The sequence below is a fragment of the Hemitrygon akajei genome, chromosome 5 (assembly GCF_048418815.1).
Source record: "Hemitrygon akajei chromosome 5, sHemAka1.3, whole genome shotgun sequence".
NCBI lineage: Eukaryota > Metazoa > Chordata > Chondrichthyes > Myliobatiformes > Dasyatidae > Hemitrygon > Hemitrygon akajei.
Genome location: NC_133128.1, coordinates 4,448,540 through 4,688,653, shown reverse-complemented (window position 1 = coordinate 4,688,653; position 240,114 = coordinate 4,448,540). Strand labels below are relative to the sequence as shown.

Sequence of the window (240,114 nt, the reverse complement as noted above, 5' to 3'; positions counted from 1 at the left end):
GACAGAGGTGCACAGGATGATAAAAGGCATAGATGGAGTGGACAGGCAGTAACTTCCCCAGGGCAGAAATGGCTAATACAAGGTGATTTGGAGGTAAGTATATGTCAGAGGTAGGTATTGTTCACACAGAGTGTAGTGAAGATGTTTGGCACTTCATCAGTCAGAACACTGGGAGTTGGGACGTTATACTGCTATTGTATAAGATGTTGGTGAGGCCACACTTGGAGACATGTCTACAGTTTTGATCACCCTGTTTATAGGAAAGTCATGGTGAAACTGGAAAGAGTGAAGAAAAGATTTATGAGGATGTTTCCCTGCAGAGAGGGCCCGAGTTATAGGGAGAGATTGGCCATGCTGGGTCTTCATTCCTTGGAACGTTGGAGAATGAGGGGTAAAGTTACAGAAGTGTTTAAAATTGAGTAGTGTAAATATGATGGATGGCAATGGTTTTTCCCCAGGATAGCAGAGTCCAAAACTAGGGTCAGAGGGGAGAGATTTAAAAGGGGCAGCATTTTCACCCAGATGCTGGTGAGTGTACGGAATAAACTGCTAGAGCAAGTGGTTGAGGCTGGTGCATTTAAAAGCACTTGAACGGTACATTGGGGGGGTGGCGGTCATGAAGGGCCTAGCTGGTTGGGTCAAAATTAGAGTTGGTTTATTATTGGCACACATTGAAATCCAGTGAAAAGCTTGTCTTGCATATGGTGCATACAGGTCAGTTCATTACACAGAAGTGGGGAACCACAGTAGCATAGTGATTAGTATAACACCATTACCATAAGATACAGGAGCAGAATTAGGCCATTTGGCCCATCGAATCTGCTCCACCAGTGTTCCAATTTTACTCTCAACCCCAATCTGCAGCTTTCTCCCTGTATCCCTTCATGCCCTGACCAATCATGAATCTCTCATCCTCTGCCTTAATCATACATAAAGACTTGGCCTAGAGCTGCAAGTGGCAAAGAATTCCATAGATTCACCACTGTCAGACTAAACAAATTCCTCCTCATCACTTCTAAAAGGACACCACTCTATTCTGAGGCTGTGTCTTCTGGTCTTAGACTCCTCCTCCATAGGACACATCCACTCCAATGCCTTTCACCATTTGACAGGTTTCAGTTAGGTCACCCATCATTCTCCTGATTTCTAACGAATACAACCCCTGAGCCATCCAATACTCTTCATATGCCAAGCCATTCAATACTAGAATCATTTCCATGAACCTCCTTTGAAGCTTCTCCAGTTTCTGCACATCCTTTCTAAAATAAGGGGCCCATATCTGCTCTCAATACTCCAAGTAAGACTTTGCCAGTGCTTTATAAAGTCTCAACATTACAACCTTGCTTTTATATTCTAGTCCTCTTGAAATGAAGGAACAACACAAAATGCTGGAGGAACTCAGCAAGCTGTTTCAGCCTGAAACATTGACTGTACTCTTTTCCTCGATACTGACTGGCCTCTGAGTTCCTTCAGCATTTTGTGTCTGTTGCTCGGATTTCCAGCATCTGCAGATTTTCTCTTTTTTGCCTCTTGAAATAAATGCTACCATTACATTTGCCTTCCACACTACAGACTCCACTCGCAAATTAGAAATGAGCAAATCTTGTACGATGACTCCCAAATCCCTTTGTACCTCTTTTTTTGTATTTTCACTCCATTTAGAAAATAGTCAACCCTTTAATTTCTTTTACCAAATCACATGACCGTACACATACTGACACTATATTCCATTTGCCATTTCTTTGCCCATTCTCTTAATTTGTTTATGTCCTTCTGTAGCCTCTACATCCTCAAAATTACTTGCCTCTCCAGCAATCTTCTTATGAACTACACCAGAGCCCTCAATTCCATCATCCAAGTCATTGACATATAATGTAAAAAGAATTGGTCCCAACACAGACCCCTGTGGAACCAGCAGCCAACTAGCCTTTATTCCCACTCTTTGCCTCCTACCAATCAGCCACTGGTTTATCCATGCTAGAATCTTTCCTGTAATATCATGGTCTTGTAGCATGGTCTTGCAGCCTCGTGTGCAGCCCCTTGTCAAAGGCCTTCAGAAATTCTAAGTACACACCATCAAGCAGTTCTCCTTTGTCTATCCTGCCTGTTATTTCTTCAAAGAATTCCAACAGAAATGTCAAGGCAGGATTTTCCTTTGAGGAAACTATGCTGACTAAGATCTATTTTATTATGTGCCTCCAAATACCCCAAGACCTCATTTTTAATAATTGACTCCAACATATTCCCTACCACTGAGGTCAGACTAACTGGCCTATAGTTTCCTTTCTTCTGCCTCTCTCCCTTCTTGAAGAGGGGAGTGATATTTGCACTTTTCCAGTTTTCTGGAACTGTTCCAGATTCTAATGATTCTTGAAATATTATTAATTCCTGCACAATTTCTTCAGCCACCTCTGTCAGAATATTAGAGTATACAGCACCTGGTTCAGGTGACATATCTACCTTCAGACTGTTCAGTTTCTCAAGAGCCTTCTCTCTAGTAGTGGTAACTTCACACTCTTCATGACCCCTGACACCTGAAACTTCCACCATGAATGTTAGTGTCTTCCATGGTAAAGACTGATGCAAAATACCTATTCAGTTTGTCCTCCATTTCCTTGTTTCTCATTGCTACCTCTCCAGCATTATTCTCCAGCGGTCCGATGTCCACTCTCATCTCACTTTTACACTTTATGTATCTGTAGACACTTTAGGTATTCTCATCAATATTACTGGTGAGCTTACTTTCACATTCCATCTTTACGTTCTTAAGACTTTGGTAGCTGCCTTCTTTTGGTTTTTAAAAGCTTTCCCTTCCTCTAACTTCCTACTAATTTTTGCTCTATTATATGCCCTCTCGGTATTGGAATTCCGAGTTCAGTTCTGACGTACCCTGTAAGAAGTTTGTACGTTCTTTCCTATGTGCACAAGTTTACTCCGGGTGCTCCGGTTTCCTCCCACAGTCCGAAGATGTACCTGCTTGTAGGTTATTTGGTCATTGTAAATTGTCCTGTGATTAGGCCTAGGAATAGGTGGGTTTGCTGGGTGGCCGTTGGTCTGGAAAGGCCTATTCCTGTGCTGTTATCTCCAAATAAATATAAACTGTAGGAGAGTCTGTATCTGTGTGATATTTCTGACAAAAATAGACTCCTAACAGGGTTATTTGTAACTATAATCACAGTGATTACATATGAATATAGAAGTAATAATCACTTACTGTAATCACTGTGGGTAATGACAAGGAATTAATCCCCAGTCCTCTTCCCTCAAAGGGTGTGGCCTTCCATTTCTCCAGGACGGGAACTGGCTCTTTGACTCACCGTCTCTGTGCAGACTACAATGAACATCAGAAACAGGAGCCGGAGTCGGCCATCCGGCCCATCGAGCCTGCTGCACCATTCAATAAAATCATGGCTGATCTGGCCATGGGCTCATCTCCACCTACATGCCTTTTCCCCATAACCCTTAATTCCCCTACCAGGCAAAAACCTATCCAACCTTGTCTTAAATATATTTACTGAGGTAGCCTCCGCTGCTTCATTGGGCAGAGAATTCCAGATTCAACATTCTCTGGGAAAAGTAGTTCCTCCTCATCTCTGTCCTAAATCTACTCCCCCAAATCTTTGAGGCTATGTCCCCTGGTTCTAGTCTCACTTACCAGTGGAAACAACTTTCCTGTCTCTATCTTATCTATTCGTTTCGTAATTTTATGTTTCTATAAAATCTGTCATTCTTAATTCCAGTGAGTATAGTCCCAGGCGACTCAATCTCTCCGCATAGTCTAACCCCCTCGTCTCTGAAATCAACCTGGTGAACCGCCTCCAGAGCCAGGATATCCTTCCTCAGGTAAGGAGACAGTACTCCAGGTGCGACCTCACCAGTACCCTGTACAGCTGCAGCATAACCTCCCTCCTCTTAAATTCAATCCCTCTAGCAGTGAAGGCCAACATTCCATTTGGCTTCGTGACAGCCTGCTGCACCTGCAAACCAACCTTTTGTGATTCATGCACAACCACTCCCAAGTCCTATGCTGCAATTTTCTGCCATTTAAATAATAATCTGATCTTCTGTTTTGCCTTCCAAAGTGGATGACCTCGCATTTACCAACATTGTACTCCATCTGCCAGACCCTTGCCCACTCACTTAACCAATCTATCTCACTGCAGACTCTCCATAACTTCTGCACAATTTGCTTTTCCACTCAATTCAGTATCATCAGGAAACTTAGACACATTACAGTCGGTCTCCTCTTCCAGATTGTTAATGTATATTGTGAACAATTGCGGGCCCAGCACACTGCTCACCACTGATTGCCAACCCTAGTAACACCCATGTATCCCAACTTTCTGTTTTCTATTAGTTAACCAATCCTCTGTCCATGCTATACATCACCCCTAATACTCTGCATCCTTATCTTATGGATGAGACTTTTATGCAGCACCTTATTGAACACCTTCTGGAAATCCAAACAAGTATCATCCATCTGTTCCCCTCTATCCACTGCACTTGTTAAATCCTCAAAAACTCCAGTACTTGCCATTGCTGAATCCATGTTGTGTCTGCTGGATGGATCCTTTCCAGATGCTTTGCCATTTCTTCTTTAACGATAGCTTCAAGCATTTTCCCAATTATAGATGTTAAACTTAAACTAGCTGGTCTATAGTTACCTGTCTTTTGCCTACATTTTTTTACCACCTTCCAATCCGTCAGGATCTGTCCAGAGTGCAGAGAATTTTGGTAAATAATCACCAAAGCCTCTACTAAACTTCTGTCATTTCTTCCAGTACCCTGGGATGCATTCCATCAGGACCAGGGGGCTTATCTATCTGCAGGCCCACAAGTTTGCTCAGCAGTACCTCTCTAGTGATAGCTATTGAATTAAGGTTCTCACCTCCCATCACATACGTAACATCTCTCTTTGGCATGTTAGATATGTTTTCCACCTTGAAGACTACCACAAAATAGTCATTCAAAGCCTTGGCCATTTCCTCATTACCCAATATCAATTCCCCCATCTCGTCCTCCAAGGGACCTACATTCACTTTAGCCACCCTTTTCTGCTTTATATACTTGTAAAATCTTTTACTATCCATTTCTATATTTTGTGTTAGTTTATTTTCATAATCCAGTTTCCCTTTCTTTATTGCTCACTCAGTGGTTCTTTGTTGCTTTTTAAAGTTTTCCCAATCTTCCAGTTTCCACTACTCTTGGCGACTTTGTATGCACAAGCTTTTATTTTGATGCCTTCTTTAATTTCCTTAGTTATCCAAGGCTGGCTCTCCCCATCCTTACTGTCCTTGCTTTTAACTGGAATATATATTTTTGTTGAGCACTGTGAAAAATCTCGAAGTTTTCCACTGTTCCTCAACTGTCCCACCATATAGCCTGTGTTCCCAGTCTACACGAGTCGAATCCTCCCTCATCCCATTGTAGTCTCCATTGTTTAGGCATAATACACTGGTTTTCGATTGAACCGTTTCACCCTTCATCAATCATACAATGATCACTCTTTCCAAGAAGATCCCTGACTACAAGATCGTTAATCTTACCTGTCTCATTGCTCAGGACTAGATCTAAGATAGCAGATTCCCTTGTCGGTTCAGTAACATGCTGTTCATGAATGCATTCTATGAAGTCCTCCTCAAGACTGCCTCCGCCAACTTGATTCATCCAATCTACGTGCAAGTTAAAGTCCCCTGAGATAACTGCTGTTCCGTTCCTACTTGCCTCAGATATTTCTGTTTATTGCCTGTGCCATTGTAACGTTATTATCCAGTGGCTGATAGATAACTCTCACCAGTGAATTTTTTTCCCCTTTACTATTCCTAATCTCTACTCGGATGGATTCACCATTCTGCTCCTTCGATCTTGTATCGTCTCTCACCATCACTCTGATCTCATCTTTAATTAAGAGCGCTATCCCACCTCCCTCACCTTCCTGCCTATCCTTCCATATTACCTGATAAATGTCAAATTAAACTCATCCTTCTGCCTGTAGGCAACTTTTCCCTCCAGTCCCTGCATATTTATGAATTTATCTAAAAGCCTCTTGAATGTCACTACCATATCTGCTTCAACCATCATCCCTGGCTATGTGTTTGACATACGTGCCAGTCTGGCATATATTCAAGATGCTGGAGGAACTCAGCAAGTCAGGCAGCATCTATGGAGGGAAATAAACAGTCACTTTTTCAGGCTGAGTCCTTTCTTCAGGACTGGGGAAGAAGGGGGAAGATACCAAAATGTGACCCTGTGGTTCACCATAAGATATAGGAGCAGAATTAGGCCATTTGGCCCATCACATCTGCTCCACCATTTCATCATGACTGATTCATTTCCCTCTCAGCCCCAATCTCCTGTCTTCCCCCTGTATCTCTTCATGCCCTGACTAATCACGAATCTATCACCTCTGCCTTAAACATACATGATACCTTAGCCCCCACAGCCTGTGGTAGTGAATTCAACAGATTCACCACTCTCTGGCTAAAGAAATTCCTCCTCATCTCTGTTCAAAAGGGATGTCCCTCTACTCTGAGGCTGTATCCACTGGTCCTAGACTCCCACACGATAGGAAACATCCTCTCCATGTCCACTCTATCAAAGCCGTTCACCATTCGATAGGTTTCAATGAGGTCACCCCTTGTTCTACTGAATACAGGCCCAGAGCCATCAAATGACTGGAAGAATTGGATCAGCCCATGATTGAATAGTGGAGCGGACTCGGGCTGAATGGCCTACTTCTGCTCTTCTATCTTATGGTCTAAATGCTCCTCTTATGATAAGCCTCCCAGGATCATTTTCGTGAGCCTCTTTTGAACCCACTACAGTGTCAGCACATGCTTTTGTAGATAAGGGGCCCAAAACTGCTCACAATGAGGCCTCACCAGTGCATTTCAAAGCCCTAAAATTGCATCCTTTTATATTCTAGTCCTATCAAAATGAATATTAACATTACATTTGCATTCTTCACCACTGACTCAGTCTGCAAATTAATCTTTAGGGAAAACTGCACAAAGGACTCACAAGTCCCTTTGGCCTCAGATTTTTGAATTTTTTCACCATTTAGAAAGTGGACAACCTTTTAATTTCTTCTACCAAAGTGCAAAACTACACCCTTCCAGACCCTGAATTCTATCATTCTCCAATGAAAACCCAGCATGGCAGATCTCTCCCTATAACTCAGGCCCTCTCTGCCTGGAAACATCCTCATAATCTGTTAAGTCTTTCTGTAGCCTCTCTCCTTCCTCAGAACTACCTGTCCCTGCATCTATCATAATATCATCCACAAATTTGGCCACAAAGCCATGAATTCTGCCATCCTAGTCATTGACGTACAATGTAAAAAGAAGTGGTCCCAACACACTCCTGTAGGACACCACTACTCACCGGCAGCCAACCGGAAAAGGATCCCTTTATTTCCACTCTCTGCCTCCTGCCAATCAGCCAGTGCTCCATCCATGCTAGAATCTTTCCTGTAATACCATGGGCACTTGTCAGGCTGTCTCGTGTGGCACCTTGTCAAAGGCTTTCTGAAAACCCAAGTAAGCAACATCCACTGACTCTCCTTTGTCTGTCCTTCCTGTTACTACTTCAAGGGATTCCAGCAGATTAGTCAGGCAAAGGCAGGCAGGTGATTGGACATACTTGCAGCCAGCAGTGTGAGCATCAGTACAGTAGGGATGCAGAATCAGAAAGCATGGCAAATAAATACTCTGTGCATTAAGATACAACTCTTAGACTGCTAAGAAATAAGGTGGATGACTTGTACTTTTACAGATCGTTGGGTATGATGGCTGAAGGATGGTTGCATTTGGGAACTGAATGTCCAAGGTTACACATAGTATCAGAATGAGAGGAAGGTAGGCAGTGCTGTGGAAGTCACCAGCAGTGTGCCAGATGTAGTGTGTGAGGGAAGAGAAGTGAGTGCAGTAACTATTACAAGGGAGAAGCTGCTCAAAAAGCTGAAAGACCTAAGGGTACACAAGTCACCCGAACCAGATGAACTGCACCCTAGGGTTCTGAAAGAAGTAGCGGAAGAGATCGTGGAGGCATTAGAAATTATCTTTCAAAAATCATTGGACTCTGGCATGGTGTCAGAGGACAGGAAAATTACAGATGTCACTCCACTCTTTAAGAAAGGAGGAAGGCAGCAGAAAGGAAATCATAGACCAGTTAGCCTGACCTCAGTGGCTGGGAAGATGTTAGAGTCAGTTGTTAAGGATGAGGTGATGAGTACTTGGTGACACAGGACAAGATAGTACAAAGTCAGCATGGTTTCCTTCAGGGAAAATACTGCCTGACAAACCTGTTGGAATTCTTTGAGGAGATTACAAGTAGGATAGATAAAGGGGATGTTGTGGATGTTGTATATTTGGATTTTCAGAAGGCCTTTGACAAGGTGCCATACATGAGGCTGCTTACCAAGTCAAGAGCCATGGTGTTACAGGAAAGTTACTGGCGTGGTTAGAGCACTGGCTGATTGGTAGGAGGCAATGAGTGGGAATAAAAGGATCCTTTTCTGGTTGGCTGCCAGTGACTAGTGGTGTTCTGCACGGGTTAGTGTTGGGACCACTTTTTATGCTGCATATCAATGATTTAGGTGATGGAATAGATGGCTTTGTTGCAAAGTTTGCAGATAATTTGAAGATCAGTAGAGGGGCAGGTAGACAGATTAGGAGGATAGATAAGAAAGTGGCAAATGAAATACAATGTTGGAAAATGCATGGTCAAGCATGTTGGTAGGAGAAATAAATGTGCAGACATTTTCTAAACAGGGAGAAAATCCAAAAATCTGAGATGCAGAGGGACTTGGGAGTCCTTGTGCAGAACAGCATAAAGGTTAACTTGCAGGTGGAGTTGGTGGTGAAGAAGGCAAATGCAATGTTGGCATTCATTTCCAGAGGTCTAGAGTACCAGAGCAAGGATGTGATGCTGAGGCTTTATAAGGCATTGGTGAGGCCTCACCTTGAGTATTGTGAACACTTTTGGGTTTGTCATCTTAGAAAAGATGTGCTGGCCTTGGAGAGGGTCCAGAGGAGGTTCACAAGGATGATTCCAGGAATGAAAGGGTTATCATATGAGAAAAGTTTGACAGCTCTGCATCTGTACTCACTGGAATTTAGAAGAATGAAGGTGGGGGGGGGGGGGCGCGAGTATCTCATTGAAACCTTTTCAATTTGAAAGGCCTAGGCAGTGTAGATGTCTAGGAGTGGGTAGGTTGTTTCCCATGGTGGGAGAGTCTAGGACAAGAGGGCACAGCCTCAGGCTAGAGGGGTGTCCATTTAAAACAGAGATGCAGAGAAATTTCTTCACCCAGAGAGTGGTGAATTTGTGGAATTTATTACAACAGCTAGTTGTGGAGGCTAGGTCATTGGGTGTATTGATGGCAGAGATGGGTAGGTTCTTGATTGGACATGGCATCCAAGGTTATGGGGAGAAGGCCAGGGAGTGGGGCTGAGGAGGGTAAAAAAGGATCAGCCATAATTGAACAGTGGAGCAAACTTGATGGGCCAGTTGGCCTAATTCTGCCCCTATGTCTTACGGTTTTATTTCCAGCATCTTGAGAATCTCTTGCTTCAGCCGAGACAAATCCTTTCTAATGACAGTGGAGGACAACTGTGTCCATTAAACACTGGGCCAGTGTCTTTAAGAATAATCTTAGAAGAATTGGACCAATAGTTATGAGTCACCAGTTGTCCACCGGTTTCAATTCCTCACTGTCAGCAGATTACAGTACAAGAACCATTCTACTCTTTTTCATTAAAGTGCGTATTCTACTCACTTTAGCCCAAGGTGCAAAGAGAACTGGGAGCTCATTGGAGTCCATTTTCCAAACCTCAGCCGGACCAGGTGAGACAGGATTTCCTATGAGATATCCATATGGATTATCCCTAATCAGCCCTGTTCAGATAAAGCTAAATCCTGTGCTTTTTTCCTCAGTAATTTCTCTACCACAGACCCGAGGCTCATCAACTGGTATTTGCCTGGATTAATCCTGCTTCCCTTCTGAATAAAGAAATATAATCTCTCCTTCGTCAACACAATCTATGGGGGGGGGGAGCTCAACGTGCTGAGCAGCATCTGTAGGGGGAGAGGAATTGCTATAATCTTGGATTGAAACCCGCTCCATTAGGAGACAAACCTTTGTTACCACACTCTAGCTCTTCCTCCGTTAGACTGATGACTGCATTGATGCTGGATTCCTACTGACTCCCCCCACCCTCAAATTCCTTTGGACCATTTCTCCCCTCTTCCCCCCCCCCCCCACCACTGCAGACACTGCTCAACCTGCTGAGTTCCTCTGGATTCCAGTGTCTTGTGCCTCCAGTAGCTTCCTCTGAGGATTAACAGCATGAGGATGCAGAAATCTTTGTCAGGACCCAGCCATCTCCCTCATTTCCATTAAATCCCAGATAATCCCAAAAACGTTCCTGGACAACATCCCAAGCACCATCAGTCTTCAGACCATGTCACTAAGGGACTTGGGCTAATTTTATTGTTTTGTGACTGTATGTGCTATCATAACTCTGTGCTGTGTGTGACTGTACGTACTATGTTTTGTACCTTGGCCCAGGAGGAATGCTGTTTTGTTTAGCTAGGTACATGTGTATGGTTGAATGACAATTGAACTTGAGCAGTTTGAGAACACAGGACAAAATAGGGGCTCTCGGCACTTCAAGCCCACCCCACTGAATATGATCTACACCAGCCTCAGCTCCTCCTCTGTGCCCTTTCCCCATCACCCTCCGTCCCCTGAACTTTCAAATATTTCTTTGTAAAGTTCAAAGTAAATTTATTATAAAGTACATGTATGCCAGCATATACAACCCTGAGATTTGTTTACAGGGATAAATTACGGGCTGTAGATCACCGTGAGTTTAATTCAGAAGACGTGTGGTTAGACGTTTTGTACTAGCCTGTAACACATCACTGTGGATCACCAGCACCATCTTGGCAATAAATATTTATCTACAACCATAAACATAGAACAGTACAACCTTATAACCCACTCCGAGATCAATCTAACCCCTCCCACGTGACCCTCCATTTTTCTGTCATCTTTGTGCTTATCTAAGAGTGTCTTAAATGTCCCTAATGTAACTGCTTTTACCACACCCCTGGCAGCGTGTTCCACACACCCACCACTCTCTGTTGTAATGAACCTACTTGTGACATCCCCCGCCCCCCCAATACTTTTCTCCAGGCACCTTAAAGGGACGTCCTCTGGTATTGGGTCACTAAATCCCAGCACAGCCTTCCTCTTCAGGATGGAAGGTTTAGGAGAATCTTTGGATTAACGCTGGCTCTGAAAAGGTGACATTGAACGCAGATGTGTTGGTGATGGAGATTAAGGTTTGATCTCATTGAAGTGCCTAAAAGAGGATTAAAGGTAAAAATAGGGCAGGGGCAGAGAGAATGTTTCTTGAAGAATCCCAAGCAGGAGAGAGTCAGAGTTAGGCTTATTATCATTGACATATATTGTGAAATTTGTTTTATGACAACACTACAGTGCAACACATAAAAAATTACTGAAAGTCACAATAATGTAAAGAGTAAATAAGTTATGTAAAGAGCAAATTCACAAGGTGAGTGGACCAGCACAAAGGGGTAAAAAGAACACAAAATGCTGGCAGAACTCAGCAGGCCAGACAGCATCTATGGGAGGAGGTAGTGACGACGTTTCGGGCCGAAACCCTTCATCAGCACAAAGCACAAAGTCTTTAGATGATCGGAGAAAGGTGTCAGAGAGGTGAGGTGGCATAGTTTTTAGATGATTGGAGGAAGCAGGCCAGCACGAGGGGGCATGGTTTTTTAGATTACTAGAGGAAGGTGACAGAGGTAGGTTTTTACGCAGAGTCGAGGGTGCATGAAATGTCCTGCAAGGGGTAGAGGCAGATACATTAGGAGCATTTAAGAGGCTCTTAGATAGGCACATGGATGATAGAAAAATGGAGGGTTATGGAGGAAGGAAGGGTTAGATTGAAATTTAAGTAGAATAAAGGGTTGGTACAACATGGTGGGCCAAAGGGCCTGTACTGTGCTGAAACGTTCTGTGGTGAGAGTGTCATGGATTCAGGGTGAGGTCGGATAACACAGGATTAAGAGAAGTAGATCACCCCCGTGTGCACACACCCTTTGTTCCCCCCTGCCCCCAGACTGTTTTCAGTTACGGGAAAAGCCCACGGACTGAACCAGAGCCGTTTGTGATTCGGGACATGAAGGGCTAATGAGTGAAGGAGAGGAGATGGAGTTAAGATTTCAAATAGCTGAGGAGTGGATGGCTCCTGTCCTGACACCTGCCAACACAGATGCCTTGTGCAGGAAGGCACAGAGTTGACTGTACTTCCTAAGAAGGTTGGCGTCATTCAATGTCTGTAGTGAGATGCTGAAGATGTTCTATAGGTCAGTTGTGGAGAGCGCCCTCTTCTTTGTGGTGGCGTGTTGGGGAGGAAGCATTAAGAAGAGGGACGCCTCACATCTTAATAAGCTGGTAAGGAAGGCGGGCTCTGTCGTGGGCAAAGTACTGGAGAGTTTAACATCGGTAGCTGAGCGAAGGGCGCTGAGTAGGCTACGGTCAATTATGGATAACTCTGAACATCCTCTACATAGCACCATCCAGAGACAGAGAAGCAGTTTCAGCGACAGGTTACTATCGATGCAATGCTCCTCAGACAGGATGAAGAGGTCAATACTCCCCAATGCCATTAGGCTTTACAATTCTACCGCCAGGACTTAAGAACTTTTTTAAAGCTATTATTAATGCTTTTTGAGATAGTGATTTAGATGCATATCATATTTTTTACTGAGTTAAGTATTGTATGTAATTAGTTTTGCTACAACAAGTGTATGGGACATTGGAAAAAAAGTTGAATTTCCCCATGGGGATGAATAAAGTATCTATCTATCTATCTGTGTGGAAAGGCAGTGAGAAGATAAATTAGGTTTGTGTCTTGTGGCAAAGATTCGGCATGACATCTAAAACTTTGACAAGTTTCTATAGGTGTGTGTGAAGAGTATACTGACTGGTTGTATCACAGCCTGGTAAGGAAACACCAATCCCCTTGAATGGAAAATCCTCCAGAAAGTAGTGGATACAGCCCAGTCCCCACCATTGAGCATATCGACATGAAATGCTGTCATGGGAAAGCAACATCTATTATCAGGGTATTCCACCACCCAGTACCTGCTGTTTTCTTGATACTGCCATTGAGAAGAAGCTACAGGAGCCTCCAGACTCTCACCACCAGGTTCAGGAACAGTTATTATCCCTCAAACATCAGGCTCCTGGACCAGAAGGGATAACTTCACTAGGCCTATTATTGAAAGGTTCCCACAATCTATGGATTCACTTTCAAGAACTCTTCATCTCATGTTCTTGAAATGTAGTCAAAGTTCAAAATAAAATTTATTATCAGAGTACATACCTGTCACCACGTGCAAACCTGAGATTCTTTTTCTGTGGGCATACTTAGCAAATCTATAGAACGGTAACTGTAAATAGGATCAATAGACAACAAGCTGCAAATGCAGATATAAATAAATAGCAATAAATAACAAACATGAAATAACCACATAACAGAGTCCTTAAATGAGTGTAGTTATCCCCTTTTGCTCAAGTGTCTGATGGTTAAGGGGTAGTAACTGCACTTGAATGTGTTTGAACCTGGTGGTGCGAGTCCTGAGGCACCTGTACCTTCTACCTGATGGCAGCAGTGAGAAAAGAGCATAGCCTGAGGGTCTCTGATGATCGATGCAGCTTTCACGTAGATGTCCTCAATGGTTGGGATGGTTTTACCTGTGTTGTACTGGGTTGAATCCATTACCTTTTTCCATTCAAAGGCGTTGGTGTTCACATACCAAACCATAATGTAGTCAGCACACTTTCCACCACACACCTGGAGAAGTTTGCCAAGGTTTTTGATGACATGCTGAAACTCCGCACACTCCTGAGGAAGTAGAGGTGCTGCTGTGCTTTCTTTGCAATTATATTTATATGATGTGTCTAGGACAAGTCCTCTGAGATAGTGACACCACGGACTTTAAAATTACTGACTCTCTCCACCTCTGATCCTCCAAAGATTACTGGCTCATGGACTTCTGGTTTCCTTCTTGCGAAGTCTACAATCAGTTCCTTGGTCTTATTGACATTGAGTGAGAGGTTGTTGTTTTTGCACCACTCAGCCAAGTTTACAATCTCCCTCCTGCATGCTAATTCATCATCTGTAACAATTATACCAGTGCCTAAGAAGAATAATGTCAGCTGCCTTAACGACTATCACCCAGTAGCACTCACATCGACAGTGATGAAATGCTTTGAGAGTTTGGTCATGACTCCTGCCTCAGCAAGGACATGGACCCATTGCAATTTGCCTCTCACCACAGTAAGTTGATGGCACACGCAATCTCCATGGCTCTTCACACAGCTTTAGACCACCTGGACAATACAAACTCCTATGACAGGATGCTGTTCATCAACTATAGCTCAGCATTTAATACCAACATTCCCACAATCCTGATTGAGAAGTTACAGAACCTGGGCCTCTGTACCTCCCTCTAATTGGATCCTCAACTTCCTAACTGGAAGACCACAATCTGTGTGTATTGGTAATAACATATCCTCCTCGCTGACGATCAACACTGGTGCACCTCAGGGGTGTGTGTTTAGCCCACTGCTCTACTCTCTATATACACATTACTGTGGCTAGGCATAGCTCAAATATCATCTACAAATTTGCTGACTATACAACCATTGTTGGTAAAATCTCAGGTGGTGATGAGAGGGCGTATAGGAGCAAGATATGCCAATTAGTGGAGTGGTATCACAGCAACAACCTGGCACTCAACGTCAGTAAGACGAAAGAGCTGATTGTGGAGTTCAGGAAGGGTAGGATGAAGGAACACACACCAATCCTCAAAGAGAGATCAGAAGTGGAGAGAGTGAGCAGTTTCAAGTTCCTGGGTGTCAAGATCTCTGAGGATCTAACCTGGTCCCAACATATCAATGTAGCCATAAAGAAGGCAAGACAGCGGCTATACTTTATTAGGAGTTTGAAGTGATATAGTTGTACCACGGAGAGCATTCTGATGGGCTGCATCGCTGTCTGGTATGGAGGGGCTACGGCACAGGACTGAAAGAAGCTGCAGAGGGTTGTAAATCTAGTCAGCTCCATCTTGGGCACTAGCCTACAAAGTACCCAGGACATCTTTAGGGAACGGTGTCTCAGAAAGACAGTTTCCATTATTAACGACTTCCAGCACCCAGGGCATGCACTTTTCTCACTGTTACCATCAGGTAGGAGATACAGAAGCCTGAAGGCACACACTCTGATTCAAGAACAGCTTCTTCCCCTCTGCCCTCCGATTCCTAAATGGACTTTGAAGTTTTGGACACTACCTCACTTTTTTAAATATACAGTATTTCTGTTTTTGCACATTTTTAATTATCTATTCAATATATGTAATTGATTTACTTGTTTATTATTGTTTTATTTATTACTTTTTCTCTCTCTCTCTGCTAGATTATGTATTGCATTGAACTGCTGCTGCTAAATTAACAAATTTCACGTTACATGCCAGTGATAATGAACCTGATTCTGATTCTGATCTCCTTTGATACAGCCCACAATATTAATGCTGCCAGCAAACTTGTATGTGGTGTTGGAGCTGTACTCAGCCACACAGTCATAGGTGTAAAATGAGTAGAGCAGGGGGTAAATGCACATCCCTGAGGTGCTCCCTTGTTGATGAAGCTAGTAGAGGAGATGTTGTTGCCAATCCAAACTTACACGGTCTACAAGTGATGAAGTCCAGGATCCATTTTGCATAAGGGTATATTGAGGCCCTGGTCTTGGAGTTTACTGATTATTTTTGAGGGGATGATGGTGTTAAATGTCAAGCTGTAATCGATAAAGAGCATCCTGATGTATGCATCTTTGCTGTCCAAATGTTCCAGGGTTGTGTGAAGAGCCAAAAAGCTGGTATCTGCTGTAGACCTGTTGCTTTGGTAGGCGAACTGGAGCAGATCCAAGTCACGACTCAGACAGTAGTGTCTTTATTGCTTATTTATTTATTATTATTATTTCTTATTTTTCTCTTTTTGTATTTGCAATTAGTTCTCTTTTGCACACTGTCCCATTGGTGTGATTTTTCACTGATTCTGTTATAGTTATTGGATTTATTGAGAATGCCCACAAGAAAATGAATCTCGGGGTATATGGTGACATACAGTATATGTACTTTGATAATAAATTTACTTTAACATCGAATGTACATCAAAAACAGAGTGATATCTGTTCTTTGTGTCAACGACCAACACAGTCTGAAGTTGTGCAAGAGGTGACACTTCCAGTCCCACGAATTACCAATCCCAACCGGTATGTGTTTGGAATGTCAGAGGAAATGGAGGCCCAGAGGATGATCGTCACGTGGTCACAGTGAGAATGATGGGAATTGCTGGCACTGTAAAGTGTTGTGTTACCCTAACCACCACGTCACCGTGCTGTCCATGTCCCTGGACAGGGAGGTGTAGATGTGGACCAGGCTGGGTCCGTGCTCTGTGGGTGAATGGTGATGGCTGCAATGAGATGTGGGCCAACTGAGGCAGTGAAATGCAGCTGAAGAATCTGTTTGTTGCAAGATGTAGAACTTCGAATGGTACTGCATAGGAACAAGCCCTTCGGCCCATCATGTTTGCTAAACCATTTAAGGTAATGCAGCCTAGTTCCTTCTGGATACACATATCCATCTCTCTCCAATCTCTACACATTCACATGCCTCTCCAAGACCCTTGGGGGTGGCATGGTAGCGTAAAGATATTATAGCATGGGTGACCTGGGTTCTGCCTGTAAGGAGTTTGAATGTTCACCCCACGACCGCGTGGGTTTCCTCCAGGTGCTCCAGTTTCCTCCCACAGTCCAAAGAGTATGGGTTAATAATCTATGGTGTAATTGGGCAGCAAGGTCTCATTGCACCAGCATGCCTGTTACTATGCTGTAACACCTCTTAAACATCTGTCATACACACCTCCACCGCCACCACTGGCAGCTTGTTGGAGATACCCACTCGTTCGATTTACACTCTCTCATCTGCTTTGAGATGACCCCCTCTCAATTTAAATGCGTGTCCTCTGGTATTAGACATATCAACCCTGGGAAACAGATTCTGTCTGTCCACTCTATCAATGCCTCTCACAATCTCTATCAGATCTCCCCTCAAGTTCCACCACTCCAAGAAAACAACCAAAATTTGTCCAGCTTCTCATAGCATCCTGGTAAACTCTTCTACACCCTTCCAAAGACTCAACAAGCTTCCGGTTGGGGGTGACCAGAGTTGTGTGCAAGTCTCCAGAGCAGCCTATCCAGAGTTCTATAAAACTGCAACATAACTTCCTGACTTTTCAACTCAGTGCTTCGACTACTAAAAGCCATTATATGATTCACTTTCTTTACCACCTTTTCAAACTGTGCACCCACTTTCAGGCAGCATGGACTCGGATCCGAGATTGCTCTGTACATCAACACCATGAATATTCCTGCCATAACTGTGACCTGTCCCTCACATTTCACCTCCACTAACTACACACCATGGTCAACATGGGGAAGTTTATTACATCAGGGAGAGTCAGTACACTAGGGACCGGGCCCCGGGGATAGTCGGTACACCAGGGACCGCGCCCCGGGGAGAGTTGATATGCTGGGGACCGGGCCCCGGGGAGAGTCGGTACACCAGGGACCGCGTCCCAAGGAGAGTTGGTACATGGGGGACCGGGCCCCGGGGAGAGTCGGTACACTGGTGACCGCGCCCCGGGGAGAGTCGGTACACAGGGGACCGTGCCCTGGGGAGAGTCGGTACACCAGGGACTGGGCCCCGGGGAGAGTCGATACACGGGGGACCGGGCCCCGGGGAGAGTCGGTACACGGGGGACCGGGCCCCGGGGAGAGTCGGTACACTGGTGACCGCGTCCCGGGGAGAGTCGGTACACTGGGGACCGGGCCCCGGGGAGAGTCGGTACACGGGGGACCGGGCCCCGGGGAGAGTCGGTACACGGGGGACCGGGCCCCGGGGAGAGTCGGTACACGGGGGACCGGGCCCCGGGGAGAGTCGGTACACGGGGGACCGGGCCCCGGGGAGAGTCGGTACACGGGGGACCGGGCCCCGGGGAGAGTCAGTACACTGGTGACCGCGCCCCCGGGAGAATCGGTACACTGGGGACCGGGCCCCGGGGAGAGTCGGTACACGGGGGACCGGGCCCCGGGGAGAGTCGGTACACGGGGGACCGGGCCCCGGGGAGAGTCGGTACACGGGGGACCAGGCCCCGGGGAGAGTCGGTACACTGGTGACCGCGTCCCGGGGAGAGTCAGTACACTGGGGACCGGACCCCGGGGAGAGTCGGTACACGGGGGACCGGACCCCGGGGAGAATCGGTACACTGGGGACCGGGCCCCCGGGAGAATCGGTACACTGGGGACCGGACCCCGGGGAGAGTCGGTACACGGGGGACCGGGCCCCGGGGAGAGTCGGTACACTGGTGACCGGGCCCTGGGGAGAATCGGTACACTGGTGACCGGGCCCCGGGGAGAGTCGGTACACTGGGGACCGGGCCCCGGGGAGAGTCGGTACACTGGGGACCGGACCCCGGGGAGAGTCGGTACACTGGGGACCGGACCCCGGGGAGAGTCGGTACACGGGGGACCGGGCCCCGGGGAGAGTCGGTACACGGGGGACCGGACCCCGGGGAGAGTCGGTACACTGGGGACCGGACCCCGGGGAGAGTCGGTACACGGGGGACCAGGCCCCGGGGAGAGTCGGTACACGGGGGACCGGGCCCCGGGGAGAGTCGGTACACGGGGGACCGGGCCCCCGGGAGAATCGGTACACTGGTGACCGCGCCCCCGGGAGAATCGGTACACTGGTGACCGGGCCCCGGGGAGAGTCGGTACACTGGGGACCGGGCCCCGGGGAGAGTCGGTACACTGGGGACCGGACCCCAGGGAGAGTCGGTACACTGGGGACCGGACCCCAGGGAGAGTCGGTACACTGGTGACCGGGCCCCAGGGAGAATCGGTACACTGGGGACTGGGCCCCGGGGAGAGTCGGTACACGGGGGACCGTGCCCCGGGGAGAGTCGGTAAATGGGGGACCGGGCCCCGGGGAGAGTCGATACACGGGGGACCGGGCCCCGGGGAGAATCGGTACACTGGTGACCGGGCCCCAGGGAGAATCGGTACACTGGGGACCGGACCCCGGGGAGAGTCGGTACACTGGGGACCGGGCCCCGGGGAGAGTCGGTACACTGGGGACCGGGCCCCGGGGAGAGTCGGTACACGGGGGACCGGGCCCCGGGGAGAGTCAGTACACGGGGGACCGGGCCCCGGGGAGAGTCGGTACACTGGTGACCGGGCCCCGGGGAGAGTTGGTACACGGGGGACCGGGCCCCGGGGAGAGTCGGTACACTGGTGACCGGGCCCCGGGGAGAGTCGGTACACTGGTGACCGGGCCCCGGGGAGAGTCGGTACACTGGTGACCGGGCCCCGGGGAGAGTCGGTACACTGGTGACCGGGCCCCGGGGAGAATCGGTACACTGGTGACCGGGCCCCGGGGAGAGTCGGTACACTGGTGACCGGGCCCCGGGGAGAATCGGTACACTGGGGACCGGACCCCGGGGAGAGTCGGTACACTGGGGACCGGGCCTCGGGGAGAGTCGGTACACGGGGGACCGGGCCCCGGGGAGAGTCGGTACACGGGGGACCGAGCCCCGGGGAGAATCGGTACACTGGGGACCGGGCCCCGGGGAGAGTCGGTACACGGGGGACTGGACCCCGGGGAGAGTCGGTACACTGGTGACCGCGCCCCGGGGAGAATCGGTACACTGGGGACCGGGCCCCGGGGAGAGTCGGTACACGGGGGACTGGGCCTCGGGGAGAGTCGGTACACGGGGGACCGGGCCCCGGGGAGAGTCGGTACACTGGTGACCGCGTCCCGGGGAGAGTCGGTACACTGGTGACCGGACCCCGGGGAGAGTCGGTACACGGGGGACCGGGCCCCGGGGAGAGTCGGTACACTGGGGACCGGACCCCGGGGAGAATCGGTACACTGGTGACCGGGCCCCGGGGAGAATCGGTACACGGGGGACCGTGCCCTGGGGAGAGTCGGTAAATGGGGGACCGGGCCCCTGGGGAGAGTCGGTACATGGGAGACTGGGCCCCGGGGAGAGTTGGTACACTGGGGACCGCACCCCAGGGAGAGTTGGTAAATGGGGGACCGGGCCCCGGGGAGAGTTGGTACATGGGAGACTGGGCCCCGGGGAGAGTCAATCAATATCAGATATTTTCATCCTTATGGATGTTTAATACTGTGTCTGTTGAGTTAGTGACCCTGAAGCCTTTGGTTGGTGTTCTGGGGATTAACCAGATTTATTCTGTTCATCCCACAATCCATCTGCATGTGAGTCTGATTCACCTGTGGGTCTGTCAGTGGGGACCCTCTCTCGCCATCAGGACGAGCTGGGAGCACGGTGTCCCAGGAGGATGTCCATCACACCCGCAGCTAGCAGAGTGGCCATTCCTTCCTTGCAACGTCTATCGCAAGATTCCAGAATCCTGGGGGACAGGGTTAGGGTTAGTCACCCTTATGCATGACTCACCAGGTGTCCCTAGCAATGTTCCCAACCACAGTGTCTCTGAATCAGTCTTGGATGAACACCAACACTAGCTGTAACCCCTTGTATCTCCCCTCCTGCTCCCTCATCTCTAACCTTTCTCCCTTCCATCACTGCCCCCTCTCTCCCTGTTCTGTTCCCTCTATCTCTCCCCTATCTCTCTCTTCCCCTACATCACTGCCTTCTTTTTCTCTCCCTGTCTCTCTCTCTCTCCCCATCTCTCTCGCTCTCTCACTGGCAATCTCTCTCTCTCTCACTCACTCTTTCTGTCTCTCACACCCCCTCTCTCTCTCCTTGTCTCTCCCTCACTCCCCGTCTCTCTCTCTCTCATTCCATGTCTCTCTCTCTCTCCCCATCTCCCTCTCTCTCTCCATCTCTCTCTCACACTCCTCATCTCTGTCTCTCTCTCTCTCTCTCCTCTCTCTCTCTCTGTTTTGTCCCCTTCAACCCTGCCCTTTCTGCTCTCCGCTCTGATTCTACCCTCTCTCTGCATGTGAGAGGGGAGGGGAGTGGGGAGCAGGTGCTCTCAGATCGATGGTGAGGGGAGGGCCGGAAAGTGTGTACACACCATTTGTAATCTGTTCTTGGCCTGTTTGGAGGGGCAAGGTAGGGTTTGCGAGGGGGTGAGAGGGGAGGGGAAAGTTTGAACCAAATGGGGGTGAGAGGGGAGGGGGTTAGCTGTTGTGGAGAGTGTGTATACAACCACCAGTGATCACCGCTCGGCCTGTTCAGGGTCTCTGCTCATTTCGCTCAGTGTCTTCCTGAAAGCCGGGTCACTGATGAAGGCTCGTATGTCCGGGTGATCCGCAATGGTGTTCAGCCTCTCCTTGTCCTCGGGGGTGAGTCCCAGACATCCCAGGAAACTCTCTGTCAAGCCCTGGCTGCTGTTCCTCTGCACGAGTTCCCCTGTGGGGAGGGAAGGGACCAGAGGGTCAGACAGGTGAGGTGAGGTGTCCCTGGGCCGTTACGAGGGTCGCCTGGCTCTGACGGGAGCAGGAGTGTGCTATCCGAGAAATGGAACGGTTCATTATTGTCAGGCAGACCTGGGAAATCTTTTCTGTCTGTCACATGGAGACGACTCTTTGAGTACATCGCTACTTGGAGGAGTAAAATGAGAAACTGATGATGAATACTGTGTTAGAGCCACAGAGAGAGTGTCGTACAGGGAGACATTAAAGTCCAAGATCATAACGAGGTGGAATCTGAGGTCACGAATCGACTTTATCATACCAGGGGCTGTTCACTACGGTGGGGTGGAGCTGACCTTGGGCGGTCCAGGGAGGGGTAGCACCGCTGGTGTAGGGTCTTGTCTGGGGCAGCTCACTCTTGTTTGGTCTTAACCAGACACCCAGCTGCTAAGTGTGGCTCCAAGTAGCTGTCTGCATGCGACAGCGGCCACATCCACGGGCAGGCTAAACCAGGGGAGGGTAACTAGTGGTCTCACTCCCCGATGAGATAGGGACAGGACTGTGGGATGAGACCCAACACCCAGGAAGGCTATACTGCAACACTCCATGGAGAGCGAAGAACATGACAAGATCATTCACTGCAACTGAGGAAGACCCCAGTTTGTCAGGCTTGTTTGTACCACTGGGCCCGGATTTCTGAGATCGACAGAGTAGAACTGCCCCAATGCAACGTCTTTTCCACTTTAAAACTCTCCCGCACAGGTCTCCTGTTGTCGTTGGACATGGTGGACAACCACCATTTTTGCCCGGTGGGAGAGGGGAGAAGAGAGAGTGTCCGGGGTGGGTGGGGGCTTTGATTATTCCGGCTGCTTTACTGAGGCAATGAGAAGCGTGGACAGAGTCCATGGAGGGGAGGCTGGCTTAAAGATGAGAGGAAGGAAATTTAAAGGGTGTCAAAGAAAAACATTGCGGTATAAAAACAGAGAGTTGGTAATATCTGCTCATACCGCAGACGAGCTGGTGGATCGGTTATAATTACCAAACAAAGATGGAGTTAAACTTGTCTCAGTGTCAGGGACCTTGGGCCACGAATTGGTTCAGCGACTTTCTCCTTTCACTCTCAGAGAGGGCTGTTCATCCGTCATCAGTTTGGGCAATTAGGCAAGGGCAGACCAATGGGAGGGGCAGTTATTGGGGGTATCTAATCAGGGTATTTATGGAAGAGGCATCTAATGGTAGAAGACAATTGGAGGAATGAATATTAGGAGGGGCAATTAATGGGGATAACTAGGGCTACTTATGGGAGGGGAATTTAATTGGAAGAACAAATAAAGGGAGTGGTAATTAATGAGGGGTAAATAATGGGGCCAGTTGTGGGAGAGCCATCTAACGGGAAGGGTAAATAATGGGAGGGATGACAAATCGGGGGTTAGAGGAGTTAGGCAATAAATAGGGACAATATTTGGGGTAGTTAATGTGAGGGGTAATTGGGAAAGGACCTGGGAAAGTAGGGGCACCATCACCAATGTTCTGTTCCCATTGGCAAATGAAGTCAGGATGTGTTGTGTGTACAGAGTCCCTGGGGTCAATGCTGGACGATGATGTATCAGTGATGTCTCCCACACCAGAGCAGAGGAGAGGTGCGCACATGGGCCCCTCCAGAGGAGATACCTCCAAGGCTGCAGGAAAAGGGCAGGGCAACAGGGCAGAATAGTTTACCCTTCCAGGAGCTGCGGGATGAATGACCTCAAGCGCACCATGTGTCAGAGTGCGTCCACTGAGGGGTGACGACCGGTGAAGGGGTCAGAGTGAGTATACTGAGGGGTGACGACCGGTGAAGGGTCAGAGTGCGTCCACTGAGGGGTGACGTCTGGTGAAGGGTCAGAGTGCGTCCGCTGAGGGGTGACGACCGGTGAAGGGTCAGAGTGCCTCCGCTGAGGGGTGACGACCGGTGAAGGGTCAGAGTGCGTCCACTGAGGGGTGACGACCGGTGAAGGGTCAGAGTGCCTCCGCTGAGGGGTGACGACCGGTGAAGGGTCAGAGTGCGTCCGCTGAGGGGTGATGACCGGTGAAGGGGTCAGAGTGCGTCTGCTGAGGGGTGACGACCGGTGAAGGGGTCAGAGTGCCTCCGCTGAGGGATGATGACCGGTGAAGGGGTCAGAGTGAGTATACTGAGGGGTGACGACCGGTGAAGGGGTCAGAGTGCGTCCGCTGAGGGGTGACGACCGGTAAAGGGTCAGAGTGCGTCCGCTGAGGGGTGACGACCGGTGAAGGGTCAGAGTGCCTCCACTGAGGGGTGACGACCAGTGAAGGGTCAGAGTGAGTATACTGAGGGGTGACGACCGGTGAAGGGGTCAGAGTGCGTCCGCTGAGGGGTGACGACCAGTGAAGGGTCAGAGTGCGTCAACTGAGGGGTGACGACCGGTGAAGGGGTCAGAGTGCGTCCACTGAGGGGTGACGACCGGTGAAGGGGTCAGAGTGCGTCCACTGAGGGGTGACGACCGGTGAAGGGGTCAGAGTGCGTCCACTGAGGGGTGACGACCGGTGAAGGGGTCAGAGTGCGTCCACTGAGGGGTGACGACCAGTGAAGGGTCAGAGTGCGTCCACTGAGGGGTGACGACCGGTGAAGGGGTCAGAGTGCGTCCACTGAGGGGTGACGACCGGTGAAGGGGTCAGAGTGCGTCCACTGAGGGGTGACGACTGGTGAAGGGGTCAGAGTGCGTCCACTGAGGGGTGACGACCGGTGAAGGGTCAGAGTGAGTATACTGAGGGGTAACGACCGGTGAAGGGTCAGAGTGCCTCCGCTGAGGGATGATGACCGGTGAAGGGGTCAGAGTGAGTATACTGAGGGGTGACAACCGGTGAAGGGGTCAGAGTGCGTCCGCTGAGGGGTGACGACCGGTGAAGGGTCAGAGTGAGTATACTGAGGGGTGACAACCGGTGAAGGGGTCAGAGTGCGTCCGCTGAGGGGTGACGACCGGTGAAGGGTCAGAGTGAGTATACTGAGGGATGATGACCGGTGAAGGGGTCAGAGTGAGTATACTGAGGGGTGACGACCGGTGAAGGGTCAGAGTGCGTCCACTGAGGGGTGACGACTGGTGAAGGGGTCAGAGTGCGTCCGCTGAGGGGTGACGACCGGTGAAGGGTCAGAGTGCATCCGCTGAGGGATGACGACCGGTGAAGGGGTCAGAGTGCGTCCGCTGAGGGGTGACGACCGGTGAAGGGGTCAGAGTGTGTCCACTGAGGGGTGATGACCGGTGAAGGGGTCAGAGTGCGTCTGCTGAGGGGTGACGACTGGTGAAGGGGTCAGAGTGCGTCTGCTGAGGGGTGACGACCGGTGAAGGGGTCAGAGTGCGTCCGCTGAGGGGTGACGACCGGTGAAGGGGTCAGAGTGCGTCCGCTGAGGGATGACGACCGATGAAGGGTCAGAGAGCGTCCGCTGAGGGGTGACGACCGGTGAAGGGTCAGAGTGCGTCCACTGAGGGGTGACGACCGGTGAAGGGTCAGAGTGAGTATACTGAGGGGTGACGACCGGTGAAGGGTCAGAGTGCGTCCGCTGAGGGGTGACGACCGGTGAAGGGTCAGAGTGAGTATACTGAGGGGTGACGACCGGTGAAGGGTCAGAGTGCGTCCGCTGAGGGATGACGACCGATGAAGGGTCAGAGTGCGTCCGCTGAGGGGTGACGACCGGTGAAGGGGTCAGAGTGCGTCCGCTGAGGGATGACGACCGATGAAGGGTCAGAGAGCGTCCGCTGAGGGGTGATGACCGATGAAGGGTCAGAGAGCGTCCGCTGAGGGGTGACGACCGGTGAAGGGGTCAGAGTGCGTCCGCTGAGGGGTGACGACCGATGAAGGGTCAGAGAGCGTCTGCTGAGGGGTGACGACCGGTGAAGGATCAGAGAGCGTCCGCTGAGGGGTGACGACCGGTGAAGGGTCAGAGTGAGTATACTGAGGGGTGACGACCTGTGAAGGGTCAGAGTGAGTATACTGAGTGGTGACGACCGGTGAAGGGTCAGAGAGCGTCCGCTGAGGGGTGACGACCGGTGAAGGGGTCAGAGTGCGTCCGCTGAGGGGTGACGACCGATGAAGGGTCAGAGAGCGTCTGCTGAGGGGTGACGACCGGTGAAGGGTCAGAGAGCGTCCGCTGAGGGGTGACGACCGGTGAAGGGTCAGAGTGAGTATACTGAGGGGTGACGACCGGTGAAGGGGTCAGAGTGCGTCTGCTGAGGGATGACGTCTGGTGAAGGGTCAGAGTGAGTATACTGAGGGGTGACGTCTGGTGAAGGGTCAGAGTGAGTATACTGAGGGGTGACGTCTGGTGAAGGGTCAGAGTGAGTATACTGAGGGATGACGTCTGGTGAAGGGTCAGAGTGCGTCTGCTGAGGGGTGACGACTGGTGAAGGGTCAGAGTGAGTATACTGAGGGGTGACGACCGGTGAAGGGTCAGAGTGCGTCCACTGAGGGGTGACGACCGGTGAAGGGTCAGAGTGCCTCCGCTGAGGGGTGACGACCGGTGAAGGGTCAGAGTGCGTCCACTGAGGGGTGACGACCGGTGAAGGGTCAGAGTGCCTCCGCTGAGGGGTGACGACCGGTGAAGGGTCAGAGTGCGTCCGCTGAGGGGTGACGACCGATGAAGGGTCAGAGAGCGTCTGCTGAGGGGTGACGACCGGTGAAGGGTCAGAGAGCGTCCGCTGAGGGGTGACGACCGGTGAAGGGTCAGAGTGAGTATACTGAGGGGTGACGACCGGTGAAGGGGTCAGAGTGCGTCCGCTGAGGGGTGACGACCGGTGAAGGGTCAGAGTGCCTCCGCTGAGGGGTGACGACCGGTGAAGGGTCAGAGTGCGTCCACTGAGGGGTGACGACCGGTGAAGGGTCAGAGTGCCTCCGCTGAGGGGTGACGACCGATGAAGGGTCAGAGTGCGTCCGCTGAGGGGTGATGACCGGTGAAGGGGTCAGAGTGCGTCTGCTGAGGGGTGACGACCGGTGAAGGGGTCAGAGTGCCTCCGCTGAGGGATGATGACCGGTGAAGGGGTCAGAGTGAGTATACTGAGGGGTGACGACCGGTGAAGGGGTCAGAGTGCGTCCGCTGAGGGGTGACGACCGGTGAAGGGTCAGAGTGCGTCCGCTGAGGGGTGACGACCGGTGAAGGGTCAGAGTGCGTCCGCTGAGGGGTGACGACCGGTGAAGGGTCAGAGTGCCTCCACTGAGGGGTGACGACCAGTGAAGGGTCAGAGTGAGTATACTGAGGGGTGACGACCGGTGAAGGGGTCAGAGTGCGTCCGCTGAGGGGTGACGACCAGTGAAGGGTCAGAGTGCGTCCACTGAGGGGTGACGACCGGTGAAGGGGTCAGAGTGCGTCCACTGAGGGGTGACGACCGATGAAGGGTCAGAGAGCGTCTGCTGAGGGGTGACGACCGGTGAAGGATCAGAGAGCGTCCGCTGAGGGGTGACGACCGGTGAAGGGTCAGAGTGAGTATACTGAGGGGTGACGACCTGTGAAGGGTCAGAGTGAGTATACTGAGTGGTGACGACCGGTGAAGGGTCAGAGAGCGTCTGCTGAGGGGTGACGACCGGTGAAGGGGTCAGAGTGCGTCCGCTGAGGGGTGACGACCGATGAAGGGTCAGAGAGCGTCTGCTGAGGGGTGACGACCGGTGAAGGGTCAGAGAGCGTCCGCTGAGGGGTGACGACCGGTGAAGGGTCAGAGTGAGTATACTGAGGGGTGACGACCGGTGAAGGGGTCAGAGTGCGTCTGCTGAGGGATGACGTCTGGTGAAGGGTCAGAGTGAGTATACTGAGGGGTGACGTCTGGTGAAGGGTCAGAGTGAGTATACTGAGGGGTGACGTCTGGTGAAGGGTCAGAGTGAGTATACTGAGGGATGACGTCTGGTGAAGGGTCAGAGTGCGTCTGCTGAGGGGTGACGACCGGTGAAGGGTCAGAGTGAGTATACTGAGGGGTGACGTCTGGTGAAGGGTCAGAGTGCGTCTGCTGAGGGGTGACGACCGTTGAAGGGTCAGAGTGCGTCTGCTGAGGGGTGACGACCGGTGAAGGGTCAGAGTGAGTATACTGAGGGGTGACGTCTGGTGAAGGGTCAGAGTGCGTCTGCTGAGGGATGACGTCTGGTGAAGGGTCAGAGTGAGTATACTGAGGGGTGACGTCTGGTGAAGGGTCAGAGTGCGTCTGCTGAGGGATGACGACCGGTGAAGGGTCAGAGTGCGTCCACTGAGGGGTGACGACCGGTGAAGGGTCAGAGTGAGTATACTGAGGGGTGACGTCTGGTGAAGGGTCAGAGTGAGTATACTGAGGGGTGACGTCTGGTGAAGGGTCAGAGTGAGTATACTGAGGGTTGACGACCGGTGAAGGGTCAGAGTGAGTATACTGAGGGGTGACGACCGGTGAAGGGGTCAGAGTGCGTCTGCTGAGGGATGACGTCTGGTGAAGGGTCAGAGTGCGTCTGCTGAGGGGTGACGACCGGTGAAGGGTCAGAGTGAGTATACTGAGGGGTGACGTCTGGTGAAGGGTCAGAGTGCGTCTGCTGAGGGGTGACGACCGGTGAAGGGTCAGAGTGCGTCTGCTGAGGGGTGACGACCGGTGAAGGGTCAGAGTGAGTATACTGAGGGGTGACGTCTGGTGAAGGGTCAGAGTGCGTCTGCTGAGGGATGACGTCTGGTGAAGGGTCAGAGTGAGTATACTGAGGGGTGACGTCTGGTGAAGGGTCAGAGTGCGTCTGCTGAGGGATGACGTCTGGTGAAGGGTCAGAGTGAGTATACTGAGGGGTGACGTCTGGTGAAGGGTCAGAGTGCGTCTGCTGAGGGATGACGTCTGGTGAAGGGTCAGAGTGCGTCCACTGAGGGGTGACGACCGGTGAAGGGTCAGAGTGAGTATACTGAGGGCTGACGTCTGGTGAAGGGGTCAGAGTGCGTCCGCTGAGGGGGTGACATCAGGAAGGATTTGCTCACAATCTACACTGTGGAGCCAATTCTACCCCATCAAAACCCATGTCCATTCTGGGGAGTGTGGGGGGAGGGTTGAGCTGGCTCTGGAGGGCCAGCATTTCTGGGCTTTGGGGCGAGGGACTGGGCAACTGAATTCTGTCCAATGGCAGAATGTCTAAGGCCTTGGTCTCACTGACCGATAATCTCCAGTAGATCCCTGACGAACGTCATCTCCTCGTCGCTGTCCTCAAAGTGCTGCAGGAACCCCTCGGGGTCATCCCGTAGCCATGTCAGGACACGAGCAAAGCGGGGGTCCTGCATCTGGCGAGGGAGCCGGGGATGTCTGCTGATCGCAGCCTCCACATCTGGATGGTCCCAGTCTGCAAGTGAGGACAGAGGCCATAAACATCTGGAGAAGACCCAACAAACAGAGCCCAGATCATCCCTAAAGATGTACGGGTTAGTAGGTTAGAATATGCATTGCAGTATATGTTGATTGTTTACGTCGCCGGTGACCCGGGTTCGATTCCCACCACTGTCTGTAGGAAGTTTGTACATTTTCCCTGTGAATGCATGGGTTTCCTGCCCGGGCTCTGGTTTCCTCCCACAGTCCAAAGACATACCAGTTAGTAGGTGAATTGGTCATGTGAGTGCAATGGGCTGCGCAGTCTCATTGGGTCAGAAATACCAGTTACTGTGCTACATGTATCTATAACCATATAACAATCACAGCACGGAAACAGGCCATTCCGGCCCTCCTAGTCTGAATGAAAGTAAAAAAGAACAGGACAGTACATGAACAGGCCTTTTGGCCCACAATGTCTGTGCTAACCATGGTGCCAAATTAAACAAAGTCCCACCTCTCTTCACAGAATTCAGCTCCCTGGATCCCTGTCTGTCTCGACTCTAATGTATCTGCTTTCAACAGTACCCCAGGCACCCACAACTCTCTAATAAATTTACCCCTCACATCTCTTTTAAACTCCGCCCCCTTTCATCTTAAAACTATGGCCTCTGGTATTTGACATTTACACACTGAGATGTGGTTGAAGATGGTTGCCTCTCTGACTGGAGGCCTGTGACTAGTGGTGTGCCACAGTCTTCACCAGAAGACTGAGTACAGGATTAATGGTCAGTTACTTAAGAGTGTGGATGAACAAAGGGACCTTGGGGTTCAAATCCATACATCCCTCAAGGTCGCTGCACAGGTTGATAGGGTAGTTAAGAAGGCCTATGGGATGCTAGGCTTCATTAACAGGGGGATTGAGTTCAAGAGTAGAGAGGTCATGTTGCAACTCTACAAATCTCTGGCGAGACCGCACTTAGAGTGTCAATTCCACCGAGATGTAACACTGAGTGTCATAGGAAGTCATTCCTGCCTGTGGCCATCAAACTTTACAACTCCTCCCTCGGAGTGTCAGACACCCTGAGCCAATAGGCTGGTCCTGGACTTATTTCCACTTGGCATGATTAACTTATTATTATTTAATTATTTATGGTTTTATATTGCTATATTTCTACACTATTCTTGGTTGGTGCAGCTGTATCGAAACCCAATTTCACTTGGGATCAATAAAGTATGTCTGTCTGTCTGTATTGTGTTCAATTCTGGTCACCTCATTATAGGAAGGATGTGGAAGCTATGGAGAGGGTGCAGAGGAGATTTACCAGGATGTTGCCTGGTTTGGAGAACAAGTCATATGAAGCAAGGTTAGCAGAGCTGGGACTTTTCTCTTTGGAGCGTAGAAGAATGAGAGGGTACTTGATAGAGGTCTACAAGATTATGAGAGGCATAGATAGGGTGGATAGTCAGTACCTGTTTCCAAGGGCACCAATTGCAAACACCAGAGAGCATATGTACAAAATTAAGGGAGGGAAGTTTAGGGGAGACATCAGGGGTAAGTTTTTTACACAGAGGGTTGTGAGTGCCTGGAATGACTTACCAGGGATGGTGGTGGAGGCTAAAACATTAGGGGTATTTAAGAGCCTCTTGGACAGACAAATGGATGAAAGAAAAATGGAGGGTTATGGGGTAGTGTGGGTTTAGTACTTTTTTTTTAAGGTTTATATGGGTCAATACAACATGGAGGGCTGAAGGGCCTGTACTGTGCTGTAGTGTTCTATGGTTCTATGGATCAGTGCTGGGCACTCGCATGGGTCCCAGATATGCATTGCTTGTTTGTTGGCTACGTGGAACAGTCCATGTCCCAAGCCAATGCTGGTGACCATCCCACACTTTTCCTATGCTACATTGATGACTGCATTGGTGCTGCTTCCTGTATCCATGTGGAATTCGTCAACTTCATCCACTTTGTCTTCAATTTCCACCCCGTTCTCAAATTTACCTGGTCCATTTCCAACACCTCCCTCCCCTTCCTCAATTTCACTGTCTCTAAATCCAGAGATGGTTTGTCTACTGATGTCTATTACAAACCCATTGACTCTCTCAGCTACCTGGACTATACCTCTTCCCACCCGTTACCTATAAAAACACCATCCCCTTCTCACAGTTCCTCCATCTCAACCGCATCTACTCTCAGGATGAGGCTTTTCATTCCAGAATGAAGGAGATGTCCTCTTTTTTTCAAAGAAAGGGGCTTCCCTTCCTTCACCATCAACGCTGCCCTCAACCGCATCTCTTCCATTCACACACGTCTGCTCTCACCCCATCCTCCTGCCACCCTACCAGGGATAGGGATCCTCTTATTCTCACCTACCACTCCACCAGCCTCCATGTCCAGCACATGATTCTCCGAAACTTCCATCATCTCCAATGGGATCCCACCACCAAGCACATCGTTCCTCTGCCCCCCTCAACATTCTGCTTCCCACAGGGATCACTCCTCATGCGATTCCCTTGTCCATTCGTCCCTCCCCACTGATCTTCCTCCTGGCACTTACCTTTGCAAGCAGAATAAGTGCTACACCTGTCCCTACACCTCCTCCCTCACTACCAGTCATGGCCTAAACAGTCCTTCCAGATGAGGCAACACTTCACCTGTGAGTAGGTCGGGATCATTTACTGTATCCAGTGCTCCCTGTGTAGCCTCCTGTATGTCGGTGAGATTGGGAGACCACTTCACCACACACCTAAGCTCCATCCACCAGAAAAAGCAGGATCTCCCAGTGGCCACCCATCTTAATTCCACTCCCCATTCTCATTCCAATATGTCCATCCATGGCCTCCACTGTCGTAATAAGGCCACACTTAGGTTGGAGGAATAACAGGCTTGGATAGCCTCCAACCTGATGGCATGACCATTGATTTCTCAGTAATGCCCCCCACCCCCCCTCACCATTTCCCATCCCATTTTCCCTCTCTCATCTTATCTCCTTGCCCGCCCATCGACTTCCTCTGGTGTTCCTCCCCCCTTTTCTTTCTTCCATGGCCTTCTGCCCTCTCACCAATTTACTTCCCAGCTCTTTACTTCATCCCTCCCCCTCCAGGTTTCACCTTGTGTTTCTCTCTTCGCTCCCTCTACCTTTTAAATCTGCTTCTCAGCATTTTGTCTCTAGTCCTGCCGAAATGTTTTGGCCAGAAACGTTGACTGTACTCTTTTTTTTCATAGATGCTGCCTGACCTGCAGTTCCACCAGCATTTTGTGTGTGTTGCTGGGATTTCCAGCATCTGCAGATTTTCTCTTGTTGGTGTTGGATCTGTTGTTTATCATCTATATCAATGATCGAGATGATAATGCGGTTAACTGGATCAGCAAGTTTGTGGATGACACCAAGATTAAGGGTGTAGTGTACAGTGAGGAAGGCTATCATGACTTGCAAAGCAATCTGAATCAGCTGGAAAAATGGGCTGAAAAACAGCAGATGGAATTTAATGCGGTCAAGTGGGAGGTTCGGTAGAACCAACCAGGGCAAATATTACACAGTGAACGGTGTGGCACCGAAGAGTGTGGTAGAACAAAGGGATCTTAGAATACAGGTCCATAGTTCATTGGAAATTGCGTCACAGGTAGATAGGGTTGTAAAGAAAGCTTCTGGCACATTGACCTTCATAAATCAATGTACTGAGTACAGGAGATGAGATGTTATGTTGAAATTGTATAAGATATTGGTGTACTTAGGAGTATTGTGTGCAGTTTTTGTCACCTACCGACAGGAAAGATGTAAATAAGGTTGAAAGAGTGTGGAGAAAATTTACAACAATGTTGCCAGGTCTGGAGGACCTGAGTTATAAGGAAAGGTTGAATAGGTTCGGACTTTACTCCCTAGAGCATAGGAGAATGAGGGGAGATTTGATAGAGGTATACAAAATTATGAGGGGTTTAAATAAGGTAAATGCAAGTGAGCTTTTTCCACACAGGTTAGGTGGACTAGAAATAGAGGTCGTGGGTTAAGGGTGAAAGGTGAACATGAGAGGGAAATTGTTCACTCAGAAGGTGGTGAGAGGGTGGAACGAGCTGCTAGTGAAAGTGGTGGATGCAGGTTCGATTTCAACATTTAAGAGGAGGGGTCCCAGAACAGATCCCTGCGGAACACCACAGGTCGCTGACCTCCATGCAGTATACGAACCATCCTCTGCTTTATGTGGGCAAGCCATTTCTGGATCCACAAAGCAAGGTCTCCTTGCCTTCCTTACTTTCTGAATGAGCCTTGCATGGGGAACCTATTGAGGTGAGTGCAGTTATCCACACTGGTTCAGGAGCCTGATGGTTCAGAGACTGGGTGAGTGAAGTTATCCACACTCGTTCAGGAGCCTGATGGTTCAGAGACTGGGTGAGTGAAGTTATCCACACTGGTTCAGGAGCCTGATGGTTCAGAGACTGGGTGAGTGAAGATATCCACACTGGTTCAGGAGCCTGATGGTTCAGAGACTGGGTGAATGAAGTTATCCACACTGGTTCAGGAGCCTGATGGTTCAGAGACTGGGTGAGTGAAGATATCCACACTGGTTCAGGAGCCTGATGGTTCAGAGACTGGGTGAGTGAAGTTGTCCACACTGGTTCAGGGGCCTGATGGTTCAGAGACTGGGTGAGTGAAGATATCCACACTGGTTCAGGAGCCTGATGGTTCAGAGACTCGGTGAGTGAAGATATCCACACTGGTTCAGGAGCCTGATGGTTCAGAGACTGGGTGAGTGAAGTTATCCACACTGGTTCAGGAGCCTGATGGTTCAGAGACAAGGTGAGTGAAGTTATCCACACTGGTTCAGGAGCCTGATGGTTCAGAGACTGGGTGAGTGAAGTTATCCACACTGGTTCAGGAGCCTGATGGTTCAGAGACTGGCTGAGTGAAGTTATCCACACTGGTTCAGGAGCCTGATGGTTCAGAGACTGGGTGAGTGAAGTTATCCACACTGGTTCAGAGACTGGGTGAGTGAAGTTATCCACACTGGTTCAGAGACTGGCTGAGTGAAGTTATCCACACTGGTTCAGGAGTCTGATGGTTCAGAGACTGGGTGAGTGAAGTTATCCACACTGGTTCAGAGACTGGCTGAGTGAAGTTATCCACACTGGTTCAGGAGCCTGATGGTTCAGAGACTGGGTGAGTGAAGTTACCCACACTGGTTCAGAGACTGGGTGAGTGAAGTTATCCACACTGGTTCAGAGACTGGGTGAGTGAAGTTATCCACACTGGTTCAGGAGCCTGATGGTTCAGAGACTGGGTGAGTGAAGTTACCCACACTGGTTCCGGAGCCTGATGGTTCAGAGACTGGCTGAGTGAAGTTACCCACACTGGTTTAGAGACTGGGTGAGTGAAGTTATCCACACTGGTTCAGGAGCCTGATGGTTCAGAGACTGGGTGAGTGAAGTTATCCACACTGGTTCAGGAGCCTGATGGTTCAGAGACTGGGTGAGTGAAGTTATCCACACTGGTTCAGGAACCTGATGGTTCAGAGACTGGCTGAGTGAAGTTACCCACACTGGTTCCGGAGCCTGATGGTTCAGAGACTGGCTGAGTGAAGTTATCCACACTGGTACAGGAGCCTGATGGTTCAGAGACTGGGTGAGTGAAGTTACCCACACTGGTTCAGGAGCCTGATGGTTCAGAGACTGGGTGAGTGAAGTTACCCACACTGGTTCAGGAGCCTGATGGTTCAGAGACTGGGTGAGTGAAGTTACCCACACTGGTTCAGGAGCCTGATGGTTCAGAGACTGGGTGAGTGAAGTTATCCACACTGGTTCAGAGACTGGGTGAGAGAAGTTATCCACACTGGTTCAGAGACTGGGTGAGTGAAGTTATCCACACTGGTTCAGGAGCCTGATGGTTCAGAGACTGGGTGAGAGAAGTTATCCACACTGGTTCAGAGACTGGGTGAGTGAAGTTATCCACACTGGTTCAGGAGCCTGATGGTTCAGAGACTGGCTGAGTGAAGTTATCCACACTGGTTCAGGAGCCTGATGGTTCAGAGACTGGGTGAGTGAAGTTATCCACACTGGTTCAGAGACTGGGTGAGTGAAGTTATCCACACTGGTTCAGGAGCCTGATGGTTCAGAGACTGGGTGAGTGAAGTTATCCACACTGGTTCAGGAGCCTGATGGTTCAGAGACAAGGTGAGTGAAGTTATCCACACTGGTTCAGGAGCCTGATGGTTCAGAGACTGGGTGAGTGAAGTTATCCACACTGGTTCAGAGACTGGGTGAGTGAAGTTATCCACACTGGTTCAGAGACTGGCTGAGTGAAGTTATCCACACTGGTTCAGGAGCCTGATGGTTCAGAGACTGGGTGAGTGAAGTTATCCACACTGGTTCAGAGACTGGCTGAGTGAAGTTATCCACACTGGTTCAGGAGCCTGATGGTTTAGAGACTGGGTGAGTGAAGTTATCCACACTGGTTCAGGAGCCTGATGGTTCAGAGACTGGCTGAGTGAAGTTATCCACACTGGTACAGGAGCCTGATGGTTCAGAGACTGGGTGAGTGAAGTTACCCACACTGGTTCAGGAGCCTGATGGTTCAGAGACTGGGTGAGTGAAGTTACCCACACTGGTTCAGGAGCCTGATGGTTCAGAGACTGGGTGAGTGAAGTTATCCACACTGGTTCAGGAGCCTGATGGTTCAGAGACAAGGTGAGTGAAGTTATCCACACTGGTTCAGGAGCCTGATGGTTCAGAGACTGGGTGAGTGAAGTTATCCACACTGGTTCAGAGACTGGCTGAGTGAAGTTATCCACACTGGTTCAGGAGCCTGATGGTTCAGAGACTGGGTGAGTGAAGTTATCCACACTGGTTCAGGAGCCTGATGGTTCAGAGACTGGGTGAGTGAAGTTATCCACACTGGTTCAGAGACTGGGTGAGTGAAGTTACCCACACTGGTTTAGAGACTGGCTGAGTGAAGTTATCCACACTGGTTCAGGAGCCTGATGGTTTAGAGACTGGGTGAGTGAAGTTATCCACACTGGTTCAGGAGCCTGATGGTTCAGAGACTGGCTGAGTGAAGTTATCCACACTGGTTCAGGAGCCTGATGGTTCAGAGTTGGGTGAGGGAAGTTATCCACACTGGTTCAGAGACTGGGTGAGTGAAGTTATCCACACCAGTTCAGGAGCCTGATGGTTCAGAGACTGGCTGAGTGAAGTTATCCACACTGGTTCAGGAGCCTGATGGTTCAGAGACTGGGTGAGTGAAGTTATCCACACTGGTTCAGGAGCCTGATGGTTCAGAGACTGGGTGAGTGAAGTTATCCACACAGGTTCAGGAGCCTGATGGTTCAGAGACTGGGTGAGTGAAGTTACCCACACTGGTTCAGGAGTCTGATGGTTCAGAGACTGGGTGAGTGAAGTTACCCACACTGGTTCAGGAGCCTGATGGTTTAGAGACTGGGTGAGTGAAGTTATCCACACTGGTACAGGAGCCTGATGGTTCAGAGACTGGGTGAGTGAAGTTATCCACACAGGTTCAGGAGTCTGATGGTTCAGAGACTGGGTGAGTGAAGTTATCCACACTGGTTCAGGGGCCTGATGGTTCAGAGACTGGGTGAGTGAAGCTACCCACACTGGTTCCGGAGCCTGATGGTTCAGAGACTGGGTGAGTGAAGTTATCCACACTGGTTCAGGAGCCTGATGGTTCAGAGACTGGCTGAGTGAAGTTATCCACACTGGTTCAGGAGCCTGATGGTTCAGAGACTGGGTGAGTGAAGTTATCCACACTGGTTCAGAGACTGGGTGAGTGAAGTTATCCACACTGGTTCCGGAGCCTGATGGTTCAGAGACTGGGTGAGTGAAGTTATCCACACTGGTTCAGGAGCCTGATGGTTCAGAGACTGGGTGAGTGAAGTTACCCACACTGGTTCAGGAGCCTGATGGTTCAGAGACTGGGTGAGTGAAGTTATCCACACTGGTTCAGGAGCCTGATGGTTCAGAGACTGGGTGAGTGAAGTTATCCACACTGGTTCAGGAGCCTGATGGTTCAGAGACTGGGTGAGTGAAGTTACCCACACTGGTTCAGAGACTGGGTGAGTGAAGTTATCCACACTGGTTCAGGAGCCTGATGGTTCAGAGACTGGGTGAGTGAAGTTACCCACACTGGTTCCGGAGCCTGATGGTTCAGAGACTGGGTGAGTGAAGTTACCCACACTGGTTCAGAGACTGGGTGAGTGAAGTTATCCACACTGGTTCAGGAGCCTGATGGTTCAGAGACTGGGTGAGTGAAGTTACCCACACTGGTTCCGGAGCCTGATGGTTCAGAGACTGGGTGAGTGAAGTTATCCACACTGGTTCAGGAGCCTGATGGTTCAGAGTTGGGTGAGTTAAGTTATCCACACTGGTTCAGAGACTGGGTGAGTGAAGTTATCCACACTGGTTCAGGAGCCTGATGGTTCAGAGACTGGCTGAGTGAAGTTACCCACACTGGTTCAGGAGCCTGATGGTTCAGAGACTGGGTGAGAGAAGTTATCCACACTGGTTCAGAGACTGGGTGAGTGAAGTTATCCACACTGGTTCAGGAGCCTGATGGTTCAGAGACTGGCTGAGTGAAGTTATCCACACTGGTTCAGGAGCCTGATGGTTCAGAGACTGGGTGAGTGAAGTTATCCACACTGGTTCAGAGACTGGGTGAGTGAAGTTATCCACACTGGTTCAGGAGCCTGATGGTTCAGAGACTGGGTGAGTGAAGTTATCCACACTGGTTCAGGAGCCTGATGGTTCAGAGACAAGGTGAGTGAAGTTATCCACACTGGTTCAGGAGCCTGATGGTTCAGAGACTGGGTGAGTGAAGTTATCCACACTGGTTCAGAGACTGGGTGAGTGAAGTTATCCACACTGGTTCAGAGACTGGCTGAGTGAAGTTATCCACACTGGTTCAGGAGCCTGATGGTTCAGAGACTGGGTGAGTGAAGTTATCCACACTGGTTCAGAGACTGGCTGAGTGAAGTTATCCACACTGGTTCAGGAGCCTGATGGTTTAGAGACTGGGTGAGTGAAGTTATCCACACTGGTTCAGGAGCCTGATGGTTCAGAGACTGGCTGAGTGAAGTTATCCACACTGGTACAGGAGCCTGATGGTTCAGAGACTGGGTGAGTGAAGTTACCCACACTGGTTCAGGAGCCTGATGGTTCAGAGACTGGGTGAGTGAAGTTACCCACACTGGTTCAGGAGCCTGATGGTTCAGAGACTGGGTGAGTGAAGTTATCCACACTGGTTCAGGAGCCTGATGGTTCAGAGACAAGGTGAGTGAAGTTATCCACACTGGTTCAGGAGCCTGATGGTTCAGAGACTGGGTGAGTGAAGTTATCCACACTGGTTCAGAGACTGGCTGAGTGAAGTTATCCACACTGGTTCAGGAGCCTGATGGTTCAGAGACTGGGTGAGTGAAGTTATCCACACTGGTTCAGGAGCCTGATGGTTCAGAGACTGGGTGAGTGAAGTTATCCACACTGGTTCAGAGACTGGGTGAGTGAAGTTACCCACACTGGTTTAGAGACTGGCTGAGTGAAGTTATCCACACTGGTTCAGGAGCCTGATGGTTTAGAGACTGGGTGAGTGAAGTTATCCACACTGGTTCAGGAGCCTGATGGTTCAGAGACTGGCTGAGTGAAGTTATCCACACTGGTTCAGGAGCCTGATGGTTCAGAGTTGGGTGAGGGAAGTTATCCACACTGGTTCAGAGACTGGGTGAGTGAAGTTATCCACACCAGTTCAGGAGCCTGATGGTTCAGAGACTGGCTGAGTGAAGTTATCCACACTGGTTCAGGAGCCTGATGGTTCAGAGACTGGGTGAGTGAAGTTATCCACACTGGTTCAGGAGCCTGATGGTTCAGAGACTGGGTGAGTGAAGTTATCCACACAGGTTCAGGAGCCTGATGGTTCAGAGACTGGGTGAGTGAAGTTACCCACACTGGTTCAGGAGTCTGATGGTTCAGAGACTGGGTGAGTGAAGTTACCCACACTGGTTCAGGAGCCTGATGGTTTAGAGACTGGGTGAGTGAAGTTATCCACACTGGTACAGGAGCCTGATGGTTCAGAGACTGGGTGAGTGAAGTTATCCACACAGGTTCAGGAGTCTGATGGTTCAGAGACTGGGTGAGTGAAGTTATCCACACTGGTTCAGGGGCCTGATGGTTCAGAGACTGGGTGAGTGAAGCTACCCACACTGGTTCCGGAGCCTGATGGTTCAGAGACTGGGTGAGTGAAGTTATCCACACTGGTTCAGGAGCCTGATGGTTCAGAGACTGGCTGAGTGAAGTTATCCACACTGGTTCAGGAGCCTGATGGTTCAGAGACTGGGTGAGTGAAGTTATCCACACTGGTTCAGAGACTGGGTGAGTGAAGTTATCCACACTGGTTCCGGAGCCTGATGGTTCAGAGACTGGGTGAGTGAAGTTACCCACACTGGTTCAGGAGCCTGATGGTTCAGAGACTGGGTGAGTGAAGTTATCCACACTGGTTCAGGAGCCTGATGGTTCAGAGACTGGGTGAGTGAAGTTATCCACACTGGTTCAGGAGCCTGATGGTTCAGAGACTGGGTGAGTGAAGTTACCCACACTGGTTCAGAGACTGGGTGAGTGAAGTTATCCACACTGGTTCAGGAGCCTGATGGTTCAGAGACTGGGTGAGTGAAGTTACCCACACTGGTTCCGGAGCCTGATGGTTCAGAGACTGGGTGAGTGAAGTTACCCACACTGGTTCAGAGACTGGGTGAGTGAAGTTATCCACACTGGTTCAGGAGCCTGATGGTTCAGAGACTGGGTGAGTGAAGTTACCCACACTGGTTCCGGAGCCTGATATTTCAGAGACTGGGTGAGTGAAGTTATCCACACTGGTTCAGGAGCCTGATGGTTCAGAGTTGGGTGAGTTAAGTTATCCACACTGGTTCAGAGACTGGGTGAGTGAAGTTATCCACACTGGTTCAGGAGCCTGATGGTTCAGAGACTGGCTGAGTGAAGTTACCCACACTGGTTCAGGAGCCTGATGGTTCAGAGACTGGGTGAGTGAAGTTATCCACACTCGTTCAGGAGCCTGATGGTTCAGAGACTGGGTGAGTGAAGTTATCCACACTGGTTCAGGAGCCTGATGGTTCAGAGACTGGCTGAGTGAAGTTACCCACACTAGTTCAGGAGCCTGATGGTTCAGAGACTGGGTGAGTGAAGTTATCCACACTGGTTCAGAGACTGGGTGAGTGAAGTTATTCACACTGGTTCAGGAGCCTGATGGCTCAGAGACTGGGTGAGTGAAGTTACCCACATTCGTTCAGGAACTGGATGTGTGTCACACATCACCATATCTATACAGCAGGGGATCAGGCCGATCATCCCAATTAGTCCACACTGACCAGGCTGTTCTGCAGACCATCACCTTCTTAGGGCTGGACTGGGAGGATCATGTGGTCATACAGCCTGGAGACAGGTCCCTTTGGCCCAACTACTCCATGCCAGTCATGGTGCGCGTCAAGTGTTCCCATTTAGAGTCACACAGCAAGGGAACAGACCCATCGGGCCAACTGGTCCGTGCTGACTGGGATGCCCCATCCAAGCTTGTCCATTATCTAGAGTTTGGCCCCTACCCCTCTACACCAACCTGGCCACGGACCCTTGGTTAATGTTAGGGGTCCATGCCATATGAAAGGTTGGGAATTGCTGCTCTAAACCTTTCCAATCCACTTACCTATGCAAGTCTTTTAAAAGCTGTTTATGTACCTGTTTTAACCACTTCCTCTGGCACCTCATTCCACATAGATATCTCCATAGTGTAAACCTGATGCCCCAAGGTTCCTTTTACTTCTCCCCCCCCCCCCCACCTTAAATCTATACCCTCAAGTTCTTGCTCCCTAATCTGTGGGAACAAGACTGATTTGATACATCTCTAGGAGATCAACCCTCAGCCTCTTGAGATCCATTACTCAGTCCCTTGAGTCCTGGCAACATCTTTGTAAATCTTCTCTGTACGCTTTCCAGATTTATGGCATCTTTCCTAAGGCAAAAGCTGATCAAAACTGAAGAAAGTCACCTCCCAGTCTCCTACACAGTGAGAAATAGGCACCTAGCCTGTAGGACATCTGCCTGTAACGGAGACCAGACAGTCCAGACAGCATCCTCATCAATCTCCTCCGCACTCTTTACAGATTAGTAACACCTGTACTATAGCAGGGCGACTAAACCAAATCTGAACACAGTACTCTGTGTGTGGCCTCACCAGCATCCTGTGCAACTGCACCATCACTTCCCAGAATCGGGACTGATGGAAGCAAGCATGGCCCTTCCTGAGGCCAGAACTTCTCCCTGGAAGCAGAGGATGATCTGGGTGGAGAGGAAGAGAGAGTTGGTGTGGAAACATGGAGGAGGGACCCACCCATCAATGTCAGTTGATCCAGACACTTGTGCAGGTCGCTTTGCCGCCGAAGGGCTTCCTGACACTTCAGCTTCACCTTGCTCCTTTGCTCCCCCTGAGCTGGACTCTGCTGGGCAGCCACAGGCCTCTCTCTCTGTTGCCGTGGCAATTCCCTGTCTTGCTGGGACTGGCACCTTCCCGGATCCTTGGGGACCCTCAGGGTGCAGGCCGAGTGCAGCTGGAGGTTCTTCCCTGTGAGCTGTCCCTTGTTGGGGCTTTGTCCTGGGATCTTTGGGGAAGCTCTTAGCTCAGGGTTCTTGAGAAGGAAGCCCTTGTGAAGGCCTCCAAAAGGGCGAGGGGTCCCCCTTCCTCGGCCATTCGGTTCCTGAGGAAAATACAACGATTGATAAGTGAGCATCACACACAATGGGCGAGGGGTTCCCCTTCCTTGGCCATTCGGTTCCTGAGGAAAATACAACGATTGATAAGTGAGCATCACACACAATGGGCAAGGGGTCCCCCTTCCTCGGCCATTCGGTTCCTGAGGAAAATACTACGATTGATAAGTGAGCATCACACACAATGGGCGAGGGGTCCCCCTTCCTCGGCCATTCGGTTCGTGAGAAAAATACAACGATTGATAAGTGAGCATCACACACAATGGGCGAGGGGTCCCCCTTCCTTGGCCATTCGGTTCCTGAGGAAAATACAACGATTGATAAGTGAGCATCACACACAATGGGCGAGCAATTCAGCAGGTCGGGCAGCATCTAAGGAAATGAATAAACAGTCAGTGTTTCAGGCTGGAACGGAAGGGAGAAGATGGCAGAATAAGAAGGTGGAGGAGGAGAAACCAGAAGCGACGGGTAATGCATATCGAAGATGGCCGATGAACTTGTGTACTAAATGCCTGTTGTGTGTTCTTCATGTCGAATGTTGGAGTCCAGACTCTCCCAGGGAACTACATCTGCGTGAAGTGCATCCGGTTGCAGCTCCTTGAAGACCGTGTCAGGGATCTGAAGCAACAACTGGACGACCTTCGGCTTGTACAGGAGAGTGAGGAGATCATCGATCAGAGTTACAGGGAAGTAGTCACCCCAAAGTTGCAGGAGGTGAGTAGCTGGGTGACTGTCAGGAGAAATGGAAATGTTAATAGGCAGTTATAACAGAGCTGCCCTGTGGCCATTCCCCTCAAAAATAAGTATACCCTTTGGATACTATTGTGGGGGATGTGCTCCCAGGGAAATGACATGGAGACCAGGTTACTGGCACTGAGCATGGGTCTGTGATGCAGAAGGGAAAGATGGAGAAGAGGGAATTGGGACTCGATAGAGGAACAGATAGGAGATTCCGTGGACTCGAATGGGACACCCAGATGACCTGTTGCCTCCCAGGTGCCAGGGTCAGGGATGTCTCGGATTGCATTTTAAAGAGGGAGGGAGAGCAGCCAGATGTCTTGGTACATATCAGGATATATACGTATCCAAAAGATACACACTCAGGCTAGGACTGATGGTAAAAAAAACAAACGTAGTATGTAGTCAGACTGTCAGGAAGGGCAGGGAGATGATAGGACAAAATTGCAGCCTGCAGGGTGAGTATCAATGCATTAAGGATGCAGAATCAAAAAGGGCAAGTGTTATATCTCAGTTCATGGAGTATAAGAAATAAGGTGGATGATCTTGTTGCAATATTACAGATCGTCAGGTATGATGTTGTGGCTGTCACTGAATCGTGGCTGAAGGATGGTTGTAGTTGGGAGATGAATATCCAAGGTTACACGTTATATCGGAGGAATAGGAAGGTTGGCAGAGGGGGTGGTGTGGCTCTACTGGTAAAGAATGGCATCAAATCAGGAGAACAATGCGACATAGGATTGGAAGATGTTGAATCTTGTGAGCTGAGTTAAGAAACTGCAAGGGTAAAATGACCCTGATGGCAGTAATATACAGATCTCCCAGCAGTAGCTGAGATGTGGACCACAGATTACAACAGGAAATAGAAACGGCGTGTCAAAAGGGCAATGTTATGATAGTCATGGGAGATTTCAACATGCAGGTCGACCAGGAAAATCAGGTTGGTAATAGATCTCAAGAAAGTGACTTTGTTGAATGCCTACGAGATGGCTTTTTAGAGCAGTTTGTCGTTGAACCTACTAGGGGATCAGCTATACTGGATTGGGTGTTACGTATCGAACCAGAGGTGATTAGGGAGCTTAAGGTAAAGGAACCCTGAGGAGCAGTGATCACAATATGATTGAGTTCAACTTGAAATTTGATTGGGAGAAAGTAAAGTCTGATGTAGCAGTATTTCAATGGAGTAAAAGAAATTAGCCAAAGTAACTTGGAAGGAGATGCTGGCAGGGATGACAGTAGAAAAGCAATGGTGTGAGTTTCTGGGGAAGATGAGGAAGGTGCAGGATAGATGTATTCCAAAAATACCCAAATGTCTGAATGTTGTATATTGACTACAGCTCAGCATTTAACACAATCATTGCTACAGTTCTGATCAAAAATCTCCAGGACTTCAGCCTCTGAACCTTCCTCTGAAACTGGATCATCGGCTTCCTAACCGGAAGACCACAATCTGCACAGATCGGAAATAACATCTCCACCTTGCTGACAATTAACACTGGTGCACTTCAGAGATGTACGCTTAGCCCACTGCTCTACTCTGTCTACACTCATGACTGTGTGGCTAGACACAGCTCAAATGGCATCTATAAATCGGCTGACGACACAACTATTGTTAGCAGAACTACAGATGGTGGCAAGAGGGCATACAGAGGCAAAATTTATCAGTTACTTGAGTGGTGCCACAGCAACAACCTTGCACTCCATGTCAGTAAGACCAAAGAACTGATTGTGGACTTCAGAAAGGTTAAGGTGAAGGAACCAATCCTCACAGAGAGGTCAGAGGTGGAGAGAGTGAGCAATTTCAAGTTCCTGGGTATCAATATCTCTGAGGATCTAACATGGCCCCAATATATCAATGTGGTACAAAGAAGGCATAACAGCAGCTATCTCTCATTAGGATTTTGAGGAGATTTGGTATGTCTCCTCAAACACTTGAAAATTTCTACAGAAGTACAGTGGAGATCATTCTAACTGGCTGCATTCTGTCTGGCGTGGGGTGGGGTGCAGTGCACAGGATCGAAGTAAGTTGCAGATAGTTGCAAACTCAATCAGCTCCACTCCACTCAAGACAAACACTCAATGATTCAGGAACAGCTCCTTCCGCTCTGACATCCAATTTCTGAATGGACATGAAACTCATAAACTCTACCAGACAAACTTTATTTTATTATGTTTCTAATAGAACTATTATACATTGATATACTACTGTAATTCACAGGTTCCCCCGTTATTCTGAATTGCAAAGTACTGAAGCCATAACAAATGCCGGTGCTATTACAGCTGATTCTGAAAAGAAGTGACGCCTTTAATATCGCAGTTTGGCCGACGGAAAACTGCAGAGGTGCCTTTAAGGGGACAGTTTGCCGACGGGAAAACAGAATGGATGGATCGGGTTGGCAGAGGTAAATGGACATAGCTTTTAAAGGGGAAGTGTAGAGAACGGGGAAGAGGGGATGAGCCTTTAACAAAGGAGGGGAGACCAGGCATGACCCTAGGAAAAAGCGAGGGCGACAGGAAGGGGAGGGGAGGGACGACAAGTAAAGAAACAAAACCTCAACGAGGGTACGAGGTCCTGCTGGAAAATGGCAATGCCTTTAAGAGGGGGGACCGGAAGCGGAAGCCGGCTGAGGAGCGGATGGAGGCGGCGGAGGAGAAGCTGCTGCTGTTCACGATGGAAAACCGGCCGCTCGCCACCTGTGAGTGGGGCCGGGGGGGGAAGGCCGGGGAAACCGGGGAGGCAACGGCGGAGCAGCGGAGCCAAACACATCCCCACAGACACCGGCGTCACGCACCCAGAAACTTCCAGAGCCGGGGCATGGGGATGGGTCTGTCACTGATAAACACTAGGATGCAGTACCGGAGGGGACGGGTCTGTCAGTGTGTAACATAGGGGTACGGTACCGGTGGGGACGGGTCTGTCACTGATAAACACTAGGATACAGTACCGGAGGGGACGGGTCTGTCACTGTGTAACACCGGGGTACGGTACCGGTGGGGACGGGTCTGTCACTGATAAACACTAGGATGCAGTACCGGAGGGGACGGGTCTGTCACTGTATAACACCGGGGTACGGTACCGGTGGGGGTGGGTCTGTCACTGATAAACACTAGGATGCAGTACCGGAGGGGACGGGTCTGTCAGTGTGTAACATAGGGGTACGGTACCGGTGGGGACGGGTCTGTCACTCTATAACACCGGGGTACGGTACCAGTGGGGACGGGTCTGTCACTGATAAACACTAGGATACAGTACCGGAGGGGACGGGTCTGTCACTGATAAACACTAGGATACAGTACCAGTGGGGACGGGTCTGTCACTGTATAACACCGGGGTACGGTACCGGTGGGGACGGGTCTGTCACTGTATAACACCGGGGTACGGTACCGGAGGGGACGGGTCTGTCACTGTGTAACACCGGGGTACGGTACCGGTGGGGACGGGTCTGTCACTGTGTAAACACTAGGATACAGTACCGGAGGGGACGGGTCTGTCACTGATAAACACTAGGATACAGTACCGGTGGGGACGGGTCTGTCACTGTATAACACCGGGGTACGGTACCGGTGGGGACGGGTCTGTCACTGTGTAACCCCGGGGTACGGTACCGGTGGGGACGGGTCTGTCACTGATAAACACTAGGATACAGTACCGGAGGGGACGGGTCTGTTACTGTATAACACAGGGGTACAGTACCAGTGGGGACGGGTCTGTCACTTTATAACACCGGGGTACGGTACCGGAGGGGATGGGTCTGTCACTGATAAACACTAGGATACAGTACCGGAGGGGACGGGTCTGTCACTGATAAACACTAGGATACAGTACCGGTGGGGACGGGTCTGTCACTGTATAACACCGGGGTACGGTACCGGTGGGGACGGGTCTGTCACTGTGTAACCCCGGGGTACGGTACCGGTGGGGATGGGTCTGTCACTGTGTAACACCGGGGTACGGTACCGGTGGGGACGGGTCTGTCACTGTGTAACACCGGGGTACGGTACCGGTGGGGACGGGTCTGTCACTGATAAACACTAGGATACAGTACCGGAGGGGACGGGTCTGTTACTGTATAACACAGGGGTACAGTACCAGTGGGGACGGGTCTGTCACTTTATAACACCGGGGTACGGTACCGGAGGGGATGGGTCTGTCACTGATAAACACTAGGATACAGTACCGGAGGGGACGGGTCTGTCACTGATAAACACTAGGATACAGTACCGGAGGGGACGGGTCTGTCACTGTGTAACACCGGGGTACGGTACCGGTGGGGGTGGGTCTGTCACTGTGTAAACACTAGGATACAGTACCGGAGGGGACGAGTCTGTCACTGTGTAACACCGGGGTACGGTACCGGTGGGGGTGGGTCTGTCACTGTGTAAACACTAGGATACAGTACCGGAGGGGACGAGTCTGTCACTGTGTAACACCGGGGTACGGTACCGGTGGGGGTGGGTCTGTCACTGTGTAAACACTAGGATACAGTACCGGAGGGGACGGGTCTGTCACTGATAAACACTAGGATACAGTACCGGAGGGGACGAGTCTGTCACTGTGTAACACCGGGGTACGGTACCGGTGGGGGTGGGTCTGTCACTGTGTAAACACTAGGATACAGTACCGGAGGGGACGGGTCTGTCACTGTGTAACACCGGGGTACGGTACCGGTGGGGACGGGTCTGTCACTGATAAACACGGGTACGGTACCGGAGGGGACGGGTCTGTCAGTGTGTAACACCGGGGTACGGTACCGGTGGGGACGGGTCTGTCACTGATAAACACAGGGGTACGATACCGGAGGGGACGGGTCTGTCAGTGTATAACACCGGGGTACGGTACCGGTTGGGTCGGGTCTGTCACTGTGTAACACCGGGGTACGGTACCGGTGGGGACGGGTCTGTCACTGATAAACACAGGGGTACGGTACCGGTGGGGTCGGGTCTCTCACTGTGTAACACCGGGGTACAGTACCGGTGGGGTCGGGTCTCTCACTGTGTAACACCGGGGTACAGTACCAGTGGGGACGGGTCTGTCACTGTATAACGCCGGGGTACGGTACCGGTGGGGACGGGTCTGTCGCTGTGTAACACCGGGGTACGGTACCGGTGGGGTCGGGTCTCTCACTGTGTAACACCGGGGTACGGTACCGGTGGGGTCGGGTCTGTCACTGTGTAACACCGGGGTACGGTACCGGTGGGGACGGGTCTGTCACTGTGTAACACCGGGGTACGGTACCGGTGGGGACGGGTCTGTCACTGATAAACACAGGGGTACGGTACCAGAGGGGACGGGTCTGTCAGTGTATAACACCGGGGTATGGTACCGGAGGGGACGTGTCTGTCACTGTATAACGCCGGGGTACGGTACCGGTGAGGACGGGTCTGTCACTGTATAACGCCGGGGTACGGTACCGGTGGGGACGGGTCTGTCGCTGTGTAACACCGGGGTACGGTACCGGTGGGGTCGGGTCTCTCACTGTGTAACACCGGGGTACGGTACCGGTGGGGTCGGGTCTGTCACTGTGTAACACCGGGGTACGGTACCGGTGGGGACGGGTCTGTCACTGTGTAACACCGGGGTACGGTACCGGTGGGGACGGGTCTGTCACTGATAAACACAGGGGTACGGTACCAGAGGGGACGGGTCTGTCAGTGTATAACACCGGGGTACGGTACCGGAGGGGACGTGTCTGTCACTGTATAACGCCGGGGTACGGTACCGGTGAGGACGGGTCTGTCACTGTATAACACCGGGGTACGGTACCGGTGGGGACGGGTCTGTCACTGTATAACACCGGGGTACGGTACCGGTGGGGACGGGTCTGTCACTGTGGTAACACCGGGGTACGGTACCGGAGGGGACGGGTCTGTCACTGTATAACACCGGGGTACCGTACCGGTGGGGACGGGTCTGTCACTGTGTAACACCGGGGTACGGTACCGGAGGGGACGGGTCTGTCACTGATAAACACTAGGATACAGTACCGGAGGGGACGGGTCTGTCACTGTGTAACACCGGGGTACGGTACCGGTGGGGGTGGGTCTGTCACTGTGTAAACACTAGGATACAGTACCGGAGGGGACGGGTCTGTCACTGTGTAACACCGGGGTACGGTACCGGTGGGGGTGGGTCTGTCACTGTGTAAACACTAGGATACAGTACCGGAGGGGACGAGTCTGTCACTGTGTAACACCGGGGTACGGTACCGGTGGGGGTGGGTCTGTCACTGTGTAAACACTAGGATACAGTACCGGAGGGGACGGGTCTGTCACTGATAAACACTAGGATACAGTACCGGAGGGGACGAGTCTGTCACTGTGTAACACCGGGGTACGGTACCGGTGGGGGTGGGTCTGTCACTGTGTAAACACTAGGATACAGTACCGGAGGGGACGGGTCTGTCACTGTGTAACACCGGGGTACGGTACCGGTGGGGACGGGTCTGTCACTGATAAACACAGGGGTACGGTACCGGAGGGGACGGGTCTGTCAGTGTGTAACACCGGGGTACGGTACCGGTGGGGACGGGTCTGTCACTGATAAACACAGGGGTACGATACCGGAGGGGACGGGTCTGTCAGTGTATAACACCGGGGTACGGTACCGGTTGGGTCGGGTCTGTCACTGTGTAACACCGGGGTACGGTACCGGTGGGGACGGGTCTGTCACTGATAAACACAGGGGTACGGTACCGGTGGGGTCGGGTCTCTCACTGTGTAACACCGGGGTACAGTACCGGTGGGGTCGGGTCTCTCACTGTGTAACACCGGGGTACAGTACCAGTGGGGACGGGTCTGTCACTGTATAACGCCGGGGTACGGTACCGGTGGGGACGGGTCTGTCGCTGTGTAACACCGGGGTACGGTACCGGTGGGGTCGGGTCTCTCACTGTGTAACACCGGGGTACGGTACCGGTGGGGTCGGGTCTGTCACTGTGTAACACCGGGGTACGGTACCGGTGGGGACGGGTCTGTCACTGTGTAACACCGGGGTACGGTACCGGTGGGGACGGGTCTGTCACTGATAAACACAGGGGTACGGTACCAGAGGGGACGGGTCTGTCAGTGTATAACACCGGGGTATGGTACCGGAGGGGACGTGTCTGTCACTGTATAACGCCGGGGTACGGTACCGGTGAGGACGGGTCTGTCACTGTATAACGCCGGGGTACGGTACCGGTGGGGACGGGTCTGTCGCTGTGTAACACCGGGGTACGGTACCGGTGGGGTCGGGTCTCTCACTGTGTAACACCGGGGTACGGTACCGGTGGGGTCGGGTCTGTCACTGTGTAACACCGGGGTACGGTACCGGTGGGGACGGGTCTGTCACTGTGTAACACCGGGGTACGGTACCGGTGGGGACGGGTCTGTCACTGATAAACACAGGGGTACGGTACCAGAGGGGACGGGTCTGTCAGTGTATAACACCGGGGTACGGTACCGGAGGGGACGTGTCTGTCACTGTATAACGCCGGGGTACGGTACCGGTGAGGACGGGTCTGTCACTGTATAACACCGGGGTACGGTACCGGTGGGGTCGGGTCTGTCACTGTATAACACCGGGGTACGGTACCGGTGGGGTCGGATCTGTCACTGTATAACACCGGGGTACGGTACCGGAGGGGACGGGTCTGTCAGTGTATAACATAGGGGTACGGTACCGGTGGGGATGGGTCTGTCGCTGTATAACACAGGGGTACGGTACCGGAGGGGACGGGTCTGTCACTGTATAACACGGGTACGGTACCGGTGGGGTCGGATCTGTCACTGTATGACACCGGGGTACGGTACCGGAGGGGATGGGTCTGTCAGTGTATAACACAGGGGTACGGTACCGGTGGGGATGGGTCTGTCACTGTATAACACAGGGGTACGGTACCGGTGGGGACGGGTCTGTCACTGTATGACACCGGGGTACGGTACCGGTGGGGACAGGTCTGTCACTCTATAACACCGGGGTACGGTACCGGTGGGGATGGGTCTGTCACTGATAAACACTAGGATACAGTACCGGAGGGGACGGGTCTGTCAGTGTATAACACCGGGGTACGGTACCGGTGGGGACGGGTCTGTCACTGTAAAACACCGGGGTACGGTACCGGTGGGGACGGGTCTGTCACTGTATAACACCGGGGTACGGTACCGGTGGGGACGGGTCTGTCACTGTATAACACCGGGGTACGGTACCGGTGGGGACGGGTCTGTCACTGTGGTAACACCGGGGTACGGTACCGGAGGGGACGGGTCTGTCACTGTATAACACCGGGGTACCGTACCGGTGGGGACGGGTCTGTCACTGTGTAACACCGGGGTACGGTACCGGAGGGGACGGGTCTGTCACTGTATAACTCCGGGGTACCGTACCGGTGGGGACGGGTCTGTCACTGTGTAACACCGGGGTACTGTACCGGTGGGGACGGGTCTGTCACTGTAAAACACCGGGGTACGGTACCGGAGGGGACGGGTCTGTCACTGTATAACATCGGGGTACGGTACCGGTGGGGACGAGTCTGTCACTGTAAAACACCGGGGTACGGTACCGGTGGGGACGGGTCTGTCACTGTAAAACACCGGGGTACGGTACCGGTGGGGACGTGTCTGTCACTGTATAACATCGGGGTACGGTACCGATGGGGACGGGTCTGTCACTGTAAAACACCGGGGTACGGTACCGGTGTGGACGGGTCTGTCACTGATAAACACTAGGATACAGTACCGGAGGGGACGGGTCTGTCACTGTATAACACCGGGGTACGGTACCGGTGGGGACGGGTCTGTCACTGTATAACGCCGGGGTACGGTACCGGTGGGGACGGGTCTGTCACTGTATAACACAGGGGTACGGTACCGGTGGGGACGGGTCTGTCACTGTATAACACAGGGGTACGGTACCGGTGGGAACGGGTCTGTCACTGTATAACAGCGGGGTACGGTACCGATGGGGAAGGGTCTGTCACTGTATAACACCGGGGTACGGTACCAGTGGGGACGGGTCTGTCACTGTATAACACCGGGGTATTGTACCGGTGGGGACAGGTCTGTCACTGTATAACACCGGGGTATGGTACCGGTGGGGACGGGTCTGTCACTGTATAACTCCGGGGTACGGTACCGGTGGGGATGGGTCTGTCACTGTATAACACAGGGGTAAGGTACCGGTGGGGACGGGTCTGTAGCTGTGTAACACCGGGGTACGGTACCGGTGGGGAGGGGTCTGACGCTGTATAACACCAGGGTACGGTACCGGTGGGGACGGGTCTGTCACTGTATAACACCGGGGTACCGTACCGGTGGGGACGGGTCTGTCACTGTGTAACGCCGGGGTACGGTACCGGTGGGGATGTGTCTGTCACTGTATAACACAGGGGTACAGTACCGGTGGGGACGTGTCTGTCACCGTGTGACACCGGGGTACGGTACCGTTGGGGACGGGTCTGTCACTGTATAACGCCGTGGTACGGTACCGGTGGGGACGTGTCTGTCACTGTATGACACTGGGGTACGGTACTGGTGGGGACGGGTCCGTCACCGTGTGACACCGGGGTACGGTACCGGTGGGGATGAGTCCGTCACTGTATAGCACCGGGGTACAGTACCGGTGGAGAATGGTCTGTCACTGTATAACCCCGGGGTACGGTACCGGTGGGGATGGGTCCGTCACTGTGTAACACCGGGGTACGGTACCGGAGGGGACGGGTCTGTCACTGTATAACACCGGGGTACGGTACCGGTGGGGACGGGTCTATCATTGATAAACACTAGGATACAGTACCGGTGGGGACGGGTCTGTCACTGTATAACACCGGGGTACGGTACCGGTGGGGACGGGTCCGTCACTGTATAACACCGGGGTACGGTACCGGTGGGGACGGGTCCGTCACTGTATAACACCGGGGTACGGTACCGGTGGGGACGGGTCCGTCACTGTATAACACAGGGGTACGGTACCGGTGGGGACGGGTCCGTCACTGTATAACACCGGGGTACGGTACCGGTGGGGACGGGTCCGTCACTGTATAACACCAGGGTACGGTACCGGTGGGGACGGGTCTGTCACTGTATAACACCGGGGTACAGTACCGGTGGGGACGGGTCTGTCGCTGTGTAACACCGGGGTACGGTACCGGTGGGGACGGGTCTGTCGCTGTATAACACCGGGGTACGGTACCGGTGGGGACGGGTCTGTCACTGTATAACACCGGGGTACGGTACCGGTGGGGACGGGTCTGTCACTGATAAACACTAGGATACAGTACCGGTGGGGACGGGTCTGTCACTGTATAACACCGGGGTACGGTACCGGTGGGGACGGGTCCGTCACTGTATAACACCGGGGTACGGTACCGGTGGGGACGGGTCCGTCACTGTATAACACCAGGGTACGGTACCGGTGGGGACGGGTCTGTCACTGAAAAACACTAGGATACAGTACCGGTGGGGACGGGTCTGTCACTGTATAACACCGGGGTACTGTACCGGTGGGGATGGGTCTGTCACTGTGTAACGCCGGGGTACGGTACCGGTGGGGATGTGTCTGTCACTGTATAACACGGGTACGGTACTGGTGGGGACGGGTCTATCTCTGTATAACGCCGGGGTACGGTACCGGTGGGGACGGGTCCGTCACCGTGTGACACCGGGGTACGGTACCGGTGGGGACGGGTCCGTCACCGTGTGACACCGGGGTACGTTACCGGTGGGGACGGGTCCGTCACCGTGTGACACCGGGGTACGGAACCGGTGGGGATGGGTCCGTCACTGTGTAACACCGGGGTATGGTACCGGAGGGGACGGGTCCGTCACCGTGTGACACCGGGGTACGGTACCGGAGGGGACGGGTCCGTCACCGTGTGACACCGGGGTACGGTACCGGTGGGGACGGGTCCGTCACCGTGTGACACCGGGGTACGGTACCGGTGGGGACGGGTCCGTCACCGTGTGACACCGGGGTACGGTACCGGTGGGGACGGGTCCGTCACCGTGTGACACCGGGGTACGGAACCGGTGGGGACGGGTCCGTCACCGTGTGACACCGGGGTACGGTACCGGTGGGGACGGGTCTGTCACTGTGTAACGCCGGGGTACGGTACCGGTGGGGACGTGTCTTTCACTGTATAACGCCGGGGTACGGTACCGGTGGGGACGGGTCTGTCACTGTATAACATAGGGGTACGGTACCGGTGGGGACGGGTCTGTCACTGTATAACACCGGGGTACGGTACCGGTGGGGACGTGTCTGTCACTGTATAACACCGGGGTATGGTACCGGTGGGGACGGGTCTGTCACTGTGTAACACCGGGGTACGGTACCGGTGGGGACGGGTCTGTCACTGTATAACAGCGGGGTACGGTACCGGTAGGGTCGGGTCCGTCACTGTGTAACACCGGGGTACGGTACCGGTGGGGACGGGTCTGTCTCTGTGTAACACCGGGGTACGGTACCGGTGGGGACGTGTCTGCCACTGTAGAACGCCGGGGTACGGTACCGGTGGGGACGTGTTTAGCTCTGTATAACACCGGGGTACTGTACCAGTGGGGACGGGTCTGTCACACTTTCACACCGAGGTACGGTACTGGTGGGGACGGGTTTGGCACACTCAACTTGAGTTCAAGACGGAGGCTGGTGTCTAACGGGTGCTGTCAGAGAAGGATTGTGTCTTGGCTTTGAGTAACTCTGAAAGTGATGAACCAAGTTGGGTCTGGAGTCGGAACAGGTGCCATTATTGGTGTGTGTGTGGCTTTTGTGTAACTATGGGTGAAGAGTTTATTTTTAATGTACAGCTGGATTGTTAATCAGTAGAGCAGTGAAACTGCCAACGCTCCTCTAAGACGAGACTGATGACTATGTGTACTGAAAGGCCAGGGTTATGATGACCTTCCCACTCTGTTCATAAATGGAGAAGAGTGCTGTTTCCTTCCTCTGCAGTCCATTTTGTGTCCACTCAGCAAGTTCTCGATTAATTCCTTACGTTTATTTTGCTAAGACTTTAGCTTTCAGAATCAGGTTTATTATCACCAGCATGTGTCATGAAATCTGTTAACTTAGCAGCGGCAGTTCAATACAATACATAATATAGTAGTAAAAATATATTATAATAATAATAAATAAATAAATAAATTATGTATATTGAATGGATTAATAAAAATGTGCAGAAACAGAAATACTGTATATTTATAAAAAAGTGAGGTAGTGTCCAAAGCTTCAAAGTCCATTTAGGAATGGGATGGCAGAGGGGAAGAAGCTGTTCCTGAATCGCTGAGTGTGTGCCTTCAGGCTTCTGTACCTCCTACCTGATGGTAACAGTGAGAAAAGGGAATGCCCTGGGTGCTGGAGGTCGTTAATAATGGATGCTGTCTTTCTGAGATACCGCTCCCTAAAGATGTCCTGAGTACTACATGTTCTGTAGCTGACTAAATTTACAACACTTTGCAGCTTCTTTTGGTCCTGTGCAGTAGCCCCTCCATAGAAGACAGTGATGCAGCCTGTCAGAATACTCTCCACGGTACACCTATAGATGTTTTTGAGTGTATTTGTTGACATACCAAATCTCTTCAAACTCCTAATGAAGTACAGCCGCTGTCTTGCCTTCTTTATAACTACATCGATATGTTGGGAGCATGCTAGGTCCTCAGAGATCTTAACACCCAGGAACTAGAAACTGCTCACTCTCTCCACTTCTGATCCCTCTATGACAATTGGTATGTGTTTCTTTGTCTTACCCTTCCTGAAGTCCACAGTCAGCTCCTTTGTTGTGTGCCAGATTGTTGCTGCGACACCACTCCACTAGTTGGCATATCTCACTCCTGTATGCCCTCTCGTTACCACCTGAGATTCTACCAACAATGGTTGTATCGTCAGCAAATTTATAGATGGTATTTGAGCTATGCCTAGCCACACAGTCATGTGTATCCCGAGAGTAGAGCAGTGAGCTAAGCACACTAGTGTCGATCGTCAGCAAGGAGGAGATATTATCACCAATCCGCACAGATTATGATCTTCAGCTTAGGAAGTTGAGGATCCAACTGCAGAGGGAGGTACAGAGGCCCAGGTTCTGCAACTTCTCAGTGAGGATTGTGGGAATGATGGTATTAAGTGCTGAGCTATAGTCGATGAACAGTATCCTGACGTAGGTGTTTGTGTTGTCCATGTGAAGGTCCATTAAGATTGCATCTGCCATTGACCTATTGTGGAAATAGGCAAATTGCAGTGGTCCAGGTCCTTATGTTAATTTATTGTGTTCATTCTAAAGCCTTTTGGAAGTTCATATTTTATTTTAATTTTGGTTTGAGATTTAGCATGGTTACGGGCCCTCCCGGCCCAATATACCCTCACTGCCCAATTACACCCATGTGACCAGTTAACTAAACAGCCCATTTGCCTTTGGACTGTAGGAGAAAATAGGAACATCTGGAGGAAGCCCGCATGTTCACAGGCAGAATGTACAAACTCCTTTGCAACGTGGTGGGATTTGAACCCAGGTCACAGATGCTGTAATGGTGTAAAGTTAACTGCTGCACTACTGTGCTGACCCCTCTATTTCAGTCATTTAATTTGTCCTCACTAATCCTCTGCTACTTCAAAGGTGATAAAGTAAATTTATTGTCAAAGTACATAGATTCATTTTCTTGTGGGCATTCATATTAAATATAAAAACAAGAAAAATAAATAAACAATACATAATTGAGAACATGAGATGAAGAATCCTTGAAGTCAGTCCATTGGTTGTGGGAACAGTTCACTGATGGGCAAAGTGGAGTTGAGTGTAGTTACCCCACTGGTTCAAGAGCTTGAGGGTTAATAACTGTCCCTGAACCTGGTGGTGTGAGACCTATACCACCTTCATCAAAGAACTCAGTCAAATTACCAGGTGTGATTCCAGTTGTCATTTTGGGAGGGGGGAAAGATCACATTGTGATAGATCTTAGAAATCTACAGCATATTACAGACCCTTCGGCCCACAATGTTGTGCTGACAATGTGACGTACTCTAGACACTAGCTTGACAATAACATGATAATTGTGCTTTGATTGGTACCACCTTCTCCCCCCACCCCGAATCTGTACCGACCAGCTACTGTGGTGGTGCTTCCAGAGCCTGCAGACCCAAGAACTCATCCCCTAAAACTTGCCCTTACCCTCCTCTGTTCCTCTCTTACCATTAGCTCTGACCTCTGGGAATTTAGTAAAGATCCTCCTCGGTATTGTTGCTCTGTTGGAGAATAGATCCTTAATTAGAATGTGGTAATAGTATTGGCTCCTCAACATTTGCACGTTTTTGGTGAGTTTTGTACTCAATACATGCCTAAGACAATTTAACAGACTCTTGGACATAACATTGCTTCTTGCTGCATTTGAACACTCTCTTCAGCTGTCTTAACAGCTTCTTATCGGTCAGGAGGTTGTGTGTTCAGGAGGACTGTTCCTCTGGGAGCCTCTGACTGTACTTGCTGGAGTTTAAAAGGGGACTCTCATTGAGTCTGTCGAGTATTGAAAAGCCTAGATGAAGTGGTTGTGGAGAGTTTCCTGGAGTGCGAAAGTCTTGGATCAGAGGGCACAGCCTCAGAATAGAGGGGCGTCCATTCAGAACAGAGATGAGAGGAGTTTCTTTGGCCACAGGGTGGTGAATCTGTGGAATTCTTTGCCACAGATGGCTGTGGAGGCCAAGTTATTGGGTGTATTTCAAGTGGAGGTTGATTGGTTCTTGATTAATCAAAGTTTATGGGAAGAAAGCAGGAGAATGGGGTTCAGAGGGAAAATAGTTCCGATATGATTGAATGGTGGAGCAGTCTCACTGGGCTGAATGGCCTAATTCTACTCGTATCTTATGGTCACATTGACAAAGTTTAATACACTTCTCCAGAAAACAGAAGGGATTCTGCAGGTGATGGAAATCTAGAGTAATATACACACTTGGCAGATGGCGTTCAACCCAGCTAAGTGTGAAGTGGTTCATTTCAAAAGGTCCAATTTGAAGACAGAATATAATATTAATGGCAGACTGTTGGCAGTGTGGAGGATCAGCAAGATCTTGGGGTCCGTGTCCATAGGACACTCAAAGCTGCTGCACAGGTTGACAGTGTTGTAGAGAAGGCGTATGGTGTATTGGCATTTATCAACCACGGTACTGAGTTCAAGAACCGTGAGGTAATGTTACAACTACATAAAACCCTGATCAGACCCCACTTGGAGTACTGTGTTCAGTTCTGTTCACCTCATTACAGGAAGGATGTGGATGCAATAGAGAAAGTGCAGAGATTTACAAGGATGTTGCCTGGATTGGAGAGCGTGCCTTATGAGAATGGGTTGAGTGAATTAGGCCTTTTCTCTTTAGAGGTGTAAAAGATGATGAGGGGCTTTGATCATGTGGATAGTCAGAGGCTTTTTGCCGGGGCTGAAATGGCTAGTTGAGAGGGCATAGTTTTAAGGTGCTTGGAAATAGGTTCAGAGGGGATGTCAGAAGTAAATTTCTCACACAGAGAGTGGTTTGTGCGTGGAATGCATTGCCAAGCAAAGGTGGTGAAGCCAGATACGATAGGGTCTTTTAAGAGACTCTGAGATAGATACATGGAGCTTAGAAAAATAGAGGGCTATGTGATAGGGAAATTCTAGGCAGTTTCTAGAGTAGGTTACATGGTCAGCACAACATTGTGGACCGAAGGGCCGGTAATGTGCTGTAGATTTCTATGTTCTATGTTCACAATGCTGGAGAAACTCAACAGGTCAGACAACATCTATGGACTCATAATGTCCTGATCCTGATGAAGGGTCTCTGTCTGAAACATTGACTCTTTGTTCCTCTCCATAGATGCTGCTGAGTTTCTCCAGCATTTTGTGTGTGTTGCTCTACAGTGCTCCAATGTTGTACAGACAAGGCTTTCTGTCTCATTGGGCAGAAGATGTGCAAGTCTCAAAGCATGTCCCACCAGGCACAAGGCCAACTATCAGTCTGCTCCCTGGTATAGGACGAACGCTTGACTTTACAGTCTATCTCGTTACGACTGCACCTCATTGCTTACCTGCATTTTACTATTGAGTACCTCTGCACAGAGTGTTGTCACAGGAAAGCAGCATCCATCATCAGAGACACCCACCATCCAGTGAATGCTCTCTTTTTGGTGCTGCCATCAGGAAGAAGCTGCAGGAGCCTCAGGACTCACACCACCAGGTTCAGGAACAGTTATTACCCCTCAGCCATCGGGCTCTTGAACCAGAGGGGATAACTTCACTCAACTTCACTTGCCCATCACTGAACTGTTCACAACCTATGGACTCACTTTCAAGAACTCTTCATCTCATGTTCTTGATATTTTTTTGCTTATTTATTATTATTTCTTTTAACATTTTGTATTCGCATAGTTTGTCTTTTGCACATTGGTTGTTGGGTGCAGTCTTTCATTGATTCTATTGTGGATGTATTCTGTATGCCCGCAAGAAAATGAATCTCAGGGTTGTATATGGTGACATATATGTACTTTGATAATAAATTTACTTTGAACTTTGCACTGCACTTTCTATGTAGCTGTTACACTTTATTCTGCATTGTCATTATTTTCCTTTGTTCTGCCTCAATGCATTGTGTAATGAACTGATCTATATGAACAGTACACAAGTTTTTCACAGTACCTCACTACGTGTGACAACAGTTCAACATTCAAAATAAATTTATTGTCAAAGTGCATATATGTCACCAAATGCTACCTTGAGATTCATTTTCTTGGGGCATACTCAGTAAATACAAGCAAGCAAGCAATAAATATCGACAACATGAGATGGAATCCTTGAAAGTGAGTCTAGAGGTTGTTGGAACATTTCAGTGATGGGTTGAGTGAAGTTATCCCCTCTGCTTCAGAAGCTTGATGGTTGAGGGGTAATAATTGTTCCTGAACTTGGTGTGGGACCTGAGGTTCCTGTACCTCCTTCCTGATGGCAGCAATGAGAAGAGAGCATGACCTTGAAAACAGATGCTGCTTTTTGTGACAGCTCTTGAAGTAGATGTAGTCAGTGGTGGGGAGGGCTTTACCCACGATGGGCTGGGTTATATCTACTATCTTTTGTCGGTTTTCAGTAATAAACCAGTTTACTAATTTGCCCCGAGTGACTGGGTAGAGATATGTCTAAGGTGTAAGATGCTCCCTCCCTCTGCTAGCCTGCAGGTCACCCTTGTCACCCTGATCATGGGAGCAGGTGGTGGATGTTCATGTCACAAGCCCTGGTTATGTGACCACTGATGTCAGGCAGACAATCTCTGAAGAGTATTGATAATGGCTGGGGTCATCCGTCTTGTAAAGACGCTGTCCAGAAGGCAATGGCAAACCACTTCTGTAGAAATTTGACAAAAACAGTCCTGGTCATGAGACCTTAATCACCCACATCATATGGCACAGCACATACTGATGATGATGATAAAGCAGAAAGAACACGATAAATATGATATAAAAGTGAGCCCAATATGCAAAACTATTGATTGTCGCTCTATATGCATAAGATTAGTTTCATCTCTGGCTGCCTACTCGATGACTCTGATAACCTTGTAAACCTCTATCAGATGTCCCCTCAACCCTCCGCCACTCCAGAGAGAACAACCCAAGTTTGTCCAACCTCTCATTATAGTACATGAACTCTAATTTAGGCAGCACCCTAGTAAACTTATGCACCCTCTCCAAAGCCCCAACACCCTTCCTGTCATGGGGCGACCAGAACTAAATGCAATACTCCAAGTGTGGTCTAACCAGAGTTTGATAACATAACTTCCTGATTCTTGAACTTGGTGCCTCAAATAATCAAGGCAAGCATCTCGTATGCCTTCATTACCACCCTCTCACTCTATCACAACAGGATGTTTCCTATAGTGGAGGAATCTAAGACCAGAGAGCGCAGCCTCAGAACAGATGGACATCCATTTAGAACAGAGCTGAGGAGGAATTTCTTTCACCAGAGGGCAGTGAATCTGTGGAATTCATTGCTGTGGAGGCCAAGACATTTGGTGTATTTGAAGTGGAAGTTGATAGGTTCTTGATTAGTCAGCGTGTCAAAGATTACGGGGAGAAGACTCCCCTCAACCCCCCCCCTCCATCCCCCCAATCCCGTTTACCCACCCCCTCCCGCTTCCCCTTCCCCTCCCCGTCTCCCCCTTCCCCCTCCCTCCCTCCCATGGTTCTGCTGTGGTTGTGTTTCCAGAGTGCTATGGAGCTGGTGTAGTGAGTGCACTCACTGGCTTCTGTCCGCCGTTTGCTGTCTGTGCTGTGATCCCTTGAACTTCTGGGTTGTGGACGGCCGGGAGCTGTGGGTCACTCACACTGTTTCAGGTTCGTGGTGGGTTTCTGATGCTGATATAGATCTGTGATGTCACAGGGCCAGGTCCTGCTCATCCGACATGCTGAGCTGACACTGCAGGTTTGCCAGTTGGATGTGTTACTCCTCCCGATATCTGTCATCTGGAGGCAAGCAACACAGTCTCTATTCTTGAAGTACTGGAGCTGTGCCCCACTTTTCAGAAGGAGTTGATCCCTGACCTAGACCCGTGTACTCATCTTTGCCCCTGACCCCTCAAACCTTTGACTTTAATCTGAAACTTGAGATCAACAGCTGATGTTGCAATTTTTGCCATTTGAAGAACCTTCTAAACTTCTATTGCATGTAGAAATGGTTCTGAGATACATTCTGAAATTTTGGCACTATTTTAGATGGTGGCCCGATTGTTGCATCAGGAAAAAAATGATAACAGATAGGAGCTAAATTAGGCCATTTGGCCCATCAAATCTACTCTGCCATTCCATTATGGCTAATTTATTAACTCTCTCAACCCCATTCTCCTGCCTTCTCCTAGTAATCTTTGATGTCCTGACTAATCAAGAGTCTAGCAACCTCTGCTTTTAATATATCCAATGATCTGGCCTTCACAGCCATCTGTGGAAATTAATTCTACAGACTCACCACCCACTGGCTAAAGAAATTCTCTGTTCTAAATGGATGTCACGCCGTTCTGAGCGTATGGAGGAGTTTAGGACCACACTATAGGAAACCTCCTCTCCACATTCATTCTATCTTCACCCTCTGGTCCTAGACTCCCCCACTATAGGAAACATCCTCTCCACGTCCACTCTATCTGTGCCCTCTGGTCCTAGATCTCCCACTATAGGAAACATCCTCTCCACGTCCACTCTATCTGTGTCCTCTGGTCCTAGACTCCCCCACTATAGGAAACATCCTCTCCACATCGACTCTATCTGTGTCCTCTGGTCCTAGACTCCCCCACCACAGGAAACATCCTCTCCACATCCACTCTATCTGTGTTCTCTGGTCCTAGACTACCCTTTCATAGGAAACATCTTCTCCACCATCACTCTAGTCTAGGCCTTTCAATACTTGGTAGGTTTCAATGAGATCCCCCACTCATTCTAAGATCCAGTGAGTACAGGCCAGAGCCATCAAATACTCCTCGTAGGTTAATCCTTTCATTCCCAGAAGAATTGTTGGAACCTCCTCGGGACCCTCTCCAATACCAGTACATTCTTTTCTCAGATAAAGGGCCCAAAGCTGATTAGAATACTCCAGGAAAACCTTCTCTCTCCCACCCCCACCCCCACTATGCCATTTCCCCTTTCTATCTTGGAAAAGCAGTGTATATTACTCCTTAAGCCTGTATGTATGCTTCAGTATGTCTCATCTATACTGAGAGGGTCCATGTGTCATCTTGATGAATTTGCACTGGAAAGCCCCAGCTCACTCAACCTATCCTCATGAGACATGCTCTCTAATACAGACAGGATCCTGGTAAATCTCTGCACCCTCTCCCTCTAAAGCTTCCTCATCTTTCCTATAATGAGGAGAGCAGAACTGAACACAATATCCCAAGTGTGTGGAACCGGTGTTGTAGAGCACTGCAACGTTATCTCAGAATGGGGACTGAGGTCTTGATTTTTCTCTCTCTCCAGGTGCAGGAGATCAAGCTCTCTTCTCTTCTGTGTACTCGATACTTGTGCAGCAACTTCCTCGGGAACCCATGGAATGGAGAAGGTACTGTCCCCACAACTGCTTAGCTGATGTCTGAGATACTGGAATACAACACTTGCTCGTTGTTGCCATTGACTGTGTGAGACGTTTGCTTGCTCTTCACATTCAGAGTTATTTATCACATGTACATCCACACATAGAGTGACATGTGTCATTGGTGTCACTGACCAACACACCCTAGATATTCTTCCTCATCTCTGCTCTAAAGGGATGGCCTTCCATCTGAGGCTGTGTCTTCTGGTCCTAGACTCCCCCACGAAAGGTAACATCCTCTCTACATCCACTCTATCAAGGCTTTCAACATTCAGTAGTTTTCAATGAAATCCCTCCTTATTCTTCTAAACTCCTGTGAGTACAGACATAGAGCCATCAAACGCTCCTTATAGAACTTTTTATTCCCAGGGTCATTCTTGTGAACTTTGCTGGATCCTCTCCAATGTCAGCACATCTTTTCTTAGATAAGGAGCCCGAAACTGCTCACAATACTCCAAGTGCAGTCTGACCAGTGCCTTATAAATTCAGCACTACATCCTTACTTTTATATTCTAGTCCTCTCAGAATTAATGCCAACATTGCATTTGCCTTCCTTGATTTAATCTGCTATAACCTTTAGGGAATCTTCATGAGGCCTCCTAATTCCCTTGAAATCTCAGATTTCTGAATTTGCACCCTGATTAGAGAATAGTCTACTCCTTTATTCGTTCTACCAAAGTGCTTTTCTAAGTGGTCAGCTCATCAGTCTTTGATGTGTTCCTGGTGCTTTGCTCAATGGCCAGCTGAGGTAGGGCTGCTGGCTGGAGAGAAACATTTATCCCCGGTATTGAGCACATCGACAAGGAGTGCTGCCACAAGAAAGCAGCATTCATCTCCAAGAACCCCCACCATCCAGTCCTTGTCCTCTTCGCAGTACCTCAATCGGGCGAGAGGTACAGGAGCCTCAGGACCCACAACACCAGGTTTAGGAACAGTTATTACCCCTCAACCATCAGGCTCCTGAAAAGGTGTTGATAATTTTAATCACCACAATGAGCCTCAGGACCCATACCACCAGGTTTAGGAACAATTATTACCTCTCAACCATCAGGCTCCTGAACCAGTGTGGATAACTTTAATCACCACTGCTCTGAACAGAGAAGACAACAGCAGAGTTCCACAATGCCATGACGTGTTGACATTTTAACCTACTCTAGCCCTTCCCTCTAACAGGGACCTCTATTTTTCTATTACTTTTATGTCTGTTTAAGAGCATTTAAAATGTTGCTAACGTACCTGTCTCTACCGCCACCCCTGTCAGGACGTTCTATGCACACACCACTTACTCTCTTTGTAAAATAAAATCCTGCCACTCACATCCACTTATACTTTTCTGCAATTTTGATCACCTTGTTCTATGACCCACTGAGTCACTTTCAAGGACTCGTTACAACTCAGATTCTCCGTGTTGTTTTTTATTAGAATAACTTGTTTTCTTTCGAACGTTGGTTGTTTGTCAGTCTTTGTTTATGTATAGTTTTCATTAATTCTGTTGTATTTCTTTATATTCCTGTGAGAAAATGAATCTCAAGGTGGTACGTGGTGGCAGACTTTGTTGATGAGTTGTTCTTTGAACTTTGAGCTTTGGAAAGGTGGTGGAGGTGGAGGTTTTAATGTTGTTTCTCCATGTTCCAGGTCATATGGACGACCACCCAAGATGATCCATTTGGAGGCTAATTTTGTTCAGTTTAAGGAAGAGCTGATTCCCAAGGAGGGTAACCGAGCACTGTTAACCTTCCCGTTCCTGCACATATTTTGGACGGACTGCTGTGTGAGTATGGCAGCTGGAGTGTACGGTGTACTATTTTCCTCATTCCCGGGCTCCCCCTCTGCCTCTGGAACAGGTGCCTCCTCTTGGCCATCAACTTCCGTATGAGCTACAGACTAGAGGTCATGGGTGAAAGGTAAAAAAGAGCAACCTGAGGGGGGGAGCTTATTTGCTGAGAGGGTGGTGAGAATGTGGAATGAGCTCCTGTGGGAGTGATGCATGTGGACTCGATTTCAACATTTAGGAAAGGTTTAGATAGGTACCTGGATGAGAGGGGCATGGGGGCGGGTGGTGATGGTCCAGGGGCATGTCGATGGAATTAGTCAGATTAATGGTTCGGGAAGCACTAGACAGCCGAGGAGCCTGCTTCTGTTCTGTACTGTTCTTTCACTCTCAGATTCTGTGACTCTTTGTGCCGTGAGCCTTGACCCTCCAGGTGAGGGTTAATCTGTTCATTGGAATGCTAAAAGACCGCGGGACCTGAGTTATAGAGAACATTTTCGACTTCATTCCCTTGAATATAGAAGATTGAGGGGAAGTTTGCTAGAGATGTTCATAATTACCAGGGGTTTACATCAGGCTTTTCCCACTGAGGTTGGGTGGCACTACAAATGGAGGTCATGGGTTAAAAGTGAAAAGTGAAGTATTTAAGGAGAAGACGAGGGAGATCTGCCTGGTAGCAGTTCATACATTCTCCCTGTGATCATGTGGGATTCCTCCAGATGCTCTGGTTTTCTCCCACAGTCCAAAGACGTACCGGTTGCTAGGTTAATTGGTCATTGTAAATTGTCCTGTGTTTTAGGCTAGGATTAAATTGGGGGATTGCTGGGAGCTGTGGCTCAAAGGGCCAGAAGGGCCTGTCCACACGGTATCTTTAAAAATAAATAAATGTCTTCAGTCAGAGGCTGGTAAGAGTGTGGAACGAGCTGCCGGTGCAAGTGGGGGATGTGAGTTTGATTGTGAGATCTGAGAAAAGTTTGGGTAAGTACATGGATGGGAGGGCTATTGTCTGGGTGCAGATTGATGGGATTGGGTAGATTAATAGTTCTGCATGGAGCTGAGATGAGGTGGCGCTGTAGAAGGTTACAAGAAGCAATGTAATTTTCCAGTGTGTTTCCACACCAAACCCCTTTCCCCCTTACAAACGAGAAAATCTGTAGATGCTGGAAATCTGAGCAACACACACAAGATGCTGGAGGAACTCAGCAGGCCAGGCAACATCTATGGAAAAAGTACAGTCACATTTCGAGCCGCGACCCTGTATCAAGACCTGCCGAAGGGTCTCGGCCTGAAACGTTGTCTGTACTTTTACCAGAGATGTTCCCTGGTCCGCTGAGTTCCTCCAGCATTTTGTGTGTGTTGCCTCATCCCCCCGTTATATCCTATCCAGGATGCCAACTCCTGTTCCCATGCCAGTTATCAGAAGAGCAGTTTGCTCCTCTGCTTTATGTGGGGAATTAGTGTAAAGTGTTACGTTGTCTCTCCACATAAAAACTACAACAGCATAAAAGTTCATGGTACCAGTGATCAGGGCTTAATCCCCACCACTGTCTGTGAGGAGTTTGTATGTTCTCCCTGTGACAGCGTGGGTCACCTCCCACAGACCAGAGACGTACAGGTTAGGGTTAGTAAGTTGTCAGCAGGTCATGTTGGCACCAGAGGCCTGGCAACATTTGCGGGCTGCCCCCAGCACATCCTCACAGAGTGTTGGTCAGAGGCACAAGAGTGTGCATACATGTGACAAGTAAAGATATGTACTTTTAGTGCACCGTGGTAGTGTAACACCTAGCACAACACTATTACAGCTCAGGGCATCGGAGCTTGAAGTTCAATTCTGACACTCTGTATGTCCTTCCCCATGACTGCATGGGTTTCCACCCACAGTCCAAAGACGTACTGGTCCCTAGGTTAATTATTATAAATAATCCTGTGATTAGTGTTAAGCAGGTGGGCTGGAAGAGCCTGTTTCATGCTGTATCTTGAAATGAATAAATAGATACATAAATAAATAAACAGATGTATATTTTTATCTGTTCACTTAGCAGCTTGCACCGGAGGCCTGCGCGGTGTAAGGGTCTGAGCTGTGGGAAAGCAGAGCGCCCTGTGGGTTGTTGAAATATGGTCTCACTTTGAATTTTCTAGGACACTGAGGTTTACAAGGCAACAGCGAAGGATGAGATCACAAAATGGCAAAACATCTTAAAGGCCTACAGCAGTTCTGACTGGCTGATTGTTGTTGTGGAGAGTGACGCCAAGAAAAAGAACAAAACCAACATTCTCCCCAGAACTTCTATCGTTGATAAGATCAGAAACGACTTCTGCAACAAACAGAGTGACAGGTATAGTGAATGTATCTGCTCTGACAAGTTCATTGTCATTCAGCCATGCATGAAACAGCGTAACTCCAGGGCCAAGGTACAAAACACAACACCAACTGTCACACACAGCGTAAGGCACACATAGCACTTATAAAATATCAGTAAAATACAATCACACAAAAAAAGATATTCCAAGACTCCGAGACCATGAATGCTCAGAAGTTTGCAGTTAAACACCATGCAGCTTGTCTTCTGCCAAGTGAACACTGACCCCAAATTGGACACTGTGCCTCGCCAACTCCACCTCCTGGGGGGCTGGAAACAGGTAACTTGTCTTGTCCTGTCTACAACTGAGGCCCACCAGTAAATCAGTGAATCGGCCTTGCAGAGTTCCACGTTAATAACGTCCAGCAGGGTGACTGAGGATGATCACTCGTCGCTGGGTTGTACACCGCCTTTGCGCACAGACTCCTCGGACGCCTCCCTGATGCAGGCAGCAGCACCATCCACACCAAGCCCACTCCTTCAGTTTCTCCGCCAACAAACAACTCGCTGATGGGGTAGACCTGCAGTATTTTGAGCTCTTAATGTCCAGCAAGGTCTCAAGATCGTAAAAAATATGCTTATAAAGAACAATAATACGTTTGGTTGGCCCAGTAGAAGCTGCTGCAATCAAACACACCACCCACCGGCTAAAAAGTGGAAGTGTGTTTGCACTGACTGTGAAGTTTGGAGCTACAGTCAGTCTGCTGGAGGAACGCAGTGGGGTGAGCACTGTCGATGTTTCAGGTCAGGGCTAATGCAACTGCTGATGCAGGGTTTCGATCTGAAACGTTGACAGTTCTTTTCCCCACAGACGCTGCTTGACCCAGTGAGTCCTCCAGAAGGTTGTGCATTGCTCCAGATTCCAGCATCTGCTGTCTCTGGTGTCGCTTCATGAAGGAGTCTGTTGCTGTACCAACTATTTCAGAGTTTTTTTCCAGTTCTGTTTGGCTGGTGGAGTGTAGATACATCTCTACCAAAGCTGCTGCTCCTGTCTGCTAGCCTGCAGGTCACCCTTGGACAAGGTGTAGCACCTGCATTGGCCCCCCCCACCCCCGACCAGGGACACGTGAAGCCGTGGGAGCCGGTAGTGGATGGTCGTACGAGTAGCGGGTGTATGCGACCACCAACACCACGAAGACAATCTCTGAAGAGTATTGATAATGGCTGGGGTCAGCCGTCCAGAAGGCAGCAATGGCAAAACAAATTGCCGAGAACAATGGTGGTCATGGATTAAGAAAGGAGTAAGAACAGTGGGTTTTCCCCACAGGCAGATTAAAGACCATGATCACCCACATCATACGACACGGCACATAACAGGTGGATTGAGGTGGGGATGTTCTGTGAGGATACAGTGACCTGGTTGGGTCTGAACGTTCAGTGGAGTTTTATTCATTTAGAGATACAGCGTAGAACAGGCCTGGGCCCTGACAACCCTGATACATCTATAACCTAAGCACAAGACAATTTACAATGACCAGTTAGCCTGTTAACTGGTACATCTTTGTACTGTGGGAGGAAACCCACATGGTGATGGGGAGAACATACAGACAGTGCCAGGATCTGGTGTCCCGAGCTGTAATGGCGTCAGAGTGACTGCTACACTACTGTGGAACTGATTGAAGAGGGATGAGAGGTTAACTCATTGTCGCAATGATCTGAGAGGCAGTTGCTGCAGGCTAAATAGACCAGAACAAGGGGACTTTATTCTTGGGTTCAGAATAGGCACAAGGACTGCAGATGCTGGGATTTTCAGCAACACAATGTGCCGGAGGAATTCAGCAGATTAGGTGGTGTCTGGGGGGAGGGGGGATAGACAGATGATGTTTCAGATCCAGACACTTCCTCCAAACTGGAAAGATGGAGAGGAGATCGTCAGTACAGAGAAGTGGAACAAGAGCTAGCAGGTGATAGGTGGATCCAGGACTGGAGAGTTTTGATCAGCAAGGGAGGGGGTGAAAGTGTGAATGTCTGGAAGGTGATAGGTGGATCCAGGTGTGGGGAGTGTTGATTGGCAGGTGAGGGAGGGGGAGAGTGTGAATGTCTGGTAGGTGATAGGTGGATCCAGGTGTGGGGAGTGTTGATTGGCAGGTGAGGGAGGGGGAGAGTGTGAATGTCTGGTAGGTGATAGGTGGATCCAGGTGTGGGGAGTGTTGATTGGCAGGTGAGGGAGGGGGAGAGTGTGAATGTCTGGTAGGTGATAGGTGGATCCAGGTGTGGGGAGTGTTGATTGGCAGGTGAGGGAGGGGGAGAGTGTGAATATCTGGTAGGTGATAGGTGGATCCAGGTATGGGGAGTGTTGATTGGCAGGTGAGGGAGGGGGAGAGTGTGAATGTCTGGTAGGTGATAGGTGGATCCAGGTGTGGGGAGTGTTGATTGGCAGGTGAGGGAGGGGGTGAAAGTGTGAATGTCTGGAAGGTGATAGGTGGATCCAGGTGTGGGGAGTGTTGATTGGCAGGTGAGGGAGGGGGAGAGTGTGAATGTCTGGTAGGTGATAGGTGGATCCAGGTGTGGGGAGTGTTGATTGGCAGGTGAGGGAGGGGGAGAGTGTGAATGTCTGGTAGGTGATAGGTGGATCCAGGTGTGGTGAGTGTTGATAAACAGGTGAGGGAGGGGGAGAGTGTGAATATCTGGAAGGTGATAGGTGGATCCAGGTATGGGGAGTGTTGATTGGCAGATGAGGGAGGGGGAGAGTGTGAATGTCTGGGAGGTGATAGGTGGATCCAGGTGTGGTGAGTGTTGATAAACAGGTGAGGGAGGGGGAGAGTGTGAATATCTGGAAGGTGATAGGTGGATCCAGGTGTGGGGAGTGTTGATTGGCAGGTGAGGGAGGGGGTGAAAGTGTGAATGTCTGGGAGGTGATAGGTGAAAAGACAAGAGGCTGAAGATGATGGGAATCTGATAGGAGAGCAAGATGGAACATGGAACAAAGGGAGGGAGGTGTGGAGAGGAACCAGAGGAGAGGCTATGGTTAGGGGAATCTGTACTCACTAAAGTTTAGAAGAATGAGAGGGGACCTCAGTGAAACCAATCAAATATGATAGGCCAAGATTGAGTGGGTGTGGAGAGGATGTTTCCTGTGGTGGGGGACTCTAGGACCAGAGGCTGGTTCATTGCACAACACCAAATCCAGAGCAGCTGATCCCCTAATGTGCTCAAACACGAGCTGCTCTAAAAAGCAATCTTATAAGTATTCCAGAAATTCCCCCTTGGAATCCCCAATCTACTGGCATATTGAAGTACCCCATGGCTATTGTAACATTGCCCTTTTGGCATGTATTTTCTATCTAGTTGTAACTTGTGGACAACTCCTTTCTACTGTTTGGGGGTCAGTATTTTTTTAAGCCCCATGTACCTATCCAGGAGTCTCTTAAAAGACCTTATTGTATCCTTCTCCACCACCGTCACCAGCAGCCCATTTCACACACTCACCACTCTCTGCATAAAACAACTTACCCCTGACATCTCCTCTGTACCTACTTCCAAGCACATTAAAATTGTGTCCTCTCTTGTTAACCATTTTAGCCCTGGGAAAAAGCCTTTGGCTATCCGCACGATCAATACCTCTCATCATCTTATACACCTCTGTCAGGTCACCTCTCATCCTCCATCGCTCCAAGGAGAAAAGGCCAAATTTACTCAACCTATTCTCATAAGGCATGCTCCACAATCCAGGCAACATCCTTGTAAATCTCCTCTGCACCCTTTCTATGACTTCCACATCCTTCCTGTAGTGAGGTAACCAGAACTGAGCACAGTAGTCCAAGTGGGGTCTGACCAGGCTCCTCTCGGGAGCTGCAGCTTGGTGAATCTGATGCAAATGTCTTATCTGGGGGGACAGAGGTCGCCCAGACTTCCCACATCCCACACAGAGTACAAAACACCGCCCCTGGAGCCATTCTCACTAATCCCTAACAGACAAATGGACAGATAAGAACAGAAAAAGAAAAACATACCGGATACTTTACCTAGCCCAAGTCTGATGAGACAGAGCCACTTTAAACACTGGCACACTTCAAAGAATGGTTGCTCAAAGAATAGACGGACATCTATTTAAAGCAGAGGTGAGAAGCAGGGTGGTGAATCTGTGTAATTCATTGCCACAGACAGCTGTGGAGACCAAGTCTTTGGGTATATTTAAAGTGGAAGTTGATGGGTTAATGATTGATCAAGGCGTCAAAAGTTACGGGGAGAAGGTGGGAGAATGGGCTTGAGAGGGAAAATAAATCAGATGATGGAAAGGCAGAGCAGACTCGATGGGCTCTGCTCTATGTATCTTCTGGTCTACAATAGGTTTTTCACTAAGCTTGGATCAATGGGTCGGCCATTTTGGGCTAAAGTCAGGATGAATTTTGGTTAAAATCTCTTCAGTATTCTCTACCTGTGCGATCCTTGTGTGAGTTCCAGAGCTTATTAGATATTCAGGAAATCGAAGGGATTGGGGATGTGCTGTGTGAACTTAGTTGCTGATCAAAGTAAATTTATTATCAGCTCATGTACTACATATCAACTTTGAAATTCATTTTCTTGTGGTACATGCGAAGAAACACTATAGAATCAATGAAAGACTGCACGTAACAAGATGTGCAAAGCGCAACAAACTGCAAATACAAGAAGAAATAAATAATAAATAAATAAGCAATAAATATCAAGACAATGAGATGAAGAGTCCTTGAATGTTAGTCCATAGTTAGTGTGAACAGTTCAGTGATGTGGTGAGTGAACTTTTTCCCTCTAGATCAAGAACCTAATGGTTGAAGGGTAATAACCAATGAGAGAATTCTGATGGAGAGAACCAACTCTTCCTGCTCCCAGTCCATTTCTAATTGGGTTAACTTCTCTTGTCTGTTGTCTTTGTGGGCTGTGGTTTTTCCATCTTACTTGGGGTCCTGGGGAGGGGTTGGGGTGGGAGTTAAACCTGACTGGAGAGGCCGTGGCTGTGGTTCTGGACCAGGTGAAGAGGTGATGTAAGCTGTCTTCTCCTGTTGCAGGTGTGTGGTGCTTTCCGATCCCCTGAAAGATTCTGCTCGGACACAGGAGTCCTGGAATGCGTTCTTCACCAAGCTCAGGACCCTTCTGCTCATGTCATTTACCAAGAACCTGGGCAAGTTCGAGGATGACATGAGGACCATGAGGGAGAAGAGGACAGAGGCTGGCTGGAGTTTCTCTGAATATTTCATGGTTCAGGTAAGGCTGCTGTATGTGTGGTAGTTCAGAATCAGGTTTAATATCACTGACATAGCTCCTCAAAAGTGTTGTGGTGTGGCATTAGTCCAGTACAATACATAATAAACACACTCAGTGGCCACTTTATTAGGTACACCTGCAAATATCTGATGAGCCAATCACGTGACAGCAACTCAATGCACAAAAGCATGCAGCCAGGGTCAAAAGGTTTGGTTGTTGTTCAGAGCGAATATCAGAATAGGGAAGGAATGTGATCTAAGTGACTTTGACATGGAATGATTGACAGTGTCAGACGGGGTGGTTTGAGTATCTCACAAACCGCTAATCTCCTGGGATTTTCACACACGAGCCTCAAGAGAAACAAAAAAAAATCCAGTCAGTGGCAGTCCTGTGGGCGGAAATGCCTTGTTAATGAGAGAGGTTAGAGAGGAGTGGCCAGACTGGTTCAAGCTGACAGGAAGGTGAAAGGAATCTGGACCAGATGGACTATGACCCAGGGTTCTGAAAGAGGTGGCTGAATCATGAGATACTAGAATGGTTCCAGAGGACTGGAAAATTGCAAATGTCACTCCGCTCTTTAAGAAGGTAGGAAGGCAGAAGAAAGAAAACTACAAGAAGTTAGCCTGACTTTAGTGGTTGGGAAGATGTTGGAGTCTATTATTAAGGATGAGGTTTTGGGGTACTTGGAGGCACATGGTAAAATAGGCTGTAGTCAGCATGGTTTCCTCAAGGGGAAATCTTCCCTAACAGATCTGTTGGAATTCTTTGAGGAAATAACAGGCAGGATAGACAGAGGAGATTCATAGAACATAAAGTAGTACAGCACATTACAGGCCCTTCAGCCCACAATGTTGTGCTGACCCTCAAACCCTGCCTCCCATATAACCCCCCACCTTAAATTCCTCCATATACCTGTCTAGTAGTCTCTTAAATTTCACTAGTGTATCTGCCTCCACCACTGACTCAGGCAGTGCATTCTACGCACCAACCACTCTCTGAGTGAAAAATCTTCCTCTAATATCCCCCTTGAACTTCCCTCCCCTTAACTTAAAGCCATGTCCTCTTGTACTGAGCAGTGGCGCCCTGGGGAAGAGGCACTGGCTGTCCACTCTGTCAATTCCTCTTAATATCTTGTACACCTCTATCATGTCTCCTCTCATCCTCCTTCTCTCCAAAGAGTAAAGCCCTAGCTCCCTTCATCTCTGATCATAATCCATACTCTCTAAACCAGGCAGAATCCTGGTAAATCTCCTCTGTACCCTTTCCAATGCTTCCACATCCTTCCTATAGTGAGGTGACCAGAACTGGACACAGTACTCGCAAGTGTGGCCTAACTAGAGTTTTATAGAGCTGCATCATTACATCGCGTCTCTTAAACTCTATCCCTCGACTTATGAAAGCTAACACCCCATAAGCTTTCTTATCTACCCTATCTACCTGTGAGGCAACTTTCAGGGATCTGTGGACATGTACCCCCAGATCCCTCTGCTCCTCCACACTACCAAGTATCCTGCCATTTACTTTGTACTCTGCCATGGAGTTTGTCCTTCCAAAGTGTACCACCTCACACTTCTCCGGGTTGAACTCCATTTGCCACTTCTCAGCCCACTTCCGCATCCTATCAATGTCGCTTGCAATCTTCGACAATCCTCTACACTATCTACAACACCACCAACCTTTGTGTCGTCTGCAAACTTGCCAACCCACCCTTCTACCCCCACATCCAGGTCGTTAATAAAAATCACAAAAAGTAGGGGTCCCAGAACAGATCCTTGTGGGACACCACTAGTCACAACCCTCCAATCTGAATGTACTCCCTCCACCACGACCCTCTGCCTTCTGCAGGCAAGCCAATTCTGAATCCACCTGGCCAAACTTCCCTTGATTCCATGCCTTCTGACTTTCTGAATAAGCCTACCATGTGGAACCTTGTCAAATGCCTTACTAAAATCCATGTAGATCACATCCACTGCACTACCGTCATCTATATGCCTGGTCACCTCCTCAGAGAACTCTATCAGGCTTGTTAGATACGATCTGCCTTTCACAAAGCCATGCTGACTGTCCCTGATCAGACCATGATTCTCTAAATGCCCATAGATCTTATCTCTAAGAATCTTTTCCAACAGTTTTCCCACCACAGACGTAAGGCTCACTGGTCTATAATTACCTGGACTATCCCTACTACCTTTTTTGAACAAGGGGACAACATTCACCTTCCTCCAATCCTCCGCTACCATTTCCGTGGACAACGAGGACATAAAGATCCTAGCCAGAGGTTCAGCAATCTCTTCCCTTGCCTCGTGGAGCACCCTGGGGAATATTCCATCAGGCCCCGGGGACTTATCCGTCCTAATGTATTTTTAACAACTCCAACACCTCCTCTCCCTTAATATCAACATGCTCCAGAACATCAACCTCAATCATATTGTCCTCACCGTCATCAAGTTCCCTCTCAGTGATGAATACTGAAGAGAAGTATTCAGTGAGGACCTCGCTCACTTCCACAGCCTCCAGGCACATCTTCCCACTTTTATCTCTAATCGGTCCTACCTTCACTCCTGTCATCTTTTTGTTCTTCACAAAATGAAGAATGCCTTGGGGTTTTCCTTTACCCTACTCGCCAAGGCCTTCTCATGCCCCCTTCTTGCTTTTCTCAGCTGCTTGTTAAACTCCTTTCTTGCTACCCTATATTCCTCAATAGACCCATCTGATCTTTGCTTCCTAAACCTCGTGTATGCTGCCTTCTTCCACCTGACTAGATTTTCCACTTTACTTGTGTCCCATGGTTCCTTCATCCTACCATTCTTTATCTTCCTCACCGGGACAAATTTATCCCTAACATCCTGCAAGAGATCCTTAAACATCGACCACATGTCCATAGTACATTTCCCTGCAAAAACATCATCCCAATTCACACCCGCAAGTTCTAGCCGTATAGCCTCATAATTTGAGGCTTTTCTGGTTGGCTGCCTGTGACGTACAGCGCAGAAGCAGGCCATTCAGCCCATCTAGTCCATGCTGAACCATTTAAATTGCCTATTCCAAATTACCTGCACCGGGACCATAGCTCTCCATACTCCTGCTATCCAGGTGCCTAACCAAGCTTCTCTCAAATATTGAAATTGAACTGGCATGCACTACTTGTGCTGGCAGTTCATTCCACACTCTCACCACTCATGTTCCCCTTAAGCTATGACCTCTAGTTATGGTCCCACTCAACCTCAGTGGAAAAAGTCTACTTGCATTTGCCCTATTCTAAACCCCACAGAAGTCCTAAAGAAGTGTCTCAGTCTGAAATGCTGACTGTCTGTTCATTCCACGGATGCTGTCTGACCTGCTGAGTTTCTCCAACATTTTGTGTGTTTTGTTTTGGAAATCCAGCATCTGCAGACTTTTTCGCGTTTGTGATTTGATACCCCTCATAATTTTATATATCTCTATCAAATCTTCCCTCAATCTTCCAAGTTCCAGGTAACAGAGTCCTAACCTATTCAATCTTTCCTTATAACTTGGGTCCTCCAGACCTGGCAACATCCTTGTACATTTTCTCAGTACTGTTTCAACCTTATTTACATCTTTCCTGTATATAGGTGACCAAAACTGCACACATTTTGGTAGGTCAAGTATGATGACAGAATATAGTATTAATGATAAGACTCTTGGCAGTGTGGAGGATCAGAGGGATCTTGGGGTCCGAGTCCATAGGACACTCAAAGCTGCTGCGCAGGTTGACTCTGTGGTTAAGAAGGTGTATGGTGTATTGGCCTTCATCAACCGTGGAATTGAATTTAGGAGCCGAGAGGTAATGTTGCAGCTATGTAGAACCCTGGTCAGACTCCACTTGGAGTACTGTGCTCAGTTCTGGTCGCCTCACTACAGGAAGGATGTGGAAGCCATAGAAAGGGTGCAGAGGGGATTTACAAGGATGTTGCCTGGATTGGGGAGCAGGCCTTATGAGAATAGGTTGAGTGAACTCTGCCTTTTCTCCTTGGAGTGACGGAGGATGAGAGGTGACCTGATAGAGGTGTACAAGATGATGAGAGGCATTGATCGTGTGGATAGTCAGAGGCTTTTACCCAGGGCTGAAATGGTTGCCACAAGAGGACACAGGTTTAAGGTGCTGGGAAGTAGATACAGAGGAGATGTCAGGGGTAAATTTTTTTACTCAGAGAGTGGTGAGTGTGTGGAATGGGCTGCCGGCAATGGTGGTGGAGGCGGATACGATAGGGTCTTTTAAGAGACTTTTGGATAGGTACATGGAGCTTAGAAAAATAAAGGGCTATAGGTAAGCCAAGTAATTTCTAAGGTAGGGACATGTTCGGAACAACTTTGTGGGCTGAAGGGCCTGTATTGTGCTGCAGGTTTTCTATGTTTCTATGTTCAATACTCCAGATTAGGCCTCACCAACATCTTGTACAACTTCAACATAACATCTCATCTCCTGTACTCAGCACATTGATTTATGAAGGCCAATGTGCCAAAAGCTTTCCTTACTACCCTATCTACCTGTGACACCACTTACGAGGAATTATGGAGCTGTATTTCTGTTCTACAGCATGCCTCAGTGCCCTACCGTTCACCGTGTAAGACCTACTAAAGTGCAACACCTCACACTTGTCTGTATTAAATTCCACCTGCCATTTTTCAGCCCATTTCTCCAGCTGATGTAGATCCCTCAGCAAGCCATGATAGCCTTCCTTACTGTCCATTGCACCCCGAACCTTGGTGTCATCTGCAAATTTTCTGATCCAGTTAACCACATCATCATCCAGAACATTGATATAGATGACAAACAACGTTGGACCCAGCACCGATCCCTGTGGCACTCTACTAGTCACAGGCCTCCAGTCAGAGAGGCAACCCTCTACTACCACTCTCTGGCTGCGCCAATGTCTAATCCAATTCACTACCTCATCTTGAATGCTGAATGACTGAACCACCTGGACTAACCTCCCATATGGGATCTTGTCAAATGCCTTGCTAAAGTCCATGTAGAAAACATCCACTGCCTTGTCTTAATCCACTTTCCGGGTAACTGCCTCAAAAAACTCTTAAGATTGGTTAGACAAGACCTACCATGAACAAAGCCATGTTGACTATCCCTAATCAGTACCTGAGAATACCTCTCAATAACTTTCCCTCAACTGATATCAGGCTCACCTGCCTATAATTTCCTGGTTTACTTTTAGAGCCTTTCTTAAACAACAGAACAACATTAGTTATCCTCCAATCCTTTGGTAGCTTACCTGCTGCTAAGGATGATTTAAGTATCTCTGCTAGGGCCCATCAGTTTCTGCACTTGCCTCCCACAGGGTCCGAGGGAACACCTTGCCAGGCCCTGAGGATTTATCCACCCTAATTTGCCTCAGGACAGCGAACAACTACTCCTCTATAATCTGTATAGGGTCCATGACCTCGCTGTTGCTTTGCCTCACTTCCATAGACTCTGTCCATCTCCTGAGTAAATACGGTTGCAAAAAGTCCATTCTTGTGGTGTTCTGCGGGGGTTGGTGTTATCATGTTGTATATCAATGGTTTAGATAAAGGAATTGGTGGCTTTTTTGGCCAGGTTTGCGGATGATACAAAGACAGATAGAGGGACAGACAGTTCTGAGGAAGCAGGGTGTCTGCAATAGGAATTAGATTAGGAGAATGGGCAAAGTGGCTGCTGGAATATAGTGCAGGGAAGTGTATGATTGCGCACTTTAGTAGAAGGAAGAAAGACGTAGACAATTTTCTAACTGGGGAGAAAATACAAAAATCTGAGTTGCAAAGGGACTTGGGTTGTACAAGATTCTTGAGTTGTACAAGATTCCCTAAAGGTTAATTTTCAGGTTGAGTCTGTGGTGTTAACATTCATTTCAAGAGGACTGAAATATAAAAGCAAGGATATAATGCTGAGGCTTTATTGTGGACAGTTTTGGACCCCTTAGCTAAGAAAGGATGTGTTGACATTGGAGAGGGTTCAGAGGAGGTTCACAAGATTGATCCCACCTATGAGGAGGGTTTGATGGCTCTGGGTCTGTACTCACTGCAGTTTAGAAGAATGAGGGAGGGTCTCATTGTAACTTATCAAATATTGAAAGGCCCAGTGGATACAAAGAGGATATCTCCTATATTGGGCAAGTCTAGGACTAGAGGGCACAACCTTAGAATAGAAGGAGATCCATTTAGAACAGAGATGAGGGGGAATTTCTTTAGCCAGGGGATGGTGATCTATGGAATTCTTTGCCACAGATACCTGTGGAAGCCAAGTCTTTGGTATAGTTAAGGTGGAGGTTGATAGGTTCTTGATTAATCAGGGCATCAAAGGTTACAGGCAGAAGGCAGGAAAATGGATCAGCCATGATGATATGATGGAGCAGACTCAATGGGCCAAATGGCCTAATACTGCTCCTATAAGACTGTGCAAAAGTCTCCGGCACCCTATGGTTTCAGATGGTGTGCCCCCACAGAGCCTGATCTCAACATCGTCTAGGCTCTCTGGGATTACCTAGAGAGACAGAAGCAAGTGAGACAGCCAGAGTCTGCTGAAGAACTGTGGCAAGTTCTCCAAGATGCTTGGAACAGCCTACCAGCTGATTTTCTTATAAAACAGCATGACTGGGTACCTAAGAGGATTGATGCAGTTTCAATATTTGGTGGTCACACTAAATATTGATTTGATGTAGTTTTTTACCGTTTAGTTCTTTATAGTATTTTAGGGTGTTTAGAAACTTTTCACTTAATTATTTTTGCAAGCATCTTTGCTTTACAGAATTGTTTTACATGTACCTTAGACTTTTGCATAGTACTGCGTATCGTATGGTCTTATAGAATAAGAATGTGGGGAGAGGGGAAAGAGTAAAAGCTGGCAGATGATAGATGAGACTGGGGATGGAGGAGGGGGTGAATTAAGAAGCTGGGAGGTGAAGGGTGGAAGAGTGTAAATTTCCTGCTGAAGAAGGAATCTGATAGGAGAGGACCTACTCATCCTAGCTTTTGCCCACTTCCTTTCCATCCATAGATGCAGCCTGGCTTGTTGAGTCCTCCTGCACTCTCTGTGTGTTACTTGATACCCACCCTAATTGCTGCTAGAGGTAATGGAGAGATACTGTGGTCCTTTGGTGAGGCGTCTCTCACAGTCCTGATTGGAGGGGGTAGGAGGGCAGGAATTCCAGGATTTCCTCTTCCAAAAAAGCTCTTGCTTTTGAGGTTGAAGTGTTAATTTGATGCAGATGTTATGTATGGTGTTCATGCTGGATTGGAAGCAGGCCTCTCCCATCAGTACTGCCCTCCAGTGTTCACTCAGAGGAATACAAGCTGGATTGTGTTTGTCTGCAGCTCCCGTCAGTGCTGCTCTCCAGTGTTCACTCAGAGGAAGACCAGCTGGATTGTGTTCATCTGCAGCTCCTGTCAGTGCTGCTCTCCAGTGTTCAGTCAGAGGAAGACCAGCTAGATTGTGTTCGTCTGCAGCTCCTGTCAGTGCTGCTCTCCAGTGTTCAGTCAGAGGAAGACCAGCTAGATTGTGTTCGTCTGCAGCTCCTGTCAGTGCTGCTCTCCAGTGTTCAGTCAGTGGAAGACCAGCTGGATTGTGTTCATCTGCAGCTCCTGTCAGTGCTGCTCTCCAGTGTTCACTCAGAGGAAGACCAGCTAGATTGTGTTCGTCTGCAGCTCCTGTCAGTGCTGCCCTCCAGTGTTCACTCAGAGGAATACAAGCTGGATTGTGTTCATCTGCAGCTCCTGTCAGTGCTGCTCTCCAGTGTTCAGTCAGTGGAAGACCAGCTGGATTGTGTTCGTCTGCAGCTCCTGTCAGTGCTGCCCTCCAGTGTTCACTCAGAGGAATACAAGCTGGATTGTGTTCGTCTGCAGCTCCTGTCAGTGCTGCCCTCCAGTGTTCACTCAGAGGAAGACCAGCTAGATTGTGTTCGTCTGCAGCTCCTGTCAGTGCTGCCCTCCAGTGTTCACTCAGAGGAATACAAGCTGGATTGTGTTCGTCTGCAGCTCCCGTCAGTGCTGCCCTCCAGTGTTCACTCAGAGGAAGACCAGCTAGATTGTGACTGTCTGCAGCTCCTGTCAGTGCTGCCCTCCAGTGTTCACTCAGAGGAATACAAGCTGGATTGTGTTCGTCTGCAGCTCCTGTCAGTGCTGCCCTCCAGTGTTCACTCAGAGGAATACAAGCTGGATTGTGTTCGTCTGCAGCTCCCGTCAGTGCTGCCCTCCAGTGTTCACTCAGCAGCTGCACTTTCTTTTACTGTGAGCTAAAATCAGACTGTTGTGAGCTTGTTTTTGCTGACAACTTCCCATGCGCCATCAGTTGACAGGACATGACAGGAAATTCAGCGACCGGCTACATCTTTTCTTTGCATGACTATACAGTGTGTTTACTGCTACCTGATGTCCTATATGTGCCTTGTGCTGTGACTGTGTTTTTCACCCTGGCCCCGGTTTAAGACAGTTTTGTTTGGCGGTATTGGTGGATAGTGGAATGACAATTAAAGTTGGACTTGAACTTTCCTTTGTGTTTGAAGGAGGAGCTGGCTTTCGTTTTTGAGATGCTGCAGCAGTACGAGGACGCACTGGTCCAGTACGATGAGCTCGATGCTCTCTTCACTCAGTATGTTGTCAACTACGGTGCTGGGGGTAAGTGTTGCTCTAGCTGCAAATCATTAACACACAAGATTCTACCGGTCCTAGAAATCCAGAGTAACATCCACAAAATGCCGGAGGAACTCACCAGGTCAGGGGGGAATAAACATTTGATGTCTTGGGCCAAGACCCTTCATCAGGGCAGGAAAGGAAGGGGGAGGCCTGAATAAGGAGGTCTGGGGGTGGGAAGGAGTACAAGCTGGTGAGACCAGGTGAGCATTAAAGTGGGTGGTTGTGGGAGGTGGGGATGAGGTGCAAAGCATGGAGGTGATAGGTGGAAGAGATAAAGGGCTGAAGGAGAAGAAATCTGACAGGAGAGGAGAGTTGGACCATGGGAGAAAGGGAAGGAGGTGAGGAGAAGGTCAACCCTTGGTCTTGGGTTAACATAGAACATAGAAATTTACAGCACAATACAGGCCCTCTGGGCCACAATGTTGTGCTGACCACATAACCTACTCTAGACAACACACACAAAATGCTGGTGGAACACAGCAGGCCAGGCAGCATCTATAGGGAGAAGCACTGTCGACGTTTCGGGCCGAGACCCTTCATCAGGACTAACTGAAAGGAGAGATACTAAGAGATTTGAAAGTAGTGGGGGGAGGGGGAAATGCAAAATGACAGGAGAAGGGAAAGGATCATGGGACGGGAGGCCTCGGGAGAAAGAAAGGGGGAGGGGGGAGCACCAGAGGGAGATGGAGAACAGGCACAGTGATGGGCAGAGAGAGAGAGAAAAAAACCAAACAACTAAATATATCAGGGATGGGGTAAGAAGGGGAGGAGGGGCATTAACAGAAGTTAGAGAAGTCAATGTTCATGCCATCAGGTTGGAGGCTACCCAGCCGGTATATAAGGTGTTGTTCCTCCAACCTGTGTTTGGCTTCATCTTGACAGTAGAGGAGGCCATGGATAGACATATCAGAATGGGAATGGGACATGGAATTAAAATGTTTGGCCACTGTGAGATCCTGCTTTTTCTGGCGGACCGAGCGTAGGTGTTCAGCGAAACGGTCTCCCAGTCTGCGTCGGGTCTCACCAATATATAAAAGGCCACACCAGGAGCACTGGATGCAGTATACCACACCAGCCGACTCACAGGTGACGTGTCGCCTGCTCTAGAGACTGCCTAGAATTTACCTTGCGCATATCCTTCTATCTTACTAATAGAGAGCTAGGTTAAGGGTGAAAGGTGAAAAGTTTAAGCAGAACATGAGGGGAAACTTCATCACTCAGAGGGTCGTGAGAGTGTGGGATGAGTTGTCAGTGCAAGTGGTGTATGCGAGCTCAATTTCAATGTTTAAGAGAAATTTGGATGGGTACATGGATAGTGGGGATATGGAAGGCTATGGTCCCAGTGCAGGTTGTTTGGAGTAGGCAGTTTAAATCGTTCAGCATGAACTAGATGGTCCTTTCCTGTGGTGAGAGGGTGACCAGAATGGGGAATGGAACAAGAGAGAAGGGATGGGAAGAGAAGTTACCGGAAGTTCATACGGTTGGAGGCTCCACGGCAGGATATGGGGAGTTACTCTTCCGCCCTGAAAGTGGCCTCGGCACGGCAGTACAGGAGGCCGTGGACCGTCATGTCGGAATGGGAATGGCCGTGGGGTGGAGATAGGTCACTACCAAAGGGGGTGTAAGGCCCTCTCCCCTCTGCTAGCCATCGGGTCACCCTTGGACAAGGCGTAGCACCAGCTGTGACCCCCGGTTAGTGAAGCCATGGGAGCAGGTGGTGGATGGTCGTATGAGAAGCTGACACATATCACAAGTCCCGGTTATGTGACCACTGACGCCAGGCAGACAATCTCTGAAGAGTATTGATAATGGCTGGGGTCAACATCTTGTAAAGACACAGTCCAGAAGATGGCAATGGCAAACCACTTCTGTAGAAAAATTTGCCAGGTCACTCACAGTCATGGGAAGACCATGATCACCCAAGTCATACGACATGGCGCAGAATGAAGAAATGAATGCTGATCGAGTGCTCAGAGGAATGTGTGTGTGTTCTTGCTGGATCTGCATGGGCGTGTGTACAACTCTGCTCGCTCTCCCCCAGGGCTTTGATCCCATCCTGTCAATCTCAGGATAACAACCCCTGCCCACTTGTTGCAGATGGCGCCAATTGGCTGGCCTCGTTCTGCCAGCCTGTGCGGAGCTGGAACGGGTTGGTCCTCCGCAAGCCCATTGACATGGAGAAGCGGGAGTTAATCCAGAGGAACCAGGCCACCCTGCTGGACCTTCGCAGCTATCTCTTCTCGCGGCAGTGCACGCTGCTGGTATTGCTGCAGCGGCCGTGGGAGGTGGCAGATCGCGCTCTCCAGCTGCTCCACAACTGCGTCCAGGAGCTGAAGCTACTCGAGGTAAAAACTGTCGTGTTCCTAATTTGATTTGTTTTTAAACACCCACCACTCAGGTCATGCTCTCTTCTTGCTGTTGCCATCAGGGAGGTGGTGCAGGACCCTCAGGTCTTCCCACCATCGGGATCAGGAACAGTTATTACCCCTCAACCATCAGGCTCCTGAACCAGTGGGGATAACTTCACTCACCCAGTCTCTGAACCATCAGGTTCCTGAACCAGTGGGGATAACTTCACTCACCTCAACTCTGAACTGATTCCACAACCTGCGGACTCACTTTCCATGACTCTACAATCCAATTCTCGGTGTTACTTATTAGTTATTCTTATTTTTTTGTATTTGCCCAGATTGATGTCTTTTGCACATTGGTTGTTTGTCTTTGTGTGTGGCTTTTCACTGATTCAGTTGTAATTCCTTGTATCGAATGGATGCCTGCAAGAAAATAAATACCAGGACATAAGCATTTCGATTAAATAACTTTAAACATGTACCTGTAGACTGAAGAAGAGCTATTATCAGACAATTCAATAGTCCCCGAGATGGACTCTCCATCTACTTCATTATCGTGTACCAGCACTGCACATCCTCTGTACTGTAACCATTGTGCACTGCCTCAGTAACACTGCCAGCATAAAGACCTCACCCACCCAGTCCGGATATTCTCTCCATCAGGCAAGAGATACAGAAGCCTGAGGGAGAAAGGTACCACCAGGTTCAGGGCATCTTCTACCCTGCTGTTATAAGACTTTTCAATGGTTCCTTACTACAATAAGATGGACTCTTTGACCTCACAATCTACCTCATTATGATCTTGCATCTTATTGTCTACCTGCACTGAAGTTTCTCTACAACTATAACACTTCTTACTGCCTCAGAAAAGCAGTCATTGTAATAAAAGACTCCACCCACCCCAGACGTTCTCACTCTCTCCCTGTTCCATCAGGCACAGATACAAAAGCCAAGAAAGATGCACCACCAGACTTTAGGGCAGCCTCTGTCCCACTGTTATAAGACTATTGAACAGTTCCCTAATACAATTAGATGGACTTTTGACCTCACAATCTTCCTTATTGTGACCTTGCAAGTTCTTGTCTGCCTGCACTGTTCTTTAACTGTACCTGTAACACTTTATTCTGCATTCTGTTAGTGTTTTACCTTCTCCTTCTTTCTACCATCTTACCTTCTCCTACCTCAATGAATTGTGAATGGTAAGACAAAATTTTTAACTAGTTTACTAACTAAATTATTCAAGGTGTATGAGCTTCTTAGGCTGAGCCAGTATTTAATTGCCTGTTTCTAATTGCCCTTGGGGTGGTGATGGTGAACTGTCCTCTTGTCCCTGTTGAGGGAGTTCCAGTATTCTGACCCAGCGAGGGTGAAGGAACGGTGATACACTCAGTTGGCACTTTGTGGGATACCTCCTGCACCTTATAAAGTGGCCACTGAGTCTATGTTCATGGTCTGCTGCTGCTGGAGCCCTTCACTTCAAGGTTCGACGTGTTGTACATTCGAAGATGCCCTTCTCCACACCACTGTTGTAACATGGGGTTATTTGATTTACTATCACCTTCCTGTCAGCTTGAACCAGTCTGGCCATTCTCCTCTGACCTCTCTCATTAACAAGACATTTTCACCCTCTCACTGAATGTTTTTTCCTGTGTTTTGCACCTTTCTATGCAAACTCTAGAGACTTATGTGTGAAAATCCCGGGAGATCAGCATTTCTGAAAGCATCCCGTCTGGCATCAACAACCATTCCACGGCCAAAGTCACCTAGGTCACCTTTCTTCCCATTCAGATGTTTGGTCTGGATAACAATTGAACCTCTTGACCATATCTGCATGTTTTTTATTCATCGAGTTGCTGCCACATGATTGGCTGAGTAGATAATTGCATTAACGAGCAGGTGTGCAGGTGTATCTAATAAAGTGGCCCCTGAGTGTAATTGGAATCGGGTTTAAAATATCACTCACATATGTGATGAAATACAGTTGCTTTGCAGTAGCAGTTCATTGCAATACGTAAAAGCATGCCGCAGTAAGGGATGTGTGTGTGGGTGTATGTGAGAAGAATCAGGATCAGGTTTAATATTGTGCTAGCAATATGTAATATGTTGTGAAATTTGCTTTGTGGCAGCAGTACATTGCCACACATAATTATAAACTGTAAATTACTATAGGAAATAAATTTTAAAATATCCTTTAGATAAGTAGTGCAAAAAGAGAAAAATATTGAGGTTGTGTTCATGGGTTCATTGTCCATTGAGAAACCTGTTGCTGGAGTTGAAGAAGCTGTTCCTGAAATGCTGAGTGTGTTTCTTCAGGCTCCTGTACCTCCTCCCTGATAGTAAGTAGAGTGAACCCTGAGGGAGTGTTCATTGTCCATTTGGGAATCCGAAAGCAGACGGGAAGAAGCTGTCCTAAAGTTAAGTGTGCAGCGGATATATATGGTATATATACGTGGTCCTTCCCAACTCTGTCCATTTGCTTGTGTTCCTGTTTCTCCTCCCACTCATCCCCAGGGAAATGTGAGGCAGAATTTCTTACCATAATTAGCTGGTACCAGGCTGTGTCTTAACCTCAGAAACACAACGTGTTGTTTACTGGCAGCAGCCCAGTGCAATGCATAAAAGAGTCTCCATCAGTTAGAATAACAATATATCGCAGGGGCAGATGGAGGGGTCAGGTCCTCGGTCGTAGCGACAATTAGCCCTGCACCACGCCCAGAGTGAGGGACGAAGCTGGGCCGGTGTGGCATGGTGTCCAGACGGGGTTGGAGCTGCCCTCTCAGGGCTTTGCTCGGCAGAAGACAAGCTGCTGTGGCCGACTGCAGGTTTTTTAGCAGCACTCAATGGACTCGAGCCTCAGGCTGAGGAGCCGTTTACTTTTCAGCTGCTGGAGGAGAGGTGTCCCAGCCATCACACTCTACTGGGGAGGCGTAGCACACTTGTGGCGACTGAAGATTTGAAATGGACCAAGGCCATTTCAAGGATCAAGGCTCTCAGACCATGTACATCACCCCCCCCCCCCCCCCCCCCGCCGGAAGTTTTGAAGTTTTATTATTTTACAACATTGAACTGCATTCGATTTAATTTGGCTTTTTTTTTACTCTGATCAACAGAAGAATACTCCTTTGTGTCAAAGTGAAAACAAGTCTTCACAAAGTCATCTAAATTAATTACAAATATAAACCACAAAATAATTAATTGCATAAGTATTCACCCCTTTAATATAGCATGCCAAGTCATCACTGGTGCAGCCAACTGGTTTTGGAAGTCACATAGTTAATAAAATGGAGACCCATATGCAGTCAAGGTGTTTCAATCATTGTCGTAAAAATACACCTGTATCTGGAAGGTCCAGCTGCTGGTGAATTAGTATCCAGCCAAAAAACTACACCAAAAAGATAAAAGAACACTCCAAGCAACTCCACAAAAAGGTTATTGAAAAGCACAAGTCAGAAGATGGATACAAGAAAATTTCCAAGTCACTGAATATCCCTTGGAGTCAATCATTAAGAAATGGAAAGAATTTACACAGCTGTAAATCTGCCTAGAACAGGCCTTCCTCAAAAACTGAGTGACCGTGCAAGAAGGGGACTAGTGAGGGAGGCCAACAAGAGACCCATGACAACTCTGGAGGAGTTTGTGGCTGAGATGGGAGAGACTGCACATATTGAGCTTTTTAGCAATCAGTCTAAACACTACGTTTGGCATAAGCCAAACACAGCACATAATCAAAAACACACCATCCCTACTGTGGTGACAGAATACCTTTTGAAGATATTCTTGAGGCTGGGGAAGCTCGTGCCCATGATGGCTCATTGGCGACCTTAGTGACGGATGCTGCTGGACTGGTTGGGGCCAAAGGTACTGTTTCTGTGTAATGTGACTCTATTAGCAACACCGCACACACGTTACTCGTACTAGTCTCCAACCCCCACCATCACACCGTCTCACCACACCCTCTGGTCAATGGAGGTCATGCAAGGGGCTTCTGGCTTGCTTTTCTCGGGACAACAAATAGGAATAATGAGGTGGCATTCATGAGTTTATGGGCTGTTCAGAAATCTGATGGCAGAGGGGTAGAGGTTACATTCATCACGTTGGGGTCAGGAGGGGTCAAATGTCCTTCTCAGGAAATCTCCCTTTAGCGAGCATATCCATTTTCACTCCCTTACTTTCAGGAACAGTTTCTTCCCCTCCACCATCAGATTTCTGAATGGACATTGAACCCATGAACATTTCCTCACTTTTTATTTCCCTCTCTTTTTGCACTACTTATTGAATTTATTTTTACATGTACTTTTTATTGTAATTTAGAATTTCTGTTACTATGTATTGTAATGTTTGGGTGGGCAGGGGAAGATGCTACTTACCAAATGGGATGTAAGGCACTCCTTCTCTCCACTAGGCTGCGGGACACCCTCGGGCGAGGTGAGGCACCGGCTTAGCCCCAGATCAGGGTCAGGTGAAGCCATGTGAGCAGGTATTGAAAGGTTATATAAACCCTGGTTATGCAACCACAGACACTAGGCGACATCTCTGAAGAGTATTGACAATGGCTGGGGTCACCTGTCTTGTAAAGAAACTGCCCAGAAGGAGGCAATGGCAAACCACTCATGTCGAAACATTTCCAAGAGCAATCATGGAAAGAGCACAATTGCCCACACGATACAACACGACACATAATGATACCTCAAACCAGATTTCATATCATACGCTGGTGGTATTAAACCTGATTCTGATTTGGGTAACAGAGTCATTTTTGACCAGTGTCTGCCACCACCTCATGCTCTCAGCTGAGTCTGAGCTGTCCATGCCTCTTCTCCCCATGTCTTGTTTGTAGCCGGTAAACCTGAAGATAGCATCAGTCCAACATCTTCATTCTCTGCTATTTGCTGGTCAAAGTTCAAAGAATATGTATGTCACCAGAACTCTTGAGATTCATTTTCTTGCGGGCATGCTCAGTAAATCCGTAATATTTTCAGTATGACCGCACCAAAAGGGCGGACAAACACCAGTGTGCAAAAGACAATAAGCTGCAAATACAAAAAGAGAGAAAGAATAAACAGATAAGCAAGCAATAAATATCGAGAACAGGAGTGAGTCCATTGTCTGTTGGGAACAGTTGAGCATTGAGGAGAGTGAAACTACACTGGTTCGGGAGCCCACTGGTTGAGGGGCAATGCCTGTTCCTGAACCTGTTGGTTGGGCCTTGAGGCTCCCGTACCTCCTTCCTGATGGCAGCAACGAGAAGAGAGCAAGGCCTGGGTGGTGAGGGTTCCCGATGATGTCCATTGTTCAGCCTCAGCTAAACATCCCTTTTCATATTTACCTGGAAGTTCATAGTTTGTGCTATAGATGTTACAAAATTGCAAAATACTGAATAAATATAGCAGAATAGTTTCAGTTGTCAGTTGGTTTGAATAAAAGTGTCTAACTTGCTGCGATATTCACTGGGGGCAGGGACAGCGTAGCTCCCTCTACACTGTCCCATCACACACTCCCAGGGCAGGGACAGTCAGATACAGAGTGAAGCTCCCTCTACACTGTCCCATCACACACTCCCAGGGCAGGGACAGTTAGATACAGAGTGAAGCTCCCTCTACACTGTCCCATCACACACTCCCAGGGCAGGGACAGTCAGATACAGAGTGAAGCTCCCTCTACACTGTCCCATCACACACTCCCAGGGCAGAGACAGTTAGATACAGAGTGAAGCTCTCTCTACACTGTCCCATCACACACTCCCAGGGCAGGGACAGTCAGATAGATAGATAGATACTTTATTCATCCCCATGGGGAAATTCAACTTTTTTTCCAATGTCCCATACACTTGTTGTAGCAAAACTAATTACATACAATACTTAACTCAGTAAAAAAATATGATATACATCTAAATCACTATCTCAAAAAGCATTAATAAAAGCTTTTAAAAAAGTTCTTAAGTCCTGGCGGTAGAATTGCAAAGCCTAATGGCATTGGGGAGTATTGACCTCTTCATCCTGTCTGAGGAGCATTGCATCGATAGTAACCTGTCGCTGAAACTGCTTCTCTGTCTCTGGATGGTGCTATGTAGAGGATGTTCAGAGTTATCCATAATTGACCGTAGCCTACTCAGCGCCCTTCGCTCAGCTACCGATGTTAAACTCTCCAGTACTTTGCCCACGACAGAGCCCGCCTTCCTTACCAGCTTATTAAGACGTGAGGCGTCCCTCTTCTTAATGCTTCCTCCCCAACACGCCACCACAAAGAAGAGGGCGCTCTCCACAACTGACCTATAGAACATCTTCAGCATCTCACTACAGACATTGAATGACGCCAACCTTCTTAGGAAGTACAGTCGACTCTGTGCCTTCCTGCACAAGGCATCTGTGTTGGCAGTCCAGTCTAGCTTCTCGTCTAACTGTACTCCCAGATACTTGTAGGTCTTAACCTGCTCCACACATTCTCCATTAATGATCACATGAGGCCTAGATCTCCTAAAGTCCACCACCATCTCCTTGGTCTTGGTGATATTGAGACGCAGGTAGTTTGAGTTGCACCATATCACAAAGTCCTGTATCAGTTTCCTATACTCCTCCTCCTGTCCATTCCTGACACACCCCACTATGGCCGTGTCATCAGCGAACTTCTGCACATGGCAGGACTCCGAGTTATATTGGAAGTCTGATGTGTACAGGGTGAACAGGACCGGAGAGAGTACGGTTCCCTGCGGCGCCCCTGTGCTGCTGACCACCGTGTCAGACCTACAGTCTCCCAACCAGTTAGATACAGAGTGAAGCTCCCTGTACACTGTCCCATCACACACTCCCAGGGCAGGGACAGTTAGATACAGAGTGAAGCTCCCTCTACACTGTCCCATCACACACTCCCAGGGCAGAGACAGTTAGATACAGGGTGAAGCTCCCTCTACACTGTCCCATCACACACTCCCAAGGCAAGGACAGTTAGATACAGAGTGAAGCTCCCTCTACACTGTCCCATCACACACTCCCAGGACAGGGACAGTCAGATACAGAGTGAAGCTCCCTCTACACTGTCCCATCACACACTCCCAGGGCAGGGACAGTCAGATACAGAGTGAAGCTCCCTCTGCACTGTCCATCACACACTCCCGGGGCAGGGACAGTCAGATACAGAGTGAAGCTCCCTCTACACTGTCCCATCACACCCACCCAGGCAGGGACAGTCAGATACAGAGTGAAGCTCTCTACACTCTCCCAGGGGAGGGACCCCCTGCTCCACACTGTCCTGTGCAGTTATCTCCTGCATTCTGATGGACAACTTGCTACATGTTTTTTCCTCTCTGCAGGTTTCAGTCCCTGTTGGAGCACTGGATTGTTGGGTTTTTCTGAGCTGCCTGGAGGTCCTGCAGAGAATTGAAGGTTGTTGTGACCGGGCGCAGCTGGAGAACAACTGCAACCACACCGTTGGACTTTGGTCATATGCCACAGAAAAGGTACTCGAGCAACTCTGGAGCTGGTGTAGATTGAACATAGAACAGTACAGCACTTTGTAGGCCCTTTGGCCCACGGTATTGTGCCGACCTTATAACCTGCTCCAAGGTCAATCTAAATCTTTCCCTCTGTATTACCCTCAATTTTTCTTACATCTATGTATCTATGTAAGAGTATCTAATTGCCCCAAATGTACCCGCCTCTACCACCAACGCTGGCAGTATATTCCACAGATTCACGACTCTTCGCGTAAAGAACTGATGTCTGACATCTCCATCACTCCCTTACTTTCATCCAGTCACCTTACAACTATGCCCCTCATAGTAGGCTTTTATCTATTACAGCCACCAATCTCTATGTAAAGTGAAAAAGGCAGGCTGGAATTTGTGTCTATTATTGGGGGTAATTGATCCTGTTCACCCATTTCCCCCGGTCTAATCTAACCTCTCACCCCTAAATGAAGGTAGAAGTTATCAGTATTGGTAATGAAAGTATTGAGGAAAAAGTACAGGCAACCAAAGGCCAATCACTCCCTTGGTTTCACCTTCTCAGGTTGTGAGAACACACACACAAAATGCTGGAAAAACTCAGCAGGTCAGGCAACATCAATGGACTGGAATAGACAGGTGGTGATTTGCACTGAGACCCTTCATTGGGACTGGAAAGGAAGCCGGAACAAGAAGGTGGGAGGTGTGAAGGAGGACAGTGATGGTGAGACCAGGTGAGGGGAAGATGGATGAAGTGAGGTAATAGGTGGAAGAGTAAAGGGCAGAAAGAGGAGGAACCTTCATGGGTGAATAGCTGCTGTCTGTTGCTCTGAGTTTCCAGCATCTGCAGAGTCTCTTGTTCCTCAGGCTCAAGCAAGTGGCTGCAGAGACAGAGTGAATTGGAAATGGTGTTAGATTCTGAAGGTCTCAACAGATTAAAGGTAGCAAAGGTCCTAGAAAGGTGGGGCATGAACTTGGAGGAGGCACAGTACCGCAGTGATGAGTGTAACAGTATTCCAGTGCCAGCAACCTGGGTTCAGTTCCTGTCGCTGTCTGCACATTCTCCCCGTGCTCCAGTTTCCTCTTACCTTCCAAAGCCATACGAGTTAGTAGTTTATTATTCACATGGATGTGATTGTTGGGCCGCAAGGCTCTGTTACCATCCTGCATAGAGTCATACAGGCATAGAAAAGTACTGAACAAAAAAGGGTCTTTGGTTCATCAAGTCTGTGCCAAACCATTTAAACTGCCTTTTCCCTTCAACCTGCACCTGGACCATAATCCTCCCAGTCATGTACAGTATGTACCCAAACTTCTCTCAAGCTTCAAAATCAAGCCCACATCCCTCTCTCGAGCTGGCATCTCTTTTCACACTCTCACCACCCTCTGAGTGAAGGAGTTCCTCCTCATGCTCTGTTTAAACATTTCACTTTTCACCCTTAAACCATGACCTCTAGTTGTCGTCTGACCCAATATAGCCCTATAAAAAAATTAAAAACAAATGAAGAAACAACAGAGAAGTTTTCCTGATGTCTGTTGTTGGGTGCTGTAATCTGTTTTTGTGGAATGTGGATTTTACTGATACCCCCCTACGTTAATTCTCTCTCTCAATTCAGCTGAAGTCGCTCGGTTACCTGTGTGGACTCATCAGTGAGGAAGGACCGAACTCTGAAGACCTGAACAGAACGGTGGATGTGTTGGCAGGACTGGGAGCAGAGAGAGCTGAAACAGGTAACTGGGATCTTGATCTTCTCAGCACTGCTATCCCTGGACTCTCAATTCTCCCCTCCCTCGATCTATTTCCTTCTCTCTGCTCTCCCTCTGGTCTCACCCCTGTCTCCCCTGCTCCCACCCCAAATGTGTGCAGTCAATCAGCCTGTGGTGTCCAGGGGAAGCGGCCTGTGGTGTCCAGGGGAAACGGCCTGTGGTGTCCAGGGGAAACGGCCTGTGGTGTCCAGAGGAAAACAGTCAAACGGCCTGTGGTGTCCAGGGGAAGCGGCCTGTGGTGTCCAGGGGAAACGGCCTGTGGCGTCCAGGGGAAACGGCCTGTGGTGTCCAGGGGAAATGGCCTGTGGCGTCCAGGGGAAACGGCCTGTGGCGTCCAGGGGACACGGCCTGTGGTGTCCAGAGGAAAACAGTCAAACGGCCTGTGGTGTCCAGGGGAAACGGCCTGTGGCGTCCAGGGGACACGGCCTGTGGTGTCCAAGGGAAGCGGCCTGTGGTGTCCAGGGGAAGCGGCCTGTGGTGTCCAGGGGAAATGGCCTGTGGTGTCCAGGGGAAGCGGCCTGTGACGTCCAGAGGAAAACAGTCAAACGGCCTGTGGTGTCCAGGGGAAGCGGCCTGTGGTGTCCAGGGGAAGTGGCCTGTGATGTCCAGAGGAAAACAGTCAAACGGCCTGTGGTGTCCAGGGGAAACGGCCTGTGGCGTCCAGGGGACACGGCCTGTGGTGTCCAGGGGAAGCGGCCTGTGGTGTCCAGGGGAAACGGCCTGTGGTGTCCAGGGGAAAACAGTCAAACGGCCTGTGGCGTCCAGAGGAAAACAGTCAAACGGCCTGTGGTGTCCAGGGGAAACGGCCTGTGGTGTCCAGGGGTAACGGCCTGTGGTGTCCAGGGGAAGCGGCCTGTGACGTCCAGAGGAAAACAGTCAAACGGCCTGTGGTGTCCAGGGGAAACGGCCTGTGGTGTCCAGGGGAAAACAGTCAAACGGCCTGTGGCGTCCAGAGGAAAACAGTCAAACGGCCTGTGACGTCCAGGGGAAACGGCCTGTGGTGTCCAGGGGTAACGGCCTGTGGTGTCCAGGGGAAACGGCCTGTGGTGTCCAGGGGAAACGGCCTGTGGTGTCCAGGGGAAACGGCGTGTGGCGTCCAGGGGAAACGGCCTGTGGCGTCCAGGGGACACGGCCTGTGGTGTCCAGAGGAAAACAGTCAAACGGCCTGTGGTGTCCAGGGGAAATGGCCTGTGGCGTCCAGGGGACACGGCCTGTGGTGTCCAAGGGAAGCGGCCTGTGGTGTCCAGGGGAAGCGGCCTGTGGTGTCCAGGGGAAATGGCCTGTGGTGTCCAGGGGAAACGGCCTGTGACGTCCAGGGGAAACGGCCTGTGGTGTCCAGGGGAAACGGCCTGTGGTGTCCAGGGGAAACGGCCTGTGACGTCCAGGGGAAACGGCCTGTGACGTCCAGGGGAAAACAGTGCTCTGGTACCTGAGCAGCACAAAGAGGCAGAACTTGACTAAAAGTTCAACAACGTCCTGATACCATGACAAATCATAAACACGAGAGATTCTGCAGATACTGGAAATCCAAGCAACACAGAAAATGCTGGAGGAACTCAGCAGGTCAGGCAGCATCTGTGGAGGAGAATAAACAGTCAATGTTACAGACTGGAAAGAGAAAAGGGACAGAAGCTGGAAGCTGGAATACAAAGGTGGGGAAGGAGAACAAGCTGACAGGTGGTGGGTGAGACCAGGTGAGAGGGAAAGTGGGTGTGTGGGGCAGGGGGAGGAAGTAAGAATCTGGGGGGGGGGGGGGGTGATAGGGAAAGGTAGAGGGCTGAAGAAGGAAGAATCTGATAGGAGAGGGGAGTGGACCATGGGAGAAAGGGAAGGAGGTCAAAGTGAATTTATTGTCTTTGTTGAGAATGGCCACAAGAAAATGAATCTCAGGCTTGTGCACGTACCCACACCCAGCACTGAGATTCATTTTCTCGCGGCCATACTCAATAAATCCGTAATAGAATAATGACCATAATAGGCATTCAACCAGCATGCAAAAGACAAAAATCTTCAAGTACCAAAAAGAAAGAACTAATAATAGTAAATAAATATCAAGAACAGGAGATGGTGAGTCCATCGGTTGTGTGAACAGCTCAGTGATGGGGCAAGTGACGTTACCCCCTCTGGTTCAGAAGCTGCTGGTTGAGGGGTAATGACTGTTCGTCAACCTGCTGGTGAGAGTCCTGAGGCTCCTGTACCTCCTTCCTGATGCCGGGTGTAGGTGAGGAGAGGAAAAGAGAGAAGGGGGAGGGGGAGAAATTACCAGAAGTTGGAGAAATCGATGTTCATGCCGTTCAGTCGGAGTAAGAGGTTCTTGTTCTCCAGTCTGAATATGGCTTTATCATGGCAGCAGAGGAGGCCGTGAACCGACATGTCAGAATGGGAAGTGGAATTAAAATGGGTGGCCAGCATTTTGTGTGTGTTGCTCTAAGTTTCCAGCACCTCCAGAGTGTTACCTCTTCTCGCCTGCCATCACCAGCCCCCCCCCACCCCCCTGAGTTCCCCCCTCCTTTCCTTTTCTCTGCAGTCCATTCTTCTGTCTCCAGCCCTTTACCTTTCCCACCCACCTGGCTTCACCTATCACCTTCCAGCCATCCTCCTTCCCCTCTCCCCACCTTTATATTCTGGCATCTTCCCACTTCCATTCCAGCACCGGAGTAGTGTCTCAGCCCGAAACGTTGACTGTTTATTAACTTCTACAGATGCTGCCTGACCTGCTGAGTTCCTCCAACATTTTGTGTGTTGCTCGGAATTCCTGTGTCTGCAGAATTTCTCATGTTTATGATTTGTCATGGTATCAGAATGTTTTTGATCCTTTATTCAAGTTGTACCTCTGGGTATCCGGCTGAACGTAGCCAAGCTATATCCCGTACTGAAACACCTTCCCTCGGAGCCACAGGGTAGTGTAACCCCCTTCAACCTTGCCTGCTTTGTACATCCCACAATCAGACATAGTGTGTTTTCACACATCAGTCTCCTGCTGGACAAACTATTGTCTAGACCAAAGACCCAAAGAAATTTGAATTAGAGCCACCATCACAGCATCTGGGGTAAATGACCAAATCTGGGATATCAGTAATGCTGTCCTGGATATGAGGCATGTTGGACAGGCTTGGCTTCTACCTGCTGATGTTTAGCTCATGAGAAGCAAACACAAAATGCTGGAGGAACTAGTGGGTCAAGCAATATCTATGGAGGGAAATGAACAGTTCGCACTGAGTACTGATGAAGTCCTCTCCTGTCAAAATATGCAGATGGACGATATAAAAATGGAGGGCCATGTGAGAGGGAAGGGTTAGATTGATCTTAGAGTAGGTTCAAAGGTTGTTAATCCACAGTGGGCCAAAGTGCCTGTACTGTTCTGTGTCAGAATCAGGCACAAGAGACTGCAGATGCAGGACACAGCAGCATCTGTGGCAAGGTGGGGAAGGAATTGTCGATGGTTTGGGTCGAAACTTTGTGGCCAATGGTGGCGGAGTCTAGCACCAGAGGGTACAGCCTCGGAATAGAGAGATATCCCTTCAGAACAGAGATGAGGAAGAATCTCTTTAGCCAGGGGTTGGTGAATCTGTGGAATTCATTGCCACAGACACCGGTAGAGGACAGATCATTGGGTATGTTTAGAGTGGAGGTTGCTAGGTTTTTGACTAAATAGGGTGTCAAAGGTTACGAGGAGAAGGCAGGAGAATGGGATTGAGAGGGATAATCCATCAGCCATTCTGGAATGGCAGAGCAGACCCAATGGGCTGAATAGCCTAATTCTGGTCTAATGTCTCATGTTGGATTTTCACAATCACGTTAGCCGTGATTTTCAAGGCGAGCAGCATTGACGGGTGATTTCAGCATACAACTAGACAGCTGTCCTTCACCACTCTAACCAGCCCTAAACACAAATCTCTGTCCTCTTTCAGCCAACAGCCCCCAGAGTCCCTACAAGACCCTCAACGAGGCACTGTCATCTGTGGAGGCCTTTGAGAAACATTACTTGGTAAATCTGGACTTGCACTGGGTGTATTGGGCTGGTGGGGGAGGGTCTCTCAGACCCTGGGACACAGGGAGGGGGTCCACAGGTGACGGGGAGAGTGGACGTGTGTTTAGGGGAGATGATCCTGGACCACCAGATTGGGGAGGGAGTGGGCTTCTTTGGGTGGTGGGGTCGGAACTGGGTGGTGATTATCCTTGTGCCACCAGATTGGGGAGGGAGAGGATCTTTGAGTTGTGGTTCTTGCAGATGGAAGGGTGAGACTCCTGAGCCTTGAGTTGGGGGGAGGGCCTTCATGTTTGGGAGAGATGGGCTACCCCGATGGTGGGTGGGCTTCCTGGGCGGGTCAGTCCCTGCTTGTGATCTCAATGAGGTGCATGTTAGCAGCTTAGGCTCCCATTGAGTAAATACCGAAAATATCCTGCTGTTCCCAGTATATCACTGTTTTCAATGACAGACCAAAGATAAAAGAACAAACTGTCTGTAAGACATAGAAGCTGAACTAGGCCATTTGGCCCATCGAGTCTGTTCCCTTCATGGCTGTTATTATCTCTCCCAACCCCATTCTCTTGCCTTTTGAAGACGTCCTTTGAGCTCGAGCCCACGATGGGGCTGGCTGAGTTTATAACTGTCTGCAGCTTTTTCTGATCCTGTGCAGTGGCCCCTCCACACCAGATGCTGATGAATCAGATAGTAGAAATTTGTGTGTGTCTTTCATGACATACCAATTCTCATGAAATTCCTAATGAAATATAGTTGCTGTAATACCGTTTTTGTATTTGCATCAACATGTTGGGCCCAGAATAGATCCTCAGAGATGTTGACACCCAGGAACTTGAAATTTCTCTCCCTTTCCACCGCTGACTCTTTGATGAGGACTGGTGTGTGTTCCCTCGAATTTCCCTTTGTGAAGTCCACAATCAGTTCCTTGGTCTTACTGATGTTGAATGCAAGGTTGTTGCACTCCTGCTGGCTAAAGAAATTCCCCCTCATTTCTGTTCAAAGTGGCCGTACTTCTATTCTGAGGCTGTGCCCTCTGGTCCTAGACTCCCCCACTATTGGAAACATCCTCTCCACATCCACTCTATCTGTGCCCTCTGGTCCTAGACTCCCCACTATAGGAAACATCCTCTCCACATCCACTCTATCTGTGCCCTCTGGTCCTAGACTCCCCACTATAGGAAACATCCTCTCCACATCCACTCTATCTGTGCCCTCTGGTCCTAGACTCCCCACTATAGGAAACATCCTCTCCACATCCACTCTAGCTAGACCTTTTAATGTTTGGTAGGCTTCAAATGAGATCCCACCCCTTTACCCCAACTCAATCTTCTAAGCTCCAGCAAGTTCAGGAGATACAGGATATTCAAAGTCCAAAGTACATTTATTATCAAAGTATGTGTACATTATACAACCTTGAGATTTGTCTCCCTACAGGCAGCCACAAAACAAGAAACCCAAAAGAACCCATATGTAAAAAAGACCTACAAACCCCCAATGTGCAGAGAGAGAGGGAAAAAAACAAATTGTGTGTGCAATAAAAATAAGCAAATAGCATTTGGAAGGAAAGTGAGTCCTCGGACTCGGAGCCCAGAGCCGACCCACAGCGTCAGTGGAGTGAAGAGAGGAGTAATCGTCGGAGAAGTACATTTCCCCTTGCTAAGTCTTCCTTAGCAGTGAAGTAGGTGAACTGTAGTGGTTGTTGGAAGGAAGTGAGGGTCAGATCAATTTGTACACAGCAAAGTCAGCAATGAAGTAAGTGGATGGATAATCTGATTTAGTATTGTGGTTTGAGGCACCATGGTAGCGTAGTGATCAGTGCAACTCTACTACAGCTTGGGGCATTGGCATTCATTTCCAACGTCATCAGTAAGGAGTTTAGGCACCAGTTTCCTCCCACAGTCCAAAGACGCACTGGTTAGTAGGTTACGCACACAGAATGCTGGAGGAACTCACCAGTTTCCTCCCACAGTCCAAAGACGCACTGGTTAGTAGGTTACGCACACAGAATGCTGGAGGAACTCACCAGTTTCCTCCCACAGTCCAAAGACGCACTGGTTAGTAGGTTACGCACACAGAATGCTGGAGGAACTCACCAGTTTCCTCCCACAGTCCAAAGATGCACTGGTTAGTAGGTTACGCACACAGAATGCTGGAGGAACTCAGCAGTTTCCTCCCACAGTCCAAAGACGCACTGGTTAGTAGGTTACGCACACAGAATGCTGGAGGAACTCAGCAGTTTCCTCCCACAGTCCAAAGACACACTGGTTAGTAGGTTACGCACACAGAATGCTGGAGGAACTCACCAGTTTCCTCCCACAGTCCAAAGACGCACTGGTTAGTAGCTTACGCACACAGAATGCTGGAGGAACTCACAAGTAGTCTCTGGGCCTGATCTACAGTGGTGTTGGGCTGGTGGCCCAGTCAGCTGTGGGGCACGGTTCAGTTCCTGCCAGGACTTTTCCTCGCCCTGTCCCTGATGTTCTCAGCTGCTACTGGCCTTTGGAAGGTCATTCTGGTTGGCTGCCAGTTACCAGTGGTGTTCCACAGGGGTCTGTGTTGGGGCCACTTCTTTTAACATTGTATATCAACGATTTGGATTATGGAATTGATGGCTTTGTGGCTAAGTTTGCTGATGAATCAAAGATAGGTGGAGGGGCCGGTAGTGCTGAGGAAACAGAGAGTCTGCAGAGAGACTTGCATAGATTGGGGGAATGGGCAAAGAAGTGGCAAATGAATTACAATGTCAGAAAGTGTACGGTCATGCACTTTGGTAGAAGAAATAAACGGGCAGACTATTATTTAAATGGGGAGAGAATTCGAAGTTCTGAGATGCAATGGGACGTGGGAGTCCTCGTGCAGGATACCCTTATGTTTAACCTCCAGATTGAGTCAGTGGTGAAGAAGGCGAATACAATGTTGACATTCATTTTTAAAGGAATAGAGTATAGGAGCAGGGATGTGATGTTGAGGCTCTATAAGGCACTGGTAACACCTCACTTGGGAATACTGTGTGCAGTTTTGGGCTCCTTATTTAAGAAAGAATGTGCTGACATTGGAGAGGGTTCAGAGAAGATTCACTAGAATGATTCTGGGAATGAGAGGGTTAACATATGAGGAACGTTTGACCGCTCTTGGACTGTACTCCTTGGAATTTAGAAGAATGAGGGGGGACCTCATAGAAACATTTCGAATGTTGAAAGGCATGGACAGAGTGGATGTGGCAAAGTTGTTTCCCATGGTGGGGGAGTCTAGTACGAGAGGACATGACTTGAGGATTGCAGGGCGCCCATTCAGAACAGAGATGCAAAAAAAAAATTTTTAGCCAGAGGGTGGTAAATCTATGAAATTTGTTGCCACGAGCGGCAGTGGAGGCCAAGTCATTGGGTGTATTTAAGGCATGGATTGATAGGTATCTGAGTAATCAGAGCACCAAAGGTTATGGTGAGAAGGTGGGGGAATGGGACTAAATCAGAGAATGAATCAGCTCATGATGAAATGGTGGAGCAGACTTGATGGGCCAAATGGCCGACTTCTGCTCCTTTGTCTTATGGTCTTTATGTGGCCTGTGGGGCACGGTTCAGTTCCTGCCAAGTTTTTTCCTCCCCGTCTCTGTTCTCAGTTGCTACTGGCCTTTACGTGGCCTGTGCATATAGAACCTCCTCTGAGGGAGGTGAATCTGTGGAATTCTCAGCCCCCAAAGGTGTTGGAGGCTAGATCATTTAATATTAATGAAGGATCCCACCCACCCTGCTCATGGACTGTTTGTCCCACTCTCATCTGGGAGGAGGCTACGTAGCATCCATGTCAGGCTGCAGGGGAAGTGCCGGAGGACTGGAGAATGGCAAATGTAGTTCCCTTGTTTAAAAAAAGGTGATAGGGAGACACCTGGGAACTATAGACCGGTGAGTCTTACGTCAGTGGTCTGAAAACTACTGGAAAGAATTCTTAAGGATGGGATCTACAAGCATTTGGAGAAGTACAGTCTACTCATGGATAGCCAACATGGCTTTGTGAAGGGACGATCGTGCCTCACGAGCCTGATTGAGTTTTTTGAAGAGGTAACAAAAGAAATTGATGAGGGTAGGGCAGTGGATGTGGTCTACATGGACTTTAGCAAAGCATTTGACAAGGTCCCTCATGAGAGACTCATCCAGAAAGTCATGAGGCATGGGATAAGTGGAACCTTGGCTGTTGGGATAAAAAATTGGCTTAAAGGAAGAATGCAGAGGGTAGTTGTGGAAGGAAAGTATTCTGCCTGGAGGTCGGTGACTAGTGGAGTGCTGCAAGGATCTGTCCTGGGACCCCTCCTATTTGTGATTTTTATAAATGACCTGGATGTAGAGGCGGAAGGATGGGTGAGTAAGTTTGTGGATGACACGAAGATTGGAGGAGTTGTGGATGGAGCTGTAGATGCTTGAAGGTTACAAGAGGATATAGACAGGCTGCAGAGTTGGGCAGAAAAATGGCAGATGGAATTCAATCCAGACAAGTGTGAGGTGATGCATTTTGGAAGGACAAACCAGAAGATTGAGTACAGGATTAATGGTCAGTTACTTAAGAGTGTGGATGAACAAAGGGACCTTGGGGTTCAAATCCATACATCCCTCAAGGTCACTGCACAGGTTGATAGGGTAGTTAAGAAGGCCTATGGGTTGCTAGGGTTCATTAACAGGGGGATTGAGTTCAAGAGTAGAGAGGTCATGTTGCAACTCTACAAATCTCAGGTGAGACCGCACTTAGAGTATTGTGTTCAATTCTGGTCACCTCATTATAGGAAGGATGTGGAAGCTATGGAGAGAATGCAGAGGAGATTTACCAGGATGTTGCCTGGTCTGGAGAACAAGTCATATGAAGCAAGGTTAGCAGAGCTGGGACTTTTCTCTTTGGAGTGCAGAAGGATGAGAGGGGACTTGATAGAGGTCTACAAGATTATGAGAGGCATTGATAGGGTGGATAGTCAGTACCTGTTTCCCAGGGCACCAATAGCAAACATCAGAGGGCATATGAACAAAATTAAGGGAGGGAAGTTTAGGGGAGACATCAGGGGTAAGTTTTTTACACAGAGGGTTGTGAGTGCCTGGAATGACTTGCCAGGGATGGTGGTGAAGGGTAAAACATTAGGGGTATTTAAGAGCCTCTTGGACAGGCACATGGTTGGAAGAAAAATGGAGGGTTATGGGGTAGTGTGGGTTTAGTACTTTTTTTTAAGGATTATATGGGTCGGCACAACATGGAGGGCTGAAGGGCCTGTAGTGTGCTGTAGTGTTCTATGGTTCTATGACCACCAGACTCAAAAACAATTATTTCCTTGAGCAGTAAGGCTGATCAACACCTCCACCTACTAACCCACTCCTCCACACCCCAACCATCACGACATCCTGCCAGTCCCCTTACGTACAGACACTCCTGTGTCCTGTGTCACTTTATAGATAGACCGTCAATCTAAGCTATCTTGTGCACTTATATTTATTGTGTTTTTTTGCTATTATTGCTGTCTTTATCTTAACATGTTTGTTGTGCCTCATTGGATCCATTCTGTTCTCCTTTACACCTGTGTACTGGAAATAACATTAAACAAACTTGAATCTTGAATAAACATTTACAACTCATTGAGTTCACGGGGAACTGGCACAGGATCCTATTGAATGGCAGGGCAGGGCAGGGCACTTGAGAGGCTGACTGGCCGACTCCTGTTCCTATATCTTTATGTCAGCCATTTGCAAGCCGGTGTCACAGATAACTTTCTCCTATTTCGTTGTGTTTGCATGACCCTAATCATCGGTACTGTGGGTGCAGAGGTTGCATTCGGTGTGGGCAGAGTTCAAGGCTTCTCATGGTCCTCATTCCACCTTCCTCTCTATTGTGCTTCCAGGACCTTTCGTACGCTGCCATGGAGATGTATAAAACCATTGGACGTGTCCGCTCCGCTCAGCTGCTGGGGAAGGATTTGGCAGATTTTTACATGTATGTATGTGATGCATAATGGAACAATCGACACGTGTGATCAGGCTTCTGGGGAACCAGATGATGGAGCAGAATTAGGCCATTTGCCCCATTGAGTCTGCTCCGCCATTTCGTCAGGGCTGATCCATTTTTCCTCTCAGCCCCGGTCTCCTGCTTTCATGCCCTGAACAATCAGGAATCCATCAACCTCTGCCTTAATAAGAACCACCATGCCCCTTGTGCATGGATGGCAACGTAGCTTCAATTGGAGTTCAACAGCAAGCGCAGGAGAGGGTTGAAAGGAAAGTGTGTGAGAAAAGACAGGCAGCCAGCAACGCACAGAATCCACAAGTACTTTGTTCAAAACCTTCCTGTTAACATGAGTAGAGCACAGGCCCTTCAGCCCATGATGTTGTGCCAACCTTTTAATCTACTCTCACCCTTCTCTCTTACACACCCCTCCATTATTTTATCATCCGTGTGCCTATCTTATATGTTGCTAATGTATCTGCCTCTCCCACCACCACAGTAGGGCATTCCACACACCCACCACTCCCCGTCTAAAGAGCGGCCTCTGGCGTCTCTCAAATACTTTAGACATGCCCCCTCGTTATAACTATTTACCCATAGGGAGAGACAGAGAGCCTACTAACCTGGTGAGCAATGCTGATGTGAGGCTATTGAATGGATCCCTAGTACAATAAACTGGACTCGGGACTTCCCTATCTACCTCATTATGCCCTTCCACATTACTGTCCACCTGCTCTGAACGTTCTCTGTAACTGTTGCATTTTATTCCGCATGGGTTGCATGGTAGCAGTTATCACGTTGCTTTACAGTGCCGGCTGTAAGACCTAGATTCAAAGCGATGGCAGATGGAACTTAATTGTGATACTTCTGAGCTGACCATTTTGGGAGGTCTGGTAAGGATAGGACATACATTGTGAATAGTAGGGCCCCAGGGAGGTGTTGAAGGACAGATCCAACAAGCCCAAAAGATGGCAGCACAGATCAAGTTCAAGTTTATTGTAATCCGACTGTACATGTATACAATGAACAAAACAATGTTCCTCTAGACCACGGTACACCCACAAAATGTATTTCACACACGGCACAAAAAACAAAATATTGCCATGAATAAATTAATAAAATGCAATTCAAAATGTATGTAGTAAGGTGCAGCACAATTAAACAATTATACAGCTCGCTGTCCCAGTGACGAGACCTCAGTGGTGGCAGAGTATTCATCAGTCTCACAGCCTGAGGGAAGAAGCTGTTACCCAGTCTGACAGTCCTCTTCCCGATGCTCCTCCACCTCCTTCCTGACAGTAGAGGGTCAGAGAGAGTGTGGGATGGGTGGTAGGGATCCTCAACAGTGCCTCAGGCCCTTCTCCTGCAGTGTTTCTGGTAAATGTCATGAATGGTGAAGGGGAAGGGCGACCCTGGTGATCCTCTTGGAGGGCTGAAAGGGCCTATTCCGAGCTCTGTCTCAATATACAAATGAATAGTTGTCACTTTAGGGCAGGGAGTTCTAATATAACTTTATTAAACATTGGTTAGACGAGGCTGGAGCACTGTGTGCTGTTCTGTTTGCCACACTGTAGGAAGGATGTGATATATCCTTCTGAAGAAAAGTAAAGTTGTTCACAATTCTGTAGGGGTGGTGACAACATCTGTTTCCTCTTGTACGTGAACATTTTCCCCAGAGCATAGGAGAATGAGGGGAGGTTTGACGGAGGGGCACAGACAGGGTAAATGTAAGCAGTCTTTTCCCGCTGAGTTTGAGTGAAACTACAGTTAGAGGTCATGGGTTAAGGGTAAAAGGTGAAATGTTTAAGGGAACATGACGGGGAGTTTCTTCACCCAGAGGATGGCAAGTGGTGGATATGGTTTGATTTTGACGTTTAAGAGAAATTTGGATGAGTACATGGTTGGGAGGGGTATGGATGGTTATGGTCCAGGAACAGGTCGATGGGACTAGGCAGAATAACAGTTCAGCATGGACAGATGGGTTGAAGGGGCTAGGGGCTCTTCCTTTGCTGTAGTGTTGGACGACAGTAAACGACGGCTTGCGGGGGATGCTTTTATCATTCAAAGTGCCTTTATCATTCAGGGTAGGTTCACCAGGATGTCTTATGCATTGCAGTATTAAAGTTTTAAGGAGAAACTGGGAATGCCACCTGACCTGCTGAATTCCTCCAGTATTTTGTGTGTGTTGCCCAGCATAGCTGGGTTTGTGAAGGAGGCTGAGTGGGGTTCTAACAGAAGCACACAAAATTGTGAGGAGCAGAAATGAGGTAAATGGTGGGAAATCTTTCCCCATGGTAGAGGTACCTAATGATAGAAGGCATAGGTTTAGAGGGGATCTGAGGAAGTACATTTTCACATTGAAGGTGGTTGGAATCTGGGAGTTGACAAGGGGTACCCCATTTCCTCTCTCTCCACTACATCCACCTCCACTTCTTGCCCCCAAGCCACAACAATTGGGGAACCATGTCAAGCAGAGCATATGTGGGAGCACAAGGCTCCTGGGGACAACTAGTGGTCGCTCTTGCCGCGCCTGCTCACTCTTCCCCCCCCACTTCCCCCCCTCCTTCCTCCCCCCTCTCTCCCCTCCCCCCTCTCTCCCCTCCCCCCTCTCCCCTCCCCCCCTCCCCTCCCCCCTCTCTCCCCTCCCCCCTCTCTCCCCTCCCCCCTCTCTCCCCTCCCCCCTCTCCCCTCCCCCCCTCTCCCTCCCCCCTCTCCCCTCCCCCCCCTCTCCTCCCCACCCCTTCTCTCCCCTCTCCTCTTTCTCTCCTGATGTTTGGACAACAGTTTAAGTGCTGGACCAAATCAGAAAGTTTGGGTACAGGCTGAATCGAGGTGGTGGGGTTCAGGCCCCAGAGCGTATCAAAGCGACTAAATCCAATGTTAGGACAATGATTTAGGCGCTGGGCCAGATTGCAAAGGTCAGGATGTCGGGGTCGAAGGCGAGGGGTGGGCCAGTTCAGCTCGCTGCTCAGCTCTGCACTGAACTAAGGATCTGGTGACCAACTCTCTGTGGATGTCACTTCAGAATGATATTTGCTTACATTGATGTATTGCGTGATTTGGTTTTTTTCTGCACATGATGTGTTTGATGTGTTTTTATGGGTTCTTTTCGGTTTCTTTGTTTCATGGCTGCCTGTTCGACGAATCTCAAGGTTGTATAACGTATGCATACTTCGATAATAAATGTCCCTTGAAGTTTGAACTTTAATTACTAAAATAATATAATGATCTTGAGAATCTGCTGTGTAGCATCTCCTTCTCTGTGTTTTTTTTCTCCCATTATTATTCTGTTCTTTATCTTACTGTGTATTTTTGTGCTGTATCAGATTCAGAGTAACAATTATTTTGTTCCCTTTTACACTTGTGAATTGGAAATGACATTTGTTCCTGTGGGGCCAAGCTGTCATTTGGTGTTTTGTTGTTTCAGGCGGAAGGGGGAGCCAGAGAAGGCGGAAAGCTACCTGCAGGAGGCGCTGAAGACGTACCTGTCAGAAGGCTGGTCTTTACTCATTGCCCACACCAGGAAACAACTGGCTGATTGTCAGAAGCGCCTTCAGCAGACGGAGAAGTATCCTTCACCACCGTCGCTGGGGAGACCATGCCTGGAGTATTGTGCTCTGTTCTGGTCGCCCAGTTGTCACTAAGCTGGAGAAAGGGTGTAGAGAGGATTCACAAGGATGTTACCGAGACTGGAAGGCTTGAGGGATGTGGTTCATCCTTATGTGCCATGTGTATGGTGTGGGCGATTGTGGGTCATGATTTATCACCACCTTGTTCTTGGCAAATATCTCTGCAGAAGTGGTTTGCCATTGCCTCCTTCTGGGCAGTGTCTTTCCAAGCTGATCAACCACAGCCATTACCAATACTCCTCAGAGATTGTCCGCCTGGTGTGTGTGGTCACGTAACCAGGATTTGAGATATGCATCATCTGCTCACGCAACCAGCCACCACCTGCCCCGTGGCTTCATGTGGGAGATAAGCAGGTGCTACACCTTGTGCAAGGGTGACCTGCAGGCTAGCGGAGGGAGGGAGCGCCTTACACCATCTTAAGTAGAGACGTATACCCACCCCACCACCTGCAGAGACCTGATCAAGTTTTATAAAGTCATGGTGTGCATAGATAGGTTAGATGGTCTTATTTTTCCCCAGGGTCGGAGTATTTAGCACAAGGGGGCAGAGCTTGAAGATGAGAAGGGAAAAATTTAAAAGAAACCTGGGTATGTGGGACGATCTGCCAGTGGAAGTGGGAGAGGGTGGATACAGTTACAATGTGTAAACCTCAACCATCAGGCTCCTGAACCAGTGTGGATAACTTCACTCACCTAGTCCGTGAACCATCAGGCTCCTGAACCAGTGTGGGTAACTTCACTCAGCCAGTCTCTGAACCATCAGGTTCCTGAACCAGTGTGGATAACTTCACTCACCCAGTCTCTGAACCATCAGGCTCCTGAACCAGTGTGGATAACTTCACTCACCCAGTCCCTGAACCATCAGGCTCCTGAACCAGTGTGGATAACTTCACTCACCCAGTCTCTGAACCATCAGGCTCCTGAACCAGTGTGGATAACTTCACTCAGCCAGTCTCTGAACCATCAGGCCCCTGAACCAGTGTGGATAACTTCACTCAGCCAGTCTCTGAACCATCAGGCTCCTGAACCAGTGTGGATAACTTCACTCACCCAGTCTCTGAACCATCAGGCCCCTGAACCAGTGTGGATAACTTCACTCACCCAGTCTCTGAACCATCAGGCTCCTGAACCAGTGTGGATAACTTCACTCACCCAGTCTCTGAACCATCAGACTCCTGTACCAGTGTGGATAACTTCACTCACCCAGTCTCTGAACCAGTGTGGATAACTTCACTCACCCAACTCTGAACCATCAGGCTCCTGAACCAGTGTGGATAACGTCACTCACCCAGTCTCTGAACCATCAGGCTCCTGAACCAGTGTGGATAACTTCACTCACCCAGTCTCTGAACCATCAGGCTCCTGAACCAGTGTGGATAACTTCACTCACCCAGTCTCTGAACCATCAGGCTCCTGAACCAGTGTGGATAACTTCACTCAGCCAGTCTCTGAACCATCAGGCTCCTGAACCAGTGTGGGTAACTTCACTCACCCAGTCTCTGAACCAGTGTGGATAACTTCACTCACCCAGTCTCTGAACCATCAGGCTCCTGAACCAGTGTGGATAACTTCACTCACCCAGTCTCTGAACCATCAGGCTCCTGAACCAGTGTGGATAACTTCACTCAGCCAGTCTCTGAACCATCAGGCTCCTGAACCAGTGTGGATAACTTCACTCACCCAGTCTCTGAACCATCAGGCTCCTGAACCAGTGTGGATAACTTCACTCAGCCAGTCTCTGAACCATCAGGCTCCTGAACCAGTGTGGGTAACTTCACTCACCCAGTCTCTGAACCAGTGTGGATAACTTCACTCAGCCAGTCTCTGAACCATCAGGCTCCTGAACCAGTGTGGGTAACTTCACTCACCCAGTCTCTGAACCAGTGTGGATAACTTCACTCACCCAGTCTCTGAACCATCAGGCCCCTGAACCAGTGTGGATAACTTCACTCAGCCAGTCTCTGAACCATCAGGCTCCTGAACCAGTGTGGGTAACTTCACTCACCCAGTCTCTGAACCAGTGTGGATAACTTCACTCACCCAGTCTCTGAACCAGTGTGGATAACTTCACTCACCCAGGCTCTGAACCATCAGGCCCCTGAACCAGTGCGGATAACTTCACTCAGCCAGTCTCTGAACCATCAGGCTCCTGAACCAGTGTGGGTAACTTCACTCACCCAGTCTCTGAACCATCAGGCTCCTGAACCAGTGTGGATAACTTCACTCACCCAGTCTCTGAACCAGTGTGGATAACTTCACTCACCCAGGCTCTGAACCATCAGGCCCCTGAACCAGTGTGGATAACTTCACTCAGCCAGTCTCTGAACCATCAGGCTCCTGAACTGGTGTGGATAACTTCACTCACCCAGTCTCTGAACCATCAGGCTCCTGAACCGGTGTGGATAACTTCACTCAGCCAGTCTCTGAACCATCAGGCCCCTGAACCAGTGTGGATAACTTCACTCACCCAGTCTCTGAACCATCAGGCTTCTGAACCAGTGTGGATAACTTCACTCACCCAGTCTCTGAACCATCAGGCTCCTGAACCAGTGTGGATATCTTCACTCACCCAGTCTCTGAACCATCAGGCTCCTGAACCAGTGTGGATAACTTCACTCACCCAGTCTCTGAACCATCAGGCTCCTGAACCAGTGTGGATAACTTCACTCAGCCAGTCTCTGAACCATCAGGCTCCTGAACCAGTGTGGATAACTTCACTCAGCCAGTCTCTGAACCATCAGGCTCCTGAACCAGTGTGGATAACTTCACTCACCCAGTCTCTGAACCATCAGGCTCCTGAACCAGTGTGGATAACTTCACTCAGCCAGTCTCTGAACCATCAGGCTCCTGAACCAGTGTGGATAACTTCACTCACCCAGTCTCTGAACCATCAGGCTCCTGAACCAGTGTGGATAACTTCACTCACCCAGTCTCTGAACCATCAGGCTCCTGAACCAGTGTGGATAACTTCACTCAGCCAGTCTCTGAACCATCAGGCTCCTGAACCAGTGTGGATAACTTCACTCAGCCAGTCTCTGAACCATCAGACACCTGAACCAGTGTGGATAACTTCACTCACCCAGTCTCTGAACCAGTGTGGATAACTTCACTCAGCCCAATACTATACTGATTCCACAACCTATATGGCTCACTTTCAAGGACTCCACAACTTGTGTTCACGATATTATTTATTCATTTACTTTCTTAACGTTTTGTGGGTTTCTTTGTATTTGCACAATTTGTTGTCTTTTGCACATTAGTTGTTTGCCTATCTTTGTTTTGTGCAGTTTTTCATTGATTCTGTTGTGTTTCTTTGTATTTACTGTGAATGCTGTCAGGAAAATGAATCTTGGGTAGTATATGGTGACATACAGTGTATACTTTGAGAAGACATTTACTTTGATTTCAAAGACATTTGGGCAGATACATGGAGAGGAAAGATGTGGGCCAACTGTTGCAGCTTTATAAAACCCGGTCAGACCACACGTGGAGTATTGTGTTCCGTTCTGGTCGCCTCATTATAGGAATGATGTGGAAGCTTTAGAGAGGGTGCAGAGACTTACCAGGCTGTTGTCTAGATTAGAGAGCATGTCTAATGAGGATAGATGGGTTGAGCAAGCTAAGGCTTTTCTTGTTGGAGTGAACGAGGATGAGAGATGACCTAATAGAGGTGTACAAGATGATACGAGATATAGATAGTGTGGACAGCCAGAGACATTTTCCCAGGGTGGAAATTGCTAATCCCAGGAATCATAATTTTAAGGTGATTGGAGGGAAGTGTCAAGGGGGATGTCAGGTTTTTTTCACAGAGAGTGGTGGGTTCATGGAACATTCTGCTAGAGGCGGTGGTAGAGGCAGATACATTAGGGGCATTTAAGAGATTCTGGATTGGCCCATGGATGTTAGTAAAATGGAGGCCTATGTGGGAGGGAAGGGTTAGATTGATCCTAGAGCACGTTAAAAGGTTGTCATAACACCGTGGGCTGCAAGGGCCTTACTGTGCTGGAGTGTTCTATATTCTGTTACAGACATGACAAAAATAACAAATTTAAATTTTACATAACATTCAATGAGATAAACATAATGACAGCAGTTCAAGTTGTGAGAGAGGAAACTGAATATAGTCTATGGTAATGTTAAATGTGTTCTGGAACCTGACTGCAGTGTTGATGAAGCTTGGGTCTTCAGGCTGCTGTACCTCCTGCTTGATGAGAGCATCGAAGAGAGGGCACGGTCTGGGTGGACATCGTCTTCCTGAGACTTTGACTCTTGTAGATATCTGGAGAGAGCTGTGCCTCCGATGAAACTCTGTAGACTCTTGTGTTAGAAACATAGAAAACCTACAGCACAATACAGGCCCTTCGGCCCACAATGCTGTGCCGAACATGTCCGCACCTTAGAATTGCCAAGGGTTACCTATAACCCTCTATTTTTCTAAACTCCATGTACCTGTCTAGGCATCTCTAAAAAGACCCTATTGTATCTGCCTCCACCACCGCTGCCAGCAGCCCATTCCACACACTCACCACTCTCTGCATAAAAAACATACCCCTGATATCTCCTCTGTACCTACTTAAAAGCACCTTAAACCTGTGCCCTCTCATGCTAGCCATTTCAGTCCTGGGAAAAAGCCTCTGACTATCCACACGATCAATGCCTCTCATCATCTTCCACACCCCTATCAGGTCACCTCTCATCCTCCATCGCTCCAAGGAAAAAAAGGCCAAATTCACTCAACCTATTCTCATAAGGCATGCTCCCCAATCCAGGCAATGTCCTTGTAAATCTCCTCTACACCCTTTCTATAGTTTCCACATCCTTCCTGTAGTGAGGCGACCAGAACTGAGCACAGTACTCCAAGTGGGGTCTGACCAGGGTCCTATATAGCTGCAACATTACCTCTCGGCTCATAAACTCAATCCCACGATTGATGAAGGCCAATGCACCGTATGCTTTCTTAACCATAGAGTCAAACTGCACAGCAGTTCTTAGTGTCCCATGGACTTGAACCCCAAGATCCCTCTGATCCTCCACACTGCCAAGAGTCTTACCATCAATACTATATTCTGCCATCACATTTGACCTACCAAACTGAACTACCTCACACTTACCTGGTTTGAACTCCATCTGCCACTTCTCAGTCCAGTTTTGCATCCTATCATTGTCCCACTGTAACCTCTGACAGCCCTCCACACTATCCACAACACCCCCAACCTTTGTGTCATCAGCAAATTTATTAACCCATCCCTCCACTTCCTCATCCAGGTCATTTATAAAAATCACAAAGAGTAAAGGTCCCAGAACAGATCCCTGAGGCACTCCACTGGTGACCGACCTCCATGCAGAATATGACCCGTCTACAACCACTCTTTGCCTTCTGAGCAAGCCAATTCTGGATTCACAAAGCAATGTCCCCTTGGATCTCATGCCTCCTTACTTTCTCAATGAGCCTTGTATGGAGTAACTTATCAAATGCCTTGCTGAAATCCATATACACTACATCTACTGGTCTACCTTCATCAATGTGTCACTTCCTCAAAAAATTCAATCAGGCTCGTAAGGCACGACCTGCTTTTGACAAAGCCATGCTGACTATTCCTAATCATATTATGCCTCTCCAAATGATCATAAATCCTGCCTCTCAGGATCTTTTCCATCAACCAATCACTGAAGTAAGACTCACTGGTCTATTATTTCCTGGGCTATCTCTACTCTCTTTCTTGAATAAAGGAACAACATCTGGAACCTCTCCCATCCCCACTGATGATGCAAAAATCATCACCAGAGGCACAGCAATCTCTTCCCTCGCCTCCCACAGTAGCCCGGGATACAGCTCATCCAGTCCCAGAGACTTATCCAACTTGATGCTTTCCAAAAGCTCCAGCACATTCTCTTTCTTAATGTCTACATGCTCAAGCTTTTCTGTCCATTTTAAGTCATCTGTACAATCGTCAAGATCCTTTTCCGTAGTGAATACTGAAGCAAAGTATTTTTTAAGTACCTCTGCTATCTCTTCCAGTTCCATACACACTTTTCCACTGTCACACTTAATAGGTCCTATTCTCTCATGTCTTATCCTCTTGCTCTTCACATACTTATAGAATGTCTTGGGGTTTTCCTTAAACCTGTCCACCCATGCCTTCTCATGGCCCCTTCTGGCTCTCCTAATTTCTTTCTTAAGCTTCTTCCTGCTAGCCTTATAATCTTTTAGATCTCTATCATTACCTAGTTTTTTGAACCTTTTGTAAGCTCTTCTTGTCTTCTTGACTAGATTTACAACAGCCTTTGTACACCATGGTTCCTGTACTTAATAACTTCCATAACTTTCCTGTCTCATTGGAACGTACCTATGCAGAACTCCACACAAATATCCCCTGAACATTTGCCACATTTCTTCTGTACTTTTCCCTGGGAACATCTGTCCCAATTTATGCTTCCAAGTTCCTGTCTGATAGCCTCTTATTTCCCCTTGCTCCAATTAAACGCTTTCCTAACTTGTCTGTTCCTGTCCCTCTCCAATGCTATAGTAAAGGAGATAGAATTGTGATCACTATCTCCAATATGCTCTCCCACTGAGAGACCTGACACCTGACCAGGTTCATTTCCCAATACCAGATCAAGTACTGCCTCTCCTCTTATAAGCTTATCTGCATCTTGTGTCAAGAAACCTTGTTGAACACACCTCATCGCCCTCATACTAGCCGTTTCCTGCTTGGGAGGCTCTCTCTGGCTATCCACTTAATCCCTGTCTCATCATTCTGTACACCTCACCCTCCTTCACTCAACCTATCCACATAAGACATGCTCTCTAATCCAGGCAGCATCCTGGTAAATCTCTGCACCCTCTCTAAAGCTTCCATATCCTTCCTACGGTGAGGTGACCAGAACTGAACACAGTATTGCAAGTGTGATCTAACCAGGATTTTATAGAGCTTTATCATTCAGTAAGTGCAGATGGAATTTAATGCAGACAGACGTGGTGTTGCAGTTTAGGGCTACACAGTGAACGGTAGGGCCTTGAGGAGTGTGGTAGAACAAAGGGATTTGGGAATCATACTTCATTAAAAGTGGTGTCACAGGTAGATACAGTCGTAAAGAGAGCTTTTGGCACATTGGACCAGAGATCAATGTATTGAGTACAAGAAATGGGATGTTGTGTTGAAATTGTGTAAGATGTTGGTGAGGTCTAATTTGGAGTATTGTGTGCAGTTCTGGTCACCACTGGCAGGAAAGATGTAAAAAAGATTGAAGAGTACAGAGAAAATTTACCAGGATAAAAGGACCTGAGTTAGAGGGAAAGTTTGAATAGGTTAGTGCGTAGAAGATTAAGGGGAAATTTGAGAGAGGTATACAAAATAATACGGGGTTAGATAGTGTAAATGCAAGCAGGCTTCTTCCACTGAGGTTGGAAGGATGGCAACCAGAGGTCATGGGTTAAGGGTGAAAGGTGAAATATTTAAGAGGAGCCTGAGGGTGCTCAGAGGGTGGTGAGCATGCGGAACGAGCTGCCTGTGGAAGCCGTGGATTTGGGTTCAATTTAATCAATTAACTACGTGGATGGGAGGGGTGTGGAAGTCTATGGTCCAGGTGCAGGTTGAAGGGTCTGGGCAGAAAAGTTGTTTGGCAAGGGCCTGTTTCCGTGCTGTGGTGCTCTATGATATGACATGATAGTATACAGCAGCTCGGGGCACTGAGGTTCACAGTTTATTTCCAGTGTCCTCTGCAAGAAGTTTGTGTGTCCTTCCCATAATTCATTGTGAATTGTTCAGTGATTAGCCGGTGTTAAATAGGTGGGTGGTTGTGCGGTCTGAGCTCACTGGGCCGGAAGGGCCTGTTCGGCACGGTATCGCTAAATAACCTCCGTGGCTCTACGTGTTTGTCCCTCTATCTTTTTTGAAGGGTGTAACGGGTGCCGGTGTGTGTAAGAGGCCTGTCAGTGACTCAGTACCTCGTACACTGCATGAATACCGTCTCTCCAGACTCGTTCTGTCCCTTAACCCAGTCCGGCAGCTACCTGCAGACGAGCAGCCTGCTGGCCGCTGACCACCATCTTCCGGAGGCGGAGCGCACCCCCTTTTGCCAGGAGATCCTTCGGCTATCCAGGGTACCGGCTGGTGAGAAGGGTGAGCTGTGGCGGAAGGCAGGGGGGAGTTAGCTGGTTGAGCGGTGTGGTAGGTTATATAGGTAGCAGCTAACAACTGCAGCTGGGTTGTGTTACAGATGGGGATCCGGTGGTGGCAGAGTTGTATGCTGCAGTCTCTAAACCTGCGTTTGGGATGGGGTGAGGGGGGAGTTGATCTGAGACAGTTTGGAAGGGAGAATGCTGAGGACGATTTGGGATGAGGACTGAGGACAGGATGGGGCAGGTTTGGGTCATAGGGAGGAATATAAATTGAGATTGTTCTTTGTCCGGTGCCCTCCTGCCCCACTCATAACTGAACCCCTCTCATACCCCCCCCCCCCCCGCCCTCCTCTCCCTTTCTGTCCCGACTTGAGATGGCCATTTGGCAAGATTTCATGGTGCCAGGGCTGAGGCTTCTGTTCTATTTCCAGACGACCGCTTGCTACTTGGGATGGACGGCTTTGCCCAGCTGAGAAGCCTGCGCTTCGAGCCCGCAGTCACGGTGGTGCACGTGGGGGGGTCGCTGGACATGGAGCTGACCATCCACAGCCTCATGCCCATCCCAGTGCCCCTGGACCACCTCTCCATCCACTTGCACCTCACCGTCAACAGAGACCCATCCAAGAGGAGCAGCGAGTTGGCTGGGCGGGGTCAGAATGCGGCCGGGATCTTCCTCTTCTCGAACGAGCCCCCTGGCCAGCGAGGCCCCCGGGGCAGCCAGCCGTCCGTTGAGCTGTATGAGTTGCACGATCGCAGCCCCTCAGACAATGCACTCAACTGCAGCGGCATCGTCTGCAAGAACATGCACCTGCTCCTGCGCAGGCAGGAGAGCAGCTCGTCGATGGAGCGGCCCTCGGGGCTGACCGTGGAGGACAGTGCACACGTCCTACGGTCTGGCGCCGTGCTGCTGCAGCCAGGGGACAACAGCATCCACTTCAGGACCCAGGCCAGTGCTTCCACGTCCTCTCCGGCCTGAGTGTGTGACTGTGTCTGTGATCATACATGTAACGTATCTCTAGGCACCGGTCATCGATACGGGAGACAGTCTCCCAGTGAGAGAGAGAGAGAGAGAGAGTGTGTGTGTGTGTGTGTGTGTGTGTAAGACCATCCACCAGTGTGTGTGTGTGTGAGAGACCAAGCCCCAATGAGGGTCAATATGTGTGCGTGGAATTTATTAGAGATTGGTTGGTGTGACATTGTGGGCATGGCTGAGCCATGGCTGAGGAAAGAAGGCTGTAGTTGAGAGTTTAACATCAAAGGATATACTTGTATTGAAAGGACAGGCAGGAAGGCATAGGCGAATGTGTGACTGTTGGTAAAAGATAGAATTACATCTTTAGAAAGAGGTGACATAGGGTCAGAGAATGTTGAATCTTTGTGGGTAGAGTTTTTTAAAAAACTGCAAGGGTTAAAAAACCATTATGGGAATCATATGTAGGCCTCTAGATAATAGCCAAGATGTGGGACTGAGATTGCAAAGGGAGCTGGAAAAGGCATGTAATAGGGGTAATTACACAATTGCAAATTGCAAGGGGATTGGGAAAATCAGGCTGGTGTCAGATTATAAGAGAGGTAATTTCGAGATGGTTTTTGGGAGCAGCTTGTGCTTGAGCCTACTCAGGGAAAGGCTGTCTTAGATCGGGTGTTGTGTAATAACCCAGATCTGATCAGGGAGCATAACGTAAAGGAACCTTTAGGAGGTAGTGATCATAATATGATTTAGTTCATACTGCAGTTTGAGAATGAGAAGCGCTAGTGACATCTATCAGTATCACGATGGAATAAAGGGAATTACAGAGGCATGAGAGAGGAGCTTGCCCAGGTGGATTTGAGGAGGATACTGGTGGGGATGACAACAGAGCAGAGACGGCTGAAGTTTCTGGGAATAGTTCACAAGGCGCAAGATAGATATGACCCACGGAAGAAGTTGTTCTCAAATGGCAGAGATAGGCAACTGTGGCTGATAAGGGAAGTTAAGGACTGCGTAAAAGCCAAGCAAAGGGCATATAACGTAGCAAAACTGAATGGGAAGGTGGATGATTGGGAAGTTGTTTAAATCCAACAAAAGGCAACTAATAAAGCTATAAGAAAGGAAAAGATGATATGAGAGCAATTAGCCAATAATATAAAGCAGGATACCAAAAGTTTTTTCAGTTATATACAGAGTAAAAGGGAGGTGAGAGTTGACATTGGACCACTGGAAAATTATGCTGGTGAGGTAGTAATGGGGGCAAAGAAATGGTAGATGAACTTACTGGGTACTTTGCATCTGTTTTCACTGTGGAAAACACTAGCAGTGTATCAGAGGTTCGTGAGTGCCATTGCTATTACAAAGGAAAAAGTGCTGGGCGAACTCAAAGTTCTTACGGTGGATAAGTCACCTGGACCAGATGGACTACATCCCAGAGTCCTGAGAGAGGTTGTTGCTGAAGAGATAACGGATGCATTGGTCATGATCTTTCCAGAATAACTTGATTCAGGCATGGTCCTGGAGGAAGGGAAGATTGCAAATTTCACTCCACCCTAGGGAGGAAGTCAAAAGAAAGGAAATTATCCTAATGTCAGTGGTTGGGAAAGTGTTGGAGTCCATTATTAAGGGTGAGGTTTCGGGGTACTTGGAGACTAATGATAAAATAAGTCAATGTCAGCAAGGAAAAACTTGCCTGACAAATCTGTTAGAGTTCCTCGAGGAAGTAACAAGCAGGGTGGACAAAGGAGAGGCAGTGGATGTCATTTTCTTGGATCTTCAGAAGGCATTTGATAAGGTGTCACACATGAGGCTGCTTCACAAGGTGAAATCCTATGGTGTTACAGGAAAGATACTGGCATGGATAGAGGAATGGCTGACAGGCAGGAGGCAGCGAGTGGGAATAAAAGGGGCCTTTTCTGGTTGGCTGCCAGTGACTAGTGGTGTTCCTCAGGGGTCAGTTTTGGGACTGCTACTTTTCACATTGTCAATGATTTAGATAATGGAATTGATGGCTTTATGGAAAAGTTTGCAGATGATACAGAGATAGGTGGAGGGGTAGGTAGTGCTGAGGAAGCAATACAATTGCAGCAGGACTTGACAAATTGGAAGAATGGGCAAAAAAGTGGCAGATGGAATAGAGTGTTGGGAAATGTATGATAATGCATTTTGGTAGAATGAACAATAATGTGGACTATTATCTAAATGGGGAGAAGGTTCAAACGTCAGAGGTGCAGAGAGTCTTAGGAGTCCTTGTGCAAGACTCCTGGAAAATTAATTAACAGGTTAAATCTGTGGTAAAGAAAGCAAATGCAATGTTTCATTTATTTTAAGGGGAATAGAATATAAAAGCAAGGAGATATATTGAGCCTTTATAAGACTCAAGTCAGACCACGCTTGGAGCATTGTTAACAGCTTTGAGCCTGCACTCTGGAATTTAGAGGAATGCAGGTGGAATCTCATTGAAACCTACCAAATGGTGAAAGGACTAGATAGGGTGGATTTGGAGAGGATATTTCCTATGGTGGGGGTATACATAACTAGAGGGCACAGCCTCAAAATTGAGGGGCAATCCTTTAAACCAGAAGTAAGAGAAATTTTTTTTAGCCAGAGAATAGTGAATCTGTGGAATGCTCTGCTGCAGTCTGTGGGTATATTTAAAGCAGAAGTTAATCGTTTCCTGATCAGGGCATCAATGGATATGGTGAAAGGCAGGTATATGGGGTTGATTGGGATCCAGGATCAGCCATGATGGAATGGCAGAGCAGACTTGATGGGCTGAATGGCCTAATTCTGCTCCTCTTCGTTATGGTCTTATTCAAGCAGGTGGGGTTCATCAGCTTCAGACGACAGTCTGCCTAGGAGAAAGAAAACTCTGATTTTAAACCTCCGCTGCCTTGTGGTCTACCCACCCATGGGAAAGGCTTCGAGAGTAAACCCTGAGGAAGAAATCCGGAGCTGTGGTCCCTCAGGCAGTTTGATGTTGTTTACAATTTCACTCTGGCAACCTCAATGATGACGCTGGTGCCAAGCTGTATCAGCACTTGCCCTTCCCTTGGACAACATCAGTGACGAGGAGAGGGAGGGGCGAGCCCGCTGCATGGGCAACAGCCGGTTCTTCAAATCTTCTCACCCAGGCTTCATCCTGGAGAGGACACAGTCCACAAGAGGTGCAAATCCATGATCCCCTGGGATCAACGGCTACCTACTACTATGGTCTTATCCCCCAGTGAGGGTCAATGTGTGTAACCCCACCACAGAGAGAGTCGGTGTGTGTAACCATCCCCCAGTGAGGGTCAGTGTGTGTAACCCCACCACAGTGAGGGTCTGTGTGTGTGACCATACCCCAGTGAGGGTCAGTGTGTGTAACCCCACCACAGTGAGAGTCGGTGTGTGTGACCATCCCCCAGTGAGGGTCAGTGTGTGTAACCCCACCACAGTGAGAGTCAGTGTGTGTGACCATCCCCCAGTGAGGGTCAGTGTGTGTAACCCCACCACAGTGAGAGTCAGTGTGTGTGACCATCCCCCAGTGAGGGTCAGTGTGTGTAACCCCACCACAGTGAGAGTCGGTGTGTGTGACCATCCCCCAGTGAGGGTCAGTGTGTGTAACCCCACCACAGTGAGAGTCGGTGTGTGTGACCATCCCCCAGTGAGGGTCAGTGTGTGTAACCCCACCACAGTGAGAGTCAGTGTGTGTGACCATCCCCCAGTGAGGGTCAATGTGTGTAACCCCACCACAGTGAGAGTCAGTGTGTGTGACCATCCCCCAGTGAGGGTCAGTGTGTGTAACCCCACCACAGTGAGAGTCAGTGTGTGTGACCATCCCCCAGTGAGGGTCAGTGTGTGTAACCCCACCACAGTGAGAGTCTGTGTGTGTGACCATCCCCCAGTGAGGGTCAGTGTGTGTAACCCCACCACAGTGAGAGTCAGTGTGTGTGACCATCCCCCAGTGAGGGTCAATGTGTGTAACCCCACCACAGTGAGGGTCTGTGTGTGTGACCATCCCCCAGTGAGGGTCAGTGTGTGTAACCCCACCACAGTGAGAGTCAGTGTGTGTGACCATCCCCCAGTGAGGGTCAGTGTGTGTAACCCCACCACAGTGAGAGTCAGTGTGTGTGACCATCCCCCAGTGAGGGTCAGTGTGTGTAACCCCACCACAGTGAGAGTCAGTGTGTGTGACCATCCCCCAGTGAGGGTCAGTGTGTGTGACCATCCCCCAGTGAGGGTCAGTGTGTGTAACCCCACCACAGTGAGAGTCAGTGTGTGTGACCATCCCCCAGTGAGGGTCAGTGTGTGTAACCCCACCACAGTGAGGGTCAATGTGTGTAACCCCACCACAGTGAGGGTCGGTGTGTGTAACCCCACCACAGTGAGGGTCAATGTGTGTGACCATCCCCCAGTGAGGGTCAATGTGTGTAACCCCACCACAGTGAGGGTCGGTGTGTGTGACCATCCCCCAGTGAGGGTCAGTGTGTGTAACCCCACCACAGTGAGAGTCAGTGTGTGTGACCATCCCCCAGTGAGGGTCAGTGTGTGTAACCCCACCACAGTGAGGGTCAATGTGTGTAACCCCACCACAGTGAGGGTCGGTGTGTGTGACCATCCCCCAGTGAGGGTCAATGTGTGTAACCCCACCACAGTGAGAGTCAGTGTGTGTGACCATCCCCCAGTGAGGGTCAGTGTGTGTAACCCCACCACAGTGAGAGTCAGTGTGTGTGACCATCCCCCAGTGAGGGTCAGTGTGTGTAACCCCACCACAGTGAGAGTCGGTGTGTGTGACCATCCCCCAGTGAGGGTCAATGTGTGTAACCCCACCACAGTGAGAGTCAGTGTGTGTGACCATCCCCCAGTGAGGGTCAGTGTGTGTAACCCCACCACAGTGAGGGTCAGTGTGTGTGACCATCCCCCAGTGAGAGTCAGTGTGTGTAACCATCCCCCAGTGAGGGTCAGTGTGTGTGACCATCCCCCAGTGAGGGTCAGTGTGTGTAACCCCACCACAGTGAGAGTCTGTGTGTGTGACCATCCCCCAGTGAGGGTCAGTGTGTGTAACCCCACCACAGTGAGAGTCTGTGTGTGTGACCATCCCCCAGTGAGGGTCAGTGTGTGTAACCCCACCACAGTGAGAGTCGGTGTGTGTGACCATCCCCCAGTGAGGGTCAATGTGTGTAACCCCACCACAGTGAGAGTCTGTGTGTGTGACCATCCCCCAGTGAGGGTCAGTGTGTGTAACCCCACCACAGTGAGAGTCGGTGTGTGTGACCATCCCCCAGTGAGGGTCAGTGTGTGTAACCCCACCACAGTGAGAGTCGGTGTGTGTGACCATCCCCCAGTGAGGGTCAGTGTGTGTAACCCCACCACAGTGAGAGTCGGTGTGTGTGACCATCCCCCAGTGAGGGTCAGTGTGTGTGACCATCCCCCAGTGAGGGTCAATGTGTGTAACCCCACCACAGTGAGAGTCGGTGTGTGTGACCATCCCCCAGTGAGGGTCAATGTGTGTAACCCCACCACAGTGAGAGTCAGTGTGTGTGACCATCCCCCAGTGAGGGTCAGTGTGTGTAACCCCACCACAGTGAGAGTCAGTGTGTGTGACCATCCCCCAGTGAGGGTCAGTGTGTGTAACCCCACCACAGTGAGAGTCGGTGTGTGTGACCATCCCCCAGTGAGGGTCAGTGTGTGTAACCCCACCACAGTGAGAGTCGGTGTGTGTAACCCCACCACAGTGAGAGTCAGTGTGTGTGACCATCCCCCAGTGAGGGTCAGTGTGTGTAACCCCACCACAGTGAGAGTCAGTGTGTGTGACCATCCCCCAGTGAGGGTCAGTGTGTGTGACCATCCCCCAGTGAGGGTCAGTGTGTGTAACCCCACCACAGTGAGAGTCGGTGTGTGTGACCATCCCCCAGTGAGAGTCAGTGTGTGTAACCCCACCACAGTGAGAGTCAGTGTGTGTGACCATCCCCCAGTGAGGGTCAGTGTGTGTAACCCCACCACAGTGAGAGTCAGTGTGTGTGACCATCCCCCAGTGAGGGTCAGTGTGTGTAACCCCACCACAGTGAGAGTCAGTGTGTGTGACCATCCCCCAGTGAGAGTCAGTGTGTGTGACCATCCCCCAGTGAGGGTCAGTGTGTGTAACCCCACCACAGTGAGAGTCGGTGTGTGTGACCATCCCCCAGTGAGAGTCAGTGTGTGTAACCCCACCACAGTGAGAGTCAGTGTGTGTGACCATCCCCCAGTGAGGGTCAGTGTGTGTAACCCCACCACAGTGAGAGTCAGTGTGTGTGACCATCCCCCAGTGAGGGTCAATGTGTGTAACCCCACCACAGTGAGGGTCAATGTGTGTAACCCCACCACAGTGAGGGTCGGTGTGTGTGACCATCCCCCAGTGAGGGTCAGTGTGTGTAACCCCACCACAGTGAGAGTCGGTGTGTGTGACCATCCCCCAGTGAGGGTCAGTGTGTGTAACCCCACCACAGTGAGAGTCAGTGTGTGTGACCATCCCCCAGTGAGGGTCAGTGTGTGTAACCCCACCACAGTGAGGGTCTGTGTGTGTGACCATCCCCCAGTGAGGGTCAGTGTGTGTGACCATCCCCCAGTGAGGGTCAGTGTGTGTAACCCCACCACAGTGAGAGTCGGTGTGTGTGACCATCCCCCAGTGAGGGTCAATGTGTGTAACCCCACCACAGTGAGGGTCTGTGTGTGTGACCATCCCCCAGTGAGGGTCAGTGTGTGTAACCCCACCACAGTGAGAGTCAGTGTGTGTGACCATCCCCCAGTGAGGGTCAGTGTGTGTAACCCCACCACAGTGAGAGTCAGTGTGTGTGACCATCCCCCAGTGAGGGTCAATGTGTGTAACCCCACCACAGTGAGAGTCGGTGTGTGTGACCATCCCCCAGTGAGGGTCAGTGTGTGTAACCCCACCACAGTGAGAGTCAGTGTGTGTGACCATCCCCCAGTGAGGGTCAATGTGTGTAACCCCACCACAGTGAGAGTCGGTGTGTGTGACCATCCCCCAGTGAGGGTCAATGTGTGTAACCCCACCACAGTGAGGGTCTGTGTGTGTGACCATCCCCCAGTGAGGGTCAATGTGTGTAACCCCACCACAGTGAGAGTCTGTGTGTGTGACCATCCCCCAGTGAGAGTCAGTGTGTGTGACCATCCCCCAGTGAGGGTCAGTGTGTGTAACCCCACCACAGTGAGAGTCAGTGTGTGTGACCATCCCCCAGTGAGGGTCAGTGTGCATGTGAGAAAGAGAGGACTGTATCCCAGTGAGGGTCAGTGTGTGTGGGTCCTGTTCTGCCTGGTGAGGGTCAGTGTGTGTAACTCCACCACAGTGAGGGTCAGTGTGTGTGTGTGTGTGAGAGAGAGGGAGACTGTCCCCCAGTGAGGGTCAGTGTGTGTGTGTGAGAGAGAGAGGGAGACTGTCCCCCAGTGAGGGTTAGTGTGTGTGTGTGTGAGAGAGAGGGAGACTGTCCCCCAGTGAGGGTTAGTGTGTGTGTGTGAGAGAGAGAGGGAGACTGTCTCCCAGTGAGGGTCAGTGTGTGTGTGAGAGAGAGAGAGGGAGACTGTCTCCCAGTGAGGGTCTGTGTGTGTGGGACCTGTTCTGCCTGGTGAGGGTCAGTGCCTTTGGCCATTGTGACCAGGACTGTCTTGCATCATTGGAGTTGCTGGTGTTACTGCTGCAATTTGAATTGTTCCTTCTTGTTCAGGCCAGCGAAGCGGGCACATACACACTACGGCAGCTGTGTGCCTCCCTGGGCCGGGTCCAGTTCACCTTCCCCCACATCTATCCCATCGTTCAGTATGAGGTTTACTCCCAGGAACCTCAGCTCAAGGTGGAGCCTTTAACTGGTGAGTCGGAACTCACTGGAGATCAGTGAGTTGGAGAATTCGCTCGGTCGAGGGGAGGTTCATGAGAGTGATCCCAGGACTGAAAGGGTTAATGTATGAGAGCATTTGGTGGCTCCGGGCCTGTATTTGCTGGAGTTTAGAAGAATAAGGGGATCTCATTGAAATCGATTGAATATTTAGCAAGTAGCCCTGCAAGAAAATGAATCTCAGTTTTGTATATGGTGACATATTGAAAGGCCCAGATAGAGTGGATGTGGAGAGGATGTTTCCTATAGTGGGGAGTCTAGGACCAGAGGACACAGATAGAGTGGATGTGAAGAGGATGTTTCCTATAGTGGGGAGTCTAGGACCAGAGGACACAGATAGAGTGGATGTGGAGAGGATGTTTCCTATAGTGGGGGAGTCTAGGACCAGAGGACACAGATAGAGTGGATGCGGAGAGGATGTTTCCTATAGTGGGGGAGTCTAGGACCAGAGGACACAGATAGAGTGGATGTGGAGAGGATGTTTCCTATAGTGGGGAGTCTAGGACCAGAGGGCACAGATAGAGTGGATGTGGAGAAGATGTTTCCTATAGTGGGGGAGACTAGGACCAGAGGGCACAGATAGAGTGGATGTGGAGAGGATGTTTCCTATAGTGGGGGAGTCTAGAAGCAGAGGGCACAGATAGAGTGGATGTGGAGAAGGTGTTCCCTATAGTGGGGGAGTCTAGGACCAGAGGACACAGGTAGAGTGGATGTGGAGAGGATGTTTCCTATAGTGGAGTAGTCTAGGACCAGAGGACATGGATAGAGTGGATGTGGAGAGGATGTTCCCTATAGTGGGGGAGTCTAGGACCAGAGGACACAGAGTGGATGTGGAGAGGATGTTTCCTATTGTGGTGGAGTCTAGGACCAGAGGACACAGATAGAGTGGATGTGGAGAGGATGTTTCCTATAGTGGGGGAGTCTAGGAACAGAGGGCACAGATAGAGTGGATGTGGAGAGGATGTTTCCTATAGTGGGGGAGTCTAGGACCAGAGGGCACAGATAGAGTGGATGTGGAGAGGATGTTTCCTATAATGGGGGAGTCTAGGACCAGAGGACACAGATAGAGTGGATGTGGAGAGGATGTTTCCTATAGTGGGGGAGTCTAGGACCAGAGGGCACAGATAAAGTGGATGTGGAGAGGATGTTTCCTATAGTGGGGGAGTCTAGGATCAGAGGACACAGATAGAGTGGATGTGGAGAGGATGTTTCCTGTAGTGAGGGAGTCTAGGATCAGAGGACACAGATAGAGTGGATGTGGAGAGGATGTTTCCTGTAGTGAGGGAGTCTAGGATCAGAGGACACAGATAGAGTGGATGTGGAGAGGATGTTTCCTATAGTGGGGGAGTCTAGGATCAGAGGGCACAGATAGAGTGGATGTGAAGAGGATGTTTCCTATAGTGACGGAGTCTAGGACCAGAGGACACAGATAGAGTGGATGTGGAGAGGATGTTTCCTATAGTGGGGAGTCTAGGACCAGAGGACACAGATAGAGTGGATGTGGAGAGGATGTTTCCTATAATGGGGGAGTCTAGGACCAGAGGACACAGATAGAGTGGATGTGGAGAGGATGTTTCCTACAGTGGGGGAGTCTAGGACCAGAGGGCACAGATAGAGTGGATGTGGAGAGGATGTTTCCTGTAGTGAGGGAGTCTAGGATCAGAGGACACAGATAGAGTGGATGTGGAGAGGATGTTTCCTATAGTGAGGGAGTCTAGGATCACAGATAGAGTGGATGTGGAGAAGATGTTTCCTATAGTGAGGGAGTCTAGGACCAGAGGACACAGATAGAGTGGATGTGGAGAGGATGTTTCCTATAGTGGGGAGTCTAGGACCAGAGGACACAGATAGAGTGGATGTGGAGAGGATGTTTCCTATAGTGGGGGAGTCTAGGACTAGAGGACACAGATAGAGTGGATGTGGAGAAGATGTTTCCTATAGTGGGGAGTCTAGGACCAGAGGACACAGATAGAGTGGATGTGGAGAAGATGTTTCCTATAGTGGGGGAGTCTAGGACCAGAGGACACAGATAGAGTGGATGTGGAGAAGATGTTTCCTATAGTGGGGAGTCTAGGACCAGAGGATACAGATAGAGTGTATGTGGAGAGGATGTTTCCTATAGTGGGGGAGTCTAGGACCAGAGGACACATTCAGAGTGGATGTGGAGAGGATGTTTCCTATAGTGGGGGAGTCTCGGACCAGAGGACACAGATAGAGTGGATGTGGAGAGGATGTTTCCTGTGATGGGGGAGTCTAGGACCAGAGGACACAGATAGAGTGGATGTGGAGAAGATGTTTCCTATAGTGGGGAGTCTAGGACCAGAGGACACAGATAGAGTGAATGTGGAGAGTATGTTTCCTATAGTGGAGAGTCTAGGACCAGAGGACACAGATAGAGTGGATGTGGAGAGGATATTCCCTATAGTGGGGAGTCTAGGACCACAGGGCACAGCCACAGAGTAGAGAGGCATCCATTTAGAACAGAGATGAGGAGGAATTTCTTTATCCATTTGATGGTGAATCTGTGAAACCTGTGAAGGCCAAGTCATTGGGTATATTTATAGTGGCAGTTGATATTTGGGGCATCAAAGGTTGCTGGGAAAAGGTAGGAGAATGGGGTTAAGAGGTAAAATAAATCAGGTGTAATTGGATGGACTGAATGGTCCTCTGTCTCTTTTCCTAGAGAGTCTCCTGGCTGGCATCTCTCAGAGGGTGAGGTTTACGATACAGACAGGGCATTACGCGGTGAGGAGTGGAGATGCACTACAGCTGAGCATTGCTGACACTCTACCCATCCTGCACTCAGCAAGCAGCACTGCGTCCGTATCCACCGACACCGGAGGTGAGTGGCAGCACCTAGAGACCCAGACCAGCTCAGGTCAGTCCTGCCCATCCCGCCAGACAGAGTCTAAACCAACTCCCATGATATCTGATACAGGGATTAAAAATATATTGTGTCCCTGCCCTGGGAGTGTGTGATGGGACAGTGTAGAGGGAGATTCACTCTGTATCTAACTGTCCCTGCCCTGGGAGTGTGTGATGGGACAGTGTAGAGGGAGCTTCACTCTGTATCTGACTGTCCCTGCCCTGGGAGTGTGTGATGGGACAGTGTAGAAGGAGCTTCACTCTGTATCTGACTGTCCCTGCCCTGGGAGTGTGTGATGGGACAGTGTAGAGGGAGCTTCACTCTGTATCTAACTGTCCCTGCCCTGGGAGTGTGTGATGGGACAGTGTAGAAGGAGCTTCACTCTGTATCTGACTGTCCCTGCCCTGGGAGTGTGTGATGGGACAGTGTAGAGGGAGCTTCACTCTGTATCTAACTGTCCCTGCCCTGGGAGTGTGTGATGGGACAGTGTAGAGGGAAGCTTCACTCTGTATCTGACTGTCCCTGCCCTGGGAGTGTGTGATGGGACAGTGTAGAGGGAGCTTCACTCTGTATCTAACTGTCCCTGCCCTGGGAGTGTGTGATGGGACAGTGTAGAGGGAGCTTCACTCTGTATCTGACTGTCCCTGCCCTGGGAGTGTGTGATGGGACAGTGTAGAGGGAGCTTCACTCTGTATCTAACTGTCCCTACCCTGGGAGTGTGTGATGGGACAGTGTAGAAAGAGCTTAACCACAGACTGGGTGGGTAGAGTGTGATTATCTCCACCAGCACCCTCTCCAGACCAATCTTTGGAAGGTGTTCCAGCAAGGATCTGCCAACATCCTCGCCAGATGGGCCCCAGTTTTTGGGAGGTGAACGTGGGTGGGGAATGCTGCAGAAGGCCAATGATGCTGGCTCCGTTGCTGATGCTGAAGCAGACAGTGTGGGTAGGGTGTGGGTCTTTGGCTGGGGAAGTCTCGTCACCCTGGTCAGTGAACAGCTTCCTGTTGCTTGCTAAAGTCCAGGCCTTTGTGCCTTTGCTCTGTCAGCCTGCTGCGACTGCCTCGGGTCAGACAGATTGTGCGGGGAAGGAACTGTTCACGTGGATTAAGGTTGATAGCTGTTGTACTTGCCTCCCTGTGGAAGAGACTCCCGCACCCTGGATGGTGTAATCAGAAGTCAGCTACTGTGTGTCCACCAGCCTCATTAAAAAAAAAGGTCACTCTTCTACACTGGAATACATTCTACTTGCAATGCTGCCCTGCCCCTGCCCAAGGAGATAAAGATCAGTGTATAAAGTGATGAGAGACATTGATGGTGTGGATAGTCAGAGGCTTTTTCCCAGGGCTGAAATAGCTAGCACGAGAGAGCATAGTTTTAAGGTGCTTGGAAGTAGGTACAGAGGAGATGTCAGGGGTAAGTTTTTTACGCAGAGAGTGGTGAGTACATGGAATGGGCTGCCGGCGACGGTGGTGGAGGAAGATACGATAGGGTCTTTTAAGAGGCTCCTGGATAGGTACACGGAGCTTAGAAAAATAGAGGGCTGTGGGGTAATCCTAGGTAATTTCTAAAGTAAGGACATGTTCGACACAGCTTTGTGGGCCAAAGGGCCTGTATTGTGCTGTAGGTTTTCTGTTTCTATGTTTCAAAATGAGCTTTATATGTCACAGTGCTGCCCCTGCCCTAGGAGATAAAGATCAAAATGAGCTTTATATAATCAGCATTAGTGTCTACAACCAGCACGGTCTGAGGGTGAACTGGGGGAAGCACACAAGTGTCGCTAACGTAGCCTGTCCACGACTCACTAACCCTAACTTGTACGTAGGTCTGGGGAGGAAAGCGAAACACCCAGAGAAATCTGACAGTCACAGGGAGAATGTACAAACTCCCTCCCGACAGAGGCTGGAATTGAAGCCTGATATTACAGCTGGTGCTATAACACCATGCACTAACCACAGGAGCTCTATTTTGTATTTAACTGCAAGCTCTTCTCTTTACAAAATGTACTTACAACACTTTTTTTTGAAACAGATAAGCTCTCTGAGGCTCCGTTGTCTGTCCAGTCGTCTGGGAAGATCAGCAGCATTCCTCTGCCCTTGGCTCCTGCCTATCACATCATCGAGTTCGACCTCCATGTTATCTGCCACATGCCACCCACGCTGCCTACACCCCCGGATGCAGAGAGACCCAGCGCTGACTTGAAGGCCACCCACAAAGGCCCCGAGAAAAGCAAGCCAGAAGCTCCTTGCATGACCTCCATTGACCAGAAGGTGTGGTGAGACGGTGTGGTGGTGGGGGTTGGAGACTAGTACAAGTAACACTTGTGCAGCGTTGCTAATAGAGTCACATTACACAGAAACAGTACCTTTGGCCCCAACCAGTCCAGCAGCATCCGTCACTAAGGTCGCCATGGGCACGAGCTTCCCCAGCCTCATGGACATCTTCCAAAGGTGATGCCTCAACAAAGTGACATCCATTATTAAGGATCCTCACCACCCAGGACATGCGGTCTTTTCATTACTACCATCCAGCAGGAGGTACAGGAGCCTGAAGGCACAAACTCAACATTTCAGGAAGAGCTTTTGCCCCTCCACCATCAGATTTCCAAATGAACGGTGAACCCATGAACACTACCTCACTATTTCTTCTCCTTTTGCATTACTTATTTAATTTATATATATCTTATAATTTGTGTTTTTATTATTATGAATTGCACTGTACTGCTATTGCATAACAATAAATTCCAGGACCTATGCCAGTGATATTAAGCCTAATTCTAAAGATTCCCATCTCAGCTGCTCCCATTTGCCTTCCAGTTTGGCCCATGCCACTCTAAACCAGGGGTTCTCAACCTGGGGTCCACGGATCTCTTGCTTAATGGTTTTGGTCCATGGCAAAAGAAAAGTTGTGAATACCTGCTCTAAACCTTTCCTTTCCATGCACCTGTCTAAAAGTCTTTTAATGGACACACAAGAGACTGCAGGTGCTGGAAATTTGGAACAACATGCACAAAAATGCTCAGTTACAATAAGAAATATTCTTGAAATGTTGAGTGTGTGTCTTCAGACTCCTGTGCCTCCTCCCTGATGGTAGCAATGAGAAGAGGGCGTGTCCTGGGTGATGGCATTTCCTGCCTCTCCATCTATCCCTTTCATAATTTTATATCTTTCTATAAGATCTCCTCTCATCCTTCTGAATTCCAGCAAGTACAGTCACAGGTGACTCAGTCTCTCCTCGTAGTCTAACCCGATCATCTCTGGAATCAACTTGGTGAACCTCCTCTGCACTGCTTCCAAGGCCAATATATCCTTCCTCAAGTAAGGAGACCAGAACTACATGCAATACTCCAGGTGTGGCCTCACCAGTACCCTGTACAGTTGCAGCATAACCTCCCTGTTCTTAAATTCAATCCATCTAGCAATGAAGGCCAACATTCCATTTGCCTTCTTGATAGCTTTCTTGAACCTTTTGTGATTCATGCACAACCACTCACAAGTCCCTCTGCACAGCAGCATGCTGCAATTTTCTGCCGTTTAAATAATAATCTGATCTTCTGTTTTGCTTTCCAAAGTGGATGACCTCACATTTACCAACTTTTGACTCCATCTGCCAGACCCTTGCCCACTCACTTAACCTATCTATATATCTCTCTGCAGACTCTCCATATCTTCTACACAATTTGCTTTTCCACTCAGTTTAGCATCATCAGCAAATTTAGATACAGTACACTCAGTCCCTCTTTCAGATCGTTAATGTATATCATGAACAGTTGTAGGCCCAGCACCGACCCCTGTGGCAAACGGCTCACCACTGATTGCCAATCAAAGTAACACCCATCTCTCTGCTTTCTATTAGTTAACCAATCCTCTATTCATGCTAATACATCATCCCCAACTCTATGCATCCTTATCTTATAGATAAGTCTTTTATGTGACACCTTATCAAACACCTTCTGGAAATCCAAGTAAATCTGTTCATCTGTTCCCCTCTGTCCGCTGCACTCATTATATCCTCAAAGACCTCCAGTAAGTTTGTGAAACAGGACCTGCCTTTGCTGAATCCATGCTGCGTCTGCTCGATGGATTCATTTCTTTCCAGATACTTCGCTAATTCTTTTTTAATGATAGCTTCAAGCTTTTCCCCCAGCTACAGATATTAAACTAACTGGCCTAGAGTTACCTGCCTTTTGCCTACATCCTTTTTTGAACAGTGGCGTGACATTCACCATCTTCCAATCCGCCAGGACCTGTCCAGAGTCCAGAGAATTCTAAATGATAAAGTAGTGGTGGTGGGGGGTGTTGATCAGCCTCACTGCCTTGGAAAGAAATGGTTTCTGAGTCTGTTAGTCCGGGTGTCCATGCTGCGTCAGAATCAGGTTTAATGTCACCGGCATGCATCATGAAATGTGTTTTTTGCAGCAGCAATACGTAGTAACATACTATAGGTTGCAATCAGAAGTATATATAGAATAAGTAAGTAGTGGAAAAAGAGAGGGAAATAAAAATAGTGAGGTAGTGATTATGTGTTCAGTGTCCATTCAGAAATCAGATAGCAGAGGGGTAGAAGCTGTTCCTGAATCACTGAGTGTGTGTCTTCAGGCTCCTGTACCTCCTACCTGATGTTATCAGTGAGAAGAGGACATGTCCTGGGTAATGAGGGTCCTTAATGATGGATGCTGCCTTTCTGAGGCATCGCCTTTGGAAGATGTTCTCGATACTGGGAGGCTAGTGCCCAGTGAGCTGGCTGAGTTGACAATTTTCTGCAGCTTTTTCCAATCCCCCCCCCCCCACCCCATCCCGGTGGTGACGCAACCAGTTAGAACGCTCTCTGTGGCACTTCTAGAAATTTGTGAGAGTCTGGTGACATTCAAAATCTCCTCAAAATCCTTAGGAAAAAATACTACAATTTACAATAGGAAATATAAAAAATAAATAGATATGGTAAAAAGAGAGCAAAACAGTGAGATAGTGTTCTTTAAAAATGAGTTAATTCCTGTCTTACTCCCCACACTGAAATGGGCTCTAAAAAAGGCACAAATGCCACCCAGCTGGAAGGAAGCGATAATCTCAGCTATACCGAAAGAAGGCAAGGATAAAATGGAATGTGTGTCAGTTAGACCAATATCCGTTCTTAGAGTATAGATTATTTACCTCCATCATGGCCAAATGATTAGAAGAGGTGCTACCCATACTGATACATAACGATCAGACAGGTTTTATACAACACTAAACACAAGAAGGACACTTCACATTATGGATCATATACAAAAAAAAAAATAAAATCGAAGCAATAGTGATATGCATGGACGCTGAAAAAGCATTTGATTCGGTTAATTGGAATTTTCTTTACAAGAGTTTTACGTAGATTTGGTTTCCATGACATGATCATTAAAACTACAGCCACTATATGACAACCTGACTGCTAGGATTAAAATCAATGGATATTTATCAAATAGTCTTACCCTACTAGAAAGGGGCATGAGACAGGGTTGTGCATGGTCACCGCTACTATTCATATTATATTTGGAACCATTAGCTCAATCCATCAGACAAAATGAAGATATCAGAGGAATTACTATTAAAGGGATAGAGCATAAACTGGCTTGTTACACGGATGACATTTTGATCTATCTAGGGCAACCAACATACTCTTTACCTACATTGATGCAATCCTTTGAACAATATGGTCAATTATCAGGATACAAGATCAACATAGATAAAACCCAATTACTCTCATATTACTATAGTCCACCAAAAGAAATTGAAAGTAGATATTCCCAGGCATGGCACACAGAGTTTTTCAAATATTTGGGCATCATTATGCAAAAAGATTTGGCAAAATTATCAGGATGCAATTATCAGCCTACATATAAAAAATTAAGTAAGATATAACAAGATGGAACCTAATTCCTTTTTTCAGTCTCAGTTCAAGGATTGAACCTATTAAAATGAATATACTGCCCAGACTATTATATCTCTTTCAGACCCTACCAATAGAGATTAACCAAAATCAGTTCAACGAATGAAACAAAATGTTATCAAGATATATTTGGCAAAGTAAAAGGCCTAGAGTTCATCTCAAAACTTTGCAGTTAGCCAAGGAAAAGGGGGGGGGGGGATGGGGCATACCTTCTCTTAGAGATTATTATTTTGCAGCACAGTTGAGAGCTGAGATATGTTGGTGCAACCCATCATATGACGCACAATGGAAAAACATTGAGGAGTGGGTACTTCCCATCCCCATACAGGCAGTTTTGGCTGATAACAACTACAAAGGTACACACCAGGTTGTGTTCAGCACATTTGGTGAGGAGGAGTGTTCCACTGGTGTTGACCTTGCCAACTCCTTCCCTGCTTATTATTCCAGTCCAGAGCCTGTGATCTTTCCCGACTCTGGCATTCAAGTCTCCCAAGACATTGATCTTGTCGTTGTTGGGAACAGAGGAAAGGATGTGGTCAAGTTGGGCGTAGAAGTTCATCTTTACTTCATCTTCAGTGTCCAGAGTTGGAGCATAGGCGCTGATGATAGTGGAGAGGGTCCTTTCTTTAGGCGAATAAAGGATCTCATTGAAACCTATCAAACATTGAAAGACCTCGACAGAGTGAATGTGGAGGGTGTTTCCTTTAGTGAGGGTGTCTAAGACCAGAAGGAACAGCTTCAGAATAGAAGGACATCCCTTTAGAACAGAGATGAGGAAGAGTTTCCTTAGCCAGTGTGCTGAATCTGTGGAATTTATTGCAACAGATGGCTGTGGAGGCCAAATCATTTGGCATATTTAAAGCAGAGGTTGATATTGTCGTGATGAGTAAGGATGACAAAGGTTACAGGGAGAAGGCTGGAGAATGGGGTAGAGAGTGATGATAAGTCAGCCATGATGGAATGGCAGAGCAGACATGATGGGCTGAATGGCCTAATTCTATCCCTATCTATTTTGATCTTATGGTAATCACGCATTGACGTACCCTTGATCACAGGTTATCACCACCTTATTCCCTTACCTCATCCCATAAGAGAGAGAGAGAGAGACACACACACAGATGATAGTACTCCACCCTGGGACTCTGAGTGCAGTCCGCAGGCACTGTCTCTTTGAGAGAGGTGGGTGCCTCATCTTCCTTCACTGGACTTAGTTGGAGGCAGTGGACGGTGAGTACATGGATAACCTCTTTTGTTCTTTGTGTGTTTTGATTCCAGATTTCAATAGACTGCCCCTGGTCCATTTACTCGACGCTGATCGCTCTGACCTTCAACATACCTTTCAGTGCTAGCCACTCGCTTCTGTCGACGGGACGAAGGTAACATTGCTTCTCTCTCTTTTCTCTGCTTCTCATTGGAATACTGAGACCCAAGATCACAACATTCCACATTGAGTGTTTGTCTTTTTCAAATGTGCAAAGGTTCATTTTATTGTCAAAGTATGCATGAACAATACAACTCTGATATCTGTCTTCTCCAGGTGGCCGTGAAATACAGAAAAAACATGGGTATTGATGAAAGAAAAGATAGATAGATAGATAGATACTTTATTCATCCCCATGGGGAAATTCAACATTTTTTCCAATGTCCCATACACTTGTTGTAGCAAAACTAATTACATACAATACTTAACTCAGTAAAAATATGATATGCATCTAAAATCACCCTCTCAAAAAGCATTAATAATAGCTTTTAAAAAGTTCTTAAGTAATTTACTTAAATACATTGAGTCCTAACCCCGGCACTTTAACATATCTTACTCCTGGCGGTTGAATTGTAAAGCCGAATGGCATTGGGGAGTATTGATCTCTTCATCCTGTCTGAGGAGCATTGCATCAATAGCAACCTGTCGCTGAAACTGCTTCTCTGTCTCTGGATGGTGCTATGTAGAGGACATCAACTTCCTACCCCTACCCCCCCACAGCACAAAGAAACAAAACTCGCATACCACAGATGCCCCCATGCCCCAATTGCAGAGAAAGAAACAGTGGCAATAACCAACTCCTCACCTCCTCACTCACAGAAAACAGCGACAATAACATCAAATCCTCAACCTCCTCACTCACAGAAAACAGAGACAATAACATCAAATCAACCTCCTCACTCACAGAAAACAGGGACAATAACATCAAATCCTCAACCTCCTCACTCACAGAAAACAGCGACAATAACATCAAATCCTCAACCTCCTCACTCACAGAAAACAGGGACAATAACATCAAATCCTCAACCTCCTCACTCACAGAAAACAGTGACAATAACATCAAATCCTCAACCTCCTCACTCACAGAAAACAGTGACAATAACATCAAATCCTCAACCTCCTCACTCACAGAAAACAGTGACAATAACATCAAATTCTCAACCTCCTCACTCACAGAAAACAGAGACAATAGCATCAAATCCTCAACCTCCTCACTCACAGAAAACAGGGACAATAGCATCAAATCCTCAACCTCCTCACTCACAGAAAACAGCGACAATAACATCAAATCCTCAACCTCCTCACTCACAGAAAACAGAGACAATAACATCAAATCCTCAACCTCCTCACTCACAGAAAACAGGGACAATAACATCAAATCCTCAACCTCCTCACTCACAGAAAACAGCGACAATAACATCAAATCCTCAACCTCCTCACTCACAGAAAACAGGGACAATAGCATCAAATCCTCAACCTCCTCACTCACAGAAAACAGTGACAATAACATCAAATCAACCTCCTCACTCACAGAAAACAGGGACAATAGCATCAAATCCTCAACCTCCTCACTCACAGAAAACAGTGACAATAACATCAAATCAACCTCCTCACTCACAGAAAACAGCGACAATAACATCAAATCCTCAACCTCCTCACTCACAGAAAACAGGGACAATAACATCAAATCCTCAACCTCCTCACTCACAGAAAACAGGGACAATAACATCAAATCCTCAACCTCCTCACTCACAGAAAACAGGGACAATAGCATCAAATCCTCAACCTCCTCACTCACAGAAAACAGGGACAATAACATCAAATCCTCCTCCTCACTCACAGAAAACAGGGACAATAACATCAAATCCTCAACCTCCTCACTCACAGAAAACAGAGACAATAACATCAAATCCTCAACCTCCTCACTCACAGAAAACAGAGACAATAACATCAAATCCTCAACCTCCTCACTCACAGAAAACAGCGACAATAACATCAAATCCTCAACCTCCTCACTCACAGAAAACAGAGACAATAGCATCAAATCCTCAACCTCCTCACTCACAGAAAACAGAGACAATAACATCAAATCAACCTCCTCACTCACAGAAAACAGAGACAATAACATCAAATCAACCTCCTCACTCACAGAAAACAGGGACAATAACATCAAATCCTCAACCTCCTCACTCACAGAAAACAGAGACAATAACATCAAATCCTCAACCACTTAACTCACAGAAAACAGAGACAATAGCATCAAATCCTCAACCTCCTCACTCACAGAAAACAGAGACAATAACATCAAATCAACCTCCTCACTCACAGAAAACAGAGACAATAACATCAAATCAACCTCCTCACTCACAGAAAACAGGGACAATAACATCAAATCCTCAACCTCCTCACTCACAGAAAACAGAGACAATAACATCAAATCCTCAACCTCCTCACTCACAGAAAACAGGGACAATAACATCAAATCCTCAACCTCCTCACTCACAGAAAACAGGGACAATAGCATCAAATCCTCAACCTCCTCACTCACAGAAAACAGGGACAATAGCATCAAATCCTCAACCTCCTCACTCACAGAAAACAGAGACAATAACATCAAATCCTCAACCTCCTCACTCACAGAAAACAGGGACAATAACATCAAATCCTCAACCTCCTCACTCACAGAAAACAGGGACAATAACATCAAATCCTCAACCTCCTCACTCACAGAAAACAGAGACAATAGCATCAAATCCTCAACCTCCTCACTCACAGAAAACAGAGACAATAACATCAAATCCTCAACCTCCTCACTCACAGAAAACAGGGACAATAACATCAAATCCTCAACCTCCTCACTCACAGAAAACAGGGACAATAGCATCAAATCCTCAACCTCCTCACTCACAGAAAACAGAGACAATAACATCAAATCCTCAACCTCCTCACTCACAGAAAACAGGGACAATAACATCAAATCCTCAACCTCCTCACTCACAGAAAACAGGGACAATAGCATCAAATCCTCAACCTCCTCACTCACAGAAAACAGTGACAATAACATCAAATCAACCTCCTCACTCACAGAAAACAGGGACAATAGCATCAAATCCTCAACCTCCTCACTCACAGAAAACAGTGACAATAACATCAAATCAACCTCCTCACTCACAGAAAACAGCGACAATAACATCAAATCCTCAACCTCCTCACTCACAGAAAACAGGGACAATAACATCAAATCCTCAACCTCCTCACTCACAGAAAACAGGGACAATAACATCAAATCCTCAACCTCCTCACTCACAGAAAACAGGGACAATAGCATCAAATCCTCAACCTCCTCACTCACAGAAAACAGGGACAATAACATCAAATCCTCCTCCTCACTCACAGAAAACAGGGACAATAACATCAAATCCTCAACCTCCTCACTCACAGAAAACAGAGACAATAACATCAAATCCTCAACCTCCTCACTCACAGAAAACAGAGACAATAACATCAAATCCTCAACCTCCTCACTCACAGAAAACAGCGACAATAACATCAAATCCTCAACCTCCTCACTCACAGAAAACAGAGACAATAGCATCAAATCCTCAACCTCCTCACTCACAGAAAACAGAGACAATAACATCAAATCAACCTCCTCACTCACAGAAAACAGAGACAATAACATCAAATCAACCTCCTCACTCACAGAAAACAGGGACAATAACATCAAATCCTCAACCTCCTCACTCACAGAAAACAGAGACAATAACATCAAATCCTCAACCACTTAACTCACAGAAAACAGAGACAATAGCATCAAATCCTCAACCTCCTCACTCACAGAAAACAGAGACAATAACATCAAATCAACCTCCTCACTCACAGAAAACAGAGACAATAACATCAAATCAACCTCCTCACTCACAGAAAACAGGGACAATAACATCAAATCCTCAACCTCCTCACTCACAGAAAACAGAGACAATAACATCAAATCCTCAACCTCCTCACTCACAGAAAACAGGGACAATAACATCAAATCCTCAACCTCCTCACTCACAGAAAACAGGGACAATAGCATCAAATCCTCAACCTCCTCACTCACAGAAAACAGGGACAATAGCATCAAATCCTCAACCTCCTCACTCACAGAAAACAGAGACAATAACATCAAATCCTCAACCTCCTCACTCACAGAAAACAGGGACAATAACATCAAATCCTCAACCTCCTCACTCACAGAAAACAGGGACAATAACATCAAATCCTCAACCTCCTCACTCACAGAAAACAGAGACAATAGCATCAAATCCTCAACCTCCTCACTCACAGAAAACAGAGACAATAACATCAAATCCTCAACCTCCTCACTCACAGAAAACAGGGACAATAACATCAAATCCTCAACCTCCTCACTCACAGAAAACAGGGACAATAGCATCAAATCCTCAACCTCCTCACTCACAGAAAACAGAGACAATAACATCAAATCCTCAACCTCCTCACTCACAGAAAACAGGGACAATAACATCAAATCCTCAACCTCCTCACTCACAGAAAACAGGGACAATAGCATCAAATCCTCAACCTCCTCACTCACAGAAAACAGAGACAATAACATCAAATCCTCAACCTCCTCACTCACAGAAAACAGTGACAATAACATCAAATCCTCAACCTCCTCACTCACAGAAAACAGGGACAATAACATCAAATCCTCAACCTCGTCACTCACAGAAAACAGGGACAATAACATCAAATCCTCAACCTCCTCACTCACAGAAAACAGTGACAATAACATCAAATCCTCAACCTCCTCACTCACAGAAAACAGGGACAATAACATCAAATCCTCAACCTCCTCACTCACAGAAAACAGTGACAATAACATCAAATCCTCAACCTCCTCACTCACAGAAAACAGTGAGAATAACATCAAATCCTCAACCTCCTCACTCACAGAAAACAGAGACAATAACATCAAATCCTCAACCTCGTCACTCACAGAAAACAGAGACAATAACATCAAATCCTCAACCTCCTCACTCACAGAAAACAGAGACAATAACATCAAATCCTCAACCTCGTCACTCACAGAAAACAGGGACAATAACATCAAATCCTCAACCTCCTCACTCACAGAAAACAGTGACAATAACATCAAATCCTCAACCTCCTCACTCACAGAAAACAGGGACAATAACATCAAATCCTCAACCTCCTCACTCACAGAAAACAGTGACAATAACATCAAATCCTCAACCTCCTCACTCACAGAAAACAGTGACAATAACATCAAATCCTCAACCTCCTCACTCACAGAAAACAGGGACAATAACATCAAATCCTCAACCTCGTCACTCACAGAAAACAGGGACAATAACATCAAATCCTCAACCTCCTCACTCACAGAAAACAGCGACAATAACATCAAATCCTCAACCTCCTCACTCACAGAAAACAGGGACAATAACATCAAATCCTCAACCTCCTCACTCACAGAAAACAGGGACAATAACATCAAATCAACCTCCTCACTCACAGAAAACAGAGACAATAACATCAAATCAACCTCCTCACTCACAGAAAACAGAGACAATAACATCAAATCCTCAACCTCCTCACTCACAGAAAACAGGGACAATAACATCAAATCAACCTCCTCACTCACAGAAAACAGAGACAATAGCATCAAATCAACCTCCTCACTCACAGAAAACAGGGACAATAGCATCAAATCCTCAACCTCCTCACTCACAGAAAACAGAGACAATAGCATCAAATCCTCAACCTCCTCACTCACAGAAAACAGTGACAATAACATCAAATCCTCAACCTCCTCACTCACAGAAAACAGTGACAATAACAACAAATCCTCAACCTCCTCACTCACAGAAAACAGAGACAATAACATCAAATCCTCAACCTCCTCACTCACAGAAAACAGGGACAATAACATCAAATCCTCAACCTCCTCACTCACAGAAAACAGGGACAATAACATCAAATCCTCAACCTCCTCACTCACAGAAAACAGAGACAATAACATCAAATCCTCAACCTCCTCACTCACAGAAAACAGGGACAATAACATTAAATCCTCAACCTCCTCACTCACAGAAAACAGTGACAATAACATCAAATCCTCAACCTCCTCACTCACAGAAAACAGAGACAATAGCATCAAATCCTCAACCTCCTCACTCACAGAAAACAGTGACAATAACATCAAATCCTCAACCTCCTCACTCACAGAAAACAGTGACAATAACATCAAATCCTCAACCTCCTCACTCACAGAAAACAGTGACAATAACATCAAATCCTCAACCTCCTCACTCACAGAAAACAGCGACAATAACATCAAATCAACCTCCTCACTCACAGAAAACAGGGACAATAACATCAAATCCTCAACCTCCTCACTCACTGAAAACAGCGACAATAACATCAAATCCTCAACCTCCTCACTCACAGAAAACAGCGACAATAACATCAAATCAACCTCCTCACTCACAGAAAACAGGGACAATAACATCAAATCCTCAACCTCCTCACTCACAGAAAACAGCGACAATAACATCAAATCCTCAACCTCCTCACTCACAGAAAACAGCGACAATAACATCAAATCAACCTCCTCACTCACAGAAAACAGGGACAATAACATCAAATCAACCTCCTCACTCACAGAAAACAGGGACAATAACATCAAATCCTCCTCCTCACTCACAGAAAACAGGGACAATAACATCAAATCCTCAACCTCCTCACTCACAGAAAACAGAGACAATAACATCAAATCCTCAACCTCCTCACTCACAGAAAACAGAGACAATAACATCAAATCCTCAACCTCCTCACTCACAGAAAACAGCGACAATAACATCAAATCCTCAACCTCCTCACTCACAGAAAACAGAGACAATAGCATCAAATCCTCAACCTCCTCACTCACAGAAAACAGAGACAATAACATCAAATCAACCTCCTCACTCACAGAAAACAGAGACAATAACATCAAATCAACCTCCTCACTCACAGAAAACAGGGACAATAACATCAAATCCTCAACCTCCTCACTCACAGAAAACAGAGACAATAACATCAAATCCTCAACCACTTAACTCACAGAAAACAGAGACAATAGCATCAAATCCTCAACCTCCTCACTCACAGAAAACAGAGACAATAACATCAAATCAACCTCCTCACTCACAGAAAACAGAGACAATAACATCAAATCAACCTCCTCACTCACAGAAAACAGGGACAATAACATCAAATCCTCAACCTCCTCACTCACAGAAAACAGAGACAATAACATCAAATCCTCAACCTCCTCACTCACAGAAAACAGGGACAATAACATCAAATCCTCAACCTCCTCACTCACAGAAAACAGGGACAATAGCATCAAATCCTCAACCTCCTCACTCACAGAAAACAGGGACAATAGCATCAAATCCTCAACCTCCTCACTCACAGAAAACAGAGACAATAACATCAAATCCTCAACCTCCTCACTCACAGAAAACAGGGACAATAACATCAAATCCTCAACCTCCTCACTCACAGAAAACAGGGACAATAACATCAAATCCTCAACCTCCTCACTCACAGAAAACAGAGACAATAGCATCAAATCCTCAACCTCCTCACTCACAGAAAACAGAGACAATAACATCAAATCCTCAACCTCCTCACTCACAGAAAACAGGGACAATAACATCAAATCCTCAACCTCCTCACTCACAGAAAACAGGGACAATAGCATCAAATCCTCAACCTCCTCACTCACAGAAAACAGAGACAATAACATCAAATCCTCAACCTCCTCACTCACAGAAAACAGGGACAATAACATCAAATCCTCAACCTCCTCACTCACAGAAAACAGGGACAATAGCATCAAATCCTCAACCTCCTCACTCACAGAAAACAGTGACAATAACATCAAATCAACCTCCTCACTCACAGAAAACAGGGACAATAGCATCAAATCCTCAACCTCCTCACTCACAGAAAACAGTGACAATAACATCAAATCAACCTCCTCACTCACAGAAAACAGCGACAATAACATCAAATCCTCAACCTCCTCACTCACAGAAAACAGGGACAATAACATCAAATCCTCAACCTCCTCACTCACAGAAAACAGGGACAATAACATCAAATCCTCAACCTCCTCACTCACAGAAAACAGGGACAATAGCATCAAATCCTCAACCTCCTCACTCACAGAAAACAGGGACAATAACATCAAATCCTCCTCCTCACTCACAGAAAACAGGGACAATAACATCAAATCCTCAACCTCCTCACTCACAGAAAACAGAGACAATAACATCAAATCCTCAACCTCCTCACTCACAGAAAACAGAGACAATAACATCAAATCCTCAACCTCCTCACTCACAGAAAACAGCGACAATAACATCAAATCCTCAACCTCCTCACTCACAGAAAACAGAGACAATAGCATCAAATCCTCAACCTCCTCACTCACAGAAAACAGAGACAATAACATCAAATCAACCTCCTCACTCACAGAAAACAGAGACAATAACATCAAATCAACCTCCTCACTCACAGAAAACAGGGACAATAACATCAAATCCTCAACCTCCTCACTCACAGAAAACAGAGACAATAACATCAAATCCTCAACCACTTAACTCACAGAAAACAGAGACAATAGCATCAAATCCTCAACCTCCTCACTCACAGAAAACAGAGACAATAACATCAAATCAACCTCCTCACTCACAGAAAACAGAGACAATAACATCAAATCAACCTCCTCACTCACAGAAAACAGGGACAATAACATCAAATCCTCAACCTCCTCACTCACAGAAAACAGAGACAATAACATCAAATCCTCAACCTCCTCACTCACAGAAAACAGGGACAATAACATCAAATCCTCAACCTCCTCACTCACAGAAAACAGGGACAATAGCATCAAATCCTCAACCTCCTCACTCACAGAAAACAGGGACAATAGCATCAAATCCTCAACCTCCTCACTCACAGAAAACAGAGACAATAACATCAAATCCTCAACCTCCTCACTCACAGAAAACAGGGACAATAACATCAAATCCTCAACCTCCTCACTCACAGAAAACAGGGACAATAACATCAAATCCTCAACCTCCTCACTCACAGAAAACAGAGACAATAGCATCAAATCCTCAACCTCCTCACTCACAGAAAACAGAGACAATAACATCAAATCCTCAACCTCCTCACTCACAGAAAACAGGGACAATAACATCAAATCCTCAACCTCCTCACTCACAGAAAACAGGGACAATAGCATCAAATCCTCAACCTCCTCACTCACAGAAAACAGAGACAATAACATCAAATCCTCAACCTCCTCACTCACAGAAAACAGGGACAATAACATCAAATCCTCAACCTCCTCACTCACAGAAAACAGGGACAATAGCATCAAATCCTCAACCTCCTCACTCACAGAAAACAGAGACAATAACATCAAATCCTCAACCTCCTCACTCACAGAAAACAGTGACAATAACATCAAATCCTCAACCTCCTCACTCACAGAAAACAGGGACAATAACATCAAATCCTCAACCTCGTCACTCACAGAAAACAGGGACAATAACATCAAATCCTCAACCTCCTCACTCACAGAAAACAGTGACAATAACATCAAATCCTCAACCTCCTCACTCACAGAAAACAGGGACAATAACATCAAATCCTCAACCTCCTCACTCACAGAAAACAGTGACAATAACATCAAATCCTCAACCTCCTCACTCACAGAAAACAGTGAGAATAACATCAAATCCTCAACCTCCTCACTCACAGAAAACAGAGACAATAACATCAAATCCTCAACCTCGTCACTCACAGAAAACAGAGACAATAACATCAAATCCTCAACCTCCTCACTCACAGAAAACAGAGACAATAACATCAAATCCTCAACCTCGTCACTCACAGAAAACAGGGACAATAACATCAAATCCTCAACCTCCTCACTCACAGAAAACAGTGACAATAACATCAAATCCTCAACCTCCTCACTCACAGAAAACAGGGACAATAACATCAAATCCTCAACCTCCTCACTCACAGAAAACAGTGACAATAACATCAAATCCTCAACCTCCTCACTCACAGAAAACAGTGACAATAACATCAAATCCTCAACCTCCTCACTCACAGAAAACAGGGACAATAACATCAAATCCTCAACCTCGTCACTCACAGAAAACAGGGACAATAACATCAAATCCTCAACCTCCTCACTCACAGAAAACAGCGACAATAACATCAAATCCTCAACCTCCTCACTCACAGAAAACAGGGACAATAACATCAAATCCTCAACCTCCTCACTCACAGAAAACAGGGACAATAACATCAAATCAACCTCCTCACTCACAGAAAACAGAGACAATAACATCAAATCAACCTCCTCACTCACAGAAAACAGAGACAATAACATCAAATCCTCAACCTCCTCACTCACAGAAAACAGGGACAATAACATCAAATCAACCTCCTCACTCACAGAAAACAGAGACAATAGCATCAAATCAACCTCCTCACTCACAGAAAACAGGGACAATAGCATCAAATCCTCAACCTCCTCACTCACAGAAAACAGAGACAATAGCATCAAATCCTCAACCTCCTCACTCACAGAAAACAGTGACAATAACATCAAATCCTCAACCTCCTCACTCACAGAAAACAGTGACAATAACAACAAATCCTCAACCTCCTCACTCACAGAAAACAGAGACAATAACATCAAATCCTCAACCTCCTCACTCACAGAAAACAGGGACAATAACATCAAATCCTCAACCTCCTCACTCACAGAAAACAGGGACAATAACATCAAATCCTCAACCTCCTCACTCACAGAAAACAGAGACAATAACATCAAATCCTCAACCTCCTCACTCACAGAAAACAGGGACAATAACATTAAATCCTCAACCTCCTCACTCACAGAAAACAGTGACAATAACATCAAATCCTCAACCTCCTCACTCACAGAAAACAGAGACAATAGCATCAAATCCTCAACCTCCTCACTCACAGAAAACAGTGACAATAACATCAAATCCTCAACCTCCTCACTCACAGAAAACAGTGACAATAACATCAAATCCTCAACCTCCTCACTCACAGAAAACAGTGACAATAACATCAAATCCTCAACCTCCTCACTCACAGAAAACAGCGACAATAACATCAAATCAACCTCCTCACTCACAGAAAACAGGGACAATAACATCAAATCCTCAACCTCCTCACTCACTGAAAACAGCGACAATAACATCAAATCCTCAACCTCCTCACTCACAGAAAACAGCGACAATAACATCAAATCAACCTCCTCACTCACAGAAAACAGGGACAATAACATCAAATCCTCAACCTCCTCACTCACAGAAAACAGCGACAATAACATCAAATCCTCAACCTCCTCACTCACAGAAAACAGCGACAATAACATCAAATCAACCTCCTCACTCACCAGAAAACAGGGACAATAACATCAAATCAACCTCCTCACTCACAGAAAACAGGGACAATAACATCAAATCATCCTCCTCACTCACAGAAAACAGAGACAATAACATCAAATCATCCTCCTCACTCACAGAAAACAGAGACAATAACATCAAATCCTCAACCTCCTCACTCACAGAAAACAGGGACAATAACATCAAATCAACCTCCTCACTCACAGAAAACAGAGACAATAACATCAAATCAACCTCCTCACTCACAAGAAACAGGGACAATAGCATCAAATCCTCAACCTCCTCACTCACAGAAAACAGAGACAATAGCATCAAATCCTCAACCTCCTCACTCACAGAAAACAGTGACAATAACATCAAATCCTCAACCTCCTCACTCACAGAAAACAGGGACAATAACATCAAATCCTCAACCTCCTCACTCACAGAAAACAGGGACAATAACATCAAATCCTCAACCTCCTCACTCACAGAAAACAGAGACAATAGCATCAAATCCTCAACCTCCTCACTCACAGAAAACAGAGACAATAACATCAAATCCTCAACCTCCTCACTCACAGAAAACAGGGACAATAACATCAAATCCTCAACCTCCTCACTCACAGAAAACAGTGACAATAACATCAAATCCTCAACCTCCTCACTCACAGAAAACAGAGACAATAGCATCAAATCCTCAACCTCCTCACTCACAGAAAACAGTGACAATAACATCAAATCCTCAACCTCCTCACTCACAGAAAACAGTGACAATAACATCAAATCCTCAACCTCCTCACTCACAGAAAACAGTGACAATAACATCAAATCCTCAACCTCCTCACTCACAGAAAACAGCGACAATAACATCAAATCAACCTCCTCACTCACAGAAAACAGGGACAATAACATCAAATCCTCAACCTCCTCACTCACAGAAAACAGCGACAATAACATCAAATCCTCAAACTCCTCACTCACAGAAAACAGCGACAATAACATCAAATCAACCTCCTCACTCACAGAAAACAGGGACAATAACATCAAATCAACCTCCTCACTCACAGAAAACAGGGACAATAACATCAAATCATCCTCCTCACTCACAGAAAACAGGGACAATAGCATCAAATCCTCAACCTCCTCACTCACAGAAAACAGGGACAATAACATCAAATCCTCAACCTCCTCACTCACAGAAAACAGGGACAATAACATCAAATCCTCAACCTCCTCACTCACAGAAAACAGGGACAATAACATCAAATCCTCAACCTCCTCACTCACAGAAAACAGCGACAATAACATCAAATCCTCAACCTCCTCACTCACAGAAAACAGCGACAATAACATCAAATCCTCAACCTCCTCACTCACAGAAAACAGGGACAATAACATCAAATCCTCAACCTCCTCACTCACAGAAAACAGGGACAATAACATCAAATCCTCAACCTCACTCACAGGAAACAGGGACAATAACATCAAATCAACCTCCTCACTCACAGAAAACAGGGACAATAACATCAAATCAACCTCCTCACTCACAGAAAACAGGGACAATAACATCAAATCCAACCTCCTCACTCACAGAAAACAGGGACAATAACATCAAATCCTCAACCTCCTCACTCACAGAAAACAGGGACAATAACATCAAATCCTCAACCTCCTCACTCACAGAAAACAGTGACAATAACATCAAATCCTCCTCCTCACTCACAGAAAACAGAGACAATAACATCAAATCAACCTCCTCACTCACAGAAAACAGAGACAATAACATCAAATCCTCAACCTCCTCACTCACAGAAAACAGAGACAATAACATCAAATCCTCAACCTCCTCACTCACAGAAAACAGCGACAATAACATCAAATCCTCAACCTCCTCACTCACAGAAAACAGAGACAATAACATCAAATCCTCAACCTCCTCACTCACAGAAAACAGGGACAATAACATCAAATCCTCCTCCTCACTCACAGAAAACAGAGACAATAACATCAAATCAACCTCCTCACTCACAGAAAACAGAGACAATAACATCAAATCAACCTCCTCACTCACAGAAAACAGAGACAATAACATCAAATCAACCTCCTCACTCACAGAAAACAGTGACAATAACATCAAATCCTCCTCCTCACTCACAGAAAACAGAGACAATAACATCAAATCAACCTCCTCACTCACAGAAAACAGAGACAATAACATCAAATCCTCAACCTCCTCACTCACAGAAAACAGGGACAATAACATCAAATCCTCAACCTCCTCACTCACAGAAAACAGAGACAATAACATCAAATCCTCAACCTCCTCACTCACAGAAAACAGTGACAATAACATCAAATCCTCCTCCTCACTCACAGAAAACAGAGACAATAACATCAAATCAACCTCCTCACTCACAGAAAACAGAGACAATAACATCAAATCCTCAACCTCCTCACTCACAGAAAACAGAGACAATAACATCAAATCCTCAACCTCCTCACTCACAGAAAACAGTGACAATAACATCAAATCCTCCTCCTCACTCACAGAAAACAGAGACAATAACATCAAATCAACCTCCTCACTCACAGAAAACAGAGACAATAACATCAAATCCTCAACCTCCTCACTCACAGAAAACAGAGACAATAACATCAAATCCTCAACCTCCTCACTCACAGAAAACAGAGACAATAACATCAAATCCTCAACCTCCTCACTCACAGAAAACAGGGACAATAACATCAAATCCTCAACCTCCTCACTCACAGAAAACAGTGACAATAACATCAAATCCTATACCTCCTCACTCACAGAAAACAGTGACAATAACATCAAATCCTCAACCTCCTCACTCACAGAAAACAGTGACAATAACATCAAATCCTCAACCTCCTCACTCACAGAAAACAGCGACAATAACATCAAATCCTCAACCTCCTCACTCACAGAAAACAGGGACAATAACATCAAATCCTCAACCTCCTCACTCACAGAAAACAGTGACAATAACATCAAATCAACCTCCTCACTCACAGAAAACAGGGACAATAACATCAAATCCTCAACCTCCTCACTCACAGAAAACAGGGACAATAGCATCAAATCCTCAACCTCCTCACTCACAGAAAACAGTGACAATAACATCAAATCAACCTCCTCACTCACAGAAAACAGCGACAATAACATCAAATCCTCAACCTCCTCACTCACAGAAAACAGGGACAATAACATCAAATCCTCAACCTCCTCACTCACAGAAAACAGGGACAATAGCATCAAATCCTCAACCTCCTCACTCACAGAAAACAGGGACAATAACATCAAATCCTCCTCCTCACTCACAGAAAACAGGGACAATAACATCAAATCCTCAACCTCCTCACTCACAGAAAACAGAGACAATAACATCAAATCCTCAACCTCCTCACTCACAGAAAACAGAGACAATAACATCAAATCCTCAACCTCACTCACAGAAAACAGAGACAATAACATCAAATCCTCAACCTCCTCACTCACAGAAAACAGAGACAATAACATCAAATCCTCAACCTCCTCACTCACAGAAAACAGGGACAATAACATCAAATCCTCAACCTCCTCACTCACAGAAAACAGTGACAATAACATCAAATCCTCAACCTCCTCACTCACAGAAAACAGCGACAATAACATCAACTCCTCACCTCCTCACTCACAGAAAACAGGGACAATAACATCAAATCCTCAACCTCCTCACTCACAGAAAACAGGGACAATAACATCAAATCAACCTCCTCACTCACAGAAAACAGAGACAATAACATCAAATCAACCTCCTCACTCACAGAAAACAGGGACAATAACATCAAATCCTCAACCTCCTCACTCACAGAAAACAGGGACAATAGCATCAAATCCTCAACCTCCTCACTCACAGAAAACAGTGACAATAGCATCAAATCCTCAACCTCCTCACTCACAGAAAACAGAGACAATAACATCAAATCCTCAACCTCCTCACTCACAGAAAACAGTGACAATAACATCAAATCCTCAACCTCCTCACTCACAGAAAACAGGGACAATAGCATCAAATCCTCAACCTCCTCACTCACAGAAAACAGAGACAATAACATCAAATCCTCAACCTCCTCACTCACAGAAAACAGAGACAATAACATCAAATCCTCAACCTCCTCACTCACAGAAAACAGGGACAATAACATCAAATCCTCAACCTCCTCACTCACAGAAAACAGGGACAATAGCATCAAATCCTCAACCTCCTCACTCACAGAAAACAGAGACAATAACATCAAATCCTCAAACTCCTCACTCACAGAAAACAGAGACAATAACATCAAATCCTCAACCTCCTCACTCACAGAAAACAGAGACAATAACATCAAATCCTCAACCTCCTCACTCACAGAAAACAGCGACAATAGCATCAAATCCTCAACCTCCTCACTCACAGAAAACAGAGACAATAACATCAAATCAACCTCCTCACTCACAGAAAACAGAGACAATAACATCAAATCACCTCCTCACTCACAGAAAACAGGGACAATAACATCAAATCCTCAACCTCCTCACTCACAGAAAACAGAGACAATAACATCAAATCCTCAACCTCCTCACTCACAGAAAACAGCGACAATAACATCAAATCCTCAACCTCCTCACTCACAGAAAACAGGGACAATAGCATCAAATCCTCAACCTCCTCACTCACAGAAAACAGGGACAATAGCATCAAATCCTCAACCTCCTCACTCACAGAAAACAGGGACAATAACATCAAATCCTCAACCTCCTCACTCACAGAAAACAGGGACAATAACATCAAATCCTCAACCTCCTCACTCACAGAAAACAGGGACAATAGCATCAAATCCTCAACCTCCTCACTCACAGAAAACAGTGACAATAGCATCAAATCCTCAACCTCCTCACTCACAGAAAACAGAGACAATAACATCAAATCCTCAACCTCCTCACTCACAGAAAACAGGGACAATAACATCAAATCCTCAACCTCCTCACTCACAGAAAACAGGGACAATAGCATCAAATCCTCAACCTCCTCACTCACAGAAAACAGTGACAATAACATCAAATCCTCAACCTCCTCACTCACAGAAAACAGAGACAATAACATCAAATCCTCAACCTCCTCACTCACAGAAAACAGAGACAATAACATCAAATCAACCTCCTCACTCACAGAAAACAGTGACAATAACATCAAATCCTCCTCCTCACTCACAGAAAACAGAGACAATAACATCAAATCAACCTCCTCACTCACAGAAAACAGAGACAATAACATCAAATCCTCAACCTCCTCACTCACAGAAAACAGGGACAATAACATCAAATCCTCAACCTCCTCACTCACAGAAAACAGAGACAATAACATCAAATCCTCAACCTCCTCACTCACAGAAAACAGTGACAATAACATCAAATCCTCCTCCTCACTCACAGAAAACAGAGACAATAACATCAAATCAACCTCCTCACTCACAGAAAACAGAGACAATAACATCAAATCCTCAACCTCCTCACTCACAGAAAACAGAGACAATAACATCAAATCCTCAACCTCCTCACTCACAGAAACAGTGACAATAACATCAAATCCTCCTCCTCACTCACAGAAAACAGAGACAATAACATCAAATCAACCTCCTCACTCACAGAAAACAGAGACAATAACATCAAATCCTCAACCTCCTCACTCACAGAAAACAGAGACAATAACATCAAATCCTCAACCTCCTCACTCACAGAAAACAGAGACAATAACATCAAATCCTCAACCTCCTCACTCACAGAAAACAGGGACAATAACATCAAATCAACCTCCTCACTCACAGAAAACAGAGACAATAACATCAAATCCTCAACCTCACTCACAGAAAACAGGACAATAACATCAAATCCTCAACCTCCTCACTCACAGAAACAGGGACAATAACATCAAATCCTCAACCTCCTCACTCACAGAAAACAGCGACAATAACATCAAATCCTCAACCTCCTCACTCACAGAAAACAGGGACAATAGCATCAAATCCTCAACCTCCTCACTCACAGAAAACAGTGACAATAACATCAAATCAACCTCCTCACTCACAGAAAACAGGGACAATAACATCAAATCCTCAACCTCCTCACTCACAGAAAACAGAGACAATAACATCAAATCCTCAACCTCCTCACTCACAGAAAACAGGGACAATAGCATCAAATCCTCAACCTCCTCACTCACAGAAAACAGTGACAATAACATCAAATCCTCAACCTCCTCACTCACAGAAAACAGTGACAATAACATCAAATCCTATACCTCCTCACTCACAGAAAACAGTGACAATAACATCAAATCCTCCTCACTCACAGAAAACAGTGACAATAACATCAAATCCTCAACCTCCTCACTCACAGAAAACAGCGACAATAACATCAAATCCTCAACCTCCTCACTCACAGAAAACAGGGACAATAACATCAAATCCTCAACCTCCTCACTCACAGAAAACAGTGACAATAACATCAAATCAACCTCCTCACTCACAGAAAACAGGGACAATAACATCAAATCCTCAACCTCCTCACTCACAGAAAACAGGGACAATAGCATCAAATCCTCAACCTCCTCACTCACAGAAAACAGTGACAATAACATCAAATCAACCTCCTCACTCACAGAAAACAGCGACAATAACATCAAATCCTCAAACCTCCTCACTCACAGAAAACAGGGACAATAACATCAAATCCTCAACCTCCTCACTCACAGAAAACAGGGACAATAGCATCAAATCCTCAACCTCCTCACTCACAGAAAACAGGGACAATAACATCAAATCCTCCTCCTCACTCACAGAAAACAGGGACAATAACATCAAATCCTCAACCTCCTCACTCACAGAAAACAGAGACAATAACATCAAATCCTCAACCTCCTCACTCACAGAAAACAGAGACAATAACATCAAATCCTCAACCTCACTCACAGAAAACAGAGACAATAACATCAAATCCTCAACCTCCTCACTCACAGAAAACAGAGACAATAACATCAAATCCTCAACCTCCTCACTCACAGAAAACAGGGACAATAACATCAAATCCTCAACCTCCTCACTCACAGAAAACAGTGACAATAACATCAAATCCTCAACCTCCTCACTCACAGAAAACAGCGACAATAACATCAACTCCTCACCTCCTCACTCACAGAAAACAGGGACAATAACATCAAATCCTCAACCTCCTCACTCACAGAAAACAGGGACAATAACATCAAATCAACCTCCTCACTCACAGAAAACAGAGACAATAACATCAAATCAACCTCCTCACTCACAGAAAACAGGGACAATAACATCAAATCCTCAACCTCCTCACTCACAGAAAACAGGGACAATAGCATCAAATCCTCAACCTCCTCACTCACAGAAAACAGTGACAATAGCATCAAATCCTCAACCTCCTCACTCACAGAAAACAGAGACAATAACATCAAATCCTCAACCTCCTCACTCACGGAAAACAGAGACAATAACATCAAATCCTCAACCTCCTCACTCACAGAAAACAGAGACAATAACATCAAATCCTCAACCTCCTCACTCACAGAAAACAGCGACAATAGCATCAAATCCTCAACCTCCTCACTCACAGAAAACAGAGACAATAACATCAAATCAACCTCCTCACTCACAGAAAACAGAGACAATAACATCAAATCAACCTCCTCACTCACAGAAAACAGGGACAATAACATCAAATCCTCAACCTCCTCACTCACAGAAAACAGAGACAATAACATCAAATCCTCAACCTCCTCACTCACAGAAAACAGCGACAATAACATCAAATCCTCAACCTCCTCACTCACAGAAAACAGGGACAATAGCATCAAATCCTCAACCTCCTCACTCACAGAAAACAGGGACAATAGCATCAAATCCTCAACCTCCTCACTCACAGAAAACAGGGACAATAACATCAAATCCTCAACCTCCTCACTCACAGAAAACAGGGACAATAACATCAAATCCTCAACCTCCTCACTCACAGAAAACAGGGACAATAGCATCAAATCCTCAACCTCCTCACTCACAGAAAACAGTGACAATAGCATCAAATCCTCAACCTCCTCACTCACAGAAAACAGAGACAATAACATCAAATCCTCAACCTCCTCACTCACAGAAAACAGGGACAATAACATCAAATCCTCAACCTCCTCACTCACAGAAAACAGGGACAATAGCATCAAATCCTCAACCTCCTCACTCACAGAAAACAGTGACAATAACATCAAATCCTCAACCTCCTCACTCACAGAAAACAGAGACAATAACATCAAATCCTCAACCTCCTCACTCACAGAAAACAGGGACAATAACATCAAATCAACCTCCTCACTCACAGAAAACAGAGACAATAACATCAAATCAACCTCCTCACTCACAGAAAACAGGGACAATAACATCAAATCCTCAACCTCCTCACTCACAGAAAACAGGGACAATAGCATCAAATCCTCAACCTCCTCACTCACAGAAAACAGTGACAATAGCATCAAATCCTCAACCTCCTCACTCACAGAAAACAGAGACAATAACATCAAATCCTCAACCTCCTCACTCACAGAAAACAGCGACAATAACATCAAATCCTCAACCTCCTCACTCACAGAAAACAGGGACAATAACATCAAATCCTCAACCTCCTCACTCACAGAAAACAGGGACAATAACATCAAATCCTCAACCTCCTCACTCACAGAAAACAGGGACAATAACATCAAATCCTCAACCTCCTCACTCACAGAAAACAGGGACAATAACATCAAATCCTCAACCTCCTCACTCACAGAAAACAGGGACAATAACATCAAATCCTCAACCTACTCACTCACAGAAAACAGGGACAATAACATCAAATCAACCTCCTCACTCACAGAAAACAGAGACAATAGCATCAAATCAACCTCCTCACTCACAGAAAACAGGGACAATAACATCAAATCCTCAACCTCCTCACTCACAGAAAACAGTGACAATAGCATCAAATCCTCAACCTCCTCACTCACAGAAAACAGGGACAATAACATCAAATCCTCAACCTCCTCACTCACAGAAAACAGGGACAATAACATCAAATCCTCAACCTCCTCACTCACAGAAAACAGGGACAATAACATCAAATCCTCAACCTCCTCACTCACAGAAAACAGGGACAATAACATCAAATCAACCTCCTCACTCACAGAAAACAGAGACAATAGCATCAAATCAACCTCCTCACTCACAGAAAACAGGGACAATAACATCAAATCCTCAACCTCCTCACTCACAGAAAACAGGGACAATAACATCAAATCCTCAACCTCCTCACTCACAGAAAACAGCGACAATAACATCAAATCCTCCTCCTCACTCACAGAAAACAGGGACAATAGCATCAAATCCTCAACCTCCTCACTCACAGAAAACAGGGACAATAACATCAAATCCTCAACCTCCTCACTCACAGAAAACAGTGACAATAACATCAAATCCTCAACCTCCTCACTCACAGAAAACAGTGACAATAACATCAAATCCTCAACCTCCTCACTCACAGAAAACAGAGACAATAACATCAAATCCTCAACCTCCTCACTCACAGAAAACAGGGACAATAACATCAAATCCTCAACCTCCTCACTCACAGAAAACAGAGACAATAACATCAAATCCTCAACCTCCTCACTCACAGAAAACAGAGACAATAACATCAAATCCTCAACCTCCTCACTCACAGAAAACAGGGACAATAACATCAAATCCTCAACCTCCTCACTCACAGAAAACAGAGACAATAACATCAAATCCTCAACCTCCTCACTCACAGAAAACAGAGACAATAACATCAAATCCTCAACCTCCTCACTCACAGAAAACAGGGACAATAACATCAAATCCTCAACCTCCTCACTCACAGAAAACAGGGACAATAACATCAAATCCTCAACCTCCTCACTCACAGAAAACAGAGACAATAGCATCAAATCCTCAACCTCCTCACTCACAGAAAACAGGGACAATAACATCAAATCCTCAACCTCCTCACTCACAGAAAACAGGAACAATAACATCAAATCAACCTCCTCACTCACAGAAAACAGAGACAATAACATCAAATCAACCTCCTCACTCACAGAAAACAGGGACAATAACATCAAATCCTCAACCTCCTCACTCACAGAAAACAGGGACAATAGCATCAAATCCTCAACCTCTTCACTCACAGAAAACAGTGACAATAGCATCAAATCCTCAACCTCCTCACTCACAGAAAACAGAGACAATAACATCAAATCCTCAACCTCCTCACTCACAGAAAACAGAGACAATAACATCAAATCCTCAACCTCCTCACTCACAGAAAACAGAGACAATAACATCAAATCCTCAACCTCCTCACTCACAGAAAACAGCGACAATAGCATCAAATCCTCAACCTCCTCACTCACAGAAAACAGAGACAATAACATCAAATCAACCTCCTCACTCACAGAAAACAGAGACAATAACATCAAATCAACCTCCTCACTCACAGAAAACAGGGCCAATAACATCAAATCCTCAACCTCCTCACTCACAGAAAACAGAGACAATAACATCAAATCCTCAACCTCCTCACTCACAGAAAACAGCGACAATAACATCAAATCCTCAACCTCCTCACTCACAGAAAACAGGGACAATAGCATCAAATCCTCAACCTCCTAACTCACAGAAAACAGGGACAATAGCATCAAATCCTCAACCTCCTCACTCACAGAAAACAGGGACAATAACATCAAATCCTCAACCTCCTCACTCACAGAAAACAGGGACAATAACATCAAATCCTCAACCTCCTCACTCACAGAAAACAGGGACAATAGCATCAAATCCTCAACCTCCTCACTCACAGAAAACAGTGACAATAGCATCAAATCCTCAACCTCCTCACTCACAGAAAACAGAGACAATAACATCAAATCCTCAACCTCCTCACTCACAGAAAACAGGGACAATAACATCAAATCCTCAACCTCCTCACTCACAGAAAACAGGGACAATAGCATCAAATCCTCAACCTCCTCACTCACAGAAAACAGTGACAATAACATCAAATCCTCAACCTCCTCACTCACAGAAAACAGAGACAATAACATCAAATCCTCAACCTCCTCACTCACAGAAAACAGCGACAATAACATCAAATCCTCAACCTCCTCACTCACAGAAAACAGGGACAATAACATCAAATCCTCAACCTCCTCACTCACAGAAAACAGGGACAATAACAACAAATCCTCAACCTCCTCACTCACAGAAAACAGGGACAATAACATCAAATCCTCAACCTCCTCACTCACAGAAAACAGAGACAATAACATCAAATCCTCAACCTCCTCAGTCACAGAAAACAGAGACTATAACATCAAATCCTCAACCTCCTCACTCACAGAAAACAGGGACAATAACATCAAATCCTCAACCTCCTCACTCACAGAAAACAGTGACAATAACATCAAATCCTCAACCTCCTCACTCACAGAAAACAGCGACAATAACATCAACTCCTCACCTCCTCACTCACAGAAAACAGGGACAATAACATCAAATCCTCAACCTCCTCACTCACAGAAAACAGGGACAATAACATCAAATCAACCTCCTCACTCACAGAAAACAGAGACAATAACATCAAATCAACCTCCTCACTCACAGAAAACAGGGACAATAACATCAAATCCTCAACCTCCTCACTCACAGAAAACAGGGACAATAGCATCAAATCCTCAACCTCCTCACTCACAGAAAACAGTGACAATAGCATCAAATCCTCAACCTCCTCACTCACAGAAAACAGAGACAATAACATCAAATCCTCAACCTCCTCACTCACAGAAAACAGAGACAATAACATCAAATCCTCAACCTCCTCACTCACAGAAAACAGCGACAATAGCATCAAATCCTCAACCTCCTCACTCACAGAAAACAGAGACAATAACATCAAATCAACCTCCTCACTCACAGAAAACAGAGACAATAACATCAAATCAACCTCCTCACTCACAAACAGAGACAATAACATCAAATCCTCAACCTCCTCACTCACAGAAAACAGCGACAATAACATCAAATCCTCAACCTCCTCACTCACAGAAAACAGCGACAATAACATCAAATCCTCAACCTCCTCACTCACAGAAAACAGGGACAATAGCATCAAATCCTCAACCTCCTCACTCACAGAAAACAGGGACAATAGCATCAAATCCTCAACCTCCTCACTCACAGAAAACAGGGACAATAACATCAAATCCTCAACCTCCTCACTCACAGAAAACAGGGACAATAACATCAAATCCTCAACCTCCTCACTCACAGAAAACAGGGACAATAGCATCAAATCCTCAACCTCCTCACTCACAGAAAACAGTGACAATAGCATCAAATCCTCAACCTCCTCACTCACAGAAAACAGAGACAATAACATCAAATCCTCAACCTCCTCACTCACAGAAAACAGGGACAATAACATCAAATCCTCAACCTCCTCACTCACAGAAAACAGGGACAATAGCATCAAATCCTCAACCTCCTCACTCAGAGAAAACAGTGACAATAACATCAAATCCTCAACCTCCTCACTCACAGAAAACAGAGACAATAACATCAAATCCTCAACCTCCTCACTCACAGAAAACAGCGACAATAACATCAAATCCTCAACCTCCTCACTCACAGAAAACAGGGACAATAACATCAAATCGTCAACCTCCTCACTCACAGAAAACAGGGACAATAACATCAAATCCTCAACCTCCTCACTCACAGAAAACAGGGACAATAACATCAAATCCTCAACCTCCTCACTCACAGAAAACAGGGACAATAACATCAAATCCTCAACCTCCTCACTCACAGAAAACAGAGACAATAACATCAAATCCTCAACCTCCTCACTCACAGAAAACAGGGACAATAAGATCAAATCAACCTCCTCACTCACAGAAAACAGAGACAATAGCATCAAATCAACCTCCTCACTCACAGAAAACAGGGACAATAACATCAAATCCTCAACCTCCTCACTCACAGAAAACAGGGACAATAACATCAAATCCTCAACCTCCTCACTCACAGAAAACAGCGACAATAACATCAAATCCTCCTCCTCACTCACAGAAAACAGGGACAATAGCATCAAATCCTCAACCTCCTCACTCACAGAAAACAGGGACAATAACATCAAATCCTCAACCTCCTCACTCACAGAAAACAGTGACAATAACATCAAATCCTCAACCTCCTCACTCACAGAAAACAGTGACAATAACATCAAATCCTCAACCTCCTCACTCACAGAATACAGAGACAATAACATCAAATCCTCAACCTCCTCACTCACAGAAAACAGGGACAATAACATCAAATCCTCAACCTCCTCACTCACAGAAAACAGAGACAATAACATCAAATCCTCAACCTCCTCACTCACAGAAAACAGAGACAATAACATCAAATCCTCAAACTCCTCACTCACAGAAAACAGGGACAATAACATCAAATCCTCAACCTCCTCACTCACAGAAAACAGGGACAATAACATCAAATCCTCAACCTCCTCACTCACAGAAAACAGAGACAATAGCATCAAATCCTCAACCTCCTCACTCACAGAAAACAGGGACAATAACATCAAATCCTCAACCTCCTCACTCACAGAAAACAGGGACAATAACATCAAATCAACCTCCTCACTCACAGAAAACAGAGACAATAACATCAAATCAACCTCCTCACTCACAGAAAACAGGGACAATAACATCAAATCCTCAACCTCCTCACTCACAGAAAACAGGGACAATAGCATCAAATCCTCAACCTCCTCACTCACAGAAAACAGTGACAATAGCATCAAATCCTCAACCTCCTCACTCACAGAAAACAGAGACAATAACATCAAATCCTCAACCTCCTCACTCACAGAAAACAGAGACAATAACATCAAATCCTCAACCTCCTCACTCACAGAAAACAGAGACAATAACATCAAATCCTCAACCTCCTCACTCACAGAAAACAGCGACAATAGCATCAAATCCTCAACCTCCTCACTCACAGAAAACAGAGACAATAACATCAAATCAACCTCCTCACTCACAGAAAACAGGGACAATAACATCAAATCCTCAACCTCCTCACTCACAGAAAACAGAGACAATAACATCAAATCCTCAACCTCCTCACTCACAGAAAACAGCGACAATAACATCAAATCCTCAACCTCCTCACTCACAGAAAACAGGGACAATAGCATCAAATCCTCAACCTCCTCACTCACAGAAAACAGGGACAATAGCATCAAATCCTCAACCTCCTCACTCACAGAAAACAGGGACAATAACATCAAATCCTCAACCTCCTCACTCACAGAAAACAGGGACAATAACATCAAATCCTCAACCTCCTCACTCACAGAAAACAGGGACAATAGCATCAAATCCTCAACCTCCTCACTCACAGAAAACAGTGACAATAGCATCAAATCCTCAACCTCCTCACTCACAGAAAACAGAGACAATAACATCAAATCCTCAACCTCCTCACTCACAGAAAACAGGGACAATAACATCAAATCCTCAACCTCCTCACTCACAGAAAACAGGGACAATAGCATCAAATCCTCAACCTCCTCACTCACAGAAAACAGCGACAATAACATCAAATCCTCAACCTCCTCACTCACAGAAAACAGGGACAATAACATCAAATCCTCAACCTCCTCACTCACAGAAAACAGGGACAATAACATCAAATCCTCAACCTCCTCACTCACAGAAAACAGGGACAATAACATCAAATCCTCAACCTCCTCACTCACAGAAAACAGGGACAATAACATCAAATCCTCAACCTCCTCACTCACAGAAAACAGGGACAATAACATCAAATCCTCAACCTCCTCACTCACAGAAAACAGGGACAATAACATCAAATCAACCTCCTCACTCACAGAAAACAGAGACAATAGCATCAAATCAACCTCCTCACTCACAGAAAACAGGGACAATAACATCAAATCCTCAACCTCCTCACTCACAGAAAACAGGGACAATAACATCAAATCCTCAACCTCCTCACTCACAGAAAACAGCGACAATAACATCAAATCCTCAACCTCCTCACTCACAGAAAACAGGGACAATAGCATCAAATCCTCAACCTCCTCACTCACAGAAAACAGGGACAATAGCATCAAATCCTCAACCTCCTCACTCACAGAAAACAGGGACAATAACATCAAATCCTCAACCTCCTCACTCACAGAAAACAGGGACAATAACATCAAATCCTCAACCTCCTCAGTCACAGAAAACAGGGACAATAGCATCAAATCCTCAACCTCCTCACTCACAGAAAACAGTGACAATAGCATCAAATCCTCAACCTCCTCACTCACAGAAAACAGAGACAATAACATCAAATCCTCAACCTCCTCACTCACAGAAAACAGGGACAATAACATCAAATCCTCAACCTCCTCACTCACAGAAAACAGGGACAATAGCATCAAATCCTCAACCTCCTCACTCACAGAAAACAGTGACAATAACATCAAATCCTCAACCTCCTCACTCACAGAAAACAGAGACAATAACATCAAATCCTCAACCTCCTCACTCACAGAAAACAGCGACAATAACATCAAATCCTCAACTTCCTCACTCACAGAAAACAGGGACAATAACATCAAATCCTCAACCTCCTCACTGACAGAAAACAGGGACAATAACATCAAATCCTCAACCTCCTCACTCACAGAAAACAGGGACAATAACATCAAATCCTCAACCTCCTCACTCACAGAAAACAGGGACAATAACATCAAATCCTCAACCTCCTCACTCACAGAAAACAGGGACAATAACATCAAATCCTCAACCTCCTCACTCACAGAAAACAGGGACAATAACATCAAATCAACCTCCTCACTCACAGAAAACAGAGACAATAGCATCAAATCAACCTCCTCACTCACAGAAAACAGGGACAATAACATCAAATCCTCAACCTCCTCACTCACAGAAAACAGGGACAATAACATCAAATCCTCAACCTCCTCACTCACAGAAAACAGCGACAATAACATCAAATCCTCCTCCTCACTCACAGAAAACAGGGACAATAGCATCAAATCCTCAACCTCCTCACTCACAGAAAACAGGGACAATAACATCAAATCCTCAACCTCCTCACTCACAGAAAACAGTGACAATAACATCAAATCCTCAACCTCCTCACTCACAGAAAACAGTGACAATAACATCAAATCCTCAACCTCCTCACTCACAGAAAACAGAGACAATAACATCAAATCCTCAACCTCCTCACTCACAGAAAACAGGGACAATAACATCAAATCCTCAACCTCCTCACTCACAGAAAACAGAGACAATAACATCAAATCCTCAACCTCCTCACTCACAGAAAACAGAGACAATAACATCAAATCCTCAACCTCCTCACTCACAGAAAACATGGACAATAACATCAAATCCTCAACCTCCTCACTCACAGAAAACAGAGACAATAGCATCAAATCCTCAACCTCCTCACTCACAGAAAACAGGGACAATAACATCAAATCCTCAACCTCCTCACTCACAGAAAACAGGGACAATAACATCAGATCAACTTCATTACTGACAGAAAACAGAGACAATAACATCAAATCAACCTCCTCACTCACAGAAAACAGGGACAATAACATCAAATCCTCAACCTCCTCACTCACAGAAAACAGGGACAATAGCATCAAATCCTCAACCTCCTCACTCACAGAAAACAGTGACAATAGCATCAAATCCTCAACCTCCTCACTCACAGAAAACAGAGACAATAACATCAAATCCTCAACCTCCTCACTCACAGAAAACAGAGACAATAACATCAAATCCTCAACCTCCTCACTCACAGAAAACAGAGACAATAACATCAAATCCTCAACCTCCTCACTCACAGAAAACAGCGACAATAGCAACAAATCCTCAACCTCCTCACTCACAGAAAACAGAGACAATAACATCAAATCAACCTCCTCACTCACAGAAAACAGAGACAATAACATCAAATCAACCTCCTCACTCACAGAAAACAGGGACAATAGCATCAAATCCTCAACCTCCTCACTCACAGAAAACAGTGACAATAACATCAAATCCTCAACCTCCTCACTCACAGAAAACAGAGACAATAACATCAAATCCTCAACCTCCTCACTCACAGAAAACAGCGACAATAACATCAAATCCTCAACCTCCTCACTCACAGAAAACAGGGACAATAACATCAAATCCTCAACCTCCTCACTCACAGAAAACAGGGACAATAACATCAAATCCTCAACCTCCTCACTCACAGAAAACAGGGACAATAACATCAAATCCTCAACCTCCTCACTCACAGAAAACAGGGACAATAACATCAAATCCTCAACCTCCTCACTCACAGAAAACAGCGACAATAACATCAAATCCTCAACCTCCTCACTCACAGAAAACAGGGACAATAGCATCAAATCCTCAACCTCCTCACTCACAGAAAACAGGGACAATAGCATCAAATCCTCAACCTCCTCACTCACAGAAAACAGGGACAATAACATCAAATCCTCAACCTCCTCACTCACAGAAAACAGGGACAATAACATCAAATCCTCAACCTCCTCAGTCACAGAAAACAGGGACAATAGCATCAAATCCTCAACCTCCTCACTCACAGAAAACAGTGACAATAGCATCAAATCCTCAACCTCCTCACTCACAGAAAACAGAGACAATAACATCAAATCCTCAACCTCCTCACTCACAGAAAACAGGGACAATAACATCAAATCCTCAACCTCCTCACTCACAGAAAACAGGGACAATAGCATCAAATCCTCAACCTCCTCACTCACAGAAAACAGTGACAATAACATCAAATCCTCAACCTCCTCACTCACAGAAAACAGAGACAATAACATCAAATCCTCAACCTCCTCACTCACAGAAAACAGCGACAATAACATCAAATCCTCAACCTCCTCACTCACAGAAAACAGGGACAATAACATCAAATCCTCAACCTCCTCACTGACAGAAAACAGGGACAATAACATCAAATCCTCAACCTCCTCACTCACAGAAAACAGGGACAATAACATCAAATCCTCAACCTCCTCACTCACAGAAAACAGGGACAATAACATCAAATCCTCAACCTCCTCACTCACAGAAAACAGGGACAATAACATCAAATCCTCAACCTCCTCACTCACAGAAAACAGGGACAATAACATCAAATCAACCTCCTCACTCACAGAAAACAGAGACAATAGCATCAAATCAACCTCCTCACTCACAGAAAACAGGGACAATAACATCAAATCCTCAACCTCCTCACTCACAGAAAACAGTGACAATAACATCAAATCCTCAACCTCCTCACTCACAGAGAACAGTGACAATAACATCAAATCCTCAACCTCCTCACTCACAGAAAACAGAGACAATAACATCAAATCCTCAACCTCCTCACTCACAGAAAACAGGGACAATAACATCAAATCCTCAACCTCCTCACTCACAGAAAACAGAGACAATAACATCAAATCCTCAACCTCCTCACTCACAGAAAACAGAGACAAAAACATCAAATCCTCAACCTCCTCACTCACAGAAAACAGGGACAATAACATCAAATCCTCAACCTCCTCACTCACAGAAAACAGAGACAATAGCATCAAATCCTCAACCTCCTCACTCACAGAAAACAGGGACAATAACATCACATCCTCAACCTCCTCACTCACAGAAAACAGGGACAATAACATCAGATCAACTTCCTCACTGACAGAAAACAGAGACAATAACATCAAATCAACCTCCTCACTCACAGAAAACAGGGACAATAACATCAAATCCTCAACCTCCTCACTCACAGAAAACAGGGACAATAGCATCAAATCCTCAACCTCCTCACTCACAGAAAACAGTGACAATAGCATCAAATCCTCAACCTCCTCACTCACAGAAAACAGAGACAATAACATCAAATCCTCAACCTCCTCACTCACAGAAAACAGAGACAATAACATCAAATCCTCAACCTCCTCACTCACAGAAAACAGAGACAATAACATCAAATCCTCAACCTCCTCACTCACAGAAAACAGCGACAATAACATCAAATCCTCAACCTCCTCACTCACAGAAAACAGGGACAATAGCATCAAATCCTCAACCTCCTCACTCACAGAAAACAGGGACAATAGCATCAAATCCTCAACCTCCTCACTCACAGAAAACAGGGACAATAACATCAAATCCTCAACCTCCTCACTCACAGAAAACAGGGACAATAACATCAAATCCTCAACCTCCTCACTCACAGAAAACAGGGACAATAGCATCAAATCCTCAACCTCCTCACTCACAGAAAACAGTGACAATAGCATCAAATCCTCAACCTCCTCACTCACAGAAAACAGAGACAATAACATCAAATCCTCAACCTCCTCACTCACAGAAAACAGGGACAATAACATCAAATCCTCAACCTCCTCACTCACAGAAAACAGGGACAATAGCATCAAATCCTCAACCTCCTCACTCACAGAAAACAGTGACAATAACATCAAATCCTCAACCTCCTCACTCACAGAAAACAGAGACAATAACATCAAATCCTCAACCTCCTCACTCACAGAAAACAGCGACAATAACATCAAATCCTCAACCTCCTCACTCACAGAAAACAGGGACAATAACATCAAATCCTCAACCTCCTCACTCACAGAAAACAGGGACAATAACATCAAATCCTCAACCTCCTCACTCACAGAAAACAGGGACAATAACATCAAATCCTCAACCTCCTCACTCACAGAAAACAGAGACAATAACATCAAATCCTCAACCTCCTCACTCACAGAAAACAGAGACAATAACATCAAATCCTCAACCTCCTCACTCACAGAAAACAGGGACAATAACATCAAATCCTCAACCTCCTCACTCACAGAAAACAGTGACAATAACATCAAATCCTGAACCTCCTCACTCACAGAAAACAGCGACAATAACATCAACTCCTCACCTCCTCACTCACAGAAAACAGGGACAATAACATCAAATCCTCAACCTCCTCACTCACAGAAAACAGGGACAATAACATCAAATCAACCTCCTCACTCACAGAAAACAGAGACAATAACATCAAATCAACCTCCTCACTCACAGAAAACAGGGACAATAACATCAAATCCTCAACCTCCTCACTCACAGAAAACAGGGACAATAGCATCAAATCCTCAACCTCCTCACTCACAGAAAACAGTGACAATAGCATCAAATCCTCAACCTCCTCACTCACAGAAAACAGAGACAATAACATCAAATCCTCAACCTCCTCACTCACAGAAAACAGAGACAATAACATCAAATCCTCAACCTCCTCACTCACAGAAAACAGAGACAATAACATCAAATCCTCAACCTCCTCACTCACAGAAAACAGCGACAATAGCATCAAATCCTCAACCTCCTCACTCACAGAAAACAGAGACAATAACATCAAATCAACCTCCTCACTCACAGAAAACAGAGACAATAACATCAAATCAACCTCCTCACTCACAGAAAACAGGGACAATAACATCAAATCCTCAACCTCCTCACTCACAGAAAACAGAGACAATGACTTCAAATCCTCAACCTCCTCACTCACAGAAAACAGCGACAATAACATCAAATCCTCAACCTCCTCACTCACAGAAAACAGGGACAATAGCATCAAATCCTCAACCTCCTCACTCACAGAAAACAGGGACAATAGCATCAAATCCTCAACCTCCTCACTCACAGAAAACAGGGACAATAACATCAAATCCTCAACCTCCTCACTCACAGAAAACAGGGACAATAACATCAGATCAACTTCCTCACTGACAGAAAACAGAGACAATAACATCAAATCAACCTCCTCACTCACAGAAAACAGGGACAATAACATCAAATCCTCAACCTCCTCACTCACAGAAAACAGGGACAATAGCATCAAATCCTCAACCTCCTCACTCACAGAAAACAGTGACAATAGCATCAAATCCTCAACCTCCTCACTCACAGAAAACAGAGACAATAACATCAAATCCTCAACCTCCTCACTCACAGAAAACAGAGACAATAACATCAAATCCTCAACCTCCTCACTCACAGAAAACAGAGACAATAACATCAAATCCTCAACCTCCTCACTCACAGAAAACAGCGACAATAACATCAAATCCTCAACCTCCTCACTCACAGAAAACAGGGACAATAGCATCAAATCCTCAACCTCCTCACTCACAGAAAACAGGGACAATAGCATCAAATCCTCAACCTCCTCACTCACAGAAAACAGGGACAATAACATCAAATCCTCAACCTCCTCACTCACAGAAAACAGGGACAATAACATCAAATCCTCAACCTCCTCACTCACAGAAAACAGGGACAATAGCATCAAATCCTCAACCTCCTCACTCACAGAAAACAGTGACAATAGCATCAAATCCTCAACCTCCTCACTCACAGAAAACAGAGACAATAACATCAAATCCTCAACCTCCTCACTCACAGAAAACAGGGACAATAACATCAAATCCTCAACCTCCTCACTCACAGAAAACAGGGACAATAGCATCAAATCCTCAACCTCCTCACTCACAGAAAACAGTGACAATAACATCAAATCCTCAACCTCCTCACTCACAGAAAACAGAGACAATAACATCAAATCCTCAACCTCCTCACTCACAGAAAACAGCGACAATAACATCAAATCCTCAACCTCCTCACTCACAGAAAACAGGGACAATAACATCAAATCCTCAACCTCCTCACTCACAGAAAACAGGGACAATAACATCAAATCCTCAACCTCCTCACTCACAGAAAACAGGGACAATAACATCAAATCCTCAACCTCCTCACTCACAGAAAACAGAGACAATAACATCAAATCCTCAACCTCCTCACTCACAGAAAACAGAGACAATAACATCAAATCCTCAACCTCCTCACTCACAGAAAACAGGGACAATAACATCAAATCCTCAACCTCCTCACTCACAGAAAACAGTGACAATAACATCAAATCCTGAACCTCCTCACTCACAGAAAACAGCGACAATAACATCAACTCCTCACCTCCTCACTCACAGAAAACAGGGACAATAACATCAAATCCTCAACCTCCTCACTCACAGAAAACAGGGACAATAACATCAAATCAACCTCCTCACTCACAGAAAACAGAGACAATAACATCAAATCAACCTCCTCACTCACAGAAAACAGGGACAATAACATCAAATCCTCAACCTCCTCACTCACAGAAAACAGGGACAATAGCATCAAATCCTCAACCTCCTCACTCACAGAAAACAGTGACAATAGCATCAAATCCTCAACCTCCTCACTCACAGAAAACAGAGACAATAACATCAAATCCTCAACCTCCTCACTCACAGAAAACAGAGACAATAACATCAAATCCTCAACCTCCTCACTCACAGAAAACAGAGACAATAACATCAAATCCTCAACCTCCTCACTCACAGAAAACAGCGACAATAGCATCAAATCCTCAACCTCCTCACTCACAGAAAACAGAGACAATAACATCAAATCAACCTCCTCACTCACAGAAAACAGAGACAATAACATCAAATCAACCTCCTCACTCACAGAAAACAGGGACAATAACATCAAATCCTCAACCTCCTCACTCACAGAAAACAGAGACAATAACATCAAATCCTCAACCTCCTCACTCACAGAAAACAGCGACAATAACATCAAATCCTCAACCTCCTCACTCACAGAAAACAGGGACAATAGCATCAAATCCTCAACCTCCTCACTCACAGAAAACAGGGACAATAGCATCAAATCCTCAACCTCCTCACTCACAGAAAACAGGGACAATAACATCAAATCCTCAACCTCCTCACTCACAGAAAACAGGGACAATAACATCAAATCCTCAACCTCCTCACTCACAGAAAACAGGGACAATAGCATCAAATCCTCAACCTCCTCACTCACAGAAAACAGTGACAATAGCATCAAATCCTCAACCTCCTCACTCACAGAAAACAGAGACAATAACATCAAATCCTCAACCTCCTCACTCACAGAAAACAGGGACAATAACATCAAATCCTCAACCTCCTCACTCACAGAAAACAGGGACAATAGCATCAAATCCTCAACCTCCTCACTCACAGAAAACAGTGACAATAACATCAAATCCTCAACCTCCTCACTCACAGAAAACAGAGACAATAACATCAAATCCTCAACCTCCTCACTCACAGAAAACAGCGACAATAACATCAAATCCTCAACCTACTCACTCACAGAAAACAGGGACAATAACATCAAATCCTCAACCTCCTCACTCACAGAAAACAGGGACAATAACATCAAATCCTCAACCTCCTCACTCACAGAAAACAGGGACAATAACATCAAATCCTCAACCTCCTCACTCACAGAAAACAGGGACAATAACATCAAATCCTCAACCTCCTCACTCACAGAAAACAGGGACAATAACATCAAATCCTCAACCTCCTCACTCACAGAAAACAGGGACAATAAGATCAAATCAACCTCCTCACTCACAGAAAACAGAGACAATAGCATCAAATCAACCTCCTCACTCACAGAAAACAGGGACAATAACATCAAATCCTCAACCTCCTCACTCACAGAAAACAGGGACAATAACATCAAATCCTCAACCTCCTCACTCACAGAAAACAGCGACAATAACATCAAATCCTCCTCCTCACTCACAGAAAACAGGGACAATAGCATCAAATCCTCAACCTCCTCACTCACAGAAAACAGGGACAATAACATCAAATCCTCAACCTCCTCACTCACAGAAAACAGTGACAATAACATCAAATCCTCAACCTCCTCACTCACAGAAAACAGTGACAATAACATCAAATCCTCAACCTCCTCACTCACAGAATACAGAGACAATAACATCAAATCCTCAACCTCCTCACTCACAGAAAACAGGGACAATAACATCAAATCCTCAACCTCCTCACTCACAGAAAACAGAGACAATAACATCAAATCCTCAACCTCCTCACTCACAGAAAACAGAGACAATAACATCAAATCCTCAACCTCCTCACTCACAGAAAACAGGGACAATAACATCAAATCCTCAACCTCCTCACTCACAGAAAACAGGGACAATAACATCAAATCCTCAACCTCCTCACTCACAGAAAACAGAGACAATAGCATCAAATCCTCAACCTCCTCACTCACAGAAAACAGGGACAATAACATCAAATCCTCAACCTCCTCACTCACAGAAAACAGGGACAATAACATCAAATCAACCTCCTCACTCACAGAAAACAGAGACAATAACATCAAATCAACCTCCTCACTCACAGAAAACAGGGACAATAACATCAAATCCTCAACCTCCTCACTCACAGAAAACAGAGACAATAACATCAAATCCTCAACCTCCTCACTCACAGAAAACAGGGACAATAACATCAAATCCTCAACCTCCTCACTCACAGAAAACAGGGACAATAACATCAAATCCTCAACCTCCTCACTCACAGAAAACAGAGACAATAGCATCAAATCCTCAACCTCCTCACTCACAGAAAACAGGGACAATAACATCAAATCCTCAACCTCCTCACTCACAGAAAACAGGGACAATAACATCAAATCAACCTCCTCACTCACAGAAAACAGAGACAATAACATCAAATCAACCTCCTCACTCACAGAAAACAGGGACAATAACATCAAATCCTCAACCTCCTCACTCACAGAAAACAGGGACAATAGCATCAAATCCTCAACCTCCTCACTCACAGAAAACAGTGGCAATAGCATCAAATCCTCAACCTCCTCACTCACAGAAAACAGAGACAATAACATCAAATCCTCAACCTCCTCACTCACAGAAAACAGAGACAATAACATCAAATCCTCAACCTCCTCACTCACGGAAAACAGAGACAATAACATCAAATCCTCAACCTCCTCACTCACAGAAAACAGCGACAATAGCATCAAATCCTCAACCTCCTCACTCACAGAAAACAGAGACAATAACATCAAATCAACCTCCTCACTCACAGAAAACAGAGACAATAACATCAAATCAACCTCCTCACTCACAGAAGACAGGGACAATAACATCAAATCCTCAACCTCCTCACTCACAGAAAACAGAGACAATAACATCAAATCCTCAACCTCCTCACTCACAGAAAACAGCGACAATAACATCAAATCCTCAACCTCCTCACTCACAGAAAACAGGGACAATAGCATCAAATCCTCAACCTCCTCACTCACAGAAAACAGGGACAATAGCATCAAATCCTCAACCTCCTCACTCACAGAAAACAGGGACAATAACATCAAATCCTCAACCTCCTCACTCACAGAAAACAGGGACAATAACATCAAATCCTCAACCTCCTCACTCACAGAAAACAGGGACAATAGCATCAAATCCTCAACCTCCTCACTCACAGAAAACAGTGACAATAGCATCAAATCCTCAACCTCCTCACTCACAGAAAACAGAGACAATAACATCAAATCCTCAACCTCCTCACTCACAGAAAACAGGGACAATAACATCAAATCCTCAACCTCCTCACTCACAGAAAACAGGGACAATAGCATCAAATCCTCAACCTCCTCACTCACAGAAAACAGTGACAATAACATCAAATCCTCAACCTCCTCACTCACAGAAAACAGAGACAATAACATCAAATCCTCAACCTCCTCACTCACAGAAAACAGCGACAATAACATCAAATCCTCAACCTCCTCACTCACAGAAAACAGGGACAATAACATCAAATCCTCAACCTCCTCACTCACAGAAAACAGGGACAATAACATCAAATCCTCAACCTCCTCACTCACAGAAAACAGGGACAATAACATCAAATCCTCAACGTCCTCACTCACAGAAAACAGGGACAATAACATCAAATCCTCAACCTCCTCACTCACAGAAAACAGGGACAATAACATCAAATCCTCAACCTCCTCACTCACAGAAAACAGGGACAATAACATCAAATCAACCTCCTCACTCACAGAAAACAGAGACAATAGCATCAAATCAACCTCCTCACTCACAGAAAACAAGGACAATAACATCAAATCCTCAACCTCCTCACTCACAGAAAACAGGGACAATAACATCAAATCCTCCTCCTCACTCACAGAAAACAGGGACAATAGCATCAAATCCTCAACCTCCTCACTCACAGAAAACAGGGACAATAACATCAAATCCTCAACCTCCTCACTCACAGAAAACAGTGACAATAACATCAAATCCTCAACCTCCTCACTCACAGAAAACAGTGACAATAACATCAAATCCTCAACCTCCTCACTCACAGAAAACAGAGACAATAACATCAAATCCTCAACCTCCTCACTCACAGAAAACAGGGACAATAACATCAAATCCTCAACCTCCTCACTCACAGAAAACAGAGACAATAACATCAAATCCTCAACCTCCTCACTCACAGAAAACAGAGACAATAACATCAAATCCTCAACATTCCTCACTCACAGAAAACAGGGACAATAACATCAAATCCTCAACCTCCTCACTCACAGAAAACAGGGACAATAACATCAAATCCTCAACCTCCTCACTCACAGAAAACAGAGACAATAGCATCAAATCCTCAACCTCCTCACTCACAGAAAACAGAGACAATAAAATCAAATCCTCAACCTCCTCACTCACAGAAAACAGGGACAATAACATCAAATCCTCAACCTCCTCACTCACAGAAAACAGTGACAATAACATCAAATCCTCAACCTCCTCACTCACAGAAAACAGAGACAATAGCATCAAATCCTCAACCTCCTCACTCACAGAAAACAGTGACAATAACATCAAATCCTCAACCTCCTCACTCACAGAAAACAGTGACAATAACATCAAATCCTCAACCTCCTCACTCACAGAAAACAGGGACAATAACATCAAATCCTCAACCTCCTCACTCACAGAAAACAGCGACAATAACATCAAATCCTCAACCTCCTCACTCACAGAAAACAGAGACAATAGCATCAAATCCTCAACCTCCTCACTCACAGAAAACAGGGACAATAACATCAAATCCTCAACCTCCTCACTCACAGAAAACAGGGACAATAACATCAAATCAACCTCCTCACTCACAGAAAACAGAGACAATAACATCAAATCAACCTCCTCACTCACAGAAAACAGGGACAATAACATCAAATCCTCAACCTCCTCACTCACAGAAAACAGGGACAATAGCATCAAATCCTCAACCTCCTCACTCACAGAAAACAGTGACAATAGCATCAAATCCTCAACCTCCTCACTCACAGAAAACAGAGACAATAACATCAAATCCTCAACCTCCTCACTCACAGAAAACAGAGACAATAACATCAAATCCTCAACCTCCTCACTCACAGAAAACAGGGACAATAACATCAAATCCTCAACCTCCTCACTCACAGAAAACAGGGACAATAACATCAAATCAACCTCCTCACTCACAGAAAACAGAGACAATAGCATCAAATCAACCTCCTCACTCACAGAAAACATGGACAATAACATCAAATCCTCAACCTCCTCACTCACAGAAAACAGGGACAATAACATCAAATCCTCCTCCTCACTCACAGAAAACAGGGACAATAGCATCAAATCCTCAACCTCCTCACTCACAGAAAACAGCGACAATAACATCAAATCCTCAACCTCCTCACTCACAGAAAACAGTGACAATAACATCAAATCGTCAACCTCCTCACTCACAGAAAACAGTGACAATAACATCAAATCCTCAACCTCCTCACTCACAGAAAACAGAGACAATAACATCAAATCCTCAACCTCCTCACTCACAGAAAACAGGGACAATAACATCAAATCCTCAACCTCCTCACTCACAGAAAACAGAGACAATAACATCAAATCCTCAACCTCCTCACTCACAGAAAACAGAGACAATAACATCAAATCCTCAACATTCCTCACTCACAGAAAACAGGGACAATAACATCAAATCCTCAACCTCCTCACTCACAGAAAACAGGGACAATAACATCAAATCCTCAACCTCCTCACTCACAGAAAACAGAGACAATAGCATCAAATCCTCAACCTCCTCACTCACAGAAAACAGAGACAATAAAATCAAATCCTCAACCTCCTCACTCACAGAAAACAGGGACAATAACATCAAATCCTCAACCTCCTCACTCACAGAAAACAGTGACAATAACATCAAATCCTCAACCTCCTCACTCACAGAAAACAGAGACAATAGCATCAAATCCTCAACCTCCTCACTCACAGAAAACAGTGACAATAACATCAAATCCTCAACCTCCTCACTCACAGAAAACAGTGACAATAACATCAAATCCTCAACCTCCTCACTCACAGAAAACAGAGACAATAGCATCAAATCCTCAACCTCCTCACTCACAGAAAACAGCGACAATAACATCAAATCAACCTCCTCACTCACAGAAAACAGGGACAATAACATCAAATCCTCAACCTCCTCACTCACAGAAAACAGCGACAATAACATCAAATCCTCAACCTCCTCACTCACAGAAAACAGAGACAATAACATCAAATCAACCTCCTCACTCACAGAAAACAGGGACAATAACATCAAATCCTCAACCTCCTCACTCACAGAAAACAGGGACAATAACATCAAATCCTCAAGCTCCTCACTCACAGAAAACAGGGACAATAACATCAAATCAACCTCCTCACTCACAGAAAACAGAGACAATAACATCAAATCAACCTCCTCACTCACAGAAAACAGGGACAATAACATCAAATCCTCAACCTCCTCACTCACAGAAAACAGGGACAATAGCATCAAATCCTCAACCTCCTCACTCACAGAAAACAGTGACAATAGCATCAAATCCTCAACCTCCTCACTCACAGAAAACAGAGACAATAACATCAAATCCTCAACCTCCTCACTCACAGAAAACAGAGACAATAACATCAAATCCTCAACCTCCTCACTCACAGAAAACAGAGACAATAACATCAAATCCTCAACCTCCTCACTCACAGAAAACAGCGACAATAGCATCAAATCCTCAACCTCCTCACTCACAGAAAACAGAGACAATAACATCAAATCAACCTCCTCACTCACAGAAAACAGAGACAATAACATCAAATCAACCTCCTCACTCACAGAAAACAGGGACAATAACATCAAATCCTCAACCTCCTCACTCACAGAAAACAGAGACAATAACATCAAATCCTCAACCTCCTCACTCACAGAAAACAGCGACAATAACATCAAATCCTCAACCTCCTCACTCACAGAAAACAGGGACAATAGCATCAAATCCTCAACCTCCTCACTCACAGAAAACAGGGACAATAGCATCAAATCCTCCACCTCCTCACTCACAGAAAACAGGGACAATAACATCAAATCCTCAACCTCCTCACTCACAGAAAACAGGGACAATAACATCAAATCCTCAACCTCCTCACTCACAGAAAACAGGGACAATAGCATCAAATCCTCAACCTCCTCACTCACAGAAAACAGTGACAATAGCATCAAATCCTCAACCTCCTCACTCACAGAAAACAGAGACAATAACATCAAATCCTCAACCTCCTCACTCACAGAAAACAGGGACAATAACATCAAATCCTCAACCTCCTCACTCACAGAAAACAGGGACAATAGCATCAAATCCTCAACCTCCTCACTCACAGAAAACAGTGACAATAGCATCAAATCCTCAACCTCCTCACTCACAGAAAACAGAGACAATAACATCAAATCCTCAACCTCCTCACTCACAGAAAACAGGGACAATAGCATCAAATCAACCTCCTCACTCACAGAAAACAAGGACAATAACATCAAATCCTCAACCTCCTCACTCACAGAAAACAGGGACAATAACATCAAATCCTCCTCCTCACTCACAGAAAACAGGGACAATAGCATCAAATCCTCAACCTCCTCACTCACAGAAAACAGGGACAATAACATCAAATCCTCAACCTCCTCACTCACAGAAAACAGTGACAATAACATCAAATCGTCAACCTCCTCACTCACAGAAAACAGTGACAATAACATCAAATCCTCAACCTCCTCACTCACAGAAAACAGAGACAATAACATCAAATCCTCAACCTCCTCACTCACAGAAAACAGGGACAATAACATCAAATCCTCAACCTCCTCACTCACAGAAAACAGAGACAATAACATCAAATCCTCAACCTCCTCACTCACAGAAAACAGAGACAATAACATCAAATCCTCAACATTCCTCACTCACAGAAAACAGGGACAATAACATCAAATCCTCAACCTCCTCACTCACAGAAAACAGGGACAATAACATCAAATCCTCAACCTCCTCACTCACAGAAAACAGAGACAATAGCATCAAATCCTCAACCTCCTCACTCACAGAAAACAGCGACAATAACATCAAATCCTCAACCTCCTCACTCACAGAAAACAGGGACAATAGCATCAAATCCTCAACCTCCTCACTCACAGAAAACAGGGACAATAGCATCAAATCCTCAACCTCCTCACTCACAGAAAACAGGGACAATAACATCAAATCCTCAACCTCCTCACTCACAGAAAACAGGGACAATAACATCAAATCCTCAACCTCCTCACTCACAGAAAACAGGGACAATAGCATCAAATCCTCAACCTCCTCACTCACAGAAAACAGTGACAATAGCATCAAATCCTCAACCTCCTCACTCACAGAAAACAGAGACAATAACATCAAATCCTCAACCTCCTCACTCACAGAAAACAGGGACAATAACATCAAATCCTCAACCTCCTCACTCACAGAAAACAGGGACAATAGCATCAAATCCTCAACCTCCTCACTCACAGAAAACAGTGACAATAGCATCAAATCCTCAACCTCCTCACTCACAGAAAACAGAGACAATAACATCAAATCCTCAACCTCCTCACTCACAGAAAACAGGGACAATAGCATCAAATCAACCTCCTCACTCACAGAAAACAAGGACAATAACATCAAATCCTCAACCTCCTCACTCACAGAAAACAGGGACAATAACATCAAATCCTCCTCCTCACTCACAGAAAACAGGGACAATAGCATCAAATCCTCAACCTCCTCACTCACAGAAAACAGGGACAATAACATCAAATCCTCAACCTCCTCACTCACAGAAAACAGTGACAATAACATCAAATCGTCAACCTCCTCACTCACAGAAAACAGTGACAATAACATCAAATCCTCAACCTCCTCACTCACAGAAAACAGAGACAATAACATCAAATCCTCAACCTCCTCACTCACAGAAAACAGGGACAATAACATCAAATCCTCAACCTCCTCACTCACAGAAAACAGAGACAATAACATCAAATCCTCAACCTCCTCACTCACAGAAAACAGAGACAATAACATCAAATCCTCAACATTCCTCACTCACAGAAAACAGGGACAATAACATCAAATCCTCAACCTCCTCACTCACAGAAAACAGGGACAATAACATCAAATCCTCAACCTCCTCACTCACAGAAAACAGAGACAATAGCATCAAATCCTCAACCTCCTCACTCACAGAAAACAGAGACAATAACATCAAATCCTCAACCTCCTCACTCACAGAAAACAGCGACAATAACATCAAATCCTCAACCTCCTCACTCACAGAAAACAGAGACAATAACATCAAATCCTCAACCTCCTCACTCACAGAAAACAGAGACAATAACATCAAATCCTCAACATTCCTCACTCACAGAAAACAGGGACAATAACATCAAATCCTCAACCTCCTCACTCACAGAAAACAGGGACAATAACATCAAATCCTCAACCTCCTCACTCACAGAAAACAGAGACAATAGCATCAAATCCTCAACCTCCTCACTCACAGAAAACAGAGACAATAAAATCAAATCCTCAACCTCCTCACTCACAGAAAACAGGGACAATAACATCAAATCCTCAACCTCCTCACTCACAGAAAACAGTGACAATAACATCAAATCCTCAACCTCCTCACTCACAGAAAACAGAGACAATAGCATCAAATCCTCAACCTCCTCACTCACAGAAAACAGTGACAATAACATCAAATCCTCAACCTCCTCACTCACAGAAAACAGAGACAATAGCATCAAATCCTCAACCTCCTCACTCACAGAAAACAGCGACAATAACATCAAATCAACCTCCTCACTCACAGAAAACAGGGACAATAAGATCAAATCCTCAACCTCCTCACTCACAGAAAACAGCGACAATAACATCAAATCCTCAACCTCCTCACTCACAGAAAACAGAGACAATAACATCAAATCAACCTCCTCACTCACAGAAAACAGGGACAATAACATCAAATCCTCAACCTCCTCACTCACAGAAAACAGGGACAATAACATCAAATCCTCAACCTCCTCACTCACAGAAAACAGGGACAATAACATCAAATCAACCTCCTCACTCACAGAAAACAGAGACAATAACATCAAATCAACCTCCTCACTCACAGAAAACAGGGACAATAACATCAAATCCTCAACCTCCTCACTCACAGAAAACAGGGACAATAGCATCAAATCCTCAACCTCCTCACTCACAGAAAACAGTGACAATAGCATCAAATCCTCAACCTCCTCACTCACAGAAAACAGAGACAATAACATCAAATCCTCAACCTCCTCACTCACAGAAAACAGAGACAATAACATCAAATCCTCAACCTCCTCACTCACAGAAAACAGAGACAATAACATCAAATCCTCAACCTCCTCACTCACAGAAAACAGCGACAATAGCATCAAATCCTCAACCTCCTCACTCACAGAAAACAGAGACAATAACATCAAATCAACCTCCTCACTCACAGAAAACAGAGACAATAACATCAAATCAACCTCCTCACTCACAGAAAACAGGGACAATAACATCAAATCCTCAACCTCCTCACTCACAGAAAACAGAGACAATAACATCAAATCCTCAACCTCCTCACTCACAGAAAACAGCGACAATAACATCAAATCCTCAACCTCCTCACTCACAGAAAACAGGGACAATAGCATCAAATCCTCAACCTCCTCACTCACAGAAAACAGGGACTATAGCATCAAATCCTCAACCTCCTCACTCACAGAAAACAGGGACAATAACATGAAATCCTCAACCTCCTCACTCACAGAAAACAGGGACAATAACATCAAATCCTCAACCTCCTCACTCACAGAAAACAGGGACAATAGCATCAAATCCTCAACCTCCTCACTCACAGAAAACAGTGACAATAGCATCAAATCCTCAACCTCCTCACTCACAGAAAACGGAGACAATAACATCAAATCCTCAACCTCCTCACTCACAGAAAACAGGGACAATAACATCAAATCCTCAACCTCCTCACTCACAGAAAACAGGGACAATAGCATCAAATCCTCAACCTCCTCACTCACAGAAAACAGTGACAATAGCATCAAATCCTCAACCTCCTCACTCACAAAAAACAGAGACAATAACATCAAATCCTCAACCTCCTCACTCACAAAAAACAGCGACAATAACATCAAATCCTCAACCTCCTCACTCACAGAAAACAGGGACAATAACATCAAATCCTCAACCTCCTCACTCACAGAAAATAGGGACAATAACATCAAATCCTCAACCTCCTCACTCACAGAAAACAGGGACAATAACATCAAATCCTCAACCTCCTCACTCACAGAAAACAGGGACAATAACATCAAATCCTCAACCTCCTCACTCACAGAAAACAGCGACAATAACATCAAATCCTCAACATTCCTCACTCACAGAAAACAGGGACAATAACATCAAATCAACCTCCTCACTCACAGAAAACAGAGACAATAGCATCAAATCAACCTCCTCACTCACAGAAAACAGGGACAATAACATCAAATCCTCAACCTCCTCACTCACAGAAAACAGGGACAATAACATCAAATCCTCAACCTCCTCACTCACAGAAAACAGCGACAATAACATCAAATCCTCCTCCTCACTCACAGAAAACAGGGACAATAGCATCAAATCCTCAACCTCCTCACTCACAGAAAACAGGGACAATAACATCAAATCCTCAACCTCCTCACTCACAGAAAACAGTGACAATAACATCAAATCCTCAACCTCCTCACTCACAGAAAACAGTGACAATAACATCAAATCCTCAACCTCCTCACTCACAGAAAACAGAGACAATAACATCAAATCCTCAACCTCCTCACTCACAGAAAACAGGGACAATAACATCAAATCCTCAACCTCCTCACTCACAGAAAACAGAGACAATAACATCAAATCCTCAACCTCCTCACTCACAGAAAACAGAGACAATAACATCAAATCCTCAACCTCCTCACTCACAGAAAACAGGGACAATAACATCAAATCCTCAACATCCTCACTCACAGAAAACAGGGACAATAACATCAAATCCTCAACCTCCTCACTCACAGAAAACAGAGACAATAGTATCAAATCCTCAACCTCCTCACTCACAGAAAACAGAGACAATAAAATCAAATCCTCAACCTCCTCACTCACAGAAAACAGGGACAATAACATCAAATCCTCAACCTCCTCACTCACAGAAAACAGTGACAATAACATCAAATCCTCAACCTCCTCACTCACAGAAAACAGAGACAATAGCATCAAATCCTCAACCTCCTCACTCACAGAAAACAGTGACAATAACATCAAATCCTCAACCTCCTCACTCACAGAAAACAGTGACAATAACATCAAATCCTCAACCTCCTCACTCACAGAAAACAGAGACAATAGCATCAAATCCTCAACCTCCTCACTCACAGAAAACAGCGACAATAACATCAAATCCTCAACCTCCTCACTCACAGAAAACAGCGACAATAACATCAAATCAACCTCCTCACTCACAGAAAACAGGGACAATAACATCAAATCAACCTCCTCACTCACAGTAAACAGGGACAATAACATCAAATCAACCTCCTCACTCACAGAAAACAGGGACAATAACATCAAATCAACCTCCTCACTCACAGAAAACAGGGACAATAGCATCAAATCCTCAACCTCCTCACTCACAGAAAACAGGGACAATAACATCAAATCCTCAACCTCCTCACTCACAGAAAACAGGGACAATAACATCAAATCCTCAACCTCCTCACTCACAGAAAACAGGGACAATAACATCAAATCCTCAACCTCCTCACTCACAGAAAACAGGGACAATAACATCAAATCCTCAACCTCCTCACTCACAGAAAACAGCGACAATAACATCAAATCCTCAACCTCCTCACTCACAGAAAACAGGGACAATAACATCAAATCCTCAACCTCCTCACTCACAGAAAACAGCGACAATAACATCAAATCCTCAACCTCCTCACTCACAGAAAACAGGGACAATAACATCAAATCAACCTCCTCACTCACAGAAAACAGGGACAATAACATCAAATCAACCTCCTCACTCACAGAAAACAGGGACAATAACATCAAATCAACCTCCTCACTCACAGAAAACAGGGACAATAACATCAAATCCTCAACCTCCTCACTCACAGAAAACAGGGACAATAACATCAAATCCTCAACCTCCTCACTCACAGAAAACAGAGACAATAGCATCAAATCCTCAACCTCCTCACTCACAGAAAACAGTGACAATAACATCAAATCCTCCTCCTCACTCACAGAAAACAGAGACAATAACATCAAATCAACCTCCTCACTCACAGAAAACAGAGACAATAACATCAAATCCTCAACCTCCTCACTCACAGAAAACAGAGACAATAACATCAAATCCTCAACCTCCTCACTCACAGAAAACAGCGACAATAACATCAAATCCTCAACCTCCTCACTCACAGAAAACAGAGACAATAACATCAAATCCTCAACCTCCTCACTCACAGAAAACAGGGACAATAACATCAAATCCTCCTCCTCACTCACAGAAAACAGAGACAATAACATCAAATCAACCTCCTCACTCACAGAAAACAGAGACAATAACATCAAATCAACCTCCTCACTCACAGAAAACAGAGACAATAACATCAAATCAACCTCCTCACTCACAGAAAACAGTGACAATAACATCAAATCCTCCTCCTCACTCACAGAAAACAGAGACAATAACATCAAATCAACCTCCTCACTCACAGAAAACAGAGACAATAACATCAAATCAACCTCCTCACTCACAGAAAACAGTGACAATAACATCAAATCCTCAACCTCCTCACTCACAGAAAACAGTGACAATAACATCAAATCCTCAACCTCCTCACTCACAGAAAACAGGGACAATAACATCAAATCAACCTCCTCACTCACAGAAAACAGGGACAATAACATCAAATCCTCAACCTCCTCACTCACAGAAAACAGGGACAATAACATCAAATCCTCAACCTCCTCACTCACAGAAAACAGAGACAATAACATCAAATCCTCAACCTCCTCACTCACAGAAAACAGTGACAATAACATCAAATCCTCAACCTCCTCACTCACAGAAAACAGTGACAATAACATCAAATCCTCCTCCTCACTCACAGAAAACAGAGACAATAACATCAAATCAACCTCCTCACTCACAGAAAACAGAGACAATAACATCAAATCCTCAACCTCCTCACTCACAGAAAACAGAGACAATAACATCAAATCCTCAACCTCCTCACTCACAGAAAACAGAGACAATAACATCAAATCCTCAACCTCCTCACTCACAGAAAACAGGGACAATAACATCAAATCAACCTCCTCACTCACAGAAAACAGAGACAATAACATCAAATCCTCAACCTCACTCACAGAAAACAGGGACAATAACATCAAATCCTCAACCTCACTCACAGAAAACAGGGACAATAACATCAAATCCTCAACCTCCTCACTCACAGAAAACAGTGACAATAACATCAAATCCTCAACCTCCTCACTCACAGAAAACAGAGACAATAACATCAAATCCTCAACCTCCTCACTCACAGAAAACAGTGACATTAACATCAAATCAACCTCCTCACTCACAGAAAACAGAGACAATAACATCAAATCCTCAACCTCCTCACTCACAGAAAACAGGGACAATAACATCAAATCCTCTACCTCCTCACTCACAGAAAACAGGGACAATAACATCAAATCCTCAACCTCCTCACTCACAGAAAACAGGGACAATAACATCAAATCCTCAACCTCCTCACTCACAGAAAACAGGGACAATAACATCAAATCCTCAACCTCCTCACTCACAGAAAACAGGGACAATAACATCAAATCCTCAACCTCCTCACTCACAGAAAACAGCGACAATAACATCAAATCTTCAACCTCCTCACTCACAGAAAACAGAGACAATAGCATCAAATCAACCTCCTCACTCACAGAAAACAGCGACAATAACATCAAATCCTCAACCTCCTCACTCACAGAAAACAGTGACAGTAACATCAAATCCTCAACCTCCTCACTCACAGAAAACAGGGACAATAACATCAAATCCTCAACCTCCTCACTCACAGAAAACAGGGACAATAACATCAAATCCTCAACCTCCTCACTCACAGAAAATAGGGACAATAACATCAAATCCTCAACCTCCTCACTCACAGAAAACAGGGACAATAACATCAAATCCTCAACCTCCTCACTCACAGAAAACAGGGACAATAACATCAAATCCTCAACCTCCTCACTCACAGAAAACAGGGACAATAACATCAAATCCTCAACCTCCTCACTCACAGAAAACAGTGACAATAACATCAAATCCTCCTCCTCACTCACAGAAAACAGAGACAATAACATCAAATCCTCAACCTCCTCACTCACAGAAAACAGTGACAATAACATCAAATCCTCCTCCTCACTCACAGAAAACAGGGACAATAACATCAAATCAACCTCCTCACTCACAGAAAACAGAGACAATAACATCAAATCCTCAACCTCACTCACAGAAAACAGGGACAATAACATCAAATCCTCAACCTCACTCACAGAAAACAGGGACAATAACATCAAATCCTCAACCTCCTCACTCACAGAAAACAGTGACAATAACATCAAATCCTCAACCTCCTCACTCACAGAAAACAGAGACAATAACATCAAATCCTCAACCTCCTCACTCACAGAAAACAGTGACAATAACATCAAATCAACCTCCTCACTCACAGAAAACAGAGACAATAACATCAAATCCTCAACCTCCTCACTCACAGAAAACAGGGACAATAACATCAAATCAACCTCCTCACTCACAGAAAACAGAGACAATAACATCAAATCCTCAACCTCCTCACTCACAGAAAACAGGGACAATAACATCAAATCCTCAACCTCCTCACTCACAGAAAACAGGGACAATAACATCAAATCCTCAACCTCCTCACTCACAGAAAACAGCGACAATAACATCAAATCCTCAACCTCCTCACTCACAGAAAACAGTGACAATAACATCAAATCCTCAACCTCCTCACTCACAGAAAACAGGGACAATAACATCAAATCCTCAACCTCCTCACTCACAGAAAACAGAGACAATAACATCAAATCCTCAACCTCCTCACTCACAGAAAACAGGGACAATAACATCAAATCCTCAACCTCCTCACTCACAGAAAACAGGGACAATAACATCAAATCCTCAACCTCCTCACTCACAGAAAACAGGGACAATAACATCAAATCCTCAACCTCCTCACTCACAGAAAACAGGGACAATAACATCAAATCCTCAACCTCCTCACTCACAGAAAACAGAGACAATAGCATCAAATCCTCAACCTCCTCATTCACAAATTGTACATGGTACAATTCACTCTGTTCATGGCTTTCCTCCAGATGCTACAGTTTCCTCCCACATTCCCAAGATGTACACATTAGGGTTAGTGAGCTGTGGCGATGCTATGTTGGTGCTGGAAGCACGGTGAAACGTGCGGGCTGCCCCAGTGTATCTTCAGACTGTGGTGATCTTTGATGTACAGTGCACATTTCACTCTATGTTTCACAGTGCATGTGACAGATGAAGCTCATCTTTATCCTGATTGGCGAGTGTCGCAGAACAGGGACCAGTCCCTTTGGCCCACATTGTCCCTGCTGACTTTCATGTCGATGATGGATTGCTGTTCCTGTTGTGTCCCTTGTAGGTGCTGTTCTGTGCACTGAACTATTTTCTCTTAAACTCTCCCTCCCCCTTCCCTCTTCACCCGCTTCTTCTGACCTCCTCCCCCCTCCTTCCTCCCCATCCCCTCCCCCTCACAGGAAGTATCTACAGGTGTGTGTTCACAACCTGTCTGAGGTGGGTTTCCAGTTGTTTGATCCTCAGTTGGTGGACCTGGCCAACAGCTCGCGCCTGGACTTTGTATCCCTCAACTCCTCCAAGCAGCAGGTAAGAAGGGAGGGAGGGAGGGAGAGTGTGAGTGCCTGTGCCCATCACTGACTAGCTTTGATCACGTGTCCTATGGGGTGGGCATCTCCCACGCTCTGCTCCAAGATCACCCATTCCCTGGTGGTCTCCTGCTCGGTTAACGGACAGTGCCAACCTCTCCCACTCACTCCCCATGAGTAATGATATCAAGTTCAAATATAATTGTCAAGTTCATGTTTAAATGTCATGAACACAGCCAAACAAAACAGATTTCCTCCATGGCCAAGGTGTGAAACCAAAAGTCGTACACGGCACATAGCAGACGGGCTTTTTTTTGTGACTGTCCGTTTTTCTGGTTTCATAATTACATGTGGTACAAGTGTTGAGACTGATGGTGCATAGATGACCTGAGCCATGTTTCTGCTAGAAAAATTATGCAGCAGTTCCTCATCATGAGCCGGATGCAGTCCAGTTTGTCTTCCACCGATCAAGCACTGGAGGGCATCACCAACGGGAGGGGGCAGTCTCCAACCAAGCTGGATGGCCGTCCTGCCACGCGACAGGCAGCTCTGCGGCATGAGGCCTGGTCCACACAACGACCAAGGCCACGCAGCTCCCTACCATCGGACTCACCAACGAGGCAGTGACACTGTGATAACCCCACTGTGTCATACCCCAATCTGAATGCATCCTTCTGGTACGTTCAACAGAGTTCCTCAGCTGGTAACTCTACCCAGTGACCATATCCACACCGCTGACCTGAAATGGACTGACCGTGAGTTTTGTGTTTGCGGGTCAGAAATTGGCCGTCTGGCTTATTACTGACACAAGACCACGAGACACAGGAGCAGAATTAGACCATTCAGCCCATTGAACCTGCTCCACCATTCCATCATGACTGATTTACTATCCCTCTCAATCCCATTCTCCTGTCTTCTCCTTCGACACCGCAACTAATCAAGAACCTATCAAGCTCTGCTTTAAATTCACACAATGACTTGGCTTCCACAGCCATCTGAGGCGGTGAATCCAACAGATTCATCATCCTCTGACTGAAGAAATTCCACCTCATGTCTGTTCTGAGGGGACACTCTATTCTGAAGTTATGCCCTCTGGTCCTGGACTCCCCCCCCCCCCTCCCCCCGCTGGAAGCATCCTCTTCATGTCCCCTTTGTTTAGGCCCTTCAAAATTTGATACGTTTCAATTAGATTTCCTCCCTCATTCTTCTAAACTCCAGCGAGTACAGGCCCAGAGCCATCAAACACTCCTCATCCATTAACCCTTTCATTCTCGTGAATTTCCTCTGGACCCTCTACAAGCCAGCACATCATTTCTTAGATAAGGAACCCAAAACTGCTCACAATACTCCAAGTGGGGTGAGTACAGTCCATCAATACAGAGCATTTCAGTACAACAGTGCCTCGAGGTTTCTGTGGGGAAAATAACCAAATGCAGAATAAACTGTTGTAATTGCAAAGAAAGTGCAGTGCAGGCAGACAATTAGGTGCAAGGTCATATTGTGGTAGATTGTGAGGTCAAGACCCATCTTGTTGTAACAATGGGATAGAATCAGAATGAGGTTATAGATTATAGATTGTGAAATTTGTGACAAGCTGCATCAGTGCCTGGTGTGGGAAGTGCACTGTAGTGTTCAGGAATGCTATACAACGGGTAGTCGGAACTGTCTAATTCATTGCCAGCATTGATCTGCCCGTCATCAACAAACTTTACAGTGATATTAAACCTGATCCTGCTTCTGGCCAAGGACAGTTACGCAGAAAGGTGCTGGAAAATGACCAGTAACGTCACTAAGGATCACACCTACCTGCTCATGGGCTGTTTGTCCCACTCCCATCAGGGAGGAGGCTACATAGCATCCACACCAGGACCACCAGACTCCAGAACAGTTACTTTCCCCAAGCAGTAAGGCTGATCAACACCTTCACCCACTGACCTACCCCTCCACACCCCCAACCACCACTACTTTATCATTTCCTGTCAGTCACCTTACGTCCAGACACTCCTGTGCCTAGCAACACTTTATGGACAGGCAATCAATCTATGTGTATAAGTTAGCTTATTCATTTATTTATTATATTTACTGCTTTATTGTGTATTTTTTGTGTTGCATTGGATCTGAAGTAACAATGATTCCATTCTCCTGTACATTAAACAATCCTGAATCTTGGATGTAATTGTGCAAAGTGATCCACATCAATTGCATACAAAGTTTATCCACTGTATCTCAGTAAATGTGACAAAGTAAGCCAATGACTAGTTGACCCTGAATATTTGTCTTTTCACTGTGTCAGGGAGGAGGATCGGACTGGGACCAGGGGACATTTCCTCACAGGTATACAAAATGACAAGGTGTATAGATAGGGTAAATACAAGCAGGCTTTTTCCACTGAGGTTGGGTGGGACTAGAATTAGAGGTCAAGGATTAAAGGAGAAAGGTGGAATATTTAAGGGGAACCCGAGAGAGAACAACTTCACTCAGAAGGTGATGAATCTGTGGAATTCATTGCCACAGACGGCTGTGGAGGCCAAGTCATTGAGTATATTTAAAGTGGAGGTTGATAGGTTCTTGATAAGTCAGGGCAACAAAGGTTACGGGGAGAATGCAGGAGAATGGGATTGAGAGGGATAATAGATCAGCCATGCTGGAATGGCAGAGCAGAGTCAATGGGCCAAATGGCCTAATTCTGCTCCTATGTCTTATGGTGTAATGTGATGGGGAACTTCTTCACTCAGGGTGGTATGAATGTGGAATGAGCTGCTAGTGGAAGTGGTTGATTGCAACATTTAAGAGGAGGTTCATCCAGAAGATTAAGATGCATGGAATCCATGGTGAATTGGCTGTCTGGCTTGCCCTTAGAAGATGGAGGGTGGTGGTCGAAGAGACTTATTCTAGCTGCAAGTCTGTGATAAGTGGTGTTCTGCAGGGATCTGTACCAGGACCTCTGTTTGTAATGTATGTAAATGACCTGGATGAAAATGTAGATGGGCGGGTTAGAAATTTGAAGATGATATGAAGATTGGCGAAGACTGGAAAAGAACACAGTGATCAGTTACAGATATGGGCAGAGAAATTTAACCCGGCCAATAGTGAAGTGTTGCACCTGGAATAGTCAAATGTTGAGAGGTAGCATGCAGTTAAGGTCATATGGCACAGTTGCCTTTAATAGGCACTGAGTTGAAAAGTCAGGAAGTTGTGTTGCAGTTTCATAGAACTCTGGATAGGCCATTCTGGAGACTTACACACAGCTCTGGTCACCCCACTATGGGAAGCATGGTGAGGCTTTGGAGAAGGTGCCGAAGAGGTTTAGTAGGAGGGGTAGGAGGGCTATGGTCCAGGTGTGGATCAATGGGATGAGGCAGATTAATAGTTTGACATAGGTTAGATGGGCAGAAGGGCCTACTTACCTACTGTTTTTATGACTGGAGGGTTGTGAGGCACTTTCACTGGGCTGTGGGTGGGCTTCATGCAGGCTGGGATGGGGGGATATGATGGGGGGGATGCCAAGGGGCAGATTGAGTGTAGAATTGTGTCTCTAGGGTCTCTGGTGCAGTGGGGGGAGGGTGCTGCTGGTCTATTCCGTACTTTGAATGGAAAAACCTACAGAAAGTAGTGGACATGGCTCTGTCCATCACAGGTAAAGCCCTCCCCACCATTGAGCACATCTACATGGAGTGTTGTCACAGGAACACTGCATCCATCATCATGGACCTCCATCACCCAGGTCGTGCTCTCTTCTCACTGCCGTCATCAGGAAGCTACAGGAGCCTCAGGACTCACAGCACCAGGTTCAGGAACAGTTATTACCCCTCAGTCACAGGGTCTTGAACCAGAGGGGATAACTTCACTCAACTTCACTCACCCCAACTCTGAACTGTCCCCACAACCAATGGACTCACTTTCAAGGACTCTTCATATCGTGTTCTCGATATTTATTGTTTATTTATTTATTATTATGCTTTATTTCTTTTGCATTTGCACAGTTTATCTTCTGCACTCTGACTCTTTGTCCAACTTGTGTACATTTTTCCTTTGATTCTAATGTGTTTTTTCTATTTACTGTGAGTGCCCACACATATACAATCTCAGGGTTGTATATGTTCTTTGATAATCAATTTACTTTGAACTTTAACCTGACCTTCACCCATTCCTGCGATTCCCCTCTCCCCAGCACGTGTACAGCAGACAAGCCACGTTCTTCCTCTGGGAGCTGCACTGGGGCGAGGAGCTGGGACCCAGCCTGTCCTCCCAGTTCAGTGTGAACTTCAGCCCTCTGGATGGGCAGCAACATGACTCGATGAAACCCTACACCTACGAGTTCCGGCTTGACAATTTCTGCGTAAGTATCTGTGCTCTCCGGAATCGGTCAGGGTGGGGAAGGGGTAAATTCCTGCGGGTGGCACTCATTGCTGGGTCACTCACTCTGAGGATGTGGAGACAGAGACACACACACACACACACACACACACACACACACACACACACACACACACACACACACACACACACACACACACACACACACACACACACACACACACACACACACACACACACACACACACACACACACACACACACACACACACACACACACACACACACACCCCACCGCTGGGTACCCGTCACCTTCCTCACCGGGCTACTTGTCCTACTAATGCTACCTCAAAGCACAAGGACCACCCCTGTCTCTCCATCTACACACTACATCAAATCACCCTGTTCCCCACCGCCCTCTACCTTCACTCCTCGTTCCCGCCCCTCAGCAATCCCTCTCCCTCTCTTTCTTCCCCTCCCCTGCTCCCCTCCCCTCTGCATCCTCTCTCCCACCCTCTTGTCTCACCCTTCCCCCCTCCAGTCCCTACTGCACTAACCCGCTGTGCTCTGCCTCAGACCCTGTACAATGTGAAGGTGGCTATCTCGCCCCCTCTGGGGTTGGACATGTGTAAGATGGGGACACTGTGCGGTCTGGAGGTATCGATCGTCCGGCTCTCCGACCTCACCGAAGGGGACAGAGATGAGGCTCTCTCTGAGTCCGATGGCTACTGTACCACCAGGCTGATGTATGAAGGTAAGCCTCATCACATGACTTCCACTTAGACCAGAAGACATAGGAGAAGAATTAGGCCATCTGGCCCATCGTGTCTGCACTGCCATTCCATCTCAACTGAGTTGTTACCCCCAAAACCCCATTCTCCTGCCTTCACCTCGTAACCTTTGATACCTCGACTAATCAAGAACCCATTAATCTCTGCTTTAAATGTATCCAATGACTTGGCTTCCACAGCCGTCCGTGACAATGAATTCCACAGATACACCTCCCTCAGGCTAAAGAAATTCTTCCTCATCTCTGTTCTGAATGGACGTCTCTCTATTCTGAGGCCGTGCCCACTGGTCCTAGACTCCCCACTACAGGAAACATCTTCTCCACTGTCTAGGAGACTCTGTCTAGGTCTTTCAATATTTGATAGGTTTCAGCGAGTTTTCCCCTCATTCTTCTAAATTCCTGCAAGTACAGGCCCAGAGCTATCACACACTCCTCATACGTTAACCCTTTCAAGTGGGTTAACCTATAAGGTGTTACAGTTATAGAGAAAATGCAATATAGGCCAACAATAAGGTTTAGGATCACGGTGAGAAAGAATGTCAGGTCAAGAGTTCATCTTTATCATACAGAAGGGCAGTGCAGAATTCCGAAGATAGCAGTGTAGAAGCTGTCTTTGACCCTGATGCTCGGTGCTTTCAGGCTTTTGTATCTTCTGCCTGATGGGAGAAGAGAGAATGTCTGTGGTGGGTGAGACTCTACTGTGTCTGTTGTCTTGTTTATTAATTATTGTACTGCCCTGCACTGTTTTGTGCACTTTATGTAGTCCTGTGCAGGTCTGTAGTCTAGTGCAGTTTTTATGTTGTTTTACGTAGTGTGGCCTTGTGCTGTCTCACATAGTCTACTGTAGTTTTGTGTTGTTTCATGTAGCGCCAGGGTCCTGGAGGAATGTTGTTTCATTTTTACTGTGTACTGTACCGGCAGTGTATGGTCGAAATGACAATAAACTTGACTTTGATTATGCCAGCTGTGTTATTAGGCAGCAGTAGGTGCAGCCAGAGTCTGTGGAAGGGAGGCTGGTTTCCTTGATGTGGGACCACAGCTGTCTGCAGTTACATGCGGTCACATGCAGAGCAGTTGCCATGATAAACTAGGGCACATCTAGACCAAGCATTCCCCACCTGGGGTCCATGGACCCCTCGGTTAATGTCGTGGTCTTTGGCATAGAAAAGATTGAGAATTCCTGATCTGGACAGAATGGTACAAGAGTCTATGGGGACATGCTGAATTTCTCTAGCTTACTGAGGAAGTAGAAGTGTTGGTGAATTTTCTCGGCTGTGACATCAATGTGTTTGGACCAGGTGAGGCTGTTGATGATGTTCACTCTTAGAAACTGGAAGCTGACAACCCTCCGAACCTAAACACCATTGATGTAAACAGGAGCAGGAGTATGACCCCTCCTTTTCTGAAGTCAATGAGCAGCTCTTTCATTTTGTTGACATTGAGGGAAAGGTTGTTGTCATGATACTATGACACTAAGATCTCTATCCTCTTCCTGTACTCCGACTCATCTCCGACACCCCACTACAGCGTATCATCTGGAAATGTGTAGATGGAGTTAGAGGAGAATCCGGTCACTCTGTCATGAATATACAGGGAGTAGAGTAGGGGCCTGGGGATATAACCTTGTGGAGCCCATTGTTTAGAATAATTGTGGTGGTGGTGTTACTGCCTATCCTTACTGATTGTGGTCTGTTGGACAGGAAGTCAAGGATCATGTATTGACTTCCAGGGTCCTGAGTTTGGTTATGCATGGTATTACAATATTGAAAGTGGAGATGAAGTCAATAAATATTAGTCTGACATAAGTGTCTTTACTGTCTAGAGGATGCTCTGGAGATGAGTGTGAGGGCAGAGATGATGTCTCCCAGAGTCCTGAGTTTGGTGATGAGTGAAGCAAAGTGTTAGTACTGTTAGATTCTGGAGTCATAGAACAGAGAAAGGCTTTTCAGCCCATCTAGTCCATGTCTAGCCATGCATCTGGCTAGTTCCATCCACCCACAGATGGACCATAGCCCTCCCACCCACGTATCTATTCAAACTTCTCTTAAATGTTGCGATTAATCAAATGATGCACTACTTGCACTGGCAGCTTGTTCCACACTCTCACCACCCTCTGAGTGAAGTTCCCCCTCATGTTCCCCTTAAACATTTCACCTTTTACCCTTATCTCATGACCTATAATCCTAGTCTCACCCAATTTCAGTGGAAAAAGCTTGTTTGCATTTATCCTGTTCCCTCATAATTTTATATACCTCTATCAATCTCCCCTGTCTTCTATGTTATAAGGAATACAGTCCTAACCTTATAACTCAGGTTTTCCTGACCGGGGAACATCCTTGCAAAATTTCTCTGTGCTCTTTCAACCTTATTGACATCTTTCCTGTAGGTAGGTGACCAAAACTGCACACAATACTCCAAATCAGGCTTCAGCAATGTTTTATACAATTTCAATTTAACATCCCACCTCCTGGACTCAATATATGAAAACCAATGTGTCAAAAGCTCTCTTTACAACCGTATCTACCTGTGATGCCAATTTCAATGAATTATGGACCTGTATTCCCAGGTCCCTTTGTCCTACCACACTCTTCAGTGCCCTACCGTTCACTGTGTAAGACCTCCTCTGGTTGGTCGGACCAAAGTGCAACACCTCACACTTGTCTGCATTAAATTCCATCTGCCATTTTCAGCCCATTCTTTCAGCTGGTCCAGATCCCGCTGCAAGCTTGGAACATCTTCCTCACTGTCCAATGCACCCACAAGCATCCGCAAATTTGATCAGAGGGTTGAAAAGCTTCAGCATGTAGATATTAAGAAAGAGGATGTGCTGGAGCTTTTGGAAAGCATCAAGTTGGATAAGTCACCAGGACTGGATGAGATGTAGCCCAGGCTACTGTGGGAGGTGAGGGGGGAGATTGCTGAGCCTCTGGCGATGATCTTTGCATCATCAATGCGGATGGGAGAGGTTACGGAGGATTGGAGGGTTGCGGATGTTGTTCCCTTATTCAAGAAAGGGAGTAGAGATAGCCCAGGAAATTACAGACCAGTGAGTCTTACTTCAGTGGTTGGTAAGTTGATGGAGAAGATCCTGAGAGGCAGGATTTATGAACATTTGGAGAGGTATAATATGATCAGGAATAGTCAGCATGGCTTTGTCAAGGGCAGGTCGTGCCTTATGAGCCTGATTGAATTTTCTGAGGATGTGATTAAACACATTGATGAAGGTAGAGCAGTAGATGTAGTGTATATGGATTTCAGCAAGGCATTTGATAAGGTACCACATGTGAGGCTTATTGAGAAAGTAAGAAGGCATGGGATCCAAGGGGACCTTGCTTTGTGGATCCAGAACTGGCTTCCCCACAGAAGGCAAAAAGTGGTTGTAGACGGGTCATATTCTACATGGAGGTCGGTCACCAGTGGAGTGCCTCAGGGATCTGTTCTGGGACCCTTTCTGTTCGTGATTTTTATAAATGACCTGGATGAGGAAGTGGAGGGATGGGTTAGAAGATTTGCTGATGACACAAAGGTTGGGGGTGTTGTGGATAGTGTGGAGGGCTGTCAGAGGTTACAGCGGGACATTGATAGGATGCAAAACTGGGCTGAGAAGTGGCAGATGGAATTCAACACAGATAAGTGTGAGGTGATTCAATTTAGAAGGTCAAGTATGATGACAGAATATAGCATATTAATGGTAAGACTCTTGGCAGTGTGGAGGATCAGAGGGATCTTGGGGTCTGAGTCCGTAGGACACTCAAAGCAGCTGCGCAGGTTGACTCCCTGGTTAAGAAGGCATACTGTGCATTGGCCTTCATCAATCGTGGGATTGAGTTTAAGAGCAGAGAGGTAATGTTACAGCTATATCGGACCCTGGTCAGACCCCACTTGGAGTACTGTGCTCAGTTCTGGTCGCCTCACTACAGGAAGGATGTGGAAACTATAGAAAGGGTGTAGAGGAGATTTACAAGGACATTGCCTGGATTGGGGAGCATGCCTTATGAGAATAGGTTGAGTGAACTTGGCCTTTTCTCCTTGGAGTGACAGAGGATGAGAGGTGAACTAATAGAGGTGTATAAGATGATGAGAGGCATTGATCGTGTGGATAGTCAGAGGCTTTTTCCCAGGACTGAAATGGCTAGCCTGAGAGGGCACAGTTTTAAGGTGCTTGGAAGTAGGTACAGAGGAGATGTCGGGAGTAAGTTTTTGATGCAGAGAGTGGTGAGTGCGTGGAATGGGCTGCCAGCAACGGTGGTGGAAGCGGATACGATAGGGTCTTTTAAGAGACTCCTGGATAGGAGCTTAGCTTAGAAAATTAAGAGGGCTATGGTTAACCCTAGGTAATTTGTAAACTAAGTACAGTACATGTTCGGCACAGCATTGTGGGCCGCAGGGCTTGTATTGTGCTGTAGGTTTTCAATGGTACAGTTTACCATATTTTCATCCAGATCACTGATATACACGACAAACTACAACAGACCCAGCACCAGTCCCTATGGTACACAAGCCTCCAGTCAGAGACGCAAGTGTCTGCTATCACTCGCATGAAGCCAATGTCTAATCTGGTTTCCTACCTCACCTTGAATGGCAAGTGACTGAGCCTTCTTGACCAACCTCCCCTGTGGGCCACTGTACTGAAGTCCACTGCCTTGTCTTCATTGATGTACTTGGTTGAAGTTGTGTTGAGGATCCAGTTGCAGATGAAGATCTCTCCAGTTTTCTTCTTTCACCACTTTGTCCTTTCCTTGCAGTTGTTGACAACAGCAGTAACTGGGCCGTGTGTGGCAAGAGCTCTGGGGTCATTACCATGCCGGTGGCCGCCCGCGCCACTCACAAAGTCCACATGGAGGTGATGCCCCTGTTCGCCGGGTTCCTGCCATTTCCCGACATCAAACTCTTCAAATATCTTCCTTTCCAGGCCTGTCCTGCAGGGCAGGTTGATGCAGGTAAGTGGAGATCCTAGGCCCAGTGTTGGAGAGTGGGGAAGGGCAGATCGATGGGTAAGTGGGAGATCCTAGGCCCAGTGTCAGAGAGTGGGGAAGGGCAGATCGATGGGTAAGTGGGAGATCCTAGGCCCAGTGTCAGAGAGTGGGGAAGGGCAGATCGATGGGTAAGTGGGAGATTCTAGGCCCAGTGTCGGAGAGTGGGGAAGGGCAGATCGATGGGTAAGTGGAGATCCTAGGCCCAGTGTCGGAGAGTGGGGAAGGACAGATCGATGGGTAAGTGGGAGATCCTAGGCCCAGTGTCGGAGAGTGGGGAAGGGCAGATCGATGGGTAAGTGGGAGATCCTAGGCCCAGTGTCGGAGAGTGGGGAAGGACAGATCGATGGGTAAGTGGGAGATCCTAGGCCCAGTGTCAGAGAGTGGGGAAGGACAGATCGATGGGTAAGTGGAGATTCTAGGCCCAGTGTCAGAGAGTGGGGAAGGGCAGATCGATGGGTAAGAGGGAGATCCTAGGCCCAGTGTCGGAGAGTGGGGAAGGACAGATCGATGGGTAAGTGGGAGATTCTAGGACCAGTGTCGGAGAGTGCGGAAGGACAGATCGATGGGTAAGTGGAAGATTCTAGGCCCAGTGTCGGAGAGTGGGGAAGGACAGATCGATGGGTAAGTGGGAGATCCTAGGCCCAGTGTTGGAGAGTGGGGAAGGGCAGATCGATGGGTAAGTGGGAGATCCCAGGCCCAGTAGTGGAGAAGGGCAGATCGATGGGTAAGTGGGAGATCCCAGGCCCAGTAGTGGAGAGTGGGGAAGGGCAGATCGATGGGTAAGTGGGAGATCCCAGGCCCAGTAGTGGAGAAGGGCAGATCGATTGGTAAGTGGGAGATCCCAGGCCCAGTAGTGGAGAAGGGCAGATCGATGGGTAAGTGGGAGATCCCAGGCCCAGTAGTGGAGAGTGGGGAAGGGCAGATCGATGGGTAAGTGGGAGATTCTAGGCCCAGTGTCAGAGAGTGGGGAAGGGCAGATCGATGGGTAAGTGGGAGATTCTAGGCCCAGTGTCGGAGAGTGGGGAAGGGCAGATCGATGGGTAAGTGGAGATCCTAGGCCCAGTGTCGGAGAGTGGGGAAGGACAGATCGATGGGTAAGTGGGAGATCCTAGGCCCAGTGTCGGAGAGTGGGGAAGGGCAGATCGATGGGTAAGTGGGAGATCCTAGGCCCAGTAGTGGAGAGTGGGGAAGGGCAGATCGATTGGTAAGTGGGAGATCCCAGGCCCAGTAGTGGAGAAGGGCAGATCGATTGGTAAGTGGGAGATCCCAGGCCCAGTAGTGGAGAAGGGCAGATCGATGGGTAAGTGGGAGATCCCAGGCCCAGTAGTGGAGAGTGGGGAAGGGCAGATCGATTGGTAAGTGGGAGATCCCAGGCCCAGTAGTGGAGAAGGGCAGATAGATGGGTAAGTGGAGATTCTAGGCCCAGTGTCGGAGAGTGGGGAAGGTATTTGGTCCTGGGGCAGTGGTATACTGATTGAGGGGAGGTGCTCACAGTTGAGAGAGCTCCATTATGCCTATCAACCATGATAGTCATGTGATCAACCATGGATACTGTGTCAGGGCAGTATGATATGGAGATATTCCCATGTAGCAGGCTTCTCCTCTCTATCCAAAGCAACAGCGGAGATCGAATCAGTTTGGCGCCAGCGGCATCACCGGAGTTGCCAGTCAGCATTGTGGCACTCCCTAGGGAATCCAGTTCCAAATATTTCCCTCTGGGTTTACTCCCGAAGCCTTCCCCGTGAGTGGGTGTAGCAGCCATGGCAAATGAACCCCGTGCTGCCCGAAGTGACTACTTATAAGGTGCAAAAAACCCAACTTTACCCCTTCTCCTCTCAATAAAAATGGTTCTGCTGAGTTTAGTAGCTAAGCCACACATAAAAGCCAGGATACAGTACCGGTGGGGACGGGTCTGTCACTGTATAACACAGGGGTACAGTACCGGTGGGGACGGGTCTGTCACTGTATAACACCGGGGTACGGTACCGGTGGGGACGGGTCTGTCACTGTGTAACACCGGGGTACGGTACCGGTGGGGACGGGTCTGTCACTGTATAACACAGGGATACGGTACCGGTGGGGGTGGGTCTGTCACTGTGTAACCCCGGGGTACGGTACCGGTGGGGACGGGTCTGTCGCTGTATAACACCGGGGTACGGTACCGGAGGGGACGGGTCTGTCACTGTGTAACACCGGGGTACGGTACCGGTGTGGATGGGTCTGTCACTGTGTAACACCGGGGTACGGTACCGGTGGGGACGGGTCTGTCACTGTGTAACACCGGGGTACGGTACCGGTGGGGACGGGTCTGTCACTGTGTAACGCCGGGGTACGGTACCGGTGGGGACGGGTCTGTCACTGTGTAACACCGGGGTACGGTACCGGTGGGGATGGGTCTGTCGCTGTGTAACACCGGGGTACAGTACCGGTGGGGACGGGTCTGTCACTGTGTAACACAGGGGTACGGTACCAGTGGGGACGGGTCTGTCGCTGTATAACACCGGGGTACGGTACCAGTGGGGACGGGTCTGTCGCTGTATAACACCGGGGTACGGTACCGGTGGGGACGGGTCTGTCACTGTGTAACACCGGGGTATGGTACCGGTGGGGACGGGTCTGTCACTGTGTAACACCGGGGTACGGTACCGGTGGGGACGGGTCTGTCACTGTATAACACCGGGGTACGGTACCGGTGGGGACGGGTCTGTCGCTGTGTAACACCGGGGTACGGTACCGGTGGGGACGGGTCTGTCACTGTGTAACACCGGGGTACGGTACCGGTGGGGACGGGTCTGTCGCTGTGTAACACCGGGGTACGGTACCGGTGGGGACGGGTCTGTCGCTGTGTAACACCGGGGTACGGTACCGGTGGGTACGGGTCTGTCACTGTGTAACACCGGGGTATGGTACCGGTGGGGACGGGTCTGTCACTGTGTAACACCGGGGTACGGTACCGGTGGGGACGGGTCTATCGCTGTGTAACACCGGGGTACGGTACCGGTGGGGACGTGTCTGTCACTGTGTAACACCGGGGTACGGTACCGGAGGGGACGGGTCTGTCACTGTATAACACCGGGGTACGGTACCTGTGGGGACGGGTCTGTCACTGTATAACACCGGGGTACGGTACCGGTGGGGACGGGTCTGTCAGTGTATAACACCGGGGTACGGTACCAGTGGGGACGGGTCTGTCACTGTGTAACACCGGGTTACGGTACCGGTGGGGATGGGTCTGTCACTGTATAACACCGGGGTACGGTACCGGTGTAGATGTCGTAGTATCTCAGTGCCGTGCTGATGGTGAAGCCATTTTGTTTTCTGGATTGCAGCTGCTGACAGCTGGATGGAGAACGACACTTTGTCCTTGGACAAGAACATAGATGAACAGGCGGAGAGCAGCAGCCTGCGCAGTCGAGGCAGCACCCACTCCTCGGGCAGTGGTGAGCACCGGGGGCTGCCGATGCCCCGCCTTCTTCCCTTCTGCACCGGGCAGGTCTTTAATGCCAGCGCCTGCTGCCAGATCCTTGTCCTCCCCTGCCAGGACGACCACATGCTGGAGGTGAACGTCACATGATGCAGAGGGTTTCCACAGCGCCTTGGTTTTCCTGGGGTGTAGTCACCGTGACAGCGGTTGTGATCGCTGGCGTTACTGCCGGTGTGAGCAGCCCCCTCGGTCTGTAAATCTGTCTGTATTTTGGGAGCGGTACTGGGTTGTAATTCTATTTGGTCTTTGTAAACGTCACACCAAGATATTTGTGATTGAATTTCAGTACACAGAAACTGATCTCCTGTGGTGTAACTCTCCCCATTCCAACCCAGCCCAAACCTGGAGACGCTCAGCTTTGCATCCACCCAGATTGGGCACAGCCTCGCACTCCAGACTTGTGCCGTCTCCTTGCATGATGCCCTTCCTTCTCTGAGATCCCGCAAACTGTACCTTCCACCTGACCACAGCGAGACTCTTCTCCCCCTTCTTGATCCCTTGGATTCAAACAGTGAACAGGGCTTGGTCTGTTTAACTAGGTTAACTTTAATTTATTTACCATATTCTAATTTATCAGCCACATTTAATTATATAAATATAAGTCTATGAAAAGTAATATAAAATTGGGTGGTAGGACCTGAGGCTGTTTGGTTGCCAAGATGTGCTGGCCAAGTTGCTGCGAAGCTTCCACTCCACTGCCCCCCTTCTCGTCAGTCCGACAGTGCGATGCAGCGACGCACGTGGTTTGTCAACTCACTGAGAGTGTAGTCAGTGCACCGCACCGTGTGATCTCCAGAGTATCGACCCCTGTATATTTCCTCCTTAATCACAGGTCTGATGATGTTTGCTCAGTGAACTGTGAATATTATATCAATATGCTGAAAACCTGACCACGGTGTCGTCTCTTTCTTTGACCTGCTGTTCTGTAACAGTTAGTGGTTGAATTGATAATTTTGTCACATGCACTGAGATACTGTGAAAGGTTTTTGTCTGCACGTTCTCCAGAACGATGATCCCAGAGCTGAATACGTGAAGCCAGTAAACAGGAAAAGAGTGTGGAATAGAGTGTGACATTTACAGAGGAAGTCCAGACGAGGCACGCACGGGATTCTGCCATTGCTGCAAACCCGGAATACACACAAAATGCCACAGGATCTCGGCAGGTCGGGCAGCATCTATGGAGAGGAGTAAACAGTCAATGTTTCAGGTTTAATCAGTCTATGAATTCATTGCCACAGATGGCTGTGGTGGGCAAGCAAATGGGTATACTTAAAGTGGAAGTTTCTTCAGATATATGAAGTGTAAAAGAGAAGCGAAAGCAGACATCATACCACTGCAAAATGATGCTGGAGAGGTAGTAACGAAGGACAAAAAAAAAGGCCGACAAACTGAATAAGTATTTTGCACCAGTATGGTGGAAGTTCCAGCTGTCGGGGCATGAAGTGTGTGAGGTTACCATAGCTGGAGAGAAGGTTCTTGGGCAACAGAAAGGTTTGGAGGTAGAAAAGTCCCCTGGGACTGGTGGGCTACACCCCAGGGTTCTGAAAGAGGGGGCTGAAGAGATCGTGGAGGCATTAGTAATGATTTTTCAAGAATCACTAGATTCTGGAATGGTTCTGGAAAACTGGGAAACTGCAGATGTCAATCCTCTCTTCAAGAAGGGAGAGCACCAGAAAAAAGGAAACTATAGAGTGGTTAGTCTTACTTTAGTTGGGAGTCGATTATTATTAAGGATGAGGTCTCAGGACACTTGGAGGCACATGATAAAATCAGCTGTAGTCAGCATGCTTTCCTCAAAGGAAAATCTTGCCTGACAAAACTTGGAATTCTTAGAAGAAATAACAAGCTGGTTGATGTGTACTTGGACTTTCAGAAGGCCTTTGACAAGGTGTCTCACATGAGGCCACGAAACAAACCACGAGCCTGAGGTATTACAGGAAAGATTTCTAGCATGGATAAAGCAGTGGCTGATTGGCAGGAGGCAAAGAGTGGGAATAAAGGGAGCCTTTTCTGGGTGGCAGCTGGTGACTAGAGATGTTCCATAGGCTTTGCTGAAATGTTTGCAGACCATATGAGGACAAGTGGAGGGGCAGGTATTTTAAGGAAGTAGAGAGGCTACAGATTAGGAGAATGGGCAAGACAGTGGCAGATAGAATAAAATGTCATGAAGTGAATGGTCATACACTTTGGTCGAAGGAATGAAAGGGTAATCTAAGTGGAGAGAAAATACTAAAAAAAAACAGGTGCAAAGCGATTTAGAAGTCCTTGTGCAGGATCCTTTAAAAGTTAATTTGCAGGTTGAGTCTGTGGTGAGGAAAGCAAATGCAATGTTAACATAGAAAACCTACAGCACAATACAGACCCTTCGGCCCAAAAAGATGTGCCGAACATGTCCTTACCTGAGAAATTACCTAGGGTTACCCATAGCCCTCTATTTTTCTGAGCTCCATATACCTGTCTCTTAAAAGACCCTAACGTATCTGCCTCCATCAACGTCACTGGCGGCCCATTCCACACATTCACCACTCACTGCGTAAAAAAACAAAAAAAAAAACCTTACCCCTGATATCTCCTCTGTACATACTTCCAAGCACCTTAAAACTGTGCCTTCTCGTGTTAGCCCATTCTACCCTGGGAAAAAGCTTCTGACTATCTACATGATCAATGCCTCTCATCATCTTATACATCTCTAACAGATCACCTCTCATCCTCCGTTGCTCCAAGGAAACTATTCACTCAACCTATTCCCATAAGGCATACTCCCCAATCCTGGGCAACATCATTGTAAATCTCTGCACCCTTTCTATGGTTTCCACATCCTTCCTGTAGTGAGGCAACCAGAACTGAGCACAGTTCTCCAAGAGGGGTCTGACCAGAGTCGTATATAGCTGCAACATTACCTCTCAGCTCCTAAATTCAATCCCACGATTGATGAAGGCCAAATCACCGTATGCCTTCTTAACCACAGAGTCAACCTGTGCAGCAGCTTTGAGTGTCCTATGGACTCAGATCCCAAGATCCCTCTGATCCTCCACACTGCCAAAGTGTCTTACCATTAATACTATATTCTGCCATCATATTTGACCTACCAAAATGAACCACCTCACACTTATCTGTGTTGAACTCCATCTGCCACTTCTCAGCCCAGTTTTGCATCCTATCAATGTCCCACTGTAACCTCTGACAGCCCTCCACACTATCCACAACACCTCCAACCTTTGTGTCATTGGCAAATTTATTAATCCATCCCTCCACTTCCTCATCCAGGTCATTTATAAAAATCACGAAGATTAGGGGTCCCAGAACAGATCCCTGAGGCACTCCACTGGTGACCGACCTCCATGCAGAATATGACCCATCTACAACCACTCTTTGCCTTCTGTGGGCAAGCCAGTTCTGGATTCACAAAGCAACTTCTCCTTGGATCCCATGCATCCTTACTTTCTCAATGGGCCTTGCATGGGGTACCTTGTTAAATGCTTTGCTGAAATCCATATACACTACATCTACTGCTCTACCATCATCAATGTGTTTAGTCATATCCTCAAAAAATTCAATCAGGCTTGTAAAGCACGACCTGCCTTTCACAAAGCCATGCTGACTACTCCTAATCATATTATGCCTCTCCAAATGTTCATAAATCCTGCCTCTCAGGATCTTTTCCATCAGCTTACAAACCACTGAAGACTCACTGGTCTATAATTTTCTGGGCAATCTCTACTCCCTTTCTTGAACAATGGAACAACATCCGCAATCCTCCAGAATCTCTCCCGTCCCCATTGATGATGCAAAGATCATCGCCAGAGGCTGCCATCTCCTCCCTCACCTCCCACAGTAGCCTGGGATACATCTCATCCGGTCCTGGTGACTTATCCAACTTGATGCTTTCCAAGAGCTCCTGCACATCCTCTTTCTTAATATCTACATGCTCAAGCATTTCAGTCTGCTGTAAGTCATCCCTACAATTGCCAAGTTCCTTTTCCGAGTGAATACTGAAGCAAAGTATTCATTAAGTACCTCTGCTGCCTTCTCCAGTTCCATACACACTTTTCCACTGTCACACTCGGTTGGTCCTATTCTCTCATGTCTTATTCTCTTGCTCTTCACATACTTGTAGAATGCCTTGGGGTTTTCCTTAATCCTGAACGCCAAGGCCTTCTCATGGGCCCCTTCTGACTCTCCTAATTTCTTTATTGAGCTCCTTCCCAGTAGCCTTATAATCTACTAGCACATTATCATTACCTAGCTTTTTGAACCTTTCATAAGCTCTTTTTGACTCAATTTACATCCGCCTTTGTACACCACGGTTCCTGTACCCTACAGTCCTTTCCCTGTCTCATTGGAACGTACCTATGCAGAACTCCACGCAAGTGTCCCCTGAATATTTGCCACATTTCTTCCGTACATTTCCCTGAGAACATCTGTTTACAATTTATGCTTTCAAGTCCCTGCCTGATAGCCTCATATTTCCCCTTACTCCAATTAAATGCTTTCCTAACTTGTCTGTTCCTATCCCTCTCCAATGCTATGGTAAAGGAGATAGAGTTGTGATCACTGTCTCCAAAATGTTCTCCCATCTGACACCTGACCAGGTTCATTACCCAGTACCAAATCAAGTACAGCTTGTAGGCTTATCTTCATAGTGTGTCAAGAAGCCTTCCTGAACACACCTAACAAACTTCACTCCTTCCAAACCGCTCTTTCTAGGGATATGCCAATCAATATTTGGTAAATTAAAATCCCCCACCATGACAACTCTGTTATTATTACTCCTTTCCAGAATCTGTCTCCCTATCTGCTCCTCGATGTCCCTGTTACTATTGGGTGGTCTATAAAAAAACATCCATTAGAGTTATTGACTCCTTCCTGTTCCTAACTTCCACCCACAGAGACTCCGTAGACAATCCCTCCATGTCTTCCTCCTTTTCTATGGCTGTGACACTACCTCTGATCAACAGTGCCATGCCCCCACCTCGTTTGCCTCCCTCCCTGTCCTTCCTGAAACATCTAAAACCTGTCTGGCTGTTCTCCTTCCCACTTCAGGATATCGTGGATGCATCCCGGACCCTGGCACTTGGGAGGCAAACAACCATCCGCGTTTCTTTCCTGCATCCACAGAATCACCTATCTGACCCCCTAAGCATAGGCCACTGCCGCTTCCCCCAGGTAGGCTGTCCCCCTCCCCCCCCCGCAACAGTACTCAAACAGGAGTACTTAAGTGGTACAGCCACAGAGATACTCTCTAGTACTCGACTCTTCCCTTTCCCCCTCCTGACTGTGACCCACTTGTCTGTCTCCAGAGGCCCCAGTGTGACCACCTGCCTGTAACTCCTCTCTGTCACCTCCTTGCTCTCCTGTCTGTATTCTACATGTTAGCTGTCATTTCAAGGGGACTATAAAAGCAGGGATGTAATGTTGAAACTTTATAAAGCACTGGCAAAGCCTCACTTGAAGTATTGTGGGCAACACACACAAAACGCTGGTGGAACACAGCAGGCTAGCCGGCATCTATAGGGAGAAGCGCTGTCGACGTTTCGGACCGAGACCCTTCGTCAGGACCCTATAGATGCTGCCTGGCCTGCTGTGTTCTACCAGCATTTTGTGTGTGTTGCTGTTTGAATTTCCAGCATCTGCAGATTTCCTCGTGTTTGCTCTTGAAGTATTGTGAGTAGGTTTGGGCCCCTTTCCTTAGAGAGGGTGTACTGAAACTGAAGTGAGCTCGAAGGAGGTTCCCAGTAATGATTACAGGATTTGTTATGTACCCTGTAACGGGTTAAAAGAACCAGCAGAAATGGAACACAACCGGAGTCTGGTTTTGCTATTAACAAAGCACTATTTATTAGTATCTACATAATTTAGTAATATAAAACCAGATAAATCAAACAGGTTAGCAGAGTTTATGGAAATATAAAACCCCAAACTACTTCAGGCTTAGGAGGTAAGTGATACAGTCTTACGATGGTAGATAAACGAACTCAGTTCAGTTCGTGGTGTTGAGTTGAGTAGAATTGAGGAGAGAGAGAGGTGATTTGTTATCCAAGTAAGCTGATGCCATCGATCTTCCCGTTGTCCTCTGAAAACCTTTTAAGGTCACCGACTGTGACCGCACAAAAGGGACCATCTTCATGCGGTGAAGCTATCAACCCAGGCAAGGGTTAAACACACCGGTCACCCCTTTTCCAACTGCGAACAAAACCCACCCTTTCGTGGGCACTCAAAGCTCATCCAGTGTCTATTTCTTCTATATCTCTGTGTGTCTTGTGTGTCTGCTGGAAAACCAGCTGACCTTGTATATATCCAAATGCTGAACACCAGCTGTCCATCATAGAGCTCCGCCCTTCCATCACCATAGCGACTCACGAGCTGCTCAGAGTCAGTGGCACACACTCTCTTTCATTTTAAAGGCACAGTCTATAGCGAATAAACCTTAGGATCTTGTCACAGATTGAATGGCTTATCATATGAAGAGCATTTGATGGTTTTGGGCCTGTATTCACTGGAATTCAGAAGAATGAGGGGTGATCTCATTGAAACCTATCCAATGCTGAAGGGCCCAAATAGAGTGGACATGATGTTTCCTATGGTGGGGGAGTCTAAGACCAGAAGACACAGTGTCAGAATAGGGGACGTCCTTTGAGAATAGAGATGGGTAGGAATTTCTTTAGCCAGAGAGTGGTGAATCTGTGGAATTCGTTGCTACAGACAATTGTATAGGCCGCCTTTATGTATATTTAAGGCAGAGGTTGTTCGTTTCTTAATTGATCAGGGCATGCAAGAAACAGGGAAATGGCAGAAGACTGGGGCTGAGAGGAAAATTTGATCAGCCATGATGAAATGGCAGAGAAAATGGGATGGGCCGATTGGCCTAATTCTGCTGCAGAATTTATAGTTTTATGATTAACTTGCAGGTTAAGTTGGCAGTGAAGAAGGCAAATGCAATGTTCACATTCATTTTGAGAGGACTAGAATATAAAGCAGGGTGCTTCCTATAGTTGGGAAGTTTAGGACCAGAGGGCACAGATAGAGTGGATGTGGAGAGGACGTTTCCTACAGCGGGGGAGTCTAGGACCAGAGGACACAGATAGAGTGGATGTGGAGAGGACGTTTCCTACAGCGGGGGAGTCTAGGACCAGAGGACACAGCTTCAGAAATCAAGGAAGTCCATTTAGAACAGAGATGAGGAGGAATTTCTTTAGCCAGGTGGTGGTGAATCTGTGAAATTCATTATCACAGACAGCTGTGGAGGCCAAGTCATTGAGTGTAATTGAGCTTTGACCAGTGGCCAACCCAAACATCAGAAATTTGGAGAGGATTGGACTTCAATCAGGTCTACTGCCTGAGGATAAAAGGCAGCAACAGGTCATGGCAGTGTAATATAAGACCACAAGACATAGGAGCAGAATTAGGCCATTTGACCCATCAAGTCTGCTCCACCATTCAATCATGACTGATGCTTTTTACCCCTCTTCAGCCCCAACCTTCTCCCCATAACCTTTGATGTCATGTCCAATCAAAAACCTATCAAGCCGTGCCTTAAGTACAGCATGACCTCCACAGTTGCCTGTGGTAATAAATTCCACAAATTCACCACCATTTGGTTAAAGAAATTTCTCTACATCTCTGTTTTAAGTGGATGCCCCTCTATCCTGAGGCTGTGCCCTCTTTCCTAGACTCCCCCACCATGGGAAACATCCTTTCCACATCTATTCTGTCTAGGCCTTTCAACATTCAAAAGGTTTCAATGAGATTCCCCCTCTTCCTTCTGAATTTCAGCGAGTACAGACCCAGAGCCATCAAACGTTCCTCACATGATAACCCTTTCATTCCTGGAATCATCCTTGTGAACCTCCTCTGGACTCTCTCCAATGCCAGCACATCTTTTCTTAGATGAGGGGCCCAGAACTGTTCACAATACTCAAGGTGGGACCTCACCAGTGCCTTATAAAACCTCAGCATCACATCCCTGCTCTTGTATTCTAGACCTCTTGAAATGAATATTAACATGGCATTTGCCTTCCTCACCACCGAGTCAACCTGCAAGTTAACCTTCAGGGTGTTCTGCACAAGGACTCACAAGTCCCTCTGCATCTCAGATTTTTGGATTTTCTCCCCATTTAGAAAATAGTCCACACATTTATTTCTACTACCAAAGTGCATGACCATGCATTTTCCAACATTTCATTTCATTTGCCACTTTCTTGCCCATTCTCCTACTCTGTCTAAGTCCTTCTGCATCCTACCTGTTTCCTCAACACTACCTGCCCCTCCACCAATCTTCATATCATCTGCAAACTTGGCAACAAATCCACCTATTCCATCATCTAAATCATTGATATACAGCAAAAAAAGAAGTGGTCCCAACACCAACCCCTGCAGACTACCCCTAGTCACTGGCAGCCGACCAGAAAAGGATCCTTTTATTCCCACTCGCTGCCTCCTACCAATCAGCCAATGCTCTAACCATGCCAGTAACTTTCCTGTAATACCATGGACTCTTAACTTGGTAAGCAGCCTCATGTGTGGCACCTTGTCAAAGGCCTTCTGAAAGTCCAAATATACAACATCCACTACATCCCCTTTATCTATCCTACTTGTAAATCTCCTCAAAGAATTCTAACAGGTTTATCAGGCAAGATTTTCCCTTCAAGAAACCATGCTGACTTTGTCCTATCTTGTCCTGTGTCACCAAGTACTCCATAACCTCATCTTTAGCAATTAACTCCAACATCTTCCCAACCACTGAGGTCAGGCCCACTGGTCTATAATTTCCTTTCTGCTGCCTTCCTCCTTTCTTAAAGAGTGAAGTAATATTTGCAATTTTCCAGACCTCTGGCACTGTGCCAGAGTCCAATAATTTTTTTGAAAGATCATTATTAATGCCTCCACAATCTCTGCCACTACCTCTTTCAGAACCCTAGGGTGCAGTTCATCTGTCTGGGTGACTTATGTACCCTCAGGTCTTTCAGCTGTTTGAGCACCTTCTCCCTTGTAATAGTAACTCCACCCACTTCTCTTCCCTCACACCCTTCCACATCTGGCACACTGCTAGTATCTTCCACAGTGAAGACTGATGTAAAATGCCCATTTGGTTCATCAGCCATCTCCTTGTACCCTGTTGTTATTTCTCCGGCCTCATTTTCTAGCAGGCCTATATCCACTCTCATTTATTTTTTACATCTTTGAAGAAGCTTTTGTTATCCACATTGATATTATTTCCTAGTTTGCTTTCAGATTTAATCTTTTCCCACCTAATGATTCTTTCAGTTGCTCTCTGTATGGTTTTAAAAGCTTCCTAATACTCTGTCTTCACACTAATTTTTGCTTTGTTGTATGCACTCTCTTTTGCTTTACATTAGCTTTGACTTCCCTTGTCGGTCGCAGATGTACTACTTTGCCATTTGAATCTTACTTTGCTTTTGGAATACATCTATCCTGCACCTTCCTCATCTTTCCCAGAAACTCATGCCATTGCTGCTTGGCTGACATCCCTGCCAGCATCTCCTTCTAACTTAGTTTGGCCAGCTCCTCTCTCGTACCACTCTAATTTCCTTTACTCCACTGAAATATACTACATCAAACTTTACTTTATCCCTAACAAATTTCACTTCCAACTCAATCATTTTGTGATCATTGTCTCCTCAGGGTTCTTCTACCTTAGCTCCCTAATCACCTCTGGTTCATTACATAACACCCAATCCAGTATAGCTGATCCCCTCAAAGGCTCAAGACAAATTACTCTTAAAAAGCCATCTCTTAATCATTCAACAAACTCACTCCCTTGAGATCCATAACCAACCTGATTTTCCCAATTGACCTGCATGTTGAAATCTCCCATGACTATCATAACAGACATGCCTTTTCCAGTTCCTGGTGTAATCTGTAGTCCACACCCCAGCTACTGTTGGGAGGCCTGTATATAACTGCCCTCAGGGTCGTTTTACCCTTGCAGTTTCTTCACTCAACCCACAAGGATTCAACATCTTCTGATCCTGTCACATCTTTCTGCTGATTTGATGCCATTCTTTACCAGCAGAGTCACGCCCACCCCCCCCCCCACCCGCCTACCTTCCTATCCCTCCGATACAACGTGTAACATTGGACATTCAGCTCCCAACTGCAACCATCCTTCAGCCACGATTCAGTGACGGCCACAACATCATTCCTGACAATCTGTAATAGTGTAACAAGATCATCCACCTTATTTCTTATACCCTGTGCACTGAGATATAACACTGTGAGTACTCTATTTTCTACCCTTTTTGATTCTGCATCTTAATGGACTGATACTCACCCAGCTGGCTGCAATTTTGTTCTATCATCTGCTTGCCCTTCCTGACAATCTGCCTGGATGCTATCTTTACATTTTTACCATCCATCCTATCCTGAGTCCCTTCACTCCGGTTCCCACCCCCCCCCCCCCCCCCCACAGTCAAGTTAGTTTAAACCCTGCCCAACTGCTCTGACAAACCAGCCTGTGAGAATATTGTTTCCCCTCAGGTTCAAGAGCAACCCGACATTTTTGAACAGGTCATACCTCCTCCAGAAGAGATCCCAATGATCCAAGAATCTGAAGCCCTGCCCCCTGCAGCAGCTTCTCAGCCACGCATTTATCTGCCAGATCATCCTGTTTCTACCCTCACTGGCTCGTGGCACCGGCAGCAATCCAGAAATTACTACCCGGGAAGTCCTGCTTCTCAGCTTTCTACCTAGCTCTCTAAATTCTCTTTTCAGGACCTCTTTGTGTTTCCTTCCTATTTCATTGGTACCAATGTGTACCGAGACATCTGGCTGTTCTCCCTCCCTCTCCAAACAGTGGCCATCATCGCAGAAGCAGTCGTCTGAGTGGACAGAGTCAGAGTGGTGCTCTTGAGGCTTTAGCTCTTCGAGGTTTCAGCAAAGGGTCCTTCACACAGAAGGAAAAGCTCAAAGATTTTTGTTCTCTTTAGCTAGGGGCAGTAGGGATACCAGGCAGGATAGTGAATAGCTCCTCTTGCGCGATGTGGGAAGGCAACTGCAGGAAGTGCATCCAGCTGCAGCTTCCAGCAAACTGCATCGGAAACAAGGAAATCTGCAGACGCTGGAAATCCAAGCAACACACACAAAATGCTGGAGGAGCTCAGCAGGCCAGGCAGCATCTCTGGAAAAGAGTACAGTGGACTATTCGGGCTGAAACCCTTCATCAGGAAAGAGACGAGGGGTCAGGGTAAGAAGGTGGGGTGGGGGAGGAAGAAACACAAGGTGATGGGCAAAATTGAGGGGGGAGGGGAAAGTGAAGAGCTGGGAAGTTGATTGGTGAAAGAGATGCAGGGCTGGAGAAGGGGGAGTCTGATAGGAGTAGACACAAGGCCATGGAAGAAAGAAAAGGGGGAGGAATACCAGAGGGAGATGATGGGCAGGTGAGGAGATAAGGTGAGAGAGGGAAATGGGGAATGGTGGGTGGGGGGGGGGGGAGCATTATCGGGAGTATGAGAAATCGTTGTTCAGATTGGAGTCTACCCAGACGGAATATAAGGTGTTGCTCCTCCAGCCATTGTGGCAGTAGAGGAGGCCATGGACTGACATATGGAATGGGAAGTGGAATTATAATGGGTGGCCACTGGGAGTTCCCACTTTTTCAGGCGGACAGAGCGTAGGCGGTAGGTGAAGCAGTCTCACAATCTACGTTGGGTATCACCGATGCACAAGAGGCCACACCAGGAGCTCCGTACACAGCATATATCCCCAACAGACTCACAGGTGAAGCGTTGCCTCACCTGGAAGGACTGTTTGGAGCTGAAACTGGATGAACGGATCACTCGAGAAGCTAGGGGGTGATAGGACACACAGAGAGGTAGTTACACCCAAGGTACAAGACACAGGAAACTGGGTGACAACCAGGAAGGGGAAAGGGGTTCCGGAGCCAGTGCAGAGTACCCCTGTGGCCATCCCCCTCAACAACAGGTATATCACTATGGATACTGTCGGGGGGGGGAATGACCTCACAGAGGAGAGTCATCATGTTTGGGTCTCTGGCACCTAGTCTGCTTCTGAGGTTCAGAAGGGAAGGGGGCAGAAGAGGCACTCTGTGGTGATGGAAGATTCATTAGTTATGGGAATGGACAGGAGGTTCTGTGGGTGAGAACGAGATTCCCGGATGGTATGTTGCCTGCTGGGTGCCAGGGTCTGGGATATCTCGGATCAAGTCCTCAGCATTTTCAAGTGGGAGGATGAACAGCCAGTAGTTGTGGTCCATGTCGGTACCAATGACATGGGTAGGGTGTGTTATGAAGGATGAAAAACTCTGATGGGCAGAAGGGTACAGAGTTGCCCAGATTCCACCCTCCCCCCCACCCGGGAGAATCACAAACTGTTACTGTTACCACGCTGCTAATGAGAGAGAAAGGGAGACAAAGGGAAAACATACTGGGACTGGAACATCTGCTTCAGACAAGGGAGAGATAACACCAGGGGAGAGAGACTTGTTGACCCACCATATTATGACTCCTGAAAGACTTATGGCTCCGGAGAGGGCTGTTTACTTGGTACCATTCTGTTCATTAAAATTCCTCAGTGGACAGCCGGAGTGGGCTGGTTTGATGGACTAAGCCATTCAAAACTGATTGACACCTGAGACCCCGTGAGTAGGGATAAAAGTGAGGTCTGGGGAGACACCCCTCAGACACACCAGGAGACACACTAGTGAGCACTGATTGAGTGCACGTGAAAGTGTGGGGCATCGGGGACCGAACGAAGGATCGGTCAGTTTAACTCACAGTGTTTATGGCGAGGCCGGTGGGGGCTTGTGTGTGTTTCCACCCTTGCCTGGGTGACGAGTCCACCATAGAAGAACGGTCTAGCTAAAGGACAGAGGGGTCATACCTGAATGGCCACAACAACACATCGATGGATCAAGAACATAAAGGAAGGTTTGCCTGGCTGTAGCTGTCACTGTTTGCTCGCGCTCTCACTCTCTCTCTCTCTCTCTCTCTCTCTCTCTCTCTCGCTCTCTCGCTCTCTCGCTCTCTCTCTCTCTCTCTGGCTCTCTCTCCAACAATTACAACAAAACCACCAACAGCTACCTCAGCCCGTATGAACTGAACTGAACTTTATACTCACATATGACAATTCATTATCCCCTAGACAGCGATAGAGCTTGTTTATTATTGATTATTATTATACCCACACTTTTAGGTTCAGTATTGCTAATGTGTATTATCTATATATTTGCATTGTTGATATTGATTTGTATATTTTACTAATAAACACTGTTTGAAAATAGTACCACCAGACTCCAACAGATTCTTCTATCTTTGCTGGTCAGACACCCAGTTACGGGGTACGTAACAGATGAGTCATGAGATTCTGCACAGGGAGTTAGGTACTAAGTTAAAGGACAGGACCCCCAGGGGTGTGTCCATGCCACGTGCTAGTGAGGCCAGATCTAGGAAGATTCCACAGTTTAATACGTTGGTGTAGGAGGGAGGGCATAAGATTTTTGTATCACTGGGCTCTCTTCTAGGGAAGGTGGGACCTACACAGAACAGACAGTTTGCACCTGAACTAAAGGGGGACTAATATCCTAGCAGGAAGGTTTGTTAATGCTGCACAGTGGGGTTTAAACAGGGATGGGAACCAGGGTACCAGAAAAATTAGTGGAGAGGTTGTGGAGCAAGATGTAGGTAAAATCTCAGACAAATAGGAATCAAAAGGGTGAGTGTGGTGTGACTGGTGTCCTGAGCTGCTTTCATTTCAATACAAAACGTACCATAGGAAAGGCGTGTAATGCTCTGGTAAAGGTTTTATGCCTCATGTTGTAGGGTATTTCATGTAATGGCTTTCTGTAGAAGCCGAGTGTTCTGCTGGTAGTATTTGGGTTATCGTTAAAGATATGAGTGTTGTGTCATCCAGTCAGGAGAGTGGAACTGGGAGAAAGTTCTAGAGAATGCTGGCGGAGAGGTTTTTGTGTTGGACCGAGGCAGGTCAAGGTCTTTTACGGCGGCAGATGAAGAGGGAAGGATTCGATCCAGTGGAGCCCAAGAGGTGAAAATCTATCGGGGATAGGTAAATATGAGTTGGTAACACGTACAACACGCTGAATGATCTCAGCAGGTCGGGCAGCATCCGTGGAAATGAGCAGTCAACATTTTGGGCCGAGACCCTTTGTCAGGACTGAAGAGGGAGGGGTAGGGGTCCTATAAAGAAGGTGGGGGGAGGGAGGGAAGGAAAAAGCTGGTAGGTGCCAGGTGAAAAACCAGTAAGAGGAAAGATCAAAGGGTGGGGGAGGGGAAGCAGGGAGGGGATAGGCAGGAAAGGTGAAGAAGGAGTGTAAGGGGAAAGCACTATGTGTAGTAGAAGGCAGAATCATGAGAGAAGTGATAGGCAGCTGGAGGAGGAGGCAGAGTGAAACTGGGATGGGGGAAGTGAGAGGGAGGGAATTACTGGAAGTTGGAGAATTTGATGTTCATACCAAGGGGCTGGAGGCTACCCAGACAGTATATGAGGTGTTGCTCCTCCAACCTGAGTTTGGCCTCATCATGGCAGTAGAGGAGGCCATGTATGGACATATCCGAATGGGAATGTGAAGCAGAGTTGAAGTGGGTGGCAACCAAATATGAGTTGGTGCAGTGAGTACATTGGACACAACGGCTTTTGGAAGATTTGAGATCCACCTGTGCACATTTGACTTTAATTATACTTTTTGTTTTTCCTTTCTGTCCTTTAATTACTCTTTGGTAAGTTCTTTCTTTTTACAATATTTTTATTCAGAAGAAAAAAAGATTTACAGAGTGCAACACATAGATACATCTCAACATAACTTGTGTACATCATATGTTCTAATAAAATTGATCAAAATGTTATAGCATAACACATAAAGGTATACCACTCTGTAATCAAAAATTTAAAGATAGGTCATACATCATAAAATAAATTATTTTTTATATAAAAAAAGTCAACCCCCTACCAACTACCAAAGAAAAAAGCTGATGGATGACAATGGGTAATTAGAAAAAAAAACATATTCACCTAAGAAGAGAAGATAAAAATATACATAAAAGTCTGTGCACTGTTAAACTTTATAAATTGGAAAAGTAATTTAGGAAAGGTCCCCAAATATCTTAAAAAGAGTCTTTGGTAAGTTAACATTCGTAGATATACTTTCTTTCCAATTGTGTGCAGTGTACGATGTTATTTCTTGCTGACGGGCAATTGTGTGGGCAGTAAATCACACGGTATTCACACAAACCGAGGCTGAGGTGGACAAGACATCCCAACCTCACGGGTTTGCCAAGACCCAAGTCATATCTACCCTAGACATACAGGGTCTGAGAAAGGTGGTTTTCTCAATGCTCAGTCCGGTGACTGTTAGCGAGGAGCTAGAGACGCCTGGTTAAAAGGGATTTCATTGTGGGGGCTCATCCGGGATTGAATTTGTTGAATACTGTGTAATTACTGTAAGAGTTGATTAAGTGGTTTGTGTGTTTAAACCTGTGTCAAACTATTGTCCGAGAAAATGATTAAGATGTGATTATGGACACCACAGGGATTAAGCATTAGTGCGATTCAAAGAGATTACTCGTAATTAACGCTTGTGTCCTGAGAGGGGTGGATATCCACGGCCCAGATGAATTGTTGATTAGGGTTTTAAATACCGTTAAACTGAACACATGTCTGTTACCACTGTGGTGAGGAGGGACATTTCAAGCTTCGGAAAGTGAACCAATGGTTACTTATACAGAAAGGGAAGTCAGGAAACTTCGGAGGGACCCAGCGAGGGGACGGCCTGGCGTCTCGGAGAGAACACGTTTCAATCAATGTATCAAGGAAAACACTGAAGTGCAAAACCCTGTTCCTGAAGGTTTAGTGGGGCCAAACTCCACTGTATCCCCTGTATCAGGGGTGTTGATATACTTGCTGTGCAGAATCTTGTCCATTCACCCGGTGTTCAGAACTGTTTTTGAGAAAGTGCAAGCCCATCCTCAGCCAGATGATGAGCACAAACACGAAACTGTGTGGTACATCCAGTCCAAACCCGTCATGTTACAGCCTGGGGAAGTAGTGAGAGGGACAGGAAAACCAGGATTTCCCAGAATGCCTGATGTCGAGGCCCTCCTTGTGGTTGCTCCAGAAGACCACAAAGAGGAGTCACGCTTACCTGCTGGGGTACTGGTGAGGCCTGAATTGCAGAAGCCCTCGGTTGTACAGGTGAACAGGATGACAGTGGTTGTCAGGAACACCTTGGAGAGAGAGGTCACACTCAGGCAGGGGATGGAGGCTGTAGTAGTTCAATCTAAAACCAGTGTATTGTGTGTAAACAAAGGAGACTACAAGATAAGGGACGATTTGGCTGGTGTAGACTGGAAACACAGGCTATATGGTGGGATGGTCGAGGAACAGTGGAATACTTTCAACGAGATTTTTCACAGTGCTCAACAAAAGTATTTTCCAGTTAAAAGCAAGGACAGTAAGGGTGGGGAGAGACAACCTAGGATAACTAAGGAAATAAAAGAAGGCATCAACCTAAAAGCTCGTGCATTCAAAGTCGCCAAGAGTAGTGGAAACTGGAAGACTGGGAAAACTTTAAAAAGCAGCAAAGAACCACTAAGTGAGCAATAAAGAAAGGGAAACTGGATTATGAAAATAAACTAACACAAAATATAGAAATGGATAGTAAGAGGTTTTATAATTATATAAAGCAGAAAAGGGTGGCTAAAGTGAATGTAGGCCCCTGGGACGATGAGAAGGGAGGATTGATATTGGGTAATGAGGAAATGGCCAAGGCTTTGATTGACTTTTTTGTGTTGGTCTTCACGGTGGAGGACTCGTCTAACATGCCAAAGAGAGATGTTATGGATGCAATGGGAGGTGAGGACCTCGATACAATAGCTATCACTAGAGAGGTAGTGCTGAGCACACTTGTGGGCCTGAAGATAGACAAGTCCCCTGGTCCTGATGGAATGCTTCCCAGGGTACTGACAGAAATGGCGGAAATTATAGGAGAGGCTTTGGTGATAATTTACCAAAATTCTCTGGACTCTGGACACGTCCCAGCAAATTGGAAGATGGTGAATGTCATGCCAGTGTTCAATAAAGGATGCAGGCAAAAGGCAGGTAACTATCGGCCAGTTAGTTTAACATCTGTAGTTGGGAAAATGCTTGAAGTTATCATTAAAGAAGAAATAGTGAGGCATCCGGAAAGAAATTGATCCCTCATGCAGACACAGAATGGATTCAGCAAAGACAGGTCTTGTTTAACAAATTTCTGGAGTTCTTTAAGGATATAATGAGTGCAACGGATAGAGGGGAACAGATGGATGTTATTTACAGTACTTGGATTTCCAGAAGGCGTTCGATAAGGTGCCACATAAAAGACATCCATAAGATAAGGATGTATAGAGTTGGGGGTGATGTATTAGCATGGATAGAGGATTGGTTAACTAATAGAAAGCAGAGGGTTGGAATACATGGGTGTTACTCTGATTGGCAATCAGTGGTGAGCGTGTGTCACAGGGGTCAGTGCTGGGCCCGCAAATGTTCACAGTATACATTAACGATCTGGAATAGGCGGCTGAGTGAAAAGCAAATTGTTCAAAAGATACAGAGCATCTACAGACAGATATAGATAGGTTAAGTCTGGTAGATGGAGTACAATGTTGGTAAATGTGAGGTCACCCGCTATGGAAGGGAAAGTGGAAGATCAGATTATTATTTGAAAGGTAAAAAATTGCAGCATGCTGCTGTGCAGAGGGACTGGGAGTGCTTGTGCATGAATCACAAAAGGTTACTTTGCAGGTGCAGCAGGTGATCAAGAAGATAAATGGAATGCTGGCCTTCATTGCTAGAGGGATTGAATTTAAGAGCAGGGAAGTTGTGCTGCAACTGTACAGGGTACTGGTGAGGACACACCTGGAGTACTGTGTGCAGTTCTGGTCTCCTTACTTGAGGAAGGATATCCTGGCTTTGGAGGTGGTGCAGAGGAGGTTCACCAGGTTGATTCCAGAGATGAGGGGGTTAGACTATGAAGAGAGATTGAGTGGCCTGGAACTGTACTTGCTGGAATTCAGAAGAATGAGAGGGGATTTTATAGGTTTTATATACTGTAAAGTTATGAAAAGGATAGAGGCAGGGAAGCTGTTTCCACTGTGTTATATACCCCTAGGGTTCATTTTTTCTGTGGACTGTCATTTTGAAACGCCGAGGGAATGAGACTGACTTTTGGACAGTGTTGGATTTCTACTGACTACAAAGTTGCTTGGTTACTATGGTGAGAGAGGTGGATTTATTTGATGGACAATGAATGTTCACATTTTTTTCTGTGGTTTGTTTTGAATATACAAGGACACAGAGACACACACAGTCAAAGTCAAGATGGAAGACGCCAGTGAGTCGGTCGCTGGTTTAAACTTTCAGTAGCCCAAAGGGGTGAGTTGAGATCGATCCAGAGTATTGATAAATGACTCTCACAAGTGCTGCAACTAGAAGAAGTCGGCAGAGAGGAGGGGAGAGAAAGGTTTGAAACAGAAGAAATCTAGTGACAAAGAGATCACTGTTTGGACTCTCTCTCCAAGTAGCCCGTAAGGGTGTGATTGATTCCATTCGAATACGAAAGTGTGATTGTCACATAGTTAATCCACAGGAGTGGGTTCTCTGGTGAGGGGAAACCTTTGTGAATACCACTTGTGTGTTTACCCTTGTCTGGGTGTGGTATTTCACTGAAGAAGGTATCCCGTGGCAAATCACTGTTGGAGTTACTTCGTATGTCATGGAACTGGATCAGTGGCTATCACAGTGTGTGTAAGGGTGACCCTGGGGGAACTACCGGTGTGTCTAACCCTCGCCTGGGTTGGTAGCTTTACCACTTGAAGACGGTACCCTTAGTGTAGTCACATGTGGCTGACTTGAAGGATTCGGAGGACAATGGGAAGATCGACAACACCTGTTTACTTAGATTACAAATACCTCTCTCTCACCTCAGTTCCGTGGATTGAACTGAACTTTCTTACATACCATCATAAGACTGTAACTTTTACCACCTGAGCTTGAATGAGTTTGGGAACTTTATTTTTACACCTATATATGCGTAACACTGCTAACTCCCGGTTTACTTGGTTTAAGTTACTATACTACATAGTTACTAGTAAAATAGTGTTTTGTTAACAGCGAAACCAGACTCCAGGTGTGTTTTATTGCTGCTGATACTTTTACAGCGCTGCGTGCACGTAACAACTGGTAGGTGAGACGAGAACTAGGGAACATAGCCTTAAGATTCGGGGAGTAGATTTAGGATGGAGATGAGGAGGAACTGCTTTTCTCAGAGAATAGTGTTTCTGTGGAATTCTCTGCCCAATGAAGCAGTGGAGGCTACCTCAGTAAATATGTTTAAGACAAGGTTGGACAGATTTTTGCATAGTAGGGGAATCAAGGGTTATGGGGAAAAGGCAGGTAGGTGGAGATGAGTCCATGGCCAGATCAGCCGTGATCTTATTGAATGGTGGGGCAGGCTCGACAGGCCAGATGGCCGACTCCTGCTTCTATTTTTTTAATGTTATTAATGTGATTGCACATCTTTTTCTGGTGACTGTATTGTCTAGTTTTCCTGTGAGAAAAGCAGGAGAGAGACTTTCTCCTGGAACAGGAAAATCTACAACTTTGGTGACTCCTTGTACCTAATGGTTGGAAAAGGAGACTGACAGAAAAAATGTTAAAGTTTGAAGATGTCTTTTCCATTGATGAGTTTGCTGTTGGGTTGTTCCCAGAGTACTCACCGCACCATCCGAGTGACAGAGGACACCCTTATAGAGATTTAACAGATTTAAATTTAACTGTGGAGGGTGCATAATCCATCTGCTAAAGACTGTACCTTCTTCTCCACAAGACATAAAACTTTCTCTCGGATAGATTACATTCTCATATCCTCCGGTTTGCTGCCTTTGGTACACTCAACAGAATTTTTGCCCAGACATCTATCTGATCACAACCCAGTTATATCTACTTTTAATTGTGGCAAAATTAAAAATAAGGCTACTAGGTGGAGGTTTAACTCCACCCTTCTAAAAAACGATGAATTTCTAACACAACTAAGAACAAAACTGATGGAATTTATAAATTTAAATAAAAATAGTGTCTCAGATGTGACAGTGGTTTGGGCCTCCATCAAGGGTTTCTTACTAAATAACACCATATGGTTCAGTTCACACCTACAAACTCTTCTCAGATCTCCCCTATTACAATAGGTACAACATCACACTCGATATCACTTTACGCAGACGACACACTAGTTTATATGGCAAACGTTCAACAAGCTCTCCCCTATATTTAAACAACACCGGAGCAATTTGAATTTCTTTCAGGATACAAATTTAATCTGTCAAAATCAGCACTGATGCTGATTAATACAGATAAAAGTAAGGTGACTCTCCCTCCCCAGATTAATGTTACAAATCAGCTCCTCTACTTGGATATTAAAGTTAATACTTCCCTATCGTCTGTGGCTAAAACAAATTACTCTTTAATTTTGAAAAAAATAGAAGATATTAATAGATGGAGACCAGCCAGCATCAATCCCAGCCCATATACCGGTCACTAAAATGAACATCTTACCCCGCATTAATTTTATCAGCTCAATGATCCCACTTGCACCTCCAGCAGGATATTGGCAAAATCTGGACTCCTTACTACGATGCTATGTTTGGAACGGTAAACGACCTAAAATAAAATGGTCAGCTCTACAATTCAAAAAGTCAGATGGAGGATTGGTATGTCCAAAGTTTAAACTGTATCACTGGGCATTTGTATTAAAAAGTCTTAGCTATTGGATGGAGGAGGATAAAGTTTTGTCATCGAAAAATACAGAACAAGAGCTAATAGCGCCAATAAGGTTGAAGGACTTTCTCCTTACAGGTATGTCCACCAAAAAATGTGATTTGTATTACGGTCCAATTTTAACCCATATGCTACAAGTGTTTAGAACAGCAGAAAAATTCCTAAAATTTAAAAGCGTATGGTGCAAATCATCTCCATTATGGAACAATAATTATCTTCCATCTTGGGGGAAACCATTCACTAACAGAACTTGAGAGGATAAAGATATTACTACTCTTCAAGATATTAATGAGGCAAGTACTATCCTTAGCTTTCAAGAACTGGTATCTCGACATAATATTGATAAACACTCTTTTCTTCTACTTTAGAATAAGATCAGCTTGTAAAGCCTATGGGGTTTCCTGGGGGGTCAAATTTAAAGAACCATCCCATTTTAAATTGGATGCAGAGTGCTCCAAGACAGATAGTGTCATATAAATTAAGCTCCCAGAAATACATGCCCACATCAGGAATGAAAGCCTGGGATAGGGACATATCTGAATTGGGACAAGACTTAGACTGGGATGCCATTTGGGATAATGCTGCTGGTGCTTCGAAAAACCCAAATCATCAGTATATACACTTGAAATTTTGTCATAGAGCGTATCTAACACCAAGAATTAGACATCAAATGGGACTGGTTCCTGACCCATATCGCTCATTTTGCCCCCATGGAACCGTTGGCTCTTTTATACATGTTGTATGGGAAAGTCCTGGGGTTTTTGATCTGTGGGGGAAGGTTATCAGTACTCTTACAGAACTAATGGGTCTAGAATTACCAATGGGCCCACTGTACATCTTCTAAATGATGACTCCCACCTTCCCCTTATGGAAAAAACACACAAAGTCTGGCTGACAGGTCTGACTGCAGCTCAGAAGATTGAAGTCCAGCGTTGGAAACCTCCTCGTGATATTCCAAGTACTCACTGGCTTCGGAGCTTCTTGGACATTTCTTACCTGGAATTATCATCAGCGAGAGTAAATGATGCACGACCAAACACAATCTGAATGTGGACAAATTCGATATCTAACTTAAAAGATCTTCTGTTAAAGTAGGAATGCTCTGTCTGTGTATGCACTACTATTCAGCTGGTTGGTGGAGGGGAGAGGGGTGAGGTGGGAGAGAGAGGGGTGGAGGGGTGGGGGTGGAGGGGGGTGGGGATGAGGGTTGGAGCTGGTTGGGTTAAACAGTCAAAATGTCATCAGCAACTGGTTGTATTGAAGTATTGAATGTAGTTTGTTGGTGTTGCAATAACAATTCGTGATTTTAAAAAAAGTAACATAGAAAACCTACAGTACAATACAGGCCCTTCAGCCCACAAAGTTGTGCTGAACATGTCCCTACCTTAGAAATTACTAGGCTTACCCATAGCCCTCTATTTTACTAAGCTCCATGTACCTATCCAAAAGTCTCTTAAAAGACCCTATTGTGTCTGCCTCCACGGCCGTTGCTGGCAGCCAATTCCACGCACTCACCACTCCCTGTGTAAAAAACTTACCCCTGACATCTCCTCTGTACCTAATCCCCAGCACCTTAAACCTGTGATCTCTTGTGGCAACCATTTTAGCCCTGGGAAAAAGCCTCTGACTATCCACACCATCAATGCCTCTCATCATCTTATATCTTGGGAAGATGTTGGAGTCAATTTTTAAGGATGAGGTCTCAGGGTACTTGGAGGCACACGGTAAAACAGGCTGTAGTCAGCATGGTTTCCTCAAGGGGTAATCTTGCCTTGACAAATCTGTTGGAATTCTTTTAAGAAATAACAAGCAGGTTGATGTTGTGTACTTGGATTTTCAGAAGGCCTTTGACAAGGTGACACACATGAGGCTGCTTAACAAACTACGAGCCCGTGGTATTAAAGGAAAGATTCTAGTATGAATAAAGCAATGGCTGATTGGAAGGGAGGGAAATAGTGGGAATAAAGTGAGCCATTTCGGACTGCCAGATGGTGACTAGTGGTGTTCCACAGGGGTCTGCATTGGGACCAATTCTTTTTACATCCTGTTTCAATGATTTAAATGATGAAATAGATGGCTTTGTTTGTGAAATTTGCAGATGGTATGAAAATACATGGAGCGGCAGGAATTTTTCAGGAAGTAAGGAGACTACAGAAGGACAGGCAAATTAGGAGACCGGGCAAAGAAGTAACAGATGGAATACAGTGTTGGGAAGTATATGGTTTTGCACTTTGCTAGAAGAAATGAAAGGGTTGACTATTTTCCAAATGGAGAGAAAAGAGAAAAAACGGAGGGGCAAAGGAACTTGGGAATCCTTGTGCAGGATTCCCTAAAGGTTAATTTGCAGAGCAGAGCATTTGATTCCCTAGAATTCAGAAGAATGAGGAGTGATCTCATTGGAACCTATCCAATCCTGAAAGGCCTTGATACAGTGGATGTGGAAAGGATGTTTCCTATGGTGAGAGACTCTGAGACCACAGGCCCCAGCCTCAGGGTAGAGGGAAGTCCTTTTAGAAGTGAGATGAAAAGGAACTCTTCAGCCAGAGGGTGGTGAATCTGTGGAATTCTTTGCCACAGGCAGCTAAGGAGGCCAAGTCATTGTGTATATTTAAGACAGAGCTTGATAGATTCATGATTGGTCAGGGTATGAAGGGATACGGGGAGAAGGCAGGAGATTGGGGCTGAGAGGAAAATTGGATCAGCTGTGATGAAATAGCAGAGATTCGATGGGCCAAATGGTAAAATTCTACTCTTCTCTCTTAGGGTCTTGTGCTCTTATATTTAAAGCAGAGGTTGAAAGGCTCTTGAGTAGCAAGGGTGGGGAGTGTCAAATGTAATGGGGAGAAAGCAGGAGAATGGGGTTGAGAGGGAAAATAAATCAGACATGATGGAAGAGTGAAACAGACTCAATTGGCCAAGTGCTTTAGTTCTGTTCCTGTGTCTTATATAGTCCAAACAACACTTCCTGCTTATCACATCCCAGCAGACCATTCAGCCCATCTGTTCTATGCCATGCCCAACAATAATCCCATTTCTCTTCCCGATTTCCTGTCAACCACACACTCCCTCACTCTCCTGATTCTCCAACACCAGATGACATTGAACCAGCCCGGCCCATCTTTGGGATTTGACGGAAATCCTTAGCCCTGTTCCAGAGCGTTCCAGCTTGCCCTGTGTCACAGAGGACAACATCGCCCTCCTCCCCTTGTTCCGTCCCATTTCTCACCGACAGGTTTACTATCACAGACATGTGTCGTGAAATTTGTTAACTTGGCATCAGCAGTTCAATGCAATGTGCAAAATAGAAGAGAAAAAAAATAAATACATTACAGTTTACATATGTAACCCTCAGTTCTGCTAATCTCGGCTTAATCTCGGGGGTGATAACCCCTGGCCCGGCCAAACTTAAAAAATCTTGTTTGTGTGGAAATAACAGAACACTGGGTCAAAATTAATTAGTTTCTATTAATAGAGGCCAAAGGCTTTATTACATTTTAAAATACATTCACCAATAACAGGCATTTCAGACCAAATCAGTGATTTATTCTCTTAGGCACACAGCTTTAGCAATGGTGTACATTCCAGAGCTGCCATATACCAAGTGGCAGTGTGAAATATGAAATCCAATGACCTCACCCTTTCCATTGAACACAAGGTTACATTGGTCCTCAATGGAAGAGCTGGTTATGTAGGTGATGAGATTTTCATCAGTATAACTATCTTTATTGAAGTACTGGATACAATCCCTCCCACCATTCACATCTCCACACTTCATGTTATCACACTCTGAATGTTTAGAGGCAAAGCGCTCTATTTGGTCAAGGATTCCCGGACGTTCATTTGGTGGGATTAAACAACAATCTACCAAATCATTATTTCCTTTCAGGACGAAACCTTTGCCTTTATCTGATATTCTAACATTGCCAATTTTAAAGCCTCTTGGAAAATTCATGTCTGTATGATCCAACATCATGAAAACGAGACCGTGTACGGTCCCAGTAATCCTGAGAAAGTTTTGGTTGTTATTAACTGATTTAGAGCCTTTAATCGGGTACTGTGGACCAGAATTAAACACAGCAAGCGTGGAGCCCTCACTTATGAATTTCTTGATGCGATCTGGAGCTACAACAACATTTCCAATCACAAAGCATATCTCAGCCTCCTCTCCAGGAGAATATATTGTACCCAATGCATTAACACTGTTGCGAAGAATTTCAGCACGGCAGTTAGGCTCCGCAGGAACTTCCATAATCCCGCGCAAATTATTTACAAAGTTCAGCAATTCCTTCTTCGAATATGGATTCATCTGAGAAAAACAGAGAGGGAGAGAGAGTGAGTGAGTGAGTGAGGGGAAGTTAAAATTTGAGGGTGGGAGGAGTGGGAGAGGGAGGTGAGGGCACTGGGGTGGCAGAGAAAGGGCCAGAAATAGTCAAATCAATCTGCTTGACTGAAATTAAATTCAAGATTGTTTAATGCTATTTCCAGTAGTTTAAGTATAAAGAGGAACAAAATAATTGTTACTGCGCTGCAATTTGCCTGTAGTGTGTGGGTGAGGGGTAGAATCCTGGGGAGGTGTTGGCCATGAATGGTGGGGCGAGAGTAGGATTAATGTCGGATTAGGAGGTGAGGTGACGTGGAGAGGTTGATAGTCCGTGTGGACTCAGTGGGGTGAGTGGCCTGTTTCCCTTGATGTCACTCACAACCCTCCCTCCTTTTCCAAGACACCCCACAACATGAGTCAGCGCAGAACCCTTGCTGGACACTATCGCTCCCAGAAGGATAATTTCAAGGACATGACAGTGCCTGAACCAATGTTTGTGGTGGCACAGTAGCGGAGTGGTTAGTGTTCAATTCCTGCTGCTGTCAGTAAGGAGTTTGTGGGTCGTGTGGGCTTACTCCGAGTGCTACGCTCTCCTCCCCTCCCACAAGCAATGGTTAGTCGGTTAATCGGCCATGTTGGTGCAATTTGGCAGTGCGGGCTTGCTGTGCCTGTGATCGTTCTGTATTTCTAAATAAAAATGAAACTAATCTCACCACTTCTTGAGGTGGGACAGAACGAGCTGGACCGCAGGGGTAGGATATGTTAAAGTGCCGGGGTCAGGACTGAGTTTAAGTTACCATTCAATGTATTTCTTAGTAAACTATTTAAGAACTTTTTAAAAGCTATTTATTAATGCTTTTTGAGAGGGTGATTTTAGATGCATATTTATATTGAGTTAAGTATTGTATGTAATTCGTTTTGCTACAATAAGTGTATGGGACATTGGAAAAATGTTGAATTTCCCCATGGGGATGAATAAAGTATCTATCTATCTATCTATCTATCTATCTATCTATCTATCTATCTATCTATCTATCTATCTATCTATCTATCAATCCTCTGTAAACTCTGCTTCTCATTCGGAGCCGAGCTCCCGACACACACACGAGCAGTCCCTACATAATCACAGGCATTTACAAACATGAGGCTCTGTTGGGCAGAAGCAAATTCAGAGTAAAGCCTCTCTCCAGACCAATGTCCATCCCACAGCTCATCGAAGCTCCATTCATGCATGGGGAAGGCCATTCCAAGTCCCTCCTGGGCCCTTTATGGTGTAGATCTGGATTCTATGAAACATTAACCTCCCCACCCCATCCTCGCTCCCCACCACCAATTCTGCTAATCTCTAAACACAAAGTGCACTGCAGATGCTGTGGTCAAATCAACACGTACAAACAAGCTGGATGAACTCAGCAGGTCGGGCAGCATCTGTTGAAAGGAGCAGTCAACGGATGCTGCCCGACCTGCTGAGTTCATCCAGCTTGTTTGTACCTGCTAATCTCTACCCCCGTGTTGATTTTGGATTCCGGTATTTCTAGATTTACACCCGGTATTTCCAAGTTGATGAGTCGTGAATCTTTAGGCGGGATTCTTACCTGCCATCTTCCGACGGAAGACCCACCTTCCTCTCCTCGTGACGTTTCAACTTTACGTACCTCTGACTCACTCCCTCAGGCACCCTAGAGCCCGAGGAAGAGCTAGGTTGTGTGCCACGCCAAAGGTTCGGCAGAAAAGCACAAACTCTCGGAAATACTCAGCGGGCATCAGTGGAGAAGAAACCACATCTCAGGTTGATGTCCCTTTGTTCCAGAACATTCTGTCTGGCGGCATCATACACAAGCACCTACAGTATATGTGTCATAGAAACATAGAAAGCCTACAGCACAATACAGGCCCTTTGGCCCACAAAGCTGTGCCGAACATGTCCCTACCTTAGAAATTACCTAGGCTTACCCATAGCCCTCTATTTTTCTAAGCTCCATGTATCCATCCAGGAGTCTCTTAAAAGACCCTATCGTGTCCACCTCCACCACCGCCGCCGGCAGCCTATTCCACACACTCACCACTCTCTGAGTAAAAAACTTGCCTGACATCTCCTCTGTACCTATTTCCAAGCACCTTAAAACTATGCCCTCGCATGCTAGCCATGTCCTTTAGGATCAATTTTTAAATACTTTTAATTGTACACAAGTCTCCGAATAATCTAGCTCTTCTGTATGTTTTGGAGTGCCTATCCCCTTACATCCCTAATCGTAATCTTAGATCTGTGAATACTAGTTTACTAGGTGTTCCGAGGGCCAAGCGTGTAAGAATTGGTGATGCGGCCTTTTACTCTGATGCAGCAAATATCTGGAATATTCTACAGACAGAAATACACTAGGCTAGTACTGTGGAACATTTCAAAACATTTCTAAAAGCCTACTTTTTAAATTTGGCCTACTTATAGGATTACTTAATGCCTGTTGATGTGAATTATATTTATATAATTTGGCATATTTGATTGTATTTTAATCTATATAATGTGTGTCTTCTCTTATACTTTTTCATTGTGTCTTTTATTTTTATGATGATATTGATTTATCTGTGCAATCTGCATATGTAAAGCAATTAGACCCTGTATATTAATGTATGAATGGTGCAAAATAATAATTGTATTTAATAATCTCCACACACATGATCGTTTTTTTAAATAATCTCCGCACAGACACCACAAACACAATTGTTATATTCAATAATCTCCACACACATGATCGTTTTTTTAATAATCTCCGCACAGACTGCACAAACACAATTGTTATATTCAATAATCTTCACACATATGATCGTTTTTTTAATAATCTCCGCACAGACACCACAAACACAATTGTTATATTCAATAATCTCCACACACATGATCGTTTTTTTAATAATCTCCGCACAGACTGCACAAACACAATTGTTATATTCAATAATCTTCACACATATGATCGTTTTTTTTAATAATCTCCGCACAGACACCACAAACACAATTGTTATATTCAATAATCTCCACACACATGATCGTTTTTTTAATAATCTCCGCACAGACTGCACAAACACAATTGTTATATTCAATAATCTTCACACATATGATCGTTTTTTTTAATAATCTCCGCACAGACACCACAAACACAATTGTTATATTCAATAATCTTCACACACATGATCGTTTTTTTTAATAATCTCCGCACAGACACCACAAACACAATTGTTATATTCAATAATCTTCACACACAAAGGAGGAGGAGGAGCTTAGGAGAATTCATGGTACCTAACGGTGACTCCTTTGCTTTAATCTCTGGAAACAGCTCTATTTCCATCTTTAATATCTCTATTTTTCCCTTTCCGGGTTCTTTTGAAGACCCTGACCTGGAGTTACACACTGACCACAGCTCTTGCAGGAAAGGGACCCGCTCTCGGGGTTTCACGACCGGCCGTTGTTCGACACGCCAAGGGCTCGGCCTAAGAGCTCAGCTTGCCCTCAGAGGGCTGAGATCTCATGGCTCAGGAGGCAGGCGGATCGAATGTCGATGTCCAGGCAGGAAATCGGTGTGTCATGGGAGATGGAAGATCTAAGGCTGTGTGCCCAGAGACCCGAGATCTTTGGGTGCAGAGCTCAGAAAGAGTAACACAACGGATTTCTAACATCATAAACCAGTGAGTTGTTTGTTTTGTCTCCCCTCTCGCTGTGAAACGGCAACACCTCTTTCTCCCGTATTTGGGAGAGAGAGAGCCTGTGGTATGTCAAATACGGGGTGAAACATGAAGTCTTTGGGGTCTGTGTCTTTGCCGTTGCTTTGCTCACGCTTGAGTGCTCGGTGGCGGGTGCCGATGCGTTTTTTGTCGGTGGGGGGAGGGGGTTTGTTGCTCGCTGACGCTTATGCACAGGAGGAAGGAGAGTTGGGGGGGTTTTAACATTTAACTGTTGTTTATTCTTTGGGGCACTCCTGTTTTTGTGGATGGTTGCAAAGAAAAAGCATTTCAGGATGTATATTGTACACATTTCTCTGGCATTAAATGTACCTTTGAAACACTGTCCACACACATTCATTATATTTAATAATCTCCACACATACTCCACACAGACAATTGTTATATTTAATCATCTCCACACACGTGTTTATTATATTTAATAATCAATCTTGTATAACGGGAAGAAATTTTTTGTTCGCTGTGGTAATGGTGCGTTTAAAATCCATGGATAGGGTGTTTTCTGTTCCTCAAGGATCGATTCTTGACCTGTTCTTATCTCACTCTCAACACTTCCGTTAGGTCAGATTTAATTAAAGGTGAATTACCAGTGAATTACAGCTAGGCAGACAACATACAACTGAATTTACCTATTATGCCAGATGACCGAGGCGCTAAACTGTCTGGCCTGGTGTCCTGCTAGCATTACAGATGAAATGTAATCATATGTATATTGAGTAATTTAAATAGATAGATGAGCAGGAGGAGTATAGAGAGATAAGTTGTGGGTGCACATCGATGGAGCTAAGAGAATTGATAGTTTAGCACAGACTAGATGTGCCTGTTTTCTCTGGTATAGTGGTGTGTGTGTGTGTGTGTGTGTGTGTGTGTGTGTGTGTGTGTGTGTGTGTGTGTGTGTGTGTGTGTGTGTGTGTGTGTGTGTGTGTGTGTGTGTGTGTGTGTGTGTGTGTGTGTGTGTGTGTGTGTGTGTGTGTGTATTCCCCCACCCCCTTGGAAGTTCCTATGCTGATAGTTTTACAACATTGAATCACAGTGGATTAATCAGAATTTTTTAACACTGATCAACAGGGAAAGGCTTTCATGTCAAAGTGAAAACAGATCTCCACAAAGTGATTTGAATTAATTACAAATATAAAACATTAAATACAAGATTGCATAAGTATTTAGCCCCCTTTAATATGACATACCATATTAAAGGTGTGTCATATTAAATCATCACTGGTGCAGCCGATTGGTTTTAGAAGTCAGATAATTAGTTGAATGGAGATCTATTTTTGGAGACCTGTGTTCAGCCAAGGTGTTTCAATCATTGTAGTAAAAGTACACCTGGATCTGGAAGGTCCAGCTGCTGGTGAGTCAGTATCCTGGCAAAAACTACACCATGAAGACAAGAACACTCCAAGCAACTCTGAGAAAAGATTATTGAAAAGCACAAGTCAGGAGATGGATACAAGAAAATTTCCAAGTCACTGAATATCTCTTGGAGTCCAGTTAAGTCAATCATCAAGGAATGGAAGGAATATGGCACAGCTGTAAATCTGCCTAGGAGCAGGCCAATCCCATAAGCTAAGTGATCATGCAAGAAGGGGACTAGTGAGGGAGGCCACCAAGAGACCGATGACAACTCTGGAGGAGTTACAAGCTTCAGTGGCTGAGATGGGAGAGACAGCACATACAACAACTGTTGCCCGTTGCTTCACCAGTTGCAGCTTTATGGGAAAGTGGTAAAGAGAAAGCCACCATTGAAAACAAAATTCACATGTAATCTCAGCTAGAATTTCCCAGAAGCTGTGTGGGAGGCTCTGAAGTCAGCTGGAAGAAGATTCTATGGTCTGATGAAACCAAAATTGAGCTTTTTGACCATCAGACTAAACACTATGTTTGGCGAAAGACAAACACTGCACATCATCAAAAACACACCATCCCTACTGTGAGGCAAGATGGTGGCTGCATCGTGCTGTGGGGATGCTTCTCTGCAGCAGGCCCTGGAAGGCTTGTGAAGGCAAAGGGTAAAATGAATGCAGCAAAATACAGGGAAATCCTGGAGGAAAAACTGGTGAAGTCTGCAAGAAAACTGTGACTTGGGAGAAGATTTGTTTTCCAGCAAGATAATGACCCCAAGCGTAAAGCCAAAGCTACACAATAATGCCTTGAAAGCAACAAAGTTATTGTCCTGGAGTGGCCAAGTCAGAGTCCAGACCTCAGTTCAACTGAGAATTTGTGGCTGGACTAGTAAAGGGCTGTTCACTCATAATCCCCATGCAATCTACAGAGCTTGAACATTTTTGTAAAGAAGAATGCGGAAAAATTTGCAGTGTCCAGATGTGCAAGCTGATAGAGACCTATCCACACAGACTCAAGGCTGTAATTGCTGCCAAAGGTGCATCTACTAAATACTGACTTGAAGGGGTGAATACTTGTGCAATCACTTACATTGTGTTTTGTATTTAGAATTAATCTAGATCACTCTGTAGAGATTTGTTTGCACTTTGGCATGAAAGAGTCTATTTCTTCGGCAGTTTGAACAGGGCACGACTGCACAAGCGCATGGAGGTCGGCCTCTGAGAACAGTGGGAAGAGTTTAAAAAGAAGACAGCTTTACAGAGTGGGCACCAGAGGAGCGGGTGTCAGAGTAGAGGGAGACAGAGTAGGAAGGTTTTGGTTCAACGGGGCTTTGGCGATAATGGGTCGAGGCGATGTAGGTTATCTGAGTAGCATACAGACAGAGAGTATGTGTGTGAGGCCGGTTTTCTGTGCTCGGTGTCAGGTGTGGGAGGTGCTGGACTCTCCCAGCCTCCCGGACGGCCATATCTGCACCAGGTGTGTCGAGCTGCAGCTCCTTAGGGACCACATTAAGGAACTGGAGATGCAGCTCGATGAGCTTCATCTGGTCGGGGAGAGTGAGGAGGTGATAGAGAGGAGCTATAGGCAGGTGGTCACACCGGGGCCTGGGGAGACAGATAAGTGGGTAACAGTCGGGAGAGGGAAGGGCAAGAGGCAGATGCTAGAGAGTACCCCTGTGGCTTTACCCCTTAATAATAAGTACTCCTGTTTGAGTACTGTTGGGGGGGGGCAGCCTACCTGGGGGAAGCAACAGTGGCCGTGCCTCTGGCACAGAGTCTGGCCCTGTGACTCAGAAGGGTAGGGAAAGGAAGAGGAAGGCAGTAGTGATAGGGGACTCTATAGTCAGGGGGTCAGACAGGTGATTCTGTGGATGCAGGGAAGAAACACGGATGGCAGTTTGCCTCCCAGGTGCCAGGGTCCGGGATGTTTCTGATCGCATCCATGATATCCTGAAGTGGGAAGGAGAACAGCCAGAGGTTGTGGTACATATTGGTACCAATGACATAGGTAGGAAAAGGGAAGAGGTCCTGAAAATAGACTACAGGGAGTTCGGAAGGAAGTTGAGAAGCAGGACTGCAAAGGTAGTAATCTTGGGATTACTGCCTGTGCCACACGACAGTGAGAATAGGAATAGAATGAGGTGGAGGATAAATGCGTGGCTGAGGGATTGGAGCAGGGGGCAGGGATTCAGATTTCTGGATCATTGAGACCTCCTTTGGGGCAGGTGTGACCTGTACAGAAAGGCCGGGTTGCACTTGAATCTGAGGGGGACCAATATCCTGGCAGGGAGGTTTGCTAAGGCTATTGGAGAGAGTTTAAACTAGAATTGTTGGGGGGTGGGAACTGAACTGAAGTGATGGAGGAAAGGGATGTTGGCTTACAAATAGAGAAAGCTTGGAGACAGTGCGAGAGGGAGGATAGGCAGGTGATAAAGAAAGACCAATGGTTTGAGATGTGTCTATTTTATTGCGAGGAGTATTATGAACAAAGCAGATGAGCTTAGAGTGTGGATCAGCACTTGGAGCTATGATGTTGTGGCCATTACAGAGACTTGGATGGTGCAGGGGCAGGAATGGCTACTTCAAGTGCGAGGTTTTAGATGTTTCAGGAAGGACAGGGAAGGAGAGAAAAGAGGTGGGAGTGTGGCACTGCTGATTAGAGATAGTGTCACAACTGCAGAAAAGGAGGAATTCATGGAGAGGTTGTCTATGGAGTCCCTGTGGGTGGAAGTTAGTAATAGGAAGGGGTCAATAACTCTTCTGGGTGTTTCTTATAGACCACCCAATAGTAACAGGGACATCGAGGAGCAGATAGGGAGACAGATTCTGGAAAGGAGTAATAATAACAGGGTTGTTGTGGTGGGAGATTTTAATTTCCCAAATATCGATTGGCATGTCACTAGAGCGAGGGGTTTAGGTGAGGTGAAGTTTGTTAGGTGTGTTCAGGAAGGTTTCTTGACACAATACGTAGATAAGCCTACAAGAGGAGAGGCTGTACTTGATCTGGTATTGGGAAATTAACCTGGTCAGGTGTCAGGTCTCTCAGTGGGAGAGCATTTTGAAGATAGTGATCACAATTCTGTCTCCTTTACCATAGCATTGGAGAGGGATAGGAACAGACAAGTTAGGAAAGCGTTTCATTGGAGTAAGAGGAATTATGAGGCTATCAGGCAGGAAATTGGAAGCTTAAATTGGAAACAGGGAAACTTACGGAAGAAATGTGGCAAATGTTCAGGGGATATTCGCGTGGAGTTCCAATAAGACAGGGAAAGGATGGTAGGGTACAGGAACCGTGGTGTACAAAGGCTGTTGTAAATCTAGTCAAGAAGAAAGGAGCTTACAAAAGGTTCAAAAAACTAGGTGATGATAGAGATTTAGAAGATTATAAGGCTAGCAGGAAGGGAAAAGCAAGGTAAAATAAAAAGGTATTGAGCTGGTGTTTAATAAAAGTTCCAACCTCACCGTTATCCGAGGGGTCAGTAGGAAACCCCTGCCTTATTGTTTTAGCTATTGAATTCCACAGTTTAGGAGCACATTCCAGAAAAGCTGACCTGCCAATTATTTTTTGAGGGACCAGTGGAAGAAGACCCGAGATCTCAAGCAGGATTATAAAATAGAAATGATTCTGTGGTGTACTCCCATCCCTGACCATTGAGAGCTTCAAAAACCGGTAAGAGACCTTTAAAATCAATTCTAAAAGATACAGGAAGGCAGCGCAGAGTAGTTAGAACAAGAGCGTTATGTTTCCTCATCCTGGTTTTGGTTAAAATTCTACCATAAGACCAAACACATAGGGGCAGAATTAGGCCACTTGGCTCATCGAGTCTGCTCCGCCATTCAATCATGGCTTTGTTCCCCTCCTCAGCCCCTCCACAGCTGCCTGTGGTAATAAGTTCCACAAATTCACCATCCTCTGGTGAAAGAAATTTCTCCGCATCTCTGTTTTGAATGGATGCCCCTCTATCCTGAGGCTGTGCCCTCTGGTCCCAGACTCTCCCACCATGGGAAACATTCTTTCCACATCTGCTTTGTCTAGGGCCTTCAACATTTGAAAAGTCAGCAGCAGCATTCTGAATGAGTTGAATTTGCTTTGGAAGCCCAGTAGAAGGTGTATTGCAGTAATCTAGTCTATTCAATATAAAGGCGTGGATTATTTTTTCAGCATCATTATGTGACAGGAACAGGCATACCTCTGCAATATTTCATAATTGTAGAAATGATGCTCTGGTCAGTTTCTGTATGTGCAATTTCAAATTCAAACATGAATCAATGAGAACACATAGGCTCGTTACATCTGATTTTACAAGAGGAGCCAAGTTCCCAACTTTATTAACAAGTTTTGAGATAGCAAAGTTCATTGAAAAACTTTGTTTTGCATAGCATCATTTCATCACGTAAATACATAGAGGTAGTTCATACAAAGTTATGCAAGAATAATGCAGAATGAAGTTACAGTTACAGAGAAAGTGCAGTGCAGATAGACAGACAATAAGGTGTAAGTTCATGACAAGATAGATAGAACATAGAAACCTACAGCACATTACAGGCCCTTCGGCCCACAATGTTGTGCCTACCATGTAACCTACTAGAAACTGCCTAGAGTTTCCCTACTGCATCGCCCTTTATTTATCTAAGCCCCATGTCCCTATCTAAGAGGGTTTTAAAAGACCTCCACCACCATCACTGGCAGCCCATTCCACACAGCCACCACTCTCTGTGTGAAAAACTTACCTCTGACATCTCCTCTGTACCTATTTCCAAGCACCTTAAAACTATGCCCCTTGTGTTAGCCATTTCAGCCCTGGGAAAAGGTCTCTGACTATCCACACAATCAATGCCTCTCATCATCTTATACACCTCTATCAGGTCACCTCTCATCCTCCGTTGCTCCAAGGAGAAAAGGCCAAGTTCACTCAACCTATTCTCATAAGGCATGCTCCCCAATCCAGGTAACATCCCTGTAAATCTCCTCTGCACCCTTGTCTATGGTTTCCACATCCTTCCTGTAGTGAGGCGACCAGAAATGAACAGAGTACTTCAAATGGGGACTAACTAAGGTCTTATATAGCTGTAACATTACCTCACAGCTCTTCAACTCAATCCCATGGTTGATGAGTGCCAACACACCATACGCCTTCTTAACAGCAGTGTCAACCCATGCAGCAGCTTTGAGTGTCCTATGGACACAGACCCAGGATCTCTGAGTTCCCTCACACTTCCAAGAGTCTTACCATTAATATCATATTCTGTCTTCAAATTGGACCTACCAAAATGAACCACTTCACACTTATCTGGGTTGAACTCCATCTGCCACTTCTCATTTTTGCATCCTATCAATGTCTCGCTGTAACCTCTGACAGCCCTCCACACTATATACAACACCACAACTTTTGTGTCATCAGCAAATTTACTAACCCATCCCTCCACTTCTTCATCCAGATCATTTATAAAAATCACGAAGAGTAAGGGTCCCAGAACAGATCCCTGAGGCACACCATTGGTTACCGACCTCCATGCAGAATATGACCCATCTACAACAACTCTTTGCCTTCTGTGGGGAAGCCAGTTCTGAATCCACAAAGCAATGTCCCCTTGGATCCCATGCCTCCATACTTTTTCAATAAGCCTTGCATGGAGAACCTTATCAAATGCCTTACTGTAATCCAAATACACCACATCTACCACTCTACCTTCATCAATGTGTTTTGTTACATCCTCAAAGAATTCATTCTGGTTTGTAAGGCATGACCTGCCCTTGACAAAGCCATGCTGACAGTCCCTAATCAGATTATATCTCTCCAAATGTTCATAAATCCTGCCTCTCAGGATCTTCTCCATCAACTTACCAACCACTGAAGTAAGACTCACTGGTCTATAATTTCCTGGCCTATCTCTACACCCTTTCTTGAATAAAGGACCATCTGCAACCCTCCAATCCTCTGGAACCTCTCCCGTCCCCATTGATGATGCAAAGATCATTGCCAGAAGCTCAGCAATCTCCTCCTTCACCTCCCACAGTAGCCTGGCGTACAGTTTGTCTGGTCCCAAAGACTTATCCAACTTGATGCTTTCCTAAAGCTCCAGCACATCCTCTTTCTTAGTATCTATATGCTCAATCTTTTCAATCCGCTGTAAATCATCCCTACAATCGCCAAGATCCTTTTCCGTAGCGAATACTGAAGCAAAGTATTCATTAAGTATGTCTGCTATCTCCTCTTTTTTCATACATACTTTTCCACTGTCACACTTGATTGGTCCTATTCTCTCACATCTTATCCTCTTGCTTTTCATATACTTGTAGAATACCTTGGGGTTTTCTTTAAGCCTACTCGCCAAGGCCTTCTCATGGCCACTTCCGGCTCTCCTGATTTCATTCTTAAGCTCCTTCCTGCTAGCCTTATACAGTAATCTTCTAGATCTCTGTCATTAACAGATCCCTGGACATTTGCCATATTTCTGCTGTACTTTTCCCTGAGAATGGATGTTCCCAAGTTATGCTTTTATGGTTTAAGAAAAACCCCGAATGTAAAGCGAAAGAACTCACCGCCTTTGGAGGTGCTAGGCCCGCTGCTGCCAATGTCCCGGAACTTGCTGTTCCTGCGCACTGGCTACTTGTGACGTCACGAGGATATTTTATAAAATTGCAAAACCATTCAGAGCCTGCAAATGCAGGAAATTCAGTGCAATACACACAATGCGGGAGGAGCAGAAACTGTCAACATTTTGGCCTGAGTCTTGGCATTGGTCAGATTGGACTTCATAGCTTACAGTTCAAGATAAATATATTATCTAAGATAGATAGATAGATAGATAGATACTTTATTCATCCCCATGGGGAAATTCAACTTTTTTTCCAATGTCCCATACACTTGTTGTAGCAAAACTAATAACATACAATACTTAACTCAGTAAAAAATATGATATGCATCTAAATCACTATCTCAAAAAGCATTAATAATAGCTTTTAAAAAGTTCTTAAGTCCTGGGGGTAGAATTGTAAAGCCTAATGGCATTGGGGAGTATTGACCTCTTCATCCTGTCTGAGGAGCATTGCATCGATAGTAACCTGTCGCTGAAACTGCTTCTCTGTCTCTGGATGGTGCTATGTAGAGGATGTTCAGAGTTATCCATAATTGACCGTAGCCTACTCAGCGCCCTTCGCTCAGCTACCGATGTTAAACTCTCCAGTACTTTGCCCACGACAGAGCCCGCCTTCCTTACCAGCTTATTAAGACGTGAGGCGTCCCTCTTCTTAATGCTTCCTCCCCAACACGCCACCACAAAGAAGAGGGCGCTCTCCACAACTGACCTATAGAACATCTTCAGCATCTCACTACAGACATTGAATGACGCCAACCTTCTAAGGAAGTACAGTCGACTCTGTGCCTTCCTGCACAAGGCATCTGTGTTGGCAGTCCAGTCTAGCTTCTCATCTAACTGTACTCCCAGATACTTGTAGGTCTTAACCTGCTCCACACATTCTCCATTAATGATCACTGGCTCCATATGAGGCCTAGATCTAGATACATATACAGTATAAGACCATAGGACATAGGAGCAGAATTAGGCCACTTGGCTCTTTTTATCATGGCTGATCCAGTTTTCCTTTCAGCCCAGCCTCCTGCCTTCCTCCACCTACCCCCCGTATCCCTTCATGCCCTGGCCAATCAAGAATCTATCATCCTCTGCCTTAAATACACACAAAGACTTGGCCTCCACAGCTGCCTGTGGAAAAGAATTCTACAGATTCATCACTCTCTGGCTAAAGAAATATCACGTCATCTGCGATTTAAAAAAGGATACCCCTCTATTCTGAGACTATGTCCTCAGGTCCTAAACTTTTTCACCATAGGAAATATCCTCTCACATCCATTCTCTCAAGGCCTTTCAACGTTCTGTGGGTTTTAATGGAGTCACTCCTCATTCTTCTGACTTCTAGTGAATACAGGCCCAGAGCCATCAAATGCTCTCCATATGACAACCTATTCAATCCTGGAATCATTTTTGTGAACTTCCTTTGAACCCTCTGCAGTTTCAGCACATCCTTCCTAAGGTAAGGGGCCCAATATTGCTCACAATACTCAATACACTGGCCTCACCAGTGCTTTATAAAGTTTCAACATTACATCCTTGTTTTTATATTCTAGTCCTCTTGAAATTAATGCTAACATTGCATTTGACTTCCTCACCACAGACTCAACCTGCAAATTAACCTTTAGGGAATCCTGCTCGAGGACTCCCAAGACCTTTTTTCACCTCAGACTGTTTTTGTATTTTCTCTCCGTTTAGAAAATAGTCTACCCATTCATTTCTTCCACCAAACTGCAATACCATACACTTCCCAACACTGTATTCCATCTGCCATTTCCTTGCCCATTCTCCTAATCTGTCTAAGTTATTCTGTAGCCTGTTTACTTCCTCAAAACTACCTGCCCCTCCACCTATCTTCATATTGTCTGCAAACTTTGCAACAAAACCATCAATTCCATCATCCAAATTATTGACATATAACGTAAAAATAATCAGTCCCAACACAGACCCCTGTGGAACATCACTAGTCACTGGCAGCCAACCAGAAAAGGCTCCATTTAATCCCATTCTTTACCTCCTGACAATCAGCCATTGCTTTATCCATACTAGAGTCTTTCCTGTAGTACTGTGGGCTCATAGCTTGTTAAGCAGCCTCATGTGTGGCACCTTGTCACTGATCTACTGAAAATCCAAGTACAAAACATCTACCAATTCTCCTTTGTCTATCCTGCTTGTTATTTCTTCAAAGAATTCCAACAGATTTGTCAGGCAAGATTACCCCTTGAGGAAACCATGCTGACTATGCCCTATTTTATCCTGTGCCTCCAAGTGCCCTGAAACCTCATCCTTAATAATCGTCTCCAACATCTTTCCAATCACTGAGGTCAGACTAACTGACAAGTAATTTCCTTTCTTCTGCCTCGCAAATGTAGAGTGACATTTGCAATTCTGCCGTCTTCTGGATCTTGAAAGATCGTTACTAATGCCTTCACAATCTCTTCAGACACCTCTTTCAGAATCCTGGGGTGTATACAATCTTGTCCAGGTGATCTATCTACCTTCAAACCTTTCAGATTCCAAAGGACCTTCTCCCTAGTGATGGTAACTTCACACACATGATGCCCACTGACTCCTGGAACTTCTACCACACTGCTAGTGTCTTCCACAGTGAAGACTGATGCATTCCCAGGATCATTCTAGTGAACCTCCTCTGGACCCTCTCCAACACCAGCACGTGATCACCATATTCCAAGTGCTGTGAGGCGAAGCACAGCCCCAATGCCATATTCAATTTGCTGATGACACCAGTGTCGCTGGACAAATCAAAGGCGGTGATGAATCAGCATGCAGGATGGAGACTGAAAATCTGTCAAATTTCTAGGTGTTATTATTTTTGAGGCCTTGTCCTGGACCCAGAATGTCAGTGCAATTACAAAGAAAGCATAGTAGCACCTCTACTTCCTTAGGACTTTGCAAAGATTTGGCGCGACATCTAAAACTCTGATGAACTTCTATAGATGTAGTGGATATGGCCTGGTGCAACACGGTAAAGCCTTCCCACCATTGAGCATATCTACACTGAGCACTGTCACACCAGCCAGGCCAGGCTCTATTCTCACTGCTGCCGTCAGGAGGAAGGTACAGGAGCCTCAGGACTCACCCCACCAGGTTCAGGAACAGTTATCACCCCTCACCCATTGTGCTCTTGAACCAGAGGGGATAACTTCACTCAACTTCACATGCCCCACCACTGAACTGTTCCCACAACCTATGGACTCACTTTCAAGGACTCTTCATCTCATGTCCTCAGTACTTATTGTTTATTTATTTATTTATGTTTTGTTTTTTTTCTCTCTCTCGGCTCAAGCTGGTAAAATCTGACGTACAGGCATAGCCAAGCAGACTCGTTTCTCAATTGCTAGGAACTTTTGGACTATGCTAGTGGTGTTTAGTATTGTGTCTTTCTGAAGGTTTACATAAATATTGCTGTGTAGACCTAATTGTTTAATGCTGTTGTGTAGTGACTTTGGGAGGATACCAGTTGTAGGTGTTACTATTGGGACAATGTATACCCTGTTCATGTTCCACAGTTTTCAATTTCCTCTTTTAATTCAGCATATTCCTGGTGTTTTTCACTCACTGATTTCTGTATGTCGTCGTGTTTGGAATGGCAATATCTATTAATTGAATTGAATGGACTTTATTACTTACATCCTTCACATACACGAGGAGTAAAAATCTTTACGTTATGTCTCCGTCTAAATGTGCAACATGCAATTTATAGTAATTTATAATAAATATTATGTACAACAGGACAGTCAATATAACATAGAAATACAGTTGTGTCAGCATGAGTTAATCAGTCTGATGGCCTGGTGGAAGAAGCTGTCCCAGAGCCTGTTGTTCCTGGCTTTTATGCTGTGGTTCCGTGTCCCGGATGGTAGCACCTGGAACAGTTTGTGGTTGAGGTGACTTGGGTCCCCAGTGATCCTTCAGGCCCTTTTTACACACCTGTCTTTGTAAGTGTCCCGAATAGTGCCCTGTCTGTAATAAAAGATCAGTCATTTAAGTGCTTTAGAAATTGTAGAAAAAACTGACTTCCAAAACTGTTCCAGTATAGAACAAGACCAAAACATGTGCGTCAGTGTAGCTGTCTCAGTTTTACATCTATCACAATAACTATCAACATTAGGAAACTTTTTAGACAATCTCTCCTTCGTCAAATAGTAATAATGTACAATTTTAAATTGAATCAGTGAATGACTAGCACAAATCGAAGAAGAGTTAACCAACTTCAGAATCCACGTCCAGTCCTTCGTCATAAAAGTCAAATTGAGTTCCTTTTCCCAATCCTGTTTAATCTTAAATAAAGGACACATCCCATTGTAATAGTAAATTATAAATTCTTCCAATGGAACCCTTCATCAAAGGGTTCATACTCGTAATTTACAATCTAACAAATTAGCTGTGCTTTTTGGAATAATTCCTCAAAATATTTGTGATATTTCTTTGTCTGACCAACATGTTATTGCGTTTGTTACATTGATAGCTAGGAGGGCCGTTCTGTTGGAGTGGAAGGATATGTCGGCTCCCACTCTATCACAATGGTTCTCTCAAGTGATGCTATGCCTTAGTTTGGAGAAAATTAGAAGTCGAACCTTTGAACCTATGTTTGCTTTTGAGAAAAGATGGGGTTAATTTGCTCATTATTATTATTTGGGTTAATTGATAGATTTCCTCCAGGATCTAACTGTAAATTTTGGTATTTTATTTTGCTGGTGGTTTGATGTTTATCTTTAGAAGCTTTTTGTATGACGCCTGGCTCCGGGGTCGAACACCTAATGGGTTTTTTTTCTCACTTTTCTTTGCTTTAGTAGGGTTTTTTTCTCTTTTTTTTGTGTCACCATGTTTTTCAATCTTTAAAACATTGTTTTTTTCCTTTGGGACATTGTCAGTGTTACCTGCTTCGATGTACTCTTGTTATTTTGGATAATAATAATAAAAAGGTTTGAAAAGAAAAAGATCAGTCATAATGTAATCCCAAAGTCACTACACAATATTATTTCTTTTTGTATTTACACAGTTAATTATCTTTTGCACAGTGGTTATTTGTTCATCTGTAAATGAAAATTATTTTAAAATTCGTTGTGTGTTCTTTCCTGCTTCAGATCAGGGTATTCACAAATATATCCACAAAAAAGTGGAGGACTCACATGTTCAAAACCACCAGAAAACACGTTGTTAGAACTAGCACAAGGCAATACAGAAAGAAAAACAATCTCATTGCTACAGTAGTAGCACTACAGAAATCAAATTAACATTTATCATTCACTAAATGAGCTGATCTGCAATGTTAGTTCGAGATGACTGGAGTATAAAAGCAAGGATTAATGCTGAGACTTTGTAAAGCTCTGCTGAAGCCTGACTTGCAGTATTGTGAGCAGTCTGGGCCCCTGATCTTAAAAACGATGTGCTGAAACTGGAGACGGTTCAAAGGGGATTCATGAAAATAATTTCAGGATCGGCTTGTCATGTGAAGAGTGTTTGAAAGCTGTGGGCCTGTATTCACTGGTATGAATGAAGAGGAGACCTCAATGAAACCTATCAAATGGTGATAGAGTGGATGTGTCCTATAGTGGTAGCCTAAGATCAGAGGACACAGTCTCAGAATAGAGAGGCGTCCTTTTAGAACAGATGAGGAGGGATTTCTTTAGCCAGAGAGTGGTGAATCTGTGGAATTCATTGCCACAGGCAATTCTGCCCCTATATCTTATGCTGACAGACTGTTCCTCTCCCTCTTCCCCTCCCCTTCCCCCCTCACTCCTCCCCTCAATTTCTCAAACCATTGCTGTGAATTGGTTCCCTTGTAAGACCATAAGATACAGGAGCAGAAGTAGGCCATTCGACCCATCGAGTTTGTTCCACCATTCAATCATGGGCTGATCCATTTCTTCCAATCATCCCCACTCCCCTGCTAATCGAGAACCTATCTATCTCTGCCTTAAATACACCCAATGATTTGGCCTCGACAGCCACTCATGGCAACAAATTCCAGAGATTTACCGCCCTCTGACTAAAGTAATTTCTCTGCATTTT

The 240,114-nt window shown here is 46.5% G+C and overlaps 1 protein-coding gene and 1 long non-coding RNA gene across 3 annotated transcripts; one reads left to right on the top strand and one right to left on the bottom strand.

Moving 5' to 3' along the window:
- Positions 1 to 44,970: 44,970 nt before the first annotated feature.
- On the top strand, positions 44,971 to 198,185 carry trappc10 (trafficking protein particle complex subunit 10). Of its 2 annotated transcripts, none has more exons than XM_073044757.1 (23): positions 44,971 to 45,041; positions 62,280 to 62,361; positions 64,027 to 64,162; positions 66,302 to 66,498; positions 71,511 to 71,706; positions 80,220 to 80,331; positions 82,447 to 82,694; positions 90,007 to 90,153; positions 91,755 to 91,869; positions 95,817 to 95,893; positions 101,763 to 101,854; positions 105,291 to 105,431; positions 113,503 to 113,606; positions 114,046 to 114,560; positions 122,285 to 122,426; positions 125,136 to 125,294; positions 127,348 to 127,586; positions 132,511 to 132,611; positions 183,603 to 183,729; positions 187,900 to 188,067; positions 188,622 to 188,799; positions 193,581 to 193,775; positions 197,141 to 198,185. In XM_073044757.1, the coding sequence occupies exons 1-23, from the start codon at positions 44,981 to 44,983 to the stop codon at positions 197,383 to 197,385; spliced, it is 3,777 nt and encodes a 1,258-aa protein (XP_072900858.1). In that variant the 5' UTR covers positions 44,971 to 44,980; the 3' UTR covers positions 197,386 to 198,185. The 2 variants fall into 2 exon arrangements, with proteins under 2 accessions (XP_072900858.1, XP_072900857.1); XM_073044756.1 differs by having other exon boundaries at positions 113,503 to 113,615.
- Positions 198,186 to 221,551: 23,366 nt separating this feature from the next.
- LOC140727265 (uncharacterized) lies at positions 221,552 to 234,085 on the bottom strand. The gene is made up of 3 exons (XR_012098809.1): positions 234,032 to 234,085; positions 227,471 to 227,552; positions 221,552 to 222,400 (listed from the first exon to the last, which is right to left on the bottom strand). It is a non-coding gene; the product is annotated as an uncharacterized lncRNA (long non-coding RNA).
- Positions 234,086 to 240,114: the final 6,029 nt, after the last annotated feature.

Coding starts and splice junctions, on each gene's coding strand:
- trappc10 (XM_073044756.1), top strand. CDS start 44,981: ATGGAGGCGGCGGAGGAGAAGCTGCTGCTGTTCACGATGGAAAACCGG. Junction 95,894..101,762: donor CCTTTGAGAAACATTACTTG/GTAAATCTGGAC, acceptor TTGTGCTTCCAG/GACCTTTCGTACGCTGCCAT. Junction 114,561..122,284: donor GCATCCACTTCAGGACCCAG/GCCAGTGCTTCC, acceptor CTTCTTGTTCAG/GCCAGCGAAGCGGGCACATA.